Source organism: Numenius arquata, chromosome 2 (genome assembly GCF_964106895.1).
Source record: "Numenius arquata chromosome 2, bNumArq3.hap1.1, whole genome shotgun sequence".
In the NCBI taxonomy this organism is placed as follows: domain Eukaryota; kingdom Metazoa; phylum Chordata; class Aves; order Charadriiformes; family Scolopacidae; genus Numenius; species Numenius arquata.
The window spans coordinates 63,107,056-63,313,829 of NC_133577.1; the positions used below are offsets into that span (position 1 = coordinate 63,107,056).

At 40.6% G+C, this 206,774-nt stretch overlaps 1 protein-coding gene across 1 annotated transcript; it reads right to left on the reverse strand.

The window, feature by feature from the left end:
• Positions 1 to 8,280: 8,280 nt before the first annotated feature.
• Positions 8,281 to 160,129, reverse strand: PTPRO (protein tyrosine phosphatase receptor type O). Its single transcript, XM_074168585.1, is given in 28 exon segments — positions 8,281 to 8,385; positions 10,803 to 10,938; positions 13,427 to 13,581; positions 15,145 to 15,267; positions 16,260 to 16,394; positions 18,777 to 18,853; positions 19,383 to 19,473; positions 20,480 to 20,561; positions 22,065 to 22,100; positions 25,495 to 25,578; positions 29,005 to 29,073; positions 31,037 to 31,157; positions 32,573 to 32,705; positions 35,391 to 35,530; positions 39,069 to 39,189; positions 41,861 to 42,012; positions 47,266 to 47,377; positions 49,848 to 50,041; positions 52,537 to 52,657; positions 55,609 to 55,808; positions 58,530 to 58,691; positions 59,268 to 59,714; positions 61,351 to 61,503; positions 63,514 to 63,672; positions 72,449 to 72,722; positions 159,935 to 159,987; positions 159,990 to 160,032; positions 160,034 to 160,129. Coding segments are annotated over 28 exon segments (3,774 nt in total).
• Between the last annotated feature and the right edge of the window lie 46,645 nt (positions 160,130 to 206,774).

The following is a 206,774-nucleotide window of genomic DNA, read 5'->3' on the forward strand; positions in this document are numbered from 1 at the left end:
GCAATAAACAGTATTTCTTGTCTGTTAAATAGTTGTATCTTTGTGGCTGCAAAGATGGTATTGAAATAAGAAAGCATTCCTGATTTTTGCCATTAGTTTGCTCCTCCTCTGCGTACAAAAGAAAAAAGAGTCCTATTCATTTTTCATAAAAAAAAAAAATTAAAATCTTAATAAAGGTGTTTAGTGCCATTTATTGTAAATGTCCATACAAATGCTTCTTCTGTGTGTTCATTATGTGTCTATGTATATTTTTACATTTTATATATATTCTTTATGCATGTGAAAAGTAACTAGGTTCCACACCTGTAATTTAAATGTAGCCTTATCCAGAAATGGGTCAAGAAGTGATGAATCCCAAGCTGAAAACTCCAACTGCCATAACAATCACTAAGAAATGGATTCTTTTCTTACTCAGTGAAGGAAACGATGAGTCTCGATTGCTTTGTCCTTACAGGAAACATTTGAACCAGCACACCTGCACGATAACTGCATCCATTCAACTCGTATACAGAGCTTTATGGGGGAAATTTGCCTGTCTCACTGCTCCTATCATTAAAGGTCAAGCCCGATCCTCCGAAGGCTTGATGTATTCTGTGATTCGTATTTAAAATTTCCTCTTCCCCACCCTCTCTAGTAAGCATCCATACCCAGCCTGAAGAGCATTCACTGTACGGCAACGTCCCCTACACCAGGTGGTGAATGACAAAGAAAATAAAGGAAGATCTGAAGCTACTTTTACGTAGACCCTTTGTTACTTGTAGGTAGAGGAGTAGGAAACTTTAAAAAAGGACTTTGAAACTCATATTTAAAAATTAAGAGTCACTGTATTTTCTCATGTTTGATTCCATATTTTCTCACTCTGATTCCATAAAAGGCACTGTGGTGGTTACCTGCACCTTTGTTCCCCTGTTAATTACCGAAACTTGAAGCCAATATTCATATTCTCTGCAAGTTTATTCTAGCATTCAGCAGACGGTTTGCTTTTGCCCTTTTAAAAGGAGGCATCAGCTCTAAGACCCTTCAGACTTTGCGGAGTTTGGCATACGGAGGTCTTGGAGGAAGCACCGGTGTTTCATCTCTGAGAGAAAAGAGGTGGCTTCACGCTGGTTTTTTTTTGAATCTGGGTTTCTGTGTAGCTGTTAAGTCGTATAGAAAGAGCCGGACAAGTTTGAATGGGGCCAGTGTGCTCAGAGGCATCTTTGGAGATACTTGGGCAGAAAACAGGAAACTCCTTCCATATACTTAAGGGATAAGCAGAATAATCTGAGGATTTGGGTGCTGGTTGGTTTGTTTCTGTGTGTTTTTCATAGTTTTTAAATTAACTGTTAATGGCTTAAGAACCCAGTACAACACGAGTTGTATTTTACCCTTTAACTTTGCGGAACTAGACTTTATGATTTCTGAGTTACAGTTTGTGAAATCTGAGTGGCGTTAAGGGCAGATATTTCCCTTTTTGCTGGAATTTCCTTATGGTTTAAGGCACCGCAGGGAGCTTTACCCCTCTACTGTGCAGTTTTTGAATTTTCAGCTTGTTGACAGTTATGAGAAATCAAAAGGAGATCTCATTTGGGATTTATCAAATGAAAGCAAACTGTTTTCTTCAAAATTTTCAGTGTCAAATGAAAACAGTGGTAAAATGCAGTGTTACATTGAAAATGTTTTCTTTCGGATTTGAGCAGTGAGGATTTTGGTTTTTAGACTAACATTTTAGAAAGAAGTGATACGTGAAAAGCGTCTTTGGAAAGGAAACGAAACAGCTTTTTTAAATGTCAAAACGTGCCTTATTAGATGTGGAAAAAAGGAGTCACGTTTGATAACGCAGGAACTACTTTACTATTTTTCTGGCATCAATTCTGCCTTTTTGACTGGGTGGAGGGAGAGACTTTTAGCAGCCTCTGTTCGCTCGGCAGTTTAATGTTTTCCGAGCACATACCTTTTAACAGCAGCAGGGCCACTTCTCCCTGCTCCTTTAGTGTCCCCTTGGGACACCACGAGGAGAGAAAACTACTGTGAAACCTCACATTAAATTCGTAAACACTTCTAACCAATATTGAAGCGTGGAAGGGTTTACTTAGCAGCTAGCAATTCAAATGTTAAGCAGTAATTTGCTCAGACAAATAGTGATCTGTAAATGACATTTTTAGACCTACTTTTATTACTCCGAATCATTGTGCTACGTAAAAGTTGGTGGGTTTGGGGGGGGGGCTGGGAAATAAGTACAGACTTCCACATTATCGATGTGTGCGGAAATCAATGGTTTATGGGGAAGTAGATCTCCAAAATGATATGATATTCTGAAATGTGCAGAACTCCCCCTGACTCTGAGTCTGTTCAGTGTTTGTGAAACTCTGAAGATGTCCCGGGAAGTGCTTTGCTGGACAGTAACATCAGTACTTTGCTAATTTAACCAAGGGAACGATCGGAAACCTGTTTACTAACTAGTATGATGCGGATTAAGTCTTTCTAATTAGGAAACCTCTAACTAGCAGATTATTATTTTTTATTAATTGTGAGAACAGCATTATGTATGTGGAGTGCAACTATGAGGCAATTTGTAAGTGTGCGTTGGGTTCTGAGTTTAAATATTGCAAAGGTCTTCAATTTTTTTTTTTTTTAACTGCTGCTCTGGTAAGTTTTAGCTAATCAGTGCTTGTGTCGCTGCCTCTGGCTCTTCAGTTTCTCTGAAGTTAGGTGCTTATGTTGCGACTTTGGACCTTTGCTACTTCCTCAGCATCCAGACTGAAACCGGTATCAGGATATTAGTCTGTGCTTCTACTGCTTGGTAATATTTGTAGATTAGAAAAGGCGATAGAAGAAAATGGGGAGAGGTCCTAGATGCTTCTTGGCCGCCACTGCTGCCTGTGACAGCAGCAGCAAAGCTCAAACCTCCCCGCTCCCATCCGTTTCAACGGCACTAACAATGTTACCCTCTCACAAGAAGTGGCTGAAAGCAACAGCTTTCCCTGCCTGAATGAAACTACTGTTTTCATCCAAGTCCTCTAAAAAGGTAGGAGTGGGAGGGAGGGGGTGTGACTCTGTGGTTAATGAACTGAACGAGGAGGGAGGGAAGGGCCACTTTTGGTGCCTAAGATTATGAATATTTGACAACGGACAACTTTGTCTTCTTTAGGTGCAGGAAAGAACCCTGTAAAATAAAGTAAAACACAGGTAAGGCTTCCCAACCTGTTCTTCATCCTTGTGTGAGGATGGAATGAAACGGTTCTGAAGACCCAAGTAGACATGTTCTTAGGTTTACTTGTTTGTTCCTCCCATTGCAGCGTGCACAGCAGGAGGCAACAAAGGAGGAAACCTGCCCTAGTTTTGATTAATGGTCACTCATGGTGCAGAGCTGCTTTTACATGCGTCTGGGTCAGTAGATGCTGTAAGAGCAGGAGATCAATAGAGAGCATCTATGGTGTCGGCAGAGCTATAGGCATGAAACCCATAATTCAAAAAAAAAAACAAAACTATTACAGAATCCAAAGCTTCAGCCAGCTTTACAGCCGCAATGATTTGTGAGGGTTTCATTTTGACAGATGCTGGAAACCGTATCAACGTGCAGCCTGAGTCCAAAACATTGGGGTTTCTTTGGACTCGCTTTAAGGAGCGTGACAAGGTAGAACTGAAAGTACGACATGTCGAGTCAGGCTAAAAGGCTCTGCATGAGTCTTCTGAATCCCTGTGTCTTCCAGGCCCTTTCATTGCTTTACTTGTGTCTTGAACTCTGCAAGAGGTGGTTTCCACTGCCATCCCAACACACCCAGTTATGCCACGTTGTGTGCCAGATGGGGTAGGAAGAGGTGTATTTCTGAAGGAAGGTTTCATTGTAATTGATTTTGTGATTAAGTAGCTATTAAAGGGAAAACATACACCTGTTACTGTTCAAATGGAATAATTTTTTGACATGCGTTCAAAAACTGTCTAGTAAATTCAGGCCTATCCAGGCAGTGTCATTTGCAAAAATGCAATTTTGGCATCTTTGCAGCAATCTTGTACCCTGTCATGTTCAGCCGAGCTTCTGTTACAGCCGGCTCACGCTGTGAGATTTTGTGTGCACGTGAATCTTTTAAAAGTAACCTGTTTGCTCTGGTCTATGATACAGAATAAATGTAGCCTCGATGGGCAATGGCCAGCAGGAGGGAGGAGGCAGTAGATGAGAAAGAAAGAACATTTGTGGGTTGTTTTTTGTTGGGTTTTTTTTTTTTTCCTTCCCTGCTAGTTCTCTAGAGGGAAGTGAACATATTTTCTGAGTAAACATATATATATATTTTTTTTTTTTAAAAAGCATGAAGGCAGGATCTGAACGGTCAAGTGCTCATTTATAATTCTGTCTTCTGTTCAAATTAGGCCGGACAAATCTTCGCTGTTCCTACTGAAACAGCCAGCCCTCCGACTGAGGTGCGCTGGTGAAATAGGAGAGAAACATGTACCGTTGAAGCCTTTCTTGTTAGCAATCTGCTCCCTGAAGACAGGCCCTTTTGCATCCAACTCTATGCATCTTATTTAGAGAAATAGCACCTCTGCTGTAGGACCGGGCTTAGTGGAAACTGGGGAAATAGTATTAGCTGCTTGGAAAGAGAAGGGAGGGGCAATTCTTATCATACTCATTTAATTATCAGAGGTAGAGTCCTGTTTTTTCAGTGCCCTTCACGAGGACCTGTTTTATTCGGGGGATTACGTCTATGCAGTTTTGCATAATATGTATAGGATAGTTTGAAGGGAGTTTTCCATTGTAACCAATACGATGCTGAAGTAGATATTAAAGGAATATACACCTCTTTACCCGCTAGTGGAATACCTCTTTGGAAGAAAAAGAATAATCCAGTATCACCCAAAGGAGGTTGTCAGACTCCTGGAAGCATCTGAGCTACCGAACTACACCCTGGTACCCTGACAGGCAACAGCAGGCCCCCGGGCGAGTGAATAAAAACCACGTGCGGGTGCGTTTGCTGTTTTGCTGACAGCGAGTTCTGCACAGGTAAGCAATCCAGTGTCTTTACTTTTCAGTTCAAGTTCGTTTTTGTTTACATTGAGTACCATTGCTGCTAACTTCCAATGAGGTGACACAAAGCAACAGGTTACAAAAAAAAAAAAAATGCCATCAACATCCATTCTGACAGCATCCATGTCACAATACACAATGATGTACCGGAATTATACAAAGACAAAAAAAAAATAATATATATATATATAGAGCTAATTAGTCTGACTAGAACTGAAACTGACAGCGAAAAAGAAAAGAGCCCCCCCCACCCTGACCCCGAAGCCCCTGCAGGAATCCATACCGACACTTTGGCAGCCTCGTAGCAATAAAGCCAAAAACCAGCCCTTCACATGCCAAAACCTTGTTTTTGTAACGTTGTGAATTCCTGGCTCAGAGAAATAGTTACATCTGTTAAAGCACTTTTTTTTTTTTTTCCTTTCTAGCCACCCCCCCCCGCCCCCAACCTGAATCAGCTTCACGTTTTTACACAGGGTTAATACTTACTAAAAATAATAAGCAAATGAGGGGTATAGGCACCATAGATTGCTCTGACAGTTAAATGCTATAGAAATGGAGTCTAAGATATCCCGGCTTGAAACTCAGCTGCCCTTTGATTAGATTCATCTAAAACAAGAGCTTGATCTGTGGCATTACTGAAAAGGTTGGCGAAAAGAGCAATCCCTCTGCTTAATTAGTAGTAGCACGGTCAGGAACCGAAACCACCCCGTCTCTCGGTGTCGGCTGCCTGCTTCAGCTTCAGGCTTCATGGTTTGGATTTCTGCTCGTCAGTCCGTTCCTCAGGTCTTGTGCTCCCCCCAGACCCCACGTACATCGGTGCTGTAGGAAAGAGTCAAATCCACATAACCGGCAAACCCCCCCACCCCCCACCCCCTTTTCTCTTCACAATCTCCAGATTTCTTCATGTATATTCATGCCTCGCTATTCACTAATGAGGTATTATTAGATACTAACAACGTCTGTTCTTCTATGGACGTTAGCACAGACCAGTGACACATGAAGAAAATTCTTCAGTCAACCATTAAAAAAATATTGCACTTACTTTAACCTTAAGCCCAACCTGCACGGAAAAAAACCCAATAATAATGAAAAACATTAACCAAAAGTACCAAACAAAAACCCAAAATCTGGAGCAATCTGTTTTATGCACACATAGTGTCTTTTCCTTCATGTTGTTTAGTTGAATTTGGTCCGGTATTTTAAAAAAATGTCCAGAAATGAAACAGTTCAAAAGACACCGCAGGCTCGTTAAGGCTTTGTCTCCCCAGTGCTTCGGAAAGTTAAAAGTTTCTTTCTTTCATTGTCCGTGTACTGCAAAGCAGCGGTCTTGCCTGGCAGAACAACTGGCCGTTCAAACCATCAGAAGAAAAAAAATCAGAAGCAAGGGAAGATGGGTGTGCTTCATGGTCTCACCTGGAACCGAACAAACGGAATGCTTTAGAAATAAAAAAGGAAGCAAATACAGTTCTTGGCATTTATTTTTCACAGAATCACGGAATTGTCAGAGTTGGAAGGGACCTCTAGAGCTCATCTAGTCCAACTCCCCTGCTAAAGCAGGATTGCCCAGAGCACACCACTCAGGACTGCATCAAGGCGGGTCTTGAAAATCTCCAGAGAAGGGCACTCCACGACCTCCCTGGGCAGCCTGTTCCAGGGCTCTGGCACCCTCACCGTAAAGGAGTTTCTCCTCATATTTGAATGGAACTTCCCATGTTCCAGCTTGTGCCTGTTGCCCCTCGTCCTATCGCTGGGAACCACTGAAAAGAGTCTGGCTCCATCATCCTTCAACCCACCCTTTAGGTACTTGTAAACATAGATAAGGTCTCCCCTCAGCCTTCTCTTCTCCAGGCTGAAGAGCCCCAGCTCTTTGAGCTTTTCCTCATAAGGGAGATGTTCCAATCCCTTAATCATCTTAGTTGCCCTACGCTGGACTCTCTCCAGTAGTTCCCTGTCTCTCTTGAACTTGGGGAGCCCAGAACTGGATGCAGTATTCCAGTTGTGGCCTCACCAGTGCAGAGTAGAGGGGGAGAATGACCTCCCTCCACCTACTGGCCACACTCTTCCCTACGCAGCTCAGGATTCCATTGGCCCTCTTGGCAACAAGGGCACGCTGCTGGCTCATGGATAGTTTGCTATCCACCAGGGCTCCCAGATCCTTCTCATCCGTAGTGCTTTCCAGAAGATCCATCCCTGACCTATATTGGTGCCTGGGGTTCTTCCTCCCCAGGTGCAGGACCCTACATTTGCCCTTGTTGAACCTCCAGCCCTTCATACAGGCTGGGACTGCAGCCCACCAGTACAAGCAGCTGGGCTCTGAGACTCAGACTAGATGGTAAACTGCCTCAACATTAGAAAAAGGTCAGGCAAATCGGGGTTCATTTGATGGGCAGGGGTAATTAGCAGAGGCTAATGAAGGTGTGCGTGCAACACCACAGACACACAGCAGAGATGACTGGTGCTGGTGCCCGCAGCCCACTCTCCACTGGCTATTTGAGACTCCAGTTTGTGTTGATAGTCTGTAGCTTCCTGCTTCACCCAAAATTAAATGTTAATGTTGTGGCTGGGTTTTTACTGCCACCTAATGAAAGCTCATCAGCTTAAAGAGCAGTGACGTGCATCCTCACAGCTTGTCCCCACCAGCACACCACCCATCAGAGCCACAGGACCAAGTTGCACCGGGGCTCAGTGGAAAGGCAAGAAGGTCACTTCACTTATGCTAATGGCACTACCAGTTTGAGACCCCCTCCTGTCCCCTGGTTCTAAATTAATGAAAAAAATTCCCCGGTGTTTCATTCCAGAGCTTTTTGGTTACCATCTCACTCTCCAGCAGGCTCTGTTGCCACAACAGCAGTGCTGGCAGAGCATCCTCAAACCTCTGCTGGCCTTAGTAACCCGGCAGTTGGCACGTGACTTGAGAATGACTGAAGATATTAAAGTCCTCCCCCCCCTTTAAGCTTTGTAAGGAGTCTTAGGGCAGGTGGCAGGGAACGGTTAGAAGGCTCAGGCAGGATTGCTGGCTTGTCTTTTTCTGCGAACAATGAGGGAGCCAGTGGCTTCTTACAGTGCCATGGAAAATACAGCACATTGTTTACTGCGAGAAGCTAGAGGGCTTTTCCCTGCACTCCCCTCTCATCCAGAGGGGGATGAGGCCCAGAAAGCTCCAAATCCCCACCAAAGCTTCTGTAGCAGCCACCTGTGATGCTGGTTGCCACCAAGCACCCGGGATGTGAGGCTGTGGGCATGGCACACGTGCCTGACTTACCACCTGTGACTCTGAACTAGGACTTGCTGACGTTCTCATATATGACATCGCTGATGCAGAACTGCTGCTTCTTCTTTTGCCACATCAGTTGCACACACTGGTGAATAAAAATGTATTGTTCCTGGAAGAAAAGATCAAACGAGTGGTCATTTTTTGCACCTCAGAAAGCATGACAAAAACCCAAAGAGAAACAGTTTGATAGTCCACAGTAACAGTCTGCACAGCTTCTCTGTCTCTCCCTCCTCAGCCCCTCACAACGTACAGTCAGTTGTCAGCTCCCAAAATAATAGCTCGCAATTGATACAGAGAGCAGCTGGGGAAGCACAAAATCCACTTGGGATGTCCTGGCATCATAATCACTTATTAATAACCTGAATGACGATGGGAGAATAGGATAGGATAGGATAGGATAGGATAGAATAGAATAGAATAGAATAGAATAGAATAGAATAGAATAGAATAGAATCAGTTGGATCTGAGCTAAAGTGAGTCTACTTCATATGGACTGAAAAGTAATTAATTCCCAGAAAGGTACCTGAATGCCTTATGTGCAACAAATTGCATCCATACCGCATACGCACCTGAAATATTTTAATGAACTTCATGTTCCTTAGTGCTTGGCTTCTTTACCAATATAAAGCTGAAAGCTGGTTTTGTTCACAAAGCAGTTAATTATTTGGGGAGTTGTCAACCTCTGTGCAAGTAAGTCAGGTCAGTCACATGCACCATTATATCTGTGGGCAGGTTTTTGTGCAACAAGACTGGGGCTCTTTGGGTTTGGTTATGGACTGGCTTTTCTAAGCAGTATCATCATGCAGATTAAACACTGTAATTCAATTTGGAATAACCTTAATTGATGACTTGTAGATTTCAAAGAGACAGAAGGCAAACCCTGATGAAGCCTTACAATAAGTTTTATTTGCACGAGGCCCAGGGAACAAGTGGATCTCAAGCAAAACCAACTGTCCCAAAATCTGTGTCTGGATTTCAGCCCCTGTCCCCAGTGGTCTGCTGATGCCAGGAGATATCAAATGTGAGTTTGAAGCATGTTTCAGACCACAGAAATGCCTAGATTTCCTCACACCCACTAATTTGGAGGGACTGGTTTCAATTCATGGTATTCTCCAAACTAAGCCCCTTTTCGGGTCTGTGCCATTTGTTTTTTGTTTTTGCTTTTGTTTTTTTTTTAACTGCTCAGCGAGGCACTGCCAAGTTTCCAGTGCATGAGGCGTCGTGAAGCCAGGTGAGCTGTGTGGTGTTTTGGGTTTTGTAAGGAAAGCCTTTTCGGTGGCCCCTGCGCCTGAGTGCCAGTGCCACCTAGTGACCTCTGCGGCCAGACTTGGCCACTGCCTAGAGCATCAGGAGCTCAGCGACTGCCAAAGCCCAGCCTCTGACATCAGCCCCAGGCAGGTAATGAGTTTGTACATGAAAAAAAAGAAAAAAAGAGGAAAAAAAAATCAGATGCCCTCTGGAGGGGTAACGCAGTTGCATCTGAAATCAACCATCATTTCTCTGTTTTTTACAGAAGGATCTATCTTTGGTTTAATACAGTGAATTGTGATGAAAATTGGTAGTTTGATAGGAATGATCCAGAATAGTCTGAGAATAATGACCTTTTTTTCATTTCTAGATGCTAGTTGTTGTCACTGCAGGTTTTCCCCTCCCTCTCCCTCTCCCTCTCCCTCTCCCTCTCCCTCTCCCTCTCCTCTGGATTCAGCAATCCTTGGCAACGAATTACCTGCCACCCCTAGCCTGCAAACAGTGATGGTGACACCTCCAACCATATGGAGGTTGCCAGCTTACACTGTGTCTAACCAGTGAGGAGCACAACAGGCATGAAATTTTTCCCTCATTACTAGAGGAACTGGGAAGGTTTCAGATGCGTAAAAGCTTCTGCTTTGGAAAAAGACACTGTGATTTTTTCTGTTATATCTTCTGACAATACGACTGTTCTCCTGACATTTGCCTTAAGAACAGAAAAAGAAATACCCAGTAGTTATTTGAGCAGAAAGAGGGGCAAGGAGGGTGTCTGGCAGATTCATAATCCTTTTGTCTGTTTTGCTTGTTACTTTTATTACCATTGTGTAACTGAGTTCCTCTGCTTGGCTAGATGATGCCCTCTTGAACAAGCGCGAATGGCTGTCCGATAGTGATACCATTTCATGAGCCATTAATCCCCTCAGGAGGCCTAATTCTTTTCAAAATGGTTTGAAAATTTCATATGTTAATCTCTTCTAATGCATTTTTTGCATATTAATTTCACAGAAGGTGAGAATAACTCATCCCCTCTGGAAGACATCAGTGAGATTGTAGATATACTATCAGACCCACTTATGCAGCAGATCAATACCGTGACAATATTACAACGAAGAAGAAAACTTAATCATATCTGCTGATAGCTATTTTGTCAAGTGTTCAGGAGGAACAGCAGTGATTGGATGTAAACACACTACAGAGAGGTATGAAGTAGATCTGATGATACGTTCATCAGATACTTCATGATACATGATACTTCATGTTGAAGTGAACGGATCTTACCTCTGTCTGCACCATGGACATTCTGTAGGACCGCATGTCAGACACCAGGCCCAATATATCTACGAACTCATGATCACGGATGTGCTGTAAGAGCCGATCCAGGGCTATGAAGGTTCCTGTTCGTCCCACGCCAGCACTGCAACACAGACAGAAATGCATCTCATTTCAGCCTTATCTGATGGAGACATAGAGGGAAATCAGTGGCACTGCAAAAAGCAGGTGTCCTGCAGCTGCAATAATCAGATATAGCTAACCCGAGGTCAGACAAGCTGGTTAACCTGTAGCATTTAATGCCATGCAACTCTTCATCCATTGTTTAGGCAGAAAGCATGGAGTGGATGGCTCTGCGATTACTTCACCTTCCTATCTGTCCTCCTCTTCATGCTCTCACATGAAGAATGTGCGTGCACACCCTCATCTGCCCTCAGCTCTCTGCTCTTCCTGCTGTCGCTGCTTCCCTCAAAGATTTCATGGGACACCTCTAACTGCAGGGGCTGTAGCCGTAACTGCAGAGACCCGCATGGCGGTGATTGCCGCACAGAGGCAGCTGGGGTTGAACCTGCACAGCTCTCCATGCCGCAAACCTCTCGGCTTTGCAAAGACACCGCACTGCCACACTGCATCCTCAAAGGACAAACCACCCAGAAGAGTCTACACTCCAGGACTTCTGCCTTGGGAGCATGAGACAGAAATAGTCAGCAACCACTCAGCTGACAAATCTTCATTCCCCCAAAGGGAAGCTTAGTGACTAGAAAAAAAGACACGCTGTTTTGATTTAGAGATTCTTACATGCATAAGATTCTTTGCATTGTGACTTCACGTGTAAAGTTTAAGTCTGATTTCATTATGAGAGTGGCTTTAGAGGTTTTATAGTTTCATATAGTGTCCCAACACCATAACTTCTACTAAGGATAGAAGTGCGTGTCTTAGCCAAAGTTATTTCTGCTCTCTTGTTGCATTTTTCAGGAAAGCCTTGAAAGTATTTGCAATAAAGTTTAACAGTTCCTCTCAACACAATTCATTATAACTGTCATGAAAGAGGTTTGGATTTTTTTAGTTGGATTTAACAATAGTGTCAATATCTCAGATGAGATGAATACAACAGAACTTCGGATTTATTTATTTGACAGATTCATTAATTGATAGATTCACTTTGTGCCGCCTTTAACATTTGAGAACAATTGCTGTGGGAGTTGATAAATACATTCTTTCTTCCCCCCTTCCATTAATTCCATAGCATTGCTACTCTTAATCTATGTGGTCTAAGATGTACAGTACATCTAAAAATACTATCTGAAAAATATCTCTCTCTGCTGCTAGAAGCAGCCTAATTAAAAAGAAAATACTACAGTTGTTACCCAGCTCTCTGATACTCATTTCTGTTCCTTCCCAGAGCAATTAAGTGGCATATAAGGGTCTTGATTTTGCAACGCTACACATAAATCTCTTCTCTGGTTTACTAGCACCTTTCTTGATATTAGGACTCTCAGAACAATATCGCTTATGACTTTCTCCATTAAGTTACAGGGATGGGCTGCACAATTTGCTGCTTTTGCAAATGCTGTTGTTGTTCTGCATTCCAGTAGAACACTAAGTGCCTTATCTGGAAACTGGCAATGATATTGCTATAAAAGACTCTTTTCTGGGAAGGAGTTCTAGAAAGTGTGTGGTGGCAAGAGAGGGTTAAGTGCTGACCGTCACATCAGCTCCAGGAAAGACAGTGCTGAAGGGTGCTGACACGTTGTGTGGCAACATAACTGCTGCCTCTGGGGTGGGTGATGTAGGGTTGGCTGAGATTAATCTCATCAAGCCTTGACTTCAGTTAGGAGTGTGTCACCATAATGCACACGTATTCATCCACTGCAACCCATCTATTTATATATTTCTGACAAATCTGTTGTGAGTAGCTCTCATGGTAGGAGCCACAAAGAAGTTTGAAGTCAGTTGGGGGAGTTGCATCAGGTACCGATCTGGTATGATATCATCACTAACGTGGTAGTTGCCCCCAGAGATGCCAAGTAAGTGAGCATCTTAAAAGGCCAGATGATGCACCAGATGATGCACAAGAGATAAATCTGATAGTATATAAAATAACATTCCTCTCCAAGAAAGGAAAAACCGGTATCACTGTTATCACGGGATACTGGTATTACTGTTAACACAGAATAGTGCTCTTCATGTCATCTCCTGAATGTACTGAACACCAAGTGACCAGAGGAGGAGGATCTGTGCAGAGACACACTCCTGTGGAGGAGCAGGACGCTGTGGCAGGCTGCTGGTCGGACCACACCATCTGTATCATCAAGGTGTGGAAATGACGGAGCAGGGGCAGGCTCTGAGCTGGTGTAAATCAGGGTTGCCTGCTGCACCTCCTGAAGCCATTTGTTTATAACATCCAAAGAACTGACTCTACTCCAGAAAGCAGTGTCTTCATGTCTATGGCTGCAGACTGAAATCCCAGCCCCCTGCAGTCAAAGAGGGGGAGCAATCCTTTGCTCTTAACACCAAAGAGAACAATCTCCAGCTAACAGGTGAGCAGAACCCCAAAATCTCTCCTTTCAATGGTTTCCCAACCTATTTAACAAGTTACACCCTTTAGTTCTCCATCTCCTTGAAGCGCTTACCTGCAGTGTATGATCACGGGGCCTTTACTCTTTGCTGATTTCTGCCTGACCATCTGTACAAACTGGAGGATGCTTTCGGCAGCGTTGGTTGTGGGGACACCATGATCTGGCCAGGCAGTGTAGTTAAAATGCATCACATCTTGCACCTCATCAGCCTGATGGGGAAAGCAGAACAGCGGCATGTTCACAGAAGTTTTAACAGTGCAGTCACGCTCAGTCAGACTGAGGGAGTTTTTGTCATTTTGTGGTTGGCTTTTTTTCCCCCCAAAATACAGCCTAAGAAAGTAAAGTCAGCCAAAAAAAAAAAAAAAAAAAAGGCAAAGAATGTACATGCTCTTTGATTATCAGCCCATCATTATCAAAAAGACATGGACTCTTGTTTCTTGGTTTGGGATTTTGTTTTTTGCTTTTTTCCCCTGTGTGGTAGCTTGATTTGATTTTGCTTTTAAATCAAGAATTGTTGCATTTTTCAAGTTTAAGCTTTTGTCCTCTTTCTATTCCATTCCCTCTTCTTTTGTTATTTTGCCACAGATAAAGAACAACACTGTTGGCAAACAATCAAGACTGGACTCTTGAGACTTTTCTTTTCAAGTTTAAAAAGAAAAAAAATACCAAAATGGAAGAAAAAATCATTATGGGACAATATAAATATTTAGAAAAATACCCCTTATTATTAAAAAAAGGTACATAATGGTAAAAACTCTAGTGGATTTAGGTGATATGAGATCCTCAACACAATTCATTTAGTCTTTGAGATTTAAAGGAAATAAAAAAATGGGGATGGGGAGGAGTGGGGGGTGTAATCACCAAAACCCATGGCAATTGATGCTTTTATTTTTGTCATTCTGGGTCAGGCTAAATAACCCTGCTGCAGTAACCTCTCCAGTCACAGGCAACAGCAGATCCTTAGGCAAAGGCTATTAAAAAAAGAGATCAGTACAAAAGACTCTGAATTAGCTGCCCTGGGTTTGGTAAAGGACGGTTTACTTGAATTGCAAACTGCAGTCTCCTCATTATTTTCCATGGATGCCAACAGCCCAACACATTGCATTTTACACATTTTAACTCCTAGCTTGCACCCTGTGCACCTTTTGTAATGCAGGGAGACATGGCTGGGTAGGACTAAGGTCCTGGGCCAGTGTTGACGTGCCAGTGCCCAGCTTTTTTCACATCCCCTCAATATCTCTAACCTTTCCTTCACGAGCTGGTGCCCGCAATGTGCTGGTGCAGAAAACAAAGCTGGAAAGGAATGCTTGAAAATCTGAACAGCTTTAATTTGGAAATCACACGCTCTCAAGTGTGTTTCAGTACTTTATAGGAACATATGAATATTGCAGAATTGCTCTTTTGAAAAATATTTTCAATTTCTACATTGGTATTTTCAAGTTTCGAAAAGCACATAGCAAGAAGATATGCCTGAGATAAAGACTAGAAGAAGTTTACACATTTGTTGTCACTAATTATTGACATCACAGGAATGTCCAGGGCTCCGGTACTACTTTTGTTTCAGTCTTGCTGCTGAGAAATTCACAGAGACAACAATTTTAGAGGAAAGTTTTGTGATTTAGCCATTTGCCTGTGTGGAGTGAGGGTAAGGCCATCAGTCTCTCTCTTGGATGTTTTCCACTGAATGCCAGAAATGGACAAAAGTTAAAGAAAAGGCTGGACCGATATTACTCCCACCCTTTTAGCGGGGACATGCAAAATGTTTCACTTACATAACTAATTCGGAAATTCCTGTAAACCCAGTCTGTGTGCTCCTCCTCTGACAGCATCTCCACTGTGATGTCCCCATATGCAACAGGATCTTCTGTAAAAGGCCAGTAATGATCACATTTCACCTGAAAGGGAAATGAATATATACTCATTGTATTTACATAAATACGTATACGCATATAGAAAAGAGCACAATCAAAAGTATCCTGAAACTCAGTTTTAGAAATCTGTTCTGTACTATTTACTTGATACTGCAATATATACAGCAATATATCCTGTAATGACTTTCAGCCTGATTGTTCCTACTTGTGTAACTATGGACATAAGCTATACATTGGTTTTCTGAAGGGTAACATTAGTATAGCAAAGAATGGAAACACACTGTTTTCGTAGATTCTTAGTTTTTCTGATAGAATAGGTCTAAAAGGAACAAAACATGGCGAACAAGAATACACACATTTAAAAAAAAATACCAAATATTTCTATTATAAAGTCAAGAAAAATGTAAAGCATAATACTTCTATTGTATTATTATTTAAACTTAAAAGCACAGAATTACAGAATGGTTGAGGTTGGAAAGGATTGTCCAATCTCCCTGCTCAAGCAGGGCCACCTGGAGCAGCCTGCTCAAGCAGGGCCACCTGGAGCAGCCTGCTCAGGACCAGGCCCAAATGGCTTTTGAATATCTCCAGGGATGGAGATTCCACAACCTCTGGGCAACCTGTGCCAGTGCTCTCACAGTAAAAAAGTGTTTCCTGATGTTCAGATGGAATTTAATGTGTTTTAATTTGCGCCCATTGCCTCTTGTCCTGTCACTGGGCAGCACTGAGGAGTCCCTTGTCTCCATTGCCTCCCATCAGGTGCTTATAGATACCCCTGAGCCTTCCCCTTTCGAGGCTGAAGAGTCCAAGCTCCTCCAAACTCTCCTCATATGGAAGACGATACAGTCCCTTAACCATCCTGAAATGCCTGCCATAAGTGAAGGTAGTGCCATTCCAGTTCTGATTATGTTGCTGCCTCATAATCAGAACACAATACAAACAAATTCACCCGCTAGAAAATAAATCTGTTTTCACAGTAGTTCCTTTCATACTATGTACAAGATTTTGTTACATACCCTTCTTTTCTCATTACACTGAGTGAGCATAACAATAATTTGAGATTTTTGCTGGAGAACCATCTTCCAAAAATCATTCCTAGTTTCTGGCAGTGGTCCTTGGGTTGCAATGTATTCCTGGGGTGAATTATAACCCTAAGAAACAAAGTGACAGGTGCTGTTTACCAACATGATTAATGCTTTAAAACACATATTTTTCCCTGGCATACGTATTTTTTAGCTTGCTCAAGTTCATTTTGTACTTTTTAAAGTGATTTCTAATATAAAGAAACTACTTTATCACTTTTTGTATTTATTTTGAGATTACAACTTTCACCAATTTTTGATGCTCCCAAAGTATAAGCAATCTAGAATGGAAGACAGAAGGCGAATCTGTTATTATACAAATTCTCTGCCCTGAGAACAGGAAAAGCACCGTTAAAAAAAACAAATAATGAGAATAGTAAATCAAAGTTCCAGCTTCTTCCAGATTTCATAATCTAAAGGTTTGTTTAGTTACAGACATAAAAACAATTATAGATGCTTAACCTGCTCATCCCAAGCAGTGCCTGTGGTGATTTTCAGTCACTGATGTAAATGGAAGGTAGCAACGATCAGGATTATGTGCATGTGTTTATGTCACAAGGACTTAAATTAGTAAAATATTAATTAGAATTCTGCTTAAAATAATAGAGAACATGCTGAGTCCACACCCTTAACAGATTATCATTGCTACATTTTATTGAAGCTCAGATGCTTTATATCCATATATTCCTTCTGCTATCTCTATCAACACGCTTTCAGTTGGAAAGACTCCTCCCCCTCTCCAAAACCAAAAGGCTGTTATGAAGACTATAATAAAAAAGATCCACAGAATGGCCATTTTGGCATCTGCTATAACCATATTTGCTGAGATTGTATCATCAAAACCACATTTGGAAAGTTATTTGATATTCCTAATAAAAGCAAAAGATACATCCAACACACAGCATGATCCCATGTAAATTGGACAATTTCTGTGCCACCACAGTATGCAGATTGTAAAAATTTTCGTGATTTGGGAGCACTTTACACAAATGGCTTCCTCCAGACATGTCTAGAAGTCAGCTCAATCTGAGTTTTTGCACTACACAGAATTTGCTGTTTGTTTGTCTGCGTGGGCTACGTCTGACCTAAGCGTCAGGTCTCTATTATCACAGAGACACCAATCACCACTACTATCTGTGTTTGGAGGGAGTTACTCAGTGGAGAAGCAATCGTCAGAAAAAGACAAGCATTAAGATGACGTGCCTGTCCCAGTTTCTATGGTCAGCATTATGCTGTAAGTAGAACTAAAGCAATGTAAACTATAAAAAGCAGAACCGAGCAATCCGGAAAGGACTGCTGCATAAAATCCTATTATCCATAATCCCATGTCATAGAAGTTTCCTGAGTTGTGAATGATAGTTTTAAACACTGGAACATTTTTCCTTCTTGAATCACTGCGAGCTCAGGCACTTGCAGCTTGAGTGTTTAGGTTCGTGCTCTTGACACACAGAAACTAAGTACAGGCGACTTGCTCAGCAGTACACGCATGGGCAACGCCACAGTGACAAAGAAGTGGTTTCACCAACTCATCTGAGGGCTCTTCCCTTTTCCATAATGCTGACTCGGCTCTCTCCAGCACAGCCAGGGCCAGCTCTGCCTTCTGTTCGCAGAAAGGGTGCAGAAGTGCTCATCTGTCTAAGGTCCCCAAGTGAAAGGTCTTTTTCTAAATGGATGCAGTGGTGTCCTGCCTCCTCTCCATGAGAAGCGGCCCAGCAGACGTTGCTCTCCCTAACACAGCTTACACTGAGCCACAGCAAGGGGGAGGATAACAGAGGGGCAAACCTTTGCAGCAGCGCCAGTGGTAAGCCTAAGTGACTGCACAAGCTCAGGTGAGAGCGGAAAAAGGTGATGAGGCTTTTAGCCCACCCCCAGTGTCAAACTGTTTGGCCACAGCTCTGTGTATACTTTAAGTAGTCTAAAACTCGGGGTGCTAGTCCCTGGTAAATGGCTGCTTTATGCCAGGCAAAGGGAGGCACACAGGGAGCACCAGAGACGAGGCAGAAAGCAGAAGCTCCCTCCACGCACCCTCTGGGCGGTGAGCATTTTGTCAATTGTGGAGTGTCTGGCTTAATCCTGCTGTAGAAACCTGGAAAAGTTTTGCATTTCAAAGTTTACATTTTTCCTAGCTTTCTTATAAAGCTACTGGACCACCTAACATTTTCTTCCCATTTCTCTACCAGACCAATCTAGGTTTCACACAGATTCACAGCCCATCCAGTGTTACTGTGGTAAAATTTGCCAAAAATCTTTACCCCCACCATTATTTGGTTTTGGGGTTTTTTTTTGGTGGCTGGTGAAAAGCACTGTTCCCTGCAGGCGAGATACTGAAAGCTGAAGGAGATGCTGAGAACATGACTGAGCTTCCAGGAGATATTGTGCTATTTGCAGGTGACGTGCTCTGATTGCTGTGCAGGACGCTGTTCTTTACACTGACAAAGTCTCTGTACTCACAGGAATGTAGTTGGCATTAATGTAGTCAGATCCCTCTTCTTCATTCATTGAAACTAACCGGACACGACTAAAATCATCTGCAAAAGGAAACACAAAGTCACAGGAACAATGATTGAACTGCTCTTGAACGCAGTACTCATCTCCAACAAGTCAAAATTAAAATCAATCCTAGACAAAACTGAAAAAATCTTTGAAAAAAATCCCCAGAGAATGCTCATATTTACCAAGAGAGAGCAATACTTGCTTCAGTAAACACTGCATGGATGCACCATCATTACTGTTCTGCAAAATACACCCTCTCACTGCCATCCCTTTGGCCTCCCTTAGGTGTCATTAAAATTGTAAGAAAAATATAGTAACACTATTCCGTAGTAGAAACAGCCTTGTGTTTCTCACCTCCAAACTCCAGTCTTGATAAACATCCCCAGAAAGCTATGTCTCCTCAAAGCTAACAAAACACATCTACTGCCTGGTTCTCTCTAAGGGCAGGTTTTAGAAAAGGCTTTTATCAGTCAGAAAATCTGCCCTGATTCTCCAATTCTTTTATTAAAGCTCTTCTTTCCCTCTCAAGGGACTTTAGCAGGAACGTGTATGTCTTGTACTTACATGGCAGGATATTTGTGTAGCGATTTTTACAGCGATTCATGGGGAGATCAGCAGCAAAATGGGGTATGTCAAGCCCAATCAGTTTTAGCTCCTGGGGTAATAGAAAGAAAAACGCTGAGGTCAAACTCACAAATGCTCAAAAAATGATTCTTTGCGAAGTGATTACTCATGGCAGGTACCAGACCGAAAGTGTTCATAAATCACTTTATAAACTGACAACAAGATTACACTGACTTTCCTTATCTGATGCCTCTGAGTTTGGCTCCAAACAGCTAGAGAGCAATGATGTGGTCTCTCCTGCTGATGCTGCCGAGGCACTGCTGCCATCCAAAGCTGTGACTGCAGGCTGCTCCTCTCCACCTGCACTTAATTAGCCAAAATAGTGTCAAACCAGGGGGTTGATAAGTTATTTCTGTGGTGGTCAGCCACCCCACTTAAAGGTTTTTCTTCAAGTTCTCAAGTGGTTTTTAAACTTGATGCTGGGGAATGCTTGGAAGATCTTTCTGGTCATAACCTTCAGTAGCTAAATCTAATATATGATGCATCAGAGGACTTTTCACTGGCAGGAAGAGAACATGTCAACCACTCAGAATGGTGGCAACACCTGGCAGTCATCCCCACTCCCTTTCCATGTTTTAATCACTGGGACCTAGCTCTAGGATAGGAGCTTTTCAGTTTTATATTACTAAACTGACTTTAAATTCTGGGTAATTAATAGAATGTACCTGAACTGGTCTTAGAGATACCTCCTTGCTCTTAAAGAGATATTTGATGTTACCTTCTCAAATGGTCCCCCTCAAATTAAGGGCATTAAATAAATAAAATAACGACATTAAAATCCCGAATTCAATTCAGGCTGCCAGCATGTCCTAAACTTAAAGGAAGTGTGTTGTTCTGACAATTATCTTGAACCAAATGTGATAAGCCACTCAATGCAGTCTTTAATGACACCAAGGTCCACGTTTAAATTCTGCAGAACTGGAAGTGAAGCTGACCCACCTAGCAACAGTGCACATTAAACAATAGAGAACACAGGAACACACGGCACTAACATCTGGAAAAAGCTGATCCAGGCATGCCGCTCCCCACAGATTTACCTCAAATTGCAGAGAAAATTTATAATCTGAATCTTTGGCCATATCCTTGATGTATCCATCAAAATCATCCAACTGGACAGGGCTTTAAAAGAGAAACGCACAGAAAAAACCTACTCGTTAGTACATTTTATTTCTATTTTCCCCCAGAATGCTATCAAATCATGAATACGCATTTGCAACTGTTAATGCTAGAAAGCAATAATCAAGAGGAAAAAAATAATCTTGTGGTTCAGTGCCACCAAATGGTGGGCATATTAGTCATTACCCGCATCGTACTGTAAGGGCACCAAAAAGAGAGGCGGAGAGAGGGGTGCCGATCCCACTGGGGAAGCTCAGTGCTGCAGCTGCTGGTGCTGATGACAGTAAGCACCCTGGTTTGGGGCGGTTGGAGGTGTCCTACCCGAGAGAAACCACTGGTCTGAGGCGAGGGGAATGGTTCCCTGGTCCTTGAACTGCTTTTGCAGGTGGGTACGTCCCCAAGGCACAGGTGGCACTGTGATAGGCGGTCACCCAGTGCCATCCCACCAGTGTGCTTCTGGCAACAGAGCAGCTGCAGCTTCATTTAAGTTGCCTCTTGTGCCGTGTAAAATGACACTTTCAGATTTTTTCACATCTGGCAGAAACACTTTTGAAACTCATTTGAGCTTTGCTCATGCAGAAAAACAGATTTCATGTTTAGCTTTTGATTTTTTAGAAAGCCCCCTCCTCCACCCTCCCCACCCCCCCAAAAAAAAAAGTAATCCTTAGAACAGCATTTTGGACTCTATTGCCATGACTGCTTTCTCTACTGGCTTTGAGAACTATACACATTTGTCAGTAGAGGTTGAATTCCCCTGAGCGAGAGATGGTGGCTGAAAGGAAGTGGCATATAACTATACAAAACCATGCAGAGCTTCAGCAGACATAAATTAGCCTTGATTTCAGGACTCCCATCATTCTACACACTTTTTCACCAGGTGAGGGTCTATCTGTTAGTAGTACAGGCACAGCCTCTGAACATAACAGAAATAATTAGGCTAATGCTCTGAATAACGAAACACAGGTAAACAGCTTCCCTCACCTAATTATCATGCTCTAATTTACAAGCTACTGAAGCATGTACACAGTAATCTTTTCATTTGCTTTGAGGCAATATGCCCAAAGGAACCTGTCTTATCACCACTTAATTACTCTTGTTTACCCGTTAGTGTTAATGATCCAATGTTCTAGCAACAACCATAATGAGAGGCTCACGTCAAGAGGGGAATAACACTAGAAATAAATGCATCCCAGTTTTTCACCATTTGTCATTTATAACTAAGGATAAGCTCTGTTGGAATCACTAAGTTGGATAATTAATCTTTTCCCCAATGACTAATTTTCTATCAGTAAGGAGCTGTTTTACCACAACCTATCTGTTGAGAAGAATTGCTTTTGTCCAATTATTGTTTGTTTTCTGCCTTCAGACATCTCTCTTAGGATGTGTTTACCAAGAACTTTTCTATATCTGTAACTGCATTTTCACTATACCATATACTCCTAATGCATGTTTAGTCTAAAGTGATATATTTTTTTTATTTCTTTAATTATCAAAGAAGTTACATACTTGGTCAGCTTTCTCTTCTTTAATCCATTTTTACTCCTGTAAAAAAAAAAAAGTGGTTTTCATTCATTAAATTATAGTACAGTCTTTATTCAAAGTTAGTACTGATTTAAGAACGTATGTTTTCTAGTCACCATCATACTCAGGATGAGACGGGTGATGATACCTTGGACATTTTTAAACTGAGAGTAAAATTTCCATTGACACCAATGGGATGTGTTTCCCATTCTGTGGCTCTGAGAACAACCTGTCTGTGAAAGGGAAAACCGGTGCTCAACACAAGCAAAGGGTCCTCTACAAATCCTGACCCAACAGCACCATTGCCTTCAGGTGGGCTGGGACTGAGTCCACGGGGCCTGAGCCCAGCAGAGCCCGGCAGGGGACCGTGCTGTCGCAGGGGCCAGGGCACCACAGTTGTCCCCGGGATGCTCTGCTCTGGCCCCAGTTGGAGCCTGGATGCCAACATTAGAGAGCAACTGGGAACAAGAAGCATCTGTTGGGCAAAGGCAGAAGACCACCACTTGCAAATTTGCAAAAAAAGTCAGGGTGAAGGAAAAAGGAAAGGGCCCGAACACTATTTTTCACCTATTTCATAACCTGCTTATGATGATCAATGAAGACAATGGGAAATATCCTACTGACTTTGGCGGGACTCAAGCTTAAACCTTAGATAATTTTAATTGACTTTTAACAGCTAGAGATAATTATGCCACTCATGTAATACACTGTCTTCACATGATTTATAAGTGATATAATTCACTAAAGACAGTTGAGAGCAAGCTTATGAATGTGTTGAGCAGTATAACCCATAAGAAATTGACTTAAGAACTGCACTACACTAAATAACACCATGTGGGGTTTTTTGGGAGTGGTGCCTGTGTTCATCTTGTTGTTGCCACAGAAAAGTTAAGCAATCAATCAGATTAAATGCAAAAAGTGAGAGCCCTGGAGTAGTTTGGCTAGAGGTTTGAAAACACTGAGCCCCTCGTTAAACCAGCCACAGAGCACAAATAGTTTCTTGCTTACGTCGAAGATATTTTAGTAGTGTCATATTTGTTTTTCTCTGGCATTAAACAATATCTGTTCATGAATCACATTATAATGATACTATTTTTAATTTCATTATGATAGTAAAAGGATTTCTGGATACCTTCAGTCATAGCTTCAATCTGTAAATTAAAGGTGAAGATTTTTAATTTCAAAACAATGTAAAAATACAGAAAGAAATATTTGAGTGGAGTATTTTTATTTTTCACATCCAAACTTAACAGTTAGAAGTTTAAGTTAAGAAGGTAAATTTAGAAGTGAAATTTGAAAACCAAAATTATTCATTTCCAAAATCAAATTTTACAAAATGTTCAGGTTTTGGAGCAGCTGTAGTAGTTTTGTTATCTTATCAAGGTATATTTCCATTTAGATGTGGAGCTTTCTTTGCAGAGTTAACAAGAGCTATAGCTAGACCAGCTTTACACTAATGTGGAGCTTTACTTTGCAAAGCTTTACTTTGCAAATATTATAAACCTCTTCAGCCTACCGTGCTATTTATACAAATACTATCTGTACAGTATCTGCACATGCATGTGTTCTATACACATACCCTAGTGGTATATATTCTACATCTTCAAAGATTTTTTCCACAGAAATCTTAAAATTAATTTATCTAAATTATTCAGCACATTTCTATCCCCTGTGACTGTGGTAAACCTTTTAATGTTGGGCACACTGGAATTCATTTCAAAAGAAAAAAATATCTAAGCGCTCTTTATAATGGGAATGCTTCTAAGAATGCTTCTCCAAGGAACACTTCAAGAGGAAATAAAACCAATGATTGACATCCATTTCTCAGCAACAATTTCTTGTGCTTTGATAGTCTCAAGAGGCTTTTGTTTCTTAGCATTGCAATTGTTTCCTAAATGTTCATAAATGTTTTAAACCAACTTGTGTGCAAAACAAAGACATTTGAAACACTAGCTGGTGCTTCATCTGTTCTTCCATTTACCCTATAGATTCAAATACAAAAAGAAGGATTAATCTCCTCTCATTCAACTCCAGCTCCTTTAAATTTGGTCCTCTAGACTAAAATAGGTAGCTTCATTGAAGAGGAAACCTCTGGAGAAAGACACACATCTGGAAAGGTGAGTTGATGTATATTAATGCATATTAAACAGAAAGGGGTAAAAGGGCCAAAGAAGATGATGACTCTTTTTTGCAGCAGTGCCATTGACAGTGGCCCCCTTGAGCTTCCTGACCATTAGGGAGTTAAGAGACATCAGTGTGGCCCCCACAATAATAAACTGCTTGCCTGATCCTCCATCACTGTGCAGCTCCAACGTTTAGTTGGGTTTACCTCAGACAAGTTACAAATCTGTATAATATTAGCCTTGGAGAGATGTGGAAGACTTCCATTGGCTCTTCAGCTGGATGTATGTGAAGAAATGGACCTTTCTTTAGTTACATAAATCCACACTTTTATGGGCCCACCGAAAATTTAGACGGGTTTTTCTACAGACCCAACATGACCCAAGGAAAACCAGCCTCAGAAATCTCTATGCTGAAGGTGTTGATGACTGCCTGCCAGGTCTTTGGTGCTGCATGGTAACACCAGGGAAAACATTTGGTTTAAACTAAATCTTAACTTTGGTACCACATTTTTGTAAATCACTATACCTTGGACTCAAGACCATCAGGAACTTGTTTCTTTTCTATAAATTAAGCATTTTAAGATCACTATAATTATTTGCTGTATGGTTTGTAAAACAGTTCTAGTTCTAAATAGAACCTGTGGCTTTGTTGGTTAGGTATTTTTGAAAAAACCCAATCAGTCATTTACTAAGTCTTTATAAATTATTTACAGGCTTAACTATTAAATATACACACATACAGACAGAGATGCACACACAGTGACCCAATTTTTACACTTTGGGACTGACAGTTTCTATCGATTCTCAGTGAACTGACGTCTCCAAAAGCAAAGCTTTTACTGATGTCAGGAGAGCATCACCACACCTTTAAAAACTAAGGTATTTGACATCACACACCAAACAGGTGGGGGACATTCTTTTAGTAATAGAAAAGCAGCAGCAGCAGAAGGCAATGCCAGGCAATGAACAGATGAATAACTGGGACAGAAGAAGCCAGGACTTATAATGAAGTGGCAAAAATTGCAAAGAGAGCAATGAAATGAATTATGATGACCATTGTAAGATTAGCTCTTTAATACCAAAATGGGTTGGAGCATAAGCAGACAAACTAGATGAAGCAGGGTAGCAAATACTTTGATACCCACATCCTCTCCAATCCATGTTCTAGTACAAGAAAAATATATCTTCAAAAGCTTTGACCCATTTGGAAACAAAGGTATCACACATTTTTCATGTATTAGAAATTAACATTGTTTACACATTGCATATGGAAAAACAAGTAAATCACTTACCAAGGATTAATATAAAATGCCAAAAGATAATCAGTCCAAAGGCATGAGGGTAGCAGAGTTAGGAAAGCAAATACACTTCTACGCCTGTGAGCATTAATAAATAACATACATAAAGATGAAAAAGTGAGGAGAGTTAGTAAGACAAACAGAAATCAGGAGATCAGCAAATTCTATTTTAAAAATCAGTTAAATCCATAAAGGCTTCCTCTTACTTCATAAGAATATAATTAGCATCCATAGAATTTTACTCCTCAACCTGACACCCTATGCAGGATTTCCAGCTATCCAACATAAAATTCTGCATGATCAAAATAAATGTGTTTTATGGTATTGATTCAGGCCTGTTATTCTAAATCAATGTTAATTGATAAACTGGCAGATTTTCAGAGAGTAAAACATGTTTGAAAATTTCATCCACAGGTTTATGACCGTTACATAGGTGCTGCTAAGTCTATTTTCTGACGTGTTGAGATATTTCAGGATAGACATAGTTTGTTTGTACCAAGTACAACTATGATAATCTCCCATGCTTGCTCCTGTCAGTGATCCTATGGATATCAAAACATCTGTACCAGAGATGAATTCTAATATCTCTTAATACCCTCTATCAAGTCAGATTTCTGAAAATATCTTATATAACATGTTGCAGATTCCAATTTTTAAGTGCTCTAAATTCTCTCCTAGGTTTTCAGCAAAACATTATTTGAACTTCTCCTAACTGTGGTTTCTATGAATAACTATTCACAGCAGGTTTCACTGTGGTTAAAGGAAATCTGAGTACAAAGTCATTCTAAACTTCTGTATTTGCAACCTCTTTACCAGGTTCTGCTATGCATTAATCCAGAAAACCCACTCAGGCCTGTTCTATTTTTTGGTGGAGTGGGTTACAGGTACTTTGCCAACGTGAAAAACTCATGGAACTTAAACAAAAATTGCCCTAGTAGCAGGATTTTTTGCCAAATATACCCTCAGAGTGTTTTTTCTCCATCAGAAAATCTGCTGTTCTAAAAGCAATACCATCCTTCTACAGCTGTTCTAAAGAGGAACCAAAGTGAAATTTCCTTTTTCAGTACTCTTGGCTCTTACGAAGTTGGTAGATACTGTGTTTTCCCTGATAAGCAAGGCAGGTCAAATATAATAATCTCTGATCTGAATCTTCCAACCAGTGGTGGAAAACTTTTGCCCACGCAGTGAAAACTCCAAGTCCTGCTTCAATGAATTTTGTTGCTGAAGAGCAAATGGGCAGCGCAGCTTCTGCAAGGCACCTTTCCTGATGTCAGTAGGGATTGTGTGGCTCAGGCAGAAGCGACTGACCTTTTTAGTTAATCATATGCCATACTGGTTGCAGCATCAGGGCCAGAGAGGTATTCATTAGGCTTAGAAGAGAGAAGTGATGGTATGGCTGGAATACTCTTTCCTTTGGGAAAGTCAAAGTGAGGATTTTGCTTCCTCTTGCCTTCAGAGGCAGAGAGAATTATTCAAACCTGAGTCTTCTTTCACCATCAAATCATCATGAGACATTTTCACACTTTATCAAATCATAGGCGAATGTGCTTGCAGACCTACTTACACGGTTCACAGATTAGGAATTCCGACATCTAAACCAATTGATTTTATTCAACATATGAAAAATACATAATTGCCCAATAAGTACAATATTGTTTTGCCGGAAGGATATAGTCTTTCACCTACTGCTCAGGTGTACTGAACAATTTTATTTAATTAAAAGAAAGAGATGCAGATATTGCTCAAATCCTGAAAACTCTGCTGAGCTGAGCTTTCCTTAGGAAGCAGTAGATGTGCCCATATCTCCCTTGCTAGATCCCTGGAATGACCACAAGAAAAATGGGTTTCTTAATCCTTCTCCCTGTCTTTAGGGCCATATTTTCCATTTGGCTGCCTGGATGGACAATGAAACTGGTCTTGACATTAGACAACAAAGGCACACAAAACAAGATAGCTTTACTAACTAAGTTGCAGCCATAAGATAAGGACACACTGCCTTCAGTTATCAAAAAATTGTGGAGATATTAGGCAGGAATACTTTTCCCAATTTATATTTTTATAATATAACTTATATATGTATACATATACGCATATATACACATATATATAGACACACACATACACACACTTATACTAAATCAAGCAACAAGAACCTTCACATTCACATCCAAACCTATTAATTAATTCTTCTTCCCATAAAAAGCCTTTTATGGTTTTAATAACATCTGTTGCTAGTTTAATCATTTGATTCAAGCTTGGATATTTAATTAACATGAGCGTTTGATCTTCTGCCTTCTTTGCCATTAATATAGTCCAAGTAAGAGAAGCTGAAAGAGAGATTAGTTTGTACTGCATACAGCTGGCTGCTATTAAAGCTAAACCAAGCAAGTGAAGCTTGTTTAATATCCAGTTAATTAGCAGCACAGTGAGGTATTGACAAGATTTGCTGGGCTTGTTAGTTCAGTTTGCACGCTTATTAGCAAAAGGCTTGTTGTGGTGCAGTGTCAATCCATTTAATCCCGTCCTTGCTGGCAGGCTGTGTCCTATGAGATCATGGAAGCAGTGCCCTGCGTACCAACTCCTTTCCAACTTCTTGGCTGTCAACAAAGTTGACCATGGGTGTAAAACCAAGGCTCCTATTTTCTTCTTCCTACATACTGGAATGGGGCTTTAGGGGGCTGACAGCATGCTGTTAAATAGCTGTGTTTGGACTTGCCTTGAGAGACATAAGGGTTTTTTGCAGAAATTGCTAATAACAAAACAGTAAACCTTGGGTCAGTCAGTAGGACCCATTTGATTATCAAAACAGGAATGAAAATGACCACACCGGTGCTAGTCAGGTAGGTCTCAGAGCCTTTTTGCTTCTGGAAAAGCTTATCCTACAGACTTTGTTCAAACACTTCTCTTTGGCTGATGGTCTCAGTGATGGCTTGGAGTCCATAGTCAGAGCCTGCAACTCTTGTAGGTGGTTTCCAGACTAGCAAGAATGTGTTTTAGTGTTTTTTTTTCTAGTCGTTTCAACAGCACTGAATATTAAGTTACAGTAAATATTTGAGTTGGCTTGTCCTTGTCTTGCAAAGCAAGGAAAAATTAATTAGTGGTACTGTGTGAAGACAGTTGCTAATTGGTTATCTACAGGCAAGCTTACTCCTGGAAGTAAATATAACTCTATGGAAGTGCTAATGGATTTACAGAAAAAGTTTCTGCACTTGTGTCATTTTAGGAAATATGCCTCTAAGGAAAAAAAAGTCCTCCCAAAACACATCTATGCAACTTGGTTGACATTTATATACATCGTTCCCTACTAAAAATAGCAGGTGACAGAATACATAGTCTTGAGTCATCATTCAAGAAGTAAAATGCTAAAATAACAGGTATAGTAGTTTTATCTTAAGCAGGGACAATCATGACATAAAAAATAAGCACTTAAGATTTAAAGATTATATTTGCCAAAAAGCGAAGATGGGGAAAGACATAATAAAAAGCTTTACTTCAAACACTCACCAATTATAAGGAAGCTTTCCATCTCTCTCTAAAGATGCAAAATTGACAAAGGTTCCAGCCCCGCACTCCCTGTTTCAGGAAGACCATTGAGTACAAAGTTACCATTTTTGGATTCACAAGGCTTGCAATGATGTTGATTTAACAGAGGACTCTCAGAGTTGTGGAGAAGTGCTGAACACTCACATCTGTAACGAGGTCTGAAATAATCTGTGATAAACATAACTGAAATCCCTTAACATAGTCCTGCAAAACCCCTAAATGTTTGACACCACCTGAGATCATGTTTCCTCATGATGCTTTAAAAGAGTGAAACAAGGGAGAGGTTGCTAATAAAGATCTCAAACAGACCTATTCTGTTCATATTTGGGCTTTCTATAGTCTGACACTAGGACTAGTTGCTGACCTCTGTACACATGCTAAATAATTTCTCTTTCTATACTAAATATTCACTGTCCCAACTCTAAAGAGAAGATGTGTAATTGCCTGTATTTGACAGGAGCATGGTAATTTTGGATTCACAAAAGAATTTAGAAAAAAATTCTGAATTTCCTGAATAACATTCCAGTGAATTTGTCACAAGTCCATTATTTTCAGCTACACGTGGTGAATTGACTTGACTATTTTTGATTTCTTGATTTAAGCAAATGGTTGCTTGCAGCTTCTCGCTGGATTAACTTTGTTAATTTCCTCCTGGGGTTTTTATCTTCTGTAGCTAGAAGCAGTGATGAAGAGAAAAAGCTTTGAGTTGCCTGCACAGTAATTAAATAGGAACGAGAATTAATTTAGCTGGGATTTTCACAGAGCCAGTTACATGTAAAAGGAAAAAAACACATAATGTCCACTGAAAGAGATAACCTGTAAAATGTGTGTGATATGGTCATCTGTTGCATGGAATACATAACCAAGGCATGGCACATAAAATGCAGTGTCTGCTTGGTAGCCAAGTGCAAGATTCTTCACATAAGGTTTTTTTACATGAAATCATTTCCTTTCTTGACACAGGAGAGTAAATTAATATAAAATATATTACATAGATTATAAAAGGATGAAGACTCCAGGACCTTTCCAAAATGAGGAGAGGAATCACATACAGAGGGTTTGGAGAAACATCCACAGTTCACTCAGGCCGTAACATAACCCACATTAAAGTGAACTGATACAGATAAGACCACCAGGAAAAGGAAATTTACTTTCAATATTCAGGTACGACTGATTGGTGCAGGTAGCTGAAGGAACTGAAGGTTCTGTAAAAACAGTTTACTCCTGCAAGGTAATTTTCCCCTTCATCTGTATGATAGAACAAATGGGGATCATTAACGCTATACATGAACAGTAAGACCTGAGGTCCCTTCTAGAATTTGTGGGTCTCAGTGTATATTTGGCTGGGTAAAAAGGCAAGATCTAGGTGAGCCCATATGCTCTTTCTCATGCTGCAGTTCCCACAGAAAGAAAGCCCATTTAAGTGCAGAATGCAGACAACTGGAAGACCAGAATTTGGGGGCAGACTAGCACTAGGGAGAGAATCTCAGGGCCCTGAGTACATCCTCCCTCGTCCTGGGGATTTGGCTGCCAGGGCTGAGGCCTTACATGGGCACTGAAATGCAGCATCTTGGACCTGATGAACAAACCATCTTATCTGTTGACATGGAAAATCTCTCCGTTCCAAACCATATGAAAGATTTGCAAACCATCTTGATGTCCTGCTCATGCCCAGTTGCCTCAGGTCCTAATTATCCTTTAGGTTCCTAATACAATCCTTTTGCAACAAGGGATTGCACTTCTTATGGACCCAATCTTGCAAAGCTCAAAATGATACAAAGGTTGAGGCTTATAACTCAGGTCAAGAATGAAAGTAGATAGAGGGAGAAGACATGATATTGCTAGACAGCATCAAGAAAACTATTTTGAAGACATCCTATTCACAAGCATCTCCAGCTTAACCCATGCACACAAGCATCCTCAATTGCAACTATTGTCATGATGTTTTTGTTGTTGTCTGAAATTTTTGGAATTAGCATAAATCCAGACTTACCTGGCCATTTGTAGATGTTTTCTCCTGAGTACAACAAGAGTCACCAGCAGCAGTCCAATCAGAAGGATACTTAGGATGGCTAACACGGAGATTACCACTACATTAGGATTCATCTCGGTGACTGTACATACAAACAAGGACTCTTGGTTACTCAATTCAGAAGCACTGACAGTTTTTTGTTTTTTTATTTTTTTTTTCTTCCCCCAAATGTCATTAGTGCTATTTTTCTGAACTGATCTCATTCAGCCTGGAGTGTTACAGAGAGAAAAAAAAAATCTACCACTAGAGATAAAGGGAGGTTTTGACTAGTTATTGCTCTTACAAAATTTCTGTGGGGAAATTACTTCACTCTGGCATTTTGTTAAACATTGGTATGTTCGATTTTTTTTTTTCCTTTTAAACTGACATTCATAACACAAGAGAAAAGGGAGAAGGAAATATAAAACACAGATATTCATCATCATCTCCAAATGCTGTCTCCAAAGTACATTTCAACTCTGGAGTTGTTCTTTAACAATAATCAATACCTTTTCTGACCCAAAATCAAAATAACAGGCTGATACTCTGTAATATATTCGGTTGAAGTTGATTGAATTACTTCAGCAAATAAATCTTAACAAAAAATGTCTGTTTTAAATAAGAGCTGGAATCAGCTCTCAATAACAAAACCTTGATTTATTTTTCTTCAATATTACACGCTTATCAACTGTACTACTATGAGACCAGATATCCTGTTCTGCTCATTATGTAAGAAACCCTTTCTACTTTACTTGCTCAGAATAAGTTTACATGCACAGTTGTCTAAAGAAGCATTTTTCAGATTAAAAATCATGGATATTTTTAAGCTGAGTATCAGACACTGAACTCCAGCATGCAGCGGTGTGTGTTGTATAGGACTAGTGACTAAAGCTACACAACTCCCTAACTAAGCAGAGATGAGACTCGTCATTCTGAGGGGAAGATTTTAAAGAGAAGCGCAGTGCTCTGGGCAGTTTATCACTGATATTCTTTATTCAGAGTCAGTACAGAGCCAGGCTTCATGATATGCCTGGGGAGCCTCCATCAGGAGCTATGCCTTCGGGGTGTGGCTGCTCAAGATCCTGCAGTGGCCCTTCTCCTTCTCTCTAACCCTATCTCCACTTCCTCACCGAAAGCAGAAAGCTATTGTTTGCCTTAGCAGCTGATAAATGTGATTTTCCTCTTGTTTGGGCTTGGCTGAGAAGATATTTTTCTCCATAAATGTCATCAAGCAGTACCCTGGTGTTCAGCCTTGACACCAGAAATGAGGTGCCTGATTTCAAAAACCCAGTGGAGAACTGAGCCTTCAGTTTATGTTTTTCCAAGACAACCTCCTCAGCAGGGATTTTTCCAAGAACTTTTTAATGTTGCTGCTTCCCCATCCCATCCACATCTGCCAGCCTTTCCATGACACAAACAACCCTTGGGGCCAGCATTACCAAACGCAGCTTTAGAAAGCAAGAAGAAACAGATGTTATAGCTGGAGGAGGAAGAAGAAAGCAGGGAAGTGCTGCTTACCCATGGTGGAAACTGCAATGAAAGTGGGGATGCTGGGGCTATTGTGGCTGAAGGTGGTCACACTGCAGTTGTAGGACGTGGCAGGCGTTAGGCTGGAAATGGTCACTACGTGTGAAGAGACAGTGACAGGTTCCTGCAGACATGGGGAAAAATACACAGAAGTTTGTCCTCCTGTAAATGCAAGGGCACAAATCAGTGCTCCCCTCTGCACCCATATATTTGACCAGGTAAAGTCAGATCTTGTGAAAGAAACCAGCACTTTGAAACCCAGGGAAGGCAACCACGGCCTGCCCTTGAAAAGAGGCAGGTATCCTGGTAGTCTGGCAGAAGAGGGGAGAGGAACAGGGCTGAAAACAGCAGCAGCAACAGCCTAAAGCACCCCAGGGAGCCTCGGGACCCCTTAGGGAGGGCAGGAGGGTGCCTCACAGGGGGTTGGTCAGGCACACGCTTGGTGGGTGAAAGCTCTGCGACACCCCCAGAGGTGGGCAGAGCTCAGGAGCTCTGGTTACTAAGCCATACAGGTGGGAGGAAAATAAAGTTATTTTTATTCAAAGTGCGGCCAAGGTAGTCACAATCTCTGCACCCTTGTATGAATACATGTCATCTCTGCCTCTGAGGCAGTTTCTCTGAACATGAAGAGCTGTGAGCCTTTCACATGGCCAAGGTGAAAAACACAGCTAGAGCAAAGCCTTTGGGTAATAACCGTGGTCAGACATCCCACACCTCAGTTTTTCTAGGTAGTAGAAACTCTTCACATAATATCTTCATACAATGTTTTAATTACAGTGTCCCTGGGAAACAATTTTGTGCTTCATAAATGGTGATAAGGCAAAAGAAAACAAATACACCACATGCATTGACTTAAAGATATAGCTCCTTAAGGTTCCCAGAAGATTTTCTGTACTCTGTGGCACAGCCAAGGGTGGGTTGCAGATGCCAAAATAGGGACACTGATCCAGTGGTTTAGAAAGGGAACAAGGAGAAGTTTTATGAATGAACTCACTCCAGATGGGGAGTGCAAGATCCGTAGCAAGTACCGAGTACTGGGTTTTTGCAGCGGCCTGTTGTCATTCACTGGCTCCTTCTAGGCTAGCAAGGGCTCCTGTTGCAGAGCAATTCTGAGGTACGTTATGCAGATGAAACCACATGTACACGAGTGTAAGGGAGGGGACTTTTATTCCCTGAGCTGAAAGGAGGGGTCACAGTTTGGCAATTGGACTTGGCTGGATGTTTTCCATTTTGCCATCTGGGAAATTTAAATTAGTCAAGAAAAACCCAAGATATTCAAACCTGGAAAGCTGTTGCTTTTCATTTTGCTGATTTAAAAATGGAGGAAAGGGACAAAAATATTCATGTAATTAGCATGGAAAACCATAAGTAAAGAATTTTCACCAGTCTAATGGGAAAGCATTCCTTTCTACAGTTCAAAAAGGAGCCCTTCTCCTTTTTTCATAAAGACAGAAAAGAGAGTGACAAATCTAATGAGAAGTGAGCTGGCAATCTCTGTGCATTTCCAGTGCCAGATGTTCATGTCAACAAATGAGACACCCACTGAAGCCTCTGCCAAATGGAGCGGTCTTTTCCTGATGTTCTTTAAACAGATCTGCTCTGCACTAAAGCTGCAAATCCTGTGGTACCTTCCTTGCCTGATCACATCATTATTTTCAATCTCTGCTAAGTGGATAACGACCTCACAATCTTTAGCTATTCACTGTGAAAAAGCAGGAATCTAGATGTGGAATCCAAACTATCTAAAAGATTAAAGTGCATTTAAGCATACTTTTTTTCCTTCAGTCAGTGCCTTTCTCAATTTAAGAAGAATATTAAATAATTCAGACTGGTCTTCCATAGGATTAAGGAGTGTATATGCCTCTTTTTGGATAATCAGTGGTCTGAGTGGGTTGGTTTTTATTTTTTTCAAATGATTTCCCATTATGTGTGACAGTCCACATGAGAGAATGATGTTTCATAGCATTAATCACAGTGATTTGCTATATCATCATCTAAACATCAAAGTAAGCCTTGTATGTCGCACAGCGTTGAATGTAAAGGAATTAAAACTACTACTGCTCTATCTTCACTGAACAATGTTACCAGTCTAAACACTCAAGTATTCAGGTGGCCTCTGAGCACAGGTACATAACTGGACAGAAAGAAAAAGAAGTTCATTTGTGAGGCTGAGAAGGTGGGTCTCCAAGGAAATATCCTAAGAGACAAAAATCCATGAGAAACAGCCACATTTACAGCATAAAAATGTTCATTGAATAGCAGTGAAGGTCCTACTAAACTTCGGTTAACAGTTCTCAAAAACAGAAATAAAGTAAGCCAGAAATAACCAAATGCTGCATAAAAGATCTCGTGGTATCGAAATATGTCTATTTTTCCCATTCCTTATCAAGGTACCTGACCATTTTTCCCTTCCTGCCCACTGACATTCCCTTTATTTAACGGCCTTTTAGGTTTTGCATCATATATTGGAGCCATTTTCATGACTAGCCAAAGACTGACATCCTGTTGGATGCACATAGCTTTTGTCCAACTGGTTATAACCTCATCGATAAGACAGAAGCCAATTTTAATATTGCAAAATAAGAAAATAATTTGGTTTTTGAAATACTTTAGTAGTTCAGCTTTTAAAGGTTTAATCCTGGATGACCTTACCATGTTGATTTAATGATATAACCTGTATACTGAGCACAAAATGTCATTGGGCTTTACACACAAATGCTAAGCAGCAGACCACAAACCAGAAAGATGCAAGGCCCAGTCTCAGTTTCAGAGATGAAGAGCTGAAACCAAAGAAGAGACATTTACATACCTGAACTTTTGTTTCCTGACCAGATCCAGCCTGCTGGCAGTAGACTTCAAAGAAATCAGCCACTCCTTCTTCCACCCACAGCAGAGTCACGGAGGTCTGAGTCTTGTTGACAGCAAACAGTGATTTTGGAGGGGCTGGCTCTGGTTAAGAAAGAATCTCCTTTTATTAAGCTTATCTTTAAGTTTCCAGACAACTGAGAAGAGGAAGCCTTGAATAAAAATTAAAGCAATGCCTGATGCCCTTCTATCTTTCATTTCCTTCAGATAAAGCCTGCCAATGTAAAGCCCTGCCTCTCATGATGATAAACTACCGCTATAAAATGGGAAGATGATGAAGTGTCTTGGTTTTTCTTCTCTATTTAAAGTGTTCTCTGTTTGGACAGTTGGATAATTACTTCACTTCCCTTTTCAGCAGAGCCCTTGTTTGAGGATGATCCGCTTATTCTATTAATAGACCGATGTTAGCAGAAACTTTTTCAGGAGAAGATGGCTGTCCACCTGTTAGCAACACATTTGGCCTGAGAAAGCTTTTCTTCACAAGGCCTGCCCCAGGAGATAATAAAGAAGCAGCTTCCCAGAAGCGAAGGCCATCTAGGTTTCTAGGTTCATTCAATTGTAGAAGAGAAAATATGTGGTTAATTAGCAGTTTAAAAAGAAAATCTTGTAGTTCCTTATTTTTTTTTTTTCCCTAGGCTAACTTTTAAGGGCCATTGGGTCTGCACTCATTCCGGTTAGCTGCAGGAGTTTTGTCTCCTCACTGAATGCAGAGGTCCAGGTTTTGGGGATCTTCAATTTATTGCTTTGATTTTTGCTGCTGTTGTGCTGGATGAACTGGCCATGGGCAAAGATATACAAGGGACTGGGGTCCCCACATGTCGAGGAGGGGACAACCCTGTGTCAGGAGGATCTTCTGGGAAGATCAGTGGGCTCTTCTGGGAAACAAGGCTAAGGGTCTGCACCCAGAGACCCTGGCACCACGTGGGGTGGCCTCGGCTGTCCCCCCAGTGACACTGACCCACCAACTGACCCCTGTGTCTGGGCGGCAGCAGCCCACGGAAGGCCATGATGACCTTCAGTAGAGGCCACCCTTCACTGCAATCCTGCCTGAACCAGCCCGGAGTATGGAAAGCACAGGAGGGCAGGAGGGGAAACTCTGAGGAGCAGGGAGAGAAGCAAACATCCCAGGCATGGTGTTAAGATGAGATGTACTTTTTTTCCCCAAGCTGATTTAAAAACCAAGGCTTGATCCTCATTTTCCTCCTGAAGAACTCACACAACTGGTACTGGCAACCTCTAGCTTCTAATGCCTCAGGCATCCAGGGCCTCTTTGGTCAGCCCTCAGAGAGTACAAAGTTTGGGCTGTACATTCCCAAGCTGTTGTCCAGAGTGTTCACATTTCCTAATCTATGGATGTTTGATGAAAGTTTTCATTCCCAAACAATGACCCAATTCCAGAATCCTGACACACTACATGTAATGTACTACGAACAACAACATTTTGCTCTTACTGTTTCCCTTCACAAATAATTTTTATTCTCATTCTGTGAGATGCTGTCACAGGAGCCTGGACATGATGTGTAAGATCCGCCTCAAAAAACTTGGCACAAAGGACTTGCTCAAGTGGTTATAGACATCGTGGAGACGTATCTGATCCTCAGACAATCAGATCAGTGTTCTAGGGTTGGAGGCTGCCAAGATTATATTGGCATTAGGGAGAGCATTGAGGAGAGCAGGGTAGGGACTGAAGCACATTCACGTGGCTTCTTCTGTGTCACAGGGATTGCAGTGCACATGTTGTCCCAGAACTACATAGGAAAGCGTCCCTCTCCCTTAATTACACCCATGTATCTGCTCTTGGATTCAGAAACACATTCCATCCCTCATTCCAGGTAAAAAATGGCCTCAATTAAAATACGAGTTTTGCATTTGGGCATCATCCCAAGCAAATCCTCCTTTTGCCTCCAGCAAATGGCTTGATTTTTCTGCAAGTGGAAAGTTGCCAGGATGAAGCAAACATCATGGAGGGAAGAACATTTGGCAGGAACGCCTAAGTGACTGCCAAGTGCTGAGTCGTCTATCACTTAGAGTCAGTTCCCACTACTGCTAATTACAACTCCCATTGCTTCCTCAGAAACAGAGAGAAGGAAAGCCTCTGGTAAAATATCCTTACTAGTGTTTATTCAAAGTGCAAACAGCATTAAACACAAAACAAAACAAACCCAAAAACCCAAACCAACAAAACCCCCACACCCAGAAATCTAGAATTGATTTATTGAAATGGAATTCATTCCACCTTCTCTTTGTTGTGAATGAAATAGCAAGAGCAAAATAACTATATCAGTTCAATAAGAGCCTGCCTGTCCATCAGCGAACAACAGGAAGATACAACTAGGCTGCAGGGTGTTCATGAATAATACATGGCACTTGTGGACCTGTCTGAAAAATAAAGCTAGCTGATATTTTGAAATACTCCCCTAAAATATTTGGATCATGGTAGTGGGGGGGATATACTCACCCTCACACATCCACCTGCTCTATCCTGGGAACGAAGAGTTACAAACATGTAACACCATGTGCAGACATAAGGTGTGGGGAAAATAGTGGACAATGCTTAGGGAAGAGGAAAATCCATGGGATTCGTCTACATCTTTCAAATATCCCCTTTGGTGAAAAGACCTGGAAGAACTTCAGATTCTTATGGCTGTACTGTTTGCCCAACACTGTTCAAGGGATTTGAGTAAGAGCTATTGAAAAAGATGGAAAGACAATGATTGCTTCAAGAGCTCTTATTCAATTAGAAGTTATCGAGTCCTCTAAATTCACTTCTTTCACTGTCACTCGGGAAAGGTTTATTATGCGTGTAGGGAAGATAATCCAGTTTGAAATTACTAGCTCTTCTTTACCCATCTTCACGGTGGAGTTAATGCCTGTAAAAGCAGTTAGGCACACTTCAAAACTTCACAGTTTTAAGTACCCAGCGCTCAACAATTCTACATGCATACAAAGCAAAATAAAATCTCTGATGGTATAATGTTGTAGCGTCCAGTCTTCCTCACAGGCAAAGGAAGACGTTAGGCAGAAAGTTATATTTATAAATCCTACCTAAAGGATGAAGTTTTTAAGTCTTTTTTTGCTTCTTTGGGTAGATTACACATATTTCTCTCAGAATGACGCTGGGTTCCACAGCCATGAACCTGATTGCTTTTGTAAAGAGTATTGTCATTGATTTGTGTTTAAGGGTACGTTTTTGTTGTTGGAAGACTATGGATATGTCAAGGGAGAGAGGAGAGGAGACAGGAAACCAGGTCAGGTGGCAGAGTGCAGACCCAGAAATTGGCTTGTCAAAACCGAGGAAGGTTCTCCTTTGTATTATAAGGAAGCAAATACGAAACAGAGTTGCTCTCTCAGCAAGGCATTAAGCGATTTCACTCTCCTACTGCCACTTACAGTCAGATTCTGCCACTCTTGCTCCTCTTGAAGAATGCTATTTTGGGAGAGTAGCTTCACATATGGGAACGAGACAATCTTCACAGCAAGGCGAGGTGAAAATTACAGCTTTGCAAAAGAAATGCAGTCCCATATACACTGAAACAAGGAAGATGCTGGATCTGCTGTCACAGTTACTTTTGGAGTCAAATGAGAGGAGTGAGTTTATAATTTACAAAAAAGCATTTCTTACCCAGTTTCACCAGCTGAGGCAGGGAAGTATTGCTGCCTCTTTCAGTGCAAGCAGTCACTGAAAGGTTGTAAATGTCCCCCGGAGGCAAGCTCAACACAGCAGTCATCACATTGCGTGTTACCTAGAATAATTATAGACACCAATTCTTAAATATGACCCAAACCAGATATCTTTCTTGTAAAATTAATCTAGTCACTTAATATACTACAAAGAAAGTTCTGTGCATCACAGCAGGCATCTTCTAGGCGTACTCTAGACATGGACCAGCTCCCATGGACATCAACTGTGGAAAGCTGTAATGCTCAGCAGAATATCACAATGCAGAGAGAAGAAAAACTTAAACCATATTTTCTGTATGAGCAGTGAAAAGTTAAGGAAGAAAGAAAATCTCCCTCACACCAACAAGAGCACTCTTGCATCTAGATTTTTTGAGTTGTGCAAAGTGCTAAACAAACCATGTATTTGAGTCCATTGCAATGTTAGAGGAATTAAAATCAGATCAGATATCTGTAAGAAGAGTACACAAGACACATATAGGCAAGCCTTTATATATCCTCAGAACTTGCAAATTAAATCCGGCAGGGCAAGTCTAACACCTACCTGGAGACCTGTTGACTTGACAATAGACCTCAGGGCCTGACTTCAGTCATCTGCAAGTTTGAAAGCAGATTTGATCCAGAACTTAGCTGAGCTTCTAAAGATTGTGAATAACTTCTTCCTGCTATTTTAGGGGTGAGTAATCTCCCCATTTCTCCAGGGTCATGGAGAAGGACACAGAACTCAGCTACTGCAACAGACCGTTTTTCAGAGCACTTGTAGACTATCTACAAAGGGCACACTCAGGAATCTCATGCTGGTTTTCATAGTCACCTAATTTTCAGGCTGAAGTTTTCAGTTCCAAGAGGGATAGACAGTTCTCAATAAAGCCTAACAGGACTACGCACACTATTTTCATCACTTTGCTAAGAACTGACCAACTTCTACAGAGTCTTGGGAAATACACAAATAGCAGGAAGAGGAAGTCATGATTGCCTGACAGTGTTACCTATTTATTTTAACAATCCCACAAGAAAATCATAATAACAGCCTTAGCAATCTTAATAAATCAGATAAAGAGATTACTATATAGCATGACTTTTAAAAGAAACCATTTCTGAAAATGACTAACAGAACTCAGGAGAACAGGTACACCCTAAAGCTTGCAAGTGTATACTCATATTTACAAATACGAGCAGGACCATAAAAGTTAGCTATAAATAGGTTGTTGCAGGAATTTCCAAAAGAATACTTTATGGGGTCCCTTGTCTTGAAAATAATATAAAGACAAACATTTCAAAAGATATTCCTAAAGATTAGAAGTTTTATTTGCAGATATACTCTATTATAGACATCCTCTTGTTTTAATCTTTTGTTTAATCTAAAGCTACATATTCTATATTAATTTTAATTTAATTTCATATTCAATGTTTATTATATATTTATTTAATCCAAGATTTTCACATTCAATGAAGTTGAATGGCATGGAAATCAGGTTTTTCCTGAAAGAATAATAACCTTACAGAGCATATGACTTTTGGAAGGAAGAGGGGAGGGGGTTATCAAAATTTTTTTAGAATTCGATTGTTATAATGTTTTATTTGTAGGAAAAAAAAAAAAATGTGGAGTTTTCTTCGTCACTTGAAACAAAGATCCAAATATTGGGAGTTCTTGCTGTTCAGAAATGTCATGGTTTTGAACAGTTCTACTAATCATGTAATTAGATTCACGCTGCAACAAGCTCCAGATGGGTGCATTCTTGCAGCCACTAGAAATCTAATGAAAGCTAGGGTGGTCCATAAAAATCCAAGTGAAAATTGCTGATGAATTTGTGCTTACTCTGAAAATCCACTTCCAATTCAGCATCCGCTGAGTCTTCAGCTGTAGAAGGAAAACCTTTCCCTTGGGAAAGACCAGACACTTGAGAAAGTGTCTAGTCTGTCAATGCTTAAAAGATCAATAGCGGTGTAGAAGACAGTCACAGGCCACAAGCTGTATGAAGCTACGCTGTTGGCTGTATACATTCCTGAGCTGCAGTGCTCCTCTGCTGTGTTCAAACACTCCTCACTCTATGTCCAGGGGCTGCTCTTTTGCTTCAGGTTAAACATGTACCTCAACACCCTGCAGCAGCATGACTTTAAGCCATAATTGGAAACCCCAGATTTCTTTTTCTAAGTGATTCTTAAATATGCTCGGATTTCAAGACAATATGCCAAGAACACATCTTAACATCTGGCAAGTTTTTTAAGAAGTGCATACATTCTGGGTGAAATTCTCATCCCATCAGTTAGCAGAACTAGTATTTAAGCAGAAAATGAAAAACACATAATTTATAAGGATGTCTGCTTGATAAATTCAGAAAATGGGAAGTGATAGTACCTGACTGGAATGAACTAAAAAAACTTAGCTAGTAGTGTAGTCTGGTTATTATTAAATAGAAATTGAGAGGACCATAGCTGTTCACTCAAAAATACTCTTTATGTTTTGTTGTTCGCAGCTCAGAAGTTTAAAAAGTTATTTTAAAATTCTCACCTAAATTATCAATTATCAGTCCAGGGGGACCACCATAGAACCATTTTGTCCACTGGCTCTTCTGAGAGCTTGAGTCTTCAGAAGTGCTTGCTAACATTATGAAATAACTTTAACTGATCAGGCTGCTACCAAATCTCAATCAACTTGCTTAAACTTTATTTAAGTTACGACTCAACGAAAAAAAATACAGGGGAATGTGTGATGCCTTCCCCACTCATACTTACACTCTTCTTGATTTTTTTCTTTCCTTCTGCAATGACCATCCAATGCAGCATTCTGGAATGAGAAAGGTCAGTACCATCTCCTCCATAGGTCCAGGTGACGTACAAAAGGTGGTTGTAATATTCTATGGAGGTAATCTCAGGTGCCACTGGTGCTGAAGGAAGAAGGCAAATGTATTACAGACAGAGTCTAACACAATTGATTAACAAGTCCAGTAATAAACTTCTGCCAAAGCATACTGTTGGGGAAGGAGTATCATAAAGATAGCAGAAACATACTAGTAAAAGCATCTGTACATGAGTGCTACCTGAAAGAAACGAAAAATGACATTTAATCTGGGGGATATTCCAAACAAAAATATACTTTTATTTGCTATCTTTCAGTTTAAAAAAAAATCACGAAGCTACTGGCTGATATAAACCATTTTTTAAATCAACATTTACAAACAGAATTGGAAGCGAAGCTAAAAACCTCAGATATTACTTCACGTAGCACTGAAAAGAAATGGCAGTGAGAAATACAGAAGAATTGTCACACTGAATAATTTGGATAGCTTTTCCATCCAAAAAAATCTCTCGCGTTCACTGAGTTTGCATCTTCCTAAGAGGAAAAACTCCAAACCTGCAGGTTTTTTTGCATGAAAAATTATGGCTGCCTTTATTCCTGGGGTGAAAGTCCCACCACCACAGAAGGCCGCAGTCAGCTAACAGCCACCTAAGTGCCAAATGTCTAGTCTACAGGCATATGGTAGCTAATTATTAGGTATTAGGTGAAGCAGCTGTTGTCCCTCCTCTTCCTCCGTGCACCCAGCTCCTGCCCAGCTGCACCCTGAGCTGCACAGCTCTGGCTGCCCCACTGCAGCCCCCTCGGCCCCCTTGATGGCTTGTCTTGTGCTGGAGCTGCCAGCAGGTCCTTGGCTCCCTGTGCAGCCCAAGAAGAAAGACAGCAGCCTGCAGAGCAACTCCTCTCCTCCTAAAATAGGTATTTAAAGGAGTAAGAGAATTACTTCCCGGTGGTCCCTCTGCATTAATTGCAGAGGGAGTATAGCTGGTCAGCTCACCTTGACTGCCCAATTTGGAGGTGCAGGTCACCAGTTAGGATTTAAATTAAAACTGAGTAGAGACCCCAAAGTGAAAGTCAGCAATCGGTAAAGATCACAACCCCCTCTCAAAGTGGTATCAGTGGGATAACCTGGGTAAAATGGAGAACTGTGTGAATCTGTGTGCTTGGCAGATTCTTTAGGAGCGCCATAGGGAAAACGGTATGGAATTCTTGATCTTCCTCTGCACAAGCCCCATTGAGCCCAGCGTGTTTGTGCAAAGGCAGCTGAGATGCGACTGCCCAGCAAGAGGACCCTTCCCACCACCAGAGCCCTGGACGCAGGACAGACTCAGAGCGCGGATCTATTTGAAGGGGCCACAAGATGTCACTGCTGCTTTCACGAAGGCTTCTGTGACTTTTGCGTTGAGACATTCCTTAGGGAACAGATTTACTGAAGTAATCGCTGAGGAAGGCAGCAAATACAATGCACGGACAATTTAGACCCGTTTAGAAACATTTAGTAAGACTATTCTCTCAAATTACTCTTGAAAATGTCCTTTTATACTGTTGAGAAGAAGTATTTTTTTATTTAGTATAAAATCTTTAAAGTAATGCTTTTTTTTTTTAAATTTCTAGAGTTCCTGGCCGTCCCTACGCAAGGATTCCTTACAATTTAATGTGACAACTGGCATCAATCTTACCCACTAACAATAATTTCCTCCTATACCCAAATATTGACGGCATACTTTGGCTGCTAATGCTCACACAGCTGTTTGCTTTAGGTGTCTGTCAATGAACATCCAGGACGTGTGAAATGAGACTAAAGGGCCAGGGCTTGCGTGACTGACTGACTTAGCACCATGTTCCACTGGGAGCTGAGTGGCACAGAGAGGCTGTAGGAATTTACGTCCTGTTGCTGACTTGGCCTGAAGTGACAGCTGAAAGCATCCATGGGACCAACAGAGAGCAGACGTGATGGTACTCACGAGTCGGTCGTTCTTACTCTTTTTGCCTCTCCAAAGCTAAAAGCATTCTTGTTGTAAATGAAAATGTTGGTGGTCTTAAGTGCCCTTGCTTATGATTGCTTTAAATCCAGCTGTTTACAGCAGGTGGCATTAAAAACTCATTAGTCGCCACAGCAACACTGGCAGCGCTAAGATCTCTCCCTGCGTCAAAACAACAGCGTGCAACTGTTGCTGCAGGAGCCTGAGAGAACAAATGCTGTTTCTGACAAGTCTCTGGGATCCCCTAAATCTCCCCTATTCTCCTGGGGACATCTGACCAGTTTTGTGGGAGAGAGCTACAGATCATCTGGTCTCTTGTAATACCCTTTTCATTCCAGGTACTGCAGTTCGGTAAAACCCCAGCCTCGCTGTAGACTCCACACGAGCTGTGGGATCCTGTGTTAGGGAATTGGTTTGTCTTCTCTGAGCTTCCTGCAAGGTGTGGTCCTAAACTCCCAGATGATCCTTCTGCTTTGTTTTAAAAAAATCAAGCTTGTGTTCCAGGTGCAGAGGTTAACTTTCCAGTCATACACAGAAGAACTGACAGATGGTGTGCTGCCAAGAAGACTACAAAGCCTTCATTCTAGTATTTTAAAATTTAGGGCTTTTTGGTGGGGTTTTTTTGATTGTTTTAATTCCTGGCAACCTGTGCAGGGAATGTAGCGTTGTTCAGAATGACGCAGAAAGGGACCAAGCGCTCCATAAAACCATCTGTTCCCTCTCTGGAAAGAAAGAGGCTGAGGGTGATAAAGAACTCTGCAGTCCCCTGGTAACTTGAAAGAGTGAAAAGGCTGCACCTACTGGGGACAAACATATCAAACCTGCAGATGTGAAAAACTGGCATGGCACTTTCTCTCAAGTTAGCGGTGCCCGGACAAAACTGAAGAGATTGCAAGTAATAAGGCAATCAGAGGACAGGAGCCTACTTAATGCTCACATTCAATGGTGACCATCTATCGAAAACCGCTTGTAATTTGATCAAATCAGATTTCTTTGTTAGGAAAGAATCCCTCTTCCCTTAAAACGCTGTGATCTGGCTCACTGCGATTCAACATTTTCATTAGTACTCTGAAAGTAAAAGCACCGCTGACGAACCAAGTAACATGGCTATTGGCAGAAGAGCGGAGGATTTGGACACGGCTGTGATTTGAATTATTGGCCCCTACGCTGGGCCTGCTCAAACAAAATCTATTCCAAAGTACCAGATGCAAAGTTGAGTCTTTAGGAAAAAGGCATGCAGACAACACTTCCCAAATGATAAATTCTGTTAGAAGCCACAGAATAGAAGTAAATCAACACAGACCTCCAGTGCAATGCCATAGTAAATGCAATCATCTAGATGCACAAACAGGAGAGCATTGAATAGGGAGCTGATTTTGCCTCTGTAGCAGTATTCAGCAGGCTGGTATTACATTTTCAGTGTTCACATACTTTGGTAAAGACAGTAATAATTAGAGAAGCAGAGTGGGGAAAAAAAGTAACATGACAAAACACCTTGCAGTGAGAGCACTTGAAGAGTTCAATGGAAGGAATTTATTAACAGAAAAGAGTGAAACTAAATTCTGTATAGAAGGGGAAAAAAAGCTTTGTGTCTCTTCAATCAATAAGAGAAAAGTGTAACAAGAATTATGGACTGTATATTAAACCAAGAAAAATTCAAATCAGAAGCAAATGATAAACCCTTGATAATACGAGGAATTAAGCATTGGTACACCTTTCCAGTTGGATATTTTCTGGATATTTTCACTTAAGACCAGGTGACCTTTATGAAGAGAGGTTTTGCCAGTCATAAATGGATGACATCATCTAAAAGAATAATCCGTTTCTGATTTTGTCTACATCTACTAGTTAAGGAGTTGATTGATTTTTCATCCAATAGCAGTAACAGTCTTTACTTTCACCATACAGAGAGATCCAGAATGATCCTGATTATGGCTTGTATTTTAGAACAACCTTAATCTCCCTCATTTCTGCTGCAGGTTTCTGGAAACACAATATTGAAGTGCAAGGGCCCCACTGGAACATTTCTGCTCTAAAATGCTGAACCTGGTACCCTAATCAGTTGGAAAAGACATTTCTCCCTTCATACAGCAACCAACCAGCTGGAAAATTGCTTCCTTACAGTGCTACAGGAAAGTTGATTGATGACAAAGGACAACGAATACCATTGGAGACCCTTCACGGGGCCCTGGTGGGTGCTATGAGTTTCTGATACACTGGAGAAGTGCCAGAATTTGTCAATAGTGTAGTTTGGGATCAGATATCTCAGGATGGAAGGGTTTCTGCAGGCTTCAGTGGAGCCCAGACTTAATCCACTGATAATTTTTCTGTTGTAGCCTCTGTCAAGCACAGGCACTATATTAATCCATCATTGAAAATGGGTCTGATTCCATTCCTTCCTCAGTTACATCTTTTTAGCCTCTCACCTAAAATTAAATCTGGGGTTAGGCTAGTATCTGCTTTGGAGGGAGTAGCTGGGACCTTGAAGGCTGATTTTCCTCATAATTTGATTTCTACAGCTGGAAAAGAAGAGCGAGTCATACTTTATTTCCTCTCACAATGCTTCTGAATTATTTACTGCTTTCGATCACCTTCTGCAAGGTGAACTAAACAGTGCTGCATAAAACCAAAATGATTCAATAGGGAACTTTGACTTAACTAGCCTGGATGCCAGGAACACGTGGCAAGACACTAACAGGAGCTCTGATATGTTGTTCCCTCTCGGGCTAATCTGTTTGACACATTGAAGGTTTGAACCCAAAGTGTATGACAACAGACAACGGAGTGTGTTAAACGCAAAGCTGGACCCAACTGGAAGCGGGCAAGCAAAAAACATACAGCAGAAAAGGCAAAGCTGGAGGATGAGAACAATATGCTACCGGCCATGCTACCTGCCCGTCTGCCCAAGAGTGCAGAACTCTGCTCCACTTTAGCTATGGTGCAGCCATGGTCTGGCCTGTGGATCACTGGGAGGGGCGAAAGGGAGGGGAAGGTATTTGGAAACATTGCAAATATAGGGAAAAATGTTCCATAATATTAGCAAACCTAAGAATTCAGATTACTATTCACCCATTAACTTCCCAATATCTAAAACATACACTGGCCCTCACTGGAACCCTGTAGTCAGCTGACGAAGGACTGGAACGGAGTAATCAAACACTGTGCTTTGCACAGGAAAAATTATACGTATTAATTTAAAGCAGTCCTCAGAACTTTCCTAAAAAAAAAATACAACACAAAGCTTAGCTGTTAAATACCCTAACTTGCAAGTACCTGCAGGTGAAACACAACATCCAAGCCAGACTTTCCCAGGACCTCAGCTCCTGGGAGTATTTTCACAGTCTTTTCAGATGGCTGCTTACCTGTTATGAAGCTGATGGTGGAGCTGTCACAGCAGCTCAGCTCTGGGTCCCCCCAAGTCACCATGGTGACCCGGAAATTGTAATACCATGCAGGCAGCAGGTTAGCTATTCTCTATAAAATGATAAAAGACAAAGAGCAGTTCAGAAGAAAAGTTAGCGGCATGAGATGGGACTTGTAAAACACGATAATAATTATAAACCTAGTGCCCACATATAGGACCATTTTACTGAGCTCTCACTCCTTGCTCCAGTGAAATTCTCTGTAATTTGGCATTTGAAATTTATTCAAAACTCTGTGCAGTGGGAGAGAACACGGTTGAGACGGCTCTGCTGGTTATCCACATGCACATGGTCCCAGGTCCTACCCACCACAAGGAACCTCACATTGGTTTCCAGGGCAGTGAGAACGATTCTCACAGAGCAATCTTCCATCACAAAATTCTAATTTGATGAAGGCAGAATATTTGATTGGAAAATGTAGGATTTTCTGTTTTGATTAAATAGGTTTTGAGAATAAATTAGAAAGTGGTTTTGGCTCAGATATTGTCACTTCAAAAGACTTTTTTTTTCCAATTTCAAAACTGTATTTCACTTTCTATTATCACTGATTATAAATGAAATATGAATGAAATATAAAAGAATTATGAGACATAAATTGTACCTATAAATACAAATGAGATATAAATTAAGTATAACATGCAATATGTTTTATATTATAATATCATATGTAACATGTAAGTTAAAATTCAAATAATTCCATTGACAGCACAAAACATTTCAAATATTTAATTTTATGTTTAAATGAAAAGCCTCATGATATTTTTAAAATTAAAAATAAAAGCAAATTAGAAATAATGAAAATTTTTGACAAATTAGAAATTGCTATTTTTACAGATCTCTGCTGTTTGCAGTGGCCTTTTCTTTTCCAGAAACTACAAGGCAATCCAAATATAAGGTTGTGGACTATTCTCTTTATGCTTTTTAGAAAAAGCTATATCCAATTAACACTAAAACATTGAAGCTGCTTGGACTTCTTCTGACATGACCCTTGTGTAATATTGACAATACCAACATAGTTTTGAGAATTTTAAAATAAGATGCAGAGCACAAAATGAACAAATAAACTAAGCAGAGTGAAAGAGCAAATTCAGTTCCAAAAGTTCTCAACAAGTGGTAACGCTTCAGGATATAATTTTTGGTCTAAGCTGTGAGATAGCTTGATTTTTGATTCCCCTGCCTCCTCACTGGGCTTGACACTGTTGCTCCAGAATGCAGCACTCAGAGATGTCACTAGATCATTGGAAAATTTGTTGGACATGGTAGGATTCTGGAGCACGGCTAGAGAACCTGAACAAAAATTCACCAATACCTACCTGTATGTTAAATGCCATGACACAAGAGCAGGGAGACACTCTTCTTCTAATTCAGGTTTACCCTTTAAAATTATTCTCTAAGAAAAGCTCACTTTAGCTGCGATATAGCACTGTTGTATATCAGAGAAATTCAGACAAAGGAATTCCAACTTGAACAGGATTTGCAACAGTAAGGGAAAATATCGTCTAATATTCTAATGGACCACATTAACTCTGGAAGATGGCATTATTTCTAAGATGACTCGGATCACTCAGGTTTTAATCTAATCGTGCTGAGTCATGATTACAAGATATTAATTACTCATTTGGTAAGTTATTTTTGTTTTTAATTTCCCTGGAGATTTATGTGCTAGATTTACAGTCACGTACCCAATTACAGTTAAGACACTGTAGCCAAAATGACTCCACAAATGGTATTATGCAAATCAATTACAGTAAATCACTATGGATCTCACAAGCAGCAAAAGTTATTGCTATCCTTTTTGCATACTCGTAACTTTCTAAACAACTAATTTCAGCTAAAACTGCTTGCTGTCTTGTGCTATGGTGAAGTCTGAATAAAATCTGTTCACCTCTAGGAATACATGGGAAGGAAGAGGAAAATTTCACTTTATTTCTGCTGAATACCCAATCTCGCAAAGACGTGTGTGTGTATATGTATGTGTGTGCTCTTCTAGAGACCGGTCTCCACCTAGCTGAAATCCTGGCATAAGTCTTCGTAACTTCAGAAACATGATGGCTATTTTCACAAGAGCATCTCTGCAGCTAAGCCTTCCTAAGATGGCACACTGCAAGACTAGCCCGCAAGCCCCAAATCCATATTATCAATATTAATTATGTAGATAAGGCTTTGGACTACTCCCCCGGAGGAGATGATGGAGTTTTTTAAAGCCTTGACTGACAAACTGACCCACAAACTGAAGCTGCCTCTGGACTTGCTGAACATACCCATTTGTGAACAAAGAAGAGACTCATCTCCTAACTCATCACTCTGCTTAAAATTTAGCATGGTTCAGCTGGCTTCCCCTTACTTTAGAACAGAAAATGCCTCTAGCATCCTGGCCATTTTCTCTGCTTTGCCTGGAAAAACGTGTCAAACTTAAAGGCATATACACATATTCATGAGGGAAACACTGGGCAAAGAAAGGTCACAAGGTGCCAGGGCCACACAGGCATGGGAAAGCAATAATCAGTAAATGGTCACTTTACCACGGAGGCAGTTAAAGAGATAGTTGCTGCTATTTCATAGTAGGTTGTCCACTCAGAGGTCATCGTTGATGGGTTGAAGTAAAACATTTCTACAACATATTTCCTGAACACCCCAAGGAAGGGTCTGTTCCAGCTCAAAACCACAGCAGTAGGTCCCAGAGGGTAAAGCGTCAGATCCTTTATTCCAGTGGGCACTATAAACCAGAAACTGTGGTTAGTAATGTGTGCGTTATCAGTTACACTTTATTTTAGAACAATACCTTTCCTTAAGCAAGTTCTACTTCTGGTAGAAGTTCTATTTCTGGTTTGTTCCTGACTTTAAATCCCAACAACTTCCTTGTAAGAAGTAGTGGAATACCAATTTTCAGGATTTGTTCTCCAGTTCATTACGTCTACTTTTCCAGAGATGGCTAGAGGCTACTTGGTGTTGGCTGCTTAGCTTGAGATAAAGTACAGGGCTTGATTTTTCAAAAATGGATGGTTCAACTCTGCTTTAAAAATCAGGTTGTTTAGGAGATATTTCAAGTTGCTCAAAAACAAAAGATTCAAAAGTCATAACACTTTGAAAGATAAAGGGTATGAGAAAGAACAGTTTTTATGTCTATCCCTCCTTCCCTGGGGAACCTGAAGGTTCTGTCATGTATTGCTATTCTTGCCTCACAGATGATGACACTGAGAAAGAGAAGTCAAATGATTTGAAAAATGTCACATAAGGGTCAACCTCTGCAACCTTTACTTGTGTGGAAAGCAATTATTCTTCATGACTTAACTGAGGCTACTTAAATAAGTTCTTTGCTAACATTTGCAAGGGCTGCAGAGCCCCAGCTATTGCATGCTGGGTCAGAGCCGAGACCAGCACCCAAATTACTTCAGCCCATGTTAACACAATTACCTTTCCTTTCATAAATCATTTACCACATCTTTGCTTTGCTTTCTCTAAAGTGTTAGTACTCACCCAGAGAAAGTGAGGCTTAGGATAAGTATGGGGAGAATTGAAAACTTTCACAAGTGTTTTTAATCTTATTTCAGTTTCATTCATCATTAACCACCACTGATAATTTCACAGAACAGTTTGTTTTGCAGTTCTACTATCTTAATATCAAATTAACTATCCTGATATAAGAACTGAAAACTCAAACAACTGGTGTTTTACTCCATAAAAACATTCCTTTTATAATAAGAAACCTATGAGATATTTTGTTTAGAAACTGATTGACATTTTGAGTTTAGTAAGAACCTTTCATGGTTGTGAGGCCACAAAAAAGTGGAGAAAATGTAGGAACTTATTTACTTTGGGAATATACGATTTTACTTTCTCAAGTGAAAATAGAATGTTGCAGATTTCTGAAGTAACTACAGTGTGAAATAAAATCAAAAGCATTCATAAAAATTGTCAAATGATAGAAATTTTAATAATAAAGTATGTAGATATATTTGCTTACTATTTTTCCTTTACTGAAATATACCATACTCTCTTTTCAAATTTTTATTCAGGCCCATTTTATGAAAATATATAAGGAGATTGCCTAGAATGAAAGGGCTCTCACCATATTCACTAGTCCACATATTTGCTTTCATTTAAGGATTCAATTCTAAACAGGTTAACTGCTTTTTTCTGTTTCACTTTCTTCCCTACATCACAGAGAGGAAGCAGAATGAAAACTTTTGAAGATCTCTAGCTTTCAGTCACCTGCTCTCCCACAAAGTAGACTATTTGTCAAAAGAGCTGGGTGATTCAGGCTAAATATTTCTCTGTAAGTGTAACTCTATACACTGAATCTCTTTCTCTTTGCCCATTCCCTTCTTCATACTTTTTGTTAAAATGGTAACCTTAACAAAATAAATGATACTACTAAAAGATAGTGAATTCTATCCTAAGTGACTTTTTATTTAGGAGCCTGGTGGAATTCCAGATTATAGGCAGCAGCTCTGCCTGGTGGCCATAAAACTATTTTCTTGAAAATGTTACTCTCAGTCTTAGAGGGTTCTTCTTATCCTCAAATCCTCACATCTCAAAGCAGAGAACATCAAGATCCACTGTTAAATTCAAGAAAATCAAGGCATGCACAACTGAAAGTGGTGATGGTCATGTAGTACCATAGGAGATAAGCCAGCTCTCCTGACTCTTAGCACTGTGGCCTTCAGACTGGGCCACATCACAGCCTTCACAAAGCACATTTGCAACAAATGTCTTAACAGCAGTCCCACAGACTTCATGAGATAGTGGGAATAAATCACATGTAGGAATCACCCACTTCTCTCCATGCATCACAGACCACCCGCAGCTCAGGCTGGCTCCACCTAAGTGAAGTGACTCCCACCCTAAATGACATAGACGATGAGCTCCGCTACAGATAATCATATATTCAGGTGTCCGAGGGTGAACATGGTTCTTTCCACAGGGCCCTGTGTGTGTGAAGCCTGGCCATAATTGCTCTCTAGTTAGGTTTAGTAATAATAACATTTAAATGTGAAATATCTATCTTCCACTGAAGGAGTATTTTACCCACCTCAGTAATGGGATAGACAATGCAAGAAAAATATTCTCAATAAGCATTCATTACGTTTGAAATAACCAACATGACAAATTTGTTCTCCTTCATGGGCTCTAGGGCTTAGTGAATACACTACACATATTTAAAAACAAACCAAACCAAAACACATAGCAAACAGCAGATGCAGGGTTTACCAATGGAAAATGTAACAGGATCAGAAGGCGGTCCAACCAATGGTCCTTTCCGTAAGTAAACCACAACTTGGTACTGGGCACCAGGAACAAGATTTTCAATGAGGCTGCTACTTGAATTCACCTAATAGCAGGGGGGGGAAATACATCAGATATGAGGTATTTACTTGGTTAATTAAAAGATTGAGACTGTATACGAAGTAGTCCATTTACAAAAGGCATGATTCCGAAGACAGAGGCATCAGAAGGCAAAACTCCATTCATTAAGCCCAAAATGGCAAAACTGTGAAAGGCTTGACAAATGGTCTGACTCAGAGAATCACACTTGCTTCACTGTGCAAGGTCAGCTGTCACACTGCAGACCCACTCTCTCTTACTGTCAAAGTTTATTGAAATATTCAGGCTACAATATTCATATTGAGGTGATATTAGTTAGAGTACTTAGAGTATTAGTGTGAGTACTTAGTTAGAGTACTTAGTGTGTTTTTAATAAAAGCCATCTGATTCACCTGGAGCTATGTGAGCTGAAGGCAGTGTTATGGGAAAGCTGTCTTCTGAATGCAAGTGTTAAGTGGCTGCATGGTGAAATCAGAGAGGAATTACTCTTTCACCTCTCCCGCATAGCACTGCAAAACCTCACTAAGGGACCTTGTGATTTTTCTTTTCAGCTCGAAACATCACCATTAAAATTGCTGCTGTGGCACACGAGGTATCGGTCAGAGCAGGAGGCAGAATGCCTGACCAGGTGATTCCTGGTCTGATTCAATAGGAAAAGTCTTATCTCCTGAAGAGCCAGTTAACAGCAAATGCACAAAACAGCTTTGAGGAAAGGACTTCATGCACCCCCTTCTAGAACTGCAGGCTGATATTTCCTACTAATATTTTCTTTGCAACCTTTCCAAAGTCTGTATCACAGCCACCTCTGCACTGGCGTTTTATTGCAATTCACATGACTTCATCAGTGCTAGCACAGATTTAGTGAGGAAGGGAATTTGTCTTTAACAGCTGCTTTGGAAAGCTAAATCACTTTCAAATCACCCACAATGGTAGAAATGGAGACAACTTTGCACTGAATTTTGCCCTTTTCAGTTTGTCAAGGAGAATTCAAACCAACAAACAGTAATAATTCCAGGTATAACAGGCTGATAAAATTTGATTAGAGCTGGTGCGAATATTTGTAATGAGAAAAAGAAAAATAATTTAGCCCCTTCTTCCTACTTGCAATAAACACACATTTACTTTTACAGATAACTTGTTTATTCACAGATTAGCTTTAAGCACTTGTTTTTAATATTGTAGATGAATTTTGTATTATTTCCTTTAATCATATATGTGTATACTTGCTACCTCTGGTTTATAATCGCACACCGTATTGTTTTGCTTCCTGATGTAATGACTGCACTTTTAATAAATGAAAGGAAAATAACTCAAGGAGATTACAACCTGATTCTGAAAAACAATTCTCAAATTGTCAACTAAAGACATTTGCAAACATTTAAGTTCATGGAGAGTCTTGGAATGAAACCCAAAACATTTTGACAAAGATTGGTTTTAAAAGACATTTTTAAAGGATGCAGACTCCCTGTATTAATTAGCTTGCAGGGCTAATCACAAATTTGAAGGGGATGAAGATTTACTGGGAGTGTTAGTGGTCTCCTTCCATTCCCATGGACAAGCTGAGGGTGCAGCAGGGCAGCACTGCAGTCATTTGCAGACTTCTCCATCACACACACTTAGGGAGCCAGACAGAAATTGTGGCACTGCTCAGAAAATGGCCTTATCAACATCTCGGTAAGGTAACTGAGATGTGGGCTAAAACATCTTTATAATTGAAGCCGCATGCCACTGATCCATCATAGCCACAGGATCTAACATGGGGTTGCACTCACTAAGGGTTTCAAGTAACAGAAAGCTGTCCTATTTGGGGGTTCAGGATTATTGATCATAATATACGTGTCCCATATGGCAGCCCTACAGAATTATTGCCCATCCAAATCACAGGCGGTCTGGATTATTATTTACTTCCCAGTGCTGACAGCTTTTTTGATGGATGAAAAGAAAAGCTGACTTCCGATCACCTCTAAACTTCCAGAAAGTTTAGTCAGGTTCTGTATTCATACGTAGGAAATCTAATAAAGAATTTATGCAAGTTTGATGACAGTCATGCATGTGAGTACTTTGCTTAATATAAGTGTATTACAGCATATACCTAAGTGTTATTATGATATGGCACCATTTTGCCTACTGCCATTGTACTGGTTTCAGCTGGGATAGAGTTAATTTCCTTTCTGGTGGCTGCTGTGTTTCAGATTTGGTATGAAAGGAATGTTGACAATATATATTGTTTTACTTGTTGTCAGGTGTTGTTTATATTAGTCAAGGACTTTTTTCAGCTTCCCATAGAAGCTTGCCAACCAAATATTCCATACCATAGACGCCATCAGTATATAAATGGCGGTTGGCCAGAGGACAGGAATCCACAATCGCTGCATGAGATGGGCTGGGCAACCAATCACCGGGCGGTGAGAGTTACTTGTGTTGTGTTACTTTATTTTGTATATTCTTTTACCATTATCGCTGTTATTATTATTATTGTTGTTGTTATTTTTGTATCCCATTATTGTTCTATTAAATTGTCTTTATCTCAAACCATGAGGTAGTTTTTTTTTCCCCTTTCCCCTCCTTTCTCCCTCTTCTCCCCACCCTTCTTGCGGGGGGAAAGGGGAGAATTGAGTGAGCAGCTGTGTGGTCCTTGCTGCCAGCTGGGGTTAAACCACAACAGCCACAAAAATGTCTCAAAGGGTACAACATAACTCACAAGCTTGAACAGAGGAACAGAAATACGATTTTAACACTGCTGTGGTTTACTCTACATTTTCTTTCCTGAATGCTGTGCTCTTCTCTCTGCTCTGAATCGGCTATGTCCCTTTAGATTGCAGAAGGGAGCAGGGCCTACCTCTGCGCTTTGCTTTCCTGAGCCTGATAGGCCTCTCGGGCATGACAATCCCAAACGGCAAGGTGATTAGCAATTTTTTTCACCCTGTGTTTGAAAAGGCTCCGGCTTCCAGCACCTACCTCAGTGCAGTAGTGCTTTTCAAGCCTTTGACTTTCCTTTTGCTTCTGACAGGTCAGGGAGACCACGGACACGATGGTGCCATTGCCACCACTCTCTTGTGATGCCGTCCAGGATGTCAGGGCAGTAGTGGAGCTTAGCACCGTCACAGTCACGTGCTGGGGTTTTTCAGTGAGCTCTTCTATCCATTCACCTGTGGGGCCTGGGACATGTCCCAAAAGCACATTTCAACATGTCAGTCTATGCATTTGAGGCACTGATGTTAAAACATTCTTTCACGGGACTATTTAGTACTGGTAAAAGAGGCTGGGCTGACAGCCATCCATCTCCACAGCCCTCCGGCAGCGAAGATGGCAGCCTCTGGGGGGAAACAGCCTGTGGCCGGTGCCATTTCACCTGTAGCAGAGAAGGAGATGATGAGAGAAACTTCACTGTTCGAAAATTCAGATTGCAGTATTCTCTATTGCTCACCAGAAACCGCCCAGCAGTATCAGATTTTCTCCAAGGGAATGTTTAAAAGAGGTGACATCCAATAATCTACAGATCATTGACAAATATTAAAGGACAAGCACACAATTTTTTCTCCTCTCCACACACTAACCTACCCTCTAAGTGTACTACAGCCTTGAAGTGTGAAGATCAAGTTCACCGCGGTTACCATAGTGAAGAATCTCATTCTCCATCAGGCTTTGTGAAGCACTTAGTAGAGAACACAGGTTTAAGCATAGATAAAATAAAAATTTGGAAAATAACTTCAGCTAGACTTGATCAAAATTCCAGACTGCATGAAAACTGTCAGCTTTTCTTACAACTTTTTAAGTGACACTTGTGACAGCTCTCTCCTTAACATCCCTTTCCTCCACACAATTCTAATAGGGTTTTAAGTGTATTCAGAAAATAAAACAAATGCCAGAGCAAGAATTTGGTGTAAGATCAGCCTATAATATTTGACATTCCAGGATGCTACCTGGGTGCAATAAAAATATTGTGTAATACAAGCCAGTAATTTGACAGGATGATTCACTGACCAAATGCCACAAGGATAAGATAAGGCTGAAGCTGTGAGCAAAATTTATTCATAACAGCAGACCCACACCTACTCAGGTAAAAAGAGGAATTAGATCATTAGATTTGTCTCTGGAGCCAGCAGATGTCTGTGTAGGTCTTACAATTCAGAAATTTTTTCAGCATCGGCATTAAGGGAACTGATCTACTTCATGTCACGGCCCAAAGTTGTAGTCCCCACATAAAAAGCCTACTTGATTAGACTTATAAAGAGAAATGGAAAAACAATTCCACCTTAAGAGTACTTGTGCACATCTCAAATTTGGCACACTGCCAGAAATGCATATAAAAATTTATCTAAAATACTAAGGATCTTGCATTTGTCAGAATGAATAAGACAACTGCCAAGAATCCTCATGGGGTTCAAAAAGGATGCAAAACTAACAGACAAAACCCAAATCCCCAAATATCTTCACATGTTACATGTAAAATGAAAATATTTGTTACATTCCTGTAACACCTTAATCTTTTATACCCAATGAGATTCAAGTTCATCCTTAATCTAGCACTATACGTATACTTTGGATTAACGTTTTCTCCGGTCTCTGCCCCCAGTTAGTAGACTTCATGGAGGACACTGTATTGCATATTGCTTAATGGAAATAAGTCACACCTTGTAAAATGGAATAATATTTGGTACTAATAGCAATGCTACATAATTTATTTCATATACTTGTATACTTACATATACTTTAATGCTTTCCATATAATGGAGCTGTCTAATAACTATTCCTAAATAAAACCGGAAGACAGTGAAATTAAACAGCAGAGACCCTTTCTCTCATGTGCTGTTTCCTCTTTTCTCTTTGTTTTCCATGTAACGTTTCTTTCAACTATAAAATTGTTAAAAACATAGGAGTGATAGTGGAATTCAGTTACATGCAGTCAGCATTATGACGAATTTAAGCCTAAATAGTTAATATTTGTAAATGTTACGAGCTACTAAAGACACAATTTTTGTTAGTAATGGACTTAAGTACTTGAGTACCTTTCCTTTTACTATGAATATTTCTGCCAGCCTTAGCTACGTTGTCTTGTTGCAGCATTCATGACTTGGGGGAGACACTATCCTCCCACATGTAAAATCGTGTTGTGCTGCAAGTATTCCCCTATTAGGGAATTTGTAGGCTGTATCTATTTCCTTTTGTAGAAAAAGGTACAAAGATGACCAGAAGGATAATAATCTGAATTCACCAACACGTGTCTCACTTGCTGATCTAATTGTCAGTCATGATATTAGTTTACACACTAGTGTATTATTTTTTTGTCTTTTACTAAATCTTCAGCTAAGAAACCCTGGGATTCTACAGGGAAATAATAAATTACTTTTTCTCCTCTGAATTTAGCAGGCTGAACTATTTCATCTACTGTAATTCGCCCTGTGTTCTCTCAGAGACCATGTAATTTCAGAGTTCAGTGTTTAATTGCGCAATTCCCACACTCTCAGTCTGAGATGCCCTTCATCCCTAACCCGGTACATACAGCCTCCAGGGTAAGAAAGTTAAATGTTTTCAAGAATCTCTATAACGACCAATTGAATTCTCGGAATTAAATCCTCTTTTTGAAAGATGTAAGAGGGGAACCTGTTGCAGTGAGCCACTTCTGAGCACTGGGCAATCACTCTATCAAATACCTCACCTGCTTTCAGTTCTTAGCTCTGCCCGGATGGTACAATGAAGGCCCATCCAGGCAGGTTATAATCTATTTGCACTATATTTCCTTCTCCGACACAGGGAATTCCAGAAGACTGGACTTGTCTGATCCTGCAGCAGATGCCATAGCTATCACAGTGGTCAAACTCCGTACGTTATAGTTATATTGGTCTGGGAGACAAAGTCAGATTTGTTGAGATACTTACTGATGTAAAAGCTAAGCGTTTTTGCTGATTGACTTCCACGAACTTCACAAGAGCCAGAAGAGCTAAAAGTTGTTACAGACAACTTATATTTTCCTGGTTCTTTCAGTTCAGCAACAAATTTGTGAGTGTCCTCACTTACTGTCAAAAATTCCGTGGAGTTCTCTAAATCAGGAGAAAAAAAAGTGTGGATTAATTGAAGTTTGAAAGGCTCCAGCCACCGAGAAAATGATTTATATCAGAAATGCTAATACTGTTCCTGCTGTGGGATTAAAATGTATCCAAAAGGACTGGATTTATGTGGGTAGTTTTACTTCTCAGCATCAGCACAAGAGTAATTAATGACTAAGGTTGCAGTATAGGTGTAGAGGAACAATAAACCCAGGACAAATTTTGATTCAGTAACAGGGATGATAAAATAAGCTTGCCATGACTGTGCAAGTGAAAAACAGCATGGCATGGAAGAAAAGGAGCTTCCAGTTTTCTATCTATTGCCTTCTTATTCTGCAAAAAAAAGTATTTGCCCTCAGTGTGGGAAGGCTTATGAAAACTGCTTTTCAGGAAATAAAGCCCAGCCAGAACTAGATGCTGTTCAATACAAGAAAGTTCTCGAGAACTACAGGAGATCTAACAAAGCCTGCTGAAGCACAGTACTAGGTAATTAATAATTTGTAGAGGAGACTACGCATCAATGGAATTACAGAAAAAGCGCTATGAGAAGAGTATAAGGCTCTGTTTTACCTTCCCTTTCAATATTGATATAGAAACCATCAAATGCAGTAGGAGGCTTTGGTGGTAACCAGGTCAGCACCATCTGTACAGGAAGGAAGGAGGGGGGCTCTGGCTTGAGTTTTCCAGATGCGTTGACTTCATTGGCCTCGTAATCACTGGAAACTGCATTGACAAACTCCTCTTCGCCCTCTGACAACTCAGCTTCGTTAGACCACCAGTACGGCTGTGATGTGGTTTCATACTCAGTGCTGTTATAGCGGTAATCTGGCCAGGCCACAGATGTGTTCACAACTGGAACATCAGGTGGGTTGTCAGAAAAACGGCTATGTTTTTCTTTCCTTATGATTTCTTGTGGTCCTATGAAGGATTCTTCTGCAAAATTCCCACTGTGCTCTTCCCAGTTGTTTCTGTTGATTGGTACAATCTGAACAGAAATGTTTCGAGGTGGGTAAGGAACTAAAAGAGAAGCAAGGGTTAGTCTTTTAATAGGTATGTTCTGTGAATCTTTATGATGTGTTAATTCCTCAGAGAAACACTGTTTGCAGAAAAACAGTGCATCTATGGATAATTTGAAATAACTTGTTCTTTTAAGGTTCTCCCTTCTCTTACATACACTTATAGCAGCAGTGATTCTCTAGTGGGATCAAGATGAGAGTAAATTCACAGAAGAATTATGACTCAAGAATACCAGGAAGAAAAGTATATGTGAAGCCACAGTAAATCAGACTTCAATGCTTTTACAGCAGCAAGGCTACTCCTGTAAGAGTGGATATTAATTTATTTTACTATGTCTTCTGGAAAGATTTTGATCAGGGAAAAAATACTTCTGTAAAAATGAATTGAAAAATATACGCAGAACTAATATACGGCATAGCTCATATTTAAAAAGTATGATCTTCACGTTGCTGTAGGGCTTTTCATATGCTTTTAGCATCCACTTTTTCACAAGCATTAAACATCAGTTTAAATTTTAATATTTGTGAAAGCTTAATGTTAAGACTTGGGTCTCCAGAAGACAAAATTCTGGCATGCAAAGAAGTTACTTCAACTTATGACAGGAGGTGAACACCCAGCATTTTGTCTGCATCACTGTAATCGCTTGTCTGTCTGCCCTTACACACAACAAGTATGAGTAGCCTCTGCAAACAATTCTGACTGGCACCTTTTAAGCTGGCTCCTTACAACACACTAATTTGCTCACCTTCCCTGTCCCAGCCATGGCCAGTAATACAAAACCAGATACTACAATTTTGTTGCAGTTTATGTGAAGAATGAGGGATGGGAGGGCAGCAGGAAAGAAAAAACGTGACCCTGTTGGTTGCATTCTTATGGTTCAATATCTCAGTAACTATATTTAGGATCCTCAGGACAGAACTCAGCTGGCACCAGTTGGCTTTGCTCTGTCCAAGGAAATGGACCAACACCAGTGTATTCATCTGAAGATTTGGCCTTTTGATTTTACCACTGGTTCATTTCACTTCGGACCCTGGAAAATGTCCATTGTCAGACAGATTAAAAGGCAAGTTTTAGGCACAACCCCAGGACCAAATTAAATTAGTTCTGGACCCTGAACAAATGTAACTTTGAGCCTTTGCAACATTGCTGTCTTGGAAATTAAAAGTTCATGCTTCAGGCCATAAACTGGCCGCCAAGTAGGACAAATACGACATTCTTCTTCTCTGTGACAGAAGACTGCACGATGAGGAAGGCCTTCTCCAACAGTTTAGCTATGATTCACTGCGCAAGGAGACAGACCAATATAGATAGATTAACAGTATGCTCAGCGCGGCTATTCTGGTGGTTTAAAAATTAATTCTCAGCACAAGGCCTAGGATATCTCAGGAGAATCAGAATTGATTTCCTAAGAAGCAAACTTTATAACAGAAACAGTCATGCAAATTTCCCTTTGCACTGTACACATAACCCTCTGTACTAGCCACAGCATCCTCCTCCCGTGCTCCTGGGCCAGGAGCAGCTCCCAGGACTGTTCCCACACAGACCTTCCTCTCTGTGGGATCAATCCTCTCCCCATGGCAGAAGGGAAAGCAGACAGACAGACTTGGAGCAAATGGTACGCAATCATTTTCTTCACCTGTTCTGTGCTGTTTGGGCTCGTGCTGGACCCCACTGTACTCCACCAGCGTGCTTTTGTTGAAGGTTGCTTCTGATACCAACTGAAATGTAATGTTACTGTAGCATATACCTGGTAGCCAGTGATTGAAAACGGTTTTACCTTTAAAGAAATCTGCAGAAGGTTTAAAAAGAAAAGAAGAAAGAAAAAAAAAAAGAGGAAAATACATCAAATGTTCACTTTCTGATAATGCAACTGTATGTGCTGAACCGGCAGTGTTTCAGATGTTTAAACATTGCTCAGCTTGGAATAAGACATGAAATTCTAATAATTCAGTTTCCCAACATTTTTTTCTGGCTGTCAAAGCCACTTTGCTACAAAAGAGGAAAAAAAAAATAATAAAAAAAATAAAAAGCCCAGCACAAGAAACATGAACCACTTTTCACAGGAAAGGGAACTGAATCTGGCAACCTGTTCCGTGTGACGCTGAATATCTCAAAGAGCATCTGGCAGTTTCTGCAGTTTAACTGCTGCACGCAAAAGCCTCCTTGGTCTTTTGCTGACTGAAGCATAGGGTTGGGGAGGGGGGTAGATGCTGAAAGGGCCATCCACCATGGAACTGAGTGCAGGCTGCAGAACTGAGGGCTGAGCTCACATCCACAAACACTACATGTGCGTGCTGAAGAAAAGCTGCTTGGGGCTATTTGGCTAGGGGAAGGAGCGTGCGACTTGATTACTGAATCTCTTAATTCAGGTTGATTTTTTTTACTAATCAGCAGCTGCAGCGTTGCAGCCCCTGGAACCATGTATTAGCTGTAGAAGATAAAAATCACTGCTGGTATCCCTTTTGTTCTCTGGAAAGAGGTCACCTATATTTTGTGCTATGATCCAGAATTACCCTGCCTAACTTTGGCACTTCACAGCATCGAAAAATGTGATTTCTAGCCCCACTCTGTACTGAAGCAAAGAGACTCCAAATTTTTCTGACCTCCTTCTGCAGGTGCTTATCTCCCTCTGCTGACTTTAGAGTGAGTTTACAGTGACCAGACTTCTACATTGGGAGCCTTAGTTCAGTGCCTCAGTTCAACGCCCACAGGCATTTTAATGCCACTCTGCAATGTTAAATCATTGGGGTTTCAGGGCCTGCAGAGTATGCAGGTGCCTTTCTCGCCTCTTAGGATGTTTTCCACAGGAGAGTCCCATTTACATCTTTAAAATAAATGCTATGCTTAAGGTATATTGCAGGGCAAAAGCGAGTTCAGTTTTAAACAAATGAAAAAGAAAGCAAAATTTGCCCTTAGATTGTTTAGATGATTAGATAGGTTGTTTAAATTGTTTAGACTGACTGTCTAGATTGTCAGATTGATTGCCTTTGATTACATTGTTTTAAGAAAAATGAAATTTATAATATGCAGCAGGGTTCATTAGCTCAGGGACAATACTGAAAGCTACAGTAATACACAGTACTACACAGCCCAGTACTATTAGCATTGTGTCACTGTATGGTGATACAGAACTACCAGGTTTAAATCCTGCACCAGGAATCATATATATTGAATGGGCTTCCCAGCTCTGGGCCATCCCAGAGCTCTCCTGTCAGCTATTCACCAAGGAGGAAACTTTTGCCAGAGGGAAGGGACTGGGAATATTTTTAATGCTTTCAATTGACACAGAATGTCATCCAGGGATTTCAAGAAGCATATCTAGATAGTAAAAATGTATCTCTGTCCTTCCTACTGAGTTTTGGGTTTATTTCCTTTTTCCTTTTCTTTTGTTTTGGATTGTACAGCAGCAGGGAAGATAAAAAAAAAAAAAGGTGGAAAGTTTTGGGGATTTTAATGTACATGCTTCTTTGGAAGCACCAAAAATTGGGGATCTCTTCCCATGCTGACTTCAGAGCTGATTAAAAAAATCCAGGCCGCCTGGTCTCCCTCTAAAATCCAAAAGAAAGGAAGCAATCACTAGAACTAGGATGGGAAACAGGTTTAAATCCAAAGTGAACCACTAGCTCAATTCAAAGACCTATCCCATACTTTATGATATAAAAGTTACTATATAAACAGACGCATTACCAGAAATATTAATCATTATAACTAATTCATGCCAAAACCACACCTAGGACCACTGTTTAAAACATTTCCAGCAGAGTTAGCATTAAGTTTTAGTGGAATAGTTTCCTCCTACCTTTGTACAGCATTGTTCGGTAGTCTTTTCCTTCCCAATAGCTTATATTTACCCTGGTAAAAACATTGTACTTCTCTGGGTACTGAATTTCAAACAACACTCCTGTTTCTGGAGATGGTTTGTAATCATAGATAGAAACACTGCTCACAGGAAGGGGTTCTAAAGGATATACAAGGAAAAAAAGGAAGAAAGGAACACATTAATAGGCAAACTGAGTCCTTCACATATATACAGCAGCAAAGAACAAATGGTTTTGCTAGGTATGGCACAGGCACTCTTAAATCTATCAGGTGGTGTCTGGGGCTTCACAGATGTCTGGGACAATGCTACTCAGAACATTGTCAAAGCCAAGATCTGTGTGTTCCCTCACAAAACAATTTATATTGACACACTTCAACAGACAAAATTCCTTATTTGCCATAGAAAATCAGGTTGAAATAGCAGTTATTATTTAAACACTCACAGTCATCACCTCAGAAAGACTTTCATCTTTAATGCTTGCCAGTCATGTAAAAGTGCCCAAACACAACAAAACACTTGCAATTGCTCATAACTTTGCCATAAATCTAAACTTTTAAGACTAGCTGAGGAGTTTATCAGTGTAAGGGCCAAAGGAAGCTACCCGAATGAAGATTTTTCTATTTTGATATATATTCATTTCTTTGCTTCGTGGGTAATTATACAGTTCCCGTTCCTACAATATCTGAGGGGCCAACGTCTTCAACGAATTTATCCACACCAAACTTCTACAAAATATAGCAGTAACATTACCATTATTTTACAGTTGAAGAACTGAGGTACGGAGAAGTAAGGTGGTTTACCAGACTGTACAGGGTCTGGTAACCTGTAGAGCAGGGTTACCAGAGCAGGGAAAGGAGGTAAGCACAGAACTTAGTGCTCTGAACGCTGAGCCAGGTTGGCTATCAAAAGTAAGAAAAGTAGCCTGTGTCCTGTGATGTAGTAGACCAGTACAGTTCCATTGACTAAGGAAAGCCGTGTCAATTCACTGTAGCTGTGAGTCTGGATTGTTTTCACTGAATTTCACTGAATTTTTTTAGAGTTGGAAGGGACCATATAGATCATCTAGTCCAACTCCCCTGCTGAAGCAGGATTGCTTAGAGAATGCTACTCAGGACTGCATCCAGGCGGGTCTTGAAAATCTCCAAAGAAGGGGACTCCACAACCTCCCTGGGCAGCCTGTTCCAGGGCTCTGGCACCCTCACCGTGAAGAAATTCTTCCTCATATTCGAGTGGAACCTCCTATGTTCCAACTTGTGCCCGTTGCCCCTTGTCCTGTCACTGGGAACCACTGAAAAGAGTCTGGCTTCCTCCTCCTTCAACCCACCCTTGAGATACTATTGTTGCTAATAAGAAAGTCACAGTTTTATTCAGACTCCTTTATCCACCAAAAAAAACCCAAACCAAAACCCAAAACGAAACCATAAACATTTAGCCTTTTGCTTGATGCTCTCCTCAGCAAGAAAAAAATTATGGCAACCCAACTATGCACCGGTTAAGAGCACCAAGCAGATACTCAAAACAAGGTTACAGTGCTAGTTGAAATTTGTCATACTAACATTTTTTAATAGAGGTAGTTAACGAACAACACCCTCAGTAATTCTGCCTACATCCTTGTAAGTTTTATCACGTTGATTTAGTTCCCTCGTACTTTAGGGAACAGATTGAAAAATTCAGGCTGTTCATTCACATGGCCTTAGAGGACACATTTGAGTTCAAAGTTCTGCTGCGGTAGACCCCAAAATTAAATCCCAATTAACGGCACAGTATTTTCATCACAGTACTAAGTTTCCAGATGTAAGGAGAAGGAAAAACAACTAAGAACAAAAGCCAGCAAACAGAAACTCTCCCCAAGTCTTAAGCAGAAGCTGTGTTGTCATTTTTAACTTTGTCAGAGCATGGGAATGCAATGTTGTGGGATTATTAAACTATTTCTCTTGGCAAAGACGCTTCATTAGCTTCAGGTAAATATCAATATATTTGTATGATAACCACTTACAAATAGAAACTCCCAATCTCACAGATACCAACAGGTATTTCTGTGATGCAATCTGTGAAAATTTTGCTGACAATTCGTGATAGCCTAGAAATAGATAGGAGTAAGGCAGATCACAGGAAACAAAGCCTACCCTCTTCTTTCTGCTGAGGCTTTTCTCATCACTTATTCTGAAATAAATAGTTGATCTGACTATCCACATGACCAGAGAGTTCATATCACAGCTCACATAGCACACAATAGTAGTTTAAATGACATTAACAACCTCTAAGTAGCACAACTCTTACATGCAGTCATCTTTCATGTTAGCGGGTGTGCCCTAGGCTTTCTTCTGCTATCTCATTCACATCTGAGGTCTCCTTATTTCTGCAAGAATTACTGAAACTTTCTTATGTCAGTGATTAAATTACCCCATTTATTCCTTCCTACAACAAATCAAATAAAGGATGGAAGTTATATTCATTTTTAATCCAAATGATTTTTCCTCCTGATGCTTTGATTTAATTAACCAATAATTGAATTAAGCGGTAATCACCACAGACTCTTTCTTGTTGTTATCTTCCACTTACTATCCTCTCCTTGCTCATGGCTGATGTTAGCAGAGTAGCATGAGTGATATAATGCAATTTAAAGATTCTTCCATTATCTTACTTCCTTCGGCACCAAATCTTCACATCAAAAGCTATTTGCACACTGTGAAATTAAAAGGACACTCAGCAGATAAAAATCATGTTCTGTTTTTCACTTACTAACTGCTCCTAGGGTTATTAAACTTAAAAAAATATGCAAAATGTCACTCTTCACTACCTATATTTATAATTCAGAGCATAAACAGTCTGGTCTTTTTAATTTTACAGATTTCAGTATTTAGGATCCAGCTTTTCACAGATTACAGTTGTTCTCAAGAAATAGCCTAAATAAAGTGTAACCTAATAATTCAGAAATCTTAGAACCTTATAAATGCTCTGCACTACATTGACATCTGAAGTCATATTACAGAAGGGACTTAGGGGATTTCAGCGTCCCTCTAACAGCATGTTTAAGGCACTTCTTCATGCACAATCTCTTTATTTTTAGCCTGAACCATGACACAGATTATATTAAACGCACATAGACAAGCTTGCAGGATCAAGACCTAGATTTGCCTTTTTTTCTTAGTGTCTCAGAATTTGCTGCTCCTATAGCAACTGCTTTCCCATTGTATCTGTTTATGAGAAACTTCTGTGTTTCTCCTGGACTCCACAGCCTTTCACATTTAGCACATAGCTTGCATTATACAAACATCAAGATAGCAGAATAAATACTGCTAACCTCTTCCTCAAATGCCCTAGAAAATTCTGAATGCTAAGTCCTCCATTAAAGCATTCAGTCTGTGCCAGACACATTAACGTTTGCCATTCAGAAAAAAAAAAAAAAAAAAAGTACATTGAAAATAAGTACCATATTCCAGTCAAAATCCATTTGGTTTTAATATTTGGAGATCGGGTCGCTCTACAGATTCAATTAATGACTGATTACTGTGGTAGCTTAGATGTAGTATTATATGTGGGTGGTTGAAATGGGACTGAGATAGACTCTCTTGCTTCTCGCACTCAAACCCAAATTAATCATGATTTGCCTTCATATTGTGACTTTTATAAAAAAGAAGCCCCATTAGTGGAGTGACCTAACTTCTGTGGGTACTGCCCTTTATTCATGAGAAGAAGTTGTGAACTACGTAACTTTCTCCCCAGCACGACACTATTTCCGTATCTGTATACTTACTGGGAGGAAGTCATAGCCGGGGTAAAGCTTCCATTATGCTATAAACTTTAAGGATCATTTTATCTCTTGCTAAAAATCAACCATTTTAGAGATTATACAGCTGCTGTTTAATACTTTAGGAACATAATGTTCAACTTTATGACATGTAATAGAGGATACCATGTGCAATTGCTTATGAAAGGGGAGTGTAAGTTAAAGTAGTTATCTGAGCAATTATGTTATATACTGAGATTTCTAGATGCCCACATAACATGACTAATAAAAAGACAGTACCAACTTAAAAATTATGTTGTCACAAGAACAAAAGTGTATCTGTTGTTCTGGAAAAGATTTAGGTCAGCATTTTAAATCAGCCTTCCAATGGAAATTATGGCAGGAAAAAATACTCATATGGTTGCAGGTCTTTTTGTTTCTTTGATTCTGATGGAGGGTTTTTTCACCTTAAAAAGGAGTAACATGATTTGTTTGCTGAGGAAAGCCGAGCACTAATGGACCTAGATGTTTTTCTGAGTTACATTTCAAAATTAGGGCTGCCACAGATAGCCAGCCTTTTTAAAGATGTGTCATGTCATCCTTTAAGAAAGAGGAGCAAGAAGGGCTTAAGTTTTACATTTCATTGGAAAAAAAAAACAAAACACCTCCGAAGCTTCAACAGCTCTGATCCATTAACGAGCCAGAGGAAAGGATTCGACCTGCTGAATCACTTCCTGCAGCATCTGGCACAACGACAACCGAGCATTAACTAGGTCTAATGCCAATTACTTTCTGAGAGCTGAAGAGATCAGAGTTCCAGGCAGCAGGCCCACTGGTCTCTTGAGGAGAATATTTTTTGTAGAAGACATGGAGGCAGAACTCTCCCTAAAGGGAATATATTTTACAGTGATTTATGTAAGGAATCATAGGCTTTTGAAACAATGAGACATTTACTACTCAAAACTCCTAATCACAAGCTAAAATAAGTCAAGTAAAGCTGCTCTTAATTACCCTCAGAGATCCTGAGATCCTGATTTCTCCAATTCCCAGCAGAGACACATTTTTCCTACAGCACACAATAGGTTTGCAATGTACTGCTTTCCCCATTCCTTCAAATGTACAAACATTTTTTCCTTCACAACAAAAAGTGACAGTGAATTAAAAAAAAAAAAAAGGCTATATGGCTATGAATCACCCTGGGGAAAAAAAAAAAAAAAAAAGCTTCAAGCTGGGAAAATGGAGAATGAGTGAGAATTTCAGTCACTGATTTTACATCCATGCTCTTTATTCTTCTCATAAACAACTTTAAAAACAATTAGTAATAAGGTGGAACTTTCTTTCAAATATTGCAAAGCACTAAATTAATTCTATAAATTCTGGAGTTACTTCACTCCCTTCGAAAAGCCAAAACACTAAGAGCAGAAGAAAACAGGCTTGAAATAATTGTGTTAAATAGCAGAACTCCTTCTAATCTTGTCCAGACTGAAAACTGGAAGGAAGGTCATTTTGATAGGCACAACACAATTGCACACGCAGGAATCTGGCCAGGACAGTGAGACTCACAAACTTATTTTTGTGAAAACCATCACAGGGATCTTTTATAACAAGTGGTCAGGGTTTCAGCTTTTCTCCTTCAGTGAAGTACTGAGCCCAACTTGCTGAACTTGGCTTTGCTACAGAATCAGAAGAAAAAGTGCTATTTTGCACTCAAATTCTATTTTACAGGTTTCTATCTAAGAGTTGAACGTGCCCTGTTCATCTCGTCCTTCTAACGTCCTAGCTCAGGAGGCAATGCAGGAATGTGGGTTGTGCTCAAGCTGACAAAAGCCTTGGGCTCTGAGGAGATATATTGCTCATACTACGCATTACAACAACCTGGACTACAGAGCCTAAACAAGGAAACTATATCTGGTGGTGTTTTGATTAACATGAGAAAGCCCTGAAATGATTCCAGAGACAGGCAGAAAATAAACTATTCAGTCTTGTAGAGAAGGCCCAAATTAACAACAGAAGTCACAAGTGGTAGCATACATACATGCATATATGTATATTTATATAATGTTAAGATATTTTATATTTTTATATGTACATATTTATGAACACATATATGTATTTATATTTACACACATATAATTGTATATGCATATATAATATATAAAATATATATTTTGTTAGCTTTTAAATCATCTTTATCTTGAAGAATCTTTTTTTTTTTTTTTAATGGACAGAAATCTGTGAGGGGTAAAACAAAATGTTCTCTGACTTAACTGGGATGAAGTTTCAACCCATGAAGAGACATACCTTTTTTTCGTCAATAGGCTGAGAAGCCGCACATCGCTGAGGGATGTGAATAGGAAGAAGGAAATGTCATCAAGATATACCATCAGATAGAAGAGGTCTTTCACAAGTCTCACTGAATTTCTAAGTAGGCAATCTCGTTGATTGACCTTGCTCTCGTTTTGACATGCACAACTTGGATACACACTGCTCTGTGCGAAACTCAGATCTCTAGTATACGGCCAAACTGAAAGACCACATCTCCCTGCACTGACTCCTTTGCAGACATCAGGAGATCCCAGAAAACTATTGTGAAATATTGAAGTACAGCCTTGGGAATAACCACATTGGCTTCATTGGCTATCTTGCTTGATTTATCTTGTGGCAGCCTAATGAATGGGGCCAATCTGCAACTGCTAAAGCTCTCCTGATACCAATGAAATTAGAGCAGGAATTAATTTGGTCCTGGAAGCTAGTTGCGACATGTAATTTTTTCATGTGTAAGATATTGATGGAATAAATTAGACACTTATATTTTAACCATGCAAAGACATAAACTAAAGATGTTAAACAGGCAGAAAGAGCATATGGCATGAAGAAAAATATGATTTCATACTAATTATTATCTGCCAAAAAATTCAAGTTAATTAATAGTCAGAAATGATGTAAAACAAGTAGTAGACAATACCAATAAAAGGAAAAAGCAAAATAAGAAAATGAAAACCAACTATCATCTAATGCAGTTTTGCAGGAGAACCCAATGCTCACTACGTGAGTTTTTAAGATCTCTTTCCAAAAGCACTGTACCGGAACATACATTAAAAAGCCCAGCCTGCTACACTGTCTTTTCATCCCAAATTTACTTTCATTCCTGTAGCCTTGTGCCCAAAAAGATGAGTTATGTTAGTAGCTGAAGCTGCTACATGAGAGCTAGCATTAACAGAAAATACTAGGAAGGAGCCTGGGCCCTTTCCCCTGCGAAGCTGACAATTTACAACATACTTTTCGTGCTCAGTACAGCATCCTTCAATGCTGCCTGCAAAAATGCCCTTTCTTTTCCATGAACCAGGCTGACTTTCTGTTGAGACAAAGCCAGTGAAATTCGCTGTTATCGGAGTCCCTCAAGCAGCGCTGGCTGACTGCCAAAATCACTGGTCCTTCCAAGGTCAGGGTGAGCAGCAGAGGCCACAGCAGGAACCCCTGAGATGCTGCCAGCGCACCGTTAGAAGACAGGTGGTGAAAAGGGGTGGGCTCCCTTCTGTTGGAAAGGACACCGTCAAGCCTTGGAGGAGCAAGAGTGACGTGGGCTATGCCCCTTCAAGCCTTCAGCCTCACGCTCTTTTGGGAACACCTTGTGGAAACCCCCCTGAGCCAGAAATGGGAAATCTGGGGCTGGCTTTGATAGGCTGACTGACACTGGCTGCCTTCTTCCTCCAGAGATCCCCTGCACAGGAGTGTGTGCTCCATCTGCCATCTTGGATCACACCTTCCCCTGCTACCAGTGACCTTCGTGGGTTCTGGAAATCAAACAGCAGTGAGCCCTGCTGCATGGCTGCAAGTGCAGCGTTCAAAACCCAATGGAAATGCATGGTGAGGCATTTTTTTTCTCACTTGTGTACGGCACCTGATGCTTCCATTCTTTTCTTTTAAGAAACCGAACAAACCATAAAATAGGAAATTGGATTAGAATTATTACTTTGTCTGCAAGGTTAGAGCAGTCAAAGAAAAGGAAATTCAGGCTGCCTGTGAACCCTTAAAATGTCTGCTACACATAGATGTTCTTGCACACATACCTTATGAAAGACCCAACCCCATATTTTTCCCATGGAACCCTTCAGAGTTGTCCTCATCAGGGCAGAACTTGAGCACACAAGGGAAGGCTGAAGAATGTATACACCATGCAAAACCTGGTTATTTCTAAATTTCAAGCACCTCAGTAACATATGAGGCTACTGTAATATGCTTTGAATGTTATTACAGTGGATGACATTCCTCATTGACAGAGTAACGTAAGTGCACAAAATCATAACCATTCCTCATCTGAAAGCCAACTAAAACTGTTCATGGATTCTAAGGTGCCATTTAGAAAAAAAAAAAAGAAAAGTCTGGAAATTGGTTTTGCCCCATCCAAATAAGTTTCTGGCCTGTCTTTTCTTGAATCTGTCTTCCAGGTGAAGAAAACATTTTATATTCTACAAATTGTTTTCAGGTTGGCACATGGAAACAGTTCTAGACCAACAGCAGAGCAAGAAATAAGGCGGGAATCACACAGAAATCTGGGATGTTTAGCATAATAACAGTGCAAACAAAATCATACCTCTCCCCCAGGATCAATGTACCTGCAGGTAGTAAGAGACAGACTACTACAAATATGGTCTCCATCACAAAAACCTTTAGCTGTACCAGCAAAAACAGATGGTGGCTACTATCTGCTTTCCATGTTTGGTACTGCTTCAATATATTAGTCATCAAGGAACATTGTTACAGCATTTAAAACAGAATATACCTCACCCCGTAACAGGAGTGTTTACACTGAAATGTCAGTCAAAACTTCTAATGCCTTTTACTAGATTTCTGGAACTCCTTGTTCAACGAGTTTAGGATGAACACCTGGAAAGGAGGTTCATCCATCACTTATTTCAGTATGTTTAACCCCACCAGGCAGTGTTCAGGAAGGGTCACCCAGGGGAAACTCAGAGCTGTCCCTTTCTTCTTGCCCAGACCTTGTGAATTTTCACTCACAAGCTTCTCAATGCAAATTGCCTACTGTTCTTACACAGGGATTCATCCTACACACAAGGAAATAAACAAACCCACCCACCATTTTCCACAAGAAGGACTTCTGGGGAATAAAACCACACACAAAGAGAAGAAATAGAAGAAAAAAAAGAATAAGGTGTTACTTACTGGTTAACACAGTGATTGATCTTGCTGACTTGGAAACCATATTTGAGTTCACTACCAACAGAGTTACTATGTAATATAGGCCATGGTATTTGGCATTAAAAACCACAGGGGCAGGTAAAGTGCTATTGAATTCTTCAAACTGGAAAAAGTAGTTCTTGGATTCTCCAGCTATCTTCACAACATATACAGAGGATGAGCTCACCACATCAGATGCTTCCAGGGAGACAATGATACAATTGTCTTCTCGGACAGTAACCTGGAAAGGTTCTGCATTCTACAAGACAAGAACAAAGACTTTGCTGAAGTAAAATCTATTATTTCACTTTTACCCATTTCCCTTGTTATTCATAGGGTACTCACATTATACTTGTTATAAAGTTATGTTTCATATTCTGCAAGACATTTAACATCAAACCCTAGCAATTTTTTTTTTCAGAATACAATTCACAGTCTGCCAAAGTCCACAGGCATCTGATTATCAGGCCAGTCTCTCTGCAGTGGAGGCTGGTTCCTGCTGCATGCTTTCTGATGCTCTGACTACTCCATCCCTTCCATCCCGAGGAACAAAGGCTCCACCTTTCTTTCCTGACAGAAGGTGGACTGGAGCAGAATAAGGATGAGATTAAAAAGGGTATCAGGGGCAAGAGGATTTCCAGTAAAACCACAAAGTGTAAGTCATTTAAATCCCCCCAAAAGAGGTGATTAAATCAAGACTCTTTTATCTTGCAGAAACAGGATCATATATTCTTCAATGCAATATATTCCGCAAGCCTGCAACTGAAGAATTATTTTTGGCACTAACTAAGCTTTTCCAAATATGCCTGTTCCAGCAAGTACCAGGTGATAAGCAGCTCTCAGCACCATGGCTTTGGTTGGTACTTTTCATTTCCTAAACTACAACATTTCATTTTCAATATTTCTTTTATTAGTAGTAGAGAGAAAGGAGCAATTTAACCTTGTTTTCATATATCATGAGCATGTTAAGTCATTGCCAGCTGAAAACACTTTCCTTTTTATTAATTGCAAACCAGCTGTCGGCAAGGAGCACTTGTTCTCTACAGGAATTTCAAAACAGATTCATGGTAATTAATGAGAAAGGAAAGTTCAAGCTTTAATCAAGAGTTGCTTTTTTGTTTAATAGGCCATGCTGTTGCTTAGAATTTTTTTACCTCCAGTGAAAAACTGTAATAGCTGATATTTTCAATTCCCAACTCCGTGGTATCTTTTTCTCCTTCATATTCCAGCGGCTGAGAACTTTATTTGGAGGGCAGGGCGAGCAATCATGGCTAGTTTGCAACTTATTCAGTCAAGTTGTTGCTGGACCAAATAGCTAGACACCTCCTTCAGAGAGTAATTCTAGCAGCTTGGCTACCTCCTGTCTTCTTGTAGTTTTGTTTAGTGCGGATTCTTCCATGAGAATAATCTATTTTGGATTTATGCTGCAGGAGCCAGGCTCCCTATTTGGAATTCACACATATGGTGTTGCCAAATCCTCGCATTCAAAAAAAAGCAAAAAAAACCCCACCCCAAGAACAAAGAATTGTAAGATTTTAAATAACAACAGTTTCCCTTTACATATATTTATGCTTTTGTCATTGGGGTCATAGATTTCACAGTGTACCAAAGGTCATATTGCCCTACAGGCAAAACTATAGGCTTGAGAAGAAAGGACTTAAAAAAAAATCACTCATCTGACCCAACACGAGAACAAGGTAACAAATGTACAATAAATCCAGCCCAAATAGGATAACCAGTCTAGACAGCTTCAAGTCTGAGATTAAAAACAGAGGCAATGCAACTTCAGCTGCTGATTTGACGTTTGCTTTGATTAGCCTTTTTAAAAATGACTTTTAAGTTGCTAAAATGATATAAGCCAATGTTATCAATGGATGAATACTTTGGTGTGGAATTCTGGGTAATTTCTCACAGATGGCAGAGCAACTGCTGCAAAAGGTTTACAGTGCAAGACTACAATTATGCAAAAGCTTCCATGTGTTTTCCTTATCCTCAGCTGAATTCAACAGGCTTTGCCTTGAGTAGATCAAAGTACCACATTTCAAGATGTTTGTATTTTACTTTAAATCCTGCTCCAGTATTTGGATCCACACAGATTCAAACCTTTAACTGGGGATTATGTTTAGATCTGGTCAAAACCAAGTAGTGGTTCTCTTATCCTTCTTCCACCCCATTCTCCCTGCACTAAGAAAATGTGGGACGATTCCTACTTCAGCTCACCTGACGTGGGAAGACAGGAGAAGGAAGGCATCCACAGACTGGCTTTCCAGAAGCATGGCTGTCTTCCAAGTCCAACCAAGGAAAGACAGACCTGATTTCTACACGTTAAGCTTGAAGTGCATGTATAACCCCATAGAAGTCAGTGAGTTTTGACCTTCCATAGACTTGTGTTTGGATGCTTCACTAGAAGAAAAAGAATGGTGGTGTCTCTAAAATTACTCTAGCCTTCCCTCAGCTTTGCCACTGAATCGTATGATACTAAGTCAATGTGCCTACCTTGCTATGAAGACAGACAAAAGAGCCCAACAAATTTATATGTGCCAACAGTTCAAAGCAAGCTCCTTGTGTTTGGTGGTATTATAAATCATTTGTGATGTTAATCAAGTACAACTGGAAATTAAGCATATAATTGCAGAGTTATAGACATTCCCAGGATATAATTAGATGCTTTCAGAGACTGCTCGTATGGGATGTGATTTTATTCTTTGATTCTTCCATAGGTATTGTATTAACCACGATAAACACTGTACTTTCATTTTTCCCCTCACAATGTTTTCTTGAATTCACAGCAAGTACCATTCAGCAAATGATCCACTAACTTTCTTCAATAGTTCTCACACAATTAGCATAACATGCCTCTGCTAGCTAAATACATAGAAACTTCTCAGGCATATGCTATTGTTACCTATGACAACACCTAACTGGCAAAAATAGCCTTTTCCGAGTCCTTTACCTCCTAAGCATGCGGGGATCATGAAATGATATCCTCCTTCCTTCGTGCGCCTGTGTCTGGATGCTTTTGAACCACTGCTGCCATGATGCATAGCCATTTTTTGAGTGACATCTCTTTAGTAGCTGTGTGGCTCATCCGTCCCACCTGCATAATACATCCCTCCCCTGAGTGGTACCTATTCTTTTCACTGATTGTGACCCTCTTCCACACACCTGTACGTGCTCAGGCTTTTAAACTGCTGCATGCATGGGACACATGGTTTGTGGGAGGCATCTGCTGTTTATTACCCGTTGGCTCCAGAAATAATTTTTATCCTTTCATTTCAGCTCTAAGGTTTGGTTTACAGAATGAAGCGGCAGATAAGGGATGAATAAAAAGGCTTGGCAATTAACATGTCATAAGACAAGATCACTTATCTCCTTTGGGATATGGATTTCATTTTGGCAGTGTTTTAAAAGAACAGACCATTCTGGGCATCCTGTTCGTGTTGTATGAGGTGAGGGTTACCACTCAGCACTGGGCTTGTGATTTTGGGAAGAAGGCTACGGACAAACCTGAGTATTTTTTCTAAACACCACTGGAAGTGACAAACATGCCCCACTTAACTAGATTGTAAAGCCACTGTGTCTTAGGACTGACAGCATCAGTATGGTAAATACACATTTCATTACTTCTGGTCAGCTACCTCTAGGATTTAATTTGCTGGTGTCACAGCTTGAGCGGCTGTTTCATGCCTGTGGGGAAATTTGGCAGGGCTTGTGCATTCAGAACCAAATTATTAGCTCCAACTTCCTTCCTAGTTTATTATTACAAGCTCGTGCCATGCTAAAGCACTTAGGAAAAAAAAAAAAAGGCGGGGGGAGTAAATCCCACAATGTGATGCCTGTTCACAGTCATTTCCAGTGCAGGGATGAGTCATGCTAGTGGAATTTCCAGCCAATAACCAGGTCCCAATTAAAATAAAAAGGAGGGGGAGGCAAGGAGATATGCAACACGTCAAACAAACAATATTCAAAGAGTAATAGGAAAATAAATGGGGTGCAGCAGATCTGAGTTCTCTTTTCAGAAGTCCACACCCTCAGTTTATTCCCTCATAACAGTGTAAGTTTTACACACAAGGAAGAGATCAAAGTTGCAAAATAGCTACTAATTTTACGTACTTTAGCTTTTGAATGTCTCATGTGGAAACACATTGGGCGAAGACCCAATTATCAAAAGTGGCAAGTAGTTACATGTTCTGCTGACTTTAGGAGGAGCTCGGTATGCTCATCACCTCTGCAGTACTGGTACTAGTAACTGCATCACGTTATTTAATGCTAGACAAGTGGAACTAAGACCCTGAACAAATCCAACTTCTGCCAGCAATTATAGAGTCATTCCTGAACACAACAGAGTTCTCAAAGTGGGCAACTGAAATCCCAAAACAGGAGTAAGTTTTGAAGCTATGAGGATTTACATATGCCAAAAGTACCGTTATGATCATCTACTGTATAATGGTGTCAAAAATAATAGCAATGCAAGTATTACAAAAAAATACTGAACACTATATCCAGACCTCCTGGATGAAATACTGGCTATTTTTGTGAGTGATACTATTATACTCAGATATATTTTCTTCCGTTGACCAATAGTGCTAATTTCATTCTAAATCACATGATGACTCATTCTCGCCAAGATTCATCTTACTTAGTTTTAGGTAGTTAATGGAATGACTGAGAGCCAAGATGACCTTTTCAGATAGAGTATCTTCGGATTCATCTCAGATCTGAATTACTTTTGAAAGTGCACTGAACAGCCAAAGGGCCTGCGCTCCCGGCTGGGCAAAATTCCTGCTGTTCTCTGTCACTGAGTGCAGTGACCCCAAGCCTTATAACATAGATAGGACTAGAATAAAGATTTCAGGATCTTCGCCTCTACTATAGTGTTGCTGTGGTACCTCCACAGACAACATATAAGAAACTTCCTAAAATAAAGAGTATTGCCAAGCATGCATAAAAGTCACATCACAGTATTTCTGCACCAGTTTCTTAATGTATGTTTTTCCTCTGATTGTCACAAATGATACTGAAGAACAATTACAATAAAAACGGTAAACATTCATTTTATTCAGAAACCAGAATCCTACATCCAGTAAGTCTACTATGCACTTCTTGGAAGTTTATTGTTTCATTTGAGTCACTGTGCAGGGAACAGAGTAAAAATCTGGCCTATTAAACTGTTGTAGTCGTTTACTCTGTTTTGTAAAAGTCCCTGTCTCTGTCTTTCTCTGCAGGCTAAAGACTTCTCAGTTTTGGGATGATCTCAGCTACCTTCCAAAACTTCATAGCTAGAAAAAAGAACTCCCTTCTGTTGGAATGTGAAGTCACCATCCAGAGCAGGCAACAGACTCTGGTTTCAAACAATTTATCTGTTTTGAAGCATGAATTGATACTTAAATCTTTACTTTAGATGACCCTTCAGGTTCCCACCTTGCTTCCATCATTACTGCATCATCGACCTGGCTCAGCCCTAAACCATATCTTTCTTATTTTCACAGCTCCCTGCTCATGCTCTTCAGAGTACTTGCTGCTAAATGTTGCAACATCAAACTCTGCGCTGTCTGTGCTCCATATCCAGGCTCTGCACTCTTGTTTATAGGGCTGTCAATAAAAAACACATTTCAAATGACTGAAACTGATATGGTTTCACAAAAAGATGCAAGCAGTCTCAGAAAAGCAGTTCCCAGGGCCGTGACCTGAGAAAGATCCTCTCTGAGCATAGATAAGAACTGGGTGGAAATTGCCCCACATCGAGGCTTCTTTAGAATCATTAGCTATCATTCTTAGATGCTATAGTTTTAACAAAAAAGGCAAAGTCATCCTTATAGAATTTAGGGAAGAAAGTACGTCCTGAGCTTTCCACATGCTCTAGTGAATTCTGGAGCAGGGACAGACCTGAGGAGTGTTGATGCAAGAGGAGAGGATTGTTTAAAATGGTCTTCAAAAGCCTGAACAAAAATTACACTCATGCTCATTTGTAACAAAAATGTAACAACTTGTTACAAAAATGGAAAGACTTCTTGAAAATAAAGATATTTATTCCTGAGGCTTTTGTTTTTATCTACAGTTCTCCACAGGTTGAATAGAGAACTTCCCTTAATAAGTACTCTTTGAAAGAAATACTCCATGGCAGAGATGGAAACCCTTATCTTCAAGATTTTGCATGCAAAAAAGGAATATTTTAAGAAGTGAAAAGCTAGCAAAAGCATCAGTTCTCAATAATTTATGATGTTTGATTCAGGTTAACACACCATTTCCGGCATTCTGCTCTATGAATAGTGTCCTCAGCCCTGTTGCTATTCTCAGTTTTAAAAAGCCAGTAATAGCAATCTGCTAGTAATATTTTATAAATGAGCTTCAACATTTCTTTGCTCTGGGAGACAGCTTTAAAGGGACAAGTATTTTTTTTCCTGTCTTTGCACATGCGTGCAGAATACGAGGGTGTTTTTTTAAGCTAATGTCAATATTGTAGGTACAGTCCATCATGTTTTGCTACCATTCTAAAGTTAATAATCTGGAAGGAACTCTTTCTTGACACTGTCAACTGCTACTAGGATAGCATTAAGTAAATGCCAGAATGCTAAATATGTGAAAGAGAAAGGTTTGAACTCAGTAAGGCTAATATATTTTATGTATCACCTTGTTAGTATATCCAATATTTAACACATTATTGCTAAATATATACTTCTATCCCATCTTTCTAGTGCAAACTGGGGAGGGCAAAACCCAAGCACAGTGATTCAGAGACCTTGATGCCGACAAAGTTTAAAACTAGGTTAGAACTTCCTGGATGGTATTTCTGCCTATTATGGATCATGACAGCACATATACACGCCAAATACAACGGGAATTCCCTCTTGGGATGATATAGCTCGGTTTCTCTCCACACTAGGTTTTTAGCTTCTCTCTAGTAGTAAAATTATGTCAAAAAGGGTAAGTGTCCTGAAAGAAAATAGGAATTTGATCCCCTTCCCATGAACACATTCATCTACCCACTCAGACTTTTCTGGAGCCTCTGCAACTAAAGTTCAGCCATCCCTTGTGGACGTACCCAAACAAATACACATGCCAGATGAACCATGTGCTTTAATTAAAATACATCTTCCTTCTTGAGCTTGTATATGAATAACAGAAAAAGGGCACAGAAAACATTAAATCACCTCATCAATTCCTTTAACTCTGTCAAACTGGCCCTTGTAGTGCTATTCTCCAGTTAACCCTTGTTCTCTGTCTTTGGGAGTATAGTTACAGTAATTTTCTACCTGAACAAATGTAAAATGATCAGAGTTGTACCTAGGCCAGGTGGGAAGACGAGGTCATGTTAGGTGGTTCCTCTGTTAAATTCCGAATAGGAGAAGTTAGGGGGAAAGGAAAAGAAAGATTACTTTCTAGGAACAGGAGTTAATTGAACAGTATGTTCCACATATACATTATCCTAAGAATGTACATACTCTCCATCAATTGAGAGTAAGTGCTTTCACAGCACAATGACTACAGGTCAAAACACATCCAACTATACTTCAGTTCCTTCTCCATCATAGAGGAAAGAAGGAGGAACAGATCACCCCAGGAAAATGCTGAAGGAGAAGACAGAGCGAGTGAGAAATTAATGTGGATTTTGAAAAACTTGGATTGTTAGAAAGAAATCTCTCTTTCCATGATGTCAAATGATCTTTGAGGTGTCTTACATTTCAAAGTGCCCTATGGTAGATGAGAAGGAATACTGGAGGAGATGTCTTTTCTGGATGACGAAGGACAAATTCATTCATGATGTTTAGTTCTTCAGCTCCATAATTGTGAATTCACCTGTGCAAATGACAGAAGTCTGTAATATAAGCTTCTAATGCTGAAACAGCTTTGAACAGCTACTGATGCTGAAAGGTGACATTAGAAAGCCATACAGAAAAATTCTGATGTTCAACAGAACGTGAAAACTGATGTTGCACCATTAGAAAACTGTGACCATGGCATGCTCCATCACGGCTGTGCAGCTGAGAGGAACTGGACTGGTGTCAGCTGAACTTCGTCTTACGTGCTCTGGTAGAGAGTATGACGGAGGGGTAGAGACAGAGCCTTGTGGGTACTACAAAAGTGAAAGTGCTTTCATTTTGAATTGATAGGGTGTATATACACCCTTAGTATGTGCACATGTGAACTAGCTCGTGAAGACAGAATGCAATGCTTTGTTATTTGCATTATCTACAAAGAGCACAGCTTGGAGGAAGGTAGAGTTTTTGTTTATCTGAGAAACTGAAGACCAAGATGGTTATCCAATTCATTTGAAATCACAAAGCAACTTAGTGGAAAGTGGTAGAAGGGAACAAGACTTTCCCCCCTGTATTAATCTATAATAAGAGAACAGACTAGACGCCAATGAATAAACTTATAGATAGGGGATAGCCTAACTCTTTGTTCCATAACTCCAAGTGATTTTAAAGGGAATTAGGAACCAAAATGCTCTTAAATATTTTCAAAAACTCTATTTTTTTTCAAATATGTTCTGAAACTACTAGAGAATAAAACAAAAATAAAAATTGCTGTTTCAAATCAGTTTTTCTGACTTGAAGAATTTAGAAGCAGATGTGGGCTACATTTTATCCCCATCTAAACTGCTAACTTCAGTTTGGCCCAGAGTTCACCTTGAACAAGTGGTCTGCCTTATTGCCACTCATTTTTCCGTGAATGTTTCCCCTCAACGTCCCAGGAAAAAAGCCCCAAACACCCACCACCCTTTCTTCAAAGGTCACAGGCATGGTCTGGAAAAATGTATAAATCCAGATCACCAGTCTCCCTATTCCGTGCTCCAAAATACTTACTACCTTTCTGCCCCAAGCTATAGCCATAATGTGGCTATGGCTATCCCTTGAAAGATTGCTTACTCAGGCTCAAGTGCAGGTTCATTTTGTTTTCAGGTCCAAGTAGAACCTGATATTTTGCCCTTTGATTACACTGTTGTGTTCATGTGTTCTCTAAATTGTCAAGAGCTGACCAGATGACCTGCTGAGATTTTATCACGTTATTTATACATAGTTCCTGTGGCTGAATGTGTTGGGGTTTTTTTCCTTGCTAAAGTATTTTCTGTTAGGGTTTTTGGGGGTTGGCTGTTTTTTGCTTGGTGGTTGGTTTTTTTTTGCTTTTTCCCAATCTGTGCTCAGAAAGGCAAGGAGCCAGTGCCATTTCCCTGATTACTAGCAAGAGATGAGCTCTGTAATTCTCTGTATAGCACAGGGTCAATTGCAAATCCACACAGAACATTTCAGTTGTTGCTGCAGCCTGATTTTCAATTCATTTCTAATGTGGCTTTAGGCTCAGCTCAGCCATTTGTACTGATTTGATGAATTCTTACCCACAGAAGAGTTCTCCATCACACTACTGCTGGCAGTGTGCTGCTCAGTAGTCATGAACACTACTGAAGTCTCTAACGCTGCAAAGACTCTTAACTTGTCACTGCCACCGTCCCCTGTGGGGATAACTCTAGCAGGATTAATTTGGTCATAGTGTATCAAGCATTTAGTTTTTAGTACAGCTGCCACAGGTTGACCTGAAGAAAGCGAATGAGAGGAGCGAACACAAAGAGCTTAGGAGGGGGAGTCAGGATCCTCAACTGTGGGGTAAAGTCCTTTCAGATGTAACACGTGCCACCACACCTGTCCAGAGGGAGACACCGGCCAGGGGAAATCGAATGCTGTTACCTATCAGAGGGATGACAGTCCAGGTTACTGAGTGTTATATGGCTTTCATGAAATCATAGAATTGTCTAGGTTGGAAGGTACCTTTAAGATCATCTTGTCCAACCATCAACCTAACTCTGACAAAAACAAAAACCCACATCACCAAACCATGTCTCTAAGCACTATGTCAACCTGTCTTTTGAACACCTCCAGGGATGGTGCCTCAAGCACTTCACTGGGCAGCCCATTCCAATGCTTAATAACCCTTGCAGTGTAAAAATTTTTCCTAATATCCAATCTGAACCTCCCCTGGTGCAACTTGAGGCCATTTCCTCTTGTCTTATCACCTGTGACTTGGGAGAAGAGACTGACCCCCACCTCTCTACAACCTCCTTTCAGGGAGTTGTAGAGAGTGATAAGGTCTCCCCTCAGCCTCCTTTTCTCTAGGCTGAATAATCCCAGCTCCCTCAGCCTTTCCTCATAAGACTCACTCTCCAGACCCCTCACCAGCTTCGTTGCCCTTCTCTGGACCCACTCCAGCACCGCAATGTCTTTTTTGTGGTAAGATACAATCCTTCTACAATGTCCTCTCCTAGCAGCTTACTGGCTTCAACTTGCAAAGTAGAATCTTCTGCAACTGCGTCTACCAGATCAGGAAAGTAATAATTCCTTCTATTTCTGCTCTAACATACAGGCACCACATTTACCCTTCGTTGGAATCCACTTGTGTGCTATCATAAGAACTTGCTTAAATATTCTGCATAGTTCTGTGTGTAAAACTAAAATACTGAGTATCCTGTTACCTTCAAAGTGAGGGGACCTCAGTGGTCAGAACTTTTACGCTGAGACTTCTGTACTTGGTGTGGGCCTCATCTGACTTCATTTTATCAAACTAAAAATTTGGCATACAGTCAAATCTCATCATCTAGGTTCCCTCTGTACTCTGGAGGGAGAAATGGATCTGAAGAATTTCATTTATCCACTTAAGATTAAACAAACTGCCTTCTGCAGATGCTTTTCTCTCTCTGTGCACCTTCTTTTTAAACACCAAGAGTCAGATGATACCAAAAACATCGGCTGTGTATGGTATGATGGCAGCTGCAACTCAACTTTGTATTGCCATTTTCATGCATTATGGCTCCTAATCTTTTTTGTCTGAATTGATACTATACAGTTTACATTTTGCTTAGCTAGTCTCTTTTTCAGCAGTATAAAAGTACATGATGGCCATGAGTGAGCAAGGCATATAACTTTAAGCATACAAAAGTCCTACTCAGCAAAAGATGTAAGCATGTTCATAAATCCTCTGCCTACGTGACAAAGGCTGGCCCTGTGTACAAGAATCAATCACGAGATCAAGGTCTCTTTTCCTGAGTTGCCAAAGGGTAATAAACCCCTGAAACTTGCTTCTAATTTGTTTTGTATCTTTTATGATGTGAGGTTGCTAAAAAGTCATTCAGAGGATAATAAAAGTCTTGGTTCATTAGGTGATGCTGAGAACCCTTTTCTGTAGGTTTGGTGTTATCTTCATATAAATTATTATTCCTTGCTGCTGTCACATGGTTTTTACACTTGGCAGTTATTCAGTGGCCAACAGGGATGCAGACAAACCTTTATAAATACATTCATCAGCCTAGTTTGTTAGGCTGAGGTAGCTCAGCAGTAATAGAATGGAGGGCATACAGATTACATTTCTAGCTAGTTTGGCAGTTACAAACCATTTGAATGCAGAATTTATAGAAATGGACCGTAGCCATTAGCTTTCTTTTATATAGTTACCTTTTAATACCTGACAGAGCTTTTTCCCAGGCATGACAATGGCTAGCCAGGCAAGAGATGGCTTAATACACGGAGAGGTGAAAGTCAACTGAGAAAAGGGGGTGTGGAAATTGTCAATGGGAAGTCTGTTCCCATAAGCAGAATTGACTATAAAACAAAAATATATAATTTTAGAACACTGTTTCCCATTTTAACTCAGGATGCTAATCCTTTATTGTCCCTTCTGAAAAGGATGATTTTATAAACAGCATGACCTTAAATGAGTCAACATGACCTTTCCCAGACATACCCCACAGTAAATATTTACTGAGCTTTATTTCATAGGCATTAACTCATTGGTAATATAAAAAGCTTTCAGGTCACTAGAAAATGCAATATATAATATTATTATTGTGACATAAAAAATGCACATTTTAAAAGTGATAATGATTTTCTTTCCTGATTAAGTTCTAGATATGAGTTCATCATGCATTGGTTTATGTCATTGTTTTCTTCTCCCATTTTATGAAGTATTTTTGTCGCCAGTGAAAGGGAAGGATGGTGATGATGACATGGATTTTTTTGCCTTTTCTTTGATTCACAGCAAGCGGTGCTTCCACATATAAGCACTGGTCATTTTGCATTACACTAATCCAGGCAAAAAAATATATTAGTCTAGTTGGCTGGCTGCCATTTGCCAGTATGGTCATTTCTCAATACCTGCAATGCAAATACACAAATCTCTCCTATCTCATCAATTCCTGTACTCAAAATTCAAGCAATAAACACATTGCCTGAGCTCCTGCCCAACTCTTTGACTGAACCAAAACATTTTTCATGATCCTCCTGTGAGCACACTAGTACTTCAGAATACCAAAATTCAGGTGCTTCTTTTTCCACATGTGACCATGAAAAGTCACTAAGATCAGTTTTGTAAATGTATATAGGTGTCTTACAATGCAGATAAGTACCTACAAGATCTTTTAAAAAAATTAGAGCTGGGCACCAAGATATTTTTTTAAAAAGTCAACTGTGCACCTTTAAATCTCTCCACTTGCAGAGCATGGTCCTTTATGTACGCATATGTACACAACCTACCCATCAGACAGATTCAAGTACATGCACGTTGGCAACTTTGAGCCCTCATGGCTATGGGAGCTACTTGGTAACCAAGCCAAACGAGTGGTTTCTGTTAGTTATTTGCAGCTTTTTAAAATTTTAAATACATTCTTGACTTATTCTCCACCAGGTCCTTACTGGTGTCTTTCAGTTTTTCCTCAACGTCCACTCCAATGTGCCCATGCAGCAATGAAACCCCTATAGTATCAACACCAAACTACATTTTTGTCTCTCAGCTCAAGTTTATTCCCAAGGTAATTTTTGCCACCTAACTCAGGTGCCAGGGGAGTTTATAGACAGAATTGTGCTGCTGACCAAGCTGTTTCCCATCAGCCTTCAGAAATGTAAAGTAGCAGAGGAGGAAGAAGGTTTGGTGTCTGGTTGTTGGTTGCTTTTTTTTTTTTTTTTTTTGGGTGGCTAAATGACAATAGGTTATATTAAGTATTGCAACTCCAGGCATGTTCTTGTGATGATTTCTCAAGTGATACCAAGAGTGCTGACAGCACACAGAAGAAAGTTATGGCTCAGTGTTGTCATCGTGTTTTCTTCAGAGGAGAAACTCATCATCCAACAGTGCTGTGAGCTCCCTACATCTCACAGCACCAAAAGTCATTTGCAAGCGACAGCTTCTCCAGAGACAGCTTAATGAAACACCAGCGGTAACAGACTGGGTGCATTCTCTGAGTTCGCTTCAAGCACCATCAATGGTTTAAATTACCCCAAAGATTTGGATCATAAACACAATCAGTTACCACAGCTCAGCCTATAAGCAAAAATGTATTTATCTATGGTAACCAAATTGGTCATGCTCTGCTTATCCCTGCTGTTGCAAATACATCTCTTAGTATGTGTGTGAAAGAGTGAACGTTCATACTTGCATTAAGTATTTGCATGTTTATGAATAAACTATAATCCACTTGACGGTATTCTTCTTTCTCATGTTATTAGCCCTATAAGCTCTTCATTCAGTTCTCACACTTTGCATACCAAAAAGAGAAAAACATCAATGTCCTTATAAAGACGCACACAAGTGCAGCATAAATAGGAAAGACTAGACCCAAACACTAGAGATCATGCTCCAAAGAGCAGGAATGTCTTAGTATTTGCCACAGTAAAAACAGAAGCTGAAGAAATATTGGTTTTTGTTGTTTTGTTTTTTTTTCCTGTTTGTCTCTATGTGAAAGGGGAGGAAAAAAAAAAAAAGACATGCATGAGTGATGGCAATGGAAGTCCTATTTGTGTCCAATTCACTGGAGAAACAGTACAAGGACATATCATCCTTGTGAAATAATTTGCCCCGTATTCCTTGAGCCAGATGAAAGTCCCATTATGTACAAAGTAACATGTGCAGATGAATACAGATTTGGGAGATCTATTATTCTCTCAATTCACACTGCTACAGTGCAACTCGTCTTCACCTCTGTCATAAAAACAGGCTTCTTTCCGGGTGCTTCATACTGTCATAATGTGTGACTTTTTCAACTAACCTAGAATAGATTTGAAAGCGCACAGCAGCGGCGAGGAGTCATTCACGATTAGGGCTCTTGCTGTGAAACAAAACTGACACATGTTCCTGAAACACATAGCAATTAGCAAGTGTGAAATCAAAAAATCGCACCGCGCTGATTGTTAGCAAGGCACACAGAAGCAAGAATAAAATGAAAGAGCTACATCTTTATAGTCCTGGACAGCTTTTCAATTCAAACTTATCTTTATGAGCACGTAACAATTTAATTTCGTAAGATGAGTCTCTGTGGCTCATACTAGCACATCTGGGCTCCTCAAAATTTTTCTCTTCACACTGCTACGAGGTACAAGGTACTGTTTTCCCAGACTCTCCCTATCGCTAGTCCCCCAGCCTGACAATATGTTTGTGGAGGAACAGAAGACTTTTGAGATCTAAAGAAAGATTGGAGATCATACCCGTTTCACTTAGTAATTTTCTCCTTTTGCAGCTCTGAGAAATAAAACTAGGACCAGTATTGCGCCTGGTGCAGGACAGTGCACTGGAGCCAGTTCAGCCTATGAGCCATTACTTACTGGTAAGTTTTAAGTGCTAACAGAGCAACTCCTTCTACCATATCAAATTAAATAACAACAAAAGAAAAAATCGTACTTCCTACAATGAGGCCCCACTCTTGGTTGAATTCTCCTGCTACAATCACATTACAAATAATTCCAAATGACACAAAACCACACCTCTGCCAGCAAAAAGCAGTCTGCATCTACACATGGTAAAACAGAAGTTGGAAAATAAAGACCATGCTGTTTTATTAAGCTGTCCTAGAAAAGCCAGTAGCTATCATTCAGACGCGGGTCAGAAAAAAAAACAATCATCCAATCTGGCATGAATGTAGCTTGAAATCAAAAACATACCATTCTCATCATCACCTGCTACAGCACAGTTTGATAGCTTCAGATGTGAGGATGGAAACAAAGCCACCTTTTCCATTCAAATGTGAATCCAGTCTGTTCCCCTTGGGTCCCAGTCTGTCAGGTTAACGGCAAGATCACCCTTCCTTATTTCACCCCAGGGAAGCTGTGATCTCAACACAGTCTCAGTAGTGTGCCAACCCTCTCTCTGTGGCTAACCCACACGTTACTGACTTGGCCTCATGGCTAGGCAAAGTACTGGCAGAGTTTTTTGCAGTAGATAAAAAGCACTCTGAGATTTTTAAAGCTATTTACAGATCCAGTATATAAATTTTTGCTTTCCAAAATCCCACTGGCACCAATTTGTACCTTCAGAGACATAAAAATCTGGCCCTAATGACTTCCATACCATGGGCAAAACCGTGATTCTTGCAGTATTAGGCTAAATCACTTAGCAGTTGATTTATATTTGTTAAGAGAACTCAAGTGTCTTACCTGAAGCTGAAAAACTTGAACTTATGTTTTGAAAAATTATTAGGAACATATTTGATATCCAGATCTTACATAGTGGGTTTTGTTTTGTTTCATTTTAAGTATTTCATGTTAGCTATTCCAAGACATTCCAGCATGCTTTTGCAAAAGCAGCTCAGAATGAGGATCTAGGGAAAAAGACCAAGAGCACAGACAGAATAATGATTATAATTCAAACAAAACTCCTCAAAGGACAGAAGAAGTTACAACTATGATAACTAATTGATTCTACATACACAAAAAGTGATAAGAAGGATTTTGCCCTGGTAAGACAGATTTTTTTTTCAAGAGGGATTTAATTAAATACTTCTCAGATTTTTTTTTTTCTTTTTTTTTTTTTTCCTTTTCTTTGAGATTTTAACTTTCAGGCAGCATATCCAAAAGAAAAACGATACCATCCAGGAAGTAATTATCTGCAGTAAGTGTGGTGTTTGACTTCTTTCCTGCTACAGTGATCTCCGGCAGAAGGAGGAAGCGAGGAAGTTGGGGGAGGAGGAAAAAGACCTCTGACTCAGTAATCTGAGAAGTTAAAGACATTTCTCTGTCTCTCGATTAAGAGAAGGAGGGCTTGTTCTGCTGTGGGAGCAGCACAAGGTTCATAAAAGCAAGGACTACTTAGTGACTGTGTGTCATGTTAGAAACTGGAGAAACATCAGGGCCTTGACGCAGCATTATTTGTTCTGAATAATAGCCCCTCCTAGTCAGAACTGTTATTACATGTCGGGTGATCAAATCTGGGGGCTCCATCCACACAGCGCAGTCAGCTCTGACTACATGCAGATGTTGAAGCTCTCGTTATCTCGGCTTTGCCTTTCCCTGGCTCAGCTGGCTGCCCCGGGCTGCCACACAGGGACAGATGCACAGCACAAGTCATTCAGGCTCTTCCCTTCTCCGCTGGCTCCAGTGGAAGGCTACACCTACTCACTACAGAAATTTGTTTATAAGTTTTCAAGGTGGATGTATTGCTCATATTCTTAGAGCCCTGTTTATAAATGTTTTATTACCCTTGACTTTGGTTTATCTCAGCTCCTGTATTCTTAGAAAACAGAGAGTTGAATTGAACACTCAGTATTTCTAATAAGTTTCCTGTGTGGCTTTGATGATGTCATTTTATTTATTGAATCCTGTCACTGGTCATTCCACACAGATGAATCTTTTGTCGTTTTCCCCAAAGACTTTTGCAACTGTTACTTGATGCTAGTCTCTCCATATTGTTGAAAACACCTGCTTTCTGTTCTGTCAGTAACAGGAGACACAAGTACCTATTTCTGCTTCTTTCCCTACTGTTCCCTGCACGTGACACTGTCTTGTCATAAATAAAAAAGAATTCCTCCTTTTTATGTATATATTTAGAAAACATATAAATAGGAAACAAATTTCATATAAAACTTACATGTGGTTTGCTCCCACGTTCCTCACCTTTAAAATAAATTTTAAAAAACTGGATTAGAAACATAAGTCGTTTGTATCTGACTGATTTATCTGTGTTGCATTCTGCAATCTCTCTCTCTTTCTTCTGTATCCTTTTTTTTTTTTACTTGCTCCTGACTGATATGGATTGATGCTACTCCTTTGAAGACCAAGCTGGGAACCTCATCCAACGCTCACAGCAACCAGCCCAATGGGCTTCCAGTCCTACCAGGAGCTCTCACTGCTCCTTCAGTCTGCACTGCAGGCATCAAGCACAGCTATGGGATAATGAATCTATTTTAATTTTCATTGTTTTGCTCTCCAAGAGGATAAGAGGTTTCTATCTCCTCTCTTCTGTGCAGAAGCATGTCATACTTAACACGCAAGACCTTGACCTGAAGTAACACAACTCCTCAAATTATTTTTTTTAAAAACCTTTCAGTTGTGAAATTATTCTCTAATGTCAGCAATGGTGGCACAGAAAAATCTTTCTGGTAACTCTCCACTTACCCTGTGCACAGAAACTATGCTTTTTGACAAGAGACCAAGAAAACTCAGCCTGAAATAATCATATATTCCTCTATGCATGATTGCTGCAGTGACTAATCCCAATTTGCTGCCTTAACTCCCTACTTCTGTCTCCCTCCCTTTCAGAAGGCAGCAAGCCCGCCCAGTACCGAGAACAAATGAGAGTGGAGGAGAAAAGGCAATTTGTACTCATGTTCTCTCCCCCACCATGCTTCCTCCCACTCTGGTAGCAAAGGAGTATGTTTTGGTTGACTGTTTGAGCCAAAATTCCCAGCTATTATGCTAACAAATACTAATGAAAGAATATTTCTTGGTTGATTATGTAGCTCCGCTGTTGGTATTGCTGCTGAATGGGGAAGACTAGAGAAAATCTGCATGGTTTGTGGTACAAATGTAACGTGGGAAGTGCCCAGGCCACAGACTTCTTCGATCTTCATTCAGTTTTTGAAGAAGTTTGGGAGCATTTCAGTCTTGTAACCTCCTTACCACCCTGAGGGAGAGGATCCCAAACTGAAGTTCAGATCAAGACAATTTAAATTGAAGAGCTGATTAGAGCTGATGTCAAGATTGGAAAATGCTCTGTATTTCTGTGATATGATATCTTTCACTGGAGAATTTCAAAGCACTTTTCTAATACATGTTAATGAGACCTCACAAGAATGCTATAAATACAATATCATGTGTATATGACTCATGCAGCTTATTAATTTTACATCACCTACACCGCTGTTTGAACAAGAGTGACAGAACAGCATTCAGGCAAATTCCTCTGTGAGAACTTAGCCAAAATAGCAATACCTGTGTCTTCAGGGGACAATCTGCCTCAAGGTTGGCTCTAGTTAGAGAGATTCAGGCTGAGAGAGAGGTTCCCCGCTCACCACAATCCTCCCGTTGCATGATTGCCTTGCAAAGCAACAACAATACAGCTCTCTTGCCAAAAATGTAGAGCACTCACCTAACAAGCAAACAAAGTCTAAGACAACGTATAGCAGCTTCTATGCTAAACGTATCATACTACGCCAACGGTCTATAGCAGGGTGTAACAAAGAGAAGGAACTTTGCTGGGGGATGGATAAGGATTCAAAAGGCGTAGATCTTCTGTGGGACTTGATTTTAATTATAAAACAGGAGAAAAAGCAATATATAATCTCTTAAATTTACCTATGCCCTTAACTAACAGACATTTTTACCTAGCTTAATTAACTATCAATATTGAGTTCCTGAAAGGCCCTTAGTAATCTTAAAGTGTTCTTTCTACTCCTGTGGCAATTACCCATTTAAGAGGTTCTACAGACAGAGTAGTAACCAAGACACCTGAAGGAATTGTTTGCATGGTACTTTACAGGAACTGTAAGCCAGACAAACGCTATTTAACTGAGATAAATAAGATGCTAAGGTCATCCACATTGATGAGAGGTCAAGTATATTAGCATGGGGTTTGCGCTAGCATAGCTTCCTGCTAGCTTAGGGGATGGGTAGGTGAGCTAATGCCTGTCTGTAGACTATCATAAGCTAAATGAATGGTTAAAGACCCCACAGAAGGTAAATAATAAAGCTGAAATCACAGTAACTAGATTTCTTTAGCCCAGTCTCAGTGGAATCAAGAAAGTTGGATCAAACCACCTATTTCGTAGCAATTTCTTTCTTTCCTGCATACAGAACGATTGGCATGGCGGAACTCAGCCAAAACAGGGAGGGTAATTTTTGATGCAAAATTCACAGAAGCGAGAGTGTTGAGACAGGATGGCAGGAAAGGAGAAATCCCTGGCAACCACACTGCTCTTCCAAAGCAAAGAAAGGAGGAAGAAGAGGAGGAGAAGATGGTTCCTATCATCAAAAGGGGAGGAAGGACAGAGAGAGCAGCTTTCTATGCTTCAGTTGAATGCCAGGAGTTACAGCTCCTAACTGGGTATCAGTAACATAAGAATATAGAATTGTAAATTAATTGTTTCTCTTTTATGTTTTGGTGACTCTATATTGTTAATAATAATTAAAGCTTTATAATTTATTAAATTAGTGGCTAACAAAGATTAGTGAGAACGCCACTCTTCCCACACTGAAATCCATGCTTGTCTCTTGTCTTTGTGAATGGCTCCTCTCTAAACCTGAATCCAAACAACTCCAGATTACTCAATATTCAAATCCTAAAGCAGGTTCTGTGTCTAGAATCTACATCTGAACTGTAAGTCATCCATAATCACTACAGTTTCATTCTGTAAGTTCCTATGACTGCTAAGAATTCAAGTCTACCAATTTTGATTTAAATGGAAAAATATCTGCTCTCTGCCTTTGACAATTTGTCCAATCTATCTGGACTTTTGTAAGGCCTTTGACACGGTCCCCCATGACATCCTGCTTGCCAAACTGGAGAGGTACGGATTTGATGGGTGGACGGTTCAGTGGATAAGGAATTGGCTGGATGGTCAGATCCAGAGGGTAGTACTCAATGGCTTTAAGTCCAGATGGAGAGCAGTGACAAGTAGTGTCCCTCAAGAGTCTGTGCTGGAACTGGTACTGTTCAACATTTTTATCAATGATATAGACAGAGGGATGGAGTCCACCATCAGCAAGTTTGCAGACAACACCAAACTGTGTGGTCTTGTCGATACACCAGAGGGACGGGATGTCATCCAGAGGGACCTGGACAGGCTGGAGAGGTGGGCTCAAGTAAACCTCATGGGGTTCAACAAGAGCAAGTGCAGAGTTATGCACCTGGGCCAGAACAATCCTTGCTATCAATACAGACTAGGGGATGAGGTATTAGAAAGCAGCCCTGAGGAAAGGGACTTGGGGGTGCTGATGGATGAGAAGCTGGACATGAGCAGGCAATGTGCACTTGCAGCCCAGAAGGCCAATCGCATCCTGGGCTGCATCAAGAGATGTGTTGCCAGCAGATCCAGAGAAGCGATTCTCCCACTTTACACTGCTCTGGTGAGACCTCACCTGGAGTACTGTGTGCAGGTCTGGAGCCCTCAATATAAGAAGGACATGGACCTGATAGAGAGAGTCCAGAGGAGGGCCACAAAGATGATCAGGGGGTTGGAGCACCTCTGCTACGAGGACAAGCTGAGGGAGCTGGAGTTGTTCAGCCTGGAGAAGAGGAGGCTCCGGGGAGACCTCATAGTGGCCTTCCAGTACCTGAGGGGGGCCTACAGGAAGGCTGGGGAGAGTCTGTTTACAAAGGCCGGCAATGACAGAACAAAGGGTAATGGCTTTAAACTGGAAAAAAGCAGATTTAGATTAGACATTAGGAATAAGTTCTTTACCATGAGGGTGGTGGAACACTGGAACAGGTTGCCCAGGGAGGTGGTTGAGGCCCCTTCCCTTGAGATATTCAAGGTGAAGCTCGACGAGGCCCTGGGCAACCTGGTCTAGTTGGGGGTGTCCCTGCTGACTGCGGGAAGGTTGGACTAGATGACTTTTGGAGGTCCCTTCCGGCCCAGATGATTCTATGATTCTATGATTCTATGAATTCAAAAAACACATTGAAGATTAGACCAAGTTGAGTGATGTATTTAAGCCTTCCCTGTAGTAATTAAAGAAGGAATTAAATTGCCATTTAAAATGTTTCTTAGTCCAGATTGCTGTGCTGTAAATGCTCTGCATGGATGCGTTCTGTTTGTTTGGCAGAACAAAAATGTTCTAACATCCCCCAAAATTTTGGCTGAAACAGTGAGGAAAACACCAGAAAATTCAAGTGCATCTGCTTGCATGTTGCAGCAACAGAGCACAGCCCTCACGCTATTAGCCATTCTCTTTCTAAGGATCATTAATCCATGAAAAGCTAAGAAAAAAATTGATGACAAAGAATGTGTAATCACCAAGACACGACCTGAGACTAACTGCTGTGCACTGGGACCGGTCGATCATGGGAGGTGATCGCTTCTACAGGCTGAAAGGGTTCCTGAAAGGATTTGTCACTATTTGCAGTAGGGCACAATTTGGAAAAAGCAGTGTTCTTGTGAAACACCTGATGGAGTTAAAATTAAAATGCCCCCTATTCTCAAGAGTTAATAACTTTTTTGGGGGAAAGAAATTACCTTAGGACCCTACTGTGTTTCAGAGGAGGAAAGAAAAAGACAGTTTTGGGTTAAGGAGATGGAGAAAGGAGGTGGAAAATCTCATGTGGTGGGAACAGTAACTTATTCCTTTGACCTGCAGAAGGTTGGGTGAAGCTATGCAGAGGTTTGCCAAATGAGTCTAGCAGTTTCTGAACTTAGGGCTCCTGTTTTCAAGACCAGAGGCTCCAAATTTGGTACTTTCCACTAATGATATCTGCAAGGGAGTTGTATTATTTATATGTATTTTAAATTAGCTGGTGACCGGAGCTGTATCTATTACAGTCCAAATACAGTTTGCATATCATTCATTATATAAATGAGGTTTGAAATGAACATAACTGTTTACTCAGAAGACATCCATTTAGTGAGTTGGCATTTCTTCATTACCCAAAATATATGATAATTGTCCATGTAATTCCTTCAGCAAGTTAATTGCACACAGTCCTGCTCCTCGATGGAAATTATCTGTCAACCTCACATAATTATTATGCATCAGCCTCAGTTAATATTCATTCATTCTTGCTATTGCATACATAGGACTATTGAAATTGGCCTCAGTTCATAGTAAGGTGAGTACCTTTTTAAAAAAACTAACATAATGAGATTTTTTTACAACAAAACTAAAAATATGACTCCCGAGTCAATAAATGAAGTGCTACCACACAGCATGTGATGGGGTGCTTGGCACACACGAGAGGGAGGAAAACCCTGGGAGCCGGGAGCCCTGAGACCACAGCTCCCTGCCAAGAGACGCACATCCTTTTCCAGGTGTTGAGCACCACCAAGCCTTATCTCCCACCTCTGGACCCCTCAAAGCCAAAATAGTCCCTTTCTGTCATAGAAGTGAGGGTTGCTGCAGGTCGCGGTGGCCGCCACGGGCAAGTTGGGCCCAGATGGCAGCCTGGGGGCCCCATGGTGCCTGGGCAATACCTGCAGCAATGCTCCCCACCTTGGTCTTCTCCCCTCTGAGTGGGTGAGGTCACCCCAGGCATTCAAGTGCCTGCCTTAGGACAACACTAATTCCCACAGTGTCTTCCCAGAGGGTTTTAGCATGCTCAAGGTTGCTAGCACCACCTGCGCCAGTTGCTTACAGGTGACTGCAGTGTAGGGTAGCCTAATATTTCAGAAAGCCTGAGAATCTTGCCTGCCTGTAGGTGAATTCACAGCAATGTATATCACCTATATTCATTTCACTGTGAATAGTGCTCTAAGACATCATGGTAATGAAAATATAGTATCTGAGCCCCATGGTTCCCTAATGTCCAGCACGTTAAAGATGCAATGGTCCTCTTACAGTTCTGCAATGACCCACACACCATCAGTAATGATTAAGACATATCGCAAGACCTCATAAGATCACTAAAAGTCTGATTTTTTTGCCATTCCTTATACCTATTTTTTCATTTTACATCTCATTCAACCATTCATCCAAAAAAAGAGTGGGGAAAAAGGTGTACTCTCATACTTCAAAACAGATACAGCTACATCCCTTTTGTACACTCATGGTAATTACAGAGAGAAAGGTGATGATAAATCAGGCTAGTAACATGCACTCCTGCAAGGGGAGATTCCCTTTGCAGGAGGTATGGGAGGATGCACTTCTGCAACTGGAAATGCATTTTGCATTAAACCGGTCAAATTTATCCTGCATTGTCCTAAACTGGTCAAATTTATCCTTCAAATTTATCCTGCTCTGTTTCGTTTCTAACGGAGTTTGCTGCAAGGTTATCTGTAGAGTTCTACTGTCCAAAAGGATTCAGTTCTGAGAGGAAGCATCTTGTGCCCCTGCCACATCTGAGGCTGAGGTACAGATCTTGAGGGAAATTCCTGAAGGGTGGAATCGACATTGCCCTCAGATCACGTACAAGATACTATGTCAGGCACGTTGTTTACTGTCATCTCCAATTTATCGTATGTGACACAGTGCAAAACAACCTGTACCACAAAAGAAAAAGGAAAGCGTGAAACAGAGAATGTGATATAAGCTAGCAAATCTGTCAAGAACATCACATATATGTATGTGTGCGTGCGTGTGTGTGTGCAAGTCCCAAGAAACCTACAAAGCATTCAGAAGTCTAGTTGAAAATAAATGCAAGTCCCCAAAGCCCCCAAAAATCTGACAGAAGAAGGTCTTATCAGCTAAAAATGTAAGTTTTATGACTAAAAATGGTAAGCTGACAATGTAGGTCGGATTTTGCCACCCATTGGTGACTGCACTCAGCTTTTCTGAGCCTTTTTCTTCCTGATCCTTACATATCCTCATGTTCCAACTTTAAAAAAAAAATGCAGTGGGACTCTAGATCCCATACCTTTTGGTTAACTAAATAAGGGGCTTTGCTAGCTAAGGCTTTATAATACTATATTTTTTATTAGATTCTTACAGAGGAAAATACTTTGCAGTGGAGTCTGTATTCAGAAGGGAACATAAATCCACAGAACACAGACCCAATGCAGTCAAGCTCTTTATGATCATGAGGGCATCCAAAAAAGATACAGAGTATGAAGTAACTTGAACAGAGGTGTATTATACAGATTAAAGGCACTAACTGTAATGAACCCAATTGCAGAACCGATAGCATTTTATACTGTGTTGCAGGGACTAAATGGGAAGATCTAAATGAAGAGACTGTATTGAACTTAGCATAAATCACTGCTTCTAGGAGCTGCTGCACTCTTGTCATACTCCTCAGGAGATTAAAAGGAGAACCTCCCTACCAATTTCACTTCCCCTTGTAGACATCATATTTCTGTAACCGTTACGGAGATCAGATACCACCAAGTTGCAGCAAATGTAGTCCAGTATTTCTCTTTGTATTGGATAAGAAAAGAAGGCAATCAAAATGTTTGATAAGAAAGCTCAGCAGTCAGCACCAAAGAGAGTCAGTCAAAGTCAGGAGAGCCCCCATGGGTCAGTTCGAGACCAGCATTAACTGACATCTCAAAATCCAGCTCCTTTCTCATAGGGAGTCAGTATGTTGCAATAGGAGGTTTCAAAGACAAAAAGTTAATACAGGGAAACTGTTACATCTCCAAAAATTGAACAGACAGCCTGTCCCCTTGGTACCTCACCAGCCCTCCAAGCAGGAGGGAGGAGAAATATGAGTTTCCATTTTATATGGTTTATATTTTATACAGGTGGAGAACATTTCTTCTCATTCATTCCACCTCCTTATCAAGAAACAGAGTCAACAGACAGAAAAAGGAAGTTTGCAGCATCAGTGCAATATAGTTTTATGCCCCCAAAATAGGAAACTTAGAATAAACTTTCTCTAGATGATCATAATATCCTCTACTTCAAACCTAGGTCCCAGCGTCTGCATTATATATACAGCCTCAATAGGTTAAGTTTATTTTGATGGGAATGTCTGACCACGAACAAAAATCAGACTGCATTTTCTATTGAGTTTCAGTACACGTGGCTCTGTGTGTCTCAGAGTGGACCTCAATGCACCTGTATGGGTCAAGGTGATACTTAAAGCTGTCAGAGATATGCTAGTAGCTCTCCTGCTGTTTTTCTGCTACACATACTAAAGGCAGGACTTAGTATTTAAGCTGACCTCAGAAGTTCTTACATTCCTTAGGCTCTGGTGAGGGGAGAAACTATGTGAATCTGTTAATGTTTTTAATATCCAAAAACCAGGGTTTCTTAGATGCACAGCTCAAGATGATTCAGGAATGTAAATTTTAATATTTAAAAAAAAAATCTAATTTTTTATGTCAAGATCACAAAAAAAAGCGCCTAAAGCCAATCTCACTCCCAGTTCAGGAAAGGAAAGGCATCAGTCTTATTTAAATATGCCATATATATGTATGACAATCATTTAAAGATTCTGTCTATTTAAACACATTGCTGCACAGCTAAGTAGGCTGAGGATCAAAAGCCAGGTTCAAATTTATGCCATTTTGAACCTAAGGTGGTGAATAATGAATCTTCAGCTGTTGCTGAGATACTTTTTCCACTATTATAGATCTTCATCCAAATTTCCTGTTGTATTTCTGGTACTTCCCCTTCCTGTCCTGAATGGATATCAAGCATGGAAAACAACATATCAAAAAAGTTCAGTGACTGGAAAACGTTCAGACTTAATATTCAGCCAAGGTTTATTTGCAGGATTAAAGAGGAAATTTCTTATTTTTTTTTTAAACCGTTTAGTTCAGCCCCAGTTATGGGACCTCAGAAAGAAGATAATGACAGAACAGCACTATAATATCAGCTGTCACCTAATAATAATTCTCTATGGTCTCTCAGCAAGTTCAAGGAAACACCTAGTGTGGTTTTGGACACTTACTCAACATCCTATTTCATTATGGAATTTCTTTAAAGTGACTTAATTATCCTTTACAGAAAACACATAGTTTTCAATTTTTTTCTTCATGGCCCAGGAGACAGTTCCCTGAAGAGAAAGATCTGAAATTTGCAGCTTTTTATATCATCACTAATTATATAAAATAGAGATCTGTCACCTGAGTAGGAGATGTCCAAAAGAATAAACTCATGGAAAAACTGTGGTATTTTTGCAGTTTGAATTAAAGAAATAAAATATCTGGAAGAAAATTAGTTAGATGAGGTGTTAGATTAGACTCACGAAGTGTCTGTTTGATGCCCACTGAAAAGGAAACACCACTTTCTTGTCAGCAAGTATAGCCAAACAATAATTAGCTTTACATAGTCACTCAACAAGAATAGAAAACAAAGAAACACAGCTTCAGAAGACAGTTGCTGAATACTGTCATTCAACATTTCCTGCCTTCCAACACAAATGAAAACCAGTTTTTAACACCTTTGGGGAAAAAAATTTTGCTTTTAAAGGTAAAACACATTTTTTAAAAAAATGACCCCTTTACAAATACAAAAGTTGTAGGCTTCTAAGGCTGTTTAACTAAAGGCGATTGACAAAAACGGAAAGCTATTGATTGTTGAACTTACTTACTAATAAGAACATTCATAGTAAATTTAAAATTAAACACAAAAAGAGTTTGAAAATTCCAGTGAAAAGTAGGTGGTACATCTCAACTCCAAGAGACACCAACAATACCAAAAACTTACTTCAATATTTTGTTTGTGCAACCCTGTGCATGTTATTCCTTTGAAAAGTTATACCAAGTGCCAAACCACAGATTTTATGCAAAAGTTCTACAGTGGAATGAATAATGAAAACAGCATTGGCCAAATTATTTAATGCCATCTGCTCCTTTTGCATCACTCCAACTGGGCAAAGAGCAAGGAAGGCTGCAGGATTTTCCTAGCTAGCACAGAGCCAACACAGGAAGCTTCCTCTGCCTTTCCTGTGGTTGCTGGCATGACCCGATGGAGCCGGGGCAAGGTTGTCTTTGAATGCTATGGGTGAGAAACATGGGTTGGAGCTATCCTAACTCCCCAGTTACAGACAGCTGTGCTACACAGACTCAAGGAATTCATTTTAGCGTACCTTGTCGTGTGTCCTTTTCTCATTAACCAGTGCCTGAGAACACTTGCTTGAGAATTTGGCCCTATAGTTTTGGCAAACTGTAAGAGGCCCAAGACGACAGGTATTGGACAGGGTCTGGAGTGAGTGCTCCTTGGAGAAGAGAGAGACTAACTCATGTCTTGCTCTCCTGGCCAAGCTCCTTTACTGTATTAGAAGAAAATGAGCCTTTCCATAATTCCTTATCTTTCCTATTATCTCATCCTGCTGCTGAGCCCACAAGAGCAGGTGACAGATTGTGGAGAGGGCTTTTAGAGATATTGTAGATGCTTATCTGCTGTAAATCACATCTTCATTACCTCCAGAGGAATATGCTGAGCTGTATCAGCCGAGGGTCTGACTCCACATGCTCCACTTTAGAGCTGTGGTGTTGTCACCATCTCTGCAGAGAAGCTACCAACGTTCAATTTGTAATTTAAATTAATGAAGAATGAATGTTATTACTTCTGCCACAGAAAAAGAGCTCCACAACAGCAAGAAAAAATAATGATACTGAGCTTTCTTTTCAGCTGTAACTCTTCAATGGTTTTACGAAGGAAGAAAGTAGCATTATCCTGTTCCACAAATTAAGGCACAAAAAGGGACAAGTAACCAGCAGAGCTAGTGGCAGATCCAGGGACAGGCTCTCATAGAAAGAAAAAAAAAAAAAATACTCACAAGGATTTAGCACAGATTAGAAACCTACAGAAAAACGATTCAGAAAACTCAAGAACTAGAGGCCTTATATCCAAATAAAGCAAAGTGATCAGAATGATCTGATGGCAAAAAGAGGGAAGAGTTTACGCACTTCTAAATATTTTCCAGTGGAGCAAGGGTGTCTTACTGTGAGCTAACAATTTCCTTGTGTTTGTCGCTCTGGATTCTACTGAAACTGAATAAAGTAGCCTTGCTTTTGACAAAGCAGCTCAGGACAGTAAAAAACCCACATATGAAATTAGCTCTATTATCTTATTTCAGAAAATGAGTAAAGTATAGCAGTCAAGAGCCAGCAGCAGAGTGCCAGCACGCACATTTGTTCCAAGGCTGGATAAAGACCCATAAAAAGACCCTTAATGTAATTGCTGCAAAGAGTTACAACAGGTAGAGCCACTTCCAACTTGGCACAACTTCAGGGGAGACTCAACTCAGCTCTGAACTTTCACTGAATTTCACTGAATTTTTAGAGTTGGAAGGGACCATAGAGATCATCTAGTCCAACTCCCCTGCTAAGGCAGGATTGCCCAGAGCATGTCAGAGCATGTTACTCAGGACTGCATCCAGGCGGGTCTTGAAAATCTCCAGAGAAGGGGACTCCACAACCTCCCTGGGCAGCCTGTTCCAGGGCTCTGGCACCCTCACCGGAAAGAAGTTTCTTCTCATATTTGAGTGGGACCTCCTATGTTCCAACTTGTGCCCGTTGCCCCTCATCCTCTCACTGGCAACCACTGAAAAGAGTCTGGCTCCCTCCTCCTTCAACCCACCCTTCAGATACTTATAAACATTGATAAGGTCTCCCCTCAGCCTTCCCTTCTCCAGGCTAAGGAGTCCCAGCTCTCTCAGCCTTTCTTCATAAGGGAGATGCTCCAATCCTTGAATCATCCTCGTTGCCCTTCGCTTTCCAGTAGTTCCCTATCCCTCTTGAATTGGGGAGCCCAGAACTGGATGCAATACTCCAGTTGTGGCCTCACCAGTGCAGAGTAGAGGGGGAGAATGACTTCCCTCGACCTACTAGCCACACTCTTCCCTATGCAGCCCAGGATTCCACTGGCCTTCCTGGCCACAAGAGCACACTGCTTGCTCCTTGTCATTTTGCTGTCTACCAGGACCCCCAGATCTTTCTCTTCAGAACTTGACTCCAGCAGGTCCACACCTAACCTGTATTGGTGCCTAACATTCTTCTTCCCCAGGTGCAAGACCCTACACTTTTCCCTGTTGAACCTCATGAGGTTCTTCCTTGCCCAGCTCTCCAGCCTGTCCAGGTCTCGCTGGATGGCAGCACGGCCCTCCGGGGTGTCAGCCACCCCTCCCAGTTTGGTATCATCAGCAAACTTGACACGCTGTTTCACATCTGACGGGCATTGCCAAGCTCTCTTCTCTGGTCCACGGGGTGAGATGCAGAACATCAGTGAGGCCCCAGGCTGCGAAGGTCCAAGGTGGCTACAGCTCCCATGGGTCTGCTGCACTCAGGGCCCTTAGCTCCTCTGAACATCCCACCCCGAAACAAGTCATGGCCCATTCAGGATTTCAGAATCACCAAAAGGGCCCTCAGTAATCTCTCATTTAACAGTCGCATGAGGTCTCAGCATACTATATATAGATAAAAGGTTTTTGAATTTTAGGACTATATATATTTATTTTTATTTTTTTTACTGAAAGGAAGCCATCTGAATTAAAATCTTCTGGCTGTAGTTGCCAATGAAACATAATTAGCGTTATTAAAGTGGGACAGGTAGTCCCTGGAGATTTAGCCCTTTCCAGTGATGAATGACAACATGCGTATTTATGACCGCAAGAGACTTATGGATAAAAATTCCGTCATTTAACTGTCCAGTTTTTAAGACAATCTATATGACCAAGATGAGGAAGGTTATCCCACTTAAAAAAAAATCAAACTAAAACCCAAGTAAAAAGTATGTTGGTATAATGCTTAAAATGGCAATATGAGAGTCTATATTTGGCTTGTTAATAAAGGTATTTGTGACACTTCTCCTCAGTTTATCTCATAATCACTAGAGTTCAATGATTTACTAAAGCCTTTAAAATAATACCACAATCCTTATTTTGGGGGCTACATTACTGCACAAGTCCATACAGGGAGTTCATTTAGGAAGTTTCTAGCAGAGTTGGGAACGACTCTAGGTATGCTAATTTCTTATCCTATGCCTATAAACAAAACCTAGTCCAATCAATTCTCCAGCTCAACCTTCTAAAAGGTTAAAGAGTCTTTATGTTAAACACATCCAGGGATCAGGTGTTTTCAAACAGTTGCCCTCATATATACATGATAATGGGGCTGGTGCCAAAACACCCAAAAGCAAACCAACCACCGCTGGCTGGATTACAGCTTCACCACGTCTCCTGACCCTCTGCGCTTCACCTGACACAGTTTCAAGTAAAACCTCATTTGTGTCCTCCTCCTCCTTGGCTTCAGTTTATTACTCCTGTTTTATGATTTACTCAAGTCTCCAAAATACAGCATCGAAGCCAGCCATGTCCCCTTTACCTGAATACATACCCATCAGTGCATTTGAACTGGGAACCTGAACATTGCTTTGGCTCAATAAAACACACATCTATTGAAGTCTCAAACAGGAATTGTTTGTAAAAATGTGAGGAGTCCAAACGCCAGAGTATTTATCCATCTCTAATTGTAGCTCACCCTCCAGCGCACTGCACAAAACCACAGATTCGCTAATTATCTTTTGGAGGTGAGCTTGGCTACTCCAGCTTTGATGCTCTGCTTTGCAATTAAATGTATTCCAGCAACCACATGGGGGAGAAAGAAAAAAATACAGCTTCCAGTTCTGCAATGACCTACTTAACGGCATTAAAGCACTGAGGGGGAGGAGGAGGGCTGTGGGGGAGAGGAGAGGTCTAGCTACAGCTTAATGCAAGCTGACACTTATCTGTGCTTCAGACTACACAGCAATCAATATCAGATATGACTTCACATCCTACAGAAAATATTGGCAAGACAAGGAAAGTTAATGACAGGAAGAAATTAATACAAGACCTTGGTTCTCGACCCATGCAGTAGTTTTAATATCCCAATCCCTTTCTGCCTGCTTTGCCATACCACAGTACTCCTAAAGTTTGTGTTAAAATCATGACATTATTCAAGCTATGGGAACCACTTTACTGAGCACTGTACAGTCACAGGCTCCCTGTCCCAGACAGCATACCATCTAACTAGACAAGCTCAGAGATGAATAAATTAATAAAGCAAGGCAAAAGAGAAGAATCTGATTTATCTAACATCACTAAGCTAAAGTCAATGCCTGAGCCACAGATTGACTCTAGATCTTCCCATCCATTTTTTAGTTTTGTTTTGTTGTTTTGTTTTTTTTTTTTTTTTTTTTCCTGCTAGGATTGTGTTTAAGCTTTAAGGCAATTAACCAGAATCATTAGAGAAAGGTGTTGATCATGGGAACATTTTTGCGTTCTGTCAGGTATCCCAGGAGGTACTGAATTTTTAAGCACAGGATGTGTTTTGGGGTATGGCTTCTGTTTTCAATATTCTGCTATCCTGGTTTAAGGCATAGACAATTTAATTCCTGGACTTCACACTAACCACAGCGCTTATTGGTGATATAGTCAAATGGAAGCCATGCCTAACGCTGCTACAGCTGGACTCTTCCGAAATGCCATACACTTGCAGCATGTGAAATGCCTATCACTTAAATATCATAGCAAATGTTTTGAAAGCTTTGTTGCAAGAATTGAGCCAAACATGTCAGTAAGCACTTAAAAATCTGTTCGTTCATTTGTAGTTTTTGTATAACAATACAAAGAGAAGGAAACCCCTTTAACTTATGCTGGAGTAAATTCAGAGCAACAGTTTGAGAACAATCATCCATAATTTTAAAATTTTTTTTTTTTGCTACTGTCAGATGAAATATTAACATTCAGCCTTGCATTATAAATATATGGGAAATATCATAAAATATAAATGTACAATGGCTACCTTGAAATACACCAGCTAGGAAAGCAAGAAAAGTGAAGGAGAATATGATTTTTCATCCTTTCAGCCCCCACTCAGATGAGGAGCAGCATCCAGCAGCACTGTTTGCCTCTGCCAGAGGAGTTTCAGCCTGAATTGTTAGTGTCCTTCAGTATTCTCTTGCTTGAAGGAATCATTCACATCTTTGGAATTTACTAATCCTCTTCTACAGCCATCACAGAAATTGGCTGTTCTCCCTTTGCCCAACTATCTCTGAGTCACACTACCTAAGGCTGTGAGCTTGTCATATGTGATAACTGAGGCAGGGTCAGATGCGGTCAGTACTTTAACAAGAGACAGCCAGAAAGAGGTGAGATGTTATGGAGACGATGCCAGTTAATCAATGAACAGCAAATTACACTTTGCATGATTCTGCACGGAGCATCGTTCTGTCTGTACCCTCAGCTGTGACATAATTGCCATGGAACTGGAAATGAAGAGAAATACTGTTCCTACTTGAAATGACAGACAGAATATAATAATTTAATGAACAGCTCTAAGTTAGTCAAAATCCCTATGATCTGTTGCAATGGATAAATTCCTGCATTAATGTCCTGCAAGACAGTTGGCAAAAAAACCCCTCCATTCAAGTCACTGCTAAAATCCCATTGCTCAGTCAGAGGTTTCATTTAGCATCATGTCCACGCATCACCGCATTGTCACAGAGATGGAGGAGTTTTAATCTCAAATTTACTCAGCCTGCAGCAAAGCATCGGATAAACAGGGATTTGCTAAAGTCTGCCAATTATATCTATTTATGAATCTTTGTGCCACCAAAATCCAGGCATTAAAATGAGCAAGCAATTGAGAACATGAGGCAAAGGTGTCACACTTGCTGGCTTCCTGAAGGGTGTCTCCCTTCTAGTAGCCCTCTGTAAGTGTGAATACCACGGCTTTTCTATAGTTAGAGTTTGGAGAGGAGGAAGTGTGTCCTGCAGAGGCGGAATAGAATTTCCTTGTTGGTTCCTTGCCGTGCACCCAAGAACCTGTTACAGGCTGTCTTCTAACACATCAATGTCTCCGTTTATCTATCAGTACTGTAAATTATGTACTTTGCCTTGCAGTGACATTAAGCCTCAACAGTTGTAAAAACTTTGCAACGCTTGGATGAAAAACATCATCTAAAGTATACTGTATAATTAATGTGACTACACAGGCTTTTCCTTCTTTTTAAGCAGCTTCTTCAAAAGCATTCTGAGTATCTAAATCCTTTTTTCTTTTCATATCAAGATGATTGATTGCATATTTAAAAGTATTAATTGGTTCTGTGATAAGGTTTTTTTTAAAAACCCTTAAAGCTTCAACATATCGGGAAGAAACATTGTAATTGCTCAAATAACTTAAAATGCTCACACATTTTTACCAGTCGTAGGTAAATTCACACAATAAAGACACTATTATAGGCAAGCTATATGGTATTTATTTAGAAAAGGCTGCTTGTAAGTAATGGACTAATAATAAATAACTTGTAGAACATTGCGCACGAACTATAAAGAGCATTCAGAACAACTGATCTCATTCCTTGGTTTAATTATTCAGTTCTTTTTAGGCTTGAGCTACGTGTCTGGTATATTTGCTTCAGATCTCGAGAGGGTATTGACCAGGTTTTCTGAAGTCTTCTGCATTATTTATCTCTTCCTACCATAAGGGGTCTGATAGGCATACTGTTTCAATAATTAAATGTCAACAATTCATGCTGTTGGCCAAAACCCAGAGGACCCTAATAAATAAATAATAACATCTTGCATTTTTATAGCTTCTTTCATTCAAGGGTCTCAAAGTGCTCTGCGAATATTCATTAAAGACCCCCCCCAACAGCCTTGCAAGGTAATTCAGAATCATTCTGCTCTCATTTTTTCCACAAACGGGAAAACTTGCACAGGGAGATGGATCTGCTAGTCCAAGGTCATGGCTCAAGCCAGCAGCTGCGGTGGGAGTAGAGCCCTCAACTGACAACCCCTTCTGCCAGCTCCACTTGCCAGCACCAGAGCAGATGTGACTCTGGGGACCTCACTGAAGTCACAGCTGTATAAAGGCAATGAAAATGGAGCAGGGTAGGGGGAAATCAGCATCTGCCCTAGTATTAATTTTTGTTTTAAGCAAGTTTTATTACCATGTTGCCAAACAAGATGAGGGAAAACAATGCTGTGTGGTCCACCCGTCTGACCCAGCACTGCCATTTCTCTGTTACTAATTGTGGTGCTGCAAGCAGCAGTGATCTCAGCCAGAGCAAGGAAATATTTGATATCTTGTTTCCAATCTAATCTGTCAAAATGTTCATTAGAAGTCATACATCTATGTTTTATTTGCCTTTCTCCAGTCATCTTTGTTTAGCATCATTCTGCATGACCCCTTTTTCACTCCATACTGAGGAAAACAAGAATAATAATAATGATGTTACATTTCTATAGAGGCTTTCATCCCGCTGACATGTTGAGAGCAATGATGAGCACAGAAATGACATAAGAAGCTTTTCAGGCGTCCTTTTCTGGAATTAGAACTGAGTTTCTGAGGAGAGAAAGGCTGAGTCTGAAAGCCGAGTGCACACCGCTCGCTCAGGTAGTTTTCAACCATTAATTCTACTTCCAGTCCTCCAAAGAGATGAGAAAATTTACACGAAGATGATAACAACAACAAAAACAAACTTCCCAGTAAGATTCTCAGCAACAAATACTAAGTTCAATAAAGCTCCAGTACTGTGCACCGTTGCAGTTCATTTCTGGCTTGAATACAATCCCAGAATGCTATAGATTTTTAGAGAAAGAAAGCAATATCTAGAAGTGCTTTCACTCAGAAATAGCACTTTAGGATCCCCAACTCTCCATTGATTTCAAAGGAGCATCCATGTTTTCCACCCCTTACCCAAACTGTCGCTGTATACATATATACACATATACCTGTATATAGTATAAATACGTACTGTATACACACACACTTTAAGTACAGCCTCAGACTGGTAAGTTGTTTTATACTGACTAAATTTGAGCACAAGACCTATCTGAACTTGCTCATATCAAGTAAAAAAAATAAAAATAAAAGACTCTTGAAATGTAAGGATATAAAGGTATATTTAAGACTATATTTAAATATTTAGGGATATATCATCAGACCAATAAAAATAAAATCCATTTTATATATTGTGAAAATTAGTAAAAAAATAATGCAAAATAGGATCTATGATGCTTTAATGACAGTAATTCACCCTTTTCTCCTGCTGGTTCTTTTCTCCATGCCTGTACAATTCCTCTCCTCCTTTAATCTTCTTTTCATTGAGCTTCGTGTCTGCTTTCAGTTCCCTTTACCCTGCAGAGCTATAAATTCCAAGCAATTTAGGGAAAGCGTGTGTTCTTTTAAGTGAGTACCACATTTCTATATCCACTGCGTTGTTTCTAAGTCATCCTTCCCAACATTTTTCTCATTAAGTCATCCAACTCAGAAATTAAGCTTAGTGCTAGTTTTGGCTTCAGCTGTATGAGATACTGAGTTGCGGAATACAATTACGAAAAGACGGGAGACCATAAGAAGTCACTTTTTTGGCAGCGATTGTGGCAATGTGGTGGATGTCAAAAGGCCTTTTTACCATTTGAGCAACAACCAGTTGATTTATAAACTCATCGGACCTATGTCACCCAGATGCATGCATATGATTTGCAAGTGTCCTCTAACTGAATTTAGATTCAGCGTGTGATATTGCACCAGAATAATGCCTGTTCTGTGGACCAGCTATAATTGTTTCTCAATTTTCTGTATAGTTTAATAAATGGTCCCATCACAGCCTTTACAATCTGGGTTAAGACTAGTTTAAAGGGCAAAATGTCGTTGATGTGGACTGAAGTGATCATGAAAATAAGAGGGGACATTGAAATTCTTATCGCTATCTAAATTTGGATTCCTAAAGGACTTTTGAACTTACTCTCTAACCCTCCAAGCACACTTGGTCAAGGTCTCACATCTTTCTGTTTATATAAGATACCACCTCACTGAAGATCTTCTTATAAGATTATTCTACAGTGTCCTTAAAAATAGGGAGTACAATTGAGTTCCACCATGACCAAGGCTGATAGCTCCACATGCTTTGTTGGCCACTTACCCTAGATAGTTTCACATCACTTTATGTCTTCATGGAAATCTGTATGCAAGCACACATGCACATGCATGTGTATATGTGTCTAGCAAACATGTAAATGATAGACTTAAGTGTATCTAAATGTATCTCAGAAGATCAGAATATTGTCTCAGGACAGCAAGCTCCTTAATACTGGGTGCTTCAATACTAGTACTGAAAGACATGTTGATTCACTTCTTCTATTCCTCTGAATACTCTCTGCTTTCTTTGTCATCTCCTCAAGATCCAGCAAGCAGTACAAGACAAATATAGTTAATTTTCAAAGCAGGCACTATTGATCCCGTGTCACTGCTCTATTAAAATGACATTTTGTGCTATGCAGAATGACTGATGCAGAAGTTATTTAATCTGACGGATACTAGAGCAAGAAGGCAATAGTTGCTCACTGCATCATTATTCAATAGGTAAGGCTTTAGCTGGCTTTGGAAAGGCCACTCTCATACAAGGGCTGCTATAAAAATTGAAGCTACTGAACTAACACTTTATTACGCTTTCAGAATATATTATCCACCTTTAACACTCCCTCCTTCTCAGTAAAACTATCTTAAATTCAGTCAAAGCAATAGTGATTAAAATACTGCTAAATTTTATTAGTCTATTATTTTATTATTTATATTATTATTTGGATAACTACTAGTCTGACTCCAATAATGTCTATATTCTACAATCATTTTTCTCAATTCCCCTCTCTGTTTTTTCCTCATAGACCTTTTTCGAAAAAAAAAAAAAAAAACCACAAAAAAACCCCCTGTATATGAAGTGAGCAAGATTCTCAAATTGGACTCTAAGATTTTCCTTTTCGTGTGAAAAAAATTCTGTGTTTACACAAGCCAAAACTTTGTAGTTTGAATCTACAGGTATCCACCCAGGGAGATTCCAGGCAGACTGAGTATGCAGTAGTCGTCAGCTATTCAGCTGAGACAACTATCATTCTAGCTTTTAGAAAATTCAGACCTCTGTCTGTTGCCCTGTTCCTTCCTCCCAATGCATAATCTGGAAACTCTCCTCGAAGAGCTAAACAAAAATCATAGAAGAGACCCTTAAGATCATCGAGTCCAACTATAAACCGTAAATCCTAAACTAGGAGAAGAGACTGATCCAAATTCTAGCCTTACATCACGGAAATCATTTCAGTGATGACAGTGTCATTGTTTGCATGAATGAGGGCTACTTATACGGCGCTTTCACTTCCTGCACTGCACTCCAGGAAGCAGCCACACAAGACAGGATGAATCAGGGCACTTGGGGAACAAAGCGGTATGGCCACATCAGAGCAGCACTTTGCAGAGCCCCATTAGTGCTGCTGAGAAGCACTTCATTCGTATCTATTTCAGGTATCTCCCAGGTACTGTATGAGGACATGCCTTCAACCACAGCCGTACCCACTGAAATAAGGAGCTAATTGCTAATCTCAATTATTTTTTTAATTGAAAGAACTTGAGTCACTCAGGGTATGTCCACAGAGGTTTTTTTGCAGACAGATGGGAAACTGGTTTGCCCAGCCTTTCAGCTTCCAGCATGTAGCCCAGCTTCATCCAAGAGCCACAGAGCTATGATTAACACGACCCTGTCCTTAAACTAATCAAGCTCTGCCAAGAACTTTCTTCATGCAACGAGTTAGCAGCCTTCATGGAGAATGATGGCTTCGCTTCTGCTATTTTCTTCTGCTCTAGAAAGGTGTGAAAATGAGCAGAGAAACTGGATGCGAGCGACAAGTGAACTTTTCAGGAACAAAGCTGAGTTTGATCTTCCCTCAGACAAGAGCATAGGGCAGACCAGGTAAACAAGCACAGGCAGGGTAAAAAGGAAAAAAAAAAAAAAAAAAGGCAGGAGTGGCAACATCGCTGCATGGATGACAGGTCTCAGTGCAGGGATAAAGCAGGCGGTACCTTTAGCCCCACTGTGGCAAGCAGAGGCCACAGCTGCGGGGTGCTGCTGGAAAGCCTCTGCCTCCTGCCATCAGTAGAGAGGACCATTTCCTTTTTTTTTTCCCCTCTGCCATGCAAGAAACAGACTGAGGGTGTAAAAAATATTTGCACCATTAAGTGGTGGAAAACTCTTGTCTTTGGCAGGGCACGGAAATCAAGCTGTCGCTGACAGGGGGTATCGGTTTATTTAGGTCATTTAGAGCAGGGTTTCTCACTTGCTGACTGATTTATAAGCAGAGATGGGTCATCAGCCCTAGGCCACTGATCCCCAACAGCCCTACTAATGGAGCCGAATGTTTTTACTTGCCAGTGTAAATTTGATGAGATAGGTAGCATGGAGACTTCTATTTGTACCTGGGTGCAGGCAAGGAGCAGTATTAAGCATAAGAAGCAGAGGTTTAAAGCCAGCAGTGTGGCTTTACTGGCTTTTTAGACAGCAAGTCAAACAGACTGGATAAATCTTCCAAGGGATCTGAGCAGTAGCAGCAAAATACTTCTAATGTAAACAACTGCGTATTAATAGCCACTCTATGGTGAGGATCCCATGTGATAAATACACCCACGGGAATCCAAGGCTCGTGCTGGTAATCTTAAAAGTTCCCAGAGGTCTGATTATTTTGCAGTGATGTTGCAAGCCTTGTCAAGACTCATTGCTTAATCAATCTCTGCAGAATCATGGGGCTAACTGGCCTCTCACTGGCAGGATAACCAGCACCAGCCTGTGAGCTTTACTTCTGCCCAACTGTCATATGTTAACAGAGCCAATAAAACATAACTGGCCATTGTCAGTTCAATACCACTAGTCATTCGAATTGACAAGGTTTGTTAAGATGGAAGGAAATGAGACAGCGATATATCTCCTGAGGAAAATCCTTGATTTAGTAATTTCTCTCCTACTGTACATGTTGACTACATATTTCTCTGCTTAGTAGCACCCCTTGATTCATAACAGTCTATTTTAGTAGCTGATCATATTCTCAGATTTTTTTTTGTAAGACAAGAAGGTATCATTCTGGTTGTCTATTCCGACCATTCACCTAACCCAGGCCAGAGAACATCAGCTTCTCTTAAGCCTAAAACCTCTGCTTGAGCCATAACACACTTTTACAGGGATTCCCAGTCCTAGCATCACCTGTACCAATTTTTTTTTTTGCATTATAATATATTAAAGAAAAACATGCATAAAAGAGGTAAGTCTTTAACTCAGTAATATCTACAAGTGAGGAAGAATGCACTACTTCCCTAATTTGCTACAGAGTTTAATTACCCATAATGTAAATTTTTTTTCAAATTAAACTCGACGTCAAATCCTCTGATCTAACAGAATAAAAAATATGAAGATCAAAACACTATGTAGTATCAGAAGTCTCTTTCTCATGTTGGTTATTCTAGACTATAATCAATTTGACTCCTTCCCTTCCCATGGATAAACCAACCAGACCAAGCTTCTTTAATCTCTCACTATAAGGCATGTTCCCCAAGCTTCGCATCACTCTCATACCTTTATTCCTAAGCCTTTTCCAAATCCGTGGCAGCTCTTTTGAAGAGATATAAAAATCATAGCTTAGAAACAGCCTGCAGAGTCATAAGACCAGGCAGTTGGATGTCATTATAGGATCCAGCAGAAGCTAGTTTTTGTTGGCCCAGAGCTAAAATTATTTGTGAAACTGCATTTTTTTGTAACATAGGAACCCTATAATTGTTACTGGAGATCTCTGATAGAAATGAATCTAAACTACTCAGAGACAGCAGAAAGAAATCTAGGAAGAACTAGAGATATTGAGAAAAGAAAGTTTGTTTTGTGTAATGTTCTCTTCCCCCTCCCCCCCCCCCCCCCCCAATTGACTGAAGGGTGAAAATCCATCTCTGGAGAAATTCTGAATTAGCAAGGACCAGTTTGTTTAAACCACTTACCAGCTCTTACTGAGGAGTGGAAATTGCCTCTTTCTGTACTGCCTTTGGTGAGGAATCCTTATTCTTTTGTACAACTGTTAAATGTGAACGTGTCTGTCTCACAGGCTGCTTGGCTGGAAGTATATCTATAATAAGGAGTAGGTAAACCTAATTTGACCTCCTTTTTGTTCACTCTCAGACTGTCCACATAAAACAAGCCATGGGAAATCTCCTGGAATTGACTTCACTGGTGGAAATTAGCAACAGTTTAAGGGAAAGTGAAAGTTTCACACTTCTGTCTTACAATGCTAGAAGTACCATGTGCTGAAGAGCAACGAGAGTTCACAGATTGCATAGAAACCATAAAAGACAAGGGAAAGTGAAAGTTTCGTACTCAAGCATGAGTAGCAACGGGGTCATCATAAAACGTGGCCAGCATGAGACCTGAGCCTGACGTGTCTTGCCACCCTATCCCCAAGGTCCAGGTCTGCAAAGTCGCACCCAGCACTGCTGCTTCGACATAAGTGCTCTCAACATAAGGAAAGAGCCAGCACACTGAAACACGTGCAATCAAGCAAGTTTCACATTCTTAGCTTTTCCCCAGGCTCCCTGCATTTAATGTGACATCAGACCCGAACGACCTTAATGTCCTGGACTGCAAACAGGATTTAAGGCTCCGTGGCTCAGAGTGGTAGTAACAAAGGCTCTAATTACATCATGAGAGTGACAAGAAGGCAAAGGCAAAAACAAGGGACCTGGTAATTGCTCCTTATAACAATTGTTTAAAATTCTGTGCCTTCTCCCCCCTGCCCCAAATCCTCTCAACTAAATCTGCTGTTAGACTATGGCAAGCTGTTATGGCCCCAGACACATCTCGACATTGGCCACAGTTGTACAGTTGCGCTAAAAGTTAAGCTTTTGATAAAGAAAAAAATATTTCACTCATGATCAGGAAATAGTTAAGAACGTGTCTAGAGAAAAAAATTCAGGCAGTGCAAGCTACTGGCATCTGCAGAGACCCCGAAATGACAAATCTCATGGCAATATTTAACCCAGGACCTATTCATCTGGAGGAATTTCATCAGCACCATCTTGGTACCTCCTGTCTAATCAAAGCGTTGTCCCTACCCCAGCAACACTGCTACACTCACTGGATGGCAACAAGACTGTCACAATGCCATAGGAAGCATCATGTTATATTGCACTTAACATTTTAGCTATCTTTCAGATAACTATGCTCAATACAGTAAACCACGTCTCTGTGAACCTTACACCATGTAATGCAGAACCGCATTTGTGTTTTAACAGTAATGACTCCTCTGTTATTAAGATGTAAAGCCTACATTGATAACTGCAGATAAAATCTTAGTTATTCTGCAACAAGCATTTTTTTCCTATTAAGAATCAAATTTCCAGTAGTCTTGCTTTTGGACAACGTTGTATCTAAGCACATGTAAATTGGATTCAACATTAAAGACAATACAGACTAGTATAAAAAGGACTTCCTATGTCAAAAGAGCCATGGAATTACTGTGTACCTGGGTTGTAACCAAGAAAATTCCACTGGAAGTAGCTTATTAGTGCCGGTTATAAAAATCTCCAGGGATTTGAGGGGTTTTTTTTGAAGGGGAATGGAGGGAAGAACATGAAAGGAACTGAGTTTTTTCAGGTGGCAGAGCAAACCTGCCTGCCCTAAGACCTCAGAAATAATGTTAAAACTTTAAAATGGCAGGAGGAGCAAGATTAATAACTTAGGATGTGAAGACGAGCAGACTTTCCTTATTCTCAGTGCCACCTTCTCAGTGAAGGGGCTCCTTGCTCAGGCAGGATGCTCGCTGCCGCAACTACAGCAGCAGACGCACAATTTGGACCATCAGTAAAAAGATGACCTCATTTGCATTCACTATTACTCCTATTTTGCTAATGATAGAGAAGCACTTTTCCTTAGGTGGAAATTACTCTCCCTGAGAGAGGCTTGTGTATCAACAAAAAATTATTATATTTACTTCTTTCTGATGTATTTGGCTACACAGAAGAATTTTATTTTACACTTTTATCAAAATCATGAAAACATTTTGCCTATTTTTCTGTTGCAGCATGCCACTCTGCATTATTTTCTTTGAGGCTATAAAATTTCAGTGTTGGCTTTTAGGTTTTGGGGGAAGTTTGATGGATACCACCAAGTAAGCATTTCACTAGTCATTTATTTTCTATGCATTCAAGCACGTACTGTAGACGGAAAGAAATTCCTTTCTAAGGCATCACACCAGTATTTGCTGTTCTCCCTGCGTACATGGGGGAAAAAAATCTTTAGCAGCTTTTCAGATACAGAAGTAGAAAGTTGGCATCTCCATTCTTTGCTCATATTTGAAGTGATAACTTCACCCTAAACACGTGCTTGAGAAATATAATTCCTCTGGGAATTTCTCCCCAGTCAGATGTGGTGTCTTTGAAGACTAACTCCCTCTTTCACTTTTACACACCTGTATGATCAAAGAGAACGAACAATAGAAATTGTGATCTCCAAGGTCTAATGCCCTCAACTTATCTAAAGGTAACAACTTACAAATTCATTTTCTATGTATTGTACCTAGAAGCGTTTTCCTGTATGGTGTCTTGCAAGGCTAATTTGATTTATCCAGGTATGGATCAAGCACCTGTCACAATACCAGAGCATTATCATCACTTTCCCTTTTTTATTTAGATACAGTCACTCCTGATCATCCCTGTATGCACACTGAAAGCCTGGGGAACTGCAGGAGATGTTTCTTCATCCTCCCTTCCTGCTCAGAGATGCAGCACATGCTCTCCGGGGTGGGGAGACAGCAGCGCCTGGCATCCTGCTGAGCACCCCTTTGCCAGCAGCTGGGCTCGTTTAACAGTGTTTAACTTGCTGAATTTATACACTCCTGATGTAAAACATCAAGGAGGTAGCTTCAGGTCAGTGATCACAGTTGGTGAGGAAACCCAGCCCAGAGCTCCCCACCTTTCCACATGGCCTGAGAGGCTACACTGCCCTGCTCTGCAAAAAAATGAATATGCATTGAATATGCTCACAATGCCATAAATTTCTCCATCAAACCAATCTCTGGCTTTTAAATACCAGAGGGACAGGCTATGCATAAGCTGCCAAGCTGGAGGGAAGACAGTGTGGCATGGCAGCCCAGTGCCCTGGCCCAGGACCCGCTGCAGCAGGAGGTGAGACGTCATACCACCGCCAAACCCCCTCGCTGCCAGGGGACACACAGGACCGCGGCAAAAGGGCTCTGTCTCAATGGGAACTTCCAAATTAATCTTCATAGAAAATAGCTGCCATTGCTGATGCAGATGGCCTTTCCTCTCAGCTGTGCCAGCAGCTCTGCATGGGCAAGGATGCCCTACGTATCAATGATCTTGGAGGTGAAAAGAGCTGCTGTCGTGTTCCTGACCCTTCAAAGAAACGGGGATGCAAAGGAGGAGAGGAGAAAAAGAGAATCACCCCTCCTGCCAGTGGAAGCAGAGCTGTCCACATAAAAGCAAAGGGAGAAGGGCTGGGGAGGGGATTGCTGTCACGCAGAAGCTGGAGGTGTGACAGAGATGAAGATGTCAGGGAACATATACCCAATGATAAAGGAAGACCCAGTGCACTCTTAAAACAGATTAAATGCCAAAACCAAAAGGCCACAAGAGGGACAGGAGTGCTTCTGGTAACTAAAAACATCCATTACTAAAATGCTGGAATTTCCCAGTATCCCCACAGGATGAGGCCAGCAGCAGGGGGGCAGCATGAAGAGGTGGCAGAGCCACTGGGAAGGGGACATCCACCTTGGCACAGTTTTGCTATTGCAGTTCAAAACACCAATGCAGTAGTTACGGGTGCTCCAGTCTGGCTCCACAGAGACGGCCACTGCACGGGGGACAGCCCCACATAGAAATAAATACTAAAGGCCTTCTGAAGCTCCTTCGTATACTGCTGTTTTGCTGTGTTATTAGTAGAGGTAAAGCGGGGGCAGATCATAACTGTGCAGACATAAACAAACTACTTCAATTTCTTTCAGAAATTCAGTTCTCTGGTTCTCTTTCCATTCCTTACTCTCCCTCCTAGGAGCGAGCGAGCAGTTGTTAAGTTTGGCTTTGAACACAGGAAAACATTGGTTTGTAATAACCCTCCTAATTTGCTTTTCTTGGCAAGTACCCCGCGCCAGCCGTCCCCGGTTCTGTTGTTAGGGGATGACTATGAAGTTAAGAAAATACACACACACACACATAAAGTCTCCAGTAATTATATGCGCAGTACCTGCTTTTTAATGCACTGCAGTGTAATTACCTTTTTGTCAGCTCAACTTCATTCCGCACAGAGCAGCTGAAGTCCCTAATTACCAACTGCAGCAGTGAAAGTCTCCAATTTGCTCCCGAGGAAGCAGTATCATTAACCCAACTCATTATGTGCCACTTGTCAGGTGAGAGCTATGCAAATTTTACCTGCATTTATAGGTTTCCTTCTACAGAAAGGTAAACATCACAGTCTGGGTAAAATACTGAAAAAAAAAACCCACTCCCCAAAGGCAAAACCCAACAAGCCAACTCAGGTGAGAATCTTGCTAAAGACAAACTAGGCATGAAAGATTTGCCAATGGATTTGGGGGTTTAGCCCTAAATAATGAGAAGTACCATTTTCTTCATTAGCAAGGGGCAGAGTCTGGAATATTGCACGTATTAGATGGGGCCCCCAAAGGGCCAAGACCATCTGGGCTATACTTTGGGGCTTTGGCCCAAATTGTAGCACGGTGCTATGCAGGTCAAGAGCTGCTCCCATGAGTTATGGAGTACCCTGAGCAGAGAACATGCTGGTTGTCCAAAGAACATAGAATTTTCCATTACCAGCTGGGTGCCCAGAGGAAAATCTCAGCCAGATTTCAGTTTATATATTTATATTCTGTCCAACAAACATCCTCTGCAAGAAGCTGAGGAAAGAAAATACATACAATATAAACCAAGTGCTATAACAACTTGACTGAAAGCTGAGGTTTAAAACTATTTCATTGCTATCTGCTTAGAGCTATGCTTCTTTGTGTTTCTCTGTGCCTACCTTCTCTATTTATCTTCCTAAGAAAAGGACGGTTTTCAGTGCATATTTGAAACAAAGAATGTGTCATTAACAATTGCTTTGCTGTAGCCAGCATCAAACTTTCAGTAGAAAGAAACTGAGATGATCGCTCACCAAAGTAATGGGTGTATTTCAGAGGGACAAATATCTTACAATTTTCCCCAGGGGGTATTTAGTTTAGGGAAAAAAAAAAGTAAAAAAAAGTGCTTCAAATGTCACTGTAGCTATTTCATATTTCAGCAAATATCTAAAGTTTCCAAGAAAATGGCTTGCAAAAATAATGATTTTTAGTCAATGCAAGAAAATATTTTGCAGAAAACAAATTTTGAATGAAAGTATCTGAATCGTAAAATTGATTAAAAGCTGTGTAGGGCTTTCCAGATGAAACATGGGAAGGGACACATAATAGACGTAACTAGTAGAACTTCACTGATTAAAAAATTAGCCATTAAGACACTCGTGGAATGTAGGCATCAGCTCTAAAGTGCAGATAGCTATATTTATTTATGTACCATCACAAATTTGTCTTTCTAGAAGTCCATGTGTGAATTAGCGAGTCACAGATCTATGGATTTCCCTTGCAAACAGTAGGGAATATATCACTACAACAGCCAGGGATTAGGTTCATGTTCGTTAGTTTTTAAAAGCCTTGCTTCATGCTGTTGAATAGCAAATGCATTTCAGAAGTCAGCACGTGGATTTGGATACAACACACGCAGATGCTGAGCATTCAAAGAATTCCTGAATTTACTGTGCAGAAGTTCTAAGCAAGTTTAAAGCCTTTGTGAGTCAACCATTTCTCTGTCAGGAACTCTACATTAACATCAGTCTATTAGACATCTATAGAAGGTGATTCTAATAATATTTTTTTTTTTTGTGAACATACCTACTTTCTCCCCTCTTTGCAGAAACTAAATGGTGAGATAAAGCAGATGACAAAATTTTAGCAACTTCTGAGCAGATTTAATTAAGGAAACTCCATTTTATTGCAGGCAGACTGTCCTATTTAATCTCCCACTCACAGTTTTCCTTCTCACTGCATTTTTGTGCAATTAAAAAAAGACAAACTGGAATGCCAATTAAATGCCTTTTGAAACGACAACGACTCTTTCTGACACCTGTTAAAAAATGCATGAACTGACACATTTGCAAACTAATTTCAGTGTTTCTGCAGTGGCCTCGATTGCCTTGTGTTCCAGCCTGCTGCATTTTATGCCTTAGCTGCTCTCACAGCCTCTGTGTTGCAGTGCTGTGAGGCAGCAGAAAGGAGAGGGGTTTCCTAAAGCAGGTTCTCAGGCAAGAAGGAGCTGTGGATTTTAGATTTTCAGTGGATTGGAGAGAGAGGAGAGACAGTCCCTTTGTCTCCTGATGTTTCAAGGGCCCTATTTGTTACTCTTTTGCATTGATCTACTCCAGACAGAAACTCCTCAGGAACCAGCATCAAGCTGCCCTCTGCCAACCCTTTCACTGCTTTCACCATCCTCAGACCCAAAGAAGCCCTCTCAGTCTTTCTCCTCCCCATGTGGCATCCCTTCTGCACTGAGCTGTCTCCTTGGAGAGGAGAACTTTAAGCCACATGGTAGTGGGAAAGATGGTGAGTTTCCTCTCTGAATAGTCAGTCACTGGATATATCTGAGGTTTCAGAGTAAGATAAACCCAAGATAAAACCAGACAGTCCTGGGAACAATCCTAATATCCTTCTCTGGGGAAATGTTCAGTTAATGGGCTCCACAAGCTTACAACAAGACTTCTGAAGCTTGAGCCGGGTGGTAGATCTAGGGATGTGTTATTCAGCCACTTGGAGAAGAACAAAGGTTGGATATAAGGAGGTCCTTTCTCTTGTGGCACAAATTACAATTACACCAGGAATGATGATAAACAAGGAGAGACTATGCCATGGCCTGGAGGCACAGTACTCGCACATCACATCACATCACTCAGAGTGGTTATTCCCAACTTGAAACTTTCCCCTGTCTCCCTCTCTGTGGGGCCACACAAATGAAGGCACAGAATGGCCTGGGGGCAGAGGGAGGAATAAGCAGGTGGAAGGTATTGCAGGGGTACCAAAAGGTGCAGCTTTCCTGGCACAGCTCTCACCAGCACCAAAGGAAGAGCTGGGAAACTGCCACCTTATGCAAAGCAGCCAGTAGAGAAGCTCCATGGCCACGGTGCCTTGATCGGGGCGTTCCTGTAGCACCGCTGCTCCTTGTTGCCCTCCTCGCAGCATCACCCACCCCCTCAACCTGACAGTCCTGCCAAGGGAGACCGCTCTAGGGCTCTGCTCTGAAGCCAACCATCAAACTGATCTGGGTTGAAGGAAAAACACATGGGGAAGAAGGAAAAGCCTTGGGATGGAAGTGAAGGGTAACCAGCATCATGATGCTGTTCAAAGCCAGCAAGCAGTGGGGTCAGGTCTCGCTGTGGCACCACGGTGGGAATGAAAGGGAAGCGGGGGAAACCCAGTGGCTGAGCAGCTGCCAAACCCCCTGGCTTTGCAGACAGACTCTGCTAGATTAATCATACCCTGAACTTTCCAAAATCTTGCCAGCCAATTTAAAATCAGGTGTTAAAAGTCTGTCGACTTAATAATTCACTCTTCCTGCAATTCTGTTGACTGTTCCCCAGCACCTGTTCCATGCTTTTCACCCGCCTCCACTGGCGGAGGCTTTGTGCAGCCGCTGCCACCTCTGCAAAGTGAGTGGAAGCATAACCAAGTCATCGGTAAGGAATCAGACTTGGTAAAAAGAAAACATTGCTTCTTCTGTAGTAACCACTCACAAACCAGGCCCTACACCAGCTTAATTATGCCAGCGCTGACAGTGCTAAAAGGCATAATCATATCTTCCTTTCTAACAGGCTATTTGTCTTCTGTGCTCTTTTCCTTCCTTTATGCTCTGTTTTCTCTCTGCTTCCACTCTTACCAAAATTGGATATTTTCATAAGAATCACACCAAGAATTATTGTATGTCCTTGCATTTTTCATCCATGAGTGTTAGGAAATAATTTCTCACCTTCCTAAGCACTGCTTGGCAGCATTCAAAGATTATGGCATCTAGTGAGAGTACCAATTACAACCTGTTTTGTTTTCTAAATATGCAGGTTCTTTAGTTTTTGCCTGACTTGAACATCAGTAAAAGTAATGGGACATTGTTCTTTCATCTTGCAGAAAGGAATTGAGATTTTTTTTTCCCCCCTGTTCTTTACCAAGATGAAGCAAAACTTGCAACTTTTTCCACTGAAGACAAGAAACACAAAGTGGGAGGAAGAGAAGAGGGCAGCAGGGAAAGGAGGAAAAGCCAGATTAAAAGAAAGGGAAGGAGATGGGAAGGTAAGACATTCCCATTTGACAAGTTCTTCTTGATTTTAACTGCACTTGAACTTGTTATTTTGGTGTAGGTTTCATCTATTTCATCTGCTGGAGTCATCATTTTCTGTGTCCCTACATGCTAACAGGGCCTAAAAGAAATTGAGATTACAGTCAAAAGGATAAGGATGAGTAGTGGAAATTTAGAGTTTAGGTCCCTCTGCTCACAGCATCCCACACAAGGGGCTTGATTCCCAGGTTACAAATTCAGTCAGTCATTCTTATGTTGGAGCAGTGCATATTATAAACACAGATTGTGGCAGCTCCAACCTGAAAGGCTGAGAGCACCATCATGAAACCATGAATAATTTAGGGCATTTGTTTATAAAGTGACAGCCTGCTGAAACAGGCGGAGGACCTGAGGGTTGCACATCTCAGATGAATGCTCAGGTCCTTAAAATGCTACCTCTTCCAGAATCAGGCTCTCTTTAAAACTAGGGATTTCATTTTCCACCCAGTAAATTTTTTTCAGTGAGAGTCTCCTTGAAATTGATGCATGCCTGAATAGAGTTCTGATGAAGGAGCAAAAAAAGTAGCCCAAGAAATTATTCTTAAAATAAAGCTAAATTTGAGGCACATACACACACAGCTGTTTGTGTAAGAAGATGAAGCATTGTGCCATGTCTTTGAATCTGAACCAAAAAAACCCCACAACAACCCCCCAAAAAAATCAAGAAAACCCACACCCACATAGCAGTTCTCTGTATTCCTTCCTCCTGTATTTTTTATTTCTTGCTAGCCTTTCTTGCTGCCAATTAGATTTTCTGAAAAACAGATATTTATGTTGGTAGCATATACTGTCCTTCCCCTGCATCCAACAGTTCAGCTACGCTGCACATCTGCTTAGTCCTGTCAGCTCATATCGCAGCATCACTCCATCTTCAACCACCTGCAGCTGCAACACTGCTGATCAAGCAGCCTGGCTTTATCTTTCCAGGGTATAGATCTCTGAGGCTGAACTTGCCTCTGTATTCGTGTTTGAACAGCACTGAGCACAAGTTTGCCCATTTAGATCCTCAAACCGCGTTTCCTAAGGTCTGAAAATATGAAACACAGAAAGAGATTCCACTTTTTTTTTTTTTTTAAATTAGGAAGTTAAAATCTATTTTTCCTGCTGTAGGCAGACCCTTAAAAGATCTAACCCTAGCATAGTTCACATACTGACCTGTGTGCTACACACTAGTCCAAAGTAGAAGTAATTTCAGAAAACAGAAATAAAACTATACCAAAACAAAAGCTCACATACAGTTTTTGACATGCGACATTAATGATGCATGGTAGTCAAAACCAACCAAAATAGTCCATAGTCCTTGAGTGTAAACCTTCAGCCAGCACTGATGGCTAGAATTGCTTAAAAGGTCATTTGCAAAACCCTTTGGTGTTGTCAATTTATTCTGTAAACAGAATCACAGAATCAATCACATGGGGTTGGAAGGGACCTCTGGAGATCATCTAGTCCAACCCTGCTGCCAAAGCAGGTCCACCCAGAGCAGGTTGCACAGGAACTTGGTTTTGAATGTCTCCAGAGAAGGAGACTCCACCACCTCTCTGGGCAGCCTATTCCAATGCTCTGCCACCCTCAAAGTTAAGAAGTTCCTCCTCATGTACAACATGAAACATTCCTCCTCATGTACAACCTTGGACGTATAGGACATATCAACCCTGTGAGCAGGCCAGTTGAACTTCGGGATATGCGGGTGACCCCACAGGTCCCCAATATCTCAATTTCTGCCAAGTTTGGAACGTACTTGCTGAAGTACAGGCAGACCTGCAGCATCAATGATATGACTCCTTGTTGTGCTAAGGGGCCTTGAAGTGCCTTTCTCCCTCCAGGAGGGAAGACAGGCCTAGAGCAGGAGTCCTGTGGTCCACAGAGCAATTTGTAGAGGAGCCCCTGCTTTGCAAAGGAACCGGGCCACTAGCTGACAAAAATTGCAATTACAAGAGCTGGCTTATTAAAAAAAGCTTGTCTGAACCTGTACGTGCCTAAAGGGGGCTTTACCTCAGCCTGACCAGCTGCCTGTAGTTGCCTTGGTGCACGTTTTTCATTGAAGTATTCAGCTCCAATATGCTGTATATGTCCTTTTGTACATAACGCCACCACAACACAGTAATGAACAGACAAGCAGCTAAGAGCAGGCTTATTTTTGTAACATTTTGTATTTTGTTATTGAGGCAAATATGGCCATTATTGAAGGAAACAAAATAACATACATTTGTTTCCATAAGGTGCATCCTGGGGTCATTATTCACTACCGTGATCAACATTCATTTTCTTTTATGTACAAGAGACAGCGGTGACTAATTTATTACTAAAGTTCATTGCTTCGAGAAAGAACATTTTATGACTGATGTTGGACATCCTGTACTACAGTCCTGTCACAGAAAATTAGTATCTAGCATCCTTACCAAAGACCTGTCTGCAGGAGGTGGTGTCATCTTTTTTGATGAGCATTGGAACTATAATATAACCGCAATCAGGATTTCGAATGCACGAGATGTTGTACAGAGTAACAACTAGTCTTTCCCTAAAGGAGTTTGATTATTACATAAAATAGACAGACAAAGTACGGGGAAAGGAAACGTTAGCTGAGCAATGTAGCAAACACAGTATAAAAGGACATAAACAATAAAATATCTTTAGCTCTTTTACTATAAACAATATGACTGAAATCATTGGAAGAAGCCTAAGGCAGAGAAGAAGAGCTAATGCACATCTTTGAAGTTCCATTTCTGTTTTTTAATCAGAAGTCCATTATTTCTACAAAATTTCAGCTTTAAATGGAGGGTTGGACATGATGACCACCAGAGATCCCTTCCTGTTTAAATTATTCTATCGTGCTGTAACTCCATTGATGACTAAAGAGGAATCTCCCCATCAATCAAGAATAAAAGTAACTGTATAGAGAAAAATAGAAAAGAAAATTATTTCACACCGTCTCAGGGATTGTTTTTGAACAGTGTGCCTAACCATAACAAAAGGATATGGCCACACACTTAGCATCTTTCCTACAGCACTCAGGCAGAATATAAATAACACATGACAAAGGACAGAAAAGCAGCACTTAACAAATCTCCATCAAATTCCTGTAGACAGATTGACAACAGAGAGTTAGCAAAATAAATACATCTAATAAGAGCCTGCGACTTTACAATGCTCCATTTCGCGGGAATAATCTTTGCTAAAAGGGACTCCGGTTTCAGCCTGGGCAATCCTCAGAACCTCAGGGCAAGGGTTGCACAGATTGACTGTCTTGGTGGCACCCTGAACCTCGTGTCCAACCTCCTACACTGCACAGTTCAGACCTGGCCTCAGGACCCGCAGTTGAGTTGGGAGGTGTCACCCAGAGCACCAGCTGGCACTTCTCGGTGGGGAAGGCAGGCTGCACCTCGCAGGATCAGCCCTTTTTTGAGGTGAAAGCCATAAGGCGCGCTTAATTCCAGCGGCGGCAAGTGCAACACAGCTGTGCCCTGCAAAATACCGGCGTGATTAAACGATGTGGAGGAGAGGTAATTACTCATTGCTGGGTCACTGGAGGAGGATGGCTTATATACTCACGAGGAATGCAGGGAGAGAAGGATGCACACGTAAGCAGCCTAACAAAAACATACTGACATTTCATAGATCCAAACCTGGATCCACTTGGATTTCCACTTTCCTTCCACCACCAAAATGCATTCTAGATGCAGAGGAAAAATTACTCTCCCTTCCACCTCGACGGTAGCTTTATTATACCTACAGCAGCACTTATCCTGCACGTTCAGTCTCATTAGCTTCAGTGGGGATCTTCTTACTGCAAGATCAAAGGAGCCTTTTCCTGGAGGGTTTGTGCCATTGATAATTTGGATATCTGCAGTAAACTTAATCTATCTGTGCTACACCATAGAGATTCGAGGCATGGGAAGATTAAAGTGATTTGCCTAAGACAACAGACGCAGTTTGAAGAAATTGAACGCAGGTTTCCACAAAGCCCAGGCTTAAAACGAAGTCGTCTCTTCACACATTAAAAGCCCCCAAATACACATTTGAAGAATTAGCATTTTGCTATCGCTATATTGGATATCTAAAGAGGAAGGATTTGGAAATAGGCTTATGTTTGTCTTTTTGACGCTTTTTTTTACCCTTTCCTTCTTTCCCAGCATATCTTAATTTTGACTATGAAAGGCCCAATCAAATAGGTCACGCAAATCTTTTGCATACGTATCTTATCAGCAGGCAACAGCTCTGGGAGAACGCTTTTCCGATACGCTCGGCCCTGCTAAAACGACTGAACTAACACTTGCCGCTTTTTACAGTTATTTCAGAATATGCCACTCCAAGAGGAGGCTCAGATGGCCATCGCCTTCCCTTGCGGTCCAGCTCTGGCTGTGACCACAGTGTACTTACTCCTCTGCAAAATGCAAGTGGCCACGGCGCGGGCAGTCGTGGCCATGAAGGGTGGAATAAAGGGTGGTGCATGGGCACGGGGGATAAAAAATGAGGTTCCTCTGGAGAGCACTTTTAGGTGTGCCATTTCTTCAAAAGGTTTAAGAGAGAGAGATAGGTGTGACGGCAAACATCGCTGTGGCTTTGATAATGACATTCTGCACAGCTAGCCTGTTCTTTGGCTTGTTAAATTCAAAGTTTCCTGTGGGTAAGAAATGAACATTACTTTGTCACTGTTTTCAGGGCTTTCTGCCATGTTAATCTGATTATCTATGACAGTTTCTGTCAGTTTGTTAGCAAAGATCCAATTATTCTGCTTGGCTTTTAAGTTCTCACATATTTCTGGCTATGGGCCTGATTCTGAGTTCTTTGTCCTCATGCCTACAGTGAAAATTTTAATGTTACAAAAAAAAAACCAAACCCACAGGATCAGAACTGATACACTAGTGTTCTATACCGAGTTCTTAAAAAATAGATGCATTCTTCATCCCTAGTAAGCATAAACAAAAAACTGCAAAATTGACAGCTGAAGGAAATAAATGGCCCTGGACTTGATCTGCCTACACTTCTGCAATTGAAATTTACAGTGTTGGTAAAGAAGGGAGGTGGGGTTTTCTCCACCTTCCTTGAACTCTTGTTTGGATTTTGGCTTTCCTTCTATGTCAAAAAAAGAGAAAAATATAATACAGTTCTATAAGTAAGTATGGCACCTTTTAAGCATGGAAATAAAAATAGAATCGGGTAGATCCATCTCCAAGGCATTTGACATTGGAGAACAGCATATTCAGTCTGTTATTTTCTCTCTCACACATAGCTTTTCTCAGATACAGGTTTGCGTGGGATATACCAATAAGACTGGAAAGTGGCAAGCGTATAGTAAGCTATAAACAGACAGAATAATAGGTGTCCACACCATTATAAGGTGTTCAGTGCCTAATCCTTGCACGTCACTAGCTTTTAACTCATCTCTCTTTGAGGGTCCCAAATTAATTTGCCCAAAGTCAGTTGTCAATTCCTTATGCCTTTATCAATAAAACCAGTAATACATGGGCTTCATGAATTTCTGCTGGCAAACTCAGTACCTTTCTCATTCTAGTCTGTTGTAAACATAAATTTTTTTCACTGATGTCTGTAAATAGTGTGTGCCTTCGTGAGAGCTTTTTGCTAGAAAGGACTGCCCACCATTTCCTACAGTGGTATAGCTCCACTGACAACAGCATCAGCAGGAGCTTGGCATGACAGCCTCCTGTAGGTACTTAATATAATTATTTAAAGCTCTATAAAGCAAACAAAAAGGCAAAGGTGCTGGAAGGTTATGGTCTTTTTTTCTTGAGCTCCATGTCTCTATTACTGCTACTAATCAACATTAGTGATGCCTGCAGTAGTAGGCATTTCCCCCCTAAAATCCTCAAAAAAAAAAGTAAGTTTATATTTGGCAGAGTTATATGCTTATACATCAACACAAAAGTTCATGTACAAAGCCATGACACCCTGGCACACACAAACTTCTTTGCCAAACACCTGAGGATTTCCTCACAAGCAGCATTTCATCAAACCACAGCTCTCATTCAGTCCTGGCAATTCTCTGCTCCATCACCGCCTGTCATTTTCACTATCTGCAAGATACTGGCAATGAAAGACATGCCCAAGGAAGGGTATGCCTCTTCATAGAAGGAATTCCTATTAATGCATACTTCTGGTCTACAACAAATGCTTGCAGATAAGGGCTTCGCCATCAGCATTTGGGAGCAGACACTGCTCTCACACACACCCCCATTTTTGGAGGGTGATATAGGTTAACTGTCCCTTGGGGCCACGTATAGCTCAATCAACCACAACAAGCACAATGCCATTGCCTTCTGTTTACAATCCCAGTAAAAACTCTGCATCCCACCAACCATATCAGGAACTTAAGGCAGCAGCCACCGGAATTAATTCAATAATATTTTTCTTAAACTTTATAAAGTGGGTATAAGTTTCCATCATACCAGATGTCATACTCAGCAAGAACACTGAATACCAAGCCAAACTCCATTGCTAAATATTAGGTGCAACATTCTGTATTATCACAAACTCCAACGTCTCACTCCATGATAATTCGCTTGTGCAGTTCCTTCCAAAATAAGCCTGATCATATTGGGTGTGACTTGGCAGAGAATCTTCAAAGTCAGCAGAGTACTGCCAGGCGCTATCAGGCGAGGATCTCAGCAACAGTTCCATTTCTACACATCTTAAAAACGATAAATGAAAGAGAAGGCAATAAAAAAACCCCAGCATTTTCTTCTCCAGGGAATTTTAAAGCTTGAAAAAGTCTTCTCTTTCAAGTGCAAGCATAAAATATATGCTTGGGTAACAGCAAGATTGGGACTTGGATGTTAAGAAGGAAAGGTATTCTGTGCTGCCCCTTCATCCTTACTGCCCCTCCCCAAGCCAATTATGTCTAAGAGAGTCGGGGAAAAGCATGCATGTGTGTTACGTGCATGAAGGAGGGGTGGAAACAAGATAATAAAATCTCACCGCTTCAAAGCCTACGTCTATCACTAACAAGGGTTAGAAAGCAATCCTGCAAGCTCTCCCCCTCTGCCTGCCATGGTATCAAACAAACCTGTGCTCTAGGGGTTTTTAATGGGGTTTTATATCATCTCAGGCTGCACGGCTGCTGCTTGAGCCAGCCTGCTGACCTAGATGGGCCAATTACCTATGCCATCAGCCAGGCAGGTGTACTAGAAAATGGTTTGTTGTACTATTTCAACCCGCTGATCATCACTGGTACACAGGTTTCATAACAGAACCACCTTGTGAGGTCTGTCGAGCCGTGTAGATGAAATTTGTCTATTACATCTGTCCAACCCCACTGGAAGCGACTATATTCTGAGAAAAGAGTGGAAACGGAATATAGCCCACACTCCCGAGTCTGGGAGATAGGATTATAGAAATTATTAACCAGCTGCTAGCAAGTCTCCAGAGCACTGTAGCAAATAGAAGTTTATAAGCTTATAGCACAATCAAACGAGGAGGGAATGACAGGGGGACTGCTCACTGCACATCCCAAGCCAGGTAGATTAAAAACATAAGTCTTTCTCACTGCATTGTCCAGGGTTTTCTGAAAGGCATTCTAGAGGAAAAAAATTAGAAAAATTAGTAGCAACAGGGAACAGCCTGGGAGCAGAAAGGCAAAGACAGTACACAGGTAATAGACATTTAGTGTACATCTCCCACAGAGGAAGTGTTTCTGCTAATGCGCTAGCTCTCTTCATATTTGCAAGACTTGGCTGTTTTTCTGTAGTGAAAATATCTAAAACGTTCACCACTGGGTTAGTTAGAAGACTGCTACCTTATGGTTAAAGTAAAGAAAGGGCCGGGGTGGAGGAGGACAGGGAATGAAAAAAAACAACCTCTCTGGTTTATGTCGCCTTTAGGCTTTCCCAACCCTGAAGCCTGTGAAGGAAAGGAGAGCACTCCAATCCTCAAGAAATTTAAGATCAGACCTCACAGCTGCCTTTAATTTGAATCCAGCTGCAAATAGCTCTCCAGGGGACACTTGGCAGCCTGGGATCATCAGCCACCCTGATCTGCTACCTTTCCTAGCTGTCACAGGAGCACACCACACACTCAGACAGTCCACGCACTTAAAATGGTCCACTCCCCTTTAAGCCAAGGCTATTTGCTGTAAGCCACAGAGCTAGCAGCCTGCAGCTGGAATAGAGAAAATATTGTGGTAATTCTTTCACATTCCTTCAGAGAGGTAAGAGCAGCTTAAATCAGTCTTAACTTGTATAAAGGTCTTGAAGATCCTTAAATGAAAGGCGCAAAACAGCCTGGAAGAGTAACTATGTTTAGGCCATCTGATAATTACCAGTGCAGTGTGAAGAGAGTAAGTCGAAACAGTTAATTCAGGGAGAACGTGACACTATCTGCAGCTTGATCCATCATTAAATACAGTAGCATATTAGATGCAGTGCTTGTATAGCTATATTGCTGGGAGCCACCCATAGGAATACCTAGACATCTGAAAGACACCGGGGAGGAAAAAAACCTTTTTATTTATATGATTGTTATTTTCTGTATAGTATTTTCTCTTTTCTTCAGAAATCACTTACACACAAATGGAAAGGAAAAAAAATCAGGCAGGGGTGAAGGTACTGTGTCCGCATAAAGTCACCACCAGTATTGGTGGATTTACAGGCAGGTGAAGAATTTGAAATACCTGTAAATATTTAAATTTGTATTGGTATGTCAGTATGTTTTAAAACTAAAGTTCGCTCCCTTGTACACAGTGTTTCTTGCCAAGATGCATGGGCAGCATACAGCCATAGCACTGAAGATGCTTGGAGCTATTGCCATAGCAACAGACTGTGGTGAGGTAATACACCTGAGATACTAATGACCTCAGCGTGGAGTCTGGATGCTCACAGATAAGTGAAATGAGATGGCTGAAAAATTTCACATTTCGGTGGGTTTTTTAATGAGCAGGAGAATGAACCCATAACAAAAATTTCCAGATAAAATACTTTTTTCTTTTTATCACCCCCTAGGGCATATACTCCTGTTAAAACTAAAAAATAAAAGATATAAAAAAAAAAAAAGAAAAAAACAAAGCAGAAGCCATTCATATATCTTCAGGAAAAGCAAAGCGGACACAAGCAGATCGTTTGCCTCTTTTTGTGCCTCTGCATGTACAAATGCACTTTCACTTCCTGACAACACATTTAAGTTCATAGAGAGCTCTTATTTATTTCAGCGGGTTTTAGCTTAGGATTAGCATGAAGATCCAGTTTCCCTGCCGGCCCACCTTCCCTGTGTCCTTCCCACTAAGAAATTCCACAGTTAGTTTTTGCCAATGGGAACACGAACTACAAGCCTATCTTTAAATTTGTGACACTGATCAGCGATGGCATGGAAGAGAAAGCAATTTTAACAAACCACCCTACAAACACTGAGAATACGATTTTAAATCCTGACTGCACCAAACCAGTGGTTACGTTACTAATGATTTATAGTTCACCCTGGGTTCCCGCTGAATTCCATAATGAAATTATAAGAAGAAAGTGTTCCCTCCTCACCAATTCAGTGCCAATGCCAGGGCAGTTGGCAACAAGGATGTTGCCTGGCACAACTTGCTGGGCTTCAGAAGAGCTGGGCAGCTGGGAAGTGGGTTGAGGACACCTGAGGAGATCCAACAGCTGGGAAAAAGGATCCAAAAACTCACAAACAGGTTTGGCAGCAGGGGGTTGTCAGAAGAGGATCACTTGTAAGCGACAGTGCTCATGCTTTGAAGAGGTGGCCGTGTTCACACAAGAGCTTCTCTTTCTAATCACTTAACTTTTTTCTTTTTTTTTTTCTGATAAATTAATACCAGGCAACCAATACTTTTTCTTCCCCTGTAGCTGCCCTTCAAAATGCTTTTCATCAAGATATAGAAAAAGCTCTGGTAAGTCACAAGCAGATCTTTTCTAAAATACTCTTTCAAACAAATGATTTTACAAGTTATTAAACATTGTTAAGCTCCTTTCCAGCATCTCTTTGAAAGGGGGAAGGCACCCTCTCACTACAAGGAAACTTAATTATATTTAACACAGTCAAAACCACCAATACTGCTTCAATTTCTCAGTGAGTTTCCTTCAGTAAAACTATCACACTTTCCACTTTGAAAAGGTCATTAACAGGTAATACAATATTGATTAGAGGAAGCCAAGGTGGAAACCAGAATTTGCACTTCAGTACTTCTGATAGTGTAGCTGTGATGGGATCCCACTCCTCATGCCTACTGGGAAGTAGGTGACCCAGTCATTTGTGTCCAGGTTGTTACATCTGCACCTAAGGTTGTCTATCTTCAAAAGAGAAAATACAACCATGTAGCAAAATCACTGCAATGGAGCCCAAATATCCCATAAAGGCATATGGCTGCCGCAGCAAAGTAGGGGGCATTGGTTGCCTAATTGCTGTGCTAAGTGATTGCTGACCCTCTGGGCAGAGATTAAGTGAACGGGGCTGAAGGGAGCAGAGCAGCCAACAAGACTTGTGGACCAGTGTTTCTTAGCAATGAGTTAGGAGTGAATTCTCCTTGCCTATCTCATAGACCAGCTCATCTAGCTGCTAATTTTGAGCTGCCCCCTTACACTTTATTTGAAACTTCACCAACCTTTGTTTTGGTTTTGTGCGTGAGAAATCTGTCTGTGAAGCAGCGGATATGTACTTGTGATGCTGAGAAATAAGTCAGTCTAAAGATAAATGCATGTGGCAGAGAAGCAGAAAAAAAAACACCAACCCAACTTTGTAAGTGGCTTGAAAATTAAACTATACAAAAAAATACTAGCTAATTCTGATCACGTAAGGAGCAGCGCACAGGCTTGCCCTGCCACAGACATATTGCTCGCTCTGCAGGGAACGGAGATTTTCAGATGAGAGAACTGGGTCAGTAGAACTAGAGTCCAGGCTTGTCACTTCAGCAGTTTAAACACAAGTCAAGTCAGTGTTTAAACCCCAGGCTCTGACCCAATGAACGTGCACAGATGCCATGCTGAGACTAATGACAGACAAAACCATTTTTGCTGGTTTGTTGTTTTTGTTTTTTTTTTTTAAATCTCACTTTACCTGAATTTCCCCAGTTTGGTGCAAAATTTCAACAAAACAACCCAGTTTTAGTATGTGTCACAGAATCTAAGCTTTTCCTCATGAATATTTATAAACTGTAAATTATAGTCATTTGCATTGTTCACTTCATGCCAAAAAAAGCAAGTGTCACATTCCTTTCACTTAACTTACTTGATATTTCTATTGATGTTGATAGGTCTACCCAGGTTTGAGAGCAAACAGGATTCGCCTTCCATTAGTATATGATTTCAGGTAAGACTATATTGATACGGCTTAATATTATAGTTTTACACCAGAAAGACTCATGCTGAACACAGAGAAGGACAGAATAATACAACCTGGAACTGTCATTTACTGTAATTAAAAGTGCCCAATAATGTTTATGATCCTTTCCTCTTAGCAGCTGCTCCAAGATTTAATGCTTATAAAAAAAAAGCATATTTTGGAACAATACTATTTTATTGCAATCCTCTCCATATTGCTGACCTTCACAAGAAGCTGAAGGCTATTTAGTGGACTGAATAAGGACAAATGGGTGTAACTCAACAGAAGAGCCAACTGCAGCACAAAGAGAATGGGAGTACGCAGTCCCTGAAGCATGAGAGTGAAGGTCAAAGAGTCCATGAGCTAATCTACAGAAAAAGGCAAGTGATAAAATTTCCTTCTGCATATTGGTTAAATTCTCATCAACATCATAGGACTATGGTTTGAAGACACCTCATATACTAGTTGGTTCTGGTTTTTTTTTTCTTTTTAATTGCTTCATAAATCATTTCATCTGAAGCCATTTTACACCTATGCTGTGCCAACTTCTAAGGGAAATCAGAATAGAGACTCCAGAGACGACTCTCATCTCCTTGAGTTTTCCAATGCTTCTTTGTCACAGTAAAATCAGAAATACACTGAGAGTATTTTGTGGCTTGAGGCATTTGGTACTTTCATTTCTGGGATGAGAGATTTATGCAAATTCGTATACAATAACGGAGAACTTTGAAGCTTCTAAGATGTCCTTTCACCGCCGAAGGGCTGATGGGAAATTCAGCACTTTCATTCAGTGCTTTTCCCTTTCCTGTGTAAAACATTCTTCTCTCTCTCGCAAAAATCTCGTTTTGTGGAAATTACTATTAAAATCACAGCCTTAAATAATAATAATAAAGCCTGTTGTCACATCCCTGTTGGTACTGTCAGTTTAAACCACAATTGCTCTTGGGGTGAACTTCTGAGCACAGAGCACAGCATGCTGAGCACAGTGCTGTTACCTGAGGGATGTTGCTTTTGGCCCTCGGCGGCTGTGCGCTCCATATAAAATGAGATTTGCAGAAGAGGAAATTAGACAGCCAGCCCCAATTGAATTGCAATGAGATTTGAGGACCTATTTCCCATAAACCTTAAAAGCTGCAGTCAGGATCACGCCCTGGCATGCAGGCAAATGAGAAATGCTCTGCTGGCCGCTTCCTGCTATCCGGTGGTGTGCAAATGTGCTGGTTGCTGCAGTCTCACAGCTCTCTCCTGACCCTGGAAGTCTAAACCTTCTAAACACTTCTGGGTTCTTCTTTTTTTTTTTTCCCCCCACCCATTTTTATTCTAAGCTGAACTGACAAACCTCTTCACCATTAAAATTGGCTTTGGGCAATTGGTTACTGAATTAAGCTGCTTTTCTTCAGCCTATTTCTATTCTATTAAGTGTTGCGTCTAATTCATTTACCTCTTCCCTTTCAAACAGCAATCAGATTTGTAGATTTGTCCTTTTTTTTTTTCCTTTTTTTTCATATGTGTAATATTTATAATAGTCCTGAGATAATCAGGGGAAATTTCTCCAGACAGAAAGACACAGAAAATTGTTTCTGTACACTTATGTGAATATCCAGTTCACGTGAAGAGAAAGAGCTAGAAAATTGATAACAGTAGAGTGGAGAAGCTGGCGTTACCACACCAGTTGATTCTGACAGAGCCTGCTCTGCAGAGCCGTATTAGTGCTGTAAACGATGGATAACCAGACAGACCAGAAGGGGACCGAAATAGCTGGAGGGATGCACAACATCAGTCTTTCAGTCTTGGAGACCATCTCCAACAGGTTTTAATCCTCCGCAGTACAGCTGAGGTATTGGGGAAACCTTACTTCAAAACTATCAGGGAAATGGGAAAGCTATTGGCAAAGAGAATGTAGCATGCAGTTCCCATATGGATAGCCTTATCCTACTGTATATTCTCTACCCCTATTCATTCAAGAGTATAGATCAAACTCCACCTCTCCTCTCCACCCTCTCTCTCCCTGTGCTACTTTTCAGTTTCTGGTGAGATCTCCCAGGGAATTTTTCTCTCCAAACCATTATATTGTAGAATCAGAGAATTGTATAGGTGGGAAGGGACCTTTAAGATCATGCAACCATTGACCTAACTCTGTTAAAAAACCCCCCATCACTAAACCTTGTCACTAAGCACTATGTCAAGCCATCTTTTTGAATACCTCCAGGGGTGGTGCCTCAACCACTTCCCTGGGCAGCCCATTCCAATGCTTGATAACCCTTTCAGTGTAAAAACTTTTCCTAATATCCAATCTGAACCTCTTTTGAATATTAAATTAAAAAAAAAAATCAAATTCAAAAGAGACGTCTTGTCTGGCAGAGGCCACCAGACTGCTTACTAAGCCAAACAGCAGACCAGAGCAGTAGGTTGCTGACCTGAAAAAAATTAACAGGAAAGAGGAAGGGAAATCCCACAATTAAATTGAGTGATTCAGGTGGATAAAATGCTGAACCTGTGCTCCTCTGTAACAAGGTGTTAAAGAAGATGCAAAGGGTGAGAAGATGAGAAGTCAATGCCTCTCTCTGTCATCCAAAAGCTGAAGATGGTCGTGTTTGGATGGCAAGAAATGTAAATTTGATATCATTGAGATGGTCAGAGAATCTCCTTCCCTTATGAATGAAAACCAAAATGAGAATTCCGGTAAAGAGACAGTCTTACCCTTTGCAAGATTTTTTTAGATGAAGCCCAACTGATCAAAATAGAAACACCTTAAGAGATTTAACTGTGAACTCCATTTCTAAAAAAGAGTGTTTTCAGATCACAGTGTACTATTAGCATGTTAAGTGTCTTTCTGTATTCTATTAAGAAAAGCCCCAAATCTCTCAATATCTATTAGAAGTACGATCTTGTTTCCAGGGCCTGGAGAAGCAGTAGGTAATTACAAAACAGACAGAATAGCTGGAGGAAGATAAGAAAAATCATGATGTCACACAACCTTGAATTAGGTTGATTGCATACGAAAAAGCTACAGTGTAAAGTGCAGTCAATGGTAATGCTCCCACCAACTTCACTTGGGAAAAAGTTTTATACAAAGGTTTCCTTAATGAACACTTTGGTCATTCTAAAGCATTTATAAAGATTACAGTAGTTATTAATGAGGTATCTAATTAAGTCTAATTTATACAGTCTATGTATAATCACTTCTAATTTACAGTACTATAGGAGAAATTGAATCAAAATTATGATTTTTTTTTTTCTCCCCAAACATTAAAGTCCCAGGTGTGGCAGATACTTTTGTATCTATTCATGCATTAGATCTTTGTTTTGAAATTTGGAAGATGCACAAAATCTCAAGGCAAAGCCATGAAAATGACAAAGCAAAAGGTTAATTAGTCCCTTCCCTCTTTTGCAAATGTCTTAATGTCTCTCCTGTCTTGCTTTTTGGAGGAATTATCTCACTAGCTACACTTTTAGCACTTACAATTTAATGCCTAAAATAATTTTTTTTTAGGAATTCAGGAAGCAGAGAGGGGCCAAAATCAGTGAACTGAAAAGACAGGCTGTAGTTCTAGTACTGTTAGAGAAGAAAACTAAACTTGCTGATGTTTCATATATACATCATGAATGACCCATGCAGTGATACAATGCAGTCCCTGACTCTGAGAGCACTCATTTCCCAACAGTAATAGTAGGGGTAATCGGAGGATCTTGTGATGGACGCAAAGTACTTGATTCACTCCAAGAAAGTGCCCTCTGGGAAAGAACTGCGGCATAAGGAGTTGGCATTACTTTCAGTGGCATCTTCAGTGTGGATAGGCAAGGGGATTTTGCTTCAAGAGAGATGAATTTGGAAGATTTCTTATGCAGAATATTTAGTTAGGAATAAAGAATTTGCTGTATGTTGATTCTTCCAGACAAGTGAAAATGAGCCAGCTGCAATTATGAAAAGCTGCTGTCTCCTAAATTCTACCTTCTTCATTTGGGGTCTTCAGCAAAATCTTGCTATCAGGTAGAAAAGGATGCACAAATAACTGAATGCAAAACTCACGTTCATCTTCCAAGCAGTCTCCAGATAACCCTGCAGTAATTTCCCCCCACTATCAGGTAAATAGTAGACTGCCAGGGGGATGGAACTTATATGCAACTTGTCATGTAAGTAGAGAATAATTAATTACACTCTTATTTACTGTTTGTCTGATAAGAGCATTAAACAGCAAGTAACTAGAAAAATTCCAAGGTGCTGAAATGTTTGCTCTCACCCACTCAACATGTAAACACAAGGGGAATGAAATTAATTTGGCACTGACTTACACTATGGTCTCTCACAGTGATGAGGCTTGGTTTTTGCAAAACAGGAATCACAGATGCCCCTGTCCTGAAGCTGAAATCAAATTTTGTTGGTGCTCCATAAGGCAATAAAATGTTCTAAATGCATCAGCAGCCTTAAAAGTCATGAAACTCCAATTATCTACTCTGAGGTCCTATAGGACCCCCATAATTACTCAGATTATGATATGAGATACGTCCTTGATTTTTCTGAATTTTCGCAATTCAGCCAGCTTTACCAGTCCCTCGCTCCGCTTGTATTTACAAACCTCAGCACATATATCTGGAGTAAAACAGGAGCTTCAGATACTAACTTGACTGGTTAATTACAAAACCATTGATTTCAGGGGAAAAAAAAAAAAAAAAGGCAAGAAAAGAACTTTAAGGGGAAGAAAAAAGAAAAAAAAAAAAAGAAAAAAAGAAAAAAAGAAGGGACATAAACCAGGCATAAAACAGTTACAATATCCATGCCATAGTCACTTACACCCTGTTTAAAATTTCATTCTGCTAGACCCAGGACATCTGTCACAGGTCTCAATACCTCTCTGACAAGGTGAAAATATAATCACATTAAGACCTCTGCACTTGCCAGTGAAACATGTAAGCTGCTCTTATGGTTAGTAAAAATGAGGGCCTCAAACTTCAAATTGCAGTCATAAAAGTGAAATAAAAAGCAGAAAGGCAGGAAAAAAAAAAAAGAAGAGGCGGCGTCTGCTTTTATTTGAACCATGAAAAAGTAATTCCCTGGGATTAGCATACTTTATTTCCTTTGCATATTCTTTTCTGAATTAATTTCACTGCATTTTGATAGTGATCTTAACTCATCGAGAGAAAATAAGTTGGTGCCAAAAAAGTTACACTAATAGGAACAGATGGCTTTAAGGGACTGGAAAGCGCACGTATGGCCTCTTTTATAGGTCACCACTTAATCCAGTTCCAAGGTCATTAGAGGGCAAAAATGTTGCTGTTTTCTCGTGGCAGTGGATAAGCGGGTCTGTGACCTGCAGCTACAAGGCTCATCCCTAAAATCCGGGGGCTGCAAGCAGCAGCAGCCTCAGCAGAGGTGAAGATGGGACCAGCAAGGAAAGCGTTTCACTCGTACGCGCTAAGGAAAAGTCCAGCTTTCACTACTCCTGTACCTAACTAGAGCTGTGTCTGCATGGAGATGTAGCTATGGTCCAGGGCGGTGGCACAAGGCAGGAAGGAAATTCTGCCTTTCCACAGAAAAGAGGCGTTGGTGTCAGACACCCAGTTCTTGATTTTTTTCATGTTTAAAAAAAAAAAAAAAAAAAAAAGCACTAACAAAAAAAAAAAAAGGCGGCAAGAGCAACCTAAGTGAGAAGGATTCCCATGGGCTAAATTACTATCAAGCTAAATTGAGTGACGGCTCTAGAAATTATAACCATCTGTAAGGTATGTATGCAGTACAGCAAACTCCCTCCTATAAACCCAGAGAGAAAAGCTACTTATTCTTTTCTGTAAAGTAGTGTAAGATTGGCAGGTGAAATGGAAATATCCACATGGGTATTAACTATTATCATTTACTGCTGCTATTATTCAGTTTTGGAGTGAGAAAAACCTTTCTTAGCCACCCAGTTTATTCAAGAAATATTTGTTTAAAATCATGTTACCATAGAATTCAGGCACTACTTTATGAAATTTCACAGCTTATGGGTCTTGACATATGTTTAATTATCAGGCAGTGCACGAGCTTTTTTTGTTTCTACCCATAGTGTTTTATGCATACTTCTTACACCATGTTATGAATAATAGAAATACATACAGTAAGTGCAACTTTTAATAAAAGCAATATATTATTCTGATTTGAAAAGGAATAAGACACCTGAACCAATAATCTAGAAAATAAAATTTCCCGTAACAAAAAGAAATAGAAGAAATACAAACCTGTCCCATCCCCAAAACCAAAGCAACCACATATTTTATCCTTTGGTGCAATCTGCTGACCCACTTCCCTGAAACCTGGGCACCAGAAATGGATTGCATCCAGGAGATTTCTACAAACCACATCTCCAGCCTTATTTGTTTCAAAGAGCTGTCAAGTCTATATCACACTGCACTTCAAAGTCTAATTTCAACCTTTCAAAGGGTGCGTACCAATTTGTAGGAGTCTCAAAACTGTATTTAGTAAAACAATAGCAACAATAAGTCTGAGAATAGGAAAAAAATTATGTAGCCTAATGTAAACAGAAATATTATAGGAATGCTTATTACATTTAAAGAACACATAGTAAACACAACCAAAAAAACCCACCAAACACATACATATATATATATATATCTCCAAACCATGAAAGAAGGACACCCAAAGCCCCCACCTTTTTTCTTCTATGTAAGAGAACCACCACAACACCATGTTAGACCATGGGAATCAAGTAAAATGAAATAATATGGAACCCAGCATGGAACGTGAAGCGAAGCAACGCAGTTTCACTGTGTATTGTAAGAAGCTTCTAAGTAAATACGTGAATGAAAGAGAAAGCACTTTAAAGCTGATTTTACTTCTGGTGTTAACGTTTCAACTTATTAGGAGCGAGGAAGATGTTTTACAAATGAATCTTATGAGTTAGAGTCATTTTTAATAAGCAGATTGACCACAGAAGGAACCAATGCTATTGTTTCTCCTTCAGCTGAACATGAGATCTCTGTGCTACTTCCTGCAGAGCCTTCCGTGGGTTGGATAACACCAATTAAAAGGGTTCAGAGAAATTTAATCAACTGCTTGCCAAAATAAGTGAAACTTTCTTAGCTACTTATATGGGGTTTAATACAAGAAGTACTAATCTATGAGCAACAATAGAATAATCAGCACAAATAATTTGGGGAAAACGCTACATTTTGTGGAGATCCAAAAGCTGGAGGCTGATGGAGTAAATTACTTTATGACTGTACTCCAAGCCTTATGCATCTGTCTTGTGATACTGAGAACCCAATGTGGGTTATTTTTTCTGTAGTCAGAGCTGACTAATCACATGGCTTTGTACACTCATTAAAAAAAAATCTAACTTGATTTTTAAAGTCGTAATTAAAGATTTTAATGTTTTTGAAGAGAAAAAAGGAATCAAGTGTTTGACAAGAAGCCTCCTGTTTACTTCTAGATGAATAATGCAACACAGTTTGAACAGGTACATATCCCAGATATGGGTTGTCAGCCTTGTTTTCTTCTGCATAAGAAAGCCTTGCATTTGGATGCACAAGATTAAAAGCTAATGATATAAAATGGACAATCTTTTTAACAGGTTAGATAAGCAATTCAAAGTTTGTATGCCCGCTCAGACTTTTTGGACACTCAGTTTTACATGCTTCCAGGCAGTTTCTGCTACCAGCCAGAGAACTGTTTCTCTCAGGCTTTTTTAGTATTTCTACATCCATTTGGAGAAGAAGTGCTCATTGACATGGAAACACAACCAAAAAAAAAAAAAAAATAATAATGTTGGCCAAACTCTTCTGTGCCTCCAAAAAATGAAGTGGAAAGTCACTAACAGGCACTTATTTCATACAGGCTTTCTTGGCTTAACCTGTAATATATAGAAGGGAAAGAGGACTGATGAGGTTTCAGCCATCATCACTGAGACTTCAGGGTGAAATCCTAACTCTACAAAAGGCAGCAGAAGTCAATTCTGGATTTAAAACATAGAGTTGATGCTTTACTATTCACCTCACATTACTGTTCTTTTAAATCTCTTCCAGAGCTTTGAAAACTTTAGTCCAAATTACTTCATTCAAAACTGCTGAAATTACCCAGAAGCTTTCATGAACAAGAGATACTGAAATTCCTCTGCTTTTTGCAGCATAAAATCATATGCCACCTGAAAGGTGCATTTAAGAGATATGAGCTTCAGTTACAACATCCAACAAGTCTAATGGGAGTCTCAAAATTATAGCAGAACCAGAGGCCAGGCAGGTTTCACTGTGACACCTAATAAATGTTACAGATAGAGTTTCTAATATCAGCTCCGGACTTTGTGCAAATCCTATGTCAGGTTTTGGCAATGCTGTAGGCTGATAGAGAACACAGTCCTTTATTGTGCCTTGTATTAAAGGGGGCAGAAACAAAGACACCACCGAAGAAAAACCTGGCACTGAGAAAATGCTAACAACCCTTCTCCCCAGTAGCTGAAAGTTTTTTCTTGAATAACAAGGGGAAAACGAACGTACAATGTTTCCAGACACCTGTCCTTCGAGCACCACATACCAAACCCCTAGGAGCAATTGTGCTATTAATAAAGTTTAAAGTTGTTGTCAGTTCTCAAAACATCATGTTTTTGGAAGCACAAAAAAAGACTCCAAAGATCTTGCCATGAGCTGCTAGAAAAACTGTACCCCTCACTTTCCCACAGAATTTACCAAAAGCTTTTTAAATGGAATTCACTTTGAATCTCGGTATTCGAGGATGCCAGGAAATTTCCAGCGCTGTGTTTTATTTGGTATTTGTTGCCCTCAAATCCCCCTGCCTCTGCTGTCACGTGAGCAAGAAAAGCCAGCACAGGACAGCCCAAACCATAAGGGAAGGGACTCCTGGGGGCGGGGGGCTGGCTGGACCCCAGGGCGGTATGGAGCTGCTGCCAGAAAGCCTCGAGTTGCCTTGCTGGATTCATCTCGTCCCCAGCTGAAACTATCCAAAATTTGGGCCACATGGTCTGAGCAAGTTAGATTCATGCTGTCTGTACAGAGACGACAGGGTCTGGAAGGTAAGCTATCACACCTTAGCACCTACACGAAACATCTGGGATGTACAAGCCACTCCCCTCCACTGAGTATACAGCAAAATATACACATGCACAGGCCCAGGCTATACACATCTTTTTAATGGCTAACGCAAGGCAAAACAAATCCCACCACAGGCACAGGCCTCAGCTGCAATGGACAAGTCCCAGAAAGCGGTTTCTCCTTCTGCGAGGGGAGGACCTGATGCCAATAGCGGTTGGTTATCCGTCGCTCCCAGGCGTTCCTATTGCAAACGCAGCTGCACTCCACTGCCAAACAATTTTAATACGGTTATGCTGCACAGCGCAATTCTGCTGCTTTTCCCTCATGGAAGCAGTCCCACTGAGTTTAACAGGATTACACATGTGGAAGGGAGTTTGGCCCCGTGCCTGCTAGCTACAGAGCCATGGAAACACCGGTTTCGGTGCAGGCTGCATACTCAGCAGCCGAAGCCTATATCACCGCAGCTCTGCTGCTAATGGTAGCTGACCCGATTAGATTAAAACCAGTTTAGGCATAAGTACCCGAGATGTAATCGCATATCCCGATTGCACTGCAGCCAAAGGGCCGGCGAGTAATTGCTGCTGGCGCAAGGGACCAGTCCCAGATCTTGCCTCCTTGCTTGAGCGTACTCTGTTCATTATGTCAGCAGCGCACTGGGTCAGGCTGATGCTTCCTTAGTTAACTCTCTACTGACACAACTTCTATAGTGCAGGAACTCCCCAAAAGCGTGGTGCAGAAGCTACTCAGGCAGGGGAAGTCTGATCTGAGCCCACTGATGTCTACAGGAGCCTCCTCTTGAAATGAACCACTGGAAATGACACAGGAGAATTTAAATCTGAAACTACGCCTTTTGTGCTACGCATGTAAGAGACCCGTTTCTTCTCTTTTTCTTTCAGTTTGTACGATTGGCATGGATTAAACAATACAAAAGCACGATCCTGAGGAAGTTAGGCCAGTTGCTAATGTACAGGACTACTCAAGCAAGGAAGGATTATTTTATCCAATTAAGACAGAGCACAGTATTTAAGAAAGAGCATTTGCATTAAACCAGACAATTCAGAATTATAAATACTGTTGAGTCTGAAATTATGATTGTTAATCTCTCCTCACGTAACAATGTTCTACTGACACGCATTGTAAATCACTGCCTTTTGCCTGCGGTAGATGAAGCCATCTCTCAAAATGCTCAATTATAAATCTGAATGCAATTTAAAAGGTGAACTTTCTTTAGTTTTACTAAGGGCAGAAGGGCAAGGCTGATGGTGTAATATCAATGTTAATGCATTACTTATGACTGAGATTTGGTCTGTATTCAGTAATTCACTCATTGTGATCAGAACAGGCAGCAGTTCTCTCTCCTGGATCCTATTCCCCTCTCTGGAAGAACAATAGTCGTGCTATGGGCAGATTACTCAGATCACCCAGCATATATTTTTGAAGACAAAGAGCAACTAGGTCCCAAACTCTCCATGATCACATTCCTTTTAGAGCCCCTCTTACACATATATAAAACGTGTACTTTAACTTGAGAATGATTTTTAGCAGTTACCAATAAGCTGTCTTGAAAGAACATGTTAATCTATAATAAAAAATAACCAGAAAATAAAACTCAGTATCTTCATTTGTATATTAATAACAGGAAGATAAGATTTGTCGTTTACAAGCTGCAATTAAACACGGGTATGGAATAATTAAAACATAAAATACTGCATCATTAATTTTCATTTTCCTGTGAAGATGAGATAGACATTACCCAGTACGTGAATACCAGTGCTAATACTCTCTACCCCTCTCAGAATCTTTAGGTGCCAGGATTTAATTATCCTTTGTCCCATGCTGATCTGCAGAGATGCTTCCACTTCAGCAGAATCTCCTATCTGTCTTTGCTGAAGTAAAAACCTAAAAATAACCATTTCTAGTGCAGAACCATAGTTTACCAAAATGCAGCCAAGCAAGATTTTACAGTAGGAATCAGTTTGCTGACCAAGTGAATGCTTTCAGTTCAGGTCACCTGAGGCTTGGTCGTTTGTCCCTATCATTGTGTTCCTGCTTCACCTCTGGAGCTCGGAACTTCTCTGCTGCTATGTGACTCATGCACCACCCAACACTCTTCCAAAGCCACCAGTTTGGTGGCACCGCTTGCTCAGGGACGCTACACACCAGTGAAGCCACAGAGTGGTTGTGCCATTAGTGGGACACCTCTCAAAGGGACTCTGCAGCATCCCCAGCTGCAACTTACAGCTGTTGTTCAATTCCTTTTATATCACTAACCATCAGTCTAACCTAACCACCAGCACTCCATCCACAGATTGGGGGCCTCCAATGAAACCCTTTGAAAATACCCAGCATAAAACATGCTTTTATGGGCTTAGTTCATTATTTACTTCCATAATTTGGTGGAATGACTGGTTTTCTACCAAAATTATAAGAACTTAAAACAGCAATATTCAAAAGCAAGGTCATATACCTTCCAGAGAAAGCATTACTGTTTGCTAATCATGCAACCTATTAAATCCCAATATGTTGTGTGGAAGCGCCACTGTTGTTAGTAATTGTGGGTTTAGAACTTAAGGAGGGCCTTGGTATAAATCACATAGCCATAGCAATAGTCCTGGAAAATCTATTTTATGGGCCATCAACCTGTCCTGGCATAGAGGAGGACCAATTTATCTACCAGAAAGCTTGGAGTATGATTAATGGAAGGAATACATGTAATTCAGACAGACAAAAATGCCCAAACAAACTTGCATTAAATGCTTTCCAAGAAAAGCTGAAGGGGGGCAGGCATAAAAATCAATTTTAAGCTCTTCACAAAGGCTTTGGAGCCCCCATTCTTCTGAGATTACAGTACAATATGTTTTAACAACCACAACCAACCACATATTCCTAAAGGAGAAATATTTTTTAGTTTGGAAAAAAAAAAACAAAAACAAGGAAGTTATTCTACTGATATCTTACAGTAGCCTATCTCTATCAAGGGTCAGCTATGTGTTGATTCTTTGCTGGTATCGCAGAGCTAGCTGGTAGTGATATATGGCCAGCTGGGGTGGTATGTTGCCCAAAGAGGTTGGGGAAGATACATGCTTAGGGATACTCAAAAGCTGTCTGCGTACAGTCCTGGGCAAACAGTTCTAGGTGTTCCTGCTTGAGCTGGACCAGAAGACCTCCAGAGGTCCCTTCCAGCCTCAAACATCTTGTGATTCTATGAACTGCAACTTGGACAAGGTTATGAAACCCTAGCACAGTTACGGCCAGCTGAGCTGAAAGTCACTGGGACTGATGTTGATTTTAGTTACATTTGGTAAAATTCAGTGCCATACCATAGCTTTAGATGAAGTTCATTTGAATTCACAGTGTAGGTGACTACGCACAGTAATTGGCCCTTTTTTTTTTCCCCTGAGAAATATGATCTTTATTTGAATAGCAGCTATATTCACTAAAATAGTCTTTTCATGTAATCATAGTCTTTTTGTGACTATTTAGCATTCCACTAGAAGTTAACCATTGAGCTGGGCTAAATGGCTGCAAATGGTGTGTGCATAGAAGCCTGTTATAAAATGCAATCCAGAATGTTTACTGGAGAAATACAACTTCCCATAGAAGCGAAAAAACAAATACTTCAGAAATGAGGTTAGGCAGTTGAGGTGAGGAGGATGTGTTAGAGGCTAGGTGTGAGCCAAAGGGACTTGAGCAGGGTTAAGTGTGGGTGGAGGAGAAATCAGGGCTGAGCAGTGCAGGAGGAGATGACAGGTAAAACAAAAGTGGAAGAAGTGGGCTGGAGAGGAAAGAGGCCGAGAAAACAATAGTGAGGGGACAAACACTAGAAAGGATAAATGTGAGATATGGGCTAGTACTTCATTATTGAAAAAATACAGATCTCAGACAATTGCAACTATTTGCAAATATCTGCAAATGGCTGTTAAAGTTGCTAACTTTTCCTTGACTGACTGTCCCTGCTTCCATTTTTCTTTTCTTTAAAGAGGGCCGAAAGCTTAGGATTGAAATGTTCTTTCTGGAGAATCAAAATATTTGCTGGGAAGCTTCTTGAGCTTCTCTGTCACAGCAAGAACTACAAAATAATTTTTTGCGGTCAATTCAAATGATTATTTTGCCTCTCAAACCTTCAGAATATGCAACCTCCACAATATTTTTTTGCACAGCATTAATAAATAAAACATCTGCACGCTCTGCCCATTACTGTAAAAAAAAAAAAAAAAAAAAAAACCAAACAACAAACCAAACACAACCATCTAGTATTTAATTCATGAGGGAAAGGAGAAGATTCTTTGCCTTTGCACTTTCCTAGGAATTTCTGCCAACTCCCCAACAAGATTCTGCCTCAGGGGTGCTCCTCCTCTCCCCTGCAAATACTGAGCCTAGTTTCACAAACTGAAAACCAGATTAGCCTGCAGCTTATCCATGGATAAGCTCCCCACCAGCATTTTAGGTACCAGTCAGCACTCTGTAATGATGATGTGATAATGTGAATGGTAGCATAAGCCCTCAGAAAACGTCTGAGCTGAGGTACCATAACAGTCGCTCTGTGACTCGTACCAGTTGTGTACCAGAGAGGGATGCACTCGCACAGTCCAGTTGCACTGTGGAGGAGGACACGGTGTCTGCTTCCTCTCTTTCAGGACACAACTGACCTCCAAGGGAAAGGACCAGCCGAAAGCATAGTGCTGCCGCCTCCTCTCCAGCCAGCAAAGCTGCCTTTCTCTGAAAACGGGAAGATACAGCATGCTTCTTCAACACAGAGCTGCAGGGGTGGAGGAACACCATTAACAAGGCAATGTTAGCAAGCCTGGCTGACCACCTGACTCCACGATCCATGGCACAACTCACAGGCAGGTAAGGCTGGGATGTAAGAGCAGATGGATCCACCTGGGCAGGTCCCATGCCCTGCCACAAAGCCACCTTGTGCTGCAGTCAACATCAGTGGGCAACTCCTGACAGCTACAAAGCCAGGTGAGTTATCCTGTCCTGTCTTCTCCTCCTACCTGAACTGTTTCAATAGGGACAGGACAGGGACACCAGCAGGAACTGCTTCTGGTCTTCCAATGAGACTGAGCTGCCTGAAGGGGTGAGGGAACTACCCAGGGCCCTGCTATGCCACTGTCATCCTCTGTTTCCACAGTCCTCATGCTACAGGCTACCAAAATCTTCTGACCGCTCCTAACCTCTAAAAGCCATAGAAAACAGCTTTTACAGAGACTCCTCCATCACTGTCACAAAATTGATTTTTTTTTTTTTAATTGTGAAAAAACATGTTTGTTTAATCCTTCACGGTCAGAATAGCAATGTTTAAATTTAGGAGTTGGTGCTGGTCAGGAGATGCAAATATTCAGGGAGTATCTTTATCTTGCCTCTCACCAGGAACGATTTATAGTTTGATCTGACTGGTTACTTTGACATAGCTCCTTTAACCGTAACATCTTTCCATTCCTGCAGTAGCAGAGATTTAGCATTTTGGGCTGAGTACATATGTTGGATAAGAACATAATCCTCAGCACTGGGCATAGGAGTTCATGGTAAGAGGATGGCACTGCATACAAATTGAAAGCACTGAGATACAGAAAAGAAAAATACACTAAACCCTAATATGCATATTGTGAAGGCCTTCTGGCATCAGAAGAAATCATCAGTTATTTAATATGACATCTTTAGAAACAGAGGGACTAGAGAAAAAAAAAAAGGAGAGAAAGAGAGAAAAAAAATTGATATGACCGACGGATACTTGCAGAGAAGGAATACACCCATATGCAAAGAGGAAAAGAGATAAATGAGACTAGACCACTTCAGCAGAGGAAAATTCCAGAGCTCCCATTTTACTGCCGTTTCTGACAGCACAATGATGGATTTATCAGGGGACAGAAAGGGACATTCCCCTTCCCCTCTATTAGCCTTCTTAATGCAGCACGTGCATTCCTGGGTGCACGATGCAGACACATCTCTGCAGTCCACCTGCTTCCCCTTGTTCAGATGTGGGCTCATCTCCTAATGCAAAAAGACTTTTTGTTATTGCAAAAATTCACAGTGGGCACCAGTCATCTCTCACTTAGTACTGGAGGAGTAAGGGGTAGCATTTCTGGAGAAAAATATAAAGGATCAATCCCAGGGATCATCTGACACCATTAGATTTTGTTCTTTAAACTTGTAAAAGACACAAAGAAAAGACACACTGTGGAAAACCTGAGTCTACGTGAAACTCCTATATCCACATTACACGCAACTGTCAGACCATCCCTGTTTTAATAACCTACAAGCTTTCCAAATTATTAATATCCACTGAAATCACGCATTTAAATGCAAAAATGCGTTTAAATTTCATTGCAGGCAAGGGGCTCCGTGGCAGAGCCATTTCAGTCTGCAGCCCCTTTCCCACGTGCCCTGCAGCTCTGCTGGGCACAGCAGTGTGTGAAGCAGACCTCAAGGTCTCCTCCTTCACACCACCCTCCCTGCGCAGTGGATGCCAGAGAATTTGGCACAGCTCAACCTACTTTTGAAGGGAGCTGAGATTAGAGAACCGAACTTTCTGAACCCACAGTCTGAGAACAGCTGATCTGCCTTAGGCCATGCACGACACCTCCAAATCCCTTCTATCCGTTTCTTTTATGCTAACTATAAAAAGGCGCAGAGGGTTTTCCTTTTCCTATAAACTCGGCTCGTTCTGTGTAAGCTCTGTTCTCCAGGATATCTTCACACTCTCTGCCGACACCTTTCACTTCACAAGCGGTAAGCGCATTCCACAGAATAGTCTTTCTTTCTTCCCAAAATAAATGAAATCTGGCATTGTAGGGTCTTCAGGGAAAAAGCACCATTTCACTTCGCTAACAGATGACATTATAAGATTTTTAGTTTTTTTTTTTTTTTTTTTAAACTGTGCTATTCGGTGGGAAAGTCTGACTTTTTAAACTCTAAGTGGAAGGCTTTTTGTGGTGGTATTGTTTGGTAAGCAGGATTCACGGAACAGAGCCAGAAAAACTAAGGACCGTAGAACAACCACCATCTTAGCAACTTCTTATACTTGGGGAGAGATTATTTTGTTGTTGGGGTTTGGTTTTTTTTTGGGGGGGAAAGGTGCTTTGTTTGGGGTGGGGTATTTTTTATTATTCTGTATCCTATAGTTAAAAAAAAAAAAAAAGAGAAATCTGTATTCTAGCATGGACAAGTAAACATCTGAAAGAATGAGCTAACGCAATTTCAAGGCAAAATCTATGAAAAAAACCCCTAATGAATCACCAAATTTATCCCCTTCCTCCAACATTATAAATCATTAGCAATAAAATGCTCGTATGATGCAGAGTCAGGCAGCAGAAGCTGTAATCACAGTCCAAAGTAACTGTTCCTTTGGAGCTCATTAAGTGTATTGAGTCCCTGTAATCTTCTATTGATTTTAGGAGCAGTGGTTCAGTTATCAATACAAGAAGCATAAGGGAAATCTCCAGAAAGGATTCTACATACTCCCTTGAGATATGTATTTTTCCACCTTGATTTTTACAAGTTTCTCTAACTGGATGTAGCGATGACCTATTCCTCTGCTCCAGTGTTAAGCCAGACAGGACAGAGGCCAGCCCTGCCCCAACAGCCTTTAATTCACATCGCTCACAGGCGCCCTGCAGTGAAGGTTTAATGGTTTCCTGCATGCTTAGGACCTAAGCTTGTAAAATATAGGAAGACATGGTTCTCCTCCCAGAAGTGTAAGTCAAAGAGAGGAAAAAAAAAAAAAAAAATAAAAAAGACTCAATCAAAAAGCCTTCTTGAGAGATATGAACCTGTGAAATGAATGTGCAGCGATGGCAGATACCTGCCTGACTCTGCAGAAAGTTTAAGTGATAATTAAGGCACATTCTAACAATGGCAGCTCTAAGAATGTTATCCTTGATGTTATATTTAAAGCTCAAGCTCTAAGGAGCTGGTGAATGTAAGAAAACCAGCAGACTTCAGCAAAAAGCTTGTGACTGCAACTCAGAGTTTTAAATTCTATGAAGAAAGACAACCTAAAATTATTTTTTTAAATGAGTTTAAGAACAAAAAAAAACACCCAGTCAGGTTAATAAGACAGTTTCATACTTTTTTGAGTCCCAATTCATGATTTTTAAAAAGGTTTAATTGACTGTCCTTCCTTTCCTGCAGGGCCCTAAGAGGTTGTCCAGAGAGGTGGTAGAATCTCCATCCTCACAGATACTCAAAACTCACCCGGACATGGCCCTGAGCCCCTGACCTACTTGGCCCTGCTTTGATCCGAGACTCAGACCAGATGGTCTCCAGGCATTCCTTCCAGCCTAAATTACTAAATGACACTAAACAGTTACATGTTTCCCTGTATTCCTCAGGGATGCTCAGGGTCCCTGCTCTATACTACAGAATTTGACATGCTATTGACAACCAGGGGACAATTCCGAATCACCTGCTTTTTCCACTGGTCTGTTGCAGTCTCTTGCTCCTCCCTCTCCCCACGTGCCACAATTGGGCAGTGTGCCCTGTACGCCCTCCCAGCTATGTAGTGGAGCGAGGAATATCAGCATTCCTGCCAGCCTAAAGCCAGCTAGAAGGATAAATGAGAAGATACCCATGACAGTCCAAAAATTGAGCAGCAAAACATCAAGCTGTCCAGTGATATCCAACCAGACCACATCCAGCTTATCACACAGTTGTGGCTTTCACCTCACCATTTTTGAGCAGAACCATTCCCTGCTTTTGACTTGCAGACTTATCACTGCATCTACAGACAGTCCAACACGGCAGCTCTTGGCTTTCCTTGCTCTGGACAAGATAGCTTGCTGTGAGCCCAGTTCTGCTGTGTGTTGAACCTCAACTCAAAAAGTTGTTGCACAGGAAAATGGGAAAATTTGACCCTTTCTTTCTAAGTACCATATGAGACCTTATAGGACAGCAGAAGAATGCAGAGGTGGTAAACTACCAGCTTAGCAAATCAAATCATATCATTCTCAACATTTTAATGGTAAGATTGATTCTTCCAATTAAAGCTAATGCTAATGCAGGTATCCACTAGCTCTCATATGCTTTAATCATATAACCAGCACTCATAAGGGCAACAATTCCATACCTCCAGAAAAAATCAAAGAAAAAAAAATTCCAGATAAAAATACCCTGATCAGTAGGTCAGTTCTCCCTACAGCACATATTGACAATGAACAGTTGATCCCACACAACCATTGCAAAATACCATTACTAAAAGCCAGTCCCCAAACTGGCCATGTCTTTGTTAAAGATTAGCTACAGAAATAAAAGGGATGCAGAAATAACTCTGTATGTAACTGGAAGAGACAAAGCCTGCAAAATATGCTGTGGCACATTCCAAAATGCTTCTGTTTCTTTTCCATTTTATCTCCTAACCTCATAATGTTCACAAACATATTTTAATTGTATATGAAGTAATGTCACCTGCAACTATTTGTCATGCCAGTCCTTCTGGCTCTGCTCCAAGACAAACGCTCACGCACCATGTAACAGACATCTCAGAATTTGTTCCCTCCACCTGGACACTTAGTGATATCCTGACTTGCTACTGTCTGTCACCTGGTGTAGTAAAGCCTACCAGGAAAAATGGGTATCTGAAAGCTAGGCTGTTATGCCATCGCATAAAAACTCCTTTGTCCCAGCATCAAGTATGATGTCTGCCATAGCCAACTGGCCTCTGGTATGTTGCTTTGCAAAAAGGCTCCTGCAAAGTTCAGGTTATTGATGACAAAACTATTAAAAGGAAAAACTAAATACCTTCTTTTTAAAGATTATTTACAATATGCAGGTACGGATACAGATCCCATTTAAAGCTGTTGAGAAGCACTGTGGTCAAAGGACCAAAACTCAATTTTTTATTTTTTTTCTGTTACTTGCTGCTATTGTTAACTTCTTTGGACCATTCAGCTTTCTCCAATTCTCAAGTTTAAAACCAACTATGTTCACACAAACAGACAGAGCTCGGTTAATCTCCACAATGGCTCTGTCTGTACATCTAAGAATACATCCAGTTTTCTCTCCTATGGAGAAGGAATTCAGATGATTTGGCCCCACGATGAGTTCCTCCAAGCAAGAGTAGCTCTGTTACTCAATATATAACTTGGACTCATTGCCAGCTCTTAATTTGGCTGTGCACTTGCCCTTTACAGAAAAACTATTTTCCAGACACCTATCTTAAATTACTTTTCAAACTCTGGTTCCTTTCTGCATTTCAGATAAGCATGTGAATGCATTTTTGAACTGGTATTTCCATTTGTTTGATCAGATATGAAAGTCTACTGTTCTGTTGTTAACTGGAAGCACGTAAGTGAAAGAGTCTAGGAAATAATGCCTGTGTTTATATTGTACCCGAGCAGAGCAGGATAAGAGTTTATGTTCTGAAATTCAAAGGCCCTGGATCATCATTGGGTTTTGGTATCAATTTTGACTCAGCAAGCCTATTAAAGACACAGGGACCAGCATACAGTTCAGATCCATATGTGAGTGCGTATCTGGTATTGATGTAGAACTTGGCTTCCACTCATCCAGGTATCTGTGTTAATGCTGCCATGCCAGCAAAAGTAGCTGTGAGTTGAAACATATAAATCTGAACTCTTATTTGAACAGTCCCTGAAAGACGTAGAGGAAGAGAAAGAAGAGATTGATGGTTCTGCCTGGCAAAAGCCACCCCATTTTTTGCCTACTTCTAGTTACATAACTTAAGTTTCCTGCAAAGAAGCTCCTCTTGTAAGCCCAGAAGCATTCAAGTGTACTCCTATTACACTGGCTGCAGCAGCAGATTATAACACACCAATTCTTGCCAATACAGCTACTCCCTAAGCAAGAAGGTTGCTCAAGATTTATCTGATGGGGAGATTCCTTAAACTATCAGAATCTCAGATTCTGAAAATTAGAACCATCCTGTGGCCTCCAGTTTGTGCTACTGACACTGCAGCAAGCCCAAGATCACCGGCACGCCACAGTTAGATCTGTGCTGCACATCAAACTTCACAGCATCACCCATCTGAGACCGCAGGTCTTCCCGCTTACAGCTTGATTCAAAGCCCATTTAAAGCAACATAAAGACTTCCATTGACTTCATTTGGACTTTGGCCCCATTCCCAGAAGCACAGTAGACTTTCTGATAGCTCCCAGCAACATAAGAATTAGAGGCAACCCATCAGTTCTAGTTCCAGCTAACAGAGGTCAATGTTGCACATAAACAACAGGTGAGATGACAAAATTATTATCCGTATTCATGGAGTGCCTCAGTTTCACTTAAATGCTGGTGACTTCATATGGTATCACTGTTCTGTAGCTTTCATGCTTTCGCACAATGCTGCCAAGGAAACCTGAGGGGTCTTGAGTTAGTTGTCAAAAAAGAGATTTAAAAATAAAAGAGCATTTTTGGTTAAACACATGATTTTGTAACCCGCCGAGAAGTAATTTCATACTAGAGATCATTTTAAAATACGCTTAAGTATTCACTATGTATTCATTTATCTTTCAGAAAATGTCATAATTTTTCTTGTTGTATTTAATAACTGCTAGTTAATTATGTAAAATCCCATCCCATCTGCTTATTCTTTCACACAGCAAAATTAGAAGGCTTGACTCTGCAGTCGTTCCTCACAGAAGGAGAGGCATTGATTTAATGGACTTCCCTGAAAAGGGATTACAGTATAGGATCCTTTGATATTGATTTTGTGACATCATAATCTTTTCCTCAGAAGCAGACACTGATGACTCAAGACAATATCCGTACAAGATTAGGCAGAGGCAGCCAAGTTAGAGGAAGAAAATTATTAAAAAACTTCCTAATTTACAATAACATATTGGCTATGTTCTCAGTTTTAAATAAAAGTTCTCTTAAAAAAAAAAATGAAATAGATATATCTGAGTGATGTTTTTTCTCTTTCATCTCTTTCCCTGCTTACAGTTACTTTCATGAAACTATTGTGGGTTAGAGCATTTTTGTAGGTTAATGGGTTCTCTTTGAAGGGATTAAAGTCACATTGATTATTAATTATTTTTTGATGTTTTGAACTGATGTAAATGTCCAGAAGCTCTGATGAGCAACATCCTGTAGAAATCAATACCAAATAAAAACAAAAGCAGCAAAAAACAACAACAACAAAAAACTCCTTCTGCTCAGCTCTTGGGGGGAGCAATTGTGACTTATTTCTGTTTGGGAGGTATACCACCCCTTGGAGAATACCAGCAACTGGCATGTATGATAATAATTTCTCAGTTATCTAGAGCATCCTTATTCTGATGTGTCTATCTTTCAGACTTCAGGCAGAGTCTGCAGATATTTTGCATACAGAACAAAGCTAGGCACAGCAGTGCTAAGCAAATAATAAATAAATTAATTTCATTGCTGTTGGAAAATGTTCATTTTTTTCTTAAATGTGCCTTGAAGTACTTTGGGAAAACACTAATTAGCATTTTTTCTGCAGAATTTTTTTCCACCAATTCTCTCTACTGTTCTTTCCCATATTTTAATAAGGTTGATTTGTTTTTTTCTTACTCGAGTTTAAAATTCCTTTGCTGTCTGTAAGTGCACCCTTTTTTCTCGTTTGGTAGGAGTAAAGACTTTCCATGTTAAAATGACTTCCATATGAACAATCAGGAAATGATCCTGAGAAGCCGTGGTACAGATAACAGACAGGTGTCAGACAGCAAATGACACAAAGGTAACACCGCAACTGGGACAGTCTTAGTCTGCTCTGGGGACTCCTCTCAGCCTTAAAGAACAGCCCCTTCTTCGTTGATTCTAGGAATGTGTCAAGGAAATGATTGAAAGCTCTTAAAATTGAAGGAATTGATGATCTGATCAACAACCCAGTGACTGGGACCTACTTTTCTTATCCCAAAGACTCGGCCTTTGCATTTTATAGTCAGAAGTCAACATAACTAGATTGAGGGCCTACTGGTTTATAGCACACAAAGGAGCCAGAGTTGTTCAAACGCCTCTGACAAAACTAGATGACCCATATCTCAGCCTCCTAAAGAGCTTGAAATCATTTCAAAATCACAGCTGTTAGATTGACAGTCAACATTATCTGTTTTTCCCAAAGTACTTAAAGAGGAATTTAGGATTTTTATCCTCCAAGAGGTTCATATCTACCAAACAGCTACCTCATGTTAAATCTCTGGCTGACATAGAATAACAGAGTTGTTGACTTCCGTTGTCTCCATTCAGCGCCTCTGAAGTGCTCGATCCCTACACTTAAATGTCACACTCAAATTTTTCCATCCCCAACATTATGTTTTGTGCCCATTCACAGTGCCTATCCCACATATTCTCTCCTCATGTCCATACCACCACCTCAAGACCAGCATACTAAAAGCTGAGTGTATTAATTCCCTGAAAAATATATCTCCTGATAGCTATCTTCCCTGTGTCACCAACTTCCCCACCACCAATGCTTACTATAAAACATTTCTTCTCTAAATACATGCATAAAACAGAAGAGAAAATACAAAGATAACCATAGTAATTTGAGCACAGCACATATTACTTTTGCTCCGGTACAATGTGCTATCTTTATGGTGAGCCAGACATGATGCACATTGTTTTATTTCTGGAACTCCTTCATTTAAAAGCCACTGTAATTTCCTAGCATAAGAATGAAGGAGTTCCAGAAATGAAATGCATCATGTTTGACTTACCGTAAAGACAGCAGACTTCTTCCGTATGAGTTGCTCCCTTCGCTGGCTGTACTCATTCAAGACTACACAATGCTATGAAAAGCAAGGTAACCTCTTTGTTACAAGCATCTCCCATTCTCTATTCATCCGTTACACATTGTGTACATGGTAGCTAGTGTATGTTGCCATATTTCTTCATAAAGATTTTCTCTTTTCAAGTATACAGTGATGGAGGCTTAATAATAATAATAATAAAAAGTTATAATAGCTTTTGTGTGCAGAACATATTTAATAAGTCATTCTCAATTTTCTAAGTAGACTCCTATGTACTAAACTCAGTGTAAAGATTCTCATTTTAAAACATTTTTAACATTTGTCAAGGTCTGGTTTTGTTTTTCTTTATATTGCAACCAATTATATTTTTTCTGCAAGAATAGAACCTTTAAAGTCTTGAACAAAAGTGTAATCACCAATTTACTAGAGGATAGGAGTGCTTAGGATGATAAAATTGATGAATGCTTCTCCAGTGGAAAAGGCAAATAATTTTAAAGAACACTTAAAACTGAAATAAACTATGAGTCTTAAGTTGTTCAGCAAAAGGTCCTGTTTTCAAACCTTTTTTTTTTTTACATTTATCATACTGACCCATGTGCTTAAGTAAAAAAAAAAAAAAAAAAAAAAAGCAGCTGTCTTCTCCAGAGCTGAGAATGTCTAGTAAAATTAGTCTCAAGATGGATATAGACAAGACTTTGTTCAGTTTAACATTTATTCTGAAGCTCTGTAAGGTCATTTCATGATCTGCCTGGATTGCTCTATACAGTGACATCAGAAATGCAGAGATTAGTGGGTTTCTCAAGTTCAGTCAGCACAACATCTGTGAGCCCTTTAACGATTGCCACGGGATCACCACAGGTAAGTCTTTATTCAGCATCATCCCTGTCTTAACCCGAATAAGGGATCACCCTTGAGTGCAGCTTCTGGCTGAGGTGACGCAACCTAAAAATTGCCTTATTGACCTTTTGCATTTTGAGTCTAGGGCTCATAACTCCTGCAGAGATGAAAGATCTTTTCTCAGCGGTCCACTATCATTTCACCGTAATGAAATCAGAAATTTGCCTGAGAGTAACAGCAGACCCTTATTCCACTGGCAGAGAGGGTTTTGCAAACACCTACTACAAGGTCTGTAAACATGAAGTGGCATCCAAGCATCTTCTTCGTTAGCTTTGGCCTCTAGAATCACCCTAGCCTAGAAATAATCCATGAAAATAATGCAATGAGAGAGAATGTGACTTGTAGAAGTTTTAAGATAAGGACAGCTATTCATAATAATTTTTTTTTAAAGGGAAAAAAGTGTATGCTTTTGCTAGAAGGATATGTTTCTCTCCCATAAGATCTGGATAGTCTCAAACTAGTGGTAGGCAGCGAGGTTCAGACTGTTTTAACTCAGTAGCTGCTTTGAGTCTGTCCCATCATGAGGAAATCTTACATTAGTTTTGCAAAGAAAAATGAACTGGTAAAATAGAGGGAGGTTGTTTTGATACTGGCAGGACAATGTCATTAGAGGGGTAAGAAGCAACCACAAACTTGTTTTCTCAATTACAGCTTCAGCCAGCATCTCTTAGACAGATAAGAGATGCTGAAAGGACTCTGTACCAAAATTCTCACCAAGTGTCCATTTTTTTTCCAGCCAGGAGGAAGCAGCAGTGAAGCACTGAGGCTCCCAGCTATGAAATCAGCCTTTCTTACAAAGCTTTCTCTCACAGAAAGAGGCAGTGTCCTGACAGTATCAATTTTGCTTCGGATTACTAACGTTAGATGCAGATATTCTCGGCAATTACACCAATAGAAACACATGTCCTTTGTTGGGTGAGGTTGTGCTGAGTAAAGTCTTACAGAACCTAAATCTCTTTGAATGCCTTGGTCAATGTAAACTTAAACTTGGACTTCACTATGACACCAAACTCGTAGTAGTGAGCAAAAGTCTACCCTGCTAGACATAAAAAGTTGTCCTTGTTAGAAGAAAGAAAAAGGGTGTTGCTGCTTTATCTGCAGAGCATATAAGACTCATATACAAAGACCTCAGTATCCTGGAAATAAGAGATGCACTTTTCATTTGTATTTGTAGACAATTTTCCTGAAGAGCATCATCCCTCCTATTTAGTCTATACATGGAACTTCTATGACAACTAGTATTCTCATTGTTTCGTCAGACCCTCTTGGAGGTGTAACAGATCATAAATGACATCCCAGCACCATGTTTGGCATGTTTAAGATGCTTTTGTCCCCTGCTGAAGCTCTACTTCGTTCCACACAAATAATACAGCAAGAAAACATAAAAACACCCAGGTGCAAGCTACTAACAACAGGGGACATCTGACATATCAGTCACATAATCCAGGGCAGAACTTCAACCGGTCAAAGCTCAGTACAGACACGAAGGTTGCTGGATTGCAGTTTGAAAAGATGGGAAAGACAACATCAGTCACTGGAATCAGGGAACGTGTCTACTTTTTCCTGTTCTTTATTTAGCTGAAGTACAGCTTTCCCTTTCAGCTGCGATCAGCCATGCCTTTGCCACACCAAAATGAGACAATCACAAAGCAAGCTGCTAAGGACTATGCATTCCAGCCATTCAGAGACAAACACCAGAGAACACAGACCCACTGCAAAATGGCAATATTTTAAGAGATTCCTACAGCAGAATGGTTGGAGGCTTTTCTCTGAAGCAAGACACAACCCTGTTTCTCTCCCAACTAATATAAATCCATATCAATATCTGAGTTCACACAATGCCTTTCTTCTGCTAGTTTCTAAACTAGTCACCGGGTAAGAAAACCTCTGAAGAAAGAGAACAGTAAAGGTTCAAGAACACATTGCTGTATGTCCAAGAAAGCTTATGGTGTTGCCTTGGGGCCCAGAAAGCATTCACATTGTACCGTGAAATAAGAAACTAAGTATTACTTGCCCATAGGCAACAATTTCAGGCACATAACATGCAGTGGGCAATATCCCCGTTTGATCTTAGTTTGTCACTGATTGTACTAGCAACCTCAGACAACATCAGGAGCTGAAACAAGTTGGCACTATTGTTTTAAACAATGAAATACAACCACTGGAAGGGAAGAGAAAATTTGCTTTGAGCAGTTTTATCACTGTGCAAAGTCTGCTGATGATTTTACAAATTGCCAGATGGGCATCAAGGCCACATGAAGCAGATACAGCTTAGCAAGTGACATTTGGGCTGCTAATGCTGAAACAGCAAGCACACGGAGCCATCAGTTTTGCCTGCCTTCAGATCCAGCAGTTCAATGCCACTGCTTTCTCAACGAGATTAACTTCCAGGTGAAACATCAATCTAATAACTTGAGGCTGGATAATTTTAATATTGCTTCAACCAGCTGGCAGAACTAAACAGCACAAAACTAGGGAAATGCCTTGGTTTGAAGTTGGTTGTTTTCAATTATTTGTCACTGCAGAAAATACGTAGATATTAAAAGAAAACTCGGTGAATTTCAGGCTCAGGAGAAGAGTCCTATTTTGGCAAACTGAAGCAAGCGTTACTCTTGCTTCCCCAACTTCTCTCCTGTAACCACGTGTACTTTGAGCATTCTCTGATATCTCAGTTGCCCTCTCATTATAGTATCTGATAATAACGTACAAGATAACTAATTACAGTAGACTTGCTATCCAACCAAAGTCACAATCCAGTCACGCACGGCATTACTGGTGCACCTCTACCTTGAGCTACAGCTTTACCTTTTCTTATACTATAAAATTCTGCTAGTGCTCATCAGCTTTCTTTGTCATTCCAGTCCTGACCTTTTCTGAGCTTTATCTGGCTCGAAGTGGTGGTTACTTTACAACACAATGAAAACCTGAGGCTTTTTCTACCTTCAAACCTTTACCAAATTTCTTGAGATTTATTTTACAAGTACAGTATCTTAAAAATTTAAACTATTTCCTGTCTTGCTTTACCGCAGTAGTTTTTGTCACGCTACTGCTAGTAAACCCACTGCCAAAACACCTTGATTTTTTTTTTTAAAAAAACAGGATTCAGAGTAATACGAACTCTGTGATTATGAGATAAAACTGTTTGCACTTCTGTATTAGGGAACAACTAGAACAGAAATTAACCGCAGTCCTTCAGCTTTCTGCTGGGCCATAACATCCACGGTCTTACTTTCTTAAAAATAAATAAATGATAATAAAAAAAGGGAATCATCAAGTTTCAAGGAAGAAAATTCTGTCTGTATGTTAACATTTTATCTTGGATAAATGTATGTTTCAGCAGTTATGAAAATGAGACAGCTGACAGTTGACTACTATATGTGAACAGATGCTGTGAAAGCTTCCCTTTAAATAGTTCTGTCAATGCAATGTCAGTTTTAGAAGTGACACCACTGCTGTTCTAGGACATGATCCTGCAAACTCTTATTCACACAGGGAGTCCTGCTGATTTCCATAGAACATTTACATTTATAAGACTCTTAAAGGTCAGGCCCTTAGTTGCAGAGCTCTCCTTAACAGTGACTGACAAATATACAGCAAAGTTTTTAGTAGTGCTGAACACTGTACTTTAGGGCAGTGACATTTTATAGCCAGTGGTACATACGTTTTCTTTTAGAAGTTACATGAAGCACATTCAATATGCTTGAGAAACCATTAAAGGAGCGAAAGCGTAAAGATAAAAAAAAAAAAAAAAAAAAACGCCATGTGAAACCAAGCTTTGCACTATTAAGCCGAACTTTGAAAAATTAATCTGCCAAGAGGACAGGCTGAGCCTGAACGCGGCACGGTACCGATCCGAAAGCAGCGCTAAATTCTGCCGCGATAAAACCGACACGATATAACACACACACACACGCCCCTTTGTTAGCTCCATTTTCACAACGGGGCGGGGGGACGACAGGACGTAGGGAAGATGAGAGAAATTTAATAGGGGGGTACGTGGCGGAGGGGTGCGTTTCCCCGGAGCCCCCGCCGCAGCCGGGCGACGGCCGGGCCCGGGGCGGGCGGTGCTGAAGGACAGCGCCCCCCCCCAAACCTCAGCGCCCCCCCCCAGTCTCCGCCCGGCCCCGGCGGGAGATACACCCCCAAAACCCGCCACATTACCCCCTCTCTCGGCACCCCCGCTGGGAACCGGGGAACTTCGGAGGAGGTAGAGGAGGGGAGGAAGCGCCGCCACAGCTCCCCCGGGCTGCTGGCACTTTCGGGGTGGTGGGGGATGCAGGAGCGCATCTCGCAGCGGGGCGCGGCGGAGCGGGGACAGCCGCACCCCCAACTCATCCTCCCCCCCCCCCCCCCCGCCTCCGCAAATCGACACGCGGATCCTGCGCGGCTGCCCGCGGGAGCACAAAGCGGGGAGAGCCGGGGAGCTGAACCCCTGCCTCCGCCGCCCCGCGGGGGAAAGGCGGAGCGGGCGCAGCCACCTGCCCGCGGTCCCGCCGGGAAGGCACACAAAGGCGGCGCGGAGGGGGCTCGGTGCCCACGGGAGGTGGGGACCCGCACCCCTCCCCTTCCCCAGCACTTACCTTCAGCAACACAAAGAGCCAGAGGAGGCAGGAGCGGGCCCCCGGGCCCCCCCGCCGGCGGCGGCCGGGCATCGGGGGGGACGGCGGCCGCGGCCCGCAGGAGCGACCGGGCAGGGGGGGCTGCTGGTCCTCTGCCCCTCGCCTCCCTCCGCTCGGCTCCAAGCCGTGCCCGGCGATGGCGAATTGCGGCAGCATCAGGCGGCCGGCGGCGGCGCCGACCTCCCCGCCGAGCGGCGCATCCTGCCGCCCCCCGCCCTTTTATTTGGGGTTTGCGGCGGGGAGGGGGGTGGGGGGGGAGGAGGAGGAGGAGAAGCAGCAGGAGGAGGAGGAAGAAGAAGGGGAGGCGGCAGCAGAGGGTGTCTCCCCTCCCAGGAGTTTGGGCGATCGCGCTGCTCGCTGCACGGGGAGGGGGTGGGAAGAGCCGCTCGCCGGCTCCCGGAGCACCGTCTCCTCGGCGGGAGCAGTCCCGGCGGAAGGCGAGGGTTGGGAGGGAGCCGGTTGCCACCGCCCTCGCTCCCCCCGCACCGCCCTACTCCGCCTCCCCCAACAGCATCTCTCCGCGGGCAGGAAAAGCGAGGCGGTGGGCAAAAACGCATCGTCGTTTCCCCCAAGACGCACAACATTTCCTCCCTAATGTCATTTTTCCTACCTCCCTCCCCCGCCGCGATCAGGGGACAGAAATGTCACGAACACCCCGGCGCGGGGGGGGGGGGGGGGAGGGGTCGGAGGAGCAGAGAACGGACGGGGCCAGACCTTGCCCCGGGCAAGCCCGACACCGCACGGGGCATTAGCTCCTGCGGGAGGGGGCTGCTCCTCCAGTTGCATCTCTGCTGGAGCTACAGCCGATACCCAGGTACCAGCAGCACACAAAGTGTTTGGAAACAACGCGGACTTCCTTACTGCTGTTCTCCGGAGGCAGAAAAGAGCATGTGGACAACACCTCAGAGGCTCAAGGGTAGAGAAAAACTCATCCTGCCCCACGAAGATAATCAGGCCCAGTGATTAGACAGGAACCTGGAGGAACCCGAGGTCGCACCCCATCCCCTGTTGTGTCTTCCCCCCAGCATCCCACCCTGCAATCCTGCAAATTGATCAGGGCCATCTTCAAACTTGAGGATAAGCAAGCTATTCATGTTTTCAAGAGTCTTGCTTAAGATGATGTCTCCAGGGGAAAAAGGAGGGTGGGAGGGAGACACAAACAAAACCCCAAACCACTTATACGTCCCTCCCCATACACCCACTATGATAAAAATAGTCTTTCCAAAACAAGACGACTACATCAGAATCTGGTTTGTCACCAACCACACTCTCACTCACACCAATATAAATTAGGGTGCATCCTTGGTGCAGCTATTAAAGCTATAACTGATATTGATCTGAAAAAAAATAGGGCTGTAAGCGTAGTAAAGCTGTCTGGGGCATTAAACTTCAGAGCAACATTGGATCTAGGTGTGGTTCCATTGCTTATAGTAATGGGCCACCACCTCGCTTTTCCTTAAAAAAATTAAAATAGTGGCTGACAGGAGACCCAGGGTTTATTTTCAGATTTTCTAATTCATTTTGGCAAGATGAGCTCTATTATTTTCTTGTGGGAATGTCCTTTAAACCGATCAATTACAAAGTTATTTTCTAACAGTGTTACTAAATTAGACAATAATAAATCTGCATTTCAGAGTGCTGCCTGGCTTATACGTGGCGTATTTTTGATTTTCATATAATTTGGGCCTTTAGTCAACAAAAGCTTGATTTGAAAGTGGCCTAAGCCAGAGAGAGATATGCTTATTTTGTACTGAAATGGGCCCTTGAGCAGTGATTTGCCACACTTGATGGGGATTAATCTAGAAAATGAAGGAGAAATTCAGGTCCTGTGTAGATGCTGGCTCAAAGCCCAAATAGAGAGTTCCAGAAGGCAAATGCTCTTTATATCTTCATTTATAAGAAGCTAGGGACAGAAAAGACCTACTCAATGGTACCAGTGAAAGACACAGGCCTCTCCTGGGTATCCATCACTCTATTGGTGTTTGGAGCACTGTCTGAAATTGGTATGCAAAGGGTTAATGGTACATAAATTTCCTGCAGTACACAGGTTTAGGATGAAGAAAGAGGTTCTCTGAAGGACAGAACAGTGAATTTCTTTAGGAAATTAAAGATTGTCATTGGTACTTGAAAACTGTGGATTGAATTTTAGGCCAGGAACTTGTTTACTAAGTAAATTAAATTGTAATAGTCAATGATTTTTTACATTAAGATTGTACTTTATGCAGTCTTTCTTCTGCAATATTCCACTCATTTACAATAATTAGATGTTAAAATTATGATGGCATAGACAAGACTAAAGATACCTAAAAAGCAAAAAAAAAAAAATTAAATATAAAAAAATATATATAAATATAAAATCCTAGTAACATTTTAGCCTCAGACAAACATTAGCTGAATCTAAGAGTTAAAGTGAACAATGGCTGAAAGAAATAAGCAGCATTTCTAGAGTGAAACCTTCAGCAAAGGACTAAGATATTAAAACATTCTGGTCTGGCTGTTGCAGCAAAGAAAAATGTAGCCGGGAGAATGAAAGAATTGCATCCTATTTTAAATTATGGGAGTCTAGTGGTACTCAACTTTTTCAAGAGGTACCAGTGCTTTGGAAGATTCCAATCTGCCAACAGAACCAAATAATTCAGAAAATTATAATTCAATCTTTTTTTTTTTTTTAATAAAAATAAAAAAAGTTGTTTTCCAGCAACCATTCAGGACTATATCAGACACAGGCAGCAGAACAGTTCCTGCCAAGGAAAGCCTATCACCCGAATAGTGAGAGAAGGTATAACGTGAGCAAAGCTAACTAGCAAAGATTAGCATACTGGAGAGGTTGGCTCCAAGCTTTTCCGATGCCCGAAACCTGGAAAGTCATACAAAGCATTTCTTAAGAATGCAAGAAGGTAGGATGTGAAGGAGGAGCAAAAGAAATTTCTTCTTTTCTGAATGGGAGGTGTGAAGAGTAAATACAGACTAGAGGGGAGGAAAAAAAGAACTATGAAAACAAGGGCAACTTTTGTTTCTAGCACCTAAACAATAAAAATAGCAAGTCTATTAATAAACCAGCAAAGCTTCAAAAATAATGAGACAATGAATTATCTTCCATTTGCTCATGGAAAAAGAAACAGGGCGATTTGTAAGTGTTTGCAAATGGTTAGTTAGTAAAAGATACTGATACAAGGGTAGTCCAGAAGCTCCAGAAGTCCTTCAAGCCCCTATTGAACAGTCAAAGGTACTCTCACAGTCAAAAGGCTTCCTAAGGACTCTATAACCCGCTACATCACTCCAGGAGGTAAGGAAGCATTCAGCACCATACCTCACCAATTAATCTGGAATTTGGTTTGTTTGGATGAAAAACATGCAAACATTTGAGAAAAAAATTAAAAAATAAGAATCGGGGAAAAAAAGTGCTCAAATGGGGAACCCATTCCAGAGTGAAACATGGCTTTATCTGAATTAGATGCTGTGGTTTTGGTGATCTGACCTAAAGCTTCCTCCTCCCCCCCCGCCCCTCTTGTTGCGTTTCAGAAATCTGAAAAACAGAGGACAAGCACAGGATGAGTTAAAATGTGTTCCCAGTTACTAAGGTGGCCCTACAGCAGGGACCAAGCATAAGCCCTGACCTTTGCATTTGTATAGCTTGTTCAATACAAAGCAGGCACCCGAGTTCTTCACCAACAAGTTCCCTTGACTCACATAAGACTGAGGCTTGTGAATCCCCGCCATACTTTCCCAGAATTTATCAAAGGTCACATGTGGCGTTACGGCGTGGCTATATGGCCAGAGCGTGCTGCATTATGAGCATTTCTCATTTTTCCCCGAGGAATCTGTTCTAAGCATATACTTGGAAAGCATCCTAATTTTTCTTAGGCTATGATGTACACTGAGCTGCAATGGTTTCAGGGCAGATTTAAGGGACTTTGGTTCTCCCTAAATCAAGAACAAGAGGGAATGGCTTCAAGCTCCAACAGGGTAGGTTTAGACTGAACATTAGGAAAGAATTTTTCACAGAAAGAGTGGTCGGGCATTGGAATAGGCTGCCCAGGGAGGTGGTTGAGTCACCATCCCTGGATGTGTTTTAAGAGACGTTTAGATGTGGTGTTGGGGGATATGATATAGGCGAGAACTTTGTAGTGTAGGGTAGATGGTTGGACTCGATGATCCCAAGGGTCTCTTCCAACCTGAATGATTCTATGATTCTAAATCCACCTGGCAGAATTACGGTGAAGCAGAGAATCTGGAGCAGAAGGACCTGACAGCAAGGTGCATAACGGGGTATTACGATACAGATGAAATTCCCAGAGTCTTGTCCGTGCTCACTAGATTTACTGTAAAATCTAGGGATGAATTGTTTTGTGATGTGCAGTATGCAGGAACATGATAAAGATATTTCAAGGTATTATAGGACACATATCCCTAGAAGACAAAAATCGTTAAGAGAAAATCCTCTTGCGTTTTAGGAGAACTACCTACAAGCAGGACTCCACATCAAACACCCTTTGTCAAGAGCTTCTCAGGTAGCTCGCCAACTGCTTGAAGGTTGTGCTAGTGACAACGCTAGAGCTCTAGCTTTAATTTAATGACCTGATGAATTAAAGCAATTGTGCTTGCTTGTAATCAGTGATTTAATGAAGTAACATCCTAACTGAACCGGCATTTATTACCATATAATACCCTACGTTATTAGGGCAAAATAAAAAAAAATTTAAAAAAAAGATTTTTTGTGGCTTCAAACATTTATAAACGTTCCTGCCTGTAGCTTACAAGTACTTAGTCTGAGGTTTACAGTAAATTCTCCCATTGCCCCTGAAAACACCAAAGCAACAAAGCAAACACCAAAGATCTCCCAAGTCTGGCTGGCCCAGGGGGGAAAAGCTGTAAATTACCATGTATTCTTAGCTGCAGTAAAACCCCAGATTTATATGAAACTTTACAGGCCTCAGCAAGTCTGGATAAATACGGCATGAAATGAGGTTTATAAAAAAACCCAATCCAAACAACCAGCCCTCCAAGTAGAAGTCGTCCTAATCCATGCAGTTTTTAAAGCAAGGCTATTTTTCAGTGACAAATGTTTGTATGAAGAAAGTGTGGATCCTTCTTAAATATATTCTCACCTAAAGTCCTTTAATTTCAATGACAGGAATGGATGAAACAGTAACGAAAAACAAGTGCAAAGGGCGGTTAGAATAATGTGCATAGGTTGCCACTTATGCGTTCAAGTGCAAATTTATCTTAGCTTTCTTTTTGATAAGTACAGGCCCCGTGACTTTTAAAAGTATGTCCCACAGTCCCCCTAGCAAACAAGTTGACAGGTTTTTTTTAAGATCTGTCATTTCATAACAAGAATGATTGACACACTTCAGAGGTACAACCTGAACAGCTTCCAGAGGCTTATTAGTCTTTCAATGCAAGAAAAGCAGTGAACTATATCACAAAAGGTCATTTCCCTTTAAAAAAAAAAGTCAGAAATCTGTCTTTGGCATTGGATCTCTTCCTCATAAATAAGTCTATGAAAGATTTTGTCTGATATTTGTTTCTTTTAACACTGTGCAGTGTTTACTGAAATAATGTATGGAGAGGAACTGGGTTGGTTCTGGATTTTGTTTGGTTTCTTGTGGTTTTTCTTTTTTTTTTTTTTTCCCCAGAATGCAAGTAGTAAACATATACATAAAGGCCAATGAGATTATTTAACATTTAAACAGTATATGCAGCTTTTCTTTATCACTCTAAGGTATTTGGATGTTACACGACACCTGGGAAACACAGCAAGTTCTGTGAACGGAGTTTTACATCAAGAAAAAAATTCATATATGTTTACCTTTCTTATGATCTATTAAATATTTGATCAGCCCTGTCTGTTATCAGGAACCATCTCTTTTATTCACATAGTTCTCTATCAAGTCTCTACAGATAGAGTTGATTAAAAAAATTGCCATGGTTTCTGACTGTGCTTATTTTGCATTGTAGCCTGTATGTTTGCTTCCAGATGTAGTTGGTTTCACCATTTTTGTTTATGATATGAGCAAGACAAAGGCACACTCACACTGGAGAAAGAGGGAGGTTGGGAATTTCTTACTCTCTTTAGCACCTTCCCCAGCTACATAAGATGACAGGAAAAAAAATTAAAAAAAAAAAAAAATCAAGTGGTCTTTCCTGCTTAAGATGTACCCATCTTTCTGGACGTAATCCTCAGTAATTCAAATTTGCTTTACATTGTAGAACCATCCAGGCTCTCTATCCTCCAAAAAAAAATGAAAGGAAAAACATCCAGAAGAAAGATTGGGTTCCGATTTGCCCCAGTCAGCCACCAACTTTAGTACCTTTCACCTCTAAAACATACTGACTTCCTCTGACCCTCAGAGGCTCTATTGATTCACAGAAATCTGAGTCATACTTACAGGAAACACTTCTCTCCCAGAAATTTATAACAGCAGCTCCAATTTTGCACAGATAACATCCTTCTTTTCTTCCCTGGCATCCAGAATTTTTTCTCCATCTTTGTGGCATGGGGTTACCATATCCCAATACAAATGTGCGTGCCTTTAATCAGTGTCTTTTCACTCCCATTTCCCAAATGGCTTCAATAAGCAGCCTTTTTGCATTAATGATATTTCTTTCCTATGCAAAGATAATACTATCAGCTTCTACATACTACCTTCCCAACCACAGGCGTTGAAGGCATTTTTCAGAGGAAGAACAGCTTTCCCCCAGCTCTTCAGACGAGGGAAGTATATAGCTCATGTGCTTTTCAGTGTCAGAAGGCCATGAACAGAAGCACCTCAGAGTCAAAGTTCCACCTCAAAACCAAAGAAAAAGAAAGCCTTGTGAGGTCTGCAGTCAGATTTGTTATCTCTCCTCAGCAGAAGTTACCCATGGATGGTCAGCAGTGCAAAATTCAGATTAAGACAAATGAACTGTTTCATGCATTGGGCTGCAACACCCTGTTATTTTACCAGCTCCCTGCCTGTCTGTATCCCTGCAGAAGCAGCATCCGCGCTGTCACCCTTCTGCCCAGGGTACCTGCAGGTGGGGGGTAAGCAATCCCAACCCAGCCTGCTGGGATACTGCTTCCAGTCCCTGGCCACCTTCCCATCACACTCTTCCTCACCCCTTTGCAGTGATACGCTCTGCCGAAAGAAAGGACTCAACATCTTCCCTCCAATTCATGAAAACCCCAGCCAATCAATCAGGCAACAACACGCAACTAAAGCAATCGGTCACACCGTTTGATTAATCATGCCAATTACTGGGTACTCAGAGTAAACAATTTCAAAAGCAAGCCAGTGTAGAAAATGGGCCTGCAGCTATATAAGAATGGGTCAAATTGCTTGAAATCATAAATATATTCATAAAAACCCCATTTCATTCACAAACAATTTACTTCCTAGGGGGTGAATTTCATTCAGAGAAAAAGAGAAAAGACAAGATTCTGCAAATATATTATTGGCACCGTCAGGTGTTCTAATTTCAGCTGCAGAAATCACCAAGGAAAGCAGGTTAGCAGGATTTAAGATAATTTTACTTATTATATGAAAATAGGAAGGAAATCTGTAGATTTATCAGGTAAGGCAATAACGTCTTCTTTTTAAATTCAGGCTTTAAATTTTCAAGATCTGTGGGGTCAGAAAGTGTTAAACACAAAGGATGCAGGATTTTTCTGCTTTTCATTTTTCCCTACTCTACACATGGGCTCGTTTCAGAGTATTTGGGAAAAATATCCAACAAGAAGAAGGGAAACAAAAGCTTTTTTAAATATGTAAGTGTTAGAACATCTCTACAGAATTTCCCTTCCATTTTTTCAGACCCACTACACACCTACTTGCAAAGTCTCAGTTAAAAATATTCTGCTTTCCTTTTTCTTGATCATCTCTCAAGAAACACATGCGGTCTATCCAGTTTACATAAATTAGCACATTAATATGTCAAATACATCAATTATGAACTTAACACACTCTCAGACTAATGGGATTTGCATTATTGACTTCAGCAGACATAGGATGCTTCACTTATTTTTTGGAAAGTAATTTAACGGAGATTGATACGATGAGTCAGCAAACTGTTTTTCCTAACATGACTTTCACCTCTAGGCATACTACTTCACAGTTCAAATAGTGTATTTTCATACTCAGCTCTTTCCAAGACCATGTTTTGTTGTCCCTACCCTGACATCTTCAACAACCCCTTAAAACAGAAGAAAGCGAGCAGACCTGAGCAGGTCAGGCAGGTAGTCACACTGTCTAAATGAATTAAGAGAAGCAGATCCCTTATTTGCTGCCTTCAGCTGAAATCAGCACCAGCACCTTTCTCCAACAGAGCAGCTGAAGTCTCAGATGGGATGAGCACGAGTCCCCTGAGCACATCTGCAAACCTCTTGCCCCTTGGGCCAGCAGTGCCTGCCTGTACAGGTGTTCACTCTCCAACCAACCCCACCAGGAGGACGGGAGGCAGCTTCACATACACCACTGACTGTTGAGCAACACCAAGGGGAAGACTCCACAGCTGACAGCTCTGCCTGGGCTGTTAGTTGCTTCACCATACTGCTGTATTCGCCAAAACCAATACGTATTTTCGATCAACCTATTTGACTGATGCTCAAGGAGGGCAGAGGATGAGAGACCATTGCAGTGACATTGACCTGGGTTAGATGGGGACAGCTGAGGTAGAAACCAAGTCCTCCCCCCGTGAAGAATACTCCTGCTGGTATCCTTACCCAGTCTGAGTGGCAGCACACCAAAAGTTACACCCACACAGTGCTCAAGGATGGATAATAAGTATGAAGATGCACATTGCCCAAATCAAGTGCAGGTATCCACCTAGTAAACTAGGGGGTTTTATTCAAATATGGAGTTCTAGACAGCCTAGAAACTGTCAGTCCCCAATGGGGCTGGCAGGGAAAAATAAAATAATAAAAAAATAAAAATCCAGCACTGCTAGCACTCTGCAGAAGAGTCCCTGCATTAACTTAGTGAAGGTTATCAAATCCATGACAAATACGGGGTTCACTTTCTTATGCTTTCAGACAACCCACAAATCTCAAAGTGCCAAGCAAACTAAATTGCTATGAAATTAGAGTCATACAAAGCTACATGCAACAATAAAACCCAGAACAATCTTCATTTCCATGGCATTTTTGTCATAATTAAAAATATTCATAGAGCTTTACAAAGCATGAAATTACCTCGACATTTCCATAGCATAGAGTAGAACCCTGGTGTCAGCTCAGGGTAAAACTCTGGAGCCCTGGGAGGCTGCACATTACACATCAAACAAGCATCTACAGAGATGTTCAAGTACATGCCGAACACCTTGTAAAACCGGAGGCAGCTACGAACTGGCTGGAGTGGTCCGATGCTTTTGGATGAGACAGCTCTGACATTTTCTGTCAGCTTAGGAAATCCGCACAAAGCGGGAGGTAGATCAATAGCAGAGAAAACATCAAAATGACATTATGGGGACTTTGACAGAGGTAATGTGTGTACAAGCGTAACAGCTTCAGCTGCAATAATTAAACATGGAGCTTTACGCAGGCTGTGCATGGAAACAGCCCCTCTGAAGTAGACTGCTAGCTGACATGACCCAAATACACACATGGGGCTAAAAAACACTGAAAACAAAGGCACCTTGGTACAGTAATACTGAGAACCTGAGCGTGACCAGATGCAACTAACAAAGGGTGATGCTCACGAGATCTGATACACCTTACATCTTCTGTTCAGCAAAGGAAGTGAAAATGTGAAATTCCCCATTTGAAATGTGAGAAGGGCTGTGACTGCTTTCTGAGAACGGCTTGCACCGTTAGAGCATCACATTGCTGTAACAAACATCTACTCATGTCGGTGGAATAGCGTATAAGAGAAAATACCATTTTTTCAGTGTAAAAGGCTTAAGAATTCTGTCCATGAGGTCAGTCAATCTGTGAGGAATTAATGAGATCAGTCTGAAAATAATTCATGTATGAGCCAAGAGTACTTCAGCTTTGGGGTTCACGCTCATTTTCAACTCATGCTGTCTTGGGCCACGCAACATGCCCCTTCTTCAAGTCTCATTAGATATTTGCTCCCAGGAGTTTCATTCAGGTCTGCTTCTAACACGGGGAGCTTGTTGACCTTGGACAGCTTGAAATTAAGAGGACTCCATGATTTCAGTAGCACACATAAGGCTACAGATACATCCTGGGGTTCAGACTAGTGAGACAAATTTAGGTAAGGCGTGTTGCAAATGTTTGACCATGAAAGCCCTTGTGAAAGGAAATTAAAAAATCCTCTTCTGTTTCTGTCCCATCACCGAGTGAAAAAAGTGATGTTCTAATATCAAGGTGGATTTGAATGCATTGCCATCAAAGTAATTACATTTGACAGAGATGAGAAATGGGATCCTGTTATATATGGCAACACACTTTATTACAAAAATCTGACTGTGCCAGAAAAAAAAACAACTTATTAAGGTCAACTGAAATTCCTGTGGAAAAGAGGATGAAACTAAAAAGACAGACAATACCCAGATGAAAAGACAGAAAAAGCAGTTTTTCAGGATAATTTTCAGTGCATTCTAAGACTCCAAGACTTATCTGCAAGTTTTCTGGCTATCATCCTCATGGCACTGATCCATCCAACCTGAATCAAGGTATTTCATCATTTTAAGGTGCAATATTGATTCAACTTGTCAGCACAAAAGGAATCAGAAAGGAGAAGCTCATTACTGTGCTGGCAACCAGTTCATTGTTGCAATGATAGGGAAAAAAGTGCCTGACTGTAGCCGCAAAGGCTCAACTGAGCTTGAAAATGCCCTTTTTCTTCCAAGAGTCTCACAAGCAGAGTCAAGATCGAAGAAACCAAAGATAGTTGTGTTCTTTTCACTGAAAGGGAATTAATAATGTTGGAAAATATTTTCAAGAAAGGAGATTGAATAGTAATGGAAGTGAATCGAAAACTTACTGCTAAGATCATTACCCATGCAGAATACACACAGGTGGACATTTAATTTGATGCTTATTATTACAGTCCTCATCCAAAAAACGTGATCAAGCAAGAGTCTGCCAGATAGCCTGAGGAGTAAGCAAACCCTTGACTGGCAGCAACACATTCAAGTCCTCCAGGTTCCAAATGAGACACAGGTGCTGCAATAGCCTGATGTGGCACCAGGCAGAGGGCAGAAACACAGCAGTTTGAGGTCTTGAGACCAATCATCATCAGCTTGTGAAATATTTGCTTTTGTCCCTCCTCCCCATATACAGTGCTGTAGGAATCCAATACACATACCTTAAATACCCTCTTTTGCCAGACTGTCTGTTTTTCGTTACCAGTACTTCTCTTTTGTGGTTACCAGTGCATTACCTGGACACAGCTGTGCAAATATTCCTGTCTTTTATGGATTTTGTGCTTTCTACCCACTTACACCCCTGTGTCAGCCTTATTTTCATTCCCTATTCTTTAAGTAAGCTGACCTACTTAATCGCTTTATTCTGCAGCTCCACTGAGTACCACTTACTGGTGTCTGTTAATGTCAAAACATCCTGCAATTTTTTTGGTTTTCTGGCACTTTCTCTCCACTTGTAAAGCAAAATAAAATCATCAAATGAGAACAGCATCAGTAACCAGCTATTCTTAGTGTTTTACATGCAAGTCTGTAAACTATTATGGCACTCGTTTTTAGTACGAGCTCTCTAATAACCCTGAAGTATTTGAATGTGAGCATCAGTGCAATCAAATTATTTTAATTTTCAGTAAAAATGCATAAAATTAAAGCACTATCAGATTACACTTTGTTTTCATACACTTTAACCTATGCCAAGCAATATTTTGACTTTCATTTGAGTATGGCAAAGAGCTCCACAATATTCATTAATTAAGCCTTAAAAATCTCTCCCCATAACTGGAAAATATTACTATCTCCATTAAACAGATAGGTAAGCTGGAGTCAAACCGTGTTTAATGACTTGCCTGACTCAATGACAAATCCAGGAATAGAGCCAAGAAGCTCACTTTCCCAATTTCTTCTGCTTTATCACTGAAAAACATTTCCTGACTCTGGGTAAGCACGCATGAACTGCCTCAAGGCTTGTTGTTGGTTAGGCACATAAGCAAAATTCACTACATTTCCCTTTTGGTTATATATAAGGAAAGACTCCATCAAGGCATGTTCTAATTAATATAGGAAGATGGTCAATATAATATGTTGACATCAAAGCTCACTTTTGCTGATAGTGTATACCATTTCATTAAATGGAAAGAATTAATTATAACAGTTTATCAATGTCAAGTTCTGAACTAGAGGCTCCCAAAGCACCCAATGCATCATTGCACCTTGTTTGATCTAATTTTCCTTTGCTGACGAAGTCAAATATGAATGTGCCAATGTTTATGAACTATAAAGCTTTTCCAAATCTAGGCATTATTGTCTGACTGTATTTTACCAAAGTAAAAATCAATACAAGTGCAGCACACTAAATTAGACTAGCTATAAGCAATACAGCACACATGTAGTATTAGTGGTAGCCTTCTGAATACATTAGTGCCTTGCAGCAGAATTAATTAAATTGATATCAAAGATAACTCTATTGCTTAATATTCTACAGTGAGTAAGGAAAACCCTTCAATGAATTTAAGATCCCCTCAGGAACATGAATGTCATTGGAAACTAATAGCTCTAAAGCATGTCTGTGCAAACTTGGTAAGGTTTAAGAAGAGTATCATTGAACTGGTGGGACATGTCTACTAATTCCTATTGCTCAGGTTAGTCCATGGGTTGGGAGGGACATTCAGAGATGTTCCTCTGAAATCAGAGGGATGGGGCAAGGGCATACACTGCACTACTTGATAGAGATGAAACAAAAATACACCAGTGTATGGATGTACAACCCATTCACCAAGCACTACAAAAATAAAATTGACACTCATGGTATAAATCCCCTCACAGCTGTAGCCATAATGTCCTCCTGGACCTTGTTTGTGGGTGAAAATAAAGCTAAGCATTGCGCATAATCTTCCACACCACTGTAAACAAGTCTGAAGTCCTCTAATCCTTTATTCCCTTAGGGCAAAGTAGTGGAGAAATATGGCTGGGAAAAAAGCTTCAGTTCAGTTCTCCTGAACTTTGGTTTTACTTCTCTTATAGGCAGAAGCACCGCAGCAGCTTCGTAGCAGCACTTGTTAATGCAACATCTCACCCTCTCCATTTTTTAGCCTCTGTTACTCCATAGAAGTTCTGCGGGGGCCAAAACGCATAAGCGACTACTCCTGTGGGCATAGGCGTGCCCACTACCTTCACATTTTATTAATCTCTCTGTAGGCCTCAATTTCAAACCTGACAAATTGCTTCGTTATCCCAGGGTCCTGACCAGTATGTATTGAGTACCTTTACCTGATGGAGAGAGCAGGTCCAGGGCAGGCGTGTTTGCAGGGCCTGAGAGCTCAACCTCAAGATTAGACAAAAGAGGAAGGAAAAGGAATAAGATCCAGGGAAAAAGAAAGGCTACCTTTGATTTTATACATCCATAACTGTATGTTATTACATGGGGCAGCAGCGCGTACTAATCACTAACAACTTTTCCTGAACATCATATTTCCATAAATCTGGAATTTCGGTTCCTTTATACTCACCATCAAGGAGCTGGTATACAACTAACACTGAACAACTACAGGGAATAATGTTTAAACGTAATCCCAGGGTTTAGCCAAAATCCAACTCATTAATTTTATTTTCCACCTTAATATTTAAATACAGAATAATTCTGTAGGGGAATCTGTATGCTGAGGAAATACAAAGCTAGCTGCCTGAGCTACAAGACTCTGACTAAGCTTGAAGCTAGCTGGATCCAGGGTTTTTGGCTGGTCTCTGATCTTTGTCAAACATGGCAAATTTGATAAATTATGCTGGCATTTATTCCTTCACAGGCATTTATCCAAGCAAAGCTTCAAACAGGCACAATTACTCAGTGCATTGAGAGGTTAAGACAGTGTCTGTGTGAACATAGATTACTTTACTTTGTTAAACATCGACAATAATGTTGGAAGATGCTAAACAGCCTTATTGCAATTCAGAATATTAATATGATGTACTGTTTTTGCATTAGAGGATATTTGGATGTAAACAGGAGAGAAACGGGTAACTATGCCATTCTGCCCATTGTTCAGCTTCAAAAAAATCACAGTTCCGATTTTCCCTGAATAAATACATTGAGCAGGACACGAGAAGGGGGAGGACGGGAGCGGCAGAAGAGGATTCCCTAAATCCTAAGTATCAGGAAAAGAATATGAAGAGCTCAGAGAGCAGCAATGCTGGTTTCTCCCGTCCCAATTAAAAAGATGATGAGAATTTTTGAAAATATAATTAAATCCCTCTACCCTATCGTCACCCCTAACCATTGCAATTCTCTGTTCCAGATCAGCATCTCAGTGGATTCCTCCTGCCTCTTGACACAAGTTCTTTTCCCTGCCACACTGAATTATGCTGAGAAGGTTACAGGGGAACCCTCCACCATCATCCCACTGCTGGGGTTCAAAAATATTGTCAGCAGACTTGAATAAAATTTTCTGAAACAATGCCACTCTGTGGCAATTGAAAGTATAACACGTATAATTTTATATAGCTGCAAAAAACTGCTTTTAACTTTTACAGCATATGATGTTAAAAAGAGAAAAATTTCTGGCAAAGAAACAGCTCCAACAACCAACCAAACAAAAACCCACACACACCAAACCCACAGTGATTTTTACACACTGCAGTAACATCACTGAGACCAGGTACTGTGGAATTTTAAAACGAAGCATTACACAAGCGTGAGCATGATTACACAAATACTACATTAGCAGAATTTACAAATTGCCATTTTTAAGCAACTCAGTAAGTATAAGTCCCGAAGATGAAATGGCCATTTTGCACTGCTGATTGAGGGCAAGGCAGGCAGATTTTTAAATATTATTATTCACGTGACTTTTGCCATTGCATATTCGAAGGTAAGGCAGGCAAACAGAGTTTGCCAACACCTTGCTGTGGACAGCAAAGTGTTACCAGACATCTCACTGCAGGCCATCAGACACGTCTATTTATCTTTTACTTTTTTAGTAATTTATCATAGGCTCACCAGTTTTTAGTAAGCTATGATGGAGGGGTTCTGCTGGAGTGGGCTCTCACATGGGGCAGGCACCCCACAAACAGCACTGAGCCCTTCCAGCCCCTTCACCCTGAGGATGTGATTCACCCCATTCTAACCACCAGGGGCAAACCTTGCTGTCGAGGAAAGTTTATCCATGTGTCTATTCTCACCAGGACACATGCTAAGGAGAGGGAAGATTTTTAAAATTTTACTGAAATATTGGTGAAGATTTTAGTGAACATGATAAATTTCATAGGAAGATTTTAGCAGCTCCTCCCACTTCCCATTATTATAGGAAGAAAAACCACAAACAAAATAACACACAAGTAATTGATTAGAAGGCTGTGAAGACCCCAGTATCCAAAGCACCCTTGAGTTTTGGAACTGACATCACACTAAAATTAACAACTTCTTTCAAGAAGTCAGAAGAAAGGAGGTTTGGTGTTGGTTTTTTTAATTTTTTTTTTATTTTATTTTATTTGCTTTAAGTTCAATTACTAGTGCTGACTCAAAATGAAGTTGCTCGTGATTTAAATCTAAGGTCATGGTCAGGCTCAGTTAGAGAGAACAGCTTATTAACTATTTCTTATCAAAACAGTGTGCTTTTCGAGCACACACAGGAAAAAAACCAAAACAGAAGTAAGTAAATAAAAATGGATGGTTTTTCTTCTTAGGCTACTTGTATAACAAAAAAGAGCCTCTAAATACCACCAAGGCTAAAAATGTCATTTCCCACAGCAAACACAGTAAAACCTTGTGTGTGTTAAGAATATAAATCTATTCCATCTTGAGGAAAATCCCAGAATATTCATACATGTATCTAAGATTGCAAATACATCATTTATTCAGAGAAATGCTTTGCTGATTTTCCAGGAGTAAGGAAAAAAAAAAAAAAAAAAGGTATTTTAATCAATGAAGTACCAGAAAAACCACGTTTCTCCTCTCCACAGAGAGGTAAAGTCCAACCCCACATACAGCACACAAGCAGTGGATTTCATGCTGTTCGACATGACAGGTACCAAAGTAAATAGCAAAAGCTGTAGCAGTATGACAATAATTTATGTAACATTCAGAAGTTGGAAACAGGAGAGCTAAAGCCACTATAAAATTTTTGAAAACACCTTGCTATTATAAAGACAAGTAAAGAGAGGGGTACTTGCAGATTACTCAGTTGCTTTTATGTATTTTGTCAAAGTACATAGAACCGGTAACACTTTTTATACAAATAAAGGAGGGCCATTAGTCTAAACATAAATTACCCATCAAGATATTTTCATTTTTTTCACATTGGAAGTTAAAAAGGTATTTTTTGCTGTGTGGGCAAAGAAATATTTTCTGGAAAACAGTTGACATTTTCAGCCTGGCCTAGTATTTGACCTGCTTAAACCTAAGCTTACAAGAAAAAAATGAAGTCTCCCATTCAGAGACAAATGTGTGTTGGAGCACATAGTAGGACTGAGCCATAGAGTTTGTTAATTAATAAATTCTCACTATTTTAAAAAAGTACTAAGTGTGAAAGGAGTTCAGTACCATTCCTATCTACTTGTGACGTTTCAAATGCCATTTTCTGCACGATTCATCATCCAGTGTAAGTACCACAGAAAACCCAAACAATATCCACAATACTTCCTGCGTTGAGGCACTCAGCCACATGGAAGCTATAAAACATTTACAAATCTAGATAACCCCTAAGCCATAGATTTCCTTCCTAATAGCAGAGTTAGCCCAGCAGTTAACATACATTCTTCTAGAATAAACGAAGTAACACGTCACTAACCTGAGCCAGACTCGCTGGGATGAGCCCATGTGGTGGAGTGTAACCATCTTCCCTTACAGCATAGACAAACTCTATAGGACCCTAAGAGGGCAGTGGTACTTATGGATGGGTGCTTGCCCCGTTTGTTCTCCCCCCTCTCTCAGAGCAGAGGGAGGTGGCAGGAGGGGACTTGTCTCTGCTCCCTGCAATAAACCCATCAGCATAACCGGGCCACTCAAAGAGACATCACTTCCTGCTGTTGGCCCAAATCTCAGTAAAGCAAAGGAGAAGAAAGGCCGGGTCTCTGAATGCTATTTTTGCCAAAATGCCATTGAGCTACCCACAGGCTGGAGCAGGTGAAGCATCAGCTTCTGCTGACCCACCCCCTGCTCAGCTGCACCCTCTCATACAGTAGAGGGGAAATCCCACCATCACTTCTGAGGATCTGAAGAATGAGCTGTGGTTATTCAAGGTGATAGGGAGCTGATTGATTACCCTGGGGGCCAGAGGCAAAATAGAAATGCTTTCCTATGAGGACGTGTAGCCAAAGACTACCTGCAGAGAAGCAGCATTAAGTCAGCATACAAAGCTTTAACTTCAGTGATTCCTGACTTCAGCCTGCATCAGCACTCAATATTATCATAATGTAATGCTTTCTGTGGGATAGGAGAAAGAAACCATGGCTATGGAAAGGGACCTCACAAGATTTCAAGCGGTAAGGATGATGAGATCCTCCCTCAGCCCTTCCCAGCAAAGGGCAAGCTTTTCCACACTTCAAAAAAAAAAGTGCAGTTGAACATTAAGTAGCTTAGGGGAAATCCACATAAAGTGAAACAATCTTGTGCCTGTAATCGGCAGTAAATGCGGGAAGCCTGAGGCAGGTTGCTTTTGCAAATCTGACTGTGGAAGTTTACAGTGCATCATCGTTAACACAGGGGCTACCACCACCACCCAGGCCAGCAGCTGCCCCCAGCAGTAGAGGTGTCTGTTGTTTCTTTCTGCTTCCCCTGCCACATTTTTTGGACCATCTGTAGCCCCTTCCACTTCACTGCAACTTTGGGTGGGGGCTGTTTTTGTGCCACATGTTTCGGGGATGAGGGGCACACAGCAGCCTTCAATGCAGCGAGGCTTTCTGGCTCAACCCAGCAAGCAGTCTATGGGAGGCTGCTCCTGGGATCGACCTTCAAGGACAGAAGCATACACAGGTCCAACAGCAGATTCTTCCTCCCACACACCACAAAACACAATGTGTCATAATGTCCACCCAGACCCTCCTCTGTGGAAGACCAGCACCCAGAAACCCTCACCACATCCAGCAGATTCTTGTCGGGAACTGGTGTCTCAATGTAGTTGCAATTAAGATAATAAATACAAGCGAGGTGCAGAAGGGTTGTGTTATTCCAGTGTCCAATTAAAACTCTGTTTGGCATTTGTCAACCGCCTTTAAGTAAGCCATCTACAAGCATGCAATTCTGCAGGTTGGTCAGCAGAAAAATTGTGACCATGAAAAGGATCCTCAGCCAGTGCTTTAGAGAAAGTGAGAAAACATGCAGTGAACACACTCAATTTAGTCATGCATTGGCAGGCATCCTCATCTTCCTTTTTCTTCTTTTTTGACTTCTTTTAGATGAGACGTTAAACTAAATTCCTAACCACTGACATGGAAGGATCCCACAGCTCTTCCTATAAGATTAGGAGTGTTAAATGCACCATCATAGACAAATTCTAGACCGGTCAATTATGATCTAACTCTTCAAAAGCTCTTTCTTGTATCAGTTAGACGAGATACTTCTTTATTTCCCCTCCTGGTATGGTATAGCTGCCATGAGCAACTGCTGAGAGTGACCCTCTCCATTACCTTTAACTGTAATTAGCTGATTGTGGAAGTGGAAGGGAGGCTATAAAGAGACGTGATGCAAAATGTGACTTAAAAGGAGACATTTAAATCTTTTTACTGAACTGTGCAGTCTTAAGCGCAGTCAAAATGAAGGGTGAGGGGGGATACACTTGTTTTGAGTGAAGTGATTATTATTTCTGTTCACCACCCAGCATTGCTGGACTGGGTGCCCAGATGTGGTGGCTGTAAAGGGTGTCCCCAGCGGTGCCTGGGGACATTCCGGCTCTGCCCCGGAGGGCGTCCCAGCCCCAGCGAGGTAAGCACTCCTTCTCTGATGGCAACAGGATGCTTCTCTGGAAAAAAGCACACAACACAAAAGCACAATGTGAGCATAAGGTTGTCAGAAGAGCAGGCAAAGCATGAAATACTTCTACCGCACACAAACTCTGTACGTGTCCCTCTTTTTAGCTGGAACATGTGATTGTGCAGCTTCTACATACACATAAAAGGTGACAGTGACAAGTGAAGTGACTTGAAAAAGTCACAATAGATTCAGTTAAAATATTTTGCCAAAAGTATACACTATTATTAGCTGTTGTGATTCACAAATTTTTAGTAAATTCATGCAGTTATTTTCTCAGAAAAAAGTCTCAAATGATTGAAAATTTTTTACTATTTCAATTTTCTTTTGATTTGTCATCTTAAAATTTATGTTTTATGTGGAAGCAAGCCTAAACCTAAAGCAGCAAGCAATCCAACAAAGACTCCTACCAAGTAGAAACATTTTTGATCCTTCTCCTTCTGCCTTTTGGGGATTTTGTTTTATGGAACTGACAATTTTATTTGTTTATTGCTCTAGGTCTTACAAGCAGCTAATTACAGAAATGAAACAAAGAAGCAAACAAACAAAAAAAAGGAACTTGGCTGTCCTGATTCTCCTTCATACACAGACTTGTAGAAAATACAGGACTGCCCCTGGCACTCCTGACCACACTGCTACTTTCCTGACAGCCTTGGCATTTATCCTCATATTCTCAAAATTTTCTAAAGGAGATGGGGAAAAATAAAGCCTTCTTTTAAAACATATACCACGGCCTTCCTATCTGATGCTCTGCAAAAGCATGTTCTCAGAACAAAAAACCAAAGTCTTCTAACATTTCAGAGTGTAACCTCTCTTATTTATTGGTATCCAATATTTATTTCATACAAGGACTGTAATAGCTGATCTCCACATTATTCTGAAATCAGAGCTTTTCTGTTCTCAATACTTCATTTTCAAAACTAGTGAGTGCTGTTGTTATTAGAAAATCAGGGCAGCAGTGCAGCGTCACCCTTCAGAAAACACGTCACAGATCTGGTTCTCTTTATGAATCTGTCCCCATGTGTATCTGTAGGACCATAGCCAAGGACTTCTCTGGGGCAGGTTTATCAGCTTGAGCACCATACTTGACAAAAAATGGCTGGGCTGCATTCAGAGCTGCGTCTGAAATCCACACTGGCTGGGATCTTCGGTAGCTCGGATGCCAACCTCCAGCTCTCGAGGTAGATATGCCTGGGGTTAAGGAATCCTCTCTAAGGTAGTGAGGCTGTTGGGCTGCAGACGCTCACCCACAGGAATGAAGTTGTGCGTCCATATGGATGCTTATCTGCAAAAAATAAGCTGGAACATGGAAGTTTAATTACATGGCACAAATGCTCTCATATGGTGCATGACAAAACCGCGTTTGTGCAAAGCACTTCTGTGTGTAAGGCAAACACAACTTCATTTGCTGTAACTTTGGATTTCAAAGAAGTTCTTTATCAAAATGGAAGACATTGCGGACAAAACTCTATTAAACTAAGAATTCCTGCTGGGAAAATTCTCCAAATATAATGGATTTCTCTGAAGCATTTTGAAACATCAGGGAGATCCCGGGAAGGTTTTATAATTCTATTTTGATTCCACTGGCTCATATAAACAAAACATTTCCTGTATACTTGACACTTGTCACTAAAGAATCCCCATTCTTCCTGAGTTTGCATTACAATTAATCCTCTTTTAAGCAAATCACCACAGGCCAGATGTCCTCAGCAAAGCTTAAAAACATTAAAATGCATCCTACCCTTCCTTTCCCTTTTATGATCTGCATTCATTCTGACAAGACTGGGGATTTATGGCCAACAGAGGTTTATATCACAATTCACAGGATGCAGCAGAAATAAAACTCTAAAGCAGAGGCTGAAGCAACAGCATGGCCCCATTTGCTTCTCCTTGGCCTATGGTGGTGTAACTGGGCTTTGCATCTTGGTAGAGAGCATAAGCACAACCACAGTTTCCCAAGGAAGAAGAGAGAGAAATGAACAGAGTTCAGAAATTTCAGGAGCACAATTCTAAATAAAACTCTACAGTCTTATAGGAACATACCAACATACACCTGCAAATGATACAGCCAACATCAATCTGATGTCTTTGTTCTGAAATTAAGCAAGAAATATTTCAAGTCCTCAGAGAATCTCAAGACACTAATCTCATGACTTTGAAACAAGCCAGAGAGCATAGAAAGAGGGAGATTAAATAATTCTGAGGCCCTCAAATATTTTAGAAGGGGATTTTTCAGTTCATTCTTATTTCGCCCCACATGCTTACATTCCATAACAAATTCATTAAGTACATGTTTTTCACAACACATTGCAACAGATAGGTTAAACAGTAGTAATTTCAGTTAGCATAACCTACAGTGTCGATGTTCTGTGAGCAATAGCATGTTCAAAAAACCTTCAGGCTTCTGAATGGAGAAATACAGTATTACACTTTGATTAAAATATAGTGTTGGAAATCTAATTCCTCTCTTTTTGCACAGCAGATCCTCCTTTCCCATCCCCACCTGCATCTGAAAGATCAGAAAAAAATAAGTCCACTCCTAATTAATATTTCTGAAATCCATAATGTATATCCCCCAAAATTTATCCATTTATCCATCCATCCTTTAAAAATATTTTTTCACAGATGGAAGAGGCACAGCAAATAAAGGTCTACAGGAGAAGAATTCCTCCTGCTCAATTTTCAAAGTGTAAAAATATGGTTTTGGAGGTTGGTTTTTGATCACATAGTGAGTTGCATGTAGCCTTTACGTGCCAGAAACTGTGTACCTGTCAGGAACAGCTTACCTGTCCTGTGGTCACACTTATATAATCCTTGGTACCTCCTCATGCACATTATTTTATTCAGATGACAATTATTTTACATAGCAGCTTTGTAATACTTTACAATTCACAATACAGCATTATGGGAAATGATATAGCCTAACAATAACAACAGCAACAATAATAATAGTTTGCACATACTATGCTATTTCATCCATAAATTATAAAAGACTTTATGGTCATCTGCTAAGCAGGGGATAACAGCGAGTATCTGGACGTGGATCAAATTATATTGTCTTCTAATCCTTGTTATCTCACTATCAGCTCAAGAAGACATGAAAGTCACTTTAAATGGAGATGAGAGTGCAGATAAAGGAAGGAAAGAATTATGTGGCGTCCCATCTATAAAGTATGTTTTTCTCTGTGAGAAACAAATCTGGTCCTAATGCTGATGTAATCAGTGCAGCTTCCACCCTTTGCATTCTGGTTCCCTCTCATTTGGCACAACTGTCCCAGAAAGGGAGCCAGCAGTTGGACAAGACATCTGGGGATGGATACACGGAGTAGTTGGAAGCATGAGAATATCCCCTTCCACCCCTCCTTGGACTATACAGTGGGTACCTTATCACCCCCAAGGCAGAACATGACAAATTTCTACTTTAATTTTTACCAGAAAAGCAACGTGTATGTAATACTGCACAATCTTTTTAGGGTTGTTTTCGTAGTGCTCACTGACAGAGACAGCATCAGCCACCTTTCCACCTCACCTTTTCTCACACCAACAGCTCTCCAGCTACAGCTGACCACTTGTCTTTCTGCATCTAGGCAACATGCTCTGCAAGCTTTCCATCTGCTCCCTTTGTTCTTTCCAGAAAAAAAAAAAAAACTGGTCAACAAAACATTTGCCAAGCAATATGGATTTTTTTGCCTGATCCCAGACCTTCAGCTGAAAGAAGTCAGCACAGATCCAGTAAAATAACACATCACACGTATTTATTAATTTCTGTCCACAACCCATGGAGGAAAGTATACTATAGGAGGAAAGCATACTATATATTAAGGAGGAAAGTATACTATGCATTGCATTTTCTACAGTGGCCCTCTCAAGCAACCCCAGCCAACTGTGGTGCACCTGCATAAATGGAGCACAAGTTAATTCAATGCTGCCCATTTGAATGAGCACTTGAATTTGGAATGTTTAAATGCATCATATCCTCTTATTTTGGCTCCTTTGTAGGCATGAATACACACATAACAGGTATTTTATATAGATATACACACACACACATATATTGTGTTTGTATACCAGCGGCGTGTTTTCTTTTGTTTTATGATTATTTTATTTCACTGTTCATTCTTGTATTTGATTCATAAGAATGCAGGCATAGAATAATGTATGTACTACAATCAGAACGTATGATTAGTGAATGAAACTGGGAAGAAACAGAAATATTTATTAAAAATCTGCATTTAAATACAACACCAGTGAATAAAGTTACATACCAGCTAAATTCACCCTTTGCTGAAAGGTGGGTTCCCCTCGAACACCATTTTTAACTATGGTCAGTGACTGCACTGGCAAATTCTCTTCTGGTGCAACTCACCTGAAGCCAATCAAAATTCCCCACAGGTATAACCCAGGGAAGTCAACAGAGCTCCGGAGAATCCAACTGTGGCGAAGAGATTGGCAAGTAACTCCAAATACTCAGTAAAAACCACAAAGAGAAATTTAGCCAGATCACCCATACTGTTATTTGACCTAGGGAGGGAACAGAATATTAATGATGCCCTTCTCTTAAATCAGCGAAACTGGTATTTTACAATAGAAAGAGTGTTTTAATCACCAGTGTCTCAAAATAACATTACATTTTGTGTGTGATGAATAGCATTACACATCTGTGATGAGTAAAGCCCTGCCTGAAGGCTCGCTGCCCCCCCAGGCTGGACACAGCAAGCTCCCACAGATCCTCTAGGTTTGTGCCCGTGTCCTCCTTGCCGGGCAGCACTGCGGTGGCCCCTCCAGCTCCTCACCAAAGCGACCCGCAGGTGGCAATGTTGGATCGGTTTTAAGGATTTTGTTCCACGTCGTGGCCTGAGGGTGTAATATAATTGTCTTCTCGTCGCTCATATTTACCATTTCTTAGATCACTTCTTGTTTATTTTTATCCTACACTGGGCACCAACATGTTCCAGTGTTGAATTCGCTTCCAATTTGCTAATACTTGTGCCTTTTTTATCTCATTTTCCCTCATTTACGGGCTTTCCTGAACATGTTTTCTGCAGTGATAAAAGTTTTTAGAGTATGGAAGAATTAGATTTCATTATATTCTCTGTTTGATGCTTTCTGTGACCTATACTTGGCTGACCTTGGCAGGCTTGAAGGAGATGCAAATTACCACTCCAGCTTCAATATGTTTAAGACTCCTTCAGGCCAAGGATTTATTCCAGAAGCATTGATACTTTAAGTACTGCTACAAGGAAGAGCTAGTATTCCTAATTTCTCTTCCTTCTTTTTTTTCCTCCACAGATGTGCAGCTGGTGGATACCAAGTCCCTCTAGATCTCATTATCAACCTGTAACATAGTGCTGATCCCTGTTGAACTGCATATGGGTTTAGCCACCTATGAAATCATGCCAGTCAAATTAAATGACAAATGCAGCAACGTGGCTGTGGTGTCTGTGTGCACATCTTATCACACCTTACCTGCTGATCCCCACCAGGGACCCCAGAGCCTCTTGTCCCCACAGGCTGCAGCAGAGAAGTACCAAGGTCAGGATAGTCACGGTGGTACTCCTGCTTCTCCCTCAAAGCCACACAAAAAATATGGTTAAAAGAGTAAATTGGAAGTACAGCTGCCCTTCTGTGGCTCGATGCTCTGGTGTGGCAGGGATGGGCGGTGCAGTGGCAGCTGCATGGGATGGTGTGTGCGTGTGGCTCGAAGGGCTGGGAAGGCAGGCATGAGCACCCTGGCCATGTCCATGGCTGGGACCTGATCGCTAAAAGGGCATGCGGGAAGGTGGAATGGCAGTGCTTCTGCCTCTACAAGTTTCTAGGTGAGACTCTGAGGACAGCAGCAAGGGAAGACGACAACGTTGTGAATTCCCGCAGAAATTTTGGCAACATATTGTAATGAGCAGTATACAGCTGGGAGGTGGAAAGGAGCTTCTGCTCAGCTGTAACACTTCCACTGGAAGTTGCAAAGTTCATACACGTTTCTGCATTCCAGCTCTCTTACCCGCCTAGATGAGAGAAGGAAATTTCCACCTTGTTCAATGAAAGCACTGGAGAGAAACCAGCACTCACAGCTTGTGATTAACTACCACAAGGAGCAAAAGATTATTTTAAAACCTCTTAAACCCTTTTAAAATTCTCTTTAACCTAATATTACATGTGCAATGAAGAGCATCAGCTTACAAATATTGTGCAGTTAACATGCATATCTTGTGGGACTGGTAAGAGGATACAGTGCATCTTTTCCATTTTGGTTACTTTGAATCTATTTCAAACTGAAAATGTACTATTGAAATTGTACTATTATATACACAGTATATAATAGTATATAGTATATACATATACTGAAATGTACTGTTGAAAATGTACTATTTCTTGATAGTCTTCTAGTTTCCTGGAAGTTTTCCATTTCTTGATAGTGGCTTAGCAGTGTACCACAGTAAGGTCCACTTCCAATTCCAAACAAGGGAAAAAAAAAATCAGTTAAATTTCCATCAAGATTTCAAAGCTTTTGAAGAACAGAAGTCCCAGAAAGTGCTAGCATTTCGGAGGGGAATAACTAATTGCTTCCAAATTTAACTGCCAAATTTAAGAACCTAGTTGCAGTAGGATATTTCTATTGTCAGTGGAGAGACCTAGCATTTTTTGAGGAAATTCAGAAGTTAAACTTTCTACAAGGACTGTATCAGAGCTGAACATTGACTATGCTTCTAAACTAGGCATCTGAGGCAGCAGGAATTCCCACTTCCTCAATTCTTGATATCCTGTTTTCATAGAAATGCAATCACATAGCTTCTATGATTTACTCTTTTTTTAATGTTAATTTGCATGAGCTTTAATTTGCATGGAAAAGCAATACAGAAGCATAATAACTAGACTAGTAAGCACAGAGTATGCTTCTTCTGGATGCACCACACATCATGGATCAGAAAAAAAAATATCATCATGTAGCTTATTTCAGATATGGAAATTATACGCTGTGAGTATTGCTATCCCATAGGAGAATGTGCCAACATTTGAACTTTTGTTTCACACACTCTATTAGCAGCAGGACTGTGATCAGGAAAAAACTTAACAGTAATCCCACCCTCAGAAATCCTCTGGAGAACTTGCTGCTGAGAAACTCCATCCTGAAGGCTGCCAGAAGCTCTAATCAGCTAATATATCAAAGCTCTAGTGTAGCCTGTCTACTCCCCCGATCTCAGCAAGAGATAAAAATAATTCTCATAGGTCAAACTACAAATCTAAGAATAAGCAAGAAAATATGCATTACTACACTCTGCAAGACTGTGAATGGATGACGGTGATCAAGACAATGCTTTGATGCTGCGTCCAATACATTCTTACATATATTTCAAATTCCATGTTTCTTGAATTTAGCATCGGCACAGTAAGCCAAAGGTGAATGGAGGCCTGTTGCTTACTTCCACACTTCGTGCCAGGCAGACATGCTTACATTTTTTGCCTTTGTTGGGATTCAAACAGGGTAAAGGGTCAGTTAATTTATCATAGACTGAAGTGGTAAACTAGATTTTTAGAGTCAGGAGACATTTCTTCCTCTTTCCATTACAAGCTTTTAAAAGATCACATGGTACCAGCCAAGGAGTCAGTAGCAGCATCAGGCTTAATGCTTAATGAGTGCATGTGACTGTTTCTGTACAGCTCCTTCTCACTGGTTTTACACAGTTTCTCAGATGTGGAGGTGGATTATACCCCTAATCACACTTTCATCTTCATAAGTCCATCTGAGTTAACTTTCTGAAAATATCAAGTTATCCAGCTAAGAGCAGAAACAAAGAAAACCAGATTGCTCCCTGGGATAACACCTTTTTTTTTTTTTTGGTGTCTTGGGCAGAATGAATAGTAATTTCAAACTTAAACACCCAAGAGGCAACTGGTTTTCCACTTACCGCAGAACATATGATTAACCCGTTTGCCTGAAGCCATCAGAGTACCGGGAGGCAGCCACTTCTGGAGCATTTGTACCCAAGTGCTTGCTTGAGGATCTTCGCCCATCCTGAGCAAGTAACAGGTAAAAGTTGTAGTTGTATGTTCTGCATGAATTTTTCAGTCTTCTTAGCCACTATAAAAACCCACAGTTTTTCAGATAAGTGCAGATTCCCTTCTTTAGGAATGCTGCCTAATGATATGGTATCTAATGAGGTTTTTTTGTTATTTTTTTTTTTTTAGCAGTTGTTTTCACAAAGAAAGCAGCATTATCCCAAGTTGGATTTTACACAGTAAAGATGACTTTCCTAAACAAGTAGCCAGCCCTACAAGTTTCACTGGGGCTACTTTTAGAAAATATTATTGCTCAGTTGAGCTAAAGCAATCCTAGAATATCCTGTGTGAGCAAGTGGGACTGTGGAAGGCTATAGGTCAATAACCTTGGATGTATTTTACATAACAGATCAAATAGCTGTAAATTATCCCTGAGGTGGGCAAGATTAAGTCAGATAAGAGCAACGGCTGTGGTCATGCAGAGCTTCAAGACTCTGTTCCAAGTCCAGGCTTTTGGGAAGACAGTGATTAAACATTGGAAAAATGTGAAATGTTTCAGATAATTAGAACCATTTATTCAGTGGGAAAGGGCATGAACTGCATTTTCCTAAGGCAAAGCAAACGTAGAAGGACTACTACCAGCTTGGTTGGACTCCAAAAGCACATCTTCCCCATTAAGGTTAGATGATTCCCATGTGGAGTAGTAGACAAAAGGACTCTTGTTCGTTGCTTGCTATCTAGGCTTATTTACCACAAATAATGAAGTGTAGCATAAATGAAAACAAAGTGCTATGCTGCAGAAATTTTCTTAATAGGTATTTGGGTGGCCAAAGTCTTGTGGGGAGCTTGCAGTAAAAGTTAATTCTGGGGCAACCTTTGCTTTGCATAATGAGAGCCTAAACAGCTGGAGGTCTATCTGAAATCTGGATATAGCACTCCAGTGGCTTGAGGACCATCTGCAGTTACTTTCATTCATGTCTTCCTCTTAATCATCTTAATGATTAACCAGTATATCATCCAGTGGAAATGCTAAAATACTATAAACCATGGATTCTGAATTAGCAATTCCTGCATCACATCAGTAATTTATATTTAGTTTATAGCACTGCTTTTAAAAACATCTTTTTAGAAAGATGTCCAGTTTAGATTAAGATATTATGAGGCAGTCTGTTTAAATAATTTGAAAATTATTCAAATCTCTGTCCAAATATAAATGAAACTGAACATAAATGCTTTTTGAGCACTGAGGAATTTAGTCACCATCTTTACACTCTGGTTCTCTTCCTTTACATGTGCTCATAACTAAAGACAGCTCAGATTAAATCTAGATTTAAACTCTATGTCTGGATTTGAATATCCTGTCTCAAATAGTACAAACCACAGATCCAAACACCCAAGAAAAAATAAAAACATTATTGGATCTAACGCAAATCCTAGGAAGCCTGAGGAGTTCTAAACCAGCTCATTGTGAGCCAGCAAGTGTGAGCTCAAACTTGAAGCTGAACTCTGACCCACATATGAGCTCTGGATTCCTGGGTTATTTGCACAAATCATTCCTTATAAAGTAAAATTTTATCACATTCAGTTTGGAAAGGAGCACGCAGAACCCAAAACGCAGCAGTTGCAGAGAAAGGACCGGGCATAACTGGCCCTACAGGACATGAAACCACTCAAAGCCCAGCTACAGGAGGAGGCAGCGTGGTCAGGTTCCCACCCCAGGAGCCTGCAGGTGCTCCCCTGCCAGCCTGCTTGCCCTGGGGCTGGGAGGGCCAGCAGACCTGGTCCCTTTGCTGACATATAGCCTAGCCTTAGAGGGGGGAAATCACTGGCAGACCTGGCCACCCACCTGCAAATGCAGGCTCCCACAAATCAGTGGTCTGTGTGTCAACCCCTGAGGCAAGCTGGCTGGCTTCATGTGCTCTGTGCTGTTCTCCCACCTCGCTTCGTGTCCAATGGTCTTACCTAACCCACATTTAGTGCCAAGCAGTTACCCACAATCTATTTCCATCTCCACTGACATTGTCACAGGCAGACTTGCCTTATGAAAAGAAATTCACCATTCAGATGCTGCCTTTTTTCCCCACAGCCAAAAATACCTCTCTTTTGTCACCTGAAAAGCTAACTAACTGTGGAACAATAGTGATTCTAAATGGTTCAATAAAGATTTCAACTCAAGGAACAGCAAACTGCAAGGAACAGGGTATGATATAAGTTGTGCATCAGTATGCTGATGGAAAATAATTAAGGATATATTACATACACAATTTATATACATGTAGCATTAAACTGACTGTGCATCTTCAAAACTCTGCAAACACAATAGAGGTATATACTCCTCAAATAACTAGATGAACAGTAGAGGTATTTATTTGAGAAGAAAGCCAAGCAATAATCTCTATTGCTAGACAGCAAGTGTGGAGATATTCTCATACACTTCAATTCTGGGTCTAACTTCTAACTCGACAGTTGTCGATGAAAAGTTTGAGGGCAAAAAAAGGAATTATGCCACAACAAAAATTTTCAGTTCTCAAAAACATTGTGCTGTTTCAAAACCTATTTAGAAATCATTCAAATTGAAGAAAAAAAAAAAAACTTTGAAAATGTTTAAATAATAGTAAAGCTATTTTCTTTTAGTAGGTTTTGCTACAACTTCCCTACTAACCCTCCCTCAAATACAGCAACCCATTGATATGCCCACAGCCAGCGCCTGCTCTCTCTTGCAAGTTCAGCTCATTACCAGTCCTTATCAATTGACCGAGATCATTTCTTTGAGGGTTCAGTCTTGCAAATTACTGATATTCTGGCCGTAGTCTACAAAGAACTTGGGCAGACATTTGGCTTCGGTGAAACTACTGAGGCTTTAGTGAAACTCCTGATGGAGTTAGAGGTAAGACTTGAGTACTGTTTTGGATCAGGGCCAGAGCAGGTTTTTCTTTGCAGGATTAAGTCCTAAATCTCCCTCCAGAAGTGATTCAGTTCCAGTTCTTTACCCATTGTTTTGTTCTCTGCATTTCTTCATTTGCTTTTATCTTTTGGATGAAAATCAAGGCCTAAGGCCTGATTCACTCATATATTGTTGCGCTTTTACACGAGCATAATCACTTCAATGAAGTGCCTTAAATCAAATCTAGGAAAATGATTATCTGAGTGAATGGATGTGTTTATGCACTGCTGGTTTCAGACAGCTGGTCACTAGGAAAAAAAAACCTTTATCATTGTAGATCCTGCTGTACAGTTGCATAAAACTATACCAAAGTATAATTTTTCTCCTCTTTGTGATGAGAAAGGAAAAAAAAGCACAAGTTCTTTGGCAACAAGATAAGCACAGGCTTTTCCGGACAACAACCACAAACCAAGAGGGCTTAAACAAAAAAAAAAGGGCAAAGGAATTAAAATCCATTAATATTCCAATAAGCTTTAGAGGTCTGCACAATTATGGGAAATGATAAACTTTTAGATGTAACAAGTCTTTCAAAAACATAAATTCACAATATTTCTGGGAAAAGTCACCTAGAAATCTGTGGTACACTAGGGAATACATTCTCATTCAAGTGTGAGGTGTTGGAAAATTCTGTTTTCCTTTAGTTAAATTCAAAACATATCAGAATCAGCCCTTCACATTGCTCTAGACTTCAACTCCCACACAATTTTACCATGTTTTCTCAGTTTAAAATTATTTAACAAAGTTGTAATTTCCACAGGCTACTATACTTGGCACCGCCTTATTCCACATTGATGGACAAAATCTTCTCTTTCCCTACCTCCTCAAAAGGATGCAGAACAAGAGGAGCAATCTCTTGACTTCCATGGAGTTTTCCCCAGCTCTGACAGTAACTCAGTCTGAACTTCATCGCGTGAGTAGATTTGCAAGTCACAGCAATTTTTGCAGTTAAATGGAGCAGTAGAAAGTAATCACATCTCATTGCAAAGCTGGTCAAAGCTCGCCCCAGACAGGCTGTGTAATAGAAAAACTACATAAGAAGTGAAGCAAATCCTTTCAGAGTCAATCATGATTTAGGGAAAGTGCATCATCTGGCAAAACCCCCATTCTTTATTTATCAGCTGAAATACATCTTGCCTAATCCAGTAAACAATTCAACCAGCTCAAGTCAACTTTAAGACAAATGATCCTAAGCAGATTGTTCCCACTTTCATCTCAATAGCAGTGCTAGAATTAAAAATATTTGGTATTTTTACTATAAATACAAATTGCTTCTAATGTAGTAAATAATTCATTAATCCTGCTTCGCTTTAATATGTTGGGCACTTAGTAGCTCTTTTTCGAAGGATTATTGCTTGACTATCCTACCAAAAACAGGTGGTTATTGTGCAAGTGTATCTAGACACATATTTCTGTGAGGAAAGAATGCTTCCAGCTAAAGTCAATATAATTCAGGACTTTCACACATGATCCTGCAAACAAAATCTGCTTTGGTAGAAGTTAATGGTACTATGTGTGTTTATTCTTTATTGTAAATATTAATATAATCTTGTGCATATTGTTCCTTCAGGGTGTGTTTTAACAAAAATATGTGCAGTGGCATAACCTTCAGCAAGTAAAGCAAGCTGAGCTGGCCACAGAATAGCCGTATCTTAAGAATTAGTGAAATCAGTTGAGAGCATCTCGTTGCAGATCAGTGGTACCCTGAGTAATTCGATCAGTTCCACCATCAGCACAAGTTCCCAACTTTTGGACCAGGGAGACTACAGCTTGAATGGAGAGAAGCTGCCTATCAGCCACGTTTATACTCATTTGCTGAGATTTTAGAAGATACACTTCGTGTTGCTGCCAGATGGCTCCCAGCTGCCTTTTGGTGGAAGCCAGGCAGTCTGCGACTGCTGGTGCATGCTGAGGTCTCGCCTTGACTTGCGTCAAAATACATCTGGACATGCACTCAGCCTGCAAGCCCAAAAACTATTCCCAGGTTCTGGCGTCTGGGTGTAGCCTAATTTTAGCAGAAAGTAAAGAATGGATCCAAAAAGGTATTTAGAAGTCTGAATTTCTGTTCATGTTCTTTTAAGAACTGTAATTAAACATCTAATTGTCTTTGTGTCCCTTCCTCCGGGCAAATGTTACAACACATTGCTGTGGCACCTTTACCAGGTGCAACTCCTACAAAGAAAGCTGCTGCCTTTCATAGCAGCTGCAGTTCCCAAATTGATTTAAATTGTCACTCTGTTTAGAAGGTACTGTATTATTACAGTCTTTTCTGTCCAGATTCAGATCAAACATATATTTTGTGTGCCATTTAAATACATAGCAAAAAAAAAAAAAAATGCAAAAAGAACTCGCACAATATGAAATGCCAGAATTAATCTATCCAAAAGCCTTCCTAATTCACCTTTACTGGGTGTATACTCAGTGATACATTTCTTAATTACATGATGCAAACCATTATTTTCCCTTTGGAACCTAGCCTTTTCCACCAAGCCTCGCCCTGAAGGACTTTCCCATTGTTGCAGGTAATCCACCTAACCAGTACATCCCACCCAACAACATGTTCCTAAAGCCATTAAGACTAATTAATGCTATAAGTAACCAGTAAAACATGCCTACTGGCATACATGACTGCTTCAGGAACAGCTTTTTTAGTCCCTGCAAAAGCGAGCTCTAAATGACAGGCACCACTAAGGAGCAGTGCAGCTGCAAAATACCTAAGTCAAGGTTAAAATTCAGCCTCTCCATCTTCAAAGCCAACCTGCCTGCTGGCTCACACACCTCCCCTTTCCCAGATGGGCTGAGACAGCACAGTGTGGCCCTCTCCTTATTTCTGCCCCTTTTATGAGCTGCACAAGAGATAGTGGGGGCTGGTGAAACTCCTTTCCCCTGCACGTTTGTTCGCACGAGACTTGCAGCTCGTGCAGGGAAAAATCTCCATGCAGCAAGAGCTCCCAGGCCCACGCAAGAATCCCACAGTGAGAAAAATACCACGTACTCATGTTCGTGCTCCTCAATATGAAGTAAAGGAAAGTTAGAAACCCAATGAGCTATGAAGCTGTAGAACTAGCTTCTAGCATTTGACACCTTCAGAGAACCAATTTTCAGCGATTTCTGCATTCTGTCCGAACTTGATCATACAAGGAAAATAGTTTTATGCTGTTTCACTTAAGGTAGAAATGAGCATAAGGTACAATGAAGAAGGGACATTGTCCATGTCCTGCTGCAAGACTGCTGGAGCTTGCACCCACCCACCCACTGTTGGTCCTTTGAAACACAGAACTTGTCAGACAATAATCCATATACAGCCCTTGGCCAAGCCTTAACCTTTCAGAAACTTTCTTAAAAAGCTGAGACTTTTCATAGAGGAAAAAATTGAGTTGATTAATTTTTGTGAATGAAATTGATTTTACTTAGTAGTAGTTAAAAACAAGAAATATCAGAGAGTTAATTTATATCACTGAATAAAATTGCTTTCCATTCTTTTCCACTTTGCCATGATGCACTTTTAGAGAAAGATTACAGCCATGAATTTACCAGCAGTTTTTCTTTAATTTCAATAAATGTATTATGTCAAACTTCAACATGCACAAAATTTATTCTTGCAATAGTATTAAAAATCTTCCAAAAATTGCACTTATATTCAGTTTTTGAAAGAGTCTCCCCACTGTTGCTTTGTTCTTCAAGAATTTAAAAAATTGCAACAGGCAATCCTTTATGTAATGTACAAAAGTATATTCTTCTAGTATTTGGAAAATATCAGACACTTCACATTTTCAAACACCTCAACAGTGCCGTCCAGGTCTTCAGAATAACCAAGGGGACAATGAAATAGTCCTTTTTCAACAATGGAGAAATGGACAACTTTGGACACATTTGAATATTTGCCTATTTTGAAGGATCAGTGAATAAAAAGAAAAATATATCCTTTCAAAATACCTAGGATTTTTTTTTCCAACTGAAAGAAGAACCAGTATATTGATAGAGAAACAAGAAGCTTTAAGCCCAACATGATCAGACAAAACTTTTTAGCTGTGGGTGAATCTTGGAAAGCAAAGCTTTTATTTGATACCTGGATCGTGTAATTTCTGTGAATTGAGAATACTCCATCCCAGTCTGCTTCTATCACAAATATTCTCCTGGATTTGATAACTTATATTTCTTAAAGAGAAAAATAAAAAATAATAATAAAAAAAAGACTTTTATCCTGAGAAGCTATGCTGCAATTATTTTTATTATTTACTTCATTTATGGACTATTGAGTATCTTACAGTCTATCATTAGCAATTGGTGGAAATTTTTCCTATGAATAAACAAAGTAAGCCTTATGGCAATTACTGCTATCTTTAGAAACATATGAAAAATATTTTTTTATACTCATGCCAGAAAGTATGACCTCCTTTTTATGATACAATTATCATGATTATTGAATATTACCATTACAGTCAACTCATGTAAGCATGCAACTTTATCAACAAAAAAATACATAAATGCATTGGAATACATAAAATTCAACCTCAAACCACAGAATCCTAGAATAACTGAGGTTGGATGCCACTTCAGCAGGTCATCCAGCTCAGCCTCCTGTTAAAGCAGGCTCATCACTGAACACAGATGTGGTTATCTACAGCTTTCTTCAGCCCAGTTTTAAAAGTTCACAAGGACAGAGTCCACAACCTCTCTGGGTAGCCCTTTCCAAGGTCTGATCATCCTTCAGGGTGATCTTTTTTCCCCTTTGTGTCAAACTGGAAGCCTACAGCACCCAGAGATCTCCCATCCAAGTACTGACTTTTGGAGTCTAACCCCACTGAGCTTCAAGGCCAGACAAGCTCCAGTGTGTTTGGGGGCATGTGACCACACACCATGATGTGGAATAATTCATAAATTTGGTTGTCATCCTTGCACAGTGATGTGCTAATCTCTATGCTCTTCCAAGCTTAGTCTATATATGCTAAAATGAGATAAAACAAAAGCAGTTGCCTTATCTTCTCTGTACCCCCAACCATGGGCTCACAGACCCCAGATACTTGTACACGACAAATACAGGGGATGAAAATCACAATTACATTCTAAAACATTGAGTGTATAGGTTAATGCTACTATACAGTAGACTAAGTAGCCTAGAAATAAAAAAAAACACCCTTTTCTGCATTTCAGTGATTGTTACAGCCATTGCATTGTTACATTGCAGAAAAACCTTAGAGGGAGATGTAGAACTTCAGCTTTAAAGATGGTGCTTAACTGTAAATATTGCCTGAGACCAAGGGCACCAAACAGAAAGACTTTCAATAAGTATAATTAAAATTCAGTCACTGAAACCCTATTGTAAACAAGTGTTTCCAAAACTTTTTTCAGGTATTCCCAATTCCTTGCATTGGATTTATAAAGCTTTTCAGAGTTCAAGTATTAAACTAGGCAGACACAGGATCTGAAGGTTGCCCACCCCACTTCTTTTTGGAAATGCTCACCCAGCCACTGCTATTGTCCTAAATAGCAGAGGGAAAGCACTTCTTGTTATGATTTGGTTACAGAGCTCCAATGCTGTTCTGCTACAGTCTCAACAGTTTGAAACACAACACCAACAGATTACAAAGAAGCCATTAATGGTCTGGTTTTTTTCCTCTTTTTCCTATGTATTAAATGAAAATATCCAAAGGGCTTTGGTAAGGCCCCTATCTAGAAATTTCTTTCCTGTGCCAGGAGCTGGCTGGCTATCACATTTCAAAGCCTTACACCGCACACAGGATGCTATGATTCTTTTTCAATCAATTTGGAGCTCATATGTAACAGCTATTTGTAGTTGATGTAGTCATTAATAATTATTTCTAGGAATCTGCATCCCTACATGCCATCTCCTTACCTGGCACATGAATGGAAAGACACCTGGAGGGGGTTATATATCTTAACAGGCAAAGGGATTAATTCCAAAAGAATTAATTTCACATAGGGAGGCTAAACTTCTTTACTCCCTTTGTAAGCAGTGATCAGAAGATGCTGCTGGTAAGAGTTATATAAACCAGAAGTCAAGCTCTGCAGGTGTCCTGAATTACCTGGAGGACTCCTTCATTTTCTTCACTGACAACAGAGCAGCACTCAAAACAATGAGTCTCCCTTCCTAAAATAAAAGCCCTCCAAAATCATGAATCCATATGCCTAGTTTTTGTTTAGGTTTAGGTTTACAGAGTAGAGCTATTGCAATTCTTTTTTATATTGAGGTACACATTTTGTTAAAATATTAAGGTTTTTTTTCAAGCTGAATTATACTTGGAAAGCAAGATTTAATGATCAGCTACACTAGAAGCGTTAGTTTTGTTAGTTAGTTTTAGCTCTGCAAATTTTTGATCACTTAATACAACCTTCCAATTAGTCATGTGAAAAGTGAATAAAATCAGGAACACTCTTAAAAATATAGGATGAGTGTTCAACCCTTGGCACAAATCAAAGAAAGGAGGGATAAATTAGGGAAATTTCCATGCATAAACACTGTTATCTTAAGAGCTCAATATCTTTCTTCCATAGTGTAAGTCTAACAGCATTTTTATAGCTTAAAGCTGCACCTACACCAGGTTTCTATAATTATCATTCAAAAGCAGCTCGCAAGCAATCAGTTGGTACTGTCTGTAACCAGTAACTTAATCAGTGTTTTAATGCGATAGAAGGCCTGTAAAGAGCAGGTTGCTTTCTCTCTTGGAAGGCAAATGTTTTTACATTGGCTTATTTTCAGAGGTTATTTTTAGTTTGGCTGGATAGTTAGCAGAGTTTTGGTGCTTACGAGATTAATATAAATCAGGGGAGAAGGTGGCTCAATGATACAGATGGCACAGGGCCAAGGAATGCACACCCTGCGTGCCTTAAAAGTGACATAAAAATGCATTGGTCTCACCATGGCATCCCCAGAAAACCTAAAAGGGAAAATATCTTTGTTTCATTTGAAACTCAGTCTAGGAATTCAAATTTCTAAATACAGACCGTTAGATTTTGCCTTTTAAGAGATGCCAACCTGAAACCCTTGTTAAATAGCTGTCTGCATCTGGAGATGGATTTTTTAATGAAAGGCTAGCAGTTGCCAGGGCAGTAGTAGCGGGGTTTAGAGCTGAGGACAGCAGTGGACCTCCTTAAAATCAAGTTGTCTCCCCCATTCAGGCTCAAGAGAAGAAGCAATCAAGCCCTGTATGCAGCTGCAGGTGATGATGGTGACTGCCTCAGACCTTATAATAAAGCCAGCCAGATCGTAGTTCACAATTAAGTGGTGTCGTGGTTTCAGTTGGGATAAAGTTAATTTTCTTTCTTTCTGCTGTGTTTTAGATTTGGTATGAAAGGAATGTCAATAATGTATATTAAGTTGTTGCTAGGTGATGTTTATACTATTCAAGGACATTTTTCAGTTTCCCAGAGAAGCTGAGAAGGAGCATAGACAAAACAATGGAATGGCCAATGGAATATTCCATATCATAGATGTCATGCTTGGTATATAAATGGGGGTTGGCCAGGGGGCGGGAATCCGCGATCACTGCTTGGGACAGGCTGGGCAACCAGTTCACCAAGTGGTGAGAGTGACCTGTGTTCTATTACTTTATCTTCTATATTCTTTTACCATTGTTATTTTAATAATTGTTATTTTCCTTTTCTGTTATTGTGATATTAAACCATCTATATCAACCCATGAGTCTGGGGTTATTTCCCTTTCCTTTCCCCTTCCTTTCTTCCTCTTCTCCCTGCCCTTCTTGGGTAACCTGCCTGCTGAAGCACATACACAGAATATGAATGCCAAATTTTGAACTCCTGGAGAAAAGTCCTCCACCTCCAGCTGCAGGCCAGTCAGTTCTTGGGGAATATACTTTATAGGGACGGACCTTGAGACCTAAACCTCCAAGACTTTAGCTGGAAATAGGACTTATTTGACCAATAGTAAATGGCTGTGTCAGAGCTACTCAATTAAATCACTTTACAGTTAATTGGAAAAAAAAATAAAAAAAGAGAAAAAGAAAAAAGAGTGTGCTAGACTCAATGCATCTCACCAAAATAGGTCACTTTGACTATCAGAGGAGGTATGACCAGTCCCCAGCTAGATGAGAAGGGTTGCTTGAAGTAGTTTATATCAGCGGTAAGTTGTTAGGTTGTATTGAAACACTGGGGCCTCCAAAATGCCTTCAGAGAGAGAGAAGATGAACCTGTTAAAGGTAACTCCATGGATTGCAGAAAGTTAGATAAATGGCTTAGACTGGATGTGTATTAAATGGCTAAAGACAGATGAAATAACCTGCCCACCCCCAGCTGTTTTTAAGAGGTTACCACTAGTAGTAATGCCCAGGATGGAGACGCTAGCTACAATGTCCACAGCTAGGGATACTTCTTCCCATGTTCCAGTAGCTGATTTGCTGCATAGGATCATGCTGTATTCAGGCTGGACTCTCAGCCTGTTGTCTGACTGAATCATGAGAGGGAACAATATAGAGTAACCTGTAATTTTAAATACAACAGGAAACTTGTTCCAATATACTTGTATGGCTAACAGGAAATGCAAAGCATCACGGACACACATCCATATCATACGCAGGATGGATGGTATGGGTTACCTCAATTTGGCTGCTCACTTGGAAACATCTAACATGGAACTGGTATTTACAAAATACTGCACTGCTGTTCTCTGAACATCAAACTGATACGAGACATACCAGATGAAGTATCCACCAATTAAATCACTCAAAAGATGAGTACTGATTCAATTAAAAGTAATTTTAGACAAGAGTTGGTTTTTTCAAAAGCAATGGACAATTCTCGGTGCCTGATTTTCAGAAAATGTGCTTATGAATTCTTCATTAATATCAGGATCTCTTAAAGTCTTCCCAAACAGATGTCAAAAAATATAATCTACAACTATCTTCTAACATTTTTACCAAAACTTTGAGTAAGCAAATGATGAACTCTTATGTTAGTACTTACATTTACAACCATTTATGTTATATTCATCGGAGTTACTTTACCAAAAAGTTACACTGCCATTCCCTGCTTTGTGCATAACACTTTCAGATATGTTGACATCTCCTTGTTTTGTTGCAAGGACAGCAATGAGCTGGTTTTTCGGTGTTTCAGTCTGGGTATGTGACATGACAGAAATCTTTGTTTCTTTGCTACAAGGACTTCAGATTACCTCTGTCCTTACATGTAAACAAAAATCATCTTGACTGTCAAAACAGTACTGGGTTTTGTGTTTAAAAATCCACAGTTTAGTATAAATTTAACGAACACCAGCCAAAATATTCTAAAATTCTTATAACTAAGCTATTTCACTTGATATATTCTTTCTCTGTGCCCATTTGCTGCACACCTATATGCATGAAATGGCTGAGCTACAATCCTGTGTGATGTTAGAGAAAATGTGCTATTTAATTCCTAAGGCAGAAAACTCAAGTAACAAATGAAAAAACCCAATGTACCATTGTACAGGGTGTTCTTTAATCATGCAAAGGTATTGTAGCTAGGTTCATTGCTCTAAATTATGAGTTTCCTGTAGTGTTTTTTCCTAGATAAAGCCAAAACAAAACAACGATATTAAACTCATTTTAAGTATTAGCTGTAAGTATTTAAAAATGAAACGTTAATTTTTTTAATATTTTGTCTGACTGGAGCCCAAAACATGTAATGGACTTTAAAAGTCATTATTATTATGGGTGATACCATACTAATTAAGGGTATTACAGGCATTAGTGGACAGTGTTCCTTAAGGAGTACTCTTAATTGTATTCCTGCTATCCCACTATCAGTGGATACTGAAATAATGAACAGCTTAAATAAACTAGCTACTGCTTGGTTAGTTAATCTCCACAATAATGTTACACTGTTTTCCACAGGATTTGTGTTTATATCAAGATGGGAAGTCTGGGTAAAGAACTAGAGACTTAATCTTAGGTATTTCTTTCTGCTGTTTTAATTGCTGCTGTCTTATTGAATTGTTCAAAATCTGCTTTCAGTTGAACATGGAGTCTACGGGAGTTTAATGTGTGCTTAAAAGATTTCTGAAATTATGGCAGTACCAGTTGCTTTTTAAAATAAGTCCTTTCAGATTTTCTCTACCTCACAGGATAATATGCTGAGAGATTTGGTTTTGTAACACCTGTTTGTTAGCATAGCCTTCTATTTCATTGGAGGGTATCTCTGACTGCTTCCCTCAGCCTGTCCTAACAAACTTTTATGTTGGTTTATTAATCACTCATTTACAAGGCCTAAAGGTCTTTGTTGCCAACTGAAACTTCTCGTGCGCACACATAGTCTCAGAAACTAGTTCACAGAAACTTTGATAAGTAATACGATAACAGTAATTAGTATATAAAAGCTAAACTGATTAGCAATAATGATTTCCAGATGAGGACAGATTGTCCACTAGCACCATCACCTCATGTCCTACAGTCACAGAGCTGCACAGAAATGCTCAGCGTCTGTTACTAGGTCCAACTAGCTTTAACGATGCTGAAAGATCTCATTTCCTTCACCAGCTGTGCCCTGAACAGAGAAGAGTCTGAGGCTATTTGAATTCTTTCATTGCTTTACACCTAACGAATTCCGGGACAGTTCAAAAAAAGTATTTAGTTAATACTAACACATCACAGGAGTCAACTATCTAAATAGTTGGTGGGGCTTTTTCCCCTCCAGATTTTGTCCCCAGATATTGTGGAGAAAAGCGGCAATATAAATCCAAAACAGCACCAAAGAGAAGGAATACACATGTGCATGTCACGGCCAAATTACATAGTTCAAGCACACACTGGAGAACAGAAGGAATCATTCAGCCCCCAACCTGGGGTACATGAATCAGATGTGAGTTTGCAAGATTCATGGACAGCAGATCATCCAGTCCTTGACTGAAAAATGTACTTACTACTTTTCCTTCAAGATGTTTACAAGATGTGTCACCATCCCATTGACGTGAATTTTGCAGAGGCCATTCCAGTTGCAGAGCATTTGGATGCACCAAAGATGGTTCCCTAACACAGGACACTCACAGTCCTGGAAGACAACTGGTGGATGTGGATAGATGGAGAAGGACAAAGACTGAAAGTATTACTTAGCTTAGGAGGCAGTGGTCATAACATATTTGTTGACAAATATTTGTCAAGTTGATTTTATGGATTATGACAAAGAGGAATTTTAAGGGCTAGATTGGAAGGAGGATAATGAATTATCTTTATATGAGCTCCTCCCAAGAACAGCAAGACAGGACAGGGGAAAGCACAAAAGCACAGTTCTGGAGAATTTATAAACATCAATGGATTTTATAAACTCAGTCGTTGTCTCTTACGCACAGGAATAGAAATCGGGGAGAAATCCAGGAAAGGAGAAAAGTATGTTTCACTTAAAAAAACCCCACCCTCATTTTCTGTTCATTTAGGCTAGCCTAAAATGAAGCATTTCAGTTCTGGATAGCTCAGACAGAAAAGTCAAGAAAATTACTCTCATGCTGATAATTTCTCCACTTTTCCCCCTTTTATCTTGTCCTGGGTTGAGAGACACAGGACTAACTTTTCTTCTAATGCTGGGGAAAATTACACTTTTAGAAGACTCTAGTGTCTGAATTTGTGAAAATATTTATTTTATAGCCAGCCAGGCTCTGTGGGATTCAAGGTTAGTGTTTTCGAGCCTTGCCAGGTGCAGGGACAAGGAGGAGCAAGGCCTGGGCATTTGACCCAGGCTGGCCAACAGGAGTATTTCATACCATGAACGTCACATCCAATATAAATTAGAAAAGTTTGCTGCGTAGCTGGCTCTCTCCCTGATGGCGGCGGTCCGGACAACTCCTTGCCCCGGTGCCAGAGCCCTGAGGCCTTTCCCTTCCTCCTGAAGCCATTGCGCTCGCAGTGTCTGATACTTGCTATCCACTGCTGGGAGTGCACGGCTTCCTCCTGATATAGATGGCTGAGTATAATTTCTGTATATCTTATATCAGTATCGGGATTAATACTGATTCTTTAGTATTATTGTTAATTATTTAGTCTTAGTCTATTAAATCTATTTATACTTCAACCTTTGTGTTTTCTTTGTGTTCCCCGATTCCCCTTTCGGGTGGGGAGGGGTCATCGGGTGATAGAATAATTGTCTAACGACAATAGATTGTTATGGGCTCTCTCAAACCATAACATATCTTTACCTATCTTTAGCCAGTGCTATGTATAGGATTCCAAGTTGAATTTTTCCTTTTGTTGAAGAGTTCTGAATCCAGCCCTCTCCAGACTCATGAGACTGTGCCCCATCCATAAATAGCATACTGTTTTGAGCCAAGATGCTATCATTTTACCACACCGTTGTTTCCCTAAATGTAACTAAATATTCCTCGTGGCAGGGACTGCTATATTTGTCTTCGTCCTAGCCACGGGGCTGCAGGGTTAGCTGTTCCATCTATGTCTACAGGTGCTCTCTGACAGCATTGTGTATCCCCGTCTTGCTACCTGGCTGTGCCCAGTATTCACACAGTACCTTGCCGTACACATTATCAGGCCATTTGAGGAAGGAATGTGTCTATTTGATGTTGACCATGGTCACATTCCCACAAAGCAGCATATTGTCATACACTGCAAGGACAGGCAGACATGATCTATGCTGAGGAATAGCCCACGCTCAAAATTTATCTTGCAGTGTATCCCTGAGCTCATTTAAACCCCTGCCCCTGAGAATGGACTAGCATGTGAAGGGATTGGGTAGGAAGCAAGTCTGGATTTGATCAGGCATGGACAAAGATTCCTACTTAAAATCCATGACAACCTACCTCTCTCCTTGATACAAGTACAGAACTGTTTTATACAACGTGAAACAGCCCCAGTGAAAGAAATGGGGTATATATTCACATATATATGTGTACCGTGGTCGCTGAGACTGTCTTCTGTAAAAGGTCATCCCCTGCCAAATCCACTGCTTGGCTTCAGAATGGGAGATGGAAGTGTGGCTTCCTGCCTGTCTGGGCATGCTACGACTGACATTACAGTGTGTTGAAAGCAGATACTTCTCAGTCTCACCTCTGTCAACAGGCCTGTATCTCCTACATTCTAAGTCTAAATATCTTCCAAAGTCCTAGAAGTCATTCAGTTTCTTGAAGATATTAACAATGGCAGCAATTTCCCCTTCCCATTCTCTTGATTAAACAGAAGGAAGGAGGTAGAAAAAAGATGAGAGATGTAAAACTCCAGATGTTGTCGACACCAATATCTGGTTCCACCAGAGAATTTGAACACTGAAGCAATGATGAATTACAGTGGAGTCCCTATGGCAATCCAGATTGCAATCATAGCCCTTATTCATTGAGGAAGAATAAGGGCTAGCATTCATTAACATGAATAGCAAATGAATTTATGACAATTTCCACTGGTCCTTTCAAAGAACATGAATACATCTGTAAGAAATTAAGATGACACATCAGTGTAACTCATTCATTAATAAAGTCTGGTATTGCACATTTGTTGCAAAATTTGTTGACACTGTTACCAGTGGGTTTTAATTCTATAACTGTACTTTATTAAAACCATAACATAAATCTCTCTAGCAGGAGAGTAGCTAGTTTGCAGACAATAATGTATGTGATTTAGTTATTAGTCCAAACTTACTTTGGTGTAGAAACTTCTTAGAAGTTTCGTAGAAACTTCTTGCTTTAGAACTCCTTCAGTTCTAAAGCAAGTAGGTATTTAATAATTATAAATATGTAGAAGAGAGTTACAATCACCCTGCTTTCTTTAGGGCTATGCAGCAATTAATTTTACATTAACAAAAACCTATTAAAGGATCCCTCTGTGATCTGAGTAAGTGTGGAGGGAGAAATAACAATATCAGAAAAGCAAACCCTAAACAAAGAGCAAACCCAATAATAATGTACCAAACTGTGATGGAGTCAGTGCCATCACTGTTGTATTCTCTTGAGTGTGGAGTCACAGCTTGCCCATTTTTAAGGGCAGACTGTCAGGATATAACTTAGTCAACAGTACAGGTGAGAAGAAACACAGATTAGCAGAATTTATGCATTTTAACTTGGGCAATATGAAGAGTAGCCATTACCCACATGTTATAAAACGTGAGTTTTATGCTTCGCTATTCTGCTTAGTAATAGTTCCTGTTGAGCTGTGCCTCTCAGCTTTGCACGTGTATCGCTATTAAATATACCTGAAAAAAATCTTGCTACTGCAAGAAACCCAAGCTGTGTATTTACATGTCTCCATGCAAATGCGCCAAATGCCTACTGAGACTGAAAGCCTGCATTAGGACACAGCATAGAGGCATTTGCATGTGTGAGATCCACAAGATGCTGTGAAGAGCATCTCATGTCCATCTCCAGAGCCCCGTTTCAGCACCTCGTGAAGCCAAACGGAATAAAATGTCAAAGCCCGGATTCTGCAGGCGACTCCGTAGCCCATCTTCAAGTAATACTAAAGGGGAAGCTGTAGCTTCCTTGGCCACTCCATTAAGCCTATCCATGTAAGGTTAAACACAAACAAATGTTCGCAGGATTGTGGTCTTATTTACTACATTAGAAATAAACACTCATTAAGTAATAAAGCCTGCATCTTAAAAATATACATCTCATTTTTCTACTATACAATGAGGAAAAAGTTGAGAGAGACATTATAAATCCTTAGTGTACGCTTAAGAAAACCCATCATTATAAACTCAGTGTTTCATGAGCCACGAGGGAAAATATGAGAAAATGTAATATTAATTTTAAACAGCAATTCTTCATATTGACTACAAACCAAACTAACAACAAAGTTCATCCATAAAGTTGTAATTTTTTTCACAGCACTAGGATAGTGTAACTGAACAGATTTATGTACATTGCCGAGAGCCAACACAAAAACATTTGGAAGATATTTTGTGAAAATGAAGAAAACAATCCGAATGTTTCCCCGTGAACCTTTAATATTAGCTGCAAATATTTGTGTGAACATGCTATTTATTTGACAGTCTTTTTTTTTTTTTTCTACTAATCAAGTATCATCTCAGCTCTCAGGAGAGTGCTGGAAGGAAAGGCGAAAAAGTAAACCAAGTCACCGATGGGTTCTTGCTTGAGACAAGGATCCAGCTCTGACCAGGTGTGCTCTGTTCTAGAGCAATCCTCACTGCAGGTCTGGGCTGCTCTTCTACAGCAGTAGCAAAGATGGTGGTCATGAGCTCAATAACCCCTTCCTTACTGCAGGAATCATACCAGAGGAGTCTGTTTCCTTGTCCATGTCACCAGTGGCATGATCTCCTCTACTGTTTGTAGGCATTTGCACTCGGTTGCATAAAGGTGCTCGGAAGATGAAATGCCACTCATTTCCACAGGATTCCGAGAATCCTAAATGACCTTCTGAAACCAGGTCTCTGCCATCTTTTCCTCTCATGAGTCTCATCAATCCCCATTCCAAAATCTTGTTTTGGAAGTTGTTGAAAACTGCAAAATTGTCATCTATGATGGGATTTCTAGCTTCGGAAAAAAACCCTCCCACATTCCTTTCCTGTTCATACAACCTCTTCATGTGTTACACTGCCAGGCCTGCAATGTCACACCAGTCCTTTGTCCCACCTCACAGGAAGCAAACACCGCTGGCCTTCACAACAGAGACGCCTCCGGAAAATACACCATAAGCATCCAGAATGAAAATGATAAGCCAGTAGAAGTGTTTGATGATAAAGAGGTAGCACGTCCAAAACAGAGAGAAAGAACGTTCTGGACTCTGGAGACACTTAGATATCATATTAAGACAGTAAAGTATTATTTAGTGGTACTTAAAATAGCGAGCCTTTCTACAATACTTGTCAGCTGCGACTGCTTGGATGAAGCTCTATTAATCAATCCCAAGACAGCATTTTTGCCCCGACTTAAGAGTCTGTGGCTTCATCTGCATTTCAAGTTGTTCACATTCCTATTTCATTATCTGATCCTTCATCCATGAGGGTTTCTGGGGAGCAGGGGCAGTCTCATGCTCTGACTGCAGACACTGCCTGACTGCAGGCATTTACCAGACCACAAATGAACCAAAATTCTTGCTCTGGACCATTGGTTGGTGTCTTCCTAAGCAAAAAGGGAAGCAACCAGGTGAAAGCTGGACATGAGCAGGCAATGTGCACTTGCAGCCCAGAAGGCCAATCACATCCTGGGCTGCATCAAAACAAGTGTTGCCAGCAGATCCAGAGAGGTGATTCTGCCACTTTGTTCTGGTGAGACCTCACCTGGAGTACTGTGTGCAGGTCTGGAGCCCTCAATATAGAAAGGACATGGACCTGATGGAGCGGGTCCAGAGGAGGGCCACTAAAATGATCAGGGGGTTGGAGCACCTCTGCTGTGAGGACAGGCTGAAGGAGCTGGGGTTGTTCAGCCTGGAGAAGAGGAGGCTCTGGGGAGACCTAATAGCGGCCTTCCAGTACCTGAGGGGGGCCTACAGGAAGGCTGGGGAGAGTCTGTTTACAACGGCCTGCAGTGACAGGACGAGGGGCAATGGTTTTAAGTTGGAGAAGGGGAGATTTAGATTGGATATTAGGAACAAGCTCTTTACCAGGAGGGTGGTGGAACACTGGAACAGGTTGCCCAGGGAGGTGGTTGAGGCCCCTTCCCTTGGGATATTCAAGGTGAAGCTCGACGAGGCCCTGGGCAACCTGGTCTAGTTGGGGGTGTCCCTGCTGACTGCGGGAAGGTCGGACTAGATGACCTTTGGAGGTCCCTTCCGGCCTGGACCAATCTATGAATCTATGAATCTATGAATATAACAGGGTAGCTGACCCAGCTATATCCCTTTCACCGTGAGGTGCAGGCCCACGTTACAGACCCCGGTGTAACCACACAGCCGTGGACCTGCAGCTGCAGTTTCCATGTT